The sequence below is a fragment of the Falco rusticolus genome, chromosome 10, assembly GCF_015220075.1.
Source record: "Falco rusticolus isolate bFalRus1 chromosome 10, bFalRus1.pri, whole genome shotgun sequence".
Lineage (NCBI taxonomy): Eukaryota > Metazoa > Chordata > Aves > Falconiformes > Falconidae > Falco > Falco rusticolus.
In genome coordinates, this window is record NC_051196.1 from 13,587,694 (window position 1) to 13,876,051 (window position 288,358).

A 288,358-nucleotide genomic window follows, 5' to 3' on the forward strand; every position below is an offset into this window, starting at 1 on the left:
TTCCCCGCTTCTCCTTAGAGCTCATCTAATTAGCTTCCATGTATAGGTGTTGAAGTATGGGCCTACAGGAAGCCAGACCTGACAAAACCAATGTATTTTCCGAAGATCTGAACCTGAATCGTAATACAGATTGTCTTACGAAGTGGCATGAAAACAAAGTACACATCCCAACGCAGGAGGCAAAAAAGTCTAGGAAGGCATTTTAATTATGGTTATGCTTTCAGTGAGCATAATAATAAGTACAGACGAGCAAGTAGGCAACAACAAAACTCATGGGGATTATTTGTAGACTGCTGTAAAGTTAAACTAATTAATTAAGTGCAATTGATATTCAGTTGCATTATCCTCAATAGGATGGAAGCAGGATTTAGTTGACATGGACATTTCTTTGAACTGCATTTCTGCATCAAAGGATCAAGACTAGTCTTACAAATTAAAAGTCATAGTTTCTCCAAACAAAGGAATTATTGCAATGTGATTAGTAAATAATGACATTTCGTTAATTTTTAGGCAAAACTGCGTTGGATCTGTTTTAGGCAAAGCGTTCACGCTAATTTAAACAAATTTCTGTATTTCACTGGCTATAGTTGTCAAACGCAGAAAAGGCAGGTTTCACAAATTGGAGATGAAGACAAAACTTACTTTTGCCACATTGCAAAACAGGCAATTTCCTGTTTACAACATTTTGCACTTTTTCTTGGCACCACAAAGTTCTCATATGTCCCAGATCATTTCCACTGCTTAGAAACAATCATAGCAAATGACCAGAAATGCTGATTGCATTGCACAATGGCCTTTTCCCTAAAGCTGTTGCAGAACGTTGTAGCATACAGTGTACCAGACTACTATACAAATGTTCATAATCTTTGAGTTGTTTCAACAATCAAATCAATGTTAACATTAATTAATTCCTCTAGCTTGAGAAGAGAACCATAACCAGCTCTTCAATCTGTAAGAAAGAAAGGTGCCATACTCATAAGTCAGTCACTGAAAATTAATGGAAGCCTATGGGTACCAACTGACAACAGATCTGCAGTTATTCCCGTTTCTTCTTTATACCTGCTGTTCTGAACCCCACACTATGCCCACTTCTGCACTTCTCAGTTGCCATCCTTTAAAAGACACAATGAATGCCAAGCTTAAGCGTATACATGTTAAAAAGTTCTGTCCATAAAGGGTAGTGGGAGTTCCATCTGTAAGTCTTCACAAACTACTCTGGTAATCATTGCTAATCAACCATGTTTCCAATATAGTCAATATAAATAATTCCACAAACAACATTTGCAAAGTTCTGACATGTGGCAAATGTTCAGTAGCTATGTTTAGCACATGATGGATAATCCAAGTTCTTCATACACATTAAATTAGCAATTTTGACTCATGATAAAAAGGGAAAGAAAAAAGAAGATTTTTAGAATCTGTTACAACTACAAGAGGAAGAATGTGCATCATGCAAGGCCTGACAAAAACTTACAGGAAGAGGTGCTTCCTTAGCATAACAAGCAAGGTACTTTTTCTAGTTTTGTACTACCAGTGTTATTACTAAAGCTTTTCTGTTGTTCAGCCCAGATGAATCTTTGAGTAGTGCACAGCTGCTACAGTTGTTCCTACACCATACTCTCCTCAGCCAATATTCTGAGTACTGAAGCTGTAGAAAGGAAACACATTAGGTGATATCCAACTGTCAGAATAGTCCCTTAGGGAAAGAGCAGACCTGCTCAATGTTATTCCTTCTGAAGACTTCCATACTTCCTCCAGACTTCTGCAGCTTTTATTAGCAGAAATTCTGGTATTCACTCCCTTTGGGGAGGTAATGCTTAGTTGTTTCTTTTGGAGAAAGTATCAGGGTTATATTTATCTTCTTCGGAGAAAGCAGAGTGACTGGAAAATGGAATATCTTCCTACTAAAAACTCAGATTTTTGTTGCATAAATTTGAATATTTTATTTGCTAATGTTACTACAGTGCCTTATGCTTCCCAGCTCAGATGTTCTCTCCTCTTATGCAACACAGCCACTCTAACATTAGAAGACCAGCATATGAGGAGAATGTTCATCTGCCATGGATCATGGGAATTGGAGTCCAAGGAAAACTTAGCTAGAGGCAGCAAACTTACCTCCTTGGAGGAACTACAGAAGAAGACTCATAAAAATTAGAAGTGGCCACAAACAAAGTATTTGGCTGAAATACTGTGTGATTATTTTTTTTTTTTCCAAAAGAAAACTAAAAATTAGATGGAAGCCTGAAACCTCCTGTAAAAAACTAAGAGGTGAAAACAACTTCAATATTTTAAGTTCCAGGTGAATACTAGTCACATTATTACCATGATTGCTCGTATGGCATTTGACAAAAGAAGAAACTGAGTCATTAAGGAAAGTACCTTCTCAGGGTCAACCGTTGAAGTAGTGTCTAAATGGAAAGTCAAACCAAACAGTCAAAAGCATTGGTGAGGGATTAAAAGCTGGGAAGAGGAAAGGACTGTATGAGCCAGAACTCCCATCAACCTTAAGAGCTATGGAACCACGTCATAAACTTTGCCTCGTAACTTTGCTCTTTGCAGCAACTTTTGTTGGTATTGTCACATCCCATCCCATTCCCCGCCTCAAATAATGTATTTCTTCCAAGTGAGGAAGAAGTATTATCTCAAAAGGGTCTCTACCTTTACTCCTCTGAAAAGCTTTTGGCTTGATCTTTCCTTTGTCCAGCTTCTAAGCAGCTGTTTAGATGAACACAAATGCTCAGCAGAGAAGCAGAACACACAAGATTAGCACTCCTTATGAGTAAATGCATACACATTATCTTACTATTCTTACTAGATGATAACAAGCAGGCAGAAGCATAGATAGGTAATACTACATCAAGGTAACTTTTTGTTCTGCAGTGTGGCAACTTAAATGTTCTATGAAAGAGTTGCTTTCACTTGTGTGTTTATTTAGATACTCTTTCAGTTCCTTGTGTCTAATATACAAAGCGGAATCATTCCAGGGGTATTCAGGCATGGTAGAAACTCCACAGATTCCCCTCTCTCACAGGATCTCAGAGTGTTAGTAAACATAACAGACAACCAATCAGTCAGGCTACAGTAACACACACATCTCCAGAAGGCAGTGAGAAAGCCTTAAATAAAACATAGTACCAGCCTTCAGTAGAGTGCATTGAGACAAATGCCAGGGATGTGAAAGGTGTCGCTGGGATTACCAATGACGTGCTAATGGTTGTTCAAGCAATCTCTGTGCCTCCTTCTCTCTGACTCACTGTCTCCCTTTGGAGGCTCCTCTCACGTCATTAAGGGACTGAGGGTTATTCACAGATCACTGACTAAATGCAAGCTTTAGCTTCCCGCCTGCATTCCCCTGGTCATATGAACAGGACTGAGGTCACTGGCAAGCAGTCTTTGAGCTTTTTATCAATAGACCAAATGGAAAAAAAGAACAAAACAAAAACTTGAGTACCTTCTGCTCTCCTGTTTCTATCTCCCACCATCACCACCCCCAAAACCAGGACTTGCCTGTTTTGTGCTGTTTTCCCCAAAGGGTTAAAAATTCCCCTGATTACAGCAGAAGTTGGTTTATGGTTTCTGACTCCTTCCAGAGACTTCTGACTAATAATAAAAGATGAAATATATAAATTTATATAAAGCTCCCAAACTTTATATGAGAAACCAGCTTCAGGATAATTACTAGAGGAACCTTTCATTATTACTAGAAACAAATGAGCCACAAGCAGACCTAACCATTTACTTATACACCTGTTTCTAATTACTTTTTACAGTGTGCTGTGATGCTCTTTCACATGCTTTTTATGCCATCACTTCAGTAGGAAGCACTGCAGGCACTGCCAGTGCAACGTGTTTGACTCAAGCCCTTTCCAGCTTGCTGTTATCACTCATTCAAGTGCTATACTGTTGATTTTTTTTTTAATTGGATTCCATGAGTTAGTCATCATTTTCAATGTAACTGTTAGGTTAAGGCATTACATCCTTAAATGAGACAGGCACAAAATAGTACAGCCCCAGTGCAGATACTATTGTATTGCTTCAACTGACCACAATGGGGTTTTTCAACCCTTTCCATGTGCAAATAATCTGTACTGCAAAAAGTGTATTTATACTAAAATAACTACAGCAATACTATGGGAATGTAATGAGTACAATTAAAGTCTGCGCAGCAAAGTGTTATAATATTTGTGTGCAGAAAAAACAAGAGAAGATTATTTTGTAAAGGATGACAAAAGTGAAGGACCCAAATCCTATGTCATCAATGAACACAACCAGCTATTAAACTGGCTTCAGCACACAGAAGCAAGTACATCACAGGTGCATGATTGTAACCCATTCATAGGGCTTTTACACATCATCTTCCTCACAACCTCATGTGTACTTGTCCCTATATCACCTTCTCCCTATCTTACTTATTCTCCTTCTATTGTTTTTATCCACATACCAGATTTTCATCTGTGATCCTCACCAGATGTTGCAATATTCCAACAGTCAAGATGGCACCTTTTTCCACCTACAGCCCTCTTAAGCAGAAGCAAAGCAGCAGATTCACTTCATCACCCTCGAGTATTCCCAGATTGCTGCTAACTCATCACAATAGCCTGTTCCATCACACTTGATATCACAAAACAAGATTATTATTTTTCTCCAAAGATCACAATTTCTGTTACTTGCCAGGGACCTTTGCTTCAGGAGGCTCAAGCCTCTATTGTGCATAAGCACTTTCCGCAATAACAGTTAAAAAGGGTTGGAATGAGGCTATGCAGGCTCAAAATTCAGAGAGAGCCTGGAAAACAGGAAGGGTAAGGATAGTAACAGAATTAATCTGTTTAAGCCTTTCTGTCTGCTAACACTGAAATGGAGATGGTAACCTGGAGATGAGATAGCAGAAAAAAAACACTCGGGACTTTAACATGTTAAACCACTAGAGCAAAATTTTCCAGATTGTATTTCTTAGCACCCCAGCACAGCCCATTAAATGTAGCTGTGGCAATGAAGCAGACTAGGGAGGATTCTATTTTTCATCTCCTCCCAAACACTCTGCAGAAGGAAAATACCGTGCCAAGTTCTCAGTTTACATTTTGTGACAGGGTGATGCTCTTAAAAATTAGTTGTACCCTGCACTGAAAGTATAGTTTTCTACTGTCATGACTAAATCTCCTGAAATAACAAGTCAGTTTATTTTCACACCCTACAGTTCTCTGTGGTAAAGAAATTCCAATTTATTTTTGTCTCTCTTCTTCCTATTTTCAACATTTGTGACACTTCTACTTTATAAGATAAACATTTGAAAAGGAAGACGTCTCTGCACTACAAAAATGCACTTTTATCATGCTGGCTTTTAAAAGAAAAGTTCAGTTCTGAAAGGGGGAGAAATCATATCATCAGAAAACGACTTTGGATACTCCTGTACATGAATTATTCATATTCTATTTTATAGTCCCCTTTATTCTCCAAGAAATATCAAATGATTCAGCAAGCTTATGATTTTCTGTGTTAATCAGATGTCTGACACTATACTCAGGCCTGATGAAGGGCCAAAAGAGAAAGAAATTTTTTATGTGAGTTAACTGCAAAGACCCTTGATGAATCCCACCCAGTTGCATGTCTCCATGCAATAAGACATTCAAATACCACTTAATTATAGTAGTGAGATTGGAAAGTTCCATCTAATGATTTATAGCCCAACCGCTAACACATCAAGAAAGTAGCCTGGCTGATATTTCTACCAGAACTATTATGTAAAAAATGAATTACAGCTTTCAATTATTTTTGAAAAAAAATAGATATTTTCCCCCTATTTTATTTATTTCAAATCTATTACTATAGCTATCACAGCCTATGGTCTCTTTTTCCAGTATGTTTCACACACTATCACTATTTGTAGTCAGGGACAAGGATATACACACACACACACACCTTATATAAACACATATTTAAATATATAACGGTTAGGTTATCTTGCTAACAATTCAGAAAAACAGTCTAGACAACTTTCTGTTTTGTTTGATTATTATCATCTCACCTGCTCAGGGTCCCATTATGTGATGTTTTACAAATCCATTAGTAACACTCAAAGACAGAAAAATGTAGCATATTTATCCAGAACACCACAGAAAATCTGTAGCATGGTCTATATAGCCAACACTGAGTCAGGATATTCCAAACCCCTCACCTTTGGATCATTCTTTCTCTCTCATTTTGGTGGTTACAAGAAACCTTATCACCACACCTGCAAGTACTTGGTACAAATTCTTTGGTTCTGGTAGTAACAAGTTATAAGCAATAGGCCTTAACCACCTGAGGAAGAATTGCTATTCTTACCAACAGAGGGATAAAATCAGCTATAAACTATAATTCTTTCTAATTATTTTTTTTTTTCCTGTGCCACACAGGAAGATTTTTGAATAACAAAAGCAAAAATGAAAACAGCACCCTCATGTCAGAATAAGAAAAAAGTTCAAAGTTACAGCTCAACTAATCTAAAACTCACCATGGTCAAGGCAGGACTATTCTGCTCCAGCCCTGCTAGCACTATACGCTTCTGTCTGTATTCCTTACACCTGACCAAGCAGCAGCCAGCTGAACCCAATCACCATTTTGGTAACAGCTTGATTTTATATTAGCTCAGCTGTAACACAAAGCTGTAACCTTGAGTAAGTCTGCATGGGAAGTTAGACCAGCAAACCTGCATAATCAGCTTAAAATTTATGGTCTAGGTTTTATGAAAATAAAAATATGTCCTCAAGTAAGCAGGGTGCTTTTCTAATACTGATGTTTAACTTAACATTTTTATGTGCTATAACTTTTGAAATAGGCATGACAGATCATGCATATTTTGAAATCCCATTGGGAAAAACAAAACAAAAAAAAAAAGATATATACCTCCTTTTGATTGAATTGTAAGCCATGTTACAATATTTGTAGTTTTCTATATTGCATGTAAGATAAAACAGTAATGTAAAACAGTAATATAAAGATCTAGCTGTATTTGAAAAATAGTACAAAGTTATTGAAAAATAATGTTGGTTGTTAGCAATGTCAGGTCACTGCAAGGAAAAAAAAGTTCGGTAAGATTACCAGCTAAGGTTTCACTGTTGCTGCGGTGTCTGCTGCCTACTGAAAGTAACTGTTATGATTAGATTTTTTTCATATTAGAATTAAAAAAACAAAAAGAAATACGAGATTAAAAAATACTTTTTAAACATTATTTTTAATAACACAAACTAGTCAACTCTTCAAGGCCTCAGTGCAGATTCAATTTGATTTCTTCATCATGGTCTTTATGCACCAGCAGTGTGCTTAGGAAAATAAAAAAAATTTAAATCAGTTAACACTGAATTTCTAACTAACCCTTAAAATCCCACTAACCTGTGAAGGAAGCAGGATTATGGGGGGCAACATATGATAGATATATGGACTAACTGAATTAAGCAGATTATACAAACACCCATACATGAGGGGTGGAAGAGGAAGACATGGAATGCAATGTGGCAAGAGTAAGCCTTGGTACACTAGACGTGACTGTGCATATCTCAACTGTAGCTTCCTTGTTTTGCATTTGAGGCACTAATCCAGGAATGAGAAGAGCAGGAGAACAAGGCATTCTAAGAATAAAAGCCAACCCATACACGTAGTAAATATTATATGTTCATCTTTTGACTCTGCACCTTTTTCCTGTTCAGTGGCTGAGCTGCACACAGCAGCTACTCTAGGACCACCTAAATTGTAAAGCCTCTACTGTAGGCACAGTAAAGAGTGCAAGGAACGAAAGTAGAGTCAAAAGCAATCACTTCCGTGTTTAACTGGCACAGTTGGTACAACAGTTGTGTTGCCCTAGTTACTGATTCATTGTTGGCTGGAGGGCGTTATGGTCTTGGGTAAAGCTGACTGAACAACAATCAATTTGCCATTGAACAAAAGTTTGCATCAGTGGCTGGTAAGTGGTGTGCCTGACAGCACTAATTGCTTTTCAGTAGCTTGGTATAGATTAAGAGGATGCACAGCATAGCATCATTATAGCATCATCAGTTCTGAGAAAAATGATCATGATTAAATAAGTTAATAGTGGCAATCATGAAGAATAATTAAAACTTAGCAGCATACGAGAAAGAACACAAAATATACATACAACATGTATTTTCTTTAATCTCTTAAAACAATCACTTCAGTATTAACTATATTTGTTAATTAATTATACTAGAGCTCACAGCTATGGCATTTCTTGGCAAATTGTATGAAACAGATGTCTGAGCCTGAAGACACTGGTTTCTATTTTTCCCCAAAATAGTGAGCTGTTTGTTAGCATTCTTTCTGCTGCTAACATATTGAAATCTGCTGCCATTTTCTCTCCTGTTGTTGCAATGTTAAATCACAAAATACATTGTTGATTGGGTGAGAGGGGGTAATGTATTAGTCCAAACTGAGAAAAGAAAAAAAATTAATAGAAACATGAATAGACTCCCTTTCACAGCATTGCCACCCCCAAGGGAATATTACACTGGGGGAGAAGTTGCTGGAAGTAGTTTTAGCAACTGATGAGGAAAAAGGGATAGTGCAGAGAAGGTGTGTATAACAGGGTTAAGAATACTTCAGAAGGGATGTTCTGTTCCATATTATGTTAGTTTCTTTTGTTGCTACTAAACCTGCCTGGAAATTGGAAGCCTGTATTGCAAATTTTTGATATGGCAGATTTCACTTAAGAATATCCTAAAGAAATATTTTTACTCTCTTTCCAAATAATTCTGATTTGGAATCAGATTGGATTTCAATTTCACAACACCTCTCACATTTTCATTTATGAAAATACTTAACAAAATTGTATTTTCTAGAAATCGATTTTGTTTATTTTGGTTTGGTAGATGTGAAAAAAAAAAAAAAGACAATTGTAAATTGTATGTCAGATCTAATCATGGTAAGTCCTTGATTTTGTTCTGAAGGTTTAGGATCTGTAAAGAAAGGATTTGCAAAATGTTTTGAAAGAAAGGCAAGAGAAAGTACAGATGACTTGAAGATAAAAACAGCTGGGTAGTATGCTAAATAAGTATACTTCATAGTATATATATAAATTAACAAAAGCCTTTTTACTATAATGTTGAAAAAAATTAAATAAATCATTGTTTAGGAGGAGAAAAAAGTATTTCATTTCCTAATCACATTTATGCAAGTAAAAAGAACAATCACCAGTGAAACATCTGTTTTAGTACTCCCAACCTGACTTCTGAAATGGTTAATTCTGCCTACTGGCAGTAAGGATCTATCCTGCATGGCTGCTACCACGTTAGGTCTGTAAATGGCAAGCTCCATGTCTTTGATGAAAAACATTCAACAACTTCACACACTGGTTGACTGAAGCAATCAGTCACAATATGAAACAAGCATGAAATCATTATAAGAGAACCAAATCTCAATGGACATTCCCGTTAACAGGACTAGGAACTGTTTCCTGGTTCAGGTCTGAGAACATTCAGCATACAACTGGTCTCTCAGTATATATTCCAATTCAATTTTATCCTGCTTTTCCAGAGAGAATACGGAGCACGAGGTTGGTAAACCCTTACCTCTCCACCCGTTACCACAGAAAAAGCATGCAAAACACTGCCTTTTTGTTATTGAAATGATAGTCTTAAATGTGTTTAAGGAGAAATTTTTTAGATGCGTCTCAAAATCCACTGTCAGAAAAGAGAAAATACAGATAACTATGTTCCAGAGTACATAATCATCCTGCTGGAAAAGCCTAATAAACAAAATAATCAGCAAAAGAAGACTTGTCTGTAAGTACTGAAGAGATGCTCGCAACTATGTTGGTCAAAATGAAGTAAGTTTGTGATGTTTGTGTGCTGGTTTTGGCTGGGACGGAGTTAATTTTCTTCACAGTAGCTGGGGGCTATGTTTTGAATTTGTGCTGAAAACAGTGTTGATAATTCAGGGATGCTTTTGTCACTGCTGACAGTGCTTATGCAGCATCAAGGTCTTTTCTGCTCCTCACCCACCACACCAGCGAGCAGGCTGGGGTGCACAAGAAGATGGGAGGGGACACAGCCAGAACAGCTGAGCCAGACTGACCAGGGTGTATCCCATACCATATGACATCATGCTCAGCATGTAAAGCTGGGGTGAGAAGAAGGAGGGGAGGGATGTTAAGAGTGATGGCATTTGTCTTCCCAAGTCATTGTTATGCATGCTAGTGCTCTGCTTTCCTGGAGATGGCTAAACACCATCTGGTGGATCTGATGGAAAGGGCCAAACACCTAGCTGCCCATGGGATGTGGTGAATGAATTCCTTGTTTCGCTTTATCTATTAAACTGTCTTTATCTCAACCAACAAGTTTTCTCACATTTACCCTTCCAATTCTCTCCTCCATCCCACAGGGAAGGGCAGGGGGAGTGAGCGAGTGGCTGTGTGGTGCTTAGTTGCCATCTGGGTTTAAACCATGACAGTTTGTTTTTAAAGGTCTGCAAAGTTGACATGCTAGCTTTATAACACCAAGCTGTTTAGAACCATGTTGTATTGTTTCAACTTAGATTTGCCTTACTGATCTTTTCAAGGCACAGAAATATTTGCAAGGAGAAATATTTCCTGTTATAAAATATGTCAGGCAGCGATTATGTGGAAAAACTAAAGGCAACTTTTCTGTTTTGTAGAACTTCAGCAAAACTGTTCAGTGATACTGCATCCAGTTCTGGGAGTTTTGAATTAGAAAGTAAAGAAAGATATAATGAACTCAGAGAAGAGTAAGAAAGGAGTTGGCAGAGGAAGGGGGGAAAAGTAAAATTAAAAAACTCAACAGGTCATTTGCTGAACAATGGAGGGAGTTCTAAAAAAGTGGGCAATCTGACATCAGGTGTTTCAGTGGTATAGTTAATGAGCAGGACTACTTAACAATGGAAACTGCATAATTCAGAGCAATCTGGTGAACTTTATAAATCCCAAAAGAGGCAAGAGATTAAAGAAGAAAAAAAAAAACTAGTAGTCAAATCCTCCAAGAACAGCTGACTTTGACTGGGAAAACCTGTCTAGGTAATGCACAAAGCTAGAATGTAGCAGCTCTGGACTCACTTATCAGGTCTGTTATACATATTATCAGCAAGCCCAGAAGCAGCTCATCTCTCTTTGCTTCAGTTGTGCTTTACTAAAATGGAGGTATTGGTACGGCCAGTTTCTCAAGCTTTGTTTTATCTATTTAAACTGTAAACCCTTCAGGGGGGAAATTACTTCATGCTATGTGTTCATAGAGTGCCTTGCACAGTGGGATCCTAATTTCAGTTGAGTTCTCCAATTGCTGCCATAATGTAAATAAATTATAATGTATTAAGACCACCAAAGAACAGCCCTCCAGTTTAATAAATGTAAATCCTCACTTGAGATAGTTAAATCTACTCTGGACTTAGAAATAGAAAATATATTTCAGGGAATAATCCTGTACCAGTAGGGGCATAGCTGACCTATTTTTATCTCTAGCTCCATGAATCACAGAAGTGAAAATGGACATATTACGGTATCAAATGTCTATTTTGAATGATATAATAGAAGAAGAAATCTTTTGAAGTTCCTTTTCTTTCAGGCACAGCACTCTACATATTAAGCACAATGTAAGGTGCTTATCTTTGAAATATGGAATAAAAGCTGTTGACCTTTTAAACATAAAATCTTGGTGAGCTTTGGTATGGCTTGGTCTAATTATATTATAATGGATAGAAGGTAATCTCTTATGTATGCTGTCTAGACACATCATCTCTTATCAGAAATCTCAGGGAAAAAAATGGACCTATAGCAAAGCAGTGATGTAGCAATCTTTGTTGAAAGATCAGGATACCATGGCTTCACAACAGACAACAAGAGATGCATGACATTGCTAAGCAACGCTATGAGCTAGTGAGGTTTTCTCTGGCTTCATATGGTGTGGTAGTTAAGGAAGTAAGAGCAAGAAAAGAAAGACAAAAACAACCAAATGAACTGAAGAGTGTAAGGAAGAAAGCAAAAGAACAAATGGAAAAGCAGGAAAAATATGTCTGAATTAATAAAGTGATCGTAGCATATCAAAGCTGCTGTTCTAGGAAAGCCACAATATTATCATTTTCTAATTAAGAAGTAACAAAAATCAGTATGTTTAGCAATGGATTTCTCCAGCTAAACTTTCATCATCCTATTTGCCTTTAACGTTTATAATCACATATGGATTCGAAAATGTTTCTTAGAGCAAACTATGCTTTAAAGGAAATCACCATTTGTTAAAGGTGTTCTCCTGCAGGAAGGTTAGAGAATGTTTGAAAACTAAACAAGTGGGCTCAAAAGTGATTGACAGAAGGTTCAAGCATTTCAAAGAATAGAGCAGTCTGATAAATGGTAAAAACTTTCTCTTTGACAACTTGACAAGTTATTTGCACTCTAGAAAGCAGAGCTGTTCATTTGTCTCCATCTTTTCTCTTCATACAGTTGTCAGAAGATGTTAATAGGTTTGTCCCTATGATTAGACACTCCCATCCTTTCTTCTTTTTTTAATAGAAATATTCACTACTGCATATTTAATATCCATGCAGCCAGTGCTGTTAAAAGTCTTCCCACAAAAAAAAACCAACCCACCAGGTAACTTTTGAAAGCATGGCTTCAATTCTTCCTGAACATAACAAAATCCATGCTCACATGCAAGCAAACCTAGTCTAGAACAAAGGTATCATACCGTATGCTTTCAATCTAATTATAAAAGGACCTAAATTACACTTTCTAAATAAAGTCTTCCGTTTTGCTTCACCCACTCAGATTATTCTTCGGTTCTTTCTAAAGTCTCTGACTCTCTTGTGTAACTTGGGTCTTCTGCCAAAGAAAGGACATTTGGTAAAGATTAGTGAACAATCCCAATCCATCTCTCATTCCACACTGAGGAGATGTACTGTCATCTTGTTCACATATACTTCTTTCAGGGAGATACCTTCTGACCTTGCTTTTCCCGGAGTACTTCCCAGATAAACTAAAGCTATCACACAGACAGCAACAGAATTGCTATCTCTTGACTCCTTGAGGAGAGTAGGAGAGATCCTTTGCAACACACCTTGATCATATGATAAAAAAGCTGACGTTTACTATTTCTCATTATATAACTAAAATAGTTAAAAGGACTGTCCAAAACAAACCATTTAAGATGGTTTTTTAAACATCTTAACATTAGGAGTCCATAATCATTTTATCAGTCAAAACAGAACAGCATCTCACTTACCATTGATCCCCCATGGACAAACATTTATCTAAAATTAAACAACTTAGCTATTTAAAAATAAAACCCACAGATTAGAAAACAAAGTATGTATTTGACACAGAATATGAGTCTTTAACTTTGTATGCTATTTTAATTCAAGTAAGTCTAAGTTTCTACTGTTTTGTAAACATACAACAAGAACCACATGACATTAACTTCCTCATGAAAGAACAGCAAGTACAGACTAAATAAGCCACTATTTCAGTGTCACTATACTGTTTTCTGATTCATTAACAGAAGCAAAAGTAATCTTGATAAACAAGCAACAATTATAAGCAGACTCTGGGCTTCAAACCTGTAAAACAGTACTATACTGATGAAGTTGTCACCTCCTGACTATTATTTTTGTGTGGGAAGACTGTTTTTCTCCAGTTTTCTAAGAATTTTTAGTCTTTAAGTGCCTACAATGAGTAGCTTATTTTGCAGTGTCTGTCAGCCCAGAAGTTGTTTAATTAGTCTTTCCATCTTAACAAAAACATACTTCTTATCTTGATGTTAATGGCTAAACTTTTAAACTCAGAACTCTCTACTTGCGTATCTGGCATGGTTACTCGGGATTTTGAGCATGATGTATTTAGAAAAGCTTTTACTTTCTAGTTAGAATGACCCTCAGTCAGTCCTACCCTGTTCTGTGCCACACTTTAAAATCTCAACTCTCACTAATACTGAGGGACTCAGGAATTATCCTTTAATGAAGTCCAGGAATTACATAAGAAACTTTTGAAATATTTTAGCTGTTTTATAAAGGTACTCTATTCAGTTTGGGAATGAGAAGTGGGTTTCGACCACGAGAGGGAGCTCATATTGTTGTTATGTGCAACAGCAATATGTGGAGGCACACAGAATAATTTGCTTTAAATCCATTTGGTATAGAAATGAGAAAGGTCATCAGATCTATTTCAATAAGCAAACTAAGTGCAGATGCAAGTTTGACTTCAAATCAATCTTAATTACAGACTTCTTCAATGAAACCAGAATTATTCCAGATTTTGTTCAAGAAAATAAAATGACACATTTTTAACTATGTTTTTGATAGTAAAAAGTTTAAGATTTATGCCTGCTACTCTTTTGTGAGTAACTCCATAGTTTCAGTGAGACAATTTATGGGATGACAGATCTCTACAGTGATGAATGATGGCTGCAAAATTCATCCTAGTTCTATACATAATAACAGTATACAAATGTTAATGTTCCTAGAAGAAATCTCAGATTCCCCATCAAGCTCTACCATGTATAAACTGCACTAGAAGTAACAGAGTTCTTTGAGGGCTTAGAATACTCTTTAACCTCTTACCATCAAAACTGAGTAATTACCAAAAGAGCAATGGTAAGAAAGAAAAGGAGCTTGGTATGAAGACAGAAAGCATCAGTTGCTGTGTCTGCAGCCAGTGAAGACCTACTCCAGTGCAGCCCAAAGAAGGATGCTCCAGAGATACGTGAAAGTTGCTGGAAGTAATTTACATCACCAAAATGAGTCCTCTTCCATGGCTGGACTGTTGTATGAAGACCATTTTCTAATCTTTAGGCCTGTCGAGTTCTAAATGTCTTGAACTATGAGACTTCTATCAGTTCATGTGTTCTCCAAACCCCATAGTCAAAATTTCTTGAGATTTTGTCTGGCATTCAGTCTTCTCTTTTTTGTTTCCGTTTTCATCTAATTTCTTATAGGCCTACATGTCTTGACAAACAATCCTGCTCCCTTCTTATTGTTTACCACTTTAAAATAGTCAGGTCTCGTTCCATACAACGTCCACACACAAATACACCAACACACACTTGAAGGACCCTAGAGCTGAGGATGATATAAGCTGGATATTGTAACTGTGAAGCCTCAATAAACTGATTCAAGCACAAAATTAAGTAGGAAGAGGTTGGTATTTCTTTCTTTTGGTGAAAGAAAGCATTTCATGAATGGTGTGAGATGAAAACTTCAAAATTTCATCTGGGATGTCAAGCATTGCTTATGCTTCACTGGCAATACTTCCCCATGCAATCTAACCAATTGCATATGTGTCCAGAACAAAATGTAAACGTGCAGCCTTTAGATCAGTGTACTTTAGATATTTACCTGTAAGTGTTCCTTTTCATGGCCCATTCAATCATTATTAGAGTTTTCAACAGGGTTTATTTATAAAGAAGAAAAAAATCTGAGAGGTATTTTTTTCTGTGCAGATCTGTTTCAATATTATTTAAACATTTATATATTGGTACATGCTCTACATTGAAAAACAGAAAAATGACAAGACTGTGGTCTACTGAGCTGACAGACTTAGCCACAAGTTCTTCCAATACCTCACTAAACCATAACAAACTTGCAATTCCCAAAACATGTATGTAGATCATTAGTGGTTCAAACGAAGTGTTGTTTATTAATTTTAAAAAAACACTCCTTTCTGCATGTAGCACTTGGCATGTTCACCTGCAATCCATTTTACCTCCAATAACTTCCATGAAGAAATGTGTACCACCTTCAAATTTATACTATTATTATTACTAAGTGAAAAAAAAAATATTAAAGGCTTGTAGATATATAACTCCATGCAGATGGCATTGAATGCATCTTATTTGTGCAGAATGTTTTGCTACATTGCAAATCTATATATACTATTTTGTTTTATTGTGATACAAATGCCATTAAACTCCTCAGCATATTTCTCAGTGTTGTGTGTTAATTTACATTTCAATTCTGTACATGCATCTTCTTGGTAAACTGCATAAAATCAGATTTGCCTTAGTTTCATTACAATGTAAAATGCCATTTGTAGCTTAATAAAAGTGACACATACATTAAAAAAAAAAAAAAAAGACAAAACCCCAAAGAATAAAATAGTATAGAAGTCTCACACTCTCCTCACTGCAAATTAAAACAGCAGTGGAGGAGGAAAAAGAGAGAAAAATTTTATTAAGGGTAATGCTATACACATTTATGTAATAAAAGTATGTCTGACCTTTTCACAGTCCCCAAAATTGCCAGCTCCTGTAAGGCTTTCCATAAACTGCCTGCCAAATTGACAGAAAATCTGGCCACTTTACTACAGTTCACATCTGTGTTCAGTTTGCAGGCAGCAAGAAGAACGCAAGACATCAAGAATATTTGATTTGTGCCAATCTGTAACATTATTTCCGATGAGAAAGCCACTTCATCATGGGGAAGCAATGAAACAGGTGACCACCACTCTTGATAAGGAATAGTTTCTTAATAAGTCACTTGAATACAGAGCTTACTTCTCCATATTTAAGACACTTAAATCACCTCACGATGTCTGACACAAAGTTTTCCACTGCAGTGATACTAGAGAGAAAGAACCATCTCTATTTTTATGTTGTCCAGAGGCTTGAATCCCAGTCCAAATGTGGAAAATATTTGCAAGGTTTGGTTTCACTATTAATGAGCATTTAATGACACCAGTAAACCACAACATGAGCTGGCAAAAGAAGCAGCCTCTCCTAAGGAAAAGAACAGTACTACAGTCTGCTTTGGAGCCTGAACTTTGCAATTTGTGTATGTGTGAGATCTTCATTACAAGACATGATCTTGCAGAAGTCCTGATTGTTTAATGAATGCATTTGTCTTAGCTCACCAGATCCTTTTCTACAGCTACACAGCACCAAAGAGGCAGTTCAACTCATCCTCTGAGGCTGCCATGATATTCTTCATTTTCTGTGGGACATAACTGCTTAAAACAACCACCACCACAACCTTTTAAACACTCTCAGAGTTCTCAATTCAAAACTAACTACTTGAGCAGTCTCACGGCTCCCTAATCCTCAGCACATCTAGCATTAAATGTGAGCTTGTGATCTTGTACAAGTAAAAATGCTTGCTGAATTTAGGTAACTGCTGACTCAGAATGAAGAAGTTATCATGGGTGTTACAGAGATGCAAACGATCTATACATGATTCAAAAACCTCCACAAAACCAAAAGAGCCATATAAAAATGTTTAAAACATTCCTTTAAAGTTTTAACTCATGACCTTAACCATTGGTACTGCTACAAAACCCATATTTACTCTAAAATGTTTTCCAAATCTATCACAGTGCTCAAAGCTTGACCAACAGTAATAGAATTTCCAGTGTAGAGCTGCACTGCAAAGTACTGGCTCTTGACTGTTTTGCATAGGAAAATGCAAACCAACATTTACTAGGGTCAAAATTGTCAAAGACTTGGCAATTATATTTAAGATATAAAGAATAAATTAGTTGAAAAAAAACTCCACATGTGAAGCCCTTACCTTCCCTGTTCTAGAGATATGCCATTCTGTACACGTGCAATGAAGCCTCTACTCCGAGATCTCTTCAGCAAAGCTGAGAAAGTTGGACTCTTCCTCTTCAGTCTCCTCTGCCATCTGCAGAGATAGACATAAAACAAAGTAAGTATTTGTGACTGTGGGCATTCCACTTGGGGCATCCTAAACAAAACTTCCTATTAAGATGTAGGAAATCACCACTTTCTGAAAAACAAATGTATTTTTCTGTTTACTAAACTGAATAACTTACAGTCACTAACTCTATTTGGAGGCTAACCACCACTACCAATGCTAATATTTAAATAACAGTACCAAAATTTTAAGGTTTATTGTAAGAAATTTTTTTTCTTTTTAGCAAAGTGGATGAAATATAAAAGGTGAAACAGAATTAAACATATAAACATGAAATTAAAACAACACAAGTTTATCCTAAGACCAGCCTTGAAAATTGAAAACTCGAAAGATTTGTTTCAATGATAATTTCTAGCCTTTTAATCACAAAACTCAAATAGAATACAACCTGTTCTTGATATGCATTCTTAAAAGATATAATAACAATAAATGCCATAGCACTGAATTAGAAATAAAATACTTTCTTGAAAAATGTGCATCAGAAACAAATTAAGGGCAGCTCTTTTCTACAGAAAGTTGAAAAGTATTTTTCAGTAATTTTCTCTGGAAAATAATTAAAGTATGAACATGTCTGTAAACAAGGGCTTTCATTAAATACTCTTTTTTTTAAACCTAGTTCTATCTTTAATAGTTTGTTCTCAAATAAACTTCGGCAGAGAACAAAGGGAAGATCCACATTTGCACTTAATTCAAACAATATCTGTGTAGTCCCTTTCCCATTGTTTTAATGCTGTTCCAGATTAATATTTAATTTAAGAGAGTGTCTCATATGTGAACATAGTCAGCATATCACTAAAAGATATGCAAGTCTTTCAGTGTGTCTTTAATGGAGAAAATATAAGAAACATAGTTTGGATTTAGTTTGACGATTTTACACTCAACATGAATGCTAGGCCACAAATGTTTTCATAGCAACTTAAATATTCCAAGACAGGATTAATGTCCATTCTTTATTCATTTTCCATAAAGTTAGCCTCTAGTGTTATTATTTTTTCTCCTTTCCATCCATAAAAGAAAAGACAACTGACAACACTGAAAGAGAAGTGGGAATATCCATTTGTCTTTTGGGAACTTGTATTTAGGCAGAGGACAGAATCAAAGCATGTTGGTGACAGCAAACTTAACGCAGCACACCAAGAAGCCAGATATGAGGAATCTGCTACGCACCTTAAGGAAGAGGATACCCACAGTTATTTTACCAGCTAGGCAAACACAGATATTTTCCAACTTTTATTTCTCCAGTAGAATGGTCCTGTTCCCACAATAAACCTAATTAACTCTCTGGGAAATACAAATCAGTTCACATTTTCTGTGAGTCTCAAATAGATTGCAGCATGAAACTGAATGTCAGTTTTTTTCCTCTCACTGGCGTACATCTCTACATATCTTTGTTCTGTTCCAGTGCTGAAGTACAAGTGTGTGAAAACAAACAAAACGAGTTAATTTCTGGCTCTGTAGTTTTTAGTCTGCACTTGGGAGAAGTTTGAAGCATTTTGCTTTGTGTGGTTGGGGGACCTTACCCTCTATAAAGAAAAAGCTGCTGCCAATTAATAACAGGACAAAACGTCACAAAAGAAGATGGGCTGAAGAAAAATTTGTCATTTCATGTCAATTATTCTCACCTCCTTCAGCTAACTCTAAGATCTTACAGGGCACTCCAGACTCAAATATTTGGCATGGAAGGACAAAGAAAAAATTGAATTTGACCTACCAGCATTTTCCAAACTCACTCCTGTCCTCACTCTTGACTCATTGTTCTCCCTATATTACAGTATTCTCATCCAGTTTTCACATATACTATTGCACAGTTGCATCTGCAAGCTCGTCAGTGAGGAATTTAGAAAGCCACAGAAGAGAAGACTACTGCCAACATTTGTGACAGGTTTTAAATGCCGTAACAGTACAAGACAAGTGGGGCAGATTGCCATGTTAGGCAGGAAAGCAAATAAGTCTCAGGGGAGTATTTGATAAATATTAACCTTGGTGAGTTGGACTACTGAAACGTACTTTTTAAGATGCTATTAGTTGTTTCACTGGAGATTTGCATTTATAATATGGATACTATATTATACATAACTTCATACCTCAAACAGTTAAAAAGCAATTAGCAAGATTATAATCAATAAAAAAATACAATGTAGAATTAAAGTGACTCTTGGCATGTGAACAAAAGTGTAAAAAAGTAGGCTTTCTAGACTGGTATAGTAGAAACAGCAGCACTGCCTTCTCAGCACAGCCAGCAATGTGCTCTGGAGTTACTTGTTCTTAGTATAGGACAGGATCTGTCTTTGGGTTCACCCATGCTGTAGTCCCTCTACTGATGTAACCTGCAAGGTGAATCTAGAGACAGTATGGCTTCCTAATGTATGGAGGCCCTTCACAGACTGAGAATTAAATGTGAATTTAGCAAAGAATAAAGATGGTTTTTGAAAAGGTTTCATTGCATTAATTTGATTCAGTTGCATTCATTCAGACAGGGCTGCTTCACTAAAGGACTGTTTGCAAAAAGTGAATCTGAAATTTCTCTTTTAAATACCTGCCATGTCAGCTAACTTGTCGGATGTTGAGCTTATGCTAATGAGGAGATGGTTCCAATATTATCCTTCAGGATGTTTTCTAGTAATAAAGTATTATGTACAAACACTTATTGGCATCACTGAGTAGTGGTGTCACAGTATGAGCCAAGGCCCCAGTTGCTACAAAATCCTGTTAAGGTAAGCACTGTACACACTATAAATGGTGTTTAACATGGTAAAAGGTCAGCAAAAAGGCTACAAATAACTCAAAGGATTAACAGAAGTTTCTCATATTAACCAAAAATACATTCAAAAAACACTGTATGATGCATGTCTTACACAGGGGGTGGCACATGCCAGCAAGTGACTGCTCATCTTTATCACTTGCAGAGATATTGTTGACAGACTTGGCATTAAGTTTGCTAAATTTTCCTTTGGAAAGCTAATTATCCAACTTTGCTGGACATGTTCTTGAAAGTTTCCAATGCTTTGGCTATTCTAGCCTGGGACTTCAATCCTGCCCATGTTCCACAAGCAGGTTCAGCACCTGGAGACCATACTTGAAACAAGTCATGTTCTTACCATGACATAGCATTAATTTAACACATTTGCATCACAGTTTTGTTTTTAGCTTTACCCTAACACACTAATTTTAAATAAACTGCAATCTTTTAAAACATAATGTTACTCATGTGCATAATTGTTTAGAGGATCGGATCTCTGGAGTCCCCAGCGTATTTCTCATCAACTTCCACAAGGTCTGGGTTACTGTTTTGTAAATGCTTATATTTTATATGTACTTAAAGGCATAATGAACATTTTGGAAGAAACTAAACTTTTTTAAATGAATATTCATTACTTTTATACTGAAAAATATCTCTTACTGAGGAAACTCTCGCTTAGCCAAACTTATTGCATGCTAACTTATTATAAGAAAGTACTTTGCTTCATTTTCTGTATGTAATTATATATCTATTGGTCAGAAAGTTCCCAGAGAAATCAAGAGTTACCTATCTACAGGATGAATACTTAACATATGACAAAATTGTAAATTTGAAAAAAATTACTAATGAATTACCATAGAAGAAAAATGCAAACACATTCAGGTGGACTGAAATGTGCAGTGCCACCCAAATGGATAAATCAATGCTTAGGTAACCATTGTAACAATGACGCTTTAGCATAAACATTTATCAGAAAAAATTCAACATGTAATTTCATTCTATGAAAGCTTAGTTTAATAGCTACTTAAAGAAGATAAATGAAAGGAGGCTTAAGCAAAGTCATGTTAGGTCCAAGACTAAATCTTGGACAAAAGTATTTACAAAAATTATTCTCTATGACTAAACGTAAAGAATTATGGGGTTTCTAGGAAATTTCAAACTCTTCCTGTTTGTGGGAATCATCAGCAATTTCAAGCCAGCTGAAGTTGGATATTGCACAGGATGTTTGGATAGTAACTACCTGTCTTACTTTCACTCTGTGTAAATGGTGCATTGCCTGACTCTTCATCCCCTGCCCACCTTGAAGCAATCTATTTCTTTTGGCCATTCTTAAGTTTTAGAAATACTTTTGACATAAGTGTTAATGAGAGGTAGGGGAAGTATTTTTGAAGTGTAGTGCATTTCAGCATGCCTGTTTGCAGTTTCGAGACATGCCTGCAATTAAATAGTTCACTATGTTAGGGCCTGAATCAGAAGCACGTATCTAAATATTGTTGTTTCACTAACAGTTCTGTCCCAAACCCAGCAGAGCAAGCATTGTCTCCAGTCTATTAATCTACCGGTTACCATGACATTTTTCTTCAAACACTGAGGTAGAATCTGTATCTAGAGATGGGTCTAACTTCCTCATAAGTTTAAGTTTTAGCTTTTCAGATACCTGTCAGGAGAGATGTTGCTTAGCCAGTAAAGTATACCCGTACTGAAAAACTATGAAATGTATTGCTCAGCAGGGTCTTTACTAAGAGTTTCATTCTTTTTTCTCTTAATGCAAATAGTTCTTATCACTGGATATACAGGATGCGCCCAAATGAGTACAAACAGAAACCATATATATATAAGATTATTTTCTTGACAAGCCATGGAATGTTTAGTTAGGTCTTGGTTCTGTCTTACTCTCCTGTGTAACCGTAGATGCAGAGCTTGAGGAACTCATGTGTAAAATAGAACAATACATCCCTGTCTCAGCACGTAGTATATGCATGTTCACTTCAAAGAAGGAACTGTCTTCTGTTCAAAGCCCTCTTCTCCCTGTATTCATACTGAACTAACAGTCTTAAAGAAAGTATGTCAGCAACGTTCACCAGACATATTGCATTACACAGCCCCAAAGTAAGGTTCAAACCTCAATCACTAAGCTCATATATGGCTTTAATGAGCTTTTCTTCAGTAAGTCAGAATTACTATTCTCATGTCACAGATGGAAAACCAAGATGAGGAAAGGGAATATTATCTCCTTTATAAGGTCACTCAGTGTGTCACTGACAAACTTGGGTACAAACTTGGGAGTTCTTTGGGTATCACTCACTACTCTATTGTAGGCAGCATGATTCTGATCACATGAACAGCCTTAACCAAACTCACCAAAACCAAGATGCAGTGCTTCCCCATCACAGAATTCTAGCAAGGGGCATTTACATCACAGGATAGGGGTGACTAATAATGAAAATACTGAAATGACAAAAATAGACTTTGTAGTAGTAAAGTCAATCTATATTTTAACATTCATGAATTCTACTTGAGACATTTCTAAAAATAATATTCTTACTGCTGTCATTGTTTTTCTTGACTCATGGGATGCCAAGATGGAAATAAAGATAACTAACAAAACTTCAGCTGTGATGGTGCCTTTAATTATTGACGCATGGTTGTTACTTCTCAAAGCTCACAGCTAAAATTAACCATGACAGGATATATCTTTAACAATAGATAAAGCACGGGAATGACACTGGCACATGAGGATTGCTTTATATCCAGAAAAGTCAAAGTCAAAATGCTTAAAATTAAGGACTTCACAGTCACAGTATTTGTTTGTTTCCTGATATTCCTCTTACAAAGATATGAACAGATGAGAACGTTCATGATTTCCCAGTTCTGCCATCAAATGCTTTGCAGAGACCTTTGCCTATAAGCTTGCGTGGGAGTAAACTGAAGAGTTACTTAAATAGCAATACTGAACTTAACAGCTCAGCAATGTGTGAACATTCTTTAATCTTGATCCAATAGTCAAATCATGGACAAGATAATAGCACCACAGGTTTATTTTGTATTCATTTAAGGTTTTACACGAGTACTGGAACAAAGCCACTTACAGTACTCTACCATAAACACAATCTTTCTCCCTCAATCTCAGTCAAACTCTCCCAGCTCTCTATATTTCCAAACAGAAAGGCGGAACTTTCATTAGATGCCAAGGATAAGGCCTCATGAATCTCCATCTTGTCCACTATGAAAGACACAGTGATGCTGTGGTTGTAAACAACAATGTTAAAAGAGCTGATTCACAAAAAATTATGTATTGAGAAGGAAAGCAAGGAAAAAAGAAAAAGAAAGAAAAATGCAAAGCAAAAAAACTTGTCTTCACTGAGGTTCCTGAGTGCCCACTAGCTTGGTATGCAAACAGTAAAGACAGCTTTCCTTTGAAGTCAAGCCTGACACTTCATGGTGGCTGTCCATGAACTGTCATTTCACAGCATGATTCTAGGCACACAACCACTAAGCACATGCTACATCATAAACTATAAACACATATTTTATATAGGGCACGAATAGGGATTTGGAGCACGGCATCATTAAATGAGTTCAGCTGAACACTGATAATCTACTTAAGAAAAAAAAAAAAATTTACAGAGGTCCTGGTGAAAAAAATTACCAAACATCAGCCTTCATGTAAATCACTTATCTTACAACACTAATATGATAAAGCAAATCACTTTTTGTCACAAATTTGATATATAGTAATGAGTTACTTACTTTTCTCATGAGAAAATGGTGAAAACATCAGGCCATAAAAAATTCAAAATTGTGTCACATTTTTTGTATTCACAACTCAGCACATTCGTGTACCTTTCTATTACATCACAGTTTCCTTGAATAGTATTACTGTGTCCAGTCATATGAAAAAGAAAATGCATTCCTTTATAGCACACTGGAATGCCAATGATTAATTCATACCAAAACAAAAAGACTATCTGTTGGAAAAAAGCATGTGTGGTTATTTTTGTACTGCGTATATACAAGATTACAATAGATTTGGAAGAAAAAAGAAAAAAAAAAAAGCTTTATTTGTTGAGGATGTACTAACCTAGCTCTATTTAATGAATTAGTAATTCAACATTCTTAAGCGTTATGTATTACTGTTTCAGACTGTATAGTCAATATTTCAGAGTATGCACAAGACACAATGTAATATTACAATACAAACATCTTCAATATATGTGACTATTAAATAGACCATATATCTTCATTTTTATATTATTTGCTTCCATTCCTTCACGTGTTTTTCTCCATATTATTGGAATAGTATAACAGCTATGTTCAAGTTTTTCTCACACAGAATATATTCATTTATGGGATCACAACTCTTTCCATGGCAACCAACCTTCATGTGAGAGATTCAGTATGTGTGAGTTTAATGACAGGTGAATAGGCCCAGAAAATGTTAGTGGTGTTGAGACAGAGAGGGTGGTATAGAACTGCCTAGTCCTCTAACTGAAAATTGCTGTGAAATTCTGGAAAATAGTGGGTTTGGTAAACTGAGAAATATAGGATACTTCTCTCGTGTTCATTATTTACATAATAATAAGTCAAAGCATGATACATGACAACAGAAAGTATTGCCCAGTTTACATAAAGAATATAAAGAAACTTGACATCTCATATACTTTTGTGAAATGTCTTTTTAGTCAGCATTAAAAATCAAACGTTTCAGGTGAAGCCACCCTCAGCGAACACCACAGCCTCTCAGCACACAGCACCCTGGCCGGCACATGACACCTACCCCCCTCCCACAGGCAGCACCAAAACCAGGGAAAAGTGGAGTGTTCCAGCTACTTCCGAAATCCATGTTTCTCCTTTGGGCACTTTTCTTTATCTGGGGCCTGCCTGGGTGTTTAAACACCAGAAGCCAAGGGTAAACCCCAGGTAGAATTGACAACACTTTGATTTCAAGGGAACTCTTTCAGAAAGAGCAGTAATGCTACGACGTAAGATAAACCTGGAGGAAATCTGCTAAATCAGCACCACTGATGAGAGAGATGTATAAAATGTTGATATTAATAGTCAATAAATAAGAAGGTGGGTGCTAAACAGTTAAATATCTAGAGAAATTCAGACATCTGTCTTAACACACCTATCATGGTGCACAATTGCTGCTCCACACAGCAATAAGCCTTTCAAAAGAAAAAAAAAAAATGTGTAATAGAAGAATTAAAATATTATCCTTACAATGCTACCGCCGAAGTTTTGCAGCAGCTCCTCAGAACAAATCCTCCTCAGCAGCAGTGGCGCTGAACGGCGCTGTGTGCTGGCAAGGCCACACAAAGATGGCGCCCGACCAGCCACCCCTCGGCGCTGCTCCGGCAATGGGCCCAGCAGCACCAGCACTCCCAGCTGCCCCCTGGGCACCGGCCACCGCCTCAGTTTGCTCTGGGGCAGCGGGCTGCCTCTTTCCACCCCCCTGCCTACCTGGGCCTAGCGTTGAGTGGGGTTACCACACAGGGCAGCCACTGGCCTTCACCCAGGGTATTCTCCAGAACTTCAGAAAACAGGCATAAGTTATCAAATAAGGTGGAACTACAATAACTTCAACAATTCAATGAGTGTTTACAAGATGGAGAGGGCAAGAGGCAGAGGGAGACCCGCAGGAGCCAGCGCCTCACGGGGAGGGGGCGGCACTGCCACAGGCCGGCCCACATGGCTCCGTGCCACACACCCCAACAGCCTTTCGACGCGCTGCTAACAGTGTGTTTTAGGTGGCCATACGTGTGCCAAGGACTTCATATCAGAAGAGATGGAGGGGGAAAAGGATGTTGTTTATAAAGAATGTATGCATTAAAAAATAAGCAAAATGTCTTAGGTTTTTTGTTTTGTTTTGTTTTGTTTTTTAAATTTTGTTATTGGTGGAGAGCATATTTACCTGTAGGCATGTGTAGCTGTTGAAGAGAAATATTACTTTAATCGTTTTCATTTGTCTCCAGAACAAGAAGCCTGGGATAAACACCACAAAACAGGGAAACTGTTCCAAAAGTGAAATGTTGAACTGAGTTACTACACTTTTGGAATTGCCCTCTTAATTCTCTTAATTTGCAAGAGACTGAAAACCAAACAAGCCCTGACAGAAAGAGCCGCATTCTCAGTTCAGCTGCTAACAGTGCCCTGCAACAAGTCTGGGCCATCTATATTGAACTGTCTTACAAGAACCTGAGAGAAGTTGAGCTCAGTTTACAGCACCTTGCTTTAATAAAGATGAAGTTTTCAAAAGCATGGGCGGACCTAACCCTAGTCCCAAAGCGGGCAGTATTAACTGCTAGGGAGCGCGCACGTTGTGCCACAAAGCTATTGCCAAATATTCATGAAGTTTTCCCAAACATACAAAGACAATTTTCATTCTGCTGGCACAAACCAAAAGCATTCACTTTCCCTAATACATAAAAATGAAAAAAATCCTTATAATCATTCCTTTTACATAAGCAACTAATCTCTAAAATGAAATCACTGTTTTCCTTCAGTATTTTCCATCCAGCCATAGGCACAGCTACCAACACATTTCATTAGATGGGAGGTGAAGAGGATCAAGAGACAGTCAAATGAATAGTTTTCAATATTTATAAAAAACTTCATTCGCCTCATTCCTGTGGAAGGTGAAAATAAAAGATACGTAAAAAGAAAGAAGCTGTTCAGCATCCTCCCCAACAATATGGGGAAATTACATGTTTCTGTTGGAAGAGGTATTTTAGCACAGTAGGATGTTCTTATGTTGTGACAAGATAATGTGTGTGTAAAGCACTCCTATAATTTACCTGTCACACAGACGCGCCTACTCAAGTGCATGTGTGTCAATGGAGAATTAGCTCTGATCTGTAAAATACATCAGAAGGTTTCCATTCCTTACGCTGAATCAACTCAGTTTGATAAGAAATTAAGCTGACCATCTTTCTTATAGCCATTGTCAGAGTGTGTAATCTCTGGAACTGATGCTGTGACTGCACACAGCTGTTTACAGGGTAAAAGCTAATGTCAACATGGATAAAAATCACATTTTAATGTTTTTTATCTTAGCACTTCCCCTTTAGAGCATTCTAGATATTTAAGGGCCAGCAGGGTAACAGACTATCCAGCAATTTTTTCTGGACAGAAAAAAAACTAAACAAAATTTAATCCTGAATAGACACTAAACTTTGGAACCAAGAAATACATTTTCTGTAGCTATTGTAATTTCAGCATTAGAGATCCAGATGTGAAAATAGAATGATTTTTACAACTATGCCTGCCAACACTATAAAGACTGACTTAAACTTGCAGTAGTTTAAGCTGTTTAAGTTTAATATGGCAGCTGGTACTACATTTTTTCACTATAATCATTCTTCCAAATACTAAACTTCACCCTGGATTCTAAGTTCTTCAGCACATGCTTCTTCAGACAAATGAAGCAAAAGCAAAGATGACTCTGATTTCCAGGAATCAGATCACAAAGAAAGGAAAATGAGATGTGCACACTGTAAATCTAGAGTGAAAATTTTCATATATTTTGAGGAGTCAACATGCTTTGAAACTGATGCTTGCTTTAAGGGACTGAGGACTGGGACCTAGGACCTGTCACCTTCTTTCCTCCTTTAACTCCTGCACATGCTCACTTGGACACACAAAATACTTCTAAGAAATTCCAGTGTTCTTTCTATACTGAGCATGCTTCAGTCTCTAAAGTTCAGCTGCTGCTGCAATTCACCTGTAACTTTTCATTTGGCATGGGCGGAAAAAAGGCTGAATGTCAGATCAGGAAAAAAACCAAACAACTAGCTTAAATAAGGCCTTTATCTCAGGTGTTCCTCTCTGCCATATATATCATAGTGCTCCAGAGTCTTACCTCTAGGCACAGACAAGTCCTTAATTAAGAATCTAGTGGTAAGATTGCCTACAGTTATTCAATGCAGCACAAAAAAGAGGACCCAGCATGAAAAATGAAAATCATGCCCACATGATTTTTAAGTTAAGCACATTACCCATTGTGCTCTGCCTGTCTCTGACCATCTTACTCTTTCTAAAGACTACTTTTAGAGAGTATAAACTTGTATTTTAGAGGAATCTAGAAGTCTTTACTGCCACTACTGCACTTCTATATATAAGTATGCCTTATATAAGTGAACATAATAGATAGGGTAATACTAGTGAAGAAAAATAAACAGAAGAGAATACCTGCACATAGATGGGCTATTTCAGCATCCAGTGAAACTCAGGTGATAGGGCAGAGAAAGATGAAGTGGTGGCAGTATTTTATAAATCTCACAGCTGATGGAGTAGGAGTGTAGAGAAGAGGAGGAACAACCAGAATCAAGTCATTTGGACAGAAGCCAGGGAAAAGAGCAACCAAGTCTCCTCTCCATCTACCTGTGGCCTTATAGCTAGGTGTGTGGCTATTAGCTGTACTACTAAGCAACAGTTACATCTCTGAACAATAGTTATACCTCTGAACATCGAAATAAGTCTATTTCCCGATATTCACACTGCCTTCCAAGAATTATTCTTACATGTGAAGAGGATACACATTAGTTAATTATGCTTGCAGTTTCAGCCAGGCCAGGGAAGGTAGAGCAATATTTCACAATCCAGCCCATAAGATTTTTCACAAAGCCACAGGAATCAACAGCTTTGTCAACAGCCCATCACTTGGAAAACCAGCTCTTCCCTGGTGCTTCCAAGGCAGCTCATCTCTATTTTCCCAGTGATATCAGCTTCTGTTAACTGCTTGTCTGCTTTCCCTCAAGCACCTGTGTAATCCCTTCGTCACTTTGCAGTAGGAACACCCTCCCTCCCTGCAGAAAAGAAACTACCACCTCCTAGGCCTCTTTCAGGTACCCTTTCACCACAAAGTCCCACTTTGAAGCCAGTGCTGTCAGCTCATGATGATCAGGTGGGTGGCAAACTGCAGAGGCTGTTGGTGCTTGGTTGTGGTTCTCTTCTCCTGGGAGGAAATATCTATTTCACTTTTTCGCTCTTCTCTTTGCCTATAATCCCTATCCCCTTGCCTTGCATATATGAGGGAGGAAATATCAAACCAAACCCTAATAAAAATCCTGACCTACTTTCTTCCAGAGAAACTGTTCCTCCTTGCTCAAACACTTGGGTTTTTTTTTTGTGGTTTTGTTGCTGTTTATTTTTTTAATATTGTCATGCTTCAGTGGTCTATCTTCACTGCCTTCTCAAATGATTCTTCTAAGATCTTAGACTTCAGACACATATTGTGCTTTTACTATACACTCAGTTAAAATACAGTAGATGGGATTTCATCTTGATCTGTATTCTTGGCTGTGATGGTTGGACTGCAAAAGGACTGTGACAGGTGTACGTAGAACTAAAGTTGAGTAGAATGAGATTTGTTGTGAGAAAAAGTACTACAGTGCTATGCAAACCTGGTAAAGACAGCATTTTTTTGCTTAACCCTGAACAAAAAAAAAAAAAAGTGCCCAAAAAAGTGTGCATGCACTTTTGGACCCATTAAAAATGTACCATTTATATCTGCGAAAGTTTATTATATACAAGCTGTAGATTTGTTTCTGGCTTGAAAAATAGAAATTTGAAAAACCTGAATCTGAGTAGGCAGAAAAACTTAACAGATCTGTCCTCAGAATACATTCAGAAAGAAACTTGGATACCCCGTCATATAAAGACTTGAATGGCTTTCAAGATACCCAGTGCTGTCCAATAATAAAACAGAATTAAAGTGCAATTAATTACACAGTTTGAGACTAATATATTACTTACTTGGTCATACCATTTATACCCCTAATATACTTCAAAATGTATAAGCAAGATAGAAATTGTAACCACAGCAAGTACAGCTTGCTATATGCACAGATAACAGACATTGGCCATTAACTGCCTTTAATGGTTTGCACACCAAGAAATCACCAAGGAAAGGGCTGCAACCAGTATCCAAACACTACGCTACAGTGAAGTTGAAAACAGGCATTCCCTACTCCCTGATGGAAAGGTAACTGCAGTAGTTGAAGAAATAATAACTCATAGGGCAAGTAAAACTGGGCTAATTACCACCGTATAGAAAACATCAAACAACCAGCGTTAATGTGATGAAAGTTTGAAGTGACCAGCCACAAAAGGAACCAGCCATTACTTTGCACCAGAACGCAGATTTTGTTGATTCATTTTTGTTGTTTTAAATAAAATAGCACACAGACAGAGCTGTTTTAGAGCCAGTAGTAAGTAAAGAATTATGTTGGAATTTCCAAATGTTTCACAGCATCTGAAGTGCAGAGAAATAATATAGTGACTCTATACAGCTTCCTTACAGCAACACATACAGACTACACATAAAAGCTCTGCAGGACAAGGGAAAGGAATGAACTACTGGCCACCGTTTGTGAGCCTTTCAATAGGCCGCCACTTCTGTGCAATCAAGAAGCAACATTCTGTTACTCACCCCACAATTTATTTATTTATTACTGTCATAAAATAGGATTCAGAGGGTTTAAGATTTGATGGCGACACCTACCACAAATCTTTTACAAGCAGCAATGTGGTCTATAAATTTGCTTTACTTATACAGCTTTTCTAAAAATAACACACAAACACCATTTCAATGTAACTTTTTGAGCTTGCCATTTCTTTTTTCCTTCAAAAGTTTTGCAGACAGTAAGCATATTAGAAGTACTAATTAACTGTTTTGGAAAAAGTGTAGACCTGTATCAAATCAGCAAAGATGTGAATTAACTACATCAAAGTATATTTCTTTTCCTAAAATTTACATAGACAACAGTAGAGATCTCACAATATTGTCACAGTACCACAAATTATATGTAAATGAATGACAACACAACCATCCATTACCAAAAGCTGATACCTGGAAACCTACAAAAAAATCTTCAGTAACGTTCTAGACTAATTATTGAAGAATCACGCAGTCTGAAGCCATTCTTCATTAAGCATAATTAATTGCAAATTCTATGATACTCATAAGCAACATTAGCTGGTCAAATAAAACCGCTACGAAAGAAACTTCTCTTCAGTGTCTAGTGTTATGCTAGACATACCTGCAGTGCCAGCTACATTAATAATCATATCTGACCTTAATTCATCACATTATTATAGAATTTTTGCTCTAACATTAAAAGCTAGAGGTTTCCATCTGAGAATTACCTTCATAAAATTACCTATGTATTGCTTTCATCCACTATATGCACCATATACAAACATTATATCATACACATGACTTGTACACATGTCTTTGTGCCATATCTTTGTGTAAATAAGCTTTACTTATGCCAATTATCACTAGATAAATCAGTTCTTAGATTGGAAAAAAAAAAGTCAAATAATCAGCAAAGTCAAGCTGCTGGAAAACACAAGATGAAGAGCCAAAGACTGCCATTCTTCTCACTAAGCCTCTGTCTGGCAGCAGTGCACACTGTCCTGTGGGAACTCCTGCATGGATTTCAATATACAACCAACAAAAATTGCAATCACTTTAGATTTAAGATTTAAGACATTGGCTGACCCTAGTAAGAGCTGCCGTTTCTGTGCATGCTTCTGTGCAGGAAATGCAGCTTGCTTGTCCTTCCCCTCAGCTTGAAAATACAGGACTGATTCGTAGCAGTGTTGCTTTCTGGACAGCAGCACTGCTGATGCCTCTTTACAAAGGGATTTCCTAAATGACCTTTGTGACTACCTTGACTTGAAGGCCGACCTATGAAAAGTAAAGTTTTGTTGAGCACTTGAAGGCCTTCTGGTAATCCAACACAAAATACTTTCTATGTGGACACAATGAGCTCTTGATATACAACATTAGCTCTTCCCTAGCAGCCTTGTATAAAACTGTCATAAATTAAATACAGTTAGCATTGTTTATGCTTAGATCGTACATTAGCTATAGAGTTAAAAGCTGAAATAACAAAGCATTTTCCAGTTTCACTGGAAAACAACAACAAAAAAAAGATAGAGTGAAATATATCTGTATGCTCCGTATGTGTGCATCTAGAGGACCCAGAGCTTTCCAGAGAAGAAAAAGCAAGTCATTTCACCTGTAAACCCCCTTTGAACTGACAGCACACCTTCCTTATTCTGTGACAATTCATTTAAAAATAGAGGATTGGCAATCCCCTAGTCAGTCCCCATATGTACAGATGTACTTCAGCCATTCATTTCTCCAAAACACCAGAGTAACGTACACAGGCAATGTGTCTGTCACACCAATATAACATTAAGGCAGTGAGAATGCTCTGGGAAACACCTGGGAAGAAGAGAACTGCAGTCTCGCTCACTGGACTCATGAGGTGGTCATGGTGGCCTCCAAGAAGATCATGTAGCACAAGATTGCTCTGGGTTTCCATGTGAAGGAGGAAGGATAAATGGAAAGGCAAGCCTCCATTCTCCAAATATTGCTTTGAACACAGTATAAGATTAGAGCAGTACATTCCTACTCAGAGCCTTCACTTTCTTTCAGCTGGCTCCATTAATATTGGACCTTAAGTACCACAGTTCAGGACACTGCCCAAACCGTAATGCTGGTGTGGTGCTGTGCAGGTGGACGTGGAGGGGATGGAAAGTTGTTAATTGACATCAAAAAAGATTTATTGCTGCTTGTTTTCAGCAAGAATACTAGAAAGTAACAAAAATTTCTTCACATTTTAAATGTCTCAGACTTAACGTCCTGCATAGCCTTCCTTTTCTGCATACAGGATGTCCTAGTTCTATGACTTTTGCACCCACCTGCCTACGAAACTGTGTTAGTCAGTGCATTGGACAAGTGCGCTATTCGATCAAGCATTTGTGAAGTTAAAACTGCCTGTTTTGCAAGGTTTCTTTCAAAGAGGGCATTTATCATGAAAAAAGAAGGGCAACTATATCCCTATAGAGGATTACTAAAAGACCCTTTAATATTATACCTTAGAACTAAAGTTTGTGTGCAGATTTACATGTTGCTGTAAAGCCCTAGTTGAATCAACAAATTAATATAACCACTGTAGTTTTAATAGTTTAAACTTACCACAATTATTCTCTCCAAGTTTTAAAATCAGACAGAAAAAAATTATTCAGCTCAGCTGTGTGCAAATAAGACAGACCTGAAGTGATAAATACAGATTTGAAAATATCAGAATATTGTTTTACAGCTGAAGCACCAAGAAACAATGACTTTTAAGCAAAACAGAGATACAGTCAGTGTCTTCCTTACCATCTTAAAATTCAATGTTGACTCAATTCAGCAACAACCTGTCCTTGGATTTCAGTTGGCATCGATGGGTTCTTTGCAACTTTGTGACTTTTTTCCCAGCTGGTAACTGATAATTTTTAATAAAACAGTAAGTGACAGTGAGATGCAAGAAATAAGTAGCTCCCCATTTCAAATGTACGATGAAAGCAATGAAATATAAATTTACAACAAATCCTATTACCAAACTTTTGTTGTTATTAGCAACAGGCTTTAATAGTTGGAAATAGTTCTTTTATTCATTGTCTCATTTTAAATTGTTTTTACCTTCCCTGGAGTACCTGGACTTCTGAAGGTTCATATTTTATCAATGTCTTTATTGTGAGTCAGTGAATAGCAGGATTCCCAGCTGGACTCTTGCTTCTGCTTTTCAGCTGGATTTGATCTGACTCTCACGAGCTCAGTCTTGCGTCATTCAGAAACATTATTCAAATACCTCTAGCCTCAAAGTTGTCCACTGAGAAGTTGGTTTTTTCCCTCTTTACACAGAGAACAAGCTGTGCTCTTATTAGCGTAGTGTTCAGCCAGCTTCCTGCCCCCACTTTTAAATTCAGGACCAAGGTCATTTTTATATTATCTGCTACAGATTTTGAAACACACCAGCCTGGTGTTACTTCCATTTTAAAAACATAGCTATGGAAAATGTTTGAAGTCATAACAAAAGAAATGTGAGGATTCTGGAATACTTTTAAAGTAACTCCAACTAGGAAGGGAGTCCACATGATGTTGTAAAGAAGCAGTTAACAATGTATCACACTGAACGTACAGAACACCAGAACAATTAGTAATCCTGAAAATTCCATAAAAACATATTAAAATATTGGGAATAAAAGAAATATGATGACTCATATATTAGCAATGTTTTTAATGACATACTAAAACACCTGTCTGAACAACAACTTCAGAACTCACTCTTACTTGGAAGGAAAATTCCACCACACGTTTGTAGTAAAACCTCTCTCAGTGCAGTAAAAACGTAATGCTCAAAAACGAGAGCCTGATATTCACTTGGGAGATCAGTAATATATAGTACATATTTACAGCTCACTTGAACCACCCTAGGAGATTCTGGGAAGTGAATCATATATACCATTTCATGCTTATTTAACAAACTACTTAAATAAGGAATTGATTTCATTATTTAATCTTCTGCCACAGGCAGCCTGTGCCAGTGGTGCCCTGGTGAAACCATCCACACACCAGTCTACCGAGTAGGAATGGTTCTTGCTTTCTTGGACCATGCAGACACAACCTCATATAAATCCTTTCTTAATCTCACATATTTTGACCTTAAAAAGCCCACCCCTAAAGAATCATCAGGCTGTGGCTGTGATCTGGTTATCCAAATTACAATGGACCAAAGAATTTTCAGCCCTTTTTCCTATGCTTTTTTCCAGAGGCTTCCAGAACACTCAAGCTAACGCTGTGTGTTGAAACCTCAGCATCTTGGGAAGCTTTGGTTTTCTCTCCAAGCTAGGAGGACCAATTTTCTCATTTCTTCCTTCCTTTCACTTATCTTCCCTCCCTCTTTGATGTAACTATATTTCAGTATTGTATTTATATATATATATATATATATATATATTTAGATTTAATCTTAGTATCTTTTCCATGGTGTAGTTAGGAAAACTTTGCAACTTTGCACTTTGTACACGGTACCATTTCTAGCACACTTACATTTCCAGTTTGACAAAATTGTTCAATCCTAGAAAGTGCACACAGCATTTGACTCCACTTAAAAGGGGGACTTATACAAGAGATTTCCATAACTAAACTAAATACTGTGAAGGCTTGTTCACTGTCCCCATGGCCACTGAAAAAGTCTTTCTGGTTTTATATATTATTTTAATTATAATTGAATTATTTTTTTCTAAAAACTGGATTGCTTCCAGCTGACAGCTGGGAGTGATCCCTGGCACATGCCAGCTACTTCGTGTCCAAGAAACATGGCCGGACCAGGCCAAACAAAAGAGGCAAGGAGTATTCTAACAGGAAAAAGCATAGGCAATCAGGCTTCAGTGCTGAGAAGTATTCCCAGTTACTATTGGACAGGATTTACATCTTCGCACCGTCTATAAACCATAAAGCCCCACTTTGTGCAATGTTAGCTATACACTAAATATTTGAGGCCCAGATAAAAGCTCTTATAAAAAGGCTATATACAATGCTCTCTCCTTTCATTAACATAGCAATCAAATATAGAGAAAAAATATTATTACCTTCTTTTAAATTGAATTTGCTCTTTAGTCTAGAACTCCTGCAAGGTGTGAAATAACTTCAGTTGCGCTGCTGGCAGCCTTACGTTACTTTCCGAGACGATACAGCAGGGCAGGTTGTTCCAGCTCATTCTTCAGTTCAAAGTTCTCCAAAAAGACCAACATCGGGTTTCATGATGGAGCCACTGGGGTTTGAACAGCAACTCTACCAGATCCCTCAGTATAGTAACTGGGTTAGTTCCTTTCAATAAAGAAATAAAGATATATATATGCACACATCTAAAAGATATAAATACATCATACAAAGCTGTATCTTACCACCAACGAGATTTTTTAACACACTGAGCAGGCATGCACCTGCAGCTGGTTGTGAAACCCACATTACCCGTTCAACGTTTGGGATCTCCTTTATTCTAGCACATAGCCTAACCACAATTTCATTTATGAACGCCCTAATAAAAAGTCAGGAGGCTGCTCCTCTGAGTCAGCTGTTCTACCTTTTAGCCTTTCATTTTTCTTTTTACTGTAATCCAAATAAAGAGCCATGATTTCATATGTGCCTGCCCCTGGTGGGTTACCACCTGTTTTGCAGCTGGTGGGTCTCATTCTTTGCATAAAGCAGTTTTCAAACCAGACCTTCATTCTGGCACCATGGGGTAAATTTTAGTCCCACTCAAACTTACTGTCCGATTGCCTTCACATAATCCTAGCCACAACCCCAAGCACTGCTGTAATGATTCCAAAAAGACAAAAATCTGTAGCAGTTTGAAAACATGCTTTATTCATCCAAGATTTAATGGTCTGTTTGCTTCTTCCGGAAGACTACATATTGTGACATTTTGCTCAGTCTAACAGATACTCCAAACAACTCTTCTTAAAGCTGTGACCCTTATTTTTGTTTGCTGGTTTTGCATAATGTGAAAAGACATATTAACAGTCTCTCCAGTAACAGTGAGAATTACTGCAATGGATTTATTCTTTGCCTAAGTATTTTTTCCACATACATAAATATCCAATGAATCTCAGCTCTCTTGTAATGAAAACTCAGACTTATGCCTTCATATTCCTCCTGATTGGTGTTTGATTTCACTTTTATTTTTATTCCTGTCCTCTAACAGCAAATGTATTTTATTTAAGAACCTGAGAAGGAAGCGAGGGTCTTTTCAGGACAAAAGGACAAGGGCATTTCAGAGATAATTTTTGTGATTTACCATGATTTAACTTTAATTTAACAATTAGCTGGTATGCCAGCAGGCCAAGTTGAGATACAATGACATATACAGAGATGTTAGATTTCAGTGTATTAAGGGGATGCATATAACAGAGGTCTGCAAGTTTGTTGTCCAGCTAAGTATGGAGGTCATTTATTTATGGGTTTATACATGATTTCTAAAACTTGAGGTTAAGCTTTTCTTCTTTGAAACAAAACACAGTGTTAGCACCTTTTGGATTTCTCCACCAAAGAGATGGTGGATTTTTGCCCAGGATGGTAAATATTGATCCTTACATGTATGCAATATACTATGACATGCAGGTTGTATACATTACAAGTACTTTGTAACAATTCTATGTTCTGCCACATTCATCATATTTTATAGTTGTTGCAGCTTAGGTACTTTAACAAATGTCTTCAGGGTTTTGCTGCTACAGCATGCTGATAAATGAAAAGAGATGCTCACACAACCTGTGACAGAATGTGCCTGGTCACCTTCCTCTCCACCACTATCTACACACATCATGTAGCAATCACACTAGCTGCGTGCGTCTTTAGGTGGCAAGAAACAACAGATTGGATAGATGCAATGAAGTGAAAGAAGTGTTCATCCTGCTGGAGAGAACAGAGCAAACAGCAAACCCCACCAGTTCTTTCCATGAAGATGTGTGCTGTCTCTACAGATACAGATGTACCCCTACCCCTCTTTATCTCTCAGTTTCTTTCTTCTGACACTGCTGTTTCTAAAAAGCATTGTTTTGGAGTATGCTCTGTGTGAAAAGTTGCATTGTGCTCCGAGGAATAGATCACTACCCACAAAAGCTTTTGTATGGTTACCAATCTGCCTTTTGTGCACACTTAGGGATTCTCCAAAGTTATCTAGGCTGAAGAAATCTTATCAAAGTCTTTTGTATTATACCAACTGCAGAAGCTTCAAGGGGAATTTTATGCTAATGATTCTCTTTAATCTCCATATAATTCAGGCCAACTAAATATAGATCTTTTACAAACAATGAATCATCATGACTTTAAGTGGATGCAGTTCTGCCACAATAAAGTTGAAATCTCTGTTCCATAGCATCTTTCTTTCCTCTCTTCATGCAACAGCCATCCAACAAGCCACTGACAAAAATGAATACAACTGGTTTTTTTCTCCCCTCTTACTTCAGCTGTCAGTAGTCAGTTCCCAGCACCATATTCATTTGAAGGGTAATTCCAGAAGAGAAATAGAATTTACCATTTATTTGTTGGTGGTTTTTTTTTTTTAGTTAAGAAAATTAGACATGAGATTGTCAAATCTTATGACAGTAGCAAAACCAAAGGTAATTTCTTTTCTGAAAGAAAAAAAATACCCAGTAGGCTGTAGACCTACTTTTACTGCTGTTCCACCCTCTTGGAATGTGTGAGAAATCAGAGATATATACAGTGACTGAACTGATTTGTATGATTAATTAGCAGCCGTGTTACCTTGCAGATCAGATCTGTCTCACAACATTTCACACAGTGGGTTTCTACATGCAAAGATTTCGCCTGGTATGTCACTACCAGGAGACAAATAGCTCTGCAAATGTATCTCTAAGATAAAGCAGGTCTGTGCAGTATGGAGCTAGTTTTTTATCTCTCCTTAGCCTATTTTACTCAAAACTACCAGCACTGAAGGGAAGCAGAAACAGCCATGTTGAAATCCTAAACAGTAATTAATTTGGCAATTGAAAAACTACTCACTTCTCAGTGACAATATAATTGGTTTCCTAACACAGTTCTTGTGGATTCCTTAAATTTTACCAACACCCTTCAGGAATTCCCTTAAGACTAGCACATAAGATAAAGGTTTGTATGCATTTTTCTTAGACAGCAGGTGGAATAAATGAACAACTAGAGAGCAAAGGCCAACCATTAATATCATAGAGGTTTAGGGCTGAGGGAGATCCAGGTGTTGGCTGACAAAAATTAACCATAAGACAAGCTGAAAGATTGTTTCCTGGACTTCTAAAAGCCTTCATGCTTGAGCTTCTCTGACATTTGCTTTTGGAACTCATTACATTTTATTTTATATTTTTCTCAGTGGAAGATAACAGTATGATCCTAGGGTTAAACTGACTGTGAGACTTATCTCTCAATTTACCCAAATTTTAGCCCATGGAACTTCATGGATCTGATGTGGTAGGGTCCTATAAATTAATTTGGATGTCAGTATTGGGAAGCACAATGGAAGCAAATCCCTATGAAAAGCAATGCCCCAGCTGCTACACAATGCTATGCGACCTCTCCCACCCAGTGCACAATGAGGAATTACAGTTTTAAGACTACTCCATTTTAAAAAGTGCTGTTTACAATTACTGCAATTATACACCAATAAAATCAATGGGTACAGATGCAAAATATCAACAGGAGACAATGCAGCGCAATCCTGATGCCTCTAACGAAGCCACCAACCCAGGCAAAGAAGCAAATCCTGCAGGACACCTGGAAGAGTGAACCCCCAAAAACTCAGTGAGTTTTGCTGAGTTCTCCATAATCCTTCCTGGGCAGCAGAAGAGGCTGCTAGTTGAGAACTGCCCATTCCCTGGTTTTCCCAGTCCAGAGCATGAAGAGGTCAGTGAGAGCATCTGCACTTTGTATCAGGATGATAAGAGTGTTTTTTCAGAGACAGCAGGATTTCTCTAGGACTCTGAATTATATCTGAGCAAAGCTTAAATTTAACATTTTATTTTTTACCTCTGAAGCGAGCATCTAAATCTCTATGTATTGCTGATTATTATATTTTTTTATAGGACTAAGAAAATTGCTTTCTCCTTTAGAAACAGTTCTCACTTAGATTGCATGTGCTCTGAATATTTGAGGTGTAAGTTAAATTGGGATTGTGCAGTACTTAGGATTCAGATTTTTATATTCTCTACCGGGAAGCACTGGCTCTTCCTTCTGGGCTAGTAGATACATGGAAATCAGTACACTGCTTTGAGATCTGAAGGAACATTTTCTATAACAGTGTATGTACAGAAATACACATTTCCAGGAGAGATATATTAAAATATGAATAGTAATACACACTGATATAGTAGTTAATTTTTATGGTCACAGACCAGAATGATGAAGGTGGTAGAGAATTCAGCTACAGGGAGACTGTTGAATTCAAAGTTTCCTACCATCAGTAAAAGGAAAGGGAAGGATAACAAAGAGTTAAGCAAAGTCAGGACCCCAAGAAAGCATTAAATATAAACCAAAATCGTGTTAAGTGGTATTTGACAGACTGTGTTAAAAATAAGAGGTTGACAACAAAGCTGAGAGAAAGTATCATCTAAAATTCAAATGCAAAAATCTTCTAAGAGGGAAGAAAAGTACATAAGCAGAAGTATGTAGAGGCATAATACAGACCTAGGTCATCTTTTCATGTGTTGCGTAGTACCTTGTCCCACAAGTCAGTGTCTTAAGTTTTCCATTATTTCCACTGTACCCAGGGGAGGAGCAAACTCATGAGCAAGTACACTGGAATCTACTTACTCTATGGGTCAGAAGACTTGTTACAAGATTTCCTTTAAGTATTCATGTTATTTTTCACCTAACTGCTGACTTTTTAATCTCTTCCAGACCATAATCTATGCTTTGACCTATACTAGGGATACACAGAGAGAAAAGGAGCAAATTTTTGAAAGTACTCAGTGCTGCTCGGCGTTGGTACTCAGGTAAATTACTTGGCTAGCTATTACATAATAAATGAAAGCATCCAGCTTCCACACAAAATATTTGAAAGCTCTTACCTTTCTTTCCCCTTTATATTTATTTTGGCTTTGATCCTTATTTTCTTCCTCTAAATCCCTGTTAGCTTTCCCTTTCTGCTTACAGTACTCACCACCACGCTCGCTCTCTCTGTGCTAATTATCAAACTGTTATATTCACAGAAGAATGAACATTAAAGTTTGACTCTACTTTTTTACTTACCCTGAGAAATTACCGTAGAGGACATCCAAGGAAGTACAATTACATAACATACCCTAAAGACAATTAATAGACATAAAGTAATCTGGCTAAGTGAAGACCTACTAAATAATATTTACTAGAGCTTACTAAGCCTCAGAATAGCCTGTTTAGAAAGGCTGTCCCTGTATGAAGTAGCACACTTACATATTCTTTAAGGTGAAACTGCGACTGCAGGCAGAGAAGGGTGATAGTGAGCTCCTCCCATATTTCTGAAGGAGCCCTTAATGAGCGCAAGCATATCTGGGGTTCACTCTGCTGTGCAGCAATTGAAAGAAATTTTTTCACTTTTCACAGAATTCTTAAGGGCCACCTAGTGCATTATGCTTCCCTGCTTACAACCTCCTTTGTCATTTCTGAGGATCATGAAATCCTCAGAAGGGTGGAAATTTTGTCAACTTGTTATTGTGTAAAAACTTAGAATAAACATTTACAGAGCATGGCCATGCGAATTATTCTTTAGACACTCTTGGCTCAGACTAAACATGAGACTTTAGAAACTTTCAGGCCTTATTGCCCAAATAAGCCAGAAATAGCTTGTGTCAGGTGGGTTAAGGTACCTTGCATGTGCTGCACATCAAGCGTATCAGCATGGGGGACTAAGATAGAAAATTCCAGTAAGCTGCCATGTGACTTCATGTTCTTTATGCATACATATTCTTATTCCTTGGAGTTTTCTTTCTCAGCAATATAATATAAAAATTATTCCCTTACATTACTTAAACTTATGCCAGGAAAGTCTTTCCTGAGAGTTTACCAAAAACTTAGCAGATTTGTATATTTCATTATACTCATGCCACAGTGTCCACTTTGAATGCCCATGGAGGACTAGGGTTGCAGCACTTAAAATTTTGTGTTTACTGATTACTTTCTAGGAAGATGAACACTATCTTCACCATAGCCTTTTAGTAAACGATGTTCCATGGTTTTTTTTTCTCAGTAGCATACCTACTCCAGAAAATACTAGAATGAAAAAGCTCTTTCTTTCTCTCCTTGCTTCTTATTTTTCTTTTATAACATTTCTTCTGTGCTGTAGAAAACATGTAGAAATTATGTATTTTCAGGATTAAAAACTGGTTTTCGAGTTCTTTCACAGAACATCTCATTGTGCAATGAGCTACATACAATCTTACTGTTATCCCAGGAGATGAGTCGGGGGGAGATCATAGTACCTTTGTCCCCTAACTAGATTATTTATAATTGTGAAATCTGTGAATTAACTCCCTTAGGAAATATGAAAAATTGATCCACTTTGGTAAATTACTATTAATGCTTTCAACTAAATTAAAGTAAATGGTCATACTTGTATGTAGCTTGCCTGATGGGCAGGTAATAACAGCATCCTTCCTTTGTTGTTATCTTCATTTTCAGTTGCTGAAACCTCTCTGCTCTAAATACAGAGACATGCTGAAAAATCAGAAGAAAAAGAATTAGCCTGCTCCATAGTTCTTTGATTCTTCTTTGCTTTGTCTTATTGTTCTCCATCATTGCATATACCGGGTAAACATGCTTAAATTGGAAGGAACAGCAGGTTCCTTTCCCTCCCTCCACAAAGGGATAGCACAATAACTATGCTGAAGAAAGGACCATCTTACATGTTTTTCCAGCATTCTCACGCAGGTCGTTTGTGACTTTCTTTGAATCAGCTGAAGTGCCTGTGTGGGTTTTGGGGGCTTTGTATTTTTAAGCATAAGGCCCTAGCGCTTCATATTTTGGAAATTATTTATCAATGCATTTCTCAATTTATACATTGCTTAGGCTAAAATTGTTACCAAAATGAAACCAGATCTCCCCACAGAAATTTTTGCCAGACATTTTAATTGATTCCATATTCTGTAGAATACCATGTTGCCAAAATAATCATATTGAATCTGCTATTAAGGTATTTTCGGTGTGAATGCTGTGAGTCAGTCAGCCCACAGGGCTGTAAAGAATATCCTCTAATGCACATTTCCTAGGGCTCACCAGAAATGAGGGACATAATAACGCAAGACGTCTCCATTAGCACAATTGCACCAACACAACAGATGCGTAAAGTTTGTGCTTTTAGTGATATCATTAGTGTGAGTGTTTGTATAGCCAGTAGCTATGTGAAGGTATCAAGTTTAGAGTTGTTTACTTATTTCAAAAGCATACTCCCAATTTTTTCTTACTGAGGAATAACACATTTTTAAAGAATCAGATAACAATATTTAAAACTGTAGGCTTCAGAAATCTGTAGTATAAAACCAACTTACATACCATTAATGGAGTTTTTAAGCACCTGACCAAAATTTAATAACTTGATTATCTTTCGGGTGTGTTCTTATTATGTCAACATGGTGCACAAATTAATATAGCTGTTCTGATCAGAATCATTTTTTTTGAGCATTTTGATCTTAGCAAGCCAAGTGTGCTGAGCAATATATTCCTTGAGAAGACAGTAAAAAAGCCACCATCTTCCTTCTCTCCCACACAAAATTGTAAATTCAACTTGTCCATTATGAGCTTAAATTAGTGACACAGTAACAAGTAGATTGGAGTGGGGATCAGAAGACACCAGTTACTAGTATTATTTTGTATCAAGATACTAACTACTGCTGGATGGTTCAGATGGTCCCGTTACAACAAGTTCTATACGTCAATGTATCTTTATCTCACTGGCCTGCTAGAACAATGCTTTTTTTGGAAAAAAAAAGCAATCTATTTTTCAAGTAACAGATGGATAAACAGATGGGTGGAAAAGTCCACTGAATAGTGTGTTGGCTGCCTGTCATTGCCTGTATGACAGCCAATAAATATCATATGGATTAAACCTGTAAACTAACATGTTCCTATTTAATGAATTCTTTCAGAATGGTACATGTTTGCTTGCCAATACCTGTATAAATGAAATGCCACTTCGGATAAGGTAAATTCTTGCAAGGAGACTAAACACCTAAGCACAGCTTGTTCTAAGATTAATAACCAAAAGCAAACAGGGAAGGAAGCCCCATGGTAAAGTGTGTACATTTTTACAGATTGTCTATGAGAAAGTACCTTTTGCACACCTGGAATGAATTCCTGTAAAGAACTTAACCTTCAGTATGTTTACACTTATGATAATGTTTTCATACTGCTTACATGTCTTTTTGTGAGAATTTAATATTTTGGGATTTCAGGCTTGCCTAAAAGAAAAGCACTGAATTCAGCAGCCAGTCATGAGATACCTACCCACATCCGACCACCAGCAGAACACATATTTTATCCTCTTTGAGAGATTCTCTTTGTTTTGGGCTAACATAAAACTAATGAAGAAAATACTGACATGACATGAAATTCCGTATTTACTGGCATTTAGGCCTTTCTGTGTGGCATGCATCTTGCATTACAAATGACGACAATTTGCCTGTCTGCCAAAGCCAGCACGGCTGTGGGGAATGGAAGGCTCCTGCTCACTTTAGGGTGTTCATCAGCAGATATCATTATGTGTAAAAGAGTAGTTCATTTATTTTTTTTCCAGCCTACTGTCTAATACTCACTAACTCCTAGCTCTTCTGAGAGTAGATATATTTTTTTCCTTATTTAACAAACCATTACTGATTTTACAGGCAGAGGTAAAACTCTTACAGGCTCGGTTCCACAGCCTGCAAAATGAGATGGAGAGAGATTAAACAATTTCCCCATGATGCACTGAAAAAAATGCCTTGAAAAGGAGTTCACTTCTCCTGAGCAATGCTCCAATGCTGTCACCCTGTGGGAACCTTATTCCTGATTTTTTGGGAAGAAAATACAAAAGCAAATATTCAGGCTGAATAATGACACATGAATGTAATTATTAAAATTATTTTGCTTTTGATTTTTCACAGGTAGTAGAAATAGTTTTCCTAATAAAAAAAAAATATCCTTAAAAACAGTATTCCTGAAAAGGAAATGCAGCATTTGTGATGTCATAAAGCATAAAATATTTAGCTGTGCCTAGATAGAAAATAATAGAAAAAGAAAACAGAAGCTCAATACCAATAGATGGGGTAAATTTCAGTGAGTTTCTGAAAATGTATAGACAGTTGCAAATCACCAAGAATACTTTGCAACACTATCAGACATATGGATTTATCCAGCAGAACGGTATATGACAACATAAAACTGATTATAATTTGAAAAGGAAATAAAAGATGAGTAGAAAACCCCTGTAGTATCAATTAGAAAAAAGATTTGGCCTAAGAAAGATACAGTGAAGATTAACTTTGAAATATAAAACCAAATTCTGCCATATAAAAGTATTAGTATGAAGAGATCTTTGACTTTACATAACACCTTTTCCCTGAGGAGCTCCAAATCCTGTGAAGAGGTTCAGAGCTTCATGACATTAATTAGTTCAATATTATTTCATTTATATGACATGTGGCTCATGTGACGTGATAGGAAAGAATCCAGCAAACACTTTAGGACATTCATTTAAAAAAAATTAATAATTAAACCACTGATCCTGATCAGTTTAGTCCTCCAAAGCATCTGAAAAGGAGAACTGCAAAGTGTTCAGAGAAAGGTTCTGAGGCTCTCAGGAGTACAGCAGCAGACTACAGGTATAAACCACCCAGAGGACAACACGTTCTGTTACCTACAGAATATCATGTAAGAAAACACAAAACACTGAAGTAATGGAATGAGAAAACACAAACAAGGAATTTTTGATTAGCAAGGCTCCTACTCTGCTACAGGACTTGGTCCTAAACAGAGACAGCGGACAAGATAAAACTGGGCAATCCACTGGTGCAGGATTACACAAATTATGTGGTGCTGAGTCCTTCGTGTAATAGAATTAGTTGATACCTTCCTGAAAAGCATCACAGAAGCCTGTGAATATCCTTTTTATCTTCAGAGTCTTCCTTACTAGGCTCTAGTACAGCCAAGCAAGACCGTAACGCTGAGTGACCCTCAATCCGTGCTGACACTGCTCCTATTCAGTGTACCCAGAAACAGGTATCTTTATTTAAAAAAAAAAGCTGTCATTTCCCCAGCCTCTTTGGGCATATGAGGCATGTTTGTGGAGCCATTACCTGGATCCAGCCTTGCCTAGGCCTGGAGAGTACCTTAATGGTGGGTTCAATTTTCTTATGCGCTACAGCAGCCTTTTCAGTGACTGTATACCTCTAGATCTGACTGAAGGAGTGAATTAAAAGTGGAATATTCTCTTTTAGTGTAATATTACATGCCTATGCATCTTGCTGTACACTTAGTCATCCCTCCATGTGTGAATAAGCCCTTCTGTGAAAGAGCTGCTCTACTCTGGGCATATTACTATGATTGACAGAATCTGTCAGAAACCAGAGTGGGATTTTTGCCCCCTTTTCCTTCACTTACATATAGCAGAGAGTAAATTTTGTAAAGTAGAAGGGAAGTTAATAAAATCACTAGAAATATAACTGACATGAAGAAACACAGGCATTTTATTTTTTTACATCTCAAAATTGGAGAGTTTCAAGTTTTGCCATATGAATTTTTGTCCAGCTTTTTTTTTTTTTTTTTTTGGAACATAGAAGTCTTACATTCCAAAAATAACTAAATAATTCTATAGAAGCTTAGATTAAAATTAAATGAGGCTTAGATGTGTATCTGAACTAATTTTTACTCTTTGGCTGGTTAGCCTCTGGAGCCTTAGGAATGCCTGTGTCCCAGTTATTTAAAGCAATTCAAAGTCCCCAAAATCTGACAGGATCCAAGATTTCAAAATACCATCATAGACTACAAATTTACTCTACTGAATATAAGCAACACAAAACAACCAGGTATTCTCAGCCTTCTGGGCATATACAGATTTAAAGCTACTGCTATCTTGTTATTTTCGCATCCCAGCAAGGGTGGGTTATTCCATGGCCCAACAGCTAAAGCAATGCATGAAGTAATTATTCACATAAAAGTACAAACAGTGCAGATCATTGCTAGCCTTTTCAAACCTTTCTCCTCCTTTTTGACTGATTTGTTCCCAATATCCATGTCAATCGGACTGCATTTTCTCCATCACATAGAGAATTTTTGTCACTACACACTTGACTACTTCGGTCTTGCTTTTTCAACACACAGTGCACAGTTAGGTGCATCCATTTTCTTCACCTCTTCAGCCTTATGCCCCTGCCTCCAGCAGATTAGACTGAGGTCCCTAACAACTCTACACATATTCCACTGACAGGTGATATTAGATTATTATACTGGTTGATGTCACCTTCAGCTGAGTTGACCTGTGAAATGATTTAACCAGACCCATAGGCAGTCCCTGTGAAAAACAGCCATAGCAAACAGCTAAAACACAATTCCCCCCTGTACTGCCAATAGAGATCATCTCTAGGGGTTCCACATACATCATGACTCCCCAGGTGGTTGGTCTATTTATATACATTTATCACCACCAGACTACAGATGACTGGCTCTGGAAGTAGTCTGGAGGATAACCAAGATGATTTATGCCTCTATGGTCACATTGCTCTTATAGACAACTCCAAACTGCCTACAGTGTCTGGGCAGGGCTCTGGGCCAACGTGCCTGTGGAGACACGTATAGGCAGGTAACAAAGCAGCAGTTAGATGATGTACAGCCTCATCACAGACATACTCTCACTTCTAAAATATAGTCTTTTCTGTGTTTGACCCTGAAACATCAAAGCTGAGTTGCTACAGAGATGGTCTTGACAGTAAGCCAGGTGGCAAAACCTGGAAACCTGGAAACCTTGGCTTTTAATGTCTACTTGAAATATAGTGCTAGTTCTACCACTTCGTTGCAAAGATGCAAGAGGCTCTTATGATCTGAATGATCGTAACAAATCCTTATGACAAGTGTGCATTATCATTTGGAAAAATTAAAAAAAAAAAAAAAAGACATAAAAGAATGAGACTGTGTATTTTAATACTAAAGTTGCAACAGTAATGTTGGGTTTGGACGAACCAGCTTTGTCCTGGTTAGATTTTGGACCTACCAGCAGTAGTCACACTGGATAAAACAAAACAACCTGATCAATATCCTACTCTTTTGTAAACTCCTTTTTTAAAGGGTTCACCACCTAAAGAGACAGTAACACCCAATACTGCAGATTTTCTTTTCTTTGACTTTTTTTTTTCCCCCTGCCTTATGTTAAGCCATTAAAATTACATTTGTAGGACAAGACAACAATCTGCAGGAAAATAGTTTGTAACATATGAGCAATGTAGGCTGATACAAGTTTCATATCTCTTATTTAAAAGTCTTGGTGATTCACATTAAATTACTTTTTAAATTTATTTGTTGACAGAAGAAAAACAAAAGCTAACAAAACTCCAGAAAAGAATCTGCTATTCAAACACATAAGAATGAAGATAAGAGCATGTGGGGATTTTTCCAGAGTGTTTAATTTCCACTAATTTTTTTTCAAATTTTATAAATAAGAAGAATCCAGTTCAAAATTCCAACTCTTCCTTTATTTCACCCTAACTTCACGGTTCTAATTCAAAATGATGAAAAATTATGAATGGAAGGCTTAATACACAGTGTTTCTGAACTCTATCAATTTAACTAACAAGGAAAAGGCCCCTTATAATTCTCAAAATTATTTTGGGGTTCCAAGGGGTTCAACAGAAACCTTGAGCTTCAGTGGTTTTTAAGCTGAATCCCTAAAACTTTCCAGATTAATCTTCCAATGTATTAATAACAAAGCTGTTTAAACAAAGCTGCCATTGTAAGAACTGAACCCAGTACTACATGTACCGTGCAGTTTGGTCTTCCCAAACATCTCCCCTAATAAATCCCTTTCAAGCCTCCAAGCTGTGATTCAGAAAGAGAAGAATAGTTCAGGGGTAACAGCACGGTGAAGCCTTGAGTCACGAACACTTTGTGGAAAGAGTTGGTGTATCATTAAGTAATACAGGAGGAAAGAATAATTGGTTCGAACCCAGTCAGCCAAGTGAGGACAAAGCCTGCATTTGTGATGTGTGACTCAACGTGCTCTTCAGCAGCGGCGTTACAAACAGCTCTCTGCAGGTCCGAAAGAAGTGGGGCCTTTTGAGAGGAGAACGTGGAACTTTTCCTTTGCCATTTGCTACAGCTCTGAACGTCTCACCGCAGTATCAGTGGCATGTAAACAGAAGTTATGCATTACAGGACAGAATTCAAAACCAACTAGGGCCTCCTTGTTACTTCTGCTGTGCCATCTATACTACAAAAATAGCACTATATAAACCAAAACAACCCCACAAAGAGAAAAGAAACACATCTGAAGCACCATAGATGAAGAAACTGGAGTTCGGTAATGTCATTTGCTGCCTCAACTCTCATTCCAGTTGCAGAAGTCTGTCTGTTTATCTACACCCCTGTTGACACACGACAGGTCACACAGCACTAGAAATACTGACATTAAGTAATGTTGGTTTGGATTTAACACAGATGGGAAATACTCCTTGGCTTTCTGGGAAGAAAATGGGTATGGTGGTTATCATCACTGCCGAAAAAAACCCCACCTAAACCAAAAACTAAACAAAGCAGGGGAAAAATAGATGACTCCAGCAACATTTCCCATCTCCAACTACTCACATATCAAATAAGCTCCATTAAGTAGCACCCACTTAATGCAGTGGTCTAAAATGAGAAATGGCAACTGTATCCACAAAAGTGGCTCTTATGCCAATATACTTCACCTCTGTACTAGCTTTTTCAGGTGTGTTTTTTAAGCCTCTTAAACGTTATGCTTTTAACTGAGAATTGTTTATAATTTAGTAGCTTAGGGCAGTAGGATATGAAGATGGGATTTTGGTGAGATACAGAACAAGAACACTGAATTGGAAAATATGCAATAAATGGTAGGGGTAAGACTGCATTGTATTTATGCTAGCATCTTGATAATATAGGTAGGAAACATATCATCTGTTCACTAGCTACTGAACTTATCTACAGATGAACTTCCCTTCATTAGTCTGCTTGCTTCCTCTTGAAGTAACAGGCTTTATTCTCTCAAATACCCTAAAGATGGCTATGCTAACTAATGAAGCATGATTTTTGTGTGTATATATATGCACACACACACATAGGTATATGTATGTATGCATGCCTAGATATACACTTGTATATATAAAATCAATTTGGTTAAAACAGTGCAGCTATACAATCTTTGTGCCGATGTAAATCAGTAAGTGTAGAACTCATCCAGAATCCTACAATGTAAGACCTTTAATGTCAACAAATTCACAGCCTTCAAGAGTCATTTGCCATTGTAGTGCTCTTTATATTGTCATTAACATCTCTGTAAAATGGAAATTTTAACTAAATTCCAGAAGAGCTGCTCCAAATATTACAGAAATATAATACCGATATGAAAAAATGGCAAAAAAATTCATTCACTTTTTTCTGTATCTTCATTTTGGGGTAAAGAAAGAAAAGCAGAATTTTCTTTGCTTCTTCTTAAAAACTAAACTAAACTAAATAAATAAATAATGTTTGTTTTCAGATACACAAGCTATGCTATTTCCTTCAGCACGTTGAGTGAAAACGCTTTGCATTTTCCAATGGTCATCATTTAGAAGAGGTGTAACATTCTCACTAGGAGTAAGGTAGCTTCCAACAAGCGGTACATTATTTCAGTAACATGAAGAGAAGAGAGGGATAGGAGTTACACAGGGGAAAGACAGAATTTGAGAGGAAATTCTTTGGCTCTTGGTAAGCAGCAACTAAAAGATACTACCATGTGAAAGCTGATCTGTGTAACATGAGGTGTTTATCCCATCAGTCTACATCTAAAGATTTCAGCATCAATAAAGACCTTAACAGTGGTAATTAGCACCATTTCAAACAAATTACATGAGTTTGCAATTCATTGCTTAATTGATACTTCACTCAACAGAAGGTATTTAATACTCAAATAAAACAGAGCTTTATTAGAAATGTGGTGAATGTTTTATTTTACAAAGTAGCATGCTAATAAAGACCGAGTTGAAACTATGATCCCCATTTGAAACTACGCTGGTGCAATGACAATTTTGCAGCATAAACTATATTGTAATTACACTAATAAAAGCGTTGTTGTCAGTCAGTTCTCTATATGCATGCCATTTAGAAAGAGCTACATAAATATGTAAATTATACATATTTATGATCCACTTCTTCCTGGTCAGAAATGACCAAAACCTATGATTATCATTTAATTAGAAGGTAAAGTGCAACAGAAGCCCCCTCTTCCCCCTAACAGGCCCCTCTTCCCCCTAACAGTCACTGGAAGGTCAGGGAATTTAAAAATATTGGATTTGCTATTTCAGATTGAAGCTTGGGTGTGCAATGTTTCCACAAAGCCAAGCAGCTGGTGAAACAACAGATTCAGACACCTAACTTGCAGCAGTCGTACAAGAGAATCACGGCCTAATTTACTTGTGGGTGGGCAGCCAGGGAGGCAGGCACCGAGGTGGGAACAGAACCCAGAGGCCACCCAGGTCGCCATCCTACCCTCTGAGCACTGCAGTCCTGGTAGCATTAAACTGCCTTTCCTATTAATCAATGCACAATTTACTAACAAATTCACGATATGCTACAATAGTGTATTCCCAATTTAGGTCTTTAACGTCAAGTAACCAGTGACCCGGATAGCATGGCTAACTTCTCTGCTAACTTCAGCTCTACAAAATAAACTGTGCCACTTTTAGCAATAACTTACCTTTCTACAGCTTTTTCTCCATTTGAGAGCTGCACTTCCCTTTTGATAAGAGGAAGGACCTCGTTACAATGCACTGGAAATATCTACAGCAGATGGATTGTTATTAATGGGAAAACAAGGATATGTTTATATAGGCAGGGGAACCACAACTCTATTTTTAAATACAGACTTAATTCATTTAAATAAGGATTACCTGGAACTTTACAGAAAGCAGACTGCTGAAACAGGTGATAACACTGTTATTTTTAAGTCTTGGAGAAGCTTAAATAAAGAAAATAAGACATTATTAATGTAAGTCTGCCAAGATTATGAAAGAAAACAATAATATATTTATGCAAGAGCGTATTAAGCCCACTCATGAACTAATCTTCAAGGAAAGGAATCTTTCCCAAAACAGCCACTTAGGTTAAATGGAAGGAAATTATGAAAGTGAATCACAAAGCTGTAGGGCTCATGTTCATATTAACAAGAAAAATAATAGGAACGGATCACCCACTCTTTGTCTTCTGTGGTTGCTACTGCTTCTTATTTTTCTAAAAGAAAGTAAGCAGGCAAAATCAAACTCTTCTATTAATGAGTATGTGTTGACTCTTCTGAAAAGAATAGTAATGACTTCACAGCTGTTCACATTACCTATTTTTAATTTACTGCACAGGTTTAACCATCCTGAATGACCCACGAAAGCATTTCATCTGAAAATATTTAAAATAAATTTAAGCTTTCGAGCATTTTTAATTCTTAGGTGAGTGAAACTGGCTAAGAAATAAACATTCTTCCCTCTTCTAATTTATTGTTCACAAAATGCATTTTTGTGGTTTGCAAGAATCGCTATAGCTGGCTACATACAGACAGCAAAGTTTATTTCATTAAAGCCACCCGCAGTGTTGGGCTGTACTTGAATACAAGCACCTCTTTATCTACCTCTCTGTAAAAAGCACTAAATATAATAAAAACGCACCTAGGGATATCAATATTTAACTTCATTTGTTAATTGGTGCAGAGACAGAGAAAAATGAAGACTTTTGCACAAGTCTCTTTGCCTTGTGACAAAGTTTTCTGTTTGTTTCCCTGCAAATAACTCAAATAAGGAACAACCACGAGCTAAATATCCACCAGTGTTTGACTTGCGTTTTGCAAGCGACATAGCAGAATTAGTTATTTCTGGTAGACTATTGTTTTGTTCTCGAGGAATGCAAAGGTGTCCCTTCACTGACAAAACTCTCCACCTTTTTTTTTTTTTCAGTTGAGGACACTTGCAGAGCCCTCTCCTGCTAGGGGCTCCGGAGCGCTGCAAACGCCCGGCGTTTCTGAGCTTGCAGCACAACTCACCATCTGCATTATTTGCACTCTGACCACTTACTCTCCAAACACAGAACACGGCCCACATCAGCCTCGGGAAAGGAGGACTGAGCACCAATGCACCCATCTGCACAGAACGAGAGGACGCCTGGGTGAGCAGTGCAGCCACAGGCAGCCTGCAATGCAGAAAAGAGAGGTCATAAAAATAAAACTGTACATGGTAAAATGCATTAAATCGTTTGTTAAAATATTAAATAATACGCTCATTTCTGCACGCACACACACACACTTCATAAATTCCTGGTTGAACATCAGAAAGAATTTCCTATGTGCATTTAATTAGATTCTGAATATTTTTTCATATGCACCCTGATGATTTGGAACATTTCCAAAATATTAGGAACATGATTAAACATATATATGAAATTTTGGACATTTATCTTACCTTTTCTGCCTTTTCATGGCCCACTGGCCAAACAGCTTCTGAAGGGGAGCCATACTGTTCGTTTATTGTTGCAACTGGTGCGGTTCATTATAATGACAAAAAACATCGAAGCTGAGGGCTTTCATCCATCCATAACCCTATATGTATTTTTTTAAGCCAGTGGCTAAATTTTTTACTGAGATTGTGATAGATCTTAAGATTTGTACTCTGTTCCTTAGAAACAGCTTTTTAATTAACTTATTTATTTATTGATGAGTGTAGATGATAGGAAAGGAAAGAAGCAAGGGTATTGAGGAAGGCATACATTCCCAGCCTATTAACCTCTGCTATTGAATAATGCTCCAAAAGCCCCATAACTTTCATTTTTTTTCTCTCTCTAGATAGAAAAGGCAACATGTTTTGCATTCAGTACGGAGGAGAAATAAACACCCTTGCCAGTTACATTTCTGCAGAAAAAGAGCCCTAGATCAATACATTTGTGTATTTACAGACATCTGCCACAGATGATGAATCCTCCAGCAGATTAAACTCAGAAGAAATGACAAATAATTGTTGGCATGCTGCTGGAAATTGGCTACATTGCCATTTCCCATAAAAAAAGTACAGGCTTCTAACAGTCTTCAACTTTGCTGGACAAAAAAACCACCCAACACCCACCCCACCCCCACCCCCAAAAAAAACCCCAACCCCCCCAAAAAACCCAAACAAACAAAAAACCCCAAAAAACAAACCCCAAACCCAAACCAAACTATACTATGCCAAAACTGTACTTGTCAACCTTTTTCTGAATTACTTTAATATTGCTTTACTGGTGTGTTTCACTGCTGCTCATCACATGCTACTTGAAATAATTCTAGAAAGAAGGACAGTGTAAAGAAAATTACCATAAAAAGATAACTGCAGACATTCCAAAGAAAACAGTTAAAGACATAATATAAATTGCCACTTAATGACAGTTCAACATGCTTGCAAGTCAGCTGACATGCTGTTAAGTAGGCTATCACTGATTAAAACGCCAGCTGCTACGGACTCAGGTTAATATGTTAAGAAAAGGATAGTGCCCTAGACGTGGCTGCTCTGTCCCAAATGCAACGTAGCCATTTTAACACAGTCATGCTAATAAATTTTGCTCAACAGGGCTCTGGTTTAGTTAAACTCCTTTCGTTTCCAGGATTAACATGTCATCTGCACAGGTTTTACTAAATCAGTTATTAAAACAAATTCATATCAAGTATTTACAGATCATGCACATTTAAACTGAAATCACAGCAAAGGCAATTCCCTTTTGATGCAAATCATGTGCTTTTTACGCAACATCCAGGCATTTAACTCTTCATGCCTGCATACACCTTACCCTAAGCATTTTGCTGAAATAAGGAAAATGGTATTTTTATGCTGTTGCCCCTTCTCTCCACAAGAAATTGCTAGGGCATGCACTGCCAAGGCAAGCAGACAGCCACAACTCCCGTCTCCTTGGATTTTGGAAAGGAAGCAGTGGCTGCAGTGAATGCAAATAGAGCTAATGACAATTATTAAAGGCAGCAACTGGGTACTAGTCACACGTTCTAACGTTTCTCAAGTTTTCTCACAATGACATTTTAAAGCCTTAGAGCATTTAAAGCTGCTGGATTTAACATTGGGTCAGACCCCGTATAATTGCTAACTGCCCACCAGTGTAACATAATTTGGGGGAAAAAAATAAGCATGACTCAGGCGATTTGAATCATATCTTATCTTGACTTTAATCACTGAAAGTGATATTCCCAAAGAACTATCTTTCAAATTAAACACTTTTCCCCATTGCAGAAGATACACCCCTCCAATTTAACATGCCCAAGAAAAGCCACGTGCAGTACTCTTTTTGAGAATGATAAAATGATTCTCCTTCTCCTTCTCCAGTAATAACCCTCAATCTTTATCATTACCCAAGGCAACTTTAAATTACACAATCGTCAATTATACTGTGTACTGTTAGAGATACTCCTCAGTCTCTTAATATCACTGAACAATCCTTGCAGACTTCAGCCAACAGCCAGACCCAACCACATTCCAACATCCTACTTTGTCACACAGGATTGCCTTGGGGACAGGATGAGGAGCTGGTAAGCTGTGGACCCCAAATCCCGAGCACCCCGAAGCATTGGCAGTCTCGTCCCGGCAAGCTGCCTCCCGCCGCTCAGGAAGCTCTTCCGGAATCTGTTGACTCTGGCTATCAAGGCTAAGGAAATTGCTCATTGGGAAAGACTGTTTTTACAGAGCTGGATGTATAAATACTTTCATTCATGAATTTAATCCAACAACCTATCACTTTACTGGGATATGAAGCATAAGAAATACTTCTAAGGATCCATTTGTAAAGGTTCAGGTTTAAGAGAGGCTTTTGTGCTTCAGAGAGTGTAAAAGTTGCTGTTGAAGATGACCTGAATCACTGATAACTCACACATCAGTGGGAAGCAGCAACAAACCTGCTTTTCTCCCACTCCAAACCTGTGCCATCGCCTGCTCTTAACTGTGTCATGACTGGGATTCATAGGTACTAAAGATACATGCCAATTAATATAATTTGTTGCAGATTTCAGTTTGGAAGATGTTTAGGAGAAGCCCGAAATGCTATATTATGTTCTCAAATTCTATGCATTAATTTAAAAACAAAGATATCTGATCCCTGTCTATTGTACTCCTAAGACAGTAACTGGAGTTGTAGCTTTTCAGCAGGCAGTGCTCAACAGAAGGGAATTGTGTGAATAAATGAAAAACCAAGAGAAGCTCAAATGGACTACAAGCAGTACTCTATACAGTGAACACCCATTTGCACAGCAGCAAAGTGTGCAATGGCACACCCAGATGTGCTCTGGGCACTCATAATTAACGGCATCCTGCAGTAATTAAGATGGTAGGTGTTGGTACCATGAAAGAACGATGGCATCCAAGCAAGGTGACAAGTACAGAGCCAGTCTGCAGGCTCTTCCACGCCCTGCTACACACCCCCACACACACACCTTCTAGACTGGCAAACAGAGGGCAGGGGGAGAAGGGAAAGGGCTGAAAATGTTAAAAAGATCAGAAGTGAGGCTCCAAAAATGACACAGCTATCCTAAAACCAACCAAACAAAAAGATTACATTGGTTATCATCTTATCATATATAGTTATGGAAAAGACAAGGGGCTCGGACTGCCATGGTTTTGTCTGCAGCCACGAAGGCTGGAAACTGAATTCAACGTTTCAGGAAAACCAAGACTCTCAAGGCCATTAGAAAACTTGGATCATCATTAATTACAAAGGTAATGAGTGCTGTCAGTGCTGAATCTGATGTGGTATCCTGAACATGGAAACATTTCGTGATTTTTTTATGTAAAAATAAGTAAAATTACAAGTGTAGGTTTCACTTAGAGAAACTACTGCCTGTTCTGCTGCAGACTAGTGGAAGCGATCGGGAGTAAGGCCAGTTGAGTTGACACACTGTGTAAGAGGGAACACGACAGTCAATAGCTTTCATCAGTAGCCAATGTTAATTCTGTACACCTAACACAATTACTTCAAAGAAGAAATGATGGTAGAAGTTATTAGAGCTATATTTCCTCAAAGATAAAAACCAAAAAAAGGAGGGGGGTGAAAAAAGCGCACTGTTTTCTTAGCACAAGACCGGAATCAATTGCCTTTTCTCAGGAAAAACAAGTACTTCTAACGTTTTTTTATACGCAGGCTGTTCAAATAAAACAACCCTGAGAACTAAGCTACAACTTGGATAGGCTGAGTAAAATATTTGCCAACTATAACTACGGAAGTGGCCAAACTGCAAAAGAATATTTTCAATACGCTGCCGAATTACGGAACTATTGGGAAATGTGGTATTTACGGAGGGAGGACCGTGCTCCCATTAGGATATAATTGGCTCTAATGGTCACTGCAATTAAATTTGTTAATTACCTTTTGTCTCAAAGAAAAATGTTGACAGCTGATGACGATTCCAGGAAAGTTTCACTTAATTTTAGAAGAAAATAGCTAGCTTGCCCCAAGGAAAAACAAGTTATCAGGTTCAAGCAACAACCAGGAAATACCGTGTACGCTCAGCTTGTAACATGTTGTTTACCAAATAACTGGAGCTGTTAAGAAAGCATTAGTTAATAAGTCAGTACTCTAGAAAGTTAGATACTGTAACATTTTGAGGGGAGGCTCAGATTTTAATCTAAGTGTCAGTCATCACACTATCAGCTCCAGCGGTGCTCCAGTCCAGGTGCGCAGGGTGCAGCCCAGCGCCGCTGTGTTTGCTTAAGATGTACCACAAGTAAAATTGGCAGGGTCCCGGTGTGAAGGCTAGCGTGACACATCCCTAATCAGCCCTTAATTACCTTAGTTTTTTTGTACTGTTAAGCACAGCACAACTATACGGCAGGGTATTTGCCAAGCTCATTTAATTAATCTACCGTTTTATAATCTCACATCACCCGCTAGTTTTTAATAGACTGATTAATAGAGATAACTACCGTGCGTGTGCAGTTTAGGTCTTGAGCTGACATTTTTTAAACCAATGGAAACTTTTTATTACCTTTAATAGGTGCAGCAACAGTAGAGACTAAAGCCCCTTTCCTCTCAAATAGTTTTTGTCACCCACCTGCCCTTCTCAAGAGAGGCAGTAAAAAACATCATATACTAGCTGCAATTCCAAGGATTATTTTATTAGTGCCCTAAATTTAGCCTTCTGAAACCCACAGCCACCGCTGCTAAGCCATCGTGAAATGCAGTGTAACATACACCAGTGGACCTGCCTCCATATCAAGAGCTCTGTCAATCCAGCGCTATCACACGTAGATGCTATGGTGCAAGCTGGCGCTGCCCCGTGCACCGTGTAACTCGTTTTTCAGTGTCACATCCCTTCTGCTTCCACAGAGACCCACCAACCAGCCTGCTGGACCGACCTCTGCTCTATCAGCTCCTATCGCCTACCAAGATTTCAACTCTCATTTCTATCACCACTTTGAGAAATGGGACATTTTAGAAATCGTGTGTCTCACAAAGCGGTACCCGTAAGAAAAAGTTGCAAGATCAGGCTCTCAGATTGCGCGTGTATTAACAGGCACGCGTGCGTCACTACTCTTGAGAATATAAATGCTGCACTTTATTACAAAACAATTTTCATGATATCTTCATTTTCAGATACTTATCAGCCAGGACTGTCAATACGTCTTATTTCAGTTCTTTGCAGTCTGTAAGAGATGTTCTTAAGCATGAAACTACTTCTGATTAATAAATAAATAAACACGCATATATATATATACACACAATTTACAAGAAAGGTGTGTAGAAATGAGCTTAAAATATAGTTTGAATTAAGAAAGCAGCTTTTCTAGCCTGAACTGTTGATGACTTAAGTTACTAACAAACTTCCACATATTTTAGTGTACAAGTTATATCACTATGCTTCGAGATTATTTTTATAGTTACTAATTTGTGATATAAGCTGTTAATATTTTACATTACTAGTAGAAGAACAGCTAATACAAATCATCAATAATATCATAAGCCTAGCAGAGAGTTATTCTGAGCTCCTGGATACATTCAGGGGAAATATAAACCACAGAGAACCTAAAACTGAAATGCAGATTACATTTTCTTTGTCAGAATCATATCCACAGAATCAAACTAATATGGCATGTGAACAAATGCCAACAGAATGCACTACACCTAAGCTTTTACTCAGGTATTCCAGCATTTGTGAACTCTATAGATGTGATTTATATAGTGTAATTTATTTTCATTCCAGTATCTGTCATATCCCTTAATATTTTACTGTTTATGCAGATTTTTCCACCAGACAATTTTTTTTTTTTTTATGAATGTCAACAAAAACATGAAGTATGTTTGCCACCATTATGCCTGTAAAAATTGTACAGGTACTAAAGAATAGCTAGAATTTTTATATATTTCATTCTAAAAATATGTTTGAGAAACTTACTTTGCAAGTTTATTTTTCTGTCTGTTGAATTAGGTATCTTGATTGAAGTATTTTCAGATAAGAAAAAGATTCACTCTTTGTTCTTTCGAAATTCCAGTTAGCCTAATGTAAAACAATTATGTCCCTGTAAAAGAAGTTATCCACATATTTTTTTCTTGTATCTTCATGTTGACAATAAACATGATGTTACAATAATCACTTGAAGGTGCACTCCAGAAAGAACAAAGCACAGGTATTCCCAAGACAGATAGAGGGAGCTGTATCTCCAGATTTACTCTTTAAAGAGACAGCTATAAACAAGGTATCAGGTTTAAATTTGAAAATATACAAATTAATTTTATAAAATGCCAGCTGGTTTTGACTATTAGAATCAATTAAACTAGGCTTTAAAAGCTTCAGGGAAAACATCATTTGCCTAAAGATCAAGGTACAATGAAAAAGTTTTAGTTTTTATAAAATCAAATACTAATAAATAAATAAAATAAAAGCTACATCAGTATGGTAGGACATTCAGGCACTCAACACTTGCTCTGTTTTTTTTAGCTTAGATTTCCCATGAACAAATATTTGCCCGTTTTCCTGTCTTAGTGATGTAATGGCAATATTGAAAAACGGCATGTCATCAGTAAAATATGTCAAAAAGAAAAGTATTAAACAGCATTAATTTCAATACAGTTGAATGGACAGGTATGATGGTTTTCTGAAAAAAAAAAAAGCCCTTCCCCTCTCATTCACCCCAAGATAAGCTTATAGAAGATTCAGAAAGGTAAACACGATTCTAACTGAAAAAAAAAAAATTGAGGGAAAAATACACAGAGCTGGATTTAGCAGTGTGTGTACCTTCCCACTGTTACCTTCGATTATGTGCTACAGAAACCATGCTTTGCATCCATGTCCTGAGATCGAGCTAGCTCCCTGCTGCTGCTTAGCCCCACACAGGTAAAATTATGCAAACGGAAAAAGTAAGAGAATACTGCATATATGGAATTTTGTGAACGCCGGATGTCAACCTCATACATTACTGTTGTTTTTTTTTTCTAAGGCATTCAACTTTACTGCTTATTTCTTACTTTTTAATTAAACATACTTTTCTATCTTATAAAGGGGCTGGGCGAAGGGGCAGGAAAGAAGCTGTTCTACATTCATTTAAATTGTTTGCAAGATTCACTGTGCTACTGCAGCCTTAATCAATCCACCATATCCTGCTTTAATTCCAGTACACCCCAGGTATAAAAAGGTCTCCACATTTGATTATACTTCTGAAAGACACAAATATAACTGCATATTATTCTAAATTAGAGATTAGTTTTAAGCAACTGCTATATGAAAAAAAGAAATGTATGGATATAAAGACCGACTCCCTTACTCCACTGAACAGTGTTTCTAATGCTGATGTAAATGGCCCTAATCCTACTGAAGGGCCCTTCCTGGAGACACCTTGAGGCACCAGAAAAGCAGGGCTGAACCCCGTCCTTACTCTTGCTAGAGGTAACGATGTTAAGTAAGATGGGCAGCAACACATTGTCTCATGAGTTCATTACTTCTCTGGGTTTATTCAAATTCATCTCATTTTTCACCTGCACTTTCATACAGTGATACTCCAAACAATGAGTCAAGATTGATATCTAAGTTATTTTAAAATTTAATCAAATAAAATCACCAACAATCTGCGTCTCAGACTGCTTATTGCAATCATCCCACCCCTGCATGTCACCTTTCCTCAGGGCATCGTGCCTCATGCTTCCCCCCTCATTGCGCCGTTACACTATTTAGGAGCATAAACTCTTCAATTAATACTGTATCTTCTCTAATACAAAGATTAGTATTAGAGCAATTATATGAGTCATTATTAATCACAGAAATGCTACTCTGGAAAGCAGCGTACAAAAAGTCTGATACAATACTGGCTACTAGAAGAGCCATTTGCTAACAGTATTTCCTGAAGTCGGTGTTTTCCCCGCTCGTACTGCATGAGGGACCTTCTCCTTCCAGCTCCCATCTATCAAACACCCCGATACAGCTGTACAAAAGCTGATGTTTCAGACTGGGATTTTTCCAAGCCAGGGGGCAATCTCAGCAGGTGTGACTAAAAAAATTACTGAGCAATTACTCAACTGTAATTGTATAAAAAAACCCACAAAACAAACCAAAACCCTAAAGAAATATATATTAATTCCTTATATTACTTGAACATAGTTTGATTAAGCCTTTGTGTTCTGAAAGGATGAAACGGATTCTTTCTCTTTAAGAAGCAATAGGGAGTAATAATTGTTGGTAGGCCCTCATGGGCTATAAATGCAGCTAATTATGCTTATACTTTAAAATGATACTTCAAAACTATTTTTACTACAAAAACCTCATTCACAGGACAACTATGTTTAGTTCTCAAATAATTATTCTATGCAAATCTCTTCACCAGGCAGGTACTTTTGACTGCATATTACTATTCATGTTCACTTGGATTAACTAAGTAAATTGCATGTTCTAGTAATTTCAATAGAAAGTGTGTTTATAATTCATATAAATAGTATCATAGCTGGTTTTTATGCTGTTTAAAATTTTTCCACACCCTTCTGAAGTACTAGCATGAAAAGATACAAACTTTAGAAGTATGCTGTGCATGCACATATTGTTTGGCAACACCATCATCTCTCCACAACTACCACTTGATATTCTCTACAAATATTCCACATATTGGACATTTCTACTCCTCCCATTGTGTACAGCACCATGGTATTGCCATATTCCTGGTCAATTTGGTCTATAAACTTTTTTCTTTTTTCTAGATAATCTTGCATCTGGCTGTATTAAAATGTACATTGCTCAGACTGAACGGAAATTTTTAGAAATGATACACAATTTGTATCTTGACAGCATAACTTGGTTTTCAGCGAGACTAATTTCCCATCAGACACAGTCTCCTTCATAAACATTACTTCTGATGATGGTAAAAAAGGTTTAGTTTTACTAACATGTCCCAGATACCACGTTAGGAAAAGTTAAGATATACTTTATAGTCATGTGTCCTAGTAAGAACGAAGACCTAACACCCCTTCACATAACATAACTTCATCTACAAATTGAAAATGAAATGCTTAAAGATGCTAAGAATACTTTTGACTAAATATAACCAGATGTTTTTCTCGGAAAACTAGAAAATTCTTTTTTCAAGAAACCAGAGGTTAAAATTCCATGACTCTCCACACCGCAAGTTTAAATGTGAAAGTGAGGAGACTCTGAGAGGAGAGAAAGAGATCGGCTAAGGAGAACTGCTCAACAACCAATGCAGTGCCATGGCTGTGCAACTCCAACCTCAAGCTAAAGAAAAGTCTCTTACTTTCGTTGAGGGAGTGTAACTACAAACATGGATATAGAGTAGTTCAACTATAGTAAGAAATTGTGCCTTTGAAATTAGATGTGAGAGGTGTGGTTTTTAAACATCCTTTTAAGCATCAGGAATTTTCAGGCTTTCAATGTCATTTCTGGGATACTGATACTTCTGCTATAACTGGATAGTCTTTTCCTGAAAGTGTTCCTGAGCAACGCACAGCATGGCACTACAACTCTGCTGAGCCTACACTGGAGGCACAAGTTGTCCAACCTACAGCTGGAATACGTTTCAGTATGGAATCTTACCTAAAAATAACATTAGTTATTTATATTTAATGTTTGGATGAAAATATGTCTATTTCAGGTACAGTTGGTTGTCTCTAAGGTGTCAACACTAAGCAATATTATTTGAAGTGGAATGTTTTATTTAATATTTAATAGCACGTATAACAAAACTAGTGGGGAAATATTGGTATTTCAGAAAAATATGAAATGCCCATCGTCATTCAAATGTTATTTCAGATTCCTGGTAGATGTTATCATGTGTATATCAAGAACACATTACATGACTTAGCTTTACCAAGGAATTAAACAATATTCAGGTATTTCAATATGTTGTATATTATAGACAATGAACTTAAATTTCAACTTGTGTCAATATGACACAAAAACCTCCTGTGAAGTAATTATTTATATAAACATAAAGAGGATGCTTGCTGAAAATCAAGTCCAGAATGATCCAGTCAGTTCTCTTTCAGAAACCAGTGTAGTAATCATCTAGCTGAGTCAGAAACTGCATTTTTCATTCCACCAGCCAAGTTTCAGGTTCACCACAAATGAAATCTTTCTACCAATTTGATTATCCAAATACCTTTTCTCCTGAAGAGATGAGTCAGAGGTCAAAAAAGTTGAAACTTAGGCTATTTTCTAAATCATTTTTAACATACAAAGATAGCAAAACAATGGTCTGTTAAGATAAAATACAAACCCAAAGCTAAATCTAATTTCATACTTACTAGAAGAACAGTTACATGTTCCACTACGTAGGACAGCATCCAAAAAGGAACCGGTGTTACAGTGGGCCTTTTATAAAATAATTAAATACTTACATAAGTAGCACCTCTTAATAAACGATCACCAGCAAAGGAGAACACTTCGTAAGACACACCATACCCCCTTTTACCGATGGGTTCACTATAATTCCATCAACACCTAGAAGTTGTACTGGATCTATGCACAGAACTTAGGCTACCAGGAAGAAATTCAAACGATCAAGTACAAATCTGACTGCTTGTAGTGTTCAAGTGCAAACAGTGATCTCTTAAGTATCCTTTTTTTCCCCCAAGATACATTCATTATTTAGAACCCATAAACGTTAAATAACCAGGTGACCACTCAGCAGTAAATATTTACTTATTTTAATAAAGGGTAAGAGTCCATTTACAAATTCCTGGATAGAACACTACATACTGATGTCAGCCTATTTAAGAACCAGCTCTTGTCCCACAGGCATTCATGCAGCAAGACGACCAAGATACAGAGACTAATATATTAGGAATTCTTAGGTCAGTTTAAATTTCCTCTAGACTAAACCAGCCATCTGACTTTGGGGTGTGAAATGCACCCCCATAAATATGTGTCTCTGTCAATCAGCTACTGAATTTAGACTGATAATGTCAGGCTTTTGAATTTCACCTGAAGAAAATACTGAAAATACATCAAACCTGTAATTTTTATAAACCTTGGGTTTGGTACTCTTTTTAAAAACACATTTCTTTTGTATAATTCGCGACACCCACTTATCTACATTTATTTTACCTTTTGATGCTCTACACTGCATCCTAATTAAAGAGAACAAAAGTAAGAAAGAGATGTTTTCTAACAGTCTTAATTTTATTTTTTTCAGTTTGATACTATCTGTCCAGTTAGCCTTCTGGAAAACAAAATTTAAGGAAATTATACAATTATATAATCACATATTTCATTTTAGAGTTTAATAGCAGCTCTTAGCTTGGCTGATCTTCCTCTTGGGTTTGTTTGAATATCCTTGGCCTGGGGTGTGAGAACTTTTTTCTGTATAAAAGTCCACCTGGAGCTGGATTTTCCATGCAGAAATTCCTGTGTTTCTTCTTTTTTGGAGCAGTTTTTCAGAGCCTGTCTTATCTTCTGCCTTGAGCCAAGATTCCACTTTTCTGTCATGTCTATTCCATAAAGAAAACGTTTGATAATACGATCTTCTAGTGAATGAAAGGAGAGAGTTACGAGGCGACCTCCAGGTTTTAGAAACTTCTCAGCCATCTTCAGCCCTATAAAGAGTTCATGGAGCTCATCATTTACAAATATTCGCAGGCCCTGAAAAGTTTTGGTAGCAACATGTGTAGGTCTTTGAAGCAAGTCTTTGCGTGCATACAGTGCTGATGCTGGAAAAGCACCTGTCAAATTTCAAAAGGTATATGTTAATATCTTATTATTTCTACATTGCTATCCTGACATTAATCCACTCATGCATGATGACTTTAAAGGAAACACACTTAGAACTCAACCCTGAGCGGTAAGCTTCCTTCGTTATATCTTTATTTTCTGCTTTGAATTCACATTTCTGAAAGTAAAACACATTAAACTGAGTTGGCTTGTGGTTGAGTGTTGGGTTTTTTTCCTAGAACCTTTCATAGATATTTCTTCCCCAAATGCTTCACAAAGTTAAAATAAAAAATGATGACTGAAACCAACATAGGGAAAAAATGAAGATGGGTTAGAAAAGTCTCACTTTACAGCTCAATGTAGTCAAAGTTAGTTGAGTATTTGTGATGGTTTGTTTTATGCTTGTAAGGCAAACAAAAAAAATTAATATATGTTGGACACAATTCTAACTGTTGCCTTCTAGAAACCTACGCATTCTTTCACCAGCAGAGATAAGATGAAGACAATGTCTACCTGGTGGTATGTACCCTTCAATGAATTACTTAAAGTGTCATCCATGTTTGGGGATAAAAATTGTTGACCACGGCACCTATGTTTCTTCAAATACTCAGAAAAATATCTTGAGAAATTTAGAAAATGCAACTGATAGTGTTGCTTTTTCATGTGCCTATTCAGCAGAATGTGTCAAGCTATGAGTTTGTTGGATAAAAAAAAATCACCAGATTGACTAATTTTTACCAGATACACAAAACTCTCTTTTCCTTTCTCCAAAATTCTGATATATACATCTCTGTAGAGACTGAAATGTTGACAGATACTTTAATATATCATTATTTAATGTATTTTAGGCTTGAATTTTCATTATCTGAGTACAAAGCAAGAAGCTAGAGAAGCCAGATTTGATGAATCAAAGGGACTAATGTGCAAGAGTCTTACAAGACCTGTGAAACCTGAGTAAACTTATCATCGATTATGTGAGTGAGTGCAGGAGTCTGATAAAGATAAACTGAATGAATAATGCTGGCGCATAACTGGAAAGAATTATTTTTCCAAACAAGAGGGCCCATTAGATATAAGGCAATACAGCTGCTGTGTATGTATTAAAATGCCTTAATTCCATGCCAGTGCTGAACTACAACATAATAAAGCAATGGTTTTGAAGTAAATGTAGTCCATAATCAAGTCATTGATATTCTACACAGTGGAGCAAAAGAAGGGAACATGGTACCTCTGAAACAAGTTGACTAAATTCACATTTACACAGGTGACTGCAAAAAATTTAATAGAGATATCATAATCCAGTACATTGGAACAGAATAATTTATTAGTAAAATTCTGGAGAGTTTTAAAGGCGAGATTTTACTTATGTCAGAAAACATATGTGTTTGGCATCACAAACACACAAGTGATCATCAGTGTTCAGCGAAGGGAGAGGCCAATAATGGGATTTAAAAATTCAGTCATTATGAACAAAGTTATTATCATGTATGCAACATATGTCAGGTGCGCTTTTGCATACCCAGTTTTCCCAACTACTCTCCCTACCTCCTCTAACTGATGCTAACAGCTCCTGAATTAACTGAAGGCACCCCCTGTAGCTCTTTCCTATTCCTAGAGTCTGAATCCTTCGAGACAGAAAGTAGCAACAGGATCACATTCTCCTGCTACAACCTACTGCACAGGATTTTGTGACTTTATAAACTCTGTTTCACGAACCAGATTAAATAGATTTAACCTGCTGGAGCTAGGCTCCACCATCACCGAACAACTCTAAAAAACGTTACACTAGCTAGCTAATATAATTTCTGTGTTTGAGAACACCCCGTTCTATACTGTCTATAAATCATAAAAAGAATATATACCATCATTGTATGAGTCAACAAAGCTTGTTTTGATGAAAGAGCTGAACTTAAAGGAGAACTGGAAATCACAGAATGTAAGATGTCCCAAGAAACCAAATGACACCAAGCTTGCACTACCTGGCACAATATTTGTTTCCGTGTATCTTTACGTACCTAAAAATAGATTATTTGAAAACGGGATCCTTAAAACAGCCATTGACTGCCATTTGTGTCAGAAGAAAACTCTCTATTAATGTGTAACATAAAGGAATGCTGTGCTGAGCAAAATAGTTTTCTTGAAGTAGACAACTAAGAGCTACAAACAGTAGCAATATGCTCAGAACTCTCAAATAGTTATTAAATGAAAAGAGAGGGTTTAAAATCAGCATGTGATATATCCAGAACCACCATAGGACATGCATGTTTCCATAGCATGTACTAAGTGACTAAATACATACAGCTTTGTATTCCCCGTGAAACCTGTCTCATGATTCAGTCATAACAGCATTTTTCTTCAATGGAATTCGAAGCTGAAACATCAGTTTCCCTGGGCATCTTTCGAATTCATTACAGAAGCCACGGTCTCTTGAATAAGAAAATACCTGTTTTGTAAAAGATCTCACACAACAAAGCTCTCTCTTTTTCTAAGCCTACTTTTAAACCCATTGAAAACACACCCTGCATTTCCCCTCCTCCCCTTCCGCGTTTGCTCTATGAAAACAGTTGTAACTGGAGAGCAGAAACACTGTTCCCTTACAAAATATTTGCTATTAACAACCTCGTGGGTTAGAAAAGTGCTTTTTTGCTTCTACCTGTATTGTTCCTGCCCCTTGCTGGACAATTTGCAGCTGTGACTTGAAGAGCATCACTTTTATACTTCCCGGTTTGGGTTGTTCCTACCCAGAGCTGGTGTTCACCACTCAAAGCAGATCCAGAATTTTTAACTATCATATGCTAGCAGTTTAAGTATTTTCTAAAAATACTGCTGGTTTTCTGGGGATGATCCATTTCTGATACTCTGTGAGTATTTCAGCTTCCAAAAGGATCAGATAAAAATGAAGCCAACCTACAGGAGTACAGCATGTAATTTATGTACAAAACTGATGGTGCTTCTCGATTCGGAGCTACCCATAAAAAGAGAAGCCGAGAAAGAGATTCTTTATTTAAATGTCCACAGCCAATCTCACTGGCATTTTAGTAAAATACTGTAAGTTTTTATCTCCTATGACACCAAAATACCTTTTACTTATCTGAAAAAACAAGTGTGACATAAAGAACTGCTTCAAACGCGGTTTGGTAAAAATCTAAATAGACATGACATGCTGATATCTGGCCAGATTCTCAGTAGTCTGATCACGAACACTGCTATTTTGCAACTGCAATACTGAATAGATAAACAGAAGAAATGAGATACTTAGGCTACCAGCATGACTGGGACACTAACAGGTCTTTGGAGATTCTTCCATTTGTACTGCCATGGTTGCCGAGTGTAGTGTCTGCCCACAATAATATTCTATGACAATTAACTGTGACATTAATCTATTACTATGAATTAATTTATCCCACACTGAAGAAGAATAAATTAAACCCCAGATATATTCACTAAGTATAATATAGTCTTACATGACTCAATTGAATACACACAAACAGCACTGCAGGTCATATATAATGGTACAGAACACCAATATTCAGGGAACCGGTAAATGCAGCCACTTTGCAGATGTATGCAATCTAACCCACACTCCAAACCATGCCCAAGTTCAGACTTACTGGTCTGTCTTCAGAAACTGGGATTAATTAGTAAATGTGATCTGTGGTAGTGACTGATGGCTGTCACACTGACCTTCATCTTTTTAGTAAGGTGAGTAGATTTTCATCTATGTTCCAGGGTGAAAAATTTTCCTAGCCCATTCTTAGTTCTCTGGTACAGTTAAAACCCTATTTGTGCTTTCTGCTAAGGCACCAAATCTCTCACCCAGCCCCCTCCGACTACCATGACACTGAAGGAAAATATTTCCTGGTGACAGGCTCTACAATGTACAAAAATATAAAAAAATCTGTATGGGAAGTTTGAAAAATTAATTTCATTCATAAAAATAACATGCTTCTGGCTAGATGACTGGTTTGAAATCCCAGTGAGAGAAATTATAATTTTTAGTTTTGGGATGCCCTGATGCTACTCACACTTTTAAAACTCTAATAGATTCACATGTTGAAATGTATTGAAATTTTAAAGCTTGTGAATGAAATTAGCAACGTGCTGTGCCTGTCAATATGAACTATTAAAGTCCCCAGAGTGTATGAGAGTGGGAGAGTTTAAAAATTAATTCAGATCGTGCACCTGTTTGCAGGAATCCGTCTGTTGAATTAGCATTGCATTTAATAAGTTTCTGTGACGCAACTAATGTCCTTTTGTCTAAGCTCCCTCAGTACAGTGTTAATTCTCACCCATCTGAAATTCAGGCAATATTACAAATTCCAAACTGATAATTAAAGTCTATAAATGTAACCCGATCTGAATGAGACTGGCTTTACCCGTAAAAGTTCTTTTTAAACTTTTCAGATTTCTTTAATATCTCATCTTCAATTCCTTTCAAGTTAAGTCCAAATGATTACATGATCTCAAAATGATCTGTTAATAGATTACATACCTAAATACAATTGAGAAAAATTAAATTTTGAACAAACACTAATAGATAACAAGGTATATTACCCATTGAAAAGAAATAAAAATAAATCATCAGTTATAACGAAAAAGCATATTGAATTTACATTCTAAAAAAAATCACTATTTTTAACCAGTTTTCCTGCACACGGAGTTAAACCTACCGCTTCCAAACAACTCAATGAGTTACAGCAAAAGCCATCAGGAAGTGCTTCTTAACCAACTTCCATACATCTATTCATAGACCTTCAGCTGAGAACTACTGATGTTTTGTATTTCCAGAGTGCACATCACTGCAGATAGCTTTTTGAAAATTATAAACAGTGAGCAGAGTTCGATTGTGCTGCTAGGAGAGATGATGTTCGCAGGACTGAACAGAAAACTCCTTTTTGTCCCTTTTCCCATGTAAACTGCAGACTCCGTAGCTCACAGAGATCTTATTTAAATGGATGAGAAGCCTTTGGATAACATTTAGAAAAAAAAAAAAAAAAAGCTGTAGTTTTTTTAGGTTTTTTTGTAGGACCTTATTCATTGGCACAGTACGTGGAGAGAGGACTTTCAGGCTCTATGTCAAGAAATTAAAGGAATTATTTTCTTGAATTGGAGCAAAGGAGAGCAAGAAATCACTTGGGTACTTGAGTTAGTCCCAAGCTGGTTTTGGCAATCTTGACATACAAATCTATTTATATATTTCTTCCAGCTATACTTTAAAATTATTACTCTTGCTAACAGAAACTTTAGAAACATCTGATTGTTCTGTAACTGTTGTGGAGCTGTTTAATTGTTTGTTTTTTAATTACATCCTTCACTTTTGTCTCCCAGTCAATTAACAACAGTAATACACGTTCTAACCGTTTGGGGGTGGTAGGAAAGACCAGAAGTCTAGCATTCTATAAAGAGAAATGAAATTCTCAAATTTCAGGCCAGTGCAAATCTAGATTCACTGGGATTCTGGTTATCAGCTGGACTGTGACACAAAACTTTGGATTTCTAGAAAATCTGAAGCCAGTCGTCTATAACATGTGAAAGAAACATGGACTATACATGAAGTCTCAGATACTGACACCAGCAGAGAAAGAGATGTAAATGCCCAGCCTCACTGGCTAGATTTTTTGCTTGTATTCTGGCTCCTATACTAGGCAAAATAAATAAATAAATAATCCTGTTCTGGAGAGATAATCATGCTTGTATAGAGTCTGCAAAATCTAAAATGCAAGATTTTATTAATCTAATTAATACTCTGTTTTTTTAAAGGACTTGACATGTAACTAATAGGTCATAGATCATCCTCTGGTAAAGTCCTGAATTAATCAGGTGTTTTTTTTCTGCTGTGCATCAAGAGGATCCTGTAGCTGTGGTCTCTACCACTTTCGCCCTTGCTTACCTCAATAACTTCACTAACATCATTTTGCATAAGAACATATAGATGACAGATGACAAATTAAATGAAATACATTACAGCTACCAGAAATTTTCTTCAGGTATCACCAGTTCAAAAACTAGAGGGATCCACCATTGTGCTCCTTTACTGGAGGAATCAAATGAAAATTGAAAGAAGTTCTACCCAAACAGGGATCGGTGTAACAGTCCTAAAAATGGTTTTAACTACTTGCATACTTCAAAAAAGCACACAAAAAATACATGTTTATGGTCTTGACAGATGTGTGCTGGATTCATTCTTTGGCATATATACTGTCTGATGCATACCTGACACATGGTATCAAGGTGCTCTTCAAATATAGCAGAGAGTTTAAAGTGAGAACAAAAAATCTTTCTCACTGTCACAGAAAGTGACCATTAAGTGACGACTCACATGCAACACATTAAACATGAAGGGATCTTCAATCGCTGCCTTTTATGCACTAGTATTTTTATTTCCTTTGTTCACGCCAGCGCACAAAATTATTTCAGAAGTTACAAGTTGCTTGTTGATAGCCTGCAGCCCGTTACAGCTTCAGCACAGCAACATGGTGACCTCAGTCCCTAGAACGGTACATCAACAGTTCTCCAAAAGCATGAGATACATGTGACAAAAACCTAAATTATTAGTTCGTGATGTTGAATGACTGTATTAAAAATGTAACTCTTCAAGTTTTATGAAAAACTCGGTGTTTTATCTCTTTGAATTTTCTAGGATTGATTGTTCCTCACATTCCTTATATTTACAGCAGGGGCTTAGGACAGCACACAGGGTCTTCAGGTCCTTCCCTCATATCAGCTGGCCTTTGGGCCTTGGTTCACTGGGCATTTTGCTCAAGAATCCTGACTTATACAAATCCAAACCTTGTAATTTCTTTGTCAGTCATTAAAATTAAGTCACTTAAGCTTCCAATTTAAGTAATATGAATTTTTAAGAACAATTTTTTTAAAAAGTCTTCAGGGTACCGATACAATGTGTAACACTATTCTTAAGCAAATGTTAAATTGGCATCACCGTTTTAACAGTCTATATTCTAAGCAGTCAGCAGTTTAGACTTATGATAAGAGCCAGTAATTTTAATTTCTTGATTAAAAAAACCAAAATACCCCAACGTTACATATTATAATGTTAACAAACAGGATTTGTGTCCTACATTTTTCCTTGAAAATTTTCACTTGAGAACACAAACATGAAGGTTCTTGATGTGAGCACAGTTCCTGCCTAACTGCATTTTGTTCAAGTTGTTTACAGTGAAGAGCAAGTAAGATGAAGTGCTTCAATAGTCGCTTCAGGCTGATCTAGTTGGCATTCACAAGGTGACGCAAGCTGTGTAGTGCTTAACTTTTTGCTTCCTGGTTCTTTAAGTAGACAGAAATGATCTGTTGTCATCTGTAATTGCAAACTGCCATGGTACTTCCCCTCCAAATATTATAATGTAGAAATTTTAAATCAAGAGGGATATGTGACGTATCTGATATTTGAAGGCTTACCTATAGCTGGGATAAAGAATTCCCTAGGTTGCTGTCATTCTGTGTTTCAACTTGGTTGGCAAAACGACAAATCACTTCATGTAAAATCCATTATTAAACTAATTATTAAACTACAATAGAAAAAGTGGGAGCTTAAATAAAAAGAAAAAAAAAAAAGAAAAAAAGGGAGCACACTGACACCAGAGCAGAATAGGCAGGATTAGATCCTGCATGATTTCAAGTACAAATAGATCCCTCTGGGACTGTGGGGATTAATATTTTTTCTCCTCAGCCACTGTGAAGAATTAATGAGAGTACCTGCAACAATGCTTGCAAGCTGCTGAGTTCTGGTGATGGGGTATATGCTGCGTGCCTGAACGATGGCTGAAGCGATTTTCTTGGCGTGCCTCTCCTCCCCGTATGTTCTCAGGATGGACGCAAGCGCCTGTTGATCTAAAGCATTCACAACATCAGCAGCAGTGGGCATGTCAGGGTACCTACGCACAAGAAGAGCCAATTAGTTCACTGACGTCAGTTTTCATTGACAAGAGGTGAAGCTTCATAGCATTGAGACATAAAGTCAAACACACACTGCATATAAGTGCCTTTGAGGTTTTCAACTAAGAGACAGCAACCCCATGAAAACAGATACAGCTTGCACCTTTTAAATACTTTTTCTTTGCTACTTTAAATGGAGTTTGTGCTTAACATCAACTAGAACAGCTGAAACGTAAGAAACTGAAACAGGTATTATCACAAACTATGCTTTTTCGTTTTTATTATCCAAACTATGAGTTGACAAAAATAAATACATCTCAATATCATGGTAAAATGGAAATGCTGTGTGATTTCTTATTTAGCCCACTTTAGAATAAAACTTTCCCCTTATATGGGTTCATTTTAGTCACCTTGCATTATATGTTTTTTTCTAGCCAGAACTAATTTCAAAAATCTCTCCTTTCACTGGTGTGAAAACAATTTACCTTTCACTAATAGGCATAAGAATTTACATCCAAATACTGTTTGGAGAGAATACAAATGACCTAATATTACAAATGAAAGGAATTATTACAGGATGAACAGCATAAGCCATGCAATTATTTTTTAAAAATCTCTGTCACTTTGCTACTGAAATAAATCAAGGCATCGTATAAACATCATATATGGGTTTACTTATCTGAGAAAACATGCAACCTACATAATAAATTCTCTTCTACGCAGACGTGATCATGCAGAATATTTTTCAGGCACTTATTACTCTCCTGCAGTATCTTACAAAAGATAACAAAACTTAAAAATCAGAGGCAAGTAGTATCATAGCAACAACCATAGCGTAAGGCTTTTGTAATGCCACAGGTATCCTTTGTTCTTATGCTCCTGGTCCATGTATGCATCCTCACGATGCAAATATAAGCCGGGAGTTCAGATTCGTGAAATCTGAATCCCAGGAGGATCATGTGAGCTTTTTACACAAACTGGAAAAGTGAGTATCATGAAATTTGTTGTGTTAAGGCTTAATATTAATGTGTTAAGATAACTCCTTAGAAACTGAGGCTTCGCATTGGGTCTGTGTGAGCAATGAAAGATCAAATAACATTTCTTAAGGCTACAGGTTCATTGGAACACAAAGCAAAAACTATCATTCTCCCAGTAACGCATTATGTCATTACACCATCAATTATACAACAGAGATCTTTGGGTCTTCATGTAAAAAGCAAAATGCCACAGAAATATATTAGGTTGTATGAAGATGAAAACTGCTACGTAAGTAGAAATTATCCTTCCACCATTGATATTCATGCCCTTGAATATACTAAAATCCAATGCTAATAATGTAAATAGAGGTGATTTATTTAGTAATTGTTAATTTGACAATTAAGTAAGCCTACCTTCTACACAATGTGAAAGCGAGCTTATAATACAGTTAAGGAAAGCTTACAATAAATCTACGGGTATGCAAGACATTATAATAGTGTGCTAAAAGCAATGTTGCTATCTGATTTCCACTGGCAGATATTAAGGATGGGATTTAGTTTGTTTATTTTATATTGCATTCCTTTCAGAGAGGAGTAACTGGGTCAGATGGCCATTGCAGAAAAGAGGGAGGTTGCTCCTTTCCTGAGGGAGCAACTGAACGTGTTCAAGTGAAGGTTCCACAAATAGTAAATGTCGCAGAAAAGGAAAGGGACTGCAGTAAGGGGGTTGTAAGCCTGCAAATGAAGCACAGTCTGGGAAACCACAGAAATAACAGGGAGAAGACAGGCCTCAAAGCGAGATGCCCCTGTGACTGTATACACAGACTCCAAAAATGTAAAATTTTAATGGTATAGTTAATAAAAATGTTACCGGTTTTATTACTTATCACTGGAACTTTCCTCTTATTTCAAAGAAGAAAAAGAGGATAACCAGGGTTCCAAGTATCAAGATCAAAAAAAGCTTTGCGGCAAAAGACAGTCTGCTTATGCAAAATTAGATATGGGTTGATAATGAGAGTTCTTCAGTTTAAGGGAACATAAAATGCACAGGGGTTGCTGAGCACACTTTTTGAGTGTCAAGGAGAAATATTTTATTGACGGGTACCTGTCACTATCCATCCTCATGTCCAAAGGTCCATCCTTCTGCAGAGAAAAACCTCTTTCGGGTGTATCAAACTGCATAGAAGAACAACCAGCATCCAAGAGAACTCCATCCAGAGTCCCTGGCTCAACTCCAGAGGAGATTAACAGAGCTTCTGCCTGGCTAAACTGTCCTAGAAGAGGTTGAATCTGTTTCCTGTAAGAAAATAATAAATAGACTCAACTTTAATTATAACAGCGCAGTGACCTCCCCTACGTATAGCAGGAATTAGCCGCACACACTTGTCTCAGAAGCAATAGAGTTACTCCCAAAGTAACAGTTGAAGTACTTGTCATATGTCAAAACTGGTCAAACCCACCCATCAGCGGCTACTTAAGCTTCTTTAACTCTTTACTCCCTTCCTGCTTCATCTCAAAGAAATGGAAACGAGACTAAAATTTCATTTCTCCAGCACGCAGGAACTCAAAGGGACACCGTTCCCGTTCAGCAGCAATGCCCTGACCACTCAGGCACCTGCTGTGCTAAGCATGGTTCCTAGTCAAGCGAGGCCAAAGTGCAGAAAAGCACAAACGGTTCTTGGATGTAGAGGAGAAGCAGACAAGGAAGAACCGGACTGCACAGCCTTCTGGTTAAAAAACTTCTGGGCTCCTGTCATGAGACAAACACCTTTCTTTTTAGTGGTATTCACCATTACAAAAGTAATTGGGTAACTGAGGCACACTGGATCATAAGCAGATAAAATACCTCGGTGTAGTTTCGATTCAGGCACCTGACCACTGGGGAGGAGTTTTGCATGCGTTTTTGTGCTTAGCGTTCTTCTTTCTTAGATTTAAGATGGTTCTTGCTATGTAGCAGGAAGGGAAAGAGGCGCGGCAAGGGAGAAGATGACACATCTCCGAGGTGCCCAGTGCTTTCTTGGGTGTCTAAACCTGGATGTTTCATTCGTGCTTAGATATATAAGGTGACTTACAATCACATAATTCACCTATCTTTCAAAATCTCCATGAATTTCACATATTTAAAAAGATTAACCGACATGCTGCTGCATTTTTAAGCAGTGCCTGCCAAACACAACATATTTCTGCCCCTAACAAGAAGTTACTGCCTCCACCTTCGAGTTTTGATTACAGTTTGGACAACTGCTCTTCAGCCACAGTGATCAGCATTCAAATTATTACAAGGTCCACCAGCTTAACATATATAATTCTAAGTTACATGAGCAGCCCTGAATGGATGGGGAGCGATTCCTTTAACTGTTTCAGCTACAAAAGGATGACAGCCGCCCATACATCTTTTGACACATCAGCGTTACGGTCATTTCGAAAAGAATTTTTTTTCAAAATACCAGCTTCTGTCTAATCCACCTTTCAAGCCAGCTTAACGTCAAGGCAACTGGCGCTGACACAACTCAGTCCACTCCAGTGGCTACCATTGTAAAACAGCGTACAAACAGGGGATGGGAAACCTTTTGGCACCCATCCAACAGGAGTGAGAAAATGCTACAAAGCTTAACAAAAACACCCAAACCAACCCACCATAGGGAAAAAAGAGAGAGAGAGAGAGGGGAAAAAAATAATACAAGCTCTGTTAAAAGGAGGAGGTGATGAACACAATCATATGGAAGAACACTTAGCTGCACAATGGTATCCTCATTACAGCAGGATGAATCAACGTATTTAACATGGCACAAAATCCAGGAAATACCTTCAATGCACAGATTTCACGAGGGATATCACGATCACACATATGCATTTTTTAATTGATTGCTGTCCAGCTTATAATTAAATACAACTATCCAGCTTAATAACAACTGACAGTTCCTGAAAAGCACAATGATCCACTTAAGAGATTTAAACCAATTTAAGCTGTATAGTTATAGTTTTGAGATTGTATTTCCCCTCAATATAATGAGAGGAATTTTCTTGAAAATCTGCACTACTTTGCCCAACTGGGCAGTGTTTCTAACTTTACAACTTGTGCGAATGAAAGAACTTTAAATTTCCATATGTGGGAGATGAAAATAAATGAGATCTGGACAAAATTATAAATTGCCACTGTCAAGTTCCCCCAACAGACAGTAATCCATGTCAGCAGCTATTGAACTATGAATGGCTGTACAGTGCTACCAACCAATCTGAAAAATTATTCTGAAATTTACAACTTGCTAGAAATTTTATTACATTTGGGAAGTGCCCTTTGATTTGTGGTCTGCCACCTCTTTGCAACTAGGAAAAGGTAATTAAAACAGAAGTATATTTGAGGTTGAAATGTACTCTTTGGTAGAGAGATACTTCAGCTGGAAAATGTTTTGGAGTTTGCAAATAAAAAAAACTGAAAAGGAATTAGATAAGACATTTTCATGTCAGCCTTTCAGCTGTGTGAAATAACAGCTTCCGAATATAACATCTTTGTTATATGCTGCATTTTGTGTATCAATAGTGGATATAGCTTGTCTCTGTGAATATAAATCTTTACCAAGAACAGGTGCTTTTCACGAGATTGCAATGACTACATTAAAATGTTCATGCCAGTTCCCTGAATTTCTTTGTGGACTAGAAGAAACAATTTTAAGCATATTGGGTGCCTCATACATTTCAATTAATCAAGCCAAGTATACAGCTATAAAAGATTTATTACCTTATGAAAGGAAATACAAGTATCAACTTTTTTTTTTTTTATAGGTTAGTAACAATGATGATAGCGACAACAAGGACTAATCTATTAGATTATGAGCATGACACGTTTATTTAAAGAAAAATATTTTACCAAGAATTCATCTGAATTATTAGAACATAATAAAACTCTTCCCTTGTCTACTATTCTTTACGCCTATATTCAAATAAGAACTGTCTGTTACACACATAGTCTTCTCTAAAAATGCTTTATTTAGCCTCCATTCCTTTTACCTTTGGATTTTTGTTTACATCACTTGTAAATCCTGTTTCCAGAATAACCTGAAATAAGTAATAAAAAACTATGTATCCTATCCTAAAAATGTTTATTCCCTACAGTCACATGCCTTCTGCTCTCCCCAGGTTTGTAGAAATTCTTCTTGCTTTCTGTTTCAGTGTTCCACTGTTTTCCTTGGGCATTAGAGGAATTATGTTCCATGACCATACTCTCACCTAGTGTGAAACTCTATTACCCTTTCTTTCTTAATATATTGCACAAACAGTGCTCAGAGGAAAAAGCAGGAAAGGTAAACCAGGGAACGCCCCTAAACACCTAATAAACCAGCACATATCACAACATTGCAGACCAAGGGGTTTGGCGTTTTAAGTGCGTCCTGGGGATAGCATTAAAAGCTGTTAAGACACTACAAAGGGTCACTGAGAGAGCTTTTTAATCATATTACGTGATCTTTGAAGGTTACAAGCTAACTGAATCCAATTGTCCTGCTTAAAAGAAAAAATAAACTTCATACTTGAACAGCACTTTAAATACTCAGAATATTTTAGAAACAAAACAGCTGTGAAGAGCTTTTAGCCCCTCTCTTACAAATGTAGAAGTAAAATTTGCAGGGTTTCATACAGAATGACTTGAAGATACCTATATAGAAATCTAAGCCAATTTCAGAGATTATGGTCTGAGAACATAAAAAAGCAAACAGTACTTGTCATATGTTTAGCTCTTATTTGGCTGGGGGGCGCGCGCGCGTGTGTGTGTGTGTGTGTGTGTGTTGATAGAGTGGTAATTTTTGATACATTCCCAACTGCTACAACTTAAGCAACCTCTAACCTCAAAGTATTCAACATGCTCATGGCCTCTTTATCAATTTTGACATTTTCCAGGAAAAAAAAGTATTCAAGCTTTTAAAAGAACACTGGGAACATTGACAAACTATCTGTTTTTAAAAATAATAAAAAGTTATTTCAGCTGCTATGTATGTTGTAGGGGCCTTAATAGATTCTATCACACAACAGCCTCAAGAGCTCACAGAAATCTTGTACTGTTTGCTACAGTTGAAAAATAACACAGAACCTTGGATTTGGGACCCTCTGTTAGGTCATAAGACAGTGTTTTATTGTATTATACTGTGACACATAGCATAATAATTCTGACAGACAGCACTGGATCCACATTTCTCAGTTATATGAAAGAGCAGAATGAGAAAGAGTTCAAAGCGTCCTAATGTATTTCAGGCTCTTCTTTCAGTTAACCTCTGGCATTCTACAATCCTTTACAAAAATATTTCCTTTTCATTTTACTCATCTGAGAGGGGTGAGCATAAGAAAAACAAGTAAAGCATGAATATAGCTCCTACAAAATAAACAAGAGAAAAATCTTTTCCCTTATTTAGTTTCTCTCCGTTGTCACAGAGGTTGCTGTGACATCAATCATCCAAGTAATTTCACAGAAAAGTACAATTACGCTTTCATGGTGCTCCAGCATTTTTTATGTGTATGTAACAATACTTGCTCTTGACCTTTCACCGTTGCTCCCCTTACAAATTCGATGTATGAATACACAGAAAGCTGGGAAGCAATGATCCCTTATCAACAGTGAAAACTGCCTTCTACTCAACCAGAATAAATGGTTTCTTTGAGAAAACCAAGGGAAAACAAGCTTTTCAGCTAACTCTTGCCAATGCACATCAAACGAGGAGACCAATCTGGTGCTTTGGTTCAGTTGCCTCCACTGAGACTGCCAACAGGGGTGCCAATTAGCACTGGCTGTAATGAGGGAATGGGTACAGACCTGGTTTGATGTCATTGACTCACTTCACCTGGGTCACTCAGGAGCTCTCAGACAGCTGCGACTTTCCTTCACGGCTGCACTGTGCGAGGCACATCTAGAAGCAAACCACGAAGTACTCCAGTTGTAAAACCCTGGGACTTCCAGCATCCTACCTGGAAACTGCTGTGAGAGTTACTCTGCCTCAGTGCAACACCCCCCATTAAAAAAACCAATCTGAATATTCTATAAAAAAGCCTTTGGCAAGTGGGAAGTTGACAAGGTTTTCATGTTTGCAAAAAATTGTAACATCTATCAACTTATCAATGAACCTTGTCATTACGTTCATAGCTTTATAAAAAATTTAATTACAGTTCTGGAAGAAGCCCCTGTATCTGTCTGAGAACTAACAGTTCAGTTTAGGCTGGGTTTTCTGCTACAAAATTACAAACATGAGTCTCAGCTGCTGATTAACAAAAGATCTCAAACCAGGAAGACATAAAAAGCAATTTCCACAGAACAAAGAAAGTTCATATTTTTGAATTTGAGGGCTATAACAATAATTTTATTCCATGTGTTAGGACCACAGAAATGTTTTATGAACTGGTGAATATTTACATATTATGTACTCCCACTTAAAAAAGGTATGCATACATTCTAAAAATTAAATATTTCTTTCCATATAACTTGAAGACATAACACCACCCACCCCACCCCCGACAAAATGCCCTTTCTTAATTATCCTGTAATTAATTTTTGTATTAAGATCAAATTGCATTATTTTATGCAATTTGCAGCTAGCCAGATTTAACACCTTTGTTATAAAATATGCAACCTTGTTATGTATGCCATCTTTATTACATAATATATCTAAAATATGTAACAGGCTGTCACCATTCAGATGTGCCAAGAAAACCAAGCCATCAGAATGATTTGCTTTTCATTCATGAGAGCTGACAGCCCAAAGGGCAAGACACCACCCATCAGAAAGATCATAAATATTTCTCTGACGTTACACTGCTGCATCCAGGGATTTTAGTTTGAGGCATATGTTGGTTTAGCCTTCACGGCAACAGGGCAGTCCAGCTCTACAAGGTTCCGCGGACATAATGCAGGAACAGCTGAATACCTGCATCATCATCTCAGGTCTACCAAACATTCCTTGTGACTCTCAGCTTCATTAACGCTGATTTTAACTTCAAAGATGACCAGCTTCCTTTACACCTCTGACTCTCTGTACTGGTTTCCATTCCCTCTCCTGTTCTCACACAACCTCCAGGGAACACAGGGTGGTGACAATAAGGACCACAGAGCAGAGAACAATTTCCTGGGAAAAACAGTGAATCAGGTAGCAGAACTGCCAGATACACTTTACAAAAATGCTCACTTTCCACGATGATTGAAATCGAAGAGTTGAGAGGAATAACTGGACTTAAAAAAAAAATGTGAATCACTGAAGGATTCACGGTCTTTACTGATGCAGGACTGTCCCACTACACCACCTGAGGATGGTTTGGGTTTTGCAGGCAGAACCACACACGGTTCTACTTCCATTCTGCCACGAGTAGAAGCAGCCAGCATTCAGCATAGCTCTGAAGCAAGTAGATAATTGCACAGTTATTTCCACAGCCAATAAAACCACACTGCCCCATCAGATCCAGTATGTACTATACGTGTCAACGAATCTGCCTGTTATTTCAGTTCTCCTAATAACTGCTATTACTTTAACATTACTGCAAGAAGTTTTGATGGTCTTGTAGCTTTTCTGCCGGCAGTTTGCACAATCGCTTTTTAAGGGTGAATGTTGATCTAATTATTAAAGTTCTATTTCTACAACTATTTTTAACTGTAAGAAAAGGTAATAAAGCAACTTCCCTTAGATTTGATAAATCTTATGCATTATTTCCTTATTCTTTCTATACTAACATCTTAAAAGGTATCTTTACCAAAATCTCCTCTCCATTCCCCAACAACCCACAGAAATCCATACTTTCCTTAAAGATGTAATGGTGCTTCATTGAACTCAAAAGAAACATTGCTACTGGGCTTTAAAAGGAAGTTCTGCTTAATTCAGTTGCTAAAACCCTGTAGAAAACAGAAAGAAATTCTGGATATACATCAGCAAGTCAGAAAGTGCAAATTAACACCAGAAACGTAACAACTGTGTATAAACATTTAACAACTGTGTATAAATATTTTTCTAGCCCATGAATATAAGAATACTAGAATCTGTAGCCACAGTCATTGCAGACACTATTTTTTTTCAACATGCAGGGAATGAGCAAATCACACCATCTTTTCTGCAGCGTTAACACGCAGTCTCAGAGGAATCTGAAATTAAATTCAGGGTTTCAAGACTGGGGAAAAGGCACACAGATTTATCATTTAATCGGCTTTACTGATCAATCACTGATCAGTTGCAATCAGCTATGCATAAGGACCACAACACCATATATGAAAAATTACAGTTTCAAAAGACGAGACCTGTGTGTTAAATGAACAAAAAAAGTGTACTTTCTCTACTAGATACTTTTCCTCCCTGTACCACTTTGTTTTGTGCTGTCTAAATATGTTTTCTTCCTTACCTAAATCAGTAATTAACTTTTCTCTCCGTAATATGGATATTAATGAAGAAGGAATTTGTACACATAACAGAATCAAGTAAATTCTTTTTCTAGCAGGGAAAGTTAAATTATTACAGTGTCCAGTGCTTTCTTGTCTACACTCATACTTTCCGAAATACACAGTAATCTGTTCACGAACAAAGGATTATGAAGTAAGTGCAAAATAATCTTGTAGTCAATTTCCATGGTTAGAATATAGCTATCCAACTTCGAAGGATATTCATTCATTAGATGAATGAAAGGTTTAATTTATTGACATATTTATCTGCATATTAAACATGAACTTGAAGTTAACAAAACGTACACTGATGATTTTAAAAGCAACACGCAATGAACTGTTAAAAGGCTACTCCTACCCACAACTCACACATTCAATTGTTTCCAAAGTACTCCTATTACAATTTGATTTACATTTTGTTAGGTTGTTATAAAATCAAAGACACACAGCGTGTAAAAAACATTCCTTTTTCCTCCCGGCAGAACCAAACAACAAATGAAACTACTGTTAAATTTTCTTTAGGTAACAAAGCAAATTTACACAATACTTTTCCACATCACAAATTCTGGCACTCTGAAGCGCTCTATTCATGGAGAGTGCTTGCTCAAGATTGTGCATAATTGTTGCTTTGACAGACCTGCTGCTACTGATACTTGGAATATATTTGCATAACCTTTGCCTTGTTAACAAAATGCTAGTCTAGACCTTGAGACTCAGTGGCAATACTATGACATAATAGATGGAAAAATAATCTGAGTCACAGAAGCTTTTTCTTCTTTTCTTAATTATTCAGCAGCTGACAGTATTGGAGTGGCCTGATAAAGCCCTACAGGATTTTTATTTCCTTTGACAAACTATTTCTTTGTTTGACACAGCAGTTAAACCTCAGAACACTAAGGATGAATACACCTGGCATCAAGAATTTATTACAAATGAAACAAGTAACTTTTCCTTCCTTCCTGTCATTCTTATCTAAGCTACCTCACACAACAGCATGTCTACATTCCTAATTGACTCTCACCTTAAGCATTATACTGTCTGCCCATCATCTGGACTGCGTCACATCTCCCAGCTACACGCTCCTAATTGTGAGAAGGAGAAATACGAGAAGCAGAACACAAGAAAAAAGCAAGTAAGGGCAGAAGTGAAGTAGGGTCATCACTCAGCTGGAAATTACAGAAGCCCCAGAGCTTTACTTTTCTCTATCCTTGCCTGTACCAGGTCTTCCCTGTTTGAGACAAAGGAACAAGAGCTGTGCATAAACCTAAAAATACAACCATATCATGGGTTTAAATGACAGGCTAACATTCACCATTCTGCGCTCTATTCGTTTCCTAGTTTCTAGCCAGTGAACCAAGTGAACACCAAGCATTAAGTTTTCACAGAACTATACATTATAACCCCAGTATTTCATTACTCACTGGTCGGCTCATAGCCCTTCACTACAGAAATATAAGCTCAAGACTGTTTTTGCCACACATCACTTTATACTTAACCACATGCCTTTTCCTGCCTTGTAAGGTTTTACAGTTCTTCAGAACATGTCTTCATTTTTGCTGTATTAGGTAATGTAGCCTAACCAACAATCATCAGCAATTATGACACCAATTTAATGTCTTATTTAGATAATTTATGAATAAATAGGTTGTATACCCTACCCACGTATCTTTCTGATACTTCACTGGCGAGCTCACTGCTTTACACGAGATGAGTGTGAATCTTACAGCCAGGCAGAAAACCCATACCTAAAGACGTCTTTGCTTCTACTACCCATTCTTTACACAAAATGGTTATTTTACCTTGTTAAACTGTATTTGTAACTTAGGAATTTACAAAATTTAAAAACTTGTTCCAAATTACAAAGCACTTAAAATCAAAATTATATCTATATTTGCTTCTCATAACATTGCAATCCACTCTTGGAAAGAAAATCATGTACTTAATCCTACTAACAATTACAAGGTTTACATACATACTTAAAAACGAGAACTTTACTAGTTTGTCAAATCAAAACCTTAAGAAAGTCAGGATTTTCAAACATTCTATCTGAAGACTTAGGTACATCCCCTAAGTTAATTGACTTAATTACAATGGTAAGCATTTAATTCTGAAAAACTACTGAAGTTATAGAAAAGAATGGAATACTAACAACTGTAAGGGTGCTTCTGATTTAAAATGCTATTTTAAAACACAATTTGGCAGCAATTCACTTCCCCAGTGACTTTGACCTTTTTTCTAATTTAAAATTTTCAATTTCAGAATGCAATCATAAAAATAAAACTGGTTTGTTTAGGTACTGTTAACATCTTGCTGCTCTGTAGACACCACCTGGTTAGCATCCATGCAGAATCTCACAGGCAATTCTGTATTAAATGCTAATTCTGTTATATCATTTATAATATATCTTGTAATAAAATCTGGTAAATTTAGCTGCATTCCATCAGTGATGACATTCCCTAACCATCAGTGTTTCATGCATTGACATTTTTACTTCACAAGTCATGATATGCTGCATTCGAATGGGACTTTCCTCCTGCGCAATGAACATCCAGACACTGTGCAAATTATCTTTTAAATAAATACAGGAAATAAGAATAATTAATGGTTTTCATGAAATACCCTGATTGCAACCACGCATACTTTTTATGTACAAAGACTGTCTTAGTTACTTGCCACTGCAGATGACAACATGAAGTCTGAAGTTGTAAGGATTTGGAGAAGTGAGAGAATATTTAACTGAATAATGTTTGGCCCTGAAAGTATACAGACAATTTTAAATTACTGCTTTGTTCCTCTCTCGTCTCAATCCTATTGAGATTCATTAAAAAAAAATTAAAATGCCGCACTTGTGAAACAAGACAACATCCCGAACTAAAACAAACCAGTGAGTCACCTCCACACAGTGTAAAAGGTAACAACCACTTCAGAATCAACACTGTGTGACTTTTTTCCAAGCAGCCAAAATGAACAGCTTAAGTTTAAAAGATACAATACAAAAAAAATAATGTGGAAGTATGCAAACGTGATCACCGGGCTAGCGGAGCAGAAGCTGTTGTGTAAAGTCCATTTAAACTATCGTGAAACGTGATCCTTAAAGCCCCATAAGCACAAAAGTATTTGTAGTCAAGTTTCTATTGCACTAGAAGAGGCAATGTCAGTCTAGTGAAATGCAAGTACCCCGGTAAAGGATGACAAAGTTCATAAAGAAATGACTAAAGAGAAATGTGATGAGCTAACAATATCACATGTGAAATCATGTACTGAAGTGCCAAAAGAAAAATTCTTGCACGGGCTGGAAGATCATCATCTTGGCATCACCTTGAGGAAAAGGAACGTGAAGTTTTATTTGACTGTAAAATGAGCAGTAAACAGTAGCACGAACACAGCCATAAAAAGGGAAACAAAATCCTAGGATGTACAAAATCTCTTCATTAGGAATAAAAAAGTATTGCTAGTAAGATTTCACCCAGAGGATCGTATGCCATTACGGGAGCCATCCCTAAAAGAGAGCGACTCAAAGCGGAACTGGCACAGAGAAACTCTACTAGGATGACTAGAAGAAATAAGAACTATTATTATGAGATGAAAATATGAAAAAAAAAAACCCAGGCTTGTTTTGCATACGAAAAAGAAGGCCAAGAATAGATGTTAATATTCTCCATGAAGTATTTTAAATGCCAGGGAGAGAAAAAAGCTAATAGATATTAATCAACTATTAGTTAATTTTATTCCACTAAAATTAAATTAGGTAACTACTTTAACCGGAAATTTAAAGAAAGTTTCATATAATGAAAAATTAGACTCTGCAATAGCTGGAGCACTGTATATAGAACTCCTAATTACTTTTAAGATAGAGCACAGTGAAGGAGATTAAATTATGCAGTGACTTCTAATACCAGGCAATTGGATTCAACAATCTAGAAGTCTGTTACAGCATGTTTATATACGAACATGCTATTGTAATTCTCCATTGTAAAGTTCACCCTGAAAATGTTTAAGTAAACTTATCAAGATGTATAAACATTGCACGTTTTACATGTGTATAAACATACTCCAACCTAAGAATAAGGTACCCCTTAGGTATAAACAATTCATTTTATTTTTAGAAAAATCCCAGCTGAATAATGCATAAATACAACATGAGCACTGAAAAGGCTTCTTTCCCTTAATTTTTTCCAAAGTGATTACTGGGGATTTTTGAACCAAATATAAAACTGGTATTGACTGGAAACTGCTATTTTATGACAGCAAACTGAAAAAAGACACTGCTCTCAGATAAAATGATTCTTCGCTTTTTTAAATTCAGAAAAAGAGAAAGCAACTCCCAGACACTTTTGCGGCTACAAAAGGATGATTAGGATCTCAAGGTCAACAACTTTTGATCATTACTGAAGGAAAAGTTCAGTATGTGTTTTTGCATAGTGATAAAATAGTCTGAAGGCATTAACAATGAAATATAAAAGGAAATTTTGAAATAATAATACTATCTCCCCCAACAACAACAACAACAAAACCACAAAAAAACAAACAACAAAAAACACACACAAAACCAACTTACTCCAGGGGTATTACAACTATATTTCTTTCCAACCAGAATAAAGGAGAACTGGCTTATCTGGAAAGAACATTTTAACATTCTGCTTCATGGCTTGGGACTTTGTAGGCTGTATTTCTCTACATTTATGAGCAGTTTTCCATCTGTTTCCCATAGTAGCTGCTGCCTCTATTAGACTAGTACTTTCTTTTGTATTACTGGCTTTATTAGAGGCTAACTTCTTCTAAGTAAAATAATCACAGGTAATTTCCCTGGGAAGCTGAACGCCCTTTGAGATGCTAGAAAATACACAGTAGCGTGATCTTGAGAGGCTTCAGAAGACAAGTACACTCTACTTAGACATTTCTTTAAACTGAAGTTTTCCAAAACTGGAATTATTCAAGAATCCATTTGACCCACAAATGTTCAGACTGTTACAGATAACTTTTTTCTGAGCTGTCATCTTTTTACCTGAGAATCACAGATCATTTGTCAAGAGAGACCTCCGGAGGTCTTCCAGTCCAATTGAGCCCCCTGCTCAATGCAGGTCTAATTAGATGGGGTTGCTCAAGGCCAGTTCCAGTTGAGCCTTGAACACCTCCAAAGATAAAGATTCTGCAAGTTCTCCAGGCAACCTGTTCCAGTACTACCACCCTCATTGGCTTCCCCGCTCCCAACCCCAATACCTAATTGGAATTTCCTGCCTTTTAATTTGTGTCCCAAAAACTCCAAAGGGCTCCAGCTATACGGCAGCCCTTCAGGCAGGTGAAAAGCTTTAGTCAAGTTGTTCATGAAGTTGGTAAAGGGTTTTAAATTAAGTCTTCAAGAACACTACAGATCACTGATCCGTTTTTTATTTTTTTTTTCCCAGAATTACAAAAAATAAACTTGAATTTAAGATAAAGCAACCATGTATTTAGTCTAATTATAAACCAAGTGTAGTCTGACGCAGCTCTGGAACATTAATCCTTGGTGTCACACCAAGCTAAATAATTAGTTCTATGTGAAGTTCCTTTACATAGCTACTTCAAGCAGGTCCATTTTCCATACCAGAGTACTAAGAGAATAAGACTCACAGTTTTTGATGCTGGATTCTTAGCAAGATATAAAATAATCACTCATTACCTGATGACATAAAAAATGTAAAAATCAAACCATAAATGCAAGCTGGTTTACAGCTCAGTATTTTTGCACGTTCTCAGAACAACTGATTTTTCAGTTATGATATGGTTTCTTTCTGGAAGTGTCAGTAAATGGAGTTTCATTACTTCCCATTTGTTAGAACACTCTTTTAGGAGAAACATTTCATTTCTGAGTAGAATAATCTTCACTGGAAGAAAGTTTCAGTTTTGTTACTATAAAAATGTATTTGTGTTCCTGTTCACAAATTCCTGGACTACTGACATCAATATAAATACAAATACCAGCACTTCAAGCAAAACAATTACCCTTTAGTTTTGAATAAATTTCTCCTTGCCATAGCAAAAACATGGGTAATCTGTTAAATTCTTCAAAAGACACTAGATGGCTCCACTGGTGCTCCTACAACCTGCTCTGGCAACATCTCAAATCTCCCACGGGAAATACTGAAGAAAGACCTTACTATTTCATTTCAGCAGTATAATGTATCATATAGAGTATACTCTTCCCTAAGGTGGCACAGCAAAACATTAAGTGTTAACTCCATTTAAAAAACTTATATAAAAGAAACTTAAAAGACACGGTATTTCCAATAATGAAATAGCAAATAAAATCAAACAGAATTCAATAGAACCAACCCAGCAGAACTCGTTAACGTCAGAGCAAGCACACCTTTGGTTTCACTCTGCAAAACACTGCCATGAACTTGGCACAGTCAATTCCATCCCCACCACACGCCTCCTACAATACCAATGACTCTGGTGTTATATTCACAGTATGGGTATTAGATTTGTTACAAAGCGTAGCGCCTGATTTGATTTATGAAAGTAATCCTCAAGCGATTCCCCAGCTATTGCTCTGTCTTACAAAAGAACCCAGAAACTACTGCCCAGAGAACGTACTCTATGAGTCCGATTGCTCCACGCATCTGGGCTGACCTCGCCACGTAAAGCAGTTCTGACAGCATACTGCTTTCGTCCACAAAACCAGTGAGTTAGCTGATACACAGATTAATGAATAAAATGTTACAGAAGATGCTGTCTGCTGAAAAGATTATGAGAGTTCTGGTTCTATTAGATGGGGGGGATAAAAGACATGTTCATTTCATTACAGTTATTTTGCATCTTTCTTCTTACAAAGGAGTTGCTGAGCAAATCAAATCAGACAAAGGCTTGAAACATGTAAAAAATATTTTGAGGTCTTCTTTAAATATGTTCCTCACCATTTATCTTTATTGCTTGCTTATCTGATACCAGCTCTTTGTGGATTACACGCACAAACACTAAAGTCTTACCTAAAGCAAAGAGTAGAACAAGATTCTGCACGGTAAGGGCATGACACATCTTCTGTATATGTATGTATCTATGTATCTATATTTTCTTCACACAATATTAAGCAAAGGGAGAAGACTTCTGCTGATGATCCTGGGGACCTGAACCAGATTTCTCCCATAGCTACGAAGCTGGTACTCCAAGACCTCTTGGCAGAGGCACATGTGTATGGAGTGATACACCAGCGGTTTAGATAGAAGCGAACCTCCCCATCACCCTCACTGCACTTCGCTCTGCATCAGAGTGCCTTCAGTGCACATCACCTGAGCTCCTGTCCAAAGAATCCACACATGAAGATGACGTTTAATGCGCTCTGAAGGGACATTCAGTCCTAAGGATAAGGGTATTCAACAGCAAAGATCACAAAACAAAGTACAAATCTCAGGTCAAAAGCACCACTACTCCTGTTGCATCATGCTACACGCTAATGAAGGCATGGCTTATTACTGGGGACCTGGGAATTTAGATGGAGGACTCCACCATCACATAGGCTCATGTTTCCAGGCAGCACCTGGGTCACTTTACAAAACACAAGATGGAAAAATACACGAGAATAATTTTCTGCTGGAAGGGACCCACAATGATCATTCAGTCTGACAGCCTGACCACTTCAGGGCTGGCCACGAGCTAAGGCATGTTATAAAGTGCATTGTCCAAGCACCTCTTAAACACCAGCAGGCTTGGGGCATCGACCACCTCTCTGTTGAGGCTACTGAAAAAACAACATGTAAGGACACACAAAAAAAAAATCCACATAGGAATTTTTCAAGGAAGTTGCATGAAGCCCGTATTTTCGTTAAGAGAAATGATTTCTTCCCCACCCACCCCACCCCCTCAAAAATGGATTGTCAGTATAAAGCATAGTTAGTGATAGATCTTGACTGTTTTGCATAATATTACAGCAAAGTAGGAAATTATGGTGGACATTTCTGTGGTTTAAAAAACATCAAACCAGTAATTGTGAACAGTAGCCAAACTGAATGGCAACTCAACAGGTTTTTTACAGGCACTGATCCTGGGCCTGGTACAAGTAATTATTTTCGATACTGATAGAACAGTTAATACTTTTTTTTAAAGTTTTAGACAGCTCTGAGCTGAAAAGCCATGGATGGCAAAATGACCATAATGCTGAAAAAAAAAAAAACCCCACAACCCAAAAAAACACATCAAAATTGGAGAATGACATGGTTCAATAAAATTAAGATGATGACATTAGAAGATGATGCTATTGGGAAAAAAGGCAAATATTTTCACAGTATAATTAGCAAAAGTCTGATGAACAAAATTAAGTCAGATATTCCATGTGACACAGAACTAATCAGGTACCACCTGAAGTACTGGGCCAAGTTTTACAGACAATGCTTTAAAAAAATAGCCAACAAACTGCAAAGGTGGTTAGTAAACATGACTCTCATGGAAACACTGGAAGTTGTGCTTTGTTTTGTTTTTCCTTCTGGATGAAAAAGGCTGGAGGGGATCAGGATGCTTATCTCTAGAAGAAGTTGTTAAAAAGGCATCAGAATTCAGTCATTCTGCATGCCAAGGTAGAGCAAGTCAAGGAATACTTGGTTAAAGTAGCAGCAAAGCCCTAGACACTAGGAAAGATTCTTTATGTATAAACCACACAAAATCACCAAGACAGATTATTTATGCAATTCCTGTTACTTAAGAAGGTTTCTAAGAATAGGAAAGGAAAACGTTGTTAAGGAATTCCAGAAGTATATTTTATTTTGGTTTAGATCAAGAAAAATCAAGCAGGTAATTTTTTGACAATGATTAAAACCCATGGATTAATGGGATGGTCTACCATCTATGATTTACTTTCTTTGAATTTCTTTTTGGATGTCATTCAGGATTGAAGTTGTTCCATTCCTGTTTGATCAGGAAATTTGCAGTTAAATTTTAAGTTCCTAACATCTGATTTCACCTGAGAGTGACTGATTAAATTTTTGCCTCCATTATTCTGTTCTCTCTTCTTATTTCCTGATACTTCTAAGGCTGCATCAGGGGTTCTTCCTTTTATCACGGATTTATTTCTTTGTGCTAGAAATATAGGGAGAATAGCTCCCTTCATGCTCTCATCATCTCCTATCCCTGCAGTCAACAGACTCCAAGTATGATTTCTGAAAGACAGAGATCATAGTACCTACTCTTTTCTGTCTATTTATTAGTAAGGTATTATTATTCTGTGTTAAATAAACAGTATTCTGTGTTAATAAACCAGATTTTGGATAGACAGAAAACTTTCTGCTTCAGCCTGCAAAAGTCATCTTTGACTCTACTTCCTTCAGTATCATGAATGCCAAAGTGTCCTTGGTCCCTCTCATCAACTGCAATTTATATAAAACACATACAAAAACCTCCTCAGAAAAATTACAAGTAGTACGTAGATTATTATTATTTGTATTCTTTTATAAGAGAGAATAATGTATAGAACCCACACTTGGGGCTTTTTTTTTGGCATGATACATATTGCAAGACTGCTTCCTGAGAACTAAAAGTCATTACCCACAGGACTTAAATCATCCTTGTTTCCTTTCCCGTGCGCACAAAAAGCATAGATTTTTCTTCAGAAAATCCTGGCTAGCCAAATATGACAGGAAATGTTACATAAGGTTCCTGTAAATTAAAATAATGGTAAAAACATCTGTAATGTAATCAGACATAGGCAACTATTGCCCATTTTGAAAGAGAAATTGAAAATTTTAGCTCAAAGATGAACACAGATGTTACCAAAGAGACAAAAAAAAACCCCAAAAAACAAAAGTGAGTAATTTCCAGGTTGCTCTGGACTACACAGAAGAGCCGAGTCTGAAAGGACCGGCGTGCACTTAGAAGTGTTTTCGCTGATCGATTTCATGCTGAAGTGGACAGAGAGGTGTAAAACCACCAGTACTTTCCATGGCAACTGTAAGAGATGGCATATATACTTTTGCTGTAGAGCAAAAAACGAAGTGAGACAGAAATGTACAACCATGCAGAGTTTTGGTTTTTTCCCTCTAAACAAAAAAAACAAAATCTGTCTTTCGCTCAATAGTTCCACCTAGAACTAAATATCCTGAAGACACACCCTGAGGACTCCTCTAAAGATTCTTCTTGGCTATCCCCAGCTTCCCCACAATCTAACTGCTGCTGTTGAATGGTCAACCAATATTTAACTTCTGTTCTTTGCCATTTTGCCTGTCACATTCCACATTTACATTTTTTCCATTCATTTCACCTCTGACTCATATTATTCCTTTTAAAAATGTGCTATCCCCTTCAATCATGAATTATTCAAGTCACTCGGCCGTCTGGTATTTTTCTGATGCTCCATTTTTCTCAGCAAAACTTGCATATAGTTCTCATCTTCCGGACTTACTTTTCATCCTTGGATTGCTATATTTTTTCAGTTGTCCTCATGTTCCTGAATTTCCTGCTCTCTTCCATATTCTTCCCCACTGCTTCTCCATGAAGTATCAATGCAATCCTATAGGTATTCTCAAGACATTATAATTTCCCCGCTCTCTGAACAACAAATGGGTGGTCACCACAGAAAATATCACTTAAAAAGCCTTTCCTATTTTCTAGGGAAAAGAAGTCTTTTCTTAGGATGCTTATTTCTCATTTACCAATGTATAACCCAAATATTTATGAGCCATGCTTCTTTTCCACTACATCAATAGAGATCAAATTAAACATGTTCATCTCCATTACAAACAAATGCCATTTAAGTGATACAAAAACGCTGAAATTTCACAACACTGCACAAATGAAGATCAATCTCTGAAGCTACCTACACCTACATCACAGTTTTCACAAACTGCAATTGAAGTCAGAAGGCTGAAACACTGAGTTGTAGATATGACTCAGTTCCTCACAAAAAGCTTTCCAATTACAATACCTCACCAATTGGACTTTAAATAAATAATCACTTGTGTACCTTGCATCTCTAGTTTAATCTAGTTCCTGATGAGACTGTGAATGTTAAGAAAACAAAAAACCTCTGAAATTAATGTGTGGACCATCACTATTCTTCTGTTCCATACTTTGTTTGTTCCTGTGACAATAAGAAGAATATACTGTGTCTGAATTACAGATATTCAGTTATGAAGGTTAATGTAGCATGTCGAAGGAGATGAATGTTCTCAAGCAGATTCACCTAAAATGCTAGCATTTGTGATAAACGTACCTGAGTTTGGGGGGTAAGGGAATGCTGAGAGAAGAAAGAAATTAAAACTACTGTGAGACTGCAACCTGTACTATAACAGCAGCTAAGAAAGGAAATTACTGCTTTAGGCCTTTCACAATACATATACTACTTAAGGGCAGTTCCCACGCTGAAAATGTCTTCATTCAAGAACCTTATCTCAAGATTAACAAAAACTTGCACAGCAGGGATATCTACATTGCAAGTATCCAGATTTTGCAGGTCGTAACAGCCTAAACAGGAATTCATCTTGAACAGTTACTTCAGAACTTTTTGAAACGTTACTCTAATTTCCTTTTCCACAGGAAGTCCTCCAATAGATGATCTTTTCCATGGTTCTTGCACATGCAGTAGCAGGAAAGTCTACAATCACTATTCAGTCTTACAAAAATGTTTGTTCCAAGTATTTCCTAAATCCCTGTAAATTATTAGCACTCAGGAAAGGGCAGGTAAAATATTTCATTGTAGTTTTCCAGCTGGATTACCATTAGAATGTAATTCTTAAATTTGAGATCTAAAGTAGTTTTCCGTCTTTCAAAAGTAGTCAAGCTTGTACTCACATTCACAGTCAGGTACCTGTAAAGAAACAACTAGCTAAAAAATAGCTTCAAAATGTGCATATTCCAATGAACAGAAGACTGTTAAAGATCTCCCTCATAAAGCACAAAAGCATAAACGAGTGATATATCCACTATAAAGTTTCTTTAATATAGGAAGGATCATACAGGAAAACAACTGTGGTTTTTGATGTTTAAGACGCCAAAGCGTGGGTTCCCTCATGTCACTGCAGCACGTACACCATTCAGAGTGAACATTCAGGCACATGCAGACAGAATGTGCACACAGGAGTAACCAGCAAGGAAGGCACCCTCTCTTTCTGGAAGACTTGATGTCTCCTTCATACAGTTGCTTAGACAATAAAATCCTTTATCCCTAATTGCCTACTTGCCTTTCCCAAAGAAACCCAAAACTTCTCATGCACTTTCTCTTCTCTTCCAGAACCAAGTGTAACTTTTCTCCTCGTTGTTTTAGTGGTCTCCAAATCCCACCACCTCTCAGGCAATCCTTCTGTTCAGTCCCTTGGGCAAACCAACCCCTTCTTTGCCAGTCCTCACAAGTACTTTTCTCTACCCCATATGTTTCAACAGTTTTCTCTTTTCTCTCAAATAATCTCAATTCTCTGTTGCTACCTTCAAGAAGAAAATGTTTGTCTTCATTAACTTAGTAAGGTCACTAACCAGAGGTTGGTAAAAGACAGCACAGCCTCTGATGTGTTGCATCTGCTGTATGATTCTGCAGCACCCAGAACGAACATCCAAATTGCAGGAGATAGCAGTGAGGGACATCAAAGGCTCCACACACGGCAAATACAAAAACTAGGAGCAGAATATCCAAATTCTTCCCCCCCATGGCTGCTCAAGAGATGCTTGTTCACCTGGAATTACCTGAAAACCTTATTATATTACACATAAATGAAGAGGCCTGATAAGTTAAGATCAAGCAGCTTCTATTTACTTGGAAAATTAGGATATGGCTGCCCAAGTTAAGGATCTTCAGTTTGCAACCAGGACCATTTAAAAAATACATTGAAGTTGGCCTATTATAATAGAGATCGGAAACTTCAAGAGAAGCATTTTTGCAGGAAACAACCTATGACAAAACCTGACAATATTTTCACTACTGATCTAAAGAACACAAGATCATTAATGAAGTGCAGGAATGGAAAAACCTACTTATGTAAGAGAGCATTCACATCAAAATAAATGTGCAGGACACTAGTAAAGCACCATGTACAAACAAGTGTTTTGTAACTTTTGTAGACAGGCGACTCCAACTTTGTGTGCATATACGCAGTGCGTATCACCAAGCCCCCGAGAGATCACAGAAAATGACACAGAAGGAAAACATGTCTGTTGTAGCTTCTGTTTGTACATGATGACACTCCTTATTGCCACAACAGACAGTGATACTAAATCCATCACCAGGAATCAGGCCCCATAGCACCCTCTTATGCAGCTGTTCCATCACCCTGTAGGTAGTGCATGCAACAAACACGGCAGCCTAGTGCTGCTGAAGTTTAAACTCGGGGTGGGGGTAAAACCCAGCAACAGAAACCTCTACTGAAATTTCTCTACAAGACGGTGGATTTTGCCAAGCCCACCCCCTCCGCCCAGTTTTCCTCCACACCCCCTCTATCTCCCCAATTCTCTCTACATTAAGTCTTCTGCCCCTTTCATATCCTACTGAAGCTACCAGACTGACCGGCCAGCATGACTCAGCTGCAATTACATTAAATTCTAATAAAGGCTCACGCATTTGACAAGGCAGCCTAGCTTAACCCCGGCCTCTCAAATACACGTTTACAGCAAACAGTCAACCTGAAGCGTGGCTCGCTGGTATGTTTTGTGAATTTTGAGTGCAATAATTCATACTTTTATGCTGTAGTTTTTGGAAAGCTACATTTAGTAAGTTACAAAAAAGATCTCTTCCCTTACTTCTATATTGAGAAAGAATCCTAATTGGCCAGAACCAGTCATAAAAATTTAACCATGTTTCTGAAAACACGAGTGCCAAAGGGTAATGCATCGCTAATGGTTGCCAGTGGAATAAATAGCAGTTCTGACGTCAGAACTTTGTTACACTCCAATAACTGGCTCACTTGGGGTTTCAGGTACAGCAAGTTACATGTCAGTTTTAAATAAAGTTATAAAAATAGAATACACGGTGAACCATATTGTCACTATGCAACCTGAAACTACATGATTTATGTCTAATAAAATGTTAACAAAGGTGATAGATGGTACAAAAATAGAATTTTCTACCTCATAATACCCTCTTACTTGAATTTGAGAGGGCAAAACAAGGCAGATACTATTTCTCTTTCGTTTTTCAAAACATATGACCAAAACCAGAGTAAGCAATTTTGAGTGGAAGTGACATTCTTAAAGCATTTATAGTACCTTTACCCAAAAGGCAGTCTAGTAGAATTCAAATGGTAAAAATCTTCATTACGATAGATCTTTGATTCCTTCTCCAATAAACACATTAAGCAGGAAGTGGCTTTCCCTTGTCTTTCAATTCCTTCTCTAGAGCAACTATTTAACAAAATACTCCCTTTATATCTAGTTATATAAAAGATTTAAATCATGGGCCATGCTTGTATAACTAAGAGCTTCCAGGTTCAGTGATGCAGCCACCCAGATGACGGACAACACTATGGTGCATGTGTGCAGCTTAATACTCATAACCTTCCAGCTATGCCTATGCACAAAGCGGGGTTTAGCTGTGCAAACCCTGGATGCATCCACAGGGAAGGGAAAGGACAGTGCTCTTAGGGCAAAGCTTGAGACAGAAAGACCAATCTGAAAGCAGGTTCCCAAAACCGTTACCTGGGGACCCACATAACTAAGATCATCTTGATCAAACACTAGCATCAAGCAATACTAATCTTTTCCTTTCTAAATCTAAGCCCGATCATATGATCTTGCCAAAATAGAACCATAAATAAAACATTTTTCCATTTCAGGATAGCTGAAATGCTGAGGGACTTCCAGAAAAAGAGGTGATACCATGTCCCTAAATGAGGTTAGAAGAAATAGGCTGTTTTGCCAAAATTCTACGACCATTTAATTGAGCACGTCCAACAGCTCACAGTTCTAGAGCTGGAACTTGAAGTGTGATGACAGCACGAGACACAGCTATGATGTAGATTTGGAATGAAGTAAAAGCTGTCCAGCAACTAAACCTTGTACCCTGTCACTGGGGTACAAACTGTACATTATTCTGAATATTGCTAGGGAGGAAACCACAGGTCTCCTGAGCCTCACCCCGAGATCTGTCTCTGGAGATGTGCAAAGGTTGCCACATAGAGCCATCGTCCTTTGCTCACATCATACACTTCTGAAAACTGGTGTCTCCTAATTGCATAGAGATGGTGCAGTTGTGGCTTAACTCCCCAGAGCTTAAACTGGGGAAAGGGACAGGAGGATTGACCCTCCCCAAGCATACTCTGAACTAGAAGTGAAAAGGATTTTTCCTGCCATTACTCATCACAGAGGTTGGGGCTCCATGGTGCCACCCAAAGCAAGTAAGGAGGCTGGTCCTTTTGAACAGGAAATCTCCCTGAGATGGAGAGGGTGCTCCCCCTCTTCCCTTCAGCAGGAAGCTTGTGCAAAGCCTGAACACTGTTCATGCAGTCAATAATAAATCTCTTTCCCTTGAATAGCAAGTCTTGTTAATCTCAAATCATTTCTGTCTTGAGCACCTTCATAAGTATTCCTGGGAGAACAGGCATTACTTCCATTTCAGAGATCAGAGTGCGAGCTAAGTAATTTAAGTATTTGTACCATGCTCTGCACATCTGCAAGTGCACACAAAAAATTTGGTTCACAATTAAAAAAATGCTCAAGATGTTGCTGCAGGAAAACACGCAGCCAAAATAAATCCAGTTTGTTTGTAGCTCCTGTAGAGTTTACCAGTCTTCTGTTATAAAGTTTATGAAACTGAGTTTTAGACTCAGCATACATGATCATTTAAACACTGATGCAGATTATACTAAATAATAATTAAAAATGGTAACAATGTTACTATTTAACACCTGTTCCTTTCAAAAAGAAAACCCGCTAGGACAGTTCACACCAACTTGAAGGAAAAAATAAGTAACAGGAAAAAACCCACCAAAAGAAATTCTTACATATTGATTTTCATGGGTACTCTTAAGGAGTGGCAAAAAATAGCTTACTACATATGCTTCAACGTTTCCATTGCTGAGTTGTCTACTCCATTTTCATTACTTGATCCCAAGTGAAAGAAAGGTACTGGAAGCAAAAATTGCCTGCAAGTACTTTTTAAATAGTAAATTATGCCCTGTCATATATTACAAGCATTATTTTTTTTTTCAGCTGCAGAACAGTCCTAATTTTCCAGTAGGCTTTTCCCTCCAGTGAGTAGCAGCAAATGCTAAAAGAAAAAGAACAAAAAGAAACAACTGCCCTTTCAAAGTGCAATTCACTATGAACAGTGAATTTCTTCTATAACAGGGCAGCTTTTAATCCTCTCAATAAAGGTGACTATTTTACTTGCCGTATTCATTTAAATTGCAGTGCACATAATTTTCTAATGTTTTATTTATGACACTGCAGAATAACCATTACATTTTAAACACATCGATGTTCAAAAACGCAGACCTAGTTTTGTTTGTTTTGCTTTAGCTTCCCCCTCCCCCATCAGCTGGTGCACTTCTCTAGGCTGGTAAAAGGAAATTCATCTCAAGAGGGAACAAGTATTTCAGCCACAGGTTTTTACGAAGAACAAACAGCCAGAGTGGTGACAGGACCATCTAGGACTGAGCTTGCTGTGGGCAATGGTGAAGCAACGCAGATTTCCTGCCTTGGTTATGTCCCTGTTTTTATCAGTATCTCTAATCTTGTGCTGCACTGAGAATTCTATATCTCTTAGAACTCTAGGTGACTCCACTGAGCAGATTACAAACCAAAATAAGCCATGTAAAAGTTGACAGAACGTCAACATGCTGAACTAAGAGACGTTCTCTCTCCAAGCTGCTCCACTTCAGCCAGGGTTTAAGCAAAGACCTTATATAACTAGTCCATCTTCTGGTCAGTACATAAACTTCTTCAAAATAAGGCAGGTTTCTTTTGAATATATTAAATAAGAAAACTTTCCCAGTAGTGTCTGCAGGTTACAAATTCTACGTACAACTTCCAGACTTTTCCAACTTCTTGATGTGCTACATGCTTAGTCTTCTTTACCACAAATATAAGAGTTCTCTCACTTAGGACAGTGGGTCGTCCCAGATGTATAACCACCTTTAACTACAATTAGCAAGTATAGTAGTGGGTTTGTGGATGGGAGGCATTCCTCCTGTCATTTCCTTTCTCTTTAATGGAATTCAAAATTTAAGTGAACGCCACAGGTACCTATCAAATAATTTGTAAAAACAACAACAAAAAGCCAGTTTTGAGACTTTCACTTTGCCTTCAAACTTCTTGATTTTTTAATGCTTACAATACTTAGGAATAATTTTACATTTTCTTTTACATTAAGAGAATTTCCCCTAAACAGGGGGAAAAATCCTATTAATTTTGTTAATAAGGCATCAACATTTCAGTATACTATCACATGAGCTTTAAGACAAAAGTCATTACATGTACATCCTGCATTGGGAATTCCCCTGATGTTTCTAATTTTGTTTTCAGGTAAAAGAAAATGCCCTTTGAAGAAAATATTGATCAATATTTCCAATACATCAACACTAAATTATAAATGTATTCTAATCTTAAAAGTCAAACAGAATGGAGACATACAAAGCTTAGGATGTATTTCAGAGTCCCAGCTTTTAAGATTAAATAGGAAAATATACAATTGCATACCCACAAGTATCAGAGATCTGACAATATATAAAGATATGAAGTATAGCCCAAATCTCTCTAACTCTTCAGGATGATCGTCATCAGCCCGTGGAAGTTCATATGCTCAATTCCAGCGCTTGGTTCAAATGTTTTTCAAGGTCATAATTTCAAAAAAATTCTTTACAACTTGTTACATAACAACTTCTAATGCTATACAAAGAGTGGAAGACAGATGTCTGACCCAATTACAAGTAGAATACAAGCAAGACAGTACCAAATATAAAAGGTAATTTCTCTGATCTCTTGCTTCCTCAATGAGAAGGAAACAGACTTAACACAGGGGGTATAACAAGATAATACGTGAAGTTTTGAAGAAATGGTTCTAAATTAACAACAAATTTAAATCCATGTCTGTCCAGGCAAACTACTGCAAGTTTCAGTGTTTCAGTTTTTGGTTTGGTTGGTATTTATGTGATACTCTGATTAAAAATAACATTACAGTATTCATTGAATTATTGTAAGGTACTTATTTCCCGAAGTATAGAATTTATAATGTTCTAGCACTGCATCTTCAAAAGACTTTCGAGATCAAAAAAACGAAATTGAAGACAGTATCTACAGCATGAAAAGTGTTTTTAAAATCAAGAAATATTAGGAAAAACCAGAGAAAGTTACTTCTTTCAGCTTCACCACTCTGAATGACAGTACTCAGACACAAAGAATAACGAGCAATTTCTTATAATATAAACAAGAAGGGAGATCAGAACTTTGTGAAGAAATGAAGAGTTAGTAGCACCTTCTTCCATTGCGCTGTTTTCAAAGCTTATACAGAAAGGACAAAAAACTTTGAACAACAAATTGAAAGATCAAGTTTTAAGAAAACTGGGAAAGGTTAACTTCAGATTGAGATGAAGAAATCAAGTGGCCAGACTTGAAAGACAAATCAAGTACTCAGGCAATGAAAGAAGAACTTGATTAATAAGTTTAACAGAAAAATCAGTTTTCTGCATACTGCTTTTCTCTTGTAATTGCTTATGTTGTTAGAAAACCCTATTATACCCTAATTTTATAAGACAATTTTCTGAGACAGGTGAAGAAGTCTAGCTGTTCCATTTTTAAGTAGCAATCCTAAGTGCTTTGCAATTATTGTCAAAGCAACACACACCACATACAATTTCAGATCCTCAGGATCTGAAAGTCTGATTTGAGTCTGTTAATATGAGCACTGGGGTTCTGGAAAGAATGCTTTCTTAGCAAGCAAGAGGAAAAGAGGGGAAGATGCTCTTGATTTGTGGAGCCTAAGACTCCTAAAACTCTTCAACAAAAGCCATGATTGACAATGTCGTTGCTCTGCAAAATAGCCTACAAAAGGTATGATCCTGTTTGTGCTGAAGATCAGTGCCCGAGTGTGGTGTAAATTCATCTAGGAGCACTGAAATCGCATTATACACAGTAATGAGCCCATGTTTAATGCTCCTTTCCCAATCTTTGATAAACAAAGCGCAACAGAGTAGTCTATTACCAAAATTTATCTATGAGAGATAAAGACAACACAATGATGAAAGCTCCTAGCACAAACTGCTAGAAAGCATTCATTTCATAATTATGAGCCATAGTTATGAACCACAGCATAAGCAAAGAACAGATCAAACCTTGCAATCCAAATTCCCGTAGACTTCTCTCAAACAAATACAGGGTTAGCCAATCTAGCTAAGAGAAACCCCTTTTACGTCTACCTATATTCAGCATTTTTGTATACCAGAATAACATAGCTTCACTTTGCTACACATTCACTTAATACAAATTATTCAACATACTGGAAATATATAATTTGAAATATAATTTTACTAGAAAAATACATCATATATCATCACGATACATTCAGAAGACTGTGTGACATGATAACACAAAGCGCATATCCAAACTCTTTTAAGCTACTAACTGTAACATGCACACTTTAATAGACATTTTCAATTTATTTAGTATACTGCACAACATGCCATATTAACAATTTATGTACCTTCTGTTTAAGCCACAAAAGCAATTTCAGAAAAATAATGATGGCAATCACAGGACATTTAACTGCTATAGTTTCAGCTTCTTTCCTTCTTTTAACTAAAAATAAAACCAAAATGCCTACTGCTTTAGCATATAAATCATACAGTCTTGCAATAACTGCATAGCCTTCAAAGACCTTTAAAACTGATCAGAACTGTAATACGTATTTCCAGGGAAAAAAAAGCATGACACATTAACTTCAGTCTAGTTTAGGAATAGCAATAGTTGTCATTTTGACCGTAGGGTATGTTTAGTTCAAAAATATTAAGACATACCTACCATTACATGTATCCCCCAAAGCATGGGAAATTCAAAAAGCTTGCAGCACCGCAGATCAAAGCTCACATACATGAAACCCCACCCTTATAGAAGGCCTGTGACAGACTTCGAAGTTACCTATAGTGCCTACACTTTCAGCAGAAAAGACTTCAGCATTATAAGACCCTGTGGAAGTAGGGAAGCAAGCTCAGCACCAGTTGCAAAAATCAGTATTTGTAATCAAACTAGATAAGTACTACTATATGCAATCTGTGAGGAAAATTTTGAAGTGACAAAAGAAAGTTTGTCCAAGCTTTGTCAGAAAAACAGGAACTGCGTATTTATAAGTGAATGCAATCAAGTACCTTAGAGCAGAATGTGGTTTAAAAAAAGGAAAATAATATATCCCATTGTTTCACATTCAAAGTTTTGTCTCTTTGGAAGGCAACTGCTTTCATTAGTTAAATGTTTATAAAAGACCACCTTATTTGAAAGGACCCTAAGGTTTAAAAGGAACATAAGAACAAAACAAGAAAGCATATTCTTTGGACAGAAATCTTTTAACGTGGTCATGGAAATGGCTGGTTTTGTTGCTGTTCTAGTTCTATAATATTTGAAGATAAAATACCTTCCTGCTGTAATGGCAACCTCCAGAGAGATTTATGAAAACCGGAAAAAGAAAAAAAAAAACAAAACTGAAAAAATTACGTACTAAGACTGATACCCACTTGAGTGAATGTTCTTGAGAAAAAGCCATACAGCAACATTTGATAAACTGAATAATTACTGCATTACATATAAAGAGGAAAGTTAAGCTTCTACATAAAATTACAACAGAAAACATTATTTTAATTGGTTCTTTGTATTCCTTACAATAAAACAAAATTTTATAGCATCAAGTGCAACCAATAAAATACTTATTTTGACTTCTATAATTTATTTTCTTTGTTCATCAGCATCAGTTGCACCACAGGCTCCTGCTGTTTATTGTCCTGGTCGATTTTAAGCCCTTAGGTGACTTGTTAGCAAATGATTTGGAAATAAAAAGTGACGCAAAAAGCTGCGTAAATCCTTATTAATCGTTAACTCACTCTACCTCCAAGCCACCTGCAGTACCTCTTAAAGTTGATTATGGGACAGAAAGACGTCAGAAAGCCAAAACACTGAGAACATTCTGGTTCTAGTTAAAGGGTGCATATTTTTTTCATATAAAACTACTGAAATTGTCATTCAAGCTTAAAATATTCAGTTTGACCAAAGCGCTTTAGAGATGTGTTAAACAGGTTGTGACTGGACTGAGTATTGCAGCAGGGAAGAAGGAACAAAACACCTTATAAAAGTTTGGTGGGTTTTTTTGAAACCCCACTAGTTTAAGAACTGTCTTCCTCATCCTGAATGTCATTGACTTAGGATATGGCCTAAACCAATAAAGGTCTACTCTGCTTTTTTCTTTAAAACATGTAATACTAAAATAAAGTCAAATGTAGATATCCAGTCCTCTTACCTGCACGGAAACCCTTCCAGGACCACATGCTACTTGAGAGGAGGGCTTTGCTTCCCAATACACTAACGCTTAACAAGAAGCGCTGAACCTTGAACCACAATTCTTTCTGTACAAATCTTATCATAGGTGGTAAAGCAACAAAGTAGCAAGCTGTCACTCACGTGCAATTTTACTTTTACACAGGAAACGTAACAAAATCCCCCCAAAACCTCAAAGAAAAAACACTCTCAGAACTTGATGTTTGAAAAAACACTTTTCAACTTACCATAAAGTTGCTTAATATTTACAGCACGGTTTAGATTTTCTTTTTTTTTTTAAAAAAAAGGACATATTCAAAACAGCTTCTAAGTCAGTCATAATGATTTCAGGATTTGGCAGCATTTAAAATCACAATACTGCCGATATTTTTAAAACAGAATTCCGCTGAGTTCAGCTTCACCTCTAACACATATAATGCTCTCTGCTGAGTTTAAGCAAAGTTGTCAATGACACAGTTGACTAATTAATCTTAAGAGGTCATTTTAGTAATTGATGTGTTATTCAGGTTGTAGTGTTTCTCTTCTTCAATAGCTTTTTAGGACCAAACTATAAATTACAACTCACATTTGTTAAAGGCAATTTAAACTTTTCAGTGCTAAGAGTATTTGAAACTTCATTCATTTTATAAATGAAAAATGGAATTAAACTGTTAATGAAATTTATCAGAAATGGACTTCCCCATATTAATTAACATACAAACTCCATCCTCACATTTAACTGCTTTCTGGCAATCAGTAAGTTTTCCTGTAAGGAAAAGAGGAAAGAAAAAAAAATAATAAAAAAAAAAGACTACAACAAATGCAGAAGTACATGAAAATTGGACAAAGGCTGTTAATGTAGCAAGAAATTCTGGGCCAGTTTCATACAGCGCCAAAGGGGGTACTTGTAGTAAACTACACAATACCCATATTAACAAAAAGATGGAATTGGTAAAACCCTTTTGGCATCAGGAGCAAGCATTCCAACAATATTTGACTTCAGGTGTCTCATCTCCTGAGACAACCTCAAACAGATTTTGGAGGAATGACAGTGAATGGTGCATTAACAGGTGATTCTTCATGGAAGGCATAAAACAGTCTAAAAATATTTCCTAATATTGACATCTTAGATCCTAGGTTAGACAGTGCCCTTCTGCAGTCTAAGACTTCAGGAAAATTGCTGATGACCCTTATGGCAGTGAGGAAGACAAGTAGCAGACTAGAAATCCCAGGATTCAGGAAGCCCTCAGGCTGCTTTGGGAATGGGTAAGCAGGAGGCCTTGGGAGGCTCTCCTGATGCACAAAGGAGCTCAGGACAGCGGGTCTGTTCCCATCAACAATCTCCACAAAGTGCAAGGGCATCCATCGCCCTCTGAAGAAGAAAACTAAAATAAATTAAAAAAAGCAAAAGGAAAAAAAAAAAAAGGGGGGGGGCAGCCACACCAAGAGTCCAGCTTGGATCAACAGGGAAATTCTGACAATGGCAAAAAAAGGAGGGCTAAGAGAAAGAGCAGGACAAGCTACCATGGTGTATAAAAGCAAAAATCCTGAGCTGGATTGCGCTGAGCTGGAATTAGGAACACCTAAATCTGCCTGAAGCTAAACTGGGAGGGGATATGTCATCGAGACATGGAAGACTGCAAAATGGCATGGCAAAACCTGCTCCCAGTGCCCACTGTTTAGGAGGGAAATGTGCTAATACCACAGTACAGGAGGACCACGCAAGATGCCACATACAGCAGCTGGGCATGTACAAGGCTAGGAGATGAGATGACACATACCTGAAAGTGTCAAGACAGCTGGCTGATGTTACCTTGAAGACCCTCTGTCAGCTTTAAGACACTGGGGTGATCAGGTCCGTGATGACTAGAAAAAGGTCAGTGCCATGATAGCTTCAAAAAACTGTCAAGAAGGATCAAAATCTTTTGTACAGTAAGATTTTTGTCTTTGGACTACAAAGTCCAGAGAAGTACAGGCTGGCAGCCCTCACCTTCATCATTGTGGAAATTATATAGTAAGTCCTCATGGAAACTACTCCCGAGCACATAACGAACAAGATGAGAACAGCCAACGTAAGATTTATGACCAACTTAATTGCTTTCTATGACAAAGTAGCTGGTTCTGTGGATAACAGTTAAACAGTAGATTTAATCTGATTTTAATATACGGTTTGATTTTTTCCCTCTCTCTTACCTTGGTAGCCAACGTGAAAGGCACAAACTGAATGCACAGACTAAAAAGCTGGATCCAAAGGCTATTGGTACAATGGATCCATGTGTGATTTGCACCTGGAAGACTAACAAGAGAGGAGAGCTTCCCTCCAGAGAGAAAGCCCTGTCAGACCTGACAGAGGAATGTAATTTTGAGTTGAAAACCTACGTAAGGTTCAGTAATTAAAGTGTGTATATACTACATATGTGGCTGCAGAATGAAAGGATACATTTTCTTGTGTGTACTGTATGTTACTACATATTAATCTATTTCTAATAAACTTGCCACACTGACTCATTGAGAAGCTTCCAGACTGGCAGCCACACACTGACTTTTTTTTCTGTAGTTATAGTTGAGGACAAGACATTTTTAGTTCTGCACACTTCTATTTCACAATGTTCAATATCTTACTCACTGAGAATTAAAAATGGAAACACATCCCTTTGAAAAAAAGAAATCCCCCCTGATTATACAATGAGATTCAGTCCTTATTTCTAGTGTCAGTAAGATAAAGTCTTCAAGCCATGAAATCATTCCGCAGGAAATTAAATCTAGAATTTGAAAAAGTTTTTTCAATTCAGTAGAATTTTGTTTTATTCATATTTCTGGCTGCAATATTCCTGAGTGTATAATAAACTAGTGTCTCAAGCAAACAGCTATTGAAAAGGACATCAAATTACTATCAAAAGCCTACAGCAGCTTCTTTTCCAGTCCACTTGTTATCTGCAAAACATCCAAAGAAACAGAAATACAACGTTTCCTTTGGACATAGCATTGATGACCTGTCCATCGGGTATGGGACCATGCAAAACAAAGGAACAAATGAGACCAAGATTACCATGCCTGCTGCTTATTCTACTAAATTGCCCAAAAAAATGTTGTATTCCAGACATCTAGGAATAGCAATCTGGAAATTCTCTACCACAAGAATGATGTGAGAGGTCTCATCTACTTTGTAGTATAGGGCAAATCTTAAAACAGCTCAGAGGCTGGTCAACAGTTTCATGATTGATCATATAATTTCTCATTATTACCAGCCATTTTAGTTACTACTATTGTTAATTTATTTGAATTTGATAAAAAGGTTATTTTGAAGGCAAAAAAAGAGTAAAATTTTAATTACAAATTTATTTTCAGAAATCTAAATGTTTCCATAGCACAGTGTGCTTTCCAAACATGCAGAAGTAAGATCATTCGTACAACACAAGTCATAAGCCACAACAGAAAAATCCTACCTTAAGTATATTGTAAAAATCATCTTATTTGCAGGGTTCCCCTCATTACCAGGATAAATACCACACTATCATTAACCTTCATACTCAGTCTTTTCTTAACTGTGGGTTTTGACACATAATAGATTCACCTTGGAAACAGTAACTCTCTACATAAGAAGAAAATTGTATGTTATATACACGTTATATGTTATATACATAAACACCAATTTTTGTTAGCTTGAACTAAGAAGTTGCCCTTTATACTCCTGAAGACAGTATCCACGATGCTCCCCAAATTCCCTCTAAGTGAAATGAGCTTCGCTGCATTTCTGAATAACGTTTCACAAAGTGACCGCACCGATTATGCAAAATGGGCACACACTTTGGTCTTGCTAGTTGGAAAAGTAATAAACAGCACATTCAACTCTGTCGTGATACAGATATTTTTCCTTTTATTCTTTTTTTTTAAAAGAAGATGAAAAGGTACTAGCATAATTTCATATATTATCAGTTCTTGGATCAAATATTACTAAAAGCATTAAGGTTTTATCTTAATATTGGGCTCACCAAGCGCTAACATCCACTTCTTTTGACAAAGGCATACTGAGGGAATGGTTGAATTCAGTAAGAATACTCTTCTGCTCCATACTTGGCTGGTCACACTTTGTTCCACCTCAACCTGGACTGCATTGCAAGGAAAAGTCACTCTGATGCTCAGTCAGCTGAGTAAGATTTTTGCCTTGTCTTTTGCGGCAAAATCTGTTCATTAGGAATAGATCCACTCTGATCATTAGGAACCGCTAGGAGTCATGAATGAGATGAAGGAGGATGAACTACTACCTTAAACTGACGGAAAATACAGTAACATGCAGCACGTCTTCAGAAAGGGTGGGAAGAGACAAAGCAGAAGTGGATTAGGCCTTCTGTGGTAGCAGAAAAGTTGGGGTTTTAATAGCTGCTCTCCCAGTTTCACAGGAATTTGTTCCTAGTTTCTTCAGAGGGGCAAAAGGTGCAGGTTTTCAGGTCCCCATGTAATCATTGGAATTAGAATTTTAAAAAAAAAAAAAAAAAAAAAAAAAAGGTGCTTTCCCAGAGATAAAGACATAGTGGGTTGAGAGAGGGGAACACTGCTTATCCTCTTATTTCCCTTCCCCACCTAGCAGGTGAAACAGATCACCTTGAAGATGAACGGCCAATCTGGATATCATTATCAGAAAAACTGGTTGTTTTTCTGACTCATAGTTAAAAGTTTCAGCAGTTTCCAACTTCTCATGATCAGTGTAAGACTATGCAGTAAACAGCACCAATATTACAGATCGTTTCTGTTGTTGAGACATGACATTTGTATTATTCCTTATAAATCTGTGTGTGCCAAAAGTTAAGACCACTTACGAGTCAATATTGGTCTCAAACACCAGCACCATTCAGTGGTGACAAGGCCACAGGTAACTTCTGTTCCAAGTTACGTGGTTTCTCCACCAAGATTTTACATGGAAATTCACTGAAATCTCTCTGTCCAAATCTTTGCTGCCCGATCAAGCTAAGTTGCTGTGTTTTTCAGGCATCCAAATAAAAAGCCAGCAATTAAATGTCTGATTTTACTTTCAGTCCTTTGAATATTCTGCACAACACTTGGCACGGCTGAGTCACAAAGGCCAAAATCAAATTAAAATGCAAATGATGTTTATTATTATGACAAGAAAAAAATAGAATTATGTAGTCAAAGTAACTCATTTTTATGGTCTATGTCACTTACATGCATAGTCCTAATGTATCTAAGATAAGAATAATAGTACTTAAAGTATAATGACTCAATCAGAAAAATAATCTGAACTTGAAATCAACTTCTCTACATAGTTGTATTTCATAGTTAAGTTTTGACCTTCTCTTAGTAAGTGAAAAGCACCTTTTTGCCCACATTTTTATATCATCTCCACCTCCATATGAAAATGCTGGAATCTTCTTCTCTATAATTTTTTCCTGTGCACTGATGAAATATACTTTTATGTTTATTGTCTGATACAAGGAGGAGTATTTCAACACAGTTTATGTCCTCTTGTTTTGTGCTTGGTGCCTCAATGCCTCTTATTGTAAATGTGAACAAAAATAAGCTAAGTATACAGCTCTTGACAAACAGCAAGCTAAAATACTAACTGCTGTTGAGGAATATGAAGATGACATCTTCTCAATAGAAAAAAAAAAATCTGTAAACAACTAGCTGCCAGGTGCAAAAAACTTCAGATTAGAACCTATGTTCTAATCTCTTCTCCTCCTCCGTCTCACTGAAAAAAAGCAGCATCTTGAGTTTTGCTGTTATGAAAAAATAAATAAATAAAAATACTGAAAGGAGTACTCTTTATCAGTTTCCTTTACAAAATGCTGATTATTTTTATAAACACCAAAGTGTTTTTTTCTGTAATGAAAATGTACTTGGAACTCAGCTCTTCAGCTACAAAAAAAAAAAAAAATGCTTTAAATGTTTATAAAATATATTTCAAAATTTGTTTTGGCACATACATTTTTAAATGTTTTTAATGGAATTTAAGTTCAAACAAAAATGTTTTACACATGTACTTCAGTAATGATATGGTTACAAAAGTAATATAAAAGTACCTAAGTCATCCAAACAACTGTAAGAAACTTCCTCATCAAAACCAATATAACGGAAAAGTGGCTGAAAGGAAAAGTCAGTGTATCCTTTATGGATCATGTCAGTTCAAAGATTGCTTCAGCATGATAATCATTTACTTTAAAAAATAAAGGCATTTGTTCCTTTTAGAAAAAAAAAAACCTACAACACAAGTTAAGCTTCACAGAACTGTCCTCAGAAACAATCTGCATGTAAGAGCTATAACATTAAACTTTAAAGACGTTCTTGAGCACTTTTGTACCACACTGATACAGACAAATTAAAAAAAAAAAAACAATACAATGGACATGTCTGAAACTACTGCTGGTTAAAGCAACACTTGGCACTGCATTCCACATGAAGTTGAGCTAGCAGGTATATACAATGTCGTTAAAAATAAACTAGGAATCTAGACATTTGTACTGAAAAGAAATTCAAATCACCCACATTCAGCTCCATGTACTCAACCAACACCTAGAGGGTTTTGAATGTTTTAAATTATTTCAGAAGCTTCTTACCCCTCTTCATCAACTTAGGAAATAGCATTCCTAGAAACACTAACAAAAAACTGTGACGGGAGAAAACCTACATTTAACATTTGTTCATTTCTTGATCAATATCTGTGGTCTAAAAGCTGTAGTTTCTCAGGCTGGAAAATAATTAAGCTGCTTGACCTGTACTTCTGTTGTCTAAAGATGTCTAAGATGACTCAGATATATGTGTACACAATACTCAAATGTAAAATGACTCGATAACAGCAACAGAAAAAATCAAGGAAATAAAACAGGTCATTATTTTAAGCCTAATGCTCGCAAACCTTCCTTCAGAACTTCAATTCAGTCAGCATCTCTTCTAAGGCTTTCCTACTAAAATAATATAATGCTGCTGCTTCTCTCAAGATTACTCAGATCAAAAATGCAGCAATTTGTTTTCCTAAACTAGTAACATATAAAAGGGCTGTCCTCGCTCATCTGACTGGAAATTACATTAAATCTAGCATTGTCACATGAGATGTTATGTATGAAAACAAAGACAAACCCTGCATTATGACATCGAAAATAATTTTAATACTATAGCTATCAGATAATCTTGCCAAAACAAAACAAATAGATAGCCTAAAAAAGATTAATAGAATCTTGTACATAGAATGAGTCTTGATAGGCTGATTAGTACTTAATCATTCTCCAAATACTTCTATTGCTAAATAATGCTTTAGTGGGAGTGTCAACAAAACCACATGCCCTGAAACTAGTGCCACTGTATATGCAGAGGCAGTATTTGGGCATCGCTATGTTCTTACAAGATACCGTACTCCTTTAAGATGTAAACAGTGCACACAAGGACTTCTCTTCTATGCAACCATTACACAAAACTTAAACTCAGCTACTGTACTGGAGATGGTCTGTAACCATCCCACCTCAATGCATCAGCTACGCAGATTAAGTAAGAGTCAGGTCAGGACAGTATTTGGTTGCAGCTGAGGCAGAAAAAAATTGAGCTCGGAAGTGATTTTGATAAATTTATAGTGTTTAAATTCAGCAGATAGAGCTTATTGTTGTCATTCAGTATTAAAATTCTGGTATGATACGGTGCTAAAAGAATTCTGTGATGGAAAGATACGAGACGTTGATACCACATTCATCAATCCTTAACATCCTATACCTTGAGCATAAAAAGCTCTGCTGAGGCCTGCCAAACATACAGATTAACCTGCTTCAGTCAACATAAAGCACAATCTCTCCTGCCCTTACTAACTGTAATTTAAGAGCTGTTTTCTGGCTTCTCGTGGATACAACAGTTAACAACTTCCACCACTGGAGCTAAATACCAGTTTTAAGACCCACTGCATGGACAGCATTGGCGCTGAGAAAAAAAGAATCTTAGTTTAGGACTCCATTCAGACTTTCCCATATACATGGATGTGATGGCAACTCACACTTTAACATGTGCCCACTCTGTAGGCTGCAGTGTATGAGCTTTTTCACATCTGCCTCTGAGGAAAAGAGCAAACATGCTGGAAGCTGAACCTTACGAAAGAGCCACAGTAAAACACGACTGCATGAATGGTACGCTTACTGCAGGCTGCTGGGCAACTTGCTTATTCTAGAAACAATTTTCCTTTACTTCAGATAACTCACAAACTTGCCTAGAGGCTTTTTCTCTCCCCATAAAAAAAGTAAAATAGGGATTTTATATCTTAAAGACCGTGGATACATACACTTTCAACTGGGTAACACAGGGGTTACTGAAACTGCAGGGGTAGGTCTTAAGATATTTAGACAAACTGTTGCATCCAATTCACTCGATCTTCTCAAGCTTCAGGCTGACACCTGAAAACTGGTTATCTGCCCAACTAGTAGACTCACATTTGTCACCTATTCATGTTACCATCTTCATGACTTTCTCCTAGCTCCAAACTTACTTCTAATATCAAGCTACACACTGTTTTAAAGAAGCACTTGGATTTGTGCATCATTTCTCTTCCACCTCCTTTTATAAAGAAGTACTGTTTGCCTACCTGGTCTTAAATTATGCTACATTTTGAAGATGCTTAGAAGGTGTTCATATATCTATGACTATTTCCACATGAAATATGCCCTGTTTAAGCCAAAAAAATGCATTCTGCTTATATGAATAGATACACGTATTGAAAAGATGTAAGGTATCCTCTAGATTGTGCCTTGTGTTATTTTCCATGGGTGACAATCTCATCAATACTTCTGTTTTTCAGATATCCTATAAACATCAATAAAACACGGAAGAGAAAAGACGGACATACTAGACAGAAAATATTGCACTGCTCAGCAACTAACTTCAATCTGTGCCTTTATTCCTTAAGCAAAAACATATTATTGCACACTCTTGAGGACAGTAACTTTCCCTGTCCATAGAAAGTATTGAGAAGACTTTTGATGCTCACAGGATACTAGCAATTACATACCACCCCCCTGTTTTACGCCATTACTTGCTACTGGTCGCTATGATTAATTGTAAAAATAGCTTATTCATTATAAAAATAATTTTTGTTGCTATCTCAGTTATAGGAGTTTCTCAAATTAACTTTTTACAGAGCCAGTCAACAATGCGTAAATGGATTACTGTGACTGAGGGTTAACCAACCCTGCCACTTCTCTTAACTGTCTGCGGGGCGCAGTGCGATGAAAAGTTCATATATACTTCACATTGCACTTCCTCTCTACAATATCACATTTAACAGATTTTTTTCAAAAGTAAATATATTAAAACATATTTTATATTGTATAGTATTTGATTTCTACTATGCATTTTTACAGTATAATTTTGTTTTTCCATCTCTACGTTGCTGTTCCCAATTACAATACATAACAAGAGCTGATGGTAACTCTGGGGACTGGTGTAGGCACCCAGGCACCTGCAGGTGCTCAGTGCAATATGTACATGCATGGTTGTAGTATACAAATACAGATACAAATTGTTAGAAATTTTACAAAGTATTTATATTCAGAGAAATTAAATTATTCTGCTGAAAGACTAATAAAAAATATGCTCTTAATGAAGAAGCATCAGCATTTGTTCCCATTATCTCTTGATTTAGCCAGGAAATACTCAACAAAATGTTAACGAACTGGTCTTTGCATAGCACTGCATGTCAGTCGCTCCACTTCAGCTCCCTGATCTAAAATCCCTCACAAAACCAATAAACTTAACTTTCAGATTCTTTGGCAGACACATATTATTTGTAACCACGAGTATATGACTGCAATAACAATTCAAAGTATTACCACAGGAATGTTAAGTAAATTAAGAAAATAATCCTATAACATTTAGTTCAGCTAGTTAACACCATCAGTTATATAAGAAGCTGATGCTGAGCTGTATTGAGTTTGCATGGCAAGATTTTGGTAGCAGGGGGGCTACAGGGGTGGCTTCTCTGAAAGATGTCAGAAGCTTCCCCCATGTCAAATGGAGCAAGTTCCATCTGGCTCCAAGATGGATCGGCTGCTGGCCAAGGCTGAGCCCATCAGCAACAGTGGTATCACCTCTGGGATAATGTATTTAAGAAGGGGAAAAACCTGCTGTGCAACAGCAGCTGGAGAGAGGAGCGAGACTATGTGGGAGCAACAAACCTGCAGACACCCAAGTCAGTGCAGAAGAGGCTCCAGGTGCCAGAGCAGAGATTCCCCCGCAGTCTATGGTGAAGACCATGGTGAGGCAGGCTGTGCCCCTGCGCCAGTGGAGGACCACAGCAGAGCAGATACCCACCTGCAGCCCACGGAGGTTATCGGGGGGGGGGGGGGGGGGGGCAGACCCCCACCTGCAGCCCACGGAGGTTATCGGGGGGGTAGACCCCCACCTGCAGCCCAGGGAGGGCCCCACGCCGGGGCAGGGGGTGCCCGACGGGGCTGTGACCCCCTGGGCAGGCCAGGCTGGGGCAGGGTCGCTGGCAGGACGCGTGACCCGGGGGGGCCCACGCCGGAGCAGTTAATGAAGAACTGCAGCCCATGGGAAGGACTCACGCTGGAAGAGTTCATGGAGGACCGTCTCACATGGCGGGGACCCCACGCTGGAGCATGAAACAAGTGTAAGAAGCCTTCCCCCTGAGGATGAAGGAGTGGCAGAGACACCATGGGATGAACTGACCACAACCCCCATTCCCCATCCCCCTCGCCACTCAGGAAGGAAATCAGGAATTGAGTCTGTGAATAAGGGAGGAGTGGGGGGAAGGTGTCCTAAGATTTGGTTGTATGTCTCATTACCCTACTCTGATTTGATTGGCAATAAATTCAATTAACTTTCCTGAGTTGAGCCTGTTTTGCCGGTGACAGTAATTGGCGAGTGATCTCTCCCTGTCCTTATCTCAACCCACAAGCCTTTTGTGATATTTATTTCTCCCCTGTCAAGCTGAGGAGGAGAGTGATAGAACAGCTTTGACGGGCATCTGGCATCCACCCAAGGTTAACCTACCACATGAGCATAAGATACAGATACACATACACATACATGGCAAAGAACATTAAAAAAAAAAAAGTAAAAAAAATCACTGAACATGGTTCTATGTGTTTTTTATGGAAATAGTTGCAAAATTTTTTTTCACAGGTTGACTGTTTTGTCTTTTTTCTTAAATACCAAAAATACCTGGAAGAGTTCCCCACTTTTCTTTTTCAGTATCATGGACTACTGAGCATTGTGTACCCCAAAATGGAGATATATTGTCTTCGTAAAGCTTAAAATGAACAGGACTGAGGACACATTAACTAAAGAGTTGCTTCAACCATGGGAAAACAAAGACTTCCTTTGTCCGCCATGAAATTTCCCTTTTAATCAGTCAACATGTTTTCCTCATTTGCTTGAGTTTAGGGAACATTTACAGGGAGAGGGGAAAACTGGCACTTCTCTCAAAAAGCAGGATTACATGATTCTGGCTTCTTCCACCAGTTTGCTTTCATTTTTGCCATGGAACATCCCAAAGTAATGGGCCAGTTTTGGATACAGAGTTTGTGACACTTGGTATCAATGACCACTGAGAAGGTGTTTATCTCTCTCCTACCAATACTTATGTAACAGAAACACTTTCTGAACCTGGAATTATTAGATTGCAGTCTGAAACTGATAGATTTTGCAGCCCACACAACAAATTAAAACACAATCATTATGTCTGCAAAGAAAAGAAAATTAAGTGTACACAAAAAAGATTTAATTGCAGTTTCAAGCAATGTGATGCTGTTAGTGAAACATCTATAATTACGCTATTTAAGAGAAGACTAACACTCCAATCACACACTCAGAGACTCACTTAGGCTGGAAAAGACCCTGAAGACGATCGAGTCCAATCGTTAACGTAACTCTGCCAAGCCCACCACTAAACCCTGTCCCCAGGTGTGACATCCACACGTCTTCTCAACACCTCCGGGGATGGTGACTCAGCCCCGTCCCTGGGCAGCCTGTGCCAGTGCCGACAGCCCGTGCAGTGAAGACATTTTTCCTAAAATCCCATCTAAACCTCCCCGGCGCAACCTGGGGCTGTTTTTTCTTACTCTGTCGCCTGTGACCTGGGAGAAGAGACCAACACCCACCTCGCTACGGCCCCTGCCAGGCAGCTGTAGGGAGGGATCAGGCCCCCCCCGAGCCCCCTCCTCGCCGGGCTGAGCCCCCCCGCTCCCCCCGCCGCCCCCCCAGCCTTGTGCCCCATCCCCGGCCGGGGTCCCCTGCAGCTGGCTGAGGGCGCTGCCCCCCTGGCCCAGGCCGTGGGCAGAGCCATGGCACAGGGCTGGCCCCAGCACGGAGCCCTGGGAACACCCCGTGTGCCCGGCGCCCCCGGGAGGTGGCTCCATCCACCCCCGCGCTTCGGGCTCGGCCGCCCGGGCAGCTTTGACCCCAGCGCAGAGCTCGCCCGCCCGGCCGGCAGCAGCCGCTGGCACAGGGGGTGCTGGGGGAGACGGGCCAAAGGCTCCGCTGGGCTCCGGGTGGGCAGCACGCGCGGCCTCCCCTGTGAAGCTGGCAAGGTTGCAAAAAAGTACTGAAGGACCAAGTTACAAAAGACCAAAAAAAGGGAAAACAATAGTGAAAAGCAGACCGTCGCATGTGTTGTGTATGTCAGGGTACCCAATCTGGCTGAGGAACCCGCTGTTTTGAAGGATCAGACCGCGCGTATGAAAGCAAGTGAAGGTTTCCAGTCATTCTGAAACCCGCACGGCTGGAACTTCAGCAACAAGAGAAAGAATTTTTATTCCTTCTGCTTTTATAAGGAAACATATTTAGGCTTCTTACCCAAATAAACTTTTTGGGGAACAAAATAAACGACAGAGATGCACTTTTTTAATACAATGGCATATTTAAGAGGCTTTTTAGTGTTCTCAGTTGCTTTTTTCCATCGGATATTTAAGGCAACTCATTCATCGATGTTGCCTGCATTTGAGAAGCAGCCAGTTACTGACATAGATGGAGAATTCTTTAGAAAGAAATAGCGCTACAGGTAACTAATTAACTTACTTATATATAGCCATGGCACCATTATAATGGGTATGCCTTGATTGCACACTCTGAATTGTATCCCTTATGCACTACAGTCAAAAATTAAATGGCAGCTTATATAAATAACATACAGCAACAATATAATACTCAGCTACAATTCACAAGCATGTAAAATAAGCTTACTGCAACTGAAAAAAGTTCTGTTTTCCCTAGAACCGAACAAAATAAATTCTATGCTCCCCAGAGCATACAATGCAACCTGATGGGTCTATCTCACTTTTTCTATACACTTAGTTTAACCCTGAAAGCAAAACCCACAAGCACCATCACATCTCAAAACTACTTTAGAACTACAATAAAATGGTAGTTAAATTGGGTGAGGAATTTTATGCTATTTATCCTTAGTTTGGGGGCACAATCTCTTATTCTGCTCAGAGATTTACAAAGAACATATTGTCCCCTCTGCGTAGGCTTTGCATAGGTTTCTCTTACTTAAAAGCCTGCAATGATATTAGTTAATTGCCAGATTTCAGCCACCTCTCCAACCCCTCGCTTTCAGTGGGCGTGAAAGGGTTTACTTGTAATATATATTGCTACTGACTGAATTTTATCTTGTTCTTCTGGATTCCCAGCAGTAATTCCCAAGTTAGAGGCTTCCCCAGAAAGCACGTCAAAGGATTCCCACCCACACACTGAATATCTAACAGGCCCTGACCCATTTTCTCCTTATTAAAGCAGCACTAGATATTTAGGAAAAAAAAAACCACACAAAAAAACCAAAAAAAAAACCCTAACAAAAAAAAAAAAAAAAACCAAACCAGAGACACTAAATGAGTGCAAGAATTGCAGTTAGAACTCTACCCTCTTCAGATCTTAGTTCTGAAAAAATCACTACCAAGAAGCAGAGACACATCTAAAATACAAACATCAAATTATTTTTCCTCCATGTTCTCATTTAGAGACTTAATACTCCAGCTGTCTTTCTGCTAAGTACAATGAGGACTTCATTTATTAGTCCTGAATATAGAAAAATCCCCTAATTTAACTATACTTACTTCCTCTTCCGACCATATCTTTGGGCGTATTTCTGCAACTTGAGCTTTAATAATCTTGTAACTCGGTGACTTAAGATATAGGATGCTTTTAAAAATGAAGCCTCTTAGTGAGTAACAGTGGGAACTGTGTGATTTTACTAAGATTATTAAATGTTACCTAACCAGAAGAAGCAATAACAATTAACGCTGAATAGAACTGCATCTTTTTATGGTAGGACGGACTACTGCCAACACTACTGCAAGACTCAAGCTGTTCATGTAGTTAATATGCTGGAATTTATTAACATCCCAAATTAACCAGGTACAGTATTCTAAGTGAAACAAAATGGTCACAAAATTCAGTTGATGTATGACTTTCAGTTGGCCCATTGCATTCACAATTTCAGACACAGTGGGAATCAGATTTACTGGTTACAGCTGCATAACAGCCTTTTCCCCTCCTTGCGGCCTCACCTCCAAAGGAAGTAAAGCATTTCAGCAAGTCAAATAACCTCTTCAAAACAGAAATGTTAAATAGAAGAGGTTAAAAAAAAAAACCCACCCTAGTACAGGAAAAGAACGGAGTTTATACCTCTGTGCTGCAGTTCTCCAGTCAGTTACATCTACATCTGTGCTTACGGAACGGACAGCCCTACATTTCTCTCAGCTTGCATCTGCATGCTGCCATTGCCATTTTTAAGATACCACAACTGTTTCTGTGGCTCCTTGGTGAACCAAGGAACCATTTCACCCAAGACTAGACCTGACTAGATACAGATGTCAAAATTCCCTGAGCTTTAGATGTCAACACAGATTTGAATTAAACTGATAAAATTATGATAAAAGGATTTACTTCTAACACAGTGCAGAAAACAGACAATAAACCCATTAATATTAGATCAACCATCCTTTAATGAATACTGAAATAAAAAATTCCATTTATGAAAGCTCCATATCTCATAAGTACATCCATTATACTTACAACTGATTTGTAAGCAAATCCTAGCTTTACCTGTTATTTATAAATTATATACTTATACCTCCTCCTTCCCCCTTTTAATTTAACAATACTTTATGCAACTGATTTCACAAGGAAAGAAGATCAATAATGAGCAAATATACCATATATGAACATTCTTTTACCTTCATTTTTGACATACAGCATTATAATAAAATAAAATAAAATAAAATACGTTTACCTTCTAAAAAAGGATCCGCCTGTTCTTTCTAATAGGAAAGACGGGAGATGAGGAAAAACACCAAAACAGTAAGAATACTGCTCTATATCTTACAATGTATATTCAAGTGGCATGGAGTGATCTTTCAGAGATGAAGACTTTTCACTAATAACTTAAAATTAATGTTATTTGAGAATTCACTTCATTCTACTGATAACTTGAGTCTGTAAAGGTGGACAACACCGTGTCTGGAGTCCAAGTAACCAATGATTTTACAAACCGAAATAGGAACTAGGAGACCTACTTTGTTTATAAAGCCGCAGTAAGTTACATAACTGTAAGACTATATTGGTTAAAGCTCATCTTTTCAAATATAAGCAAGCAGAGAAATAACTACGTCAATCACTGGCAGAACAACATCCAACACTTGTAAAATCTCTTCATCTATCTGGAAAACAAACTTCCTTCACACCCAGGTTTGCATAGGACACTTTACAGATAAACACATATTGAGTCACAAGAGACTTTTCATCATTGTCTTATGTAGTGTGAATGTTTCAGAACATTTTTATTAGATATAAGATTAGCTTTAATCTAGACTACATTATTTTTTTCTATGACACAAAGAATAGAAGGCACCACAACTCCCATGACATCTGGTAGAACATCTTTGTAGGCTTACTTTAAAAGTAAATGGACTTTCCCTTGCTGATATTCTCCGCGCTATTCTGTCAAAAAGAGCATTATCTGGAGAAATAACACTTGAGAGAGGAATTCCACAAATTTTTAAGTATACGCTGTATGTCACTTCAGCCCACAGAGTACTAAAAAATTAGAGAAACCTATTTAAGTGGTCTTAGAGAGTAGGATGACTAGAAATTGAGCTATGCTTCCTTGTCATAAGCTTGCATTTTTCCCACTGGGCCTCTGACAATGGCACTTGAAGAAAGGAATGCACAGTTCAGCCTTTTCTTTTAGAAAAGGTGAGGAACACATTCTGCATTACTTAAATAGCACTGCTGTCTTACTACTCCTTTTTTTATGTGGGGAAACATGACTGAACAACCAGGTGTCAACCTTTTATCTGCCTCTTCCCATTTTCTTCTTACTGGAACATTATGCTTTTCCTCATGTAAAAGCTCTTTTGAAATAAATATTCTTAACATTTTCAACCTGACAGCATGTGTTCTCTCCTTCCTACTTTCCCTAAGTTTCTTAAGTATTAATTATTTCATATTATTTAATTTGTATCTACATATTTTTACTTATTTTCGAATCTAAATAGCACTTTCTGAAAAGCTTATATTCATTTTTATATACTGCACACCTTTGCATGAATGTACTCATGCTCTGACTGGGTTTTTTCTTGAATAAATTAAAGTTTTTGAATACGTTAAAGGAACAAGAACCTAAAAATTGCATTTAGCAAGCAAATACAGCACTCTAAACAGAACTAGGCATGAGCTTTACACAGATACAGTAGCTTACTCAATTGTTTAGTAGTTTCTGAAGCCAGTGGCAAAATATTTAGCAAACCTAATACTGAATTAAGATTATTTTCTTCTTTTTAAAAATTGAACTATTCATAAGCCATATTTAAATTACCTCATTTGAAAGTATATTATTCCATCCTTTTATGTACAGCTCTGCCATCAGAATCATCTCAAAGCAAGCAGAGCACAAGAATCTTTTTAAAATCAATTTTAAAATATAAAATTGGTTACTTGATGCATATTCAAAATTAACAGAGCACAGAATATGCATTTAACTCCCAAAACCTCAGAAGAAGTTGCACGCAAACACTCATAAATTGAATTGGATCTCCTGTTCAACTGGGTGCATAGAACATACAATGCTATTCTACAGTAAGCCATTAAAATCTATGTATTAAAACTACAGGAACGTATTGCATTGTGAATATAATACCACTGTATCAACCTTGACCATATTTAAGAAAGGAGAAGACAACTTACGGGTACAATTCTGAAAGCTGCTGAGCTATTTTATAAGCTGTGGGGTCCCTGTCTAGTGCATATACTGTAACACCGCTGGCTTTCTCTAGAAGAGCTGTAGTATGACCTCCGGCTCCAAACGTCATATCAAGGAAACGCTGTTGAGTGAAAAAGACAACACCTTTACCTTAGAACAGTGATAAACTGATTGTTGTTTTAAAGCTTCTGTTGCTAATCTCTCTCATATGCTAGCAGTAAAACATAGCATTCAATATAGTCACAATGCCTTTTTGTAAATATTTTCATATTCTGTGCAAAATTGGAATCATGTCAGAGTAAGCTTTTTAGAAGCTGGGACCTCCCCCCCAACAATCCTTCCGGAATAAAAGGGCAATCGTTTGTACAACCTACTGCAGCTTCATACTCCTCCTAGTTATTTATATTTTGAGTTGAGAGGAAAGTCACTTGGTTTGACTGCCTTGCTTTGACCTTGCTCAATGTGATGGACACAAAGATATAGGACATGGGACTATAGGAAGTAATCAGCACCATCTACTTTGTAAGAACGTGTCCAAAAGGAAGGCTGATGTACTGTGTATCAATCCAAAAAATGACACTACCATAGTTTTATACCACAGATCAAAGTGTGATGGCAGCATAGGCACATATATCCCGACTGGGATTCACCTAACTAGCACAGAAGACATAGGTTTGCAAGACACAGTACCACTCATTTAGGGTTCACCGTGCAAGGACAAAGCTATGTAAGATAGGCTGGATCTCCTGGACCTTCACTACCATCATGACATGCCCTAACAAGATGCAGAATAGCACAGGAATACCCACCTTCACAGCAATCTCACTGCAACTGCTGATGTGGCATGCTCTATGGGCTTAGTCACATCTTTTGATAAACAACATACACTTCCTTGCTTCTGAGGAATACTTACTGCCCATGAACATATACCATGGTTTTTTGGATAGAGAAATTTAGACTGAAAAGTTTTTAGTAACACCAGGCAGAGACAGCCATTCTCTCCAGCCTTCTGGACTGAAACTGATGGCACATTTAAGGAACTCTGAATGCACTCTGACTAGAACATACAGGTATGGATGGAGTCAGCACAAGTTGAGTAAAATTGGGCATTGAAATTCCTATAGCAAGTCTCTCAGAACTCAAAGTTCCTGAAAATACATGGAAATTTCATATTCTCACCTTCAAAACGTCACAAAGAAGTAAAATAAGACAAGAAAAAAACCCGCAAAAACAGAACACAATCCCCCCAAAAAGGCTTTCTATCTCATACTTGAGAAGGATAACGGGGGTAATAGGGTCATCAAATCTCACACAGAGACAAGATGGCTTCAAAAGGCTGGTTAACTCCCAGCCACATCATGGAGAACATCTGGAAAAAACTGGTTTGCCTGCAAAGAAGGGAGACTTAGCAGTGGTGTGCTGCTGGTCCCAGCAGGGAAAAGGAAGGGAGAAGCTGAAGGGCAGCTGAGGTAAGACTCTGGAAAGGTGACCGCTGCTCTCCTGATGGCTCTGCAGTTTCTGTAGGCTCATTCCAGAGTTGTTTCTGCAGTTAGAGTCCATTTGACCAACAGGCTGACCAGGAGGCTTTGCTCCTGAGGCTTCCCTAAGGAACAGTGACTTGGGACACAGGGCTATACAATCCCGCTAATGGGAGTAACACAAGAAAATTAGGTAGAACTTAAGGCTGGTTTAAGGTGTTTGGTTTTTTTATCTGTACAACAGCAGTAGTGTTTCTAGAAGCTGTCCCACACACCTTCCCTCCTTTGGCCTGACAACATTGGCGCTTAACCGCTTAGAAGTCAAGAACTATTTTGTTGACAGAAATAACCGGCTCACCGCTCAGTAATGCAGAGGTTGCATGACTGCAATCCCACTTCGGAAGGATTTCCTTTTCAATTACTAAGAAAGTATATATAATCCTATACTCTAGGGAAAACATACTGGAGTTTAGAAAGAGATAGATTTTTATTGTTTGATGACAGTGTATTTGAACCAAAGCAGAAATGTGACTGAACAGCATCTTCCCTAGTTTCTGCCTCTCTGGATTCCCATAACTCTTCCCTCTTGGCTGATTTAACTAACCGCTGTTGACTGGGGCAGCGGGGGGAATCGGACTCATGCAAGCTAAACGAAAACAACAAATTGTCCATATCCTTCAATATGAATACCTGGTCTTTTTTTTTTTCCCCACCTCTCAAATTGCTTCATGTGAAACAGATTTTGGAGACCGCTTACCAAGCGCACTTATATTAAATAGAAATTAATGTGAACTACACTTATGCATAAAAATTATACACCACAAGTTAAGCACCTTTTAGGGGAAATTTTGTCATTTCTCTCTTGAAAGAATTAAGATTCAAGCACAAAATTCCTCTGGATAAAAACAGAAATTCAAAGGCAACGAAGAAAGGCCCAAACATTTTTCCAGAAACAGTTTTTAGAAAACATAAATAAAAGCCTTTTAAATGGAAAATCCATAATACTAAAACTGAATATTTATGAGACTAATAATAAAACTCTACTGTGGCTAAAAGTATGTGCAAATTAGGATCCTTTAAGATCTTTATGTTGTCACGGTACAATTTTTGTATTATGCCATCATGCTTCCTAAGCCTATGCTCTAGAAGCAGAACTTCCCTATAATATTTTACAAAGTTCATGCAGGAAAAAAAATTGAGTTGGCTCATCATCCAACATTAAATCGCACCACTCATACAAAGAAATAAAGAGATTAGAAATACAGATTATTTTTCTTGTAAGCAGTATAAGACAAAGTTACATTAAAGAGGATATAATATGCATACTATACAAATGCTCCCACAATATATCTAAGCATTCTGATTTCTCTTCTGCCATAAAAAAAAAAGTATATTCACTGAAACAAATTTACAAGCACAAAACTGAAACAGTCAGAAAAGTGTGGGTATTTTTTTAAAAAACACAACTAACCACAAGACTTTAGCTAGGTTTTGAGAAGACCTGCATACCTTCAAAATTCCACGATACTGAAAACACTTTCTATGCAAGCCCTCACATTATCACCGTTGATCAGATTCAGAGAACCTCTCTTCTGATAGAGGGTCCAACTCAGTATAGGCCTTTTTTCCACTACACTGTTACCTGTACTATCCTTGTAAAAATCCAATACTGGCTACTGAGTGTCATATTATAGTAATTAGCAAAATTTGTATTATCTCAAATGAAAATCAATATAAAACTGGAATTTTTAACTCTGCATTTAGCTTCAAAAATTAGAAATACTAACATGAACTGACAAATATATAAATCCTCTTAAATGACTCTTAAAACTTCCAAAAAATATCTGATATATGTATTTGATTTGCACTCAAGTTACTTCTATTTAATCCTTACCGGAATAACGTACATAAGTAATACAAAGACCTTTCACTTTTATCTTCTATTTCTGTAAAAAAACTCCTTTTGAAAAAGTGAGGCAACAATAGAAAATTAAAACTACCTTTTTATTTCTTGCATACAATTAACCCACTCAGAAATGCACTCAAAAAACTTGGTCAGAACAGTCTCAAGTGTCATTTAGGATTGCACTTATTCCAGAGCAACACAAAACAATCAAAATTACTCTTGGAAAAAGTAGGTTTAATCAACATGAGTAACGTCATCTGCATTGGGTTTGGTTGTTCTGTTTAAAAAACAACAAAGAATTGCTTTGATTTGATATCATAGCTAGAAATCTAGCACTAAAATTTCGAAAAATCTCAACACAACCTTCCACGAAGTAGAGCTACAATGTTGGCAGGAAGAGTCAAAGAAGGTATAGGAAGTGCTCGAACCAGCTACTTCGATCTTCTTTACAACAAAAGTTTGAAATAATAATTTTATTTCACTTAAACTCACTACTAAAGTTCCAGAAAATAGTCTTTCTTCACCCATACATTTACCAATTGCTTATTTATTGCACATCTGTTCTTTTTCTAAATATTTAATTCTCCTTTGTTGATCCCTACGAAGTATTACACAGATTTGATCCTTTGTGCCTTTCCCTCACCAACATCTCCATGCTATGGAGAAGGTCCTTTGTTTCATTAGGTTTGAACAGCAGGAACTCAAAATATGAGTTAGCGACCTCTTTGGCCAAAATATCCAGACAATTTTGCTATTTAAACAACTTTTTCTTTTTTCCCCAAAATTAATTTTTGGAGGTCTCGTGGCTCATTCAAGAGCATTTAATTTGCTATTCTGCTTAAGTCTCACCTTTTCTCACACACATCTGCCTCTGCTTTCAGTAATTTTAAATTTGATAAACTTTAAGCTTAATAAACCCCTCATACATGCTGAATATTGATGAACCACACAGATCTTCTAAATAAACCAAACCTCCTAAGAGCGCAAAGGAAAGAAGAGGAAGGATAAGGATCATTGTACCATGACATAGTGACAAGCTCTCAATATTGTGACAGCATCAAAAAGCTTTAGTTAAGAACTCATACCAACACTGACGGTGAGTAAACACACGCTCACCAAAGTATATTGCCCTTTCTGAAAGAACCAACACAAACTAACCAAACCTTTAAGCAACAGCAGACAACTGTAATGTGATCTTTACATTGGGAGCACTACATAAAAGAGGATACAGCTCTGATTCAAGCAGAAGTGACTGCAGGACTGAATACACAGTGCTGGACAAAACACTGCATCACCAGCATTAACGGCATAGGCTAAAGCATTTTTGGCATCCTAGCAAACCTAATTCAGGCTACATTAAGTAAATTTTGGCACAACCTTTAAAGGTAAGAAAATCCATGGATAATCTTTGAACTGCACAGATACGTATGCCTAAACTAGCAAGGAAGGACTCGTACAGATGCCTCAATCTAGCAGTTCCACTCAAAAGCGATGCTTTGCATCTAGAACCTAAAAAAAAATCATCACCTCAAGTTATCAAATCAAATAATTTTATTATTAACACAACCTTTTTGGAGCATTGATCGCATTTGAAATTAATCACTATACTATACTGCTTCATAATAAGCCTTTTATATATTCCATTCATCTTTCATGCCTGAAATAAAAGAAAGATACTTCATTTTTTTCTTCCTCTTTCTCTCTTGCCTAGTAGTTTTTAATCAAATTAAATGACATTTTATCCTCCTGGTCCTATAAATACAGGAAAAGATTATTACATGAATTCCTCCTGCAGTGACTCACCATTCCATTGTTAAGTTATGATAGCCCCATGAGAGCTCCCCTTGGGAATTTTATAATCAGTTTGTGACTGTATGTTTTAGAAACCATTTGGCTCTTTCATGACATACAAAACAACACAAAGCAACAAACAAAAACTTTATAGCCTTCATTTTACAACTAGCTCTAAGATAGTTGCAGAGATAGAAAGAGTTCATCTTCCTCATTTTTTTATACAAGACGTTTTTTCTTCCTCTTGCAACCCGGACACAGTCTCAAAGGGGACTTTGACAAGTTGTATGAAGTCTTAAAGAGACTTTGGCAAATTGTACAAAATACCCATGACATAGTGAGTTGCAATATAGTACATGAAGCACTATGCCAGACAGTCTTCTACCCCAGGTATGAGCACTTCATGAGCAGGCTCTCTCCATCACTGACCCCATGACTGACTGCTGCAGATTGCCTTTTGGTCTAGACAAACTAGGGCTCATCTTGTTCATAGTTCTACAATACAAAAAGATGGTTATTATGCCAGACTAACTAGTACACATAAGGCATTCTTCCATGGCTCTTTCCAACAGATGACATTAATTTTTCCAAAAAAAGGAGAGCCTGTTATTCCCCCTACACACCAACCTACCTTGCACTGCATAATTTTCTTCAATCCCCAGCCCTGTTTAACCACGTTTTTCTACTAAAAAAAAATGAAACTATATTGATAATGACCATCCTTCTCTGCCTTCTGCAAGCATTATCACCTGAACCACCTTAACACCAAATTCACAGATTTAAAAAAAAAAAAAAAAACCACCAAAAAACACCACCAACAAAACAAAACCAAACAAAGAAAAAAAAAAATCAATCTCAAATCAACCTTCCTGGGAAAACAGCGTTCCTTCCTCCAGCCCTCTGTTTCGCACTTCCTCTGAAGACTTAACATACACTCACAGAAGGGACAGTGGTACAAGTACTCCCCTTGGATGCTCCTGTATCATCTTGTTGGCATTTTCCACTTCCTGTCTAAAGTATTTTTTCTTTAAGGGGCAATCATTCAAGTATAGCAGGATAACGTACTGAGCAGACCATTTTGCAGCACGCTTCATAGTATATTTGTGCGAGTATCCTCCTCACAAATGAAATGCTCGTAAGACACATCAAACACAGCATGAGTCAGTCACGTAGGTGTAATGAAGATGGCTATCACATCGGTCAAACAGAACAGTCGGGCAGTCACGGAAAGACAAACTGATCCTACATATATTACAATGCATGACCTCTATACAATGCAGAAGTAACTCAGCTTTGCCATATGCAATATACGTATCAAAAATGGTTCAGATTTAGTTTTAAGAAGAAAACATTACTCACTAGTAAGCCAAAAGCAGTGAAAAGAATCCTACTTAATTAGTCACCTCTTTTGGCTAATAGGAAAGACATACTTCCTGATACGCGAAAAACCAAGCCAAGACTAGTGCTGTTTTCAGAAAACAATAAATGCGAAGTTTAAAATATGAGCAGAAGAAAAATTAACTTGAAAAAACTACACACTTCACCAGTATCATATCAATATTATATACAAATATAATACTTTAACAATGATACATGCCTGATGGAGGGCTTTCCACCCCAAACTGGGCTTCAAATGATAAACTAGAATCACAGAACTTCCACGTGGGAGGTAGAGAAAGGAAATCTGCCCACAATCCCTGCTGCCACAGCCAAGAACACTGCCCCAGTCCAAACAGTCCCTCGCCCTCCATGTTCCATCTTCCAGAAGAAAAATCAGGAGTTAGAAAGAATAATAATTACGAAATTAGTATCTTTTCACTGCTTTCAAAACAAATGTGTTATGCAAGTAAATGGCACCCTTTCCACTTTTTACAGACTTGAAAAATACCAGAATACTGATGTGTTTGAAACAAACCCTGCAAAGAAAAACGGAAGAACAACTACCCAGCAGCTGAGCTATGCTGCCTAACTTTTCAGCTCATCGGAAGAAAAATTAAAAAGCCTGATATTGACTGCTTGAAGAAAGAAAAATAAAACTGAAAAGACTCTTTCATGCAATTGAGACAAACATCAAAATAACAATAGTTTTTCCTGGACTTATTTTTATACTTGATATGCTAACAAAAATAAATTCACAGAAGTAAATGGTTATGTGATGAGAGCAATGACACTTTTCTACAATACTAGAGCCACCATTCACTAGTGCATTCCAAGCCACCTGCGACCTGGTCACAGGGCTTGTCTTTGCATTCACACATCTTTCTTAGTGGGATCACAAGCCAATGTTTGTCACTGTTTCCATATTTCAAGTAAGTGCTAGTGTTTTCTTGTAAATGGCAAGAAGGTCAAACTACTAGTATGCTTGTATTTTGAACTGAGACATTTGTTAAAACTAACAATAAATATTTATTACTGCATCACCAGGCACTGTTGGTAGGTATCTAAGTACTCTCTTACTGTATTTGTATCTATTCCATTGCTTTGTGGAAAAAAAAAGAATCCCAGGAACAGAAAAATAATATCATAAAAAAAATATCACAATGCAAGACACCTTTTGCTTCTTCATTCTCCTGATGTTTCCATGCTGAGTCATGTCCTTTAAATTTGTTCTCTGAATTTCCTCATTATTTACAACAGAAATTGTTCATTGTCACAACACAACTTGTTTTCTACTGTTTTATTTTTCAAATATCAACTCTAAGTGCATTAAAGTATAAATATATCTGACCTCTTCTTCAAGCATCTCGAATTTGCCACAGCTTACCATTTTAATACACTGAACTATTTCATATACACATAAGGAGAATACACTGAGCTGAAGAGTTGCAGTGGGCAGCAGTGACAAGGAATTCTATAGTCATCTTTTTCTAGCCGTGATTTTTTTTCAAGGCAGAGTTGATATGCTGTATGTTTTTATTACCCCACAGCTAATCACTGCAAAGGTATGAATTAATACAGACATTTTAAAAATAATTATTGGAGTAAATGCTTCTTGAATAAAGCACACAGACTGTTGTTTGGGCAGATATTTTAAAGGTCCACAGTGGGACAAGCCAGAGTCCCTTCTCAGTTCCTTAGTCTTTTCCTTCCCTTCTGCAAAGCTTAAAATCCAACAGCTCAAAATTGAAAATCAATGCTCAGTGCTGGCCTTTGTTAACACCAACCTCACTGAACCTAGTTTCAATAAACACAGAGGGACAATAATCAGAAGTACAAATCCAAAAAGTGATGCTAAGAGGAAGGAAAAGTATATCCAAACTTTAACATTATTTCCTTCCAAGCTTCTAAAAGTAGGGATTCTATTAAGCCACAACGTGAAACAGAACTTACTCATACTATGGAAGAGGATGGTGATCCACCAAAGAGGCTTCAAATCCTATTCCAGCCAACAGGCTGGACTGAGAACACCCAAGACCCTAAATGGACTTCTGTTAGGAGACACTGGCAAACATTTCTTTAAGAAGGCAACCTTCCCAAGACCACAGCTCGCTCCCCATCCACCTTTGCACAGAATTACAACAGATGTTACTATTGGTATGCATGGAGAATGAATCGGAACCTCTGGGTGCAAACATATTAGTTCCAACCCCCACAGACTATCAATAAAAACACAGCCAGTGCATGCACAAAGACACACACGTATAGTAATTTCTAATCACAGGGAGAAATAAATTTCTAAAAAATGACACTGTTTAAGGAAAGAAACTTACTAATCTTAGAACTGTTCTGATTTGCAGTCTCCTTTTTCCCAGCTAGTAGCAGTAATTGATGAGAACAAATAAATACGGCTCGTTCTATTCCAAGTAAGTTTCTGCACTTCAATAGATGACCAATTACAACGTCAGTGTATGAGCAAGTACTTTTCATCCAAAGACAGAAGAAAAGGCTCTGTTGCTTTGAAATCTGTAATACTTACCAGAATTAAGTCATAAGCATTTCTTTTCATTCAGGCCTTTTTAACAGCTATTCTGACATTCTCTGGGATACAGTAAAAAAGTATCAGTGCTAAAGTTTTTCTTCAATTCCTCTTCTTTTTTACTTTATCAAACACAATGCACCTTAGAAAACCAGGAATTGATGGCCATATTCAAGGGCCCTAATTTTAAGGTAATTGTCCAAATGGATCAAGAAACAAAAATGTCTTCAGAAAATAATAATAATAAAAAAATCTATCTTAATTGAAATAAACTTCCCATGTTGTAACATGCAGCAATATACTACACGATAATTTTAGGAAAAGAAAAATATTATTACTTCTTTTTCATGTACAGGAGATTATACACACACACACACACATATATATATATGTATATATAAAGTTCAGAGGGCCTTTACAGATTACCATTCACAGTGGTACATGCATACCAATGAACAGTAAAAAAATGCTGTTCAGTATTTTTATATATGTACTAATGATAAAACTAGCTTTCTAAGTCAATAAAGAATAACTAATACTAGTGCATTTTGTCCAAATTTATAATCATCTCCAAAATCTGAAGTTAACACTTCTGCTGCACAAACATTGAACTGCGTACATATATGCACCCTACGCTTTACAATGAAAAGGAATTCAGGCAGCAGCACCAGGACAACCATGTACCATGCAGCTCAAAGTCAGTTTGCCCCAGTGCCTTAAGATGGCAAGGACTTGGTTCCACATAAACCAGTTAAGCTATTTCTGGAACCAATGAGATTGAAAGTATTCCCATACTACTACCCAAGACCACATACTTGTTACAAAATGTGATTTTTAATCAACAGAAAAGATAATAATTATTCTGAGATGACCTGATGCTCTAATTCAGATGTTTTCACAAGAAACTGAATGAATGGGAAAAAAAATCATCCTGTGGAGTGAAGTATTTTAGAAGAAAGCAAGTAAGTGTTGGGTGGGGTGGTGGTTTTTTTGTTTTATCACATCAGTATCTCATCCAAACCTCATTTGCTGCTGAAATCGCTCTGTATGTCCAACAGATGGACATAAACAGCACATTTCTCCTACCCTCTTTCTCCATGTCACCTCCTAAGCATGCACAACTCAAGCCTATCAAGATTTCCACAAAACTGATTTCGAAACAAATTATGGCAGTAAAGATTATCCCATACAGCTCTCAAAAGACAATCATGTTAAAAATATTGGTTTGATATGCTGAATACTGGGATTGAAAAGACAAGCTAACAATATTTCTATATTCTTTTGAAATTATTTTACATTATAGAAACAAACATTTCTCCAAAACACATACCACATATGCAACATTTGCACTTCTTACAGCAGTTGCCTTTAATCAACTAGATATAGTTTGTAAATATTTTTTACGCTAAAGCAGACAATCATGTCTTCTTCCCACATGCACTGTTTAAGGTCAGTTTTTGCAAAGTACAGCAACTTCTAACATGAGCCTACAAGATGTTATCTGAGGTACACACAGAAAATCTTTGCTCTGCAGCCCATCACTTTTGAAGACACATGTCAGTATCTGTTGGAGTAGTTTTGACAGATCATGTTCATGACCAAATATAATGGAAAAGAAAAATGAAATTTAGCTGTCTTTTCTTAACACATATTCTGAACAACACAGTCCAGAAAATGGTAGTAACCAGCAGGAAGCTAAACTTTAATTTTCTATTAATTTAAAAGGCACTATTAAGGTATAACTTTGTCAGAGACAGAAAGGAAGTAATTTCAAATCTCTTTACACAAAGGTTATTTCAGGTATTACTTTGCATTTTAAGTTACTCTTACAAATTATTTCTGAACAAATTATAATGGTCATTGTGTGCAGTAAATACAAGAATATAGTTCAAAAGGAACCTTGAATTATTTCCCTTAGCTCACTGCAACCATATTTATGTACAAACAAAAATGAAAAGCGTTTCTTTAAAAACTCACTTAAATTAACATTTACAAACAAGAAAACCAAACCTATTAATTGCAGTGCCTTTGCAAAGTCACACATGGGTAAAGTCACTTAGACCAGCTCAGTTACATAGAACAATCCAAAATGTCGGTGTTGACTTTGGAACATCTTATTACGGTAACAAACAATCTATTTAAAAGAGACTAATGGAAGTAGGATCACTTTCCGTCTGAAAGACATATGGAGTCTTTTTCCTGTCAACTGAAGTTCATGGCTGGATTCAATTTACAACTCTGATCGGAATAACATGCTTAAAAACCTACAGTGTGCAGAAATCTCACAAATGTTCTCCTAACGTTACATAATATTTATGTAACTTTGCAACATAAATTATGACTGATAACAGTCCTTGTTCTAATTGTATTACTACATGAAAAAACTTCATGTAAACATATGCTTAATTGGATTTTGAGCATATTACAGTAGTAAATTTAAAAAAACATCAACCAAAAAAAAAAGCAAAGCAAAATAAAAGAAACAAAAATCATGGCATTCTCCAGAAGAAAAAAATTTCCTTGAAAAATGTTTTTATTGTTCACCTTCGGCTGAAGCACAAATACAAAATCATAAATTGTACACAGCTACCAATACAACGACATTCTGAATTAAAGTTGTTGTTAAGAAGAATAACTTACCTTCAACATGAAAAAAATCTACCCATCCAAACTCTTTAAATAGTTTTCTCTTCTAGCATTATTTCAAATAATATTCTCTACTGATTAAAGTAATGGGTATTTCAAAAAAAGTTATTCATTTTCAACTACGTTTCAAATATATTATTCTTCTACAAGAGGAATTCAAAAGGCAGTGATATGAGAATAATCTCCCATTTGTCTTTAACATTATTCATGCAATAACTTTATTAACATTTTTTTCCAATAATCAACTTAGCAAGTTCTCTCCTGTGAGCTACTCGTTAATTTCATTCTTTGTAACTAATATCTGAATGTATTAAAAATATTTTTCTGAGTTTTAATTATATATGCAGAAATCCTAATTAAGATGGTATTTGTGATCTCTTAGGAAAGGTCAGCCCCCAAACATGAAGCACATGTTTTCTACAAAACATGTAACAGAAGTTCCATTTCATAAGAAAGGTTTAAGAAAAAAAAAAAAGAACAAAACAAAAAAAAAACCCTAACCAAAATATTTCATATACTCCCTCCCCAGACAAATACACACCACTACGGTGTTGGAAAAAACTGCAAACACATGACACACATTTAAAGACCGTGAAGAATGTTGTCGTGTCATTGAAGTCTTTGCCATAGCATGCATTCAAAAAAGACCACAAAGTTTGTCCTACTACCTTAGCCCTTTTGGTTTTCATTTCCAATTATTTCAACTGTGCAAAATTGTAGTGCTTTGGGGTGGTGGTTTTTTTTTTAACACACACTCCATGGAACTGGGCAGAAGGAAATCAGTATGATCAACAGAATTAATTCTGTTCTTCAGGATAGTGAAGCTCAGCTGACTCGCAAATGAAACATGTTGTATACTCTGTAGTTACGTCTCTTCATTTTTAAAAAAATAAAAATGTTTGTAAACCATCAGGCTATTCATATTTCTCACTCAACAGGCTTAATACACAACATGGTCCTCCAGCTCCACTGCTCTCTGTCTTTTGTGTCAAACACAGCAGTGCTTAAGAACCGTGGGCTTGGGGCATACTCAGTAAAAGATGACATATTAGCAGCTTTCCTTCTAATATTAGCGAACCCAGGCTACGCTACTTCTGCTCTAGGATCAGTATTTCTTTGAAAAGGTCACACTGCTGACTGTTTTCTTCCTGGTCAGGATACGGACAGTTCAGCACAATGACGGAATGGGATGTGGTGCACAGAGCTGCCAAAGGTAGCCTGTAATTTAGATGCTTTTCTATTTGCAGATGGTTGGGTTGATGAGTAGAATAGAACACTAGAAGCAATATCGCCTTCTTATAGAAGCTACGACTTCCTAGAAGTCTGAGCAACTATGTAACAGATTTAAAGCTTTATCATGCCAGTTCAAGTTAACTTATCAGGTAGCGTTTAGTTCCCTACCACAGACATGTCCAACACCACGCCGATAATGCCTCATTTAGATACTGCAAGGCAGCAGACTAAATGTTACGAAAAGGAACATTCTACGCAGAAGCACAGACCACTGCAGAGGATGCACTGTTACGGGACTCTCTGTTGAAACAAAACATTGTGCTGTAGGCTGGCATACCCCAAGAGCCATATGAATTCTAGTATCTCTAGACCTTGGGTTGATGGCCCACATCTTGCACTGGATGCTAATTATGTCTGCTCATATTGTGACTTATTAAATGATTTGACATGCCACGATATTATGCTATTTTTTCATATATCATTTTTGTATTGAGTTGGTCAACCAGATCTTGTTCCAGTCATTTGAAGATTGCCTAGCATCCTACAAATCACACAAACGGATATATGAATAGAGTCCTAAGTTAAAAGTATCACCAGAAATCATGTTCCCGGATTAGACCATCAGCCTTGTTTACAAGGCTTTTTAAAAAGAGAGGCAACTGTGCTAGCTCAAATTCCTACCTTATATCACAGCAATATTTGCAGTACAACAACAACAGTATTAGTAACGTTCATCCTTACAATTCATTAATGTAGTTATGGCTAGACAACAGTAAGCTTTTGTACACCCAAGTCTTACGACTGACAACCTAAAGCCAATAAAAATATTTTCCATGAATCACTTGGTCCGAACATATTTCAGCATCATTTCTAGAAATTTTACATTAATTTTAGCAGAAATAATCTCTGCCTGAACAGGGAAGAGGTCAAGTGTAAAGTGGCAAGGGAAGACACTGCTTCTGAGAACGCAGGTTACATTAGTCATCTTTTCATGAAATTAATACAAAATTTTCGGACCGTGGTAGATTCCAGCCATGTATTTATGAGATGCTAAACAATATTCTTAAATAATTGATACCTTTTTTTTTATTTTACATTAAAAAATCTTAAAATTATTTACAATGACAGATTTTTTTAAAAAAATACTTTGTAAGTTTATGGTGCGTTTTATAGCAATTGTTTTCCATAGTGTCAAAAATCCCTACGGAGTTACTTAAAAAGTGAGTGATTGTCTTACTGTAGCTAAACATAGCCCCTCTAAAACAAGCAGCAACAAACACACAGTACATTTTTCAGTAATTAGAAATGCAGTGCTACTAAACTTCATAGAGCAGAGAAGATTTAATGACCTCGAATACACCGTAACTGGAGATGCTCATATTCTCATCTAGTATGCAGGTACAATACACTAATACATAATTAAAGAACAGGCAGTTACTGATTTATATTTATGTGAGATCAGCTTTACAAAAAGGAACATACTTCAGACTCACAGGCAATTAAAACCAGATTAATTTCCTACCACAAATATGAGTTCAAACTCCTAATAAGAACAGTATGACTTATCATTGACTTTAATACTCCCTATTACATTAATACAGCAATCAAAACATAGTACAGACCCAGAGAAAAATCCTGTAATTCACCACTAGCAAAAATGACAAGCAGAGAAACCTTGTAGAACTCTACATATATTTTAATATAAACCATCGATTACAGAAGGTACCTACTCTGCCCTTCAGAGCAAGTAATCGACCACCAGGAACTTCCAAGCTCTTGTGGAAACTCTGCAGCTGGTTCGATAGTGGTATAAGAAGTCTTAATCAGCAACACGTAATTATAGTAATAAAACATGTTTGAAGTGTCTGCGCTGTTGACATAAGTCACTGAAACAGTACATGCATCCACAATCTCTAGTCTGAACAAGTGTCCCTCCACTTCCTTTTTAAGGCAAAAAACATTCTCTATTGTATTATTGTGTATTTTAAATAACATGTGATGCTGGAAATCACAGAATACAACGGCACGACTAAGTCAAGTAATTTTTTATGGGTTTCTTTTGGGGGGGGGATTTAAAAACAACAAACATTCAGCTGTTAATTACAAGTGCATTAAGAACATAATAAACTGCATTTTACAGTAAAGTTGTTAAACTAATTGCTTGCATTTCAACATGACAGTATAGATACTATCATAAGCCAAACGCTGGAAAGAGGTCGCATACCAAACTCTTCACTTTCTGACATTCTGTTTACAAACAAAGTAGCACCTGCGGCAGCGTGTTACAAAACGGAGCCGATCTTAATTACTACTGGCTGAAACAAGAAGCATAAAGCAACTATATCTAACTTAATTATACAGGTTAGTTATACATAGCAGTTGAATCAACCAGTTTAACACAGTATTAGTTTCGAACAATAAACAGGAACAATGCTACTTAACATGCTACTATCTGTGTAAAAAACATTTTAGAAATCCCTACAAATACACAGGAAATAAGACAGCTTTTATCATGAGAAAAGAGCGCCAACACAGAAAATACTTGCTCCCTGTTGTCTGTCATTTATTGCCTGCAAACAAATTGTTTGACTCAGTTTGCCGTAGTGATGCCTGTATGCCGTAATCATTTATTAGAGGGCAAAGGAATAATCATTAGCAAAATTCATGTGCTTTATGAACTGTACACACAGACAATACAGTTCTTTTCAAAAGAACTTATTATGTAACTTGAGACAAGACCATACAAATGACTGTGATTGTGTAAGAAAGACCATACAGATAACAGTAACAATTCCATGTAATTACACAGATTAGCAGTCATCGCCCTCCGAGCAAAGCAATTAAACACGTGTTAATTTTCAGGCGTAGCTTCATTTACCTCCAAAAGACTATTCATGGATTTAATGTTATGAAAGCCTTGAGTGCTTAGCTGTCTTGGAACCCACATGCACAGCTACATGGGTCTATTCATATTTTTTAGCTTTATCCTCCATTTCCATCCAAAAGTTAGTTGCACAAGAAGAAAAATTAAAGTTGTTATAATTCGGAATCCTCTCCTCCACAAGCAGAATCTGAGCAACAAAAAGCCCTTTTTGCATCTAGCTTTCCACACATTCAGTGCTGCTAAGCTCCTCCAGACATGAACATACCGTTACCCTTTGTTATTGCCTGCTGTTGCACCTGGAAGCTTGCACATACGTCCACTTTTCCTAGCAATATAATATTTTATACATTTACTTAACAGTTCGTTTAAGGAAGCTGAAAAATATCCAGTTTTGAAACACTAAGGAGTGGTATTAAGGTATTATGCCCACAAGAATCTGAAGTATATGCTTCAGAGTCTATTTGGACAAACTCCTACTTTCCTGAAATTTCAGATGACCCGGTTAATTAGCATTTTCCATTATAGGTAAGCATTTGTCAAAAATGACTGTGCAGGATTTTAAAATTCCACTCAAAATAACCTACTTCAAAAAAGAGCAAGTTCTTTCTATTCTCCAACCCCATTCCGCTTCCTAAAAAAATGTGAGGTATAAATTTAGCAATGGAAGAATTGTTTGAAGGTTAATTTTAATACTATGACTGCACTATTGACATTTGCTCCAGAAAGCATTAAATAATATTTAATTTAAAAGGCAGCATAAAGACTGGATGACCTGTTTCCTGTTGCTATGTTAAACGGTCCTCAGGTTTAAAATGAACTGGAGAGTATCAGGTAGGGAAACTGGAACAGGTCTCACCATCAGTATTCTTTACAGGTCCCAGGATGGAAGTAGCCTGTCAGTGTCACACGTATGTCTACGCTACAAAAAAATCACTACTGGTAATTCTTAAGAAGTCATGTCACTACCAGAAAATCCATATCTTGTAACATCCCAAGCTCTGAAAATTACTTTTGACAGCATCAGTGATCAGAAATTTTATTCTCAAGGACCTGCATGAAAGCAGCTCAGCGAGAACAGAACAGAGGGAGTATTTCACCCTACTCTCTATCCAACAGATACTGTGCTTCTACTAAAAAAGTGGCATGTCACAATGCAGAAACTACAAAGATCCTCTAGAAATTCCAAGCAATTTGATACAGCTTTTGTTGAAAAAAACCCAGGGAAAATAACTAGTTTTGAAACATACCTAAGAATGATGACTGCAAATCTCCACGCTACAGTAATACAGAGAACGCGCTCCACTTGGATGAAAAGACAACATGTACAGACACTGCAATTTAATTATCTGGTGGGAATGGAGATCAGTAAAGTCCCTTAACTAATAGGTAAGTTCTCCCAAGTCTTCCGGTCAAGACTTTTAACTAAGAATATAAACAGTCAAAAAGGCACATCTCTAAATGTAACAACAATGTAAGCCTGTTGAACTCCTGAAGTTTCACTGCATACAGGATCCCTTCACAGAAAAGTTAACACACAGAACGTCCCACCACCACACATCTGGTAGTTGCCACCAAAACAAAATATGAATAAAATTCAGAACTGAAAGCACTGAATCCAATGGGTACTTACACCAAAACTGGTCAATGGAGGAATATGCTGAACGTCACACAAACAAAAGACAGCAAAAGAGATTTATCAAGTAAATTTGTTGCATTTTTTAAATTACATTCACAAAAATCTAGGTTTCAGAACTGAGATTTAATGGTTGCTTCCAAAAGGAATCAAACAGGACATGTTCCCTGAATGCCACACAGGCTACCAGTATTGCAAAGGAGTCACGGAGACTCCTAAAACTTAAAAAATAGATTTTTAAAAAAACCTCAATGTTCATGCTCACTGATGTGAACAGCAGAATATGAACCCATGATTGGAGGTGATCAGTAAACTCCTAGAAGACACACTACAAGAATCCAGTTTGCACTCAAAAACAAGGGTTACATTTGTCCTCGGCTGCTCTGATCAAAGGAGAGGTAACCTGATAAAATTTTTTTTAGTAGGAAAGTTAATGTACAGATGTAATCCAACTTGTTAAATCAATTGCGTGTATTCCCTACTGTTATATTTCACTCTACAACCTCCTTAACTAGGATATGAATGTATATGCAACCATGTCGAGAAGAAATGATTTTTGAAGCACGATAGGTACATACATATTCAGGGATGGCACGTTCTCAGAAGTGTCACCCCAACAGGCATGGCTGGCTGTGACGTTCAAGCCTCAGGTGCTTCACAGAACAGTGGCAATGCAGAACGCCTGACCAAAAAAACTGGCATTACCATCATTTACAATTATTGACATGCTTTTACTCAAAATGTGTTTCATCAAAATTATCATATAAAGATTTTTAACTTAGTTCGATAAGGTAACTAGCAACTGTGAGCTCCATCTCCTAAAATAACAGTATGGATACACATTTGTTGTGATACGAATTACTGTTTTACACAACTGTTAATACTTACTTAAAATAATTGCATGGTTCATTCTGATAACTTGCCTCCTGTATTCCATTCTTGCTTTTAATATTTATATATTAATATACTATTAAAATAGAAAAAATCCTAATGCAAGCAATCTGATCTGCTGAGAAAAAAATAAAGACATTCCTAAACCACTTAGGAAAATTCCTTACAAAACCATAAATAACATGGGGCTAAGAGTATGTCTCCAAGTGTACTTACTGGATTGTTTGTTAGATTATTTTACCTATTACAGCTTCTGAAATTATTCTAAAATTGGTACCTTAATTGTCTCATGCCTCAATAGGTGCTAAAATTTATCTTATGGATTTTCTAAATGCCAGCTCCATCAGGCTCTGAGCACTTACTCTTGCCCACTCAGAGTCAGGTCAACAAGATAGAATTTTTGCATAACAGTTGCTGAAATGAAGTCTTAATTCTCTAATTATTCTATCAGCAGCCAAGACACTAACAAATATTTCCAAGACCAGTGTTTCTGACACCATTTAATGATTTAGCTGCCTGGAAGAACTAACTGATCTGACAGAAATTTTGTGCAACATTTGTAAAAGTAATCCATCTACCACTGCAAGGCAAAAACCATTCGCTGTAGCATGCAGTATGTCAATGCGCACAGAAGAGCCTCTAATTATTTCACTTAAATGATCTATTAAGTTATAGAGGAAAAATAATAGCTATTACCACCATTAGTTATTTGCTTGTGTTATAAAATAAAGCATTGTCGCACACAATTAAAAAGGCATGACTTTATTATTTAGCATATGTAAACATTCCTAAATATTTCCTCTAAAGCAAATGAAAGTCCCACTGCTGGTGGGACATTTCAGACTTCTGTACTAGAGATGCAGAAATCCCATTAACAGGTCAGAAATCTCATTTCTTCATCTTCAGTACTCCAGCTTAGAAAAGACTGACTCTGTCCAGCAATAACGTAACCCAGATAGGTTTGTACATTTTTATGTACAAATGTGGTGTGGGAAACTGGATAAGAAAACAGGAAACTATCACCATTTTAACTCTATATAATTCTTTTAACTCTGTAACCAAGATAATATGAGTAGCAATGCACTTGTCCAAGCAAGTGCCATTAATACTTTACAAAGGAATCACATCACAAACTTTACTAATAAAGATACTGCTTCTATTGTTACTGTACAAACCAGAATACAAGTTTCAAAATTAATGAGTTCAAATTCAAGCTACAAGTGTCCACCACAAAAATCTTCTCCTATATTTTCTGCATAGAGCAACAAAAGTTTAGCTGAAATAAAAGATTTTGATTTTATTCCATCTAGAAATTGCATACCTCCAAGTTTATTCTTCTCAGTGACTGTATGTACAGCAAGCTTTGCTTTAAATCTTTACTGCTTCTTTTAAACCAAAAAAGATGCTTTGAAATATGCTGCATTTTTCTCTTAAATAATTAATTTTATTGCTAGGATAAAAATTATTTTGGTGACCATACTCAAATCTTCACAAACTGATTAAACAGAACAAACAGCTACATGAAAAAGTTGCAGCCATAAACCTACCTAAAAATGTAGGTTGTTTAAAAACTTCAAATTATATACAAAATCGAGTTAATAAATACTTTGATAGAGAATAACAGTACTATCAGGGAAACAGGAAGAACTGCTAGAAAAAGAGGAACTGAATAAAATCAAGACAAAGATGACAAAGGAAAAATGCATGAAGGAGGAAATCCTACAGGAAGGAAGAAGGCTGGGAATGAAGTGCACCAGTAAGTCTTTGTTCGTAGGAGAAAGTTGATGTGAGGGAAATCTACAATCCAGAAAAACAAGAAAATCACATTCAAGGAACAAATTTCAGAGCTAAGTGAATGTTCATTTTGGAAAGAATAGAACACCTTCCGTCACTGCTGCTTTATATGAAGCTGGGCTTAGATGAGGACAAGAAGATAAGAAATGTGGAAAAGGAGTCCCTTAGGACACATCTCTCTGGTCCAATACAACAACCGAAGGCTCCAGCAATTTTCTGTGGAGGACTATTAACATTGCCTTTATACAGCTGTAGCAGATGGTATGATTCACTTATCTCAAAATACAAGAGCTCAGGGAACTTGATGATATTATCAGGCATCAAGTTAGAACAAATAAAAAAGCGCCTTTCATGTAAATATTGAAACTATGGATATCATGTTGCAGGGAGAGGGCTAATATTTAACGCATTTTTTAGAGACATCAAACCTGAAAAAATACTACGCCAGTAATATTACACAAACACAACCCTCAACCTTTTTTTTTTTTTTTCCCCCCTTCTCCCCCTCGAGGATGTCCTTAAACTACTGTCAGTGTTGAAGATAACGTATGGTAGAAAAAGAATTCTGTCTTTCCCCCTCCTGTTGGGTTTCCATTAGCACCTGCTGGTGGGCGCTGCCAGAAACTGGACACCTGGTCAGATACAATTCTGCTGGGAACGAGTACCATGTTACTGATGGTATTGCAATTTAGCAAGATCCCGAGATCTAGAGAGCTAAGGAGAGACAAAAAAAATGTTCAAGAGAAAAACATGGAAGCAAAACAACTTCTACCTTCTCAAGCCTCTAGAAAGACATTTCTTCACCAATCCCAGTTTCAGTACTTATCACATATGGAAGTAGCATAGACAGTTTGTGAAAGTTCAAAAATATTTTCTCAAAGGTTTTAAAAATAAGAAACTCTGTTGCACAGGCAGCCACCATCCATTCAACTTCTCACTCCTCAGTTCTCAGCTGGAGCAAGCAGGAGTCCTACACAAAGCCAACCAGGTGGGTTTTTTAATCATGCAAATGATTATGAAAAAAGAAAGACCAAACCTTGCTTTTCTCCCAAGACCCTGAGGTTGGTTGGTGGGTTGTTTGTTTTTCCTCCTTAAAGGAGGACAGACAGCTTCAAGACATGGCCTGTTCCCCCCCTGCCTCCCATATAGCTCTTTGCCTCCTCAAGCTGAATCACAGAAAGAAACACACACACAAAGGAGCTGAAGAACAGTAGGGAGAAAGGCTCAAACGATACTGGAAGCCACTTCCATCATCCAGGAACGATGGGCAGGCACTGGGGTAAAGAAAAGCCATTCATGATTATAAAACGGTTAAAACACACAAGATGAACGTCAGAAATGAAAACTAGCAAAACTGAAAATTAATCTGCAAATCAACACAAAAAAATGTATGGCTTCTTTAAGAAATTTTGCATAATGCTTACAAACGTTCAGGAGAAGTGAAAAAATATTCAGTGATAACAGGACAGTTCTTAATGAAGAAAACTTTAAAAAAAAAACCTCAAAGGACTCCAAACATCTATAAATCCACAGGCATGATAAAAAGCGTAATTACCAAATATGTGACCTAACAAGGGAAAAAATTCAAAGTGAGCACTATAAAAATCATAAAGAGGATAGTAAAAGATAATGGCAATGGCAGGTCTATTCAACAGAAACAAGATCTTAAAACACACAAATTTTAACAGCAAAGAACAATTAATGTAAGTTGCTAAGAACAAAATACTTCAGTGGGATGTCAATCAGTAACACAGAGCTGACAACTGTGCTTTAATTAAATTTGAGACTGTTACCAATTAGTTAGTCTAGAGCACTACAGGCTTCATGCTGCCTATGACTCAGTGCACTGACTCATCCAGTAAAACTTTTCTTACAGAAAAACTACCCAGGCACCCACAAGGATGCAAGATCAAAAGGAAAGTGGTTTCATTGACCTTCTTAGCAAAAGTCTTGTTTTAAATTTAGACGACTGAAAGTATATACTGACAACTGGTCAGATAGAGTTAAAACAATGCTCCTGAAATTCTCTCCTTCATAAACCTACTTCAGATAAACATCTCCAAAAACTCAAAATACAACTAATGCTTTAGCTGAAGCAGCAGATTTTAAAGCTGTTTTATGAGCTCTCAAGTAGCATTAATTATTATTAATAATATATCTATCATTTCTTCATTGAAAGATCCTATTTTCTGCAGCAGAGAGTCCTGACTGATTTTAACAATTGGAGGCTGAAACTTTTCCATATCAGAAGTTAAGTCTTCAGCTGACTGGAGGCAGTGGGAAAGGGTGACAAAACTCTTAAGGCACTTTCTGTTTAGGCAAAAAACATGTCTGCTTAGATTTTAAAATTACAACAATTCTACTATTGCAATAAGCAGTAATGGCATTTTCAAGTTCTGAAATAAACGGGAGGATAATCCTGGATGAAAGACTCCTATTGATATTCTCATGGACTTCCAAAAACATTTAGATTGAAAAGCAAGATGTCTCTCCCAGATTTTCTTTGTGAATGCCCAGGCTATGATGCCTAAGCTGCCAAGCACAGGATCTCAGAAAAGGAAAGCGGTCTCTCTTGCTCCCTGAGATTCTGCTCCGATAGTGCCGACACAGAGGGAGCAAATAAAGAGTGGGTGTGAGGTGTCCAGACCCAAGACAGACAACCAGTTGAGCAGCAGCCCTACAGGGTGTGTACAAACATCTCAGTGCTTCTCAGAACACCGGGCTGCTCGCTGTCATCTAGCTGTACACTGGCGCGGCAGCCATGGGCTGGATCCACTTGCTTATTCACCTGAAAACCAACTGCAAGTACATGGACAGTTCCAGTGTGAGCTTGTTCCTTGGCTGCACAATCAGCAGAGCGAGAGGAAGCAAGAACGTATATCCAGATAGCAGCATGTGCAGCGCAATTTCAGACCTGTTAGGCCATATGATAAGCAGGACCAGACAAACTTGGCAAAGAACTCAAGAGCTGTATTTTAAGCCTGGAGCAAAGGCTGGAACAGGTAAGGCTCCTGAGGGTTATCATGAGCGTGCACATAGCAATTAAGAGAGAACCTTCAACTAAACAACATTTTCCCCAGAACCTACACTGGGACCTACAAATCTCAGTATTTAATTTTTACCAATTGAAAAGGCTGTAACTTCAACATAACAGGCATATTGCATCTCCTCACAGCAAAGTCAGCAAATGACAGCCTCCCAAAGGTCGGTACTAAAGGTATGGTTTCACAAGATGTTAAGCATTGGGAGAGAGGGGAATGAAGAAAGAAAAAGAAAAAAATAAAGAAAATAAAGGAAAAAAGAAAGGAGCAATTCTGCACTATTTTCTCCTGTGCAAGTCTTCCCTCTTTCTAGTTCACTTCTCCCAGCACCGGTGGCTTACTAGGTACTTCCATATGCCAATTGAACTTAAGAGCATGGCATGGAAAACCAATACAGAAGAAAAACCTGTATTGTTTTCTACCCTATTAGTGTTCAACGGATGTGCAGAACAGTCAGGGAGGGACAGGAGGATACGGAGATGAGATGCACGGGGAGCAGGGAAGGTGGACTTGCCCCCTTCAGGGGCAACAAGACATTTCACTGGCTTACTTGTTCAGCCCGGCTCTTCCAGAAAGCCCTGTGGAAATGAATCAACCACTTCAACTGCAGTTTTCTTTCCAAAAGCAAAGCGACATTGGAAATTGCAGTATCCAACACAGTAATTAAGAAATGCACTCAGCTGACAGATGAACACTGGAACTTCTGCCACACAGCTTGTGCGTGACTCTCAGGAGGTCAGTACACCAAGCAGGTAGGTCAGAATACTGGTCCTCATATTTCTGGCTGTAAAACTCAGGAACTCTAGATCTGCTTGCCAGATACACTGTGACCTCAACAACTGCAAATGGATGTCACTCCAATGTCTTTCAAAGCTCTAAACCAAATGTGTAACTAAAAATGTCATCCTCTCTGAAAAAGCAGGAAAAGGGGCGTTTCTGCTTGGGCACCCAAAGCATAATTCTGGTACTGATGCCTCGAATGAGTTCTGCAAAGTAGAAGTAACAGTACTGTGCTACCTTACAGGACAGCTGCAAAGATAAATTCTGTGTAATTAATGTGAATGAATGAATTTACCTAGGAAGACAATCTGTGAGGAACCCAAATGTAGTAGCGATATAATTCAAGAGACAAAAATCTGAATTGAAAGCGGAGTTTGAATAGTGAACAGCATGTAAGACATCTCCGTGTACCAGAACAAAACAGAACAGACAGCTCATTCACCCAGCACTGTCTGGCTATGCCAGCTTTAGCAGGCCAGTGGAAGAAGATTCTCAAAGGGCAGAACAACTGTTTTGTCTGAGATCCTACACATGTGCCAAGGGGATTTACTTCAGACCATTTCTACTTTGGTTCTTCAGGCCGAGTATTTATTCACAGTTGGAGCGCAAGGTGCATTCTCAGAGTCTGTCTCCTGCCTTAATCTGAAGGAATCCAGTTTGTGCACTGCAATGTGAACCATCTGCTTCAAGCAGGGACAACCACTACACCCTCTCAAAAGCAGATTCTTTACTCAAGGACTGAAACACTAACGCTGATGAACCCTCTACTGTGCTAAAAACAAAATGGGATTTTTAAAAATAAATTTTTTAAATGTAATTATGTTTTAAAACTTATTTTTAAAATATTTTCCAAAGGAAGCTCACAAAATATAGAAACAATCGATGAAATCTGGGAAATATTTCAATGCCACACTTGTGATAACGCAACAATTCAGCTATCCTCTGCGGCATTATTAAAACTTTAAAAATTGGAAAACAGAGGACATAAAAAGTATGTCATGCCAAAGTGCATTTTTCATATATTTAGTAATTTTTTTAAATACTTATACGATGCTGCAGTCAACTTCATTTCTCTTGGTAGAGTTAAGATTGCTTAACAACTACAGGCCACTGTGTAATGCAAATTTTATATGTCTGTATCTGTACAAACAAGACTTGTCAAACCATAAAACAATGGTGGGATCAGCAGTTATACAGTCTTGACTTTAAAAGGAAAAAAGAAGTACTTTTTACACAATTGCTGTAAAAAAGAGCTTTCTTATTAACTTTTCTACTATAGCAACTACAGAAATCCAGAAATACTGTAGAAAGTCATCTTAAGCACTACTTTTCTTTCTACAGGCCAAGAAAGCTGTTAACATATTTTTTCCTACAAAAGTCTAGTGTACTTAGTGTTTCTCCATGTTATACCAATGTTATAAACTGTACTATGTTATAAATTGTCTGTCATGAATAACCATTTAACCTATTTAACCCATCCTCAAAACACCTGAAGAAATTCTTAAACCAAATTTACAAAAATTACAGTAAATTTTAATGTCTCACCAAGAAGTAGGCCAAATCTTAATTACCTGAGAGTGTCTGCAAAATTCTTCAAAAAAGGAAACCCAACCATATCATCTCACCATGACGAAATAGTCCGAGTAAGTCTGCAAATATTTTGTAACTCCTTACAGTATTACAATGAATCACATCTTGGACGTTATCCTAAATGATCTGTGCCATGAGGGAATCCTGTTAGTGTTATAAAGTATTTGTATACTAGAAAACTCTTTCTAAAGAAAATAAAAGTATTATAATATTGAGGAAAAACCCACACACAACGAAGTGCTGGTTATGGGCAAGTAAGAGTTTACTACTTCAGAAATAAGTGGTTTACATTCTAAGAAGGGCTTTTCAACAGGATACCATTTCCCAAGGTCACTGTCATCTTTACACCTTTCCTAGTTAACTGTTAGCTTATAAATTAAAGGCCAGCAAAGAGGTCTGCCTTCAGTCCTCCTGAACAATTACTTATCTACAGTGTTCTTTAAAAAAAATAAAAAATCCTCTCTAACAAAATCTACACTATGTACGCTCAGACTTCACAACTGCAATACTGCTGGGTTTAGAGAACAGCGTCTGTGAAAACTTACAAAATGTTTAATCAGATCGTATTTCTAGAACTATTATAATTCCAGAATTATTTTTGCTAGAGCAAAACTATTGATAAAAAAATTTATCCATGTCAGTTTTTTCTCCATGATGTTAGAAATTCAGTCACCAAAATACTAGCACATAACAGAATTCTCCATGAGAAAACAGGAATTTTTTTCTCTCTCCTCTTTTGCTCTGTCCAGGGGTGCACTTACTCCTCTGCCGGAGAAGTGACATTCGTTGAAAGAACACACCTCATGCAAGCTGAAAGATGTGCAGCTTCTCAAAGTCAAGGACTTTGGACTAATCTTGAAAACCAAAGTCTAACTACCTACCCCTGATTATTTCCAAAGCATGTATCTAGCAGTTTAAATTATTATACTTCTCAGTTCTAAGCACTGCTTCTTCAGTTGACTCAACATGTGGCTTATGATGGATAAAACTTTGCACCCCTCCCCATTTATCCCAAATCTGTTTACTGCACCTATCACTATGTCCTATCTAATGCATGCATAGATCCACCATGGAAAGGATTTTCTTTTTATTTTTGCACAACTGAAGAATTTTTCTTGGCTTTCTGTTAAACACACAAAAATTAAAAAGGCATACTTGTTTTATATGCCTGCCAAAAGGCAGGGCTTGTAAATTTTTTTAAATAAAACAGACCATTAAAAAACATTTGTACAGTGAGACATGCTATGTAAGTTGGTTACTCATGGGACCGCAACAGATATGTTAGTACAGAAATCTACTTTTAGAGAAATGCTGGAAGGGTTTTAATATTTCTCTAAATAAAGAAACTGTACACACTCGAAGTCACAGCTGGAAAAAATTATTAAAAGGTATACCTTGCTGTTATTCATATGCAAGTAAGAAAAATTATCCTAGAACTAAGAAAATGAGAGGTCAAAGACAGTCCAAGATATTCTTGCACTTTTATCAAGATATTTTTATACTACTGCAATTTACTAAGAAATATTATTTAGTCTTTAGCACACTAATAACCTTTCCTCCCTCTTATGAAAATTTAAAATATTTCGCAAAGATATTCAGTTTTATAAGGTAAATCAAACTTACCTGGTTTTAAACTAAGGAGTATCTACGTTGATTTTTAATAATTGTTTTAAAACTATTGACTCACAGAAGGGAAAATACAACAAATCTAGAGAACCACATACTGCACACAATCACTTAGAAACTCTGAAGTCCCTACCTCTCATTCCTAAAAAGTTACAATTTGAATTTGCATTCACATTCTGTTACTTCTAAGAGGAACTCCAAAAATGAAAGATGACTTTCTATTCGAGAGTATGTTCTAATGTCATCTCAACTTCAATCAGTAACATATTACCCATAAAATGCTGCTCTAATACAAAATTATTTAATGATGAAAAAAAAAGGAATAAAAAACCCCACTTCTGAAAATACAAACATCTGTGACAAAAAGCAGTCAAGGATACCCTGTGGAGCAAAGCAGTCATTCCAAGCTTCCCTGCAGCAAACTTCAAAGTGTTGAAAACAGATGCAAGGTAAATAAGCTTTCCAAAACTCTGCACCTACTACCAAAAAGGGGATGTTGATGACACTGCTATGAAATGTATGAGCAGCTACACTGTACAGATTAAGCCATAGATCTACAGAGGCACAATTCCCATTCAAACCTTGCTCAAGTGTATAAAAGCTGAACTCATCAGCGAAAACATTATGAAGGGATTAAAGGGTCTTATGCCTTATGACATCACCTGCCAGAAAATAAAGACAACCAGAAAAAAATAAATCTTACACCACACAAACCATTTTTTCTGGTATCTACTAGAGATAAGAGAAAGAAGCAAACAAAGTACACAGTGGGAAAAAATGTTGTTGCAAGCAAAAACTATCTATCAGTACCTTCTATACAGTACCTGCCTTTCATCTATGTAAAAAGTCATTACACATAATTTATAAAAATAAGGACTGATTGGTAGAACATAATTGGACTGTAATTTTTTTCCCCAAAAGCACCTCTGAGAGAGTATGAAATTATTAAAAAAGTTGTTGTTTACACTGCAACTCTAACAATCTACATGACAAAAAGAAACCGAAATAAATAGTTGGTATTTTGTAGGAAAACAACCTTCCCACATAATGGATGAAGTACACCATAAAATGATTTTCTAGACAATACAACCTAATGCAACCATTATTACCCATTTTTCACATTCATCCCATCGGGACACCAAGAGAGTATCTAAATCATACTAGTATACAGCTGAAATACCTGTAAGATCCCTGACTAGGTCTGCATAGTCAAGCATTTTAGTAACTTGCATTCTCTATCAACCATCTCTTCATCATTCCACACAAAAAGGAAGAAAAAAAAAGCCCGTTATGAACGTATTTTGAAGCACCCATCAATCATAATCACTCAACAGTCTCTAAATGAATTTCAAATATGTTTTCTTCACAAGGGTTCAGTTTTCTGATTACAGCCAAAAACGGAACAGCAATTTTATAGGCAAGATACTCCCTTCTATACTTAAAAAAACAGCTTTTGGATTAAAACATTTGAAAAAGCATTCTACCTCGTTATTGTTTTGACGACTTCACTTATTTTCTAAAACTGCGTATCTTCATTTGTGATCTTGATTCTACAGAACATATTGGAATACTTCACCTGTAAACACCTACAATTTCTGTAGATGTTTAAATTTAAACACCTTAGAACACATGACAGCTTTCTCAGTCATCGATTGTAGGTCCTTCACAGAAGCCTGGAAAAAGCCCATTCACTGGTGAACCACCCCCATCCCTCACATCCAGAAGCAAACGGAGCTGCGTCCCAGACCCTCTAGTATATGCCAAATGGCATTCCTTGCATAGTGTGAAACCTGCCAGCCAAACGCTGGAACACCCAGGAATATATCTGGGAGCAAAGTTTTTCAATGCAGACAAACAAGCCCCTTCCCCCTTCCTGCTCAGATCAGAGGCAAAAGAAACAAAAGCCACCACCACCTGCCTTTGTCACCTGCTTTTAGACAGCTCTGGCAGGCCTTGCTTCAGGATGCATTATTTACTTTACTCATTTTCCTAAGAGTAATGTTGTCTGGAATTAGATTTAATGACATTATGACTCAAGCATGCGATTATTAACATTTCCATAGGAAATTAAAATTTCAGTATCTGAATGACTTCAGCTAATCACCAAACTTAGCAAGAAAGAGATGATTTCCTCAGCTACTTCAGAAGAAACTTCTTTCCTCAATTGTAACTGAGGAGATACTTAAGCTGCAATGAAATTTTTACAAAGGCTCAACTGAAGATCTAATCCATTCCTTAGTATCTACGGTTAGCCAACCCAAAAAAGCCATGTTTTCGATAAGTCTAGGCTGCAAGGTACCTACAGCAATTTGACATTAGAGAATACAGCTTTTTATAAAGAGGGAGCCTGAAACAATTAGTTGAGTAGTGATCAGAACAGAATTATTAGAAAACTATTCTCCCAAGCTGCTGAGCAACAGAAAACACTACTGGAATGAAGATGATGTGCTCAAAAACTCTGGGAAGAAGAAAAAACGTATTTGAAAAAAAAAAAAAATCAGACCATACATTTGAATGACTTCAGATACATGTTAATTTTAAACATCACATCTGGTAGTTTAACATTTAATTATCTCTCTATGCAGAACAAGCCTGTGCAAAGGTACTCACAACAGGATTACCTTGAACAGAAAGACAAGAAAGGAAATAAAAACCCTGCAGATATTTTCCATACTCCAATTGTGATCTTAAACTCCTAGTAATATTTTGTATGGTAGAAAAAGTCTGTATTTCTGTTTGCAAACTCAAATTCAAATATTTAATAAGAAAGCTTAGCCAAAAGGCTGACTAAATAAGACACACAGTACTAGATGGGGAGGAAATGAGTAGCTACATATATTAATTATCACCCTTTCCGCGATCACAGGCTCACTCAAGTTAAAATTTAAAGGGCTTAGATTACTTTCTGGTGAATTTTATTAGTTTTCCCCAAGAGGTGCAAAGACTAATGCTGTCACAACAGAAAAGGAGAGCATATACAGCGTCATTACAAGCTGAGTCACCCAAAAGCATTGAATCTGGCTTTATTATAACACAGCATCTTAAATAGTCTCCTGAAGCACTATCATTTGTTATGCGATACAGTGGTAACAGCAAGCTAACCCAGTATTACAATAAAATGAAATCTGGCGCATCTGCAGAGTTGCTCTCAGTAGGCAGACCAAGTTCCCTGGCTGGTCTCTTTGGAGATAGCAGCTGCAGACTTCCCTTCCTCTACTGCAATAAAGATGCAGAACAAAGTTGGTGAGAGCTGTTGCCTTGTTGATGCTGATGGTAACATTTTGATATGCCTGCTGAGAGCCTTGCTGCAGCAGGTGGGAAGAAGAGGTGGTCGGGCGGATGTCCAAGAATTACAACCAAAAGATTCTTCCCTGTGCAGCTGTAGCCATCAACTTATTCTTCCCCCCGTCCAAGCTTTTTAGTTACTTTCACTCTCAAGAGCAACATCTTGAAGTATAAATGTGCACAATCTGAAGGGACTTTTTCACCGTGCCTCATCTGTACCTTGCCATCATTCAGATTCCATACATGGGTATTTTTCATGTCCTGGTACTACAGTCTAATCACACAGCGAGTATAAGCTTCAAAACAGAGAACAGTTGTGCAGTACTCTAAACGGTATGTGCTTAAATTCTTCTGCCATTAGGGAAGACATCATCAGAAGACAGCAAAGCAAGAAACTTCAGATAGCAAAATGCATGAGTGGGCTTTCTCTGCCCCCTCACCTGACAAGCTGTTCATGAACACCATCTCCTGTCTTGTTCTATGCCTTGCCTCCTTCTTCCCTCTCTCACCTTGTGATGGAACTCACCCAGACATAGATACTGTAGATCTGGTATGACTTTTGCTAGCATTGCATCGTTAAGTAACACTCTTTCTACCCTGCTACTTTTTTATTTAGACTGCTTGTCACAGCAGAGGACAGCTGGTTATAAGTTAAGGAACTTAAGCGAATGGGGTCTGGTTTTCCAAATCCCCACACAGACACTACCATTGCAAAAAACGATAATATTATTACTTTTAATAGTAATAGACATATGGGGGACTACCTTGTGCACATCTTAATCGAAACCTTTTTGAAAGTATTCTGAAAGTGTTCTCCATTTAATGAACTACCTTCACATACTAACTGTACCCAAAAATCCCTTTCAGAGTATGATTTTAGCCAAATATTTTAAACAGTGCACTCTATCTCACAGGATTCCATCTAACAAAGTTTCCTATTACACACTGCAGAAAATTAACGCACTTTGCATATATATGCACTCTATGTACATTTTACTACACATCTCCTTACACAGCTGTGATCTTAAAGCTGGTTAGTCTCTTTTATAAATTCAGAATATACACAACCAGGAAACTGGGCAAGACAAAGAGTGACTGAAAGGGTACACAGAAGCTATATGATCAGCTGAAATACCTCAACATCCCTCAGTAACGCTACAGTATCATGGAAAAAAGCATGTTCTGTAATACTCAAAATATTGTCAGAATTTCTCTGTATTAATGTATTTGCCTCTTGCAAGTTCCAGTATCTGTCTTCCTATTCTACAACAGCTTGTACTTATCACCATATAAATCACTGTGCTGCTGCTACAGATAAATTAACCATACAATTTGCATACAGACAGATACCTTCGGCATGCTTCCCACAAAAAAACCAAGCCATATAGTTGTTTCTACAATAAAGAATGCTATATAAATCACTTGCTTTATGTCACCTACTATCCTTCTACAAGTCCAGTGGAAAACAGGCTAAAACAACACAGTTACCATATCCACGGAGCACTGTGCTTTTCCAAATGAAGTATTTCAGTGTTTATCTCATGATATAATTAATATTCCATGCCAAACTTGGCTTTTTGGTTGCATGCTATGAAATACTTCATACAACTTGAGAACACAGAATTCATTTTTTCCAGGTCCCTTTTCAGTTCCTGTTTATCTTGGACACCCTGCGGAAAACCTCAATTGTGAGAGCCTTTAGCGTAAATGGGTTGTTCCAGTTACGAACTATTTGCAGATGGCTTTGGAAGTACTACGGTGAGTACGCTGGTCACCAACATAGCCACATAACTGTTTATACCCCGTGATACTTGGAAACCTCTCACAAAACAGAAGTCCAATCTGCAGGGTGCTGTACAGAGAAAGGTTATTTTTGTCCGTAAGAGTTTACACTCAGTGTAAGGCAGAAAAGAAAAAGGAATACTGACATATGGACAAGGATATAAGGAAACTAAGACAACAATTTGAGTCCAATAGACTCTGCTTTTGCACACGAGCAGTCTACTTCAGCTTCCTTTGAGCCTCATCCATTATTTGACTAACTAGCTCTGGGGAATAGGAAGGATACTCCTGATCAACAACATCCAACAGTGGCAACAGAACTTCAGGAGATGAATGGCTACTGTCTTCAAACTAACTGCAGAGCTCATGAAGCACTTCAGTGACAGAAGACCAATGTTTGACTGTTAGCAACATATTATGCTTCCTCTTGTTATTTTGCAAGGCCACGCTCACACTCAACTCTCAGCTAAAAAAGCAGCATTTGACATGTGGATACATGAAAATAGTAGCTACCCTGAGAACAACGCAGTACATACCTGAAAGACTGAAAGGTAAGCTCACAGCAAAGCTAGGCGTTTTTAATAAATACCTGTCTCTCTCTAGAAGCTAGATACCACACAGTATTTCCAAGACAAAGAGGACACCCCCTTCAATGAAAGCTGTGTGATAAAAACAGTCCAAATAATTTTATGACGAATCAAAGAGGTTACCTCCACAAGAAGCCCCAGTTAACTCAAGAAGAAGTCAGACAAAATCTGTTCGGGGAAAATTAACTACCTGAATTTTTTAGACACAAATTAACATAATGAGATAAAAAGATCATCTGATATGGACTGTTTCTGATGAATCACCTAAACACTGGAGAAAACTGAATGGTCTCATTCATTCTTTCTCACCTCAGGTTTGTCCACCTACCATTTAATTTACAGATATTAAAAAAAGCTTCCAGAACTATCATAAAGCAAATAATACTCCAAGAGCTTACTGTATCTCCATTTTAGTCTATTCCAAATCACATTTAACACAAAACCATAGATGGCATCAGATTACAGGCTTCCCCATAAAATCTGAGTAGGGTATAATAGTTTTTTGTTCTAGTTGGGAGTTTAAATATAAATATACACAGAAGTGTTCTGTTTGTGCTGGAGCATTATCAAAACAGTTTTCCAGAGCTCTGCAACCATAAGAACCTTTGCTGTAAGACCCCCAGAAGAATAATTAAAACTTCAAAGTTTCATCCTCTGGCGTTCATACTCGAATCCACTGCTAATGAAATTCTTCTTCAGATCTTTATAGGCTATGATGTGAAAAAGAGCCACATCTCTAGTTAAAAGGTGACTATTGTAAAAGGAAAAATAGGAAAAAGTAGGGTGAAAATTGGGAAAACATGCTTCTGGATGCCCAAAGACATTCATTCTGAAAATCTGCTGGGTTCTTCACTAACTTTAAAGTTTAAGAGAACTGAGAAAACTCAGGCTGCCCAGACAACTGCAGATACATTGGCCAAGTATGCATAAAGAACACTAGAGGACTGAGAAGACTAAAATGTAGTTTAGTCAATACAGTGAACTTAAAGAGGAAATTACTTGTGTGTGGATTTACTGCAACAGATTTTTCACTGAGGATAAGTGAGGTAAATCAGTAAAACCTAGTTTGTACAATGTGCTTCAACGACAGGACCGCTACAGGGACTTTGTAGAAACAAGCTCTAAGGCAATAAAAAAAAGATTCAAAGAAAGGTCAGTGGAAATACTATTGGTTAAACCTCTGAAAGACTCCACAAAGGAGACAGTCAATAAGAATATTCAGTAGGAAGGTACTAACATCTTTATCTCAGCTGCGACTCACTCTTAAGTAATATCTATTTTCTTAGGAACCGCTATAAGTAAAATGAAAACCCCATTCGCTGACTAAAACCATAGGGAGAATGTTGTCTTTCTAACTGGATTTTCTTTTTATTGGCAACTCCTTGTCCTTGTCCTAGAACACAAGCAATAGAGGCCCAAACCAGCTTTTTTATAAGAACAAATGTAACCATGTTAAAGCACAGCAAAGGAAATCTTCACGTGCATAGGAGAGAGGAAAGCAGAAAAACAAAAAACAAAATCAGAACATTACTTTCCCTGCCCACAAAACAAAGAAAGTGTTCATGGACTTCCAGTCATGACTATGACCTTAAAAATTAAATTGATACAACAGTCCCAGTTGATATCCATGTTAACTGAAACTGTACCAGCGTTCATGTGAGAAACAGTCTCAATCTTTCTTCAAAATTTCACTGATGCTTACTCTAGCAAAACTCCGTTGCCACATTACATCCTTTTGCACAGTACTTATTTTCAAAACGTCAGGCTTCAGAAAGTAGTGCAAATCTATGATTTATCTGGCTTAAAAATAAAAGAAAAACGGAAGTGCTGTTTTAATTTTCAGTTATGCTAAACAGGTTAGCAATATTATAACTGCTTCTGTTCAAGGTAACGCATGTGCTCTCTTCTATCTGTCATTAGCGGTTCACCACTGGTGTAGAAATCTGCAAAACTACGTATACACAGACCTGAAAAAAATCCCACCCCAACAATAAGCTATTTTAAATTCATAAATATTTTCGTTATCAAAAAGCCTTTAGTGACAACAATAGTTACTCTCCACGGTTTATAACAACAAACAGAGTTTCTTCTGCAAGTTATGTTGCCAAACCAATTCTGTTATATCAACACAGTTTAATAAACAATCACTTCAACAGCCTCTTCTTATTTAAGTAGAAACTTACACAGCTGTTGGACAATGATGGTTTAGAGTAAAAATAAAACAAACACACACACTTTGAACAATCCACTACTTCATGTATCATTTCAGTCTTTGTAGTGAAACAACACACTGATAAGCCTACATTAATAAGATTCTATGAAGGTAACAAAACCCACTAAAATCACAGATGAAAGCACCTGAAATGGGAAAATCATTCAAGCATTTAAGTTGTATAAGAAATCCTTTCAACTTAGTATTGTGTTTAAGATCCCTACACAGTGAAAGAGTTTTCATGTGATCATTTTTGTAAAGGGAGCATGTAACAGAATACTTACACTGCATACACCAGCACAACATAGATGTATCAACACTGCAGCGTAGAGACCTGAGCTAATCCAGTTACCAAAAGGAATCTACTCACAGTACTGTAGCCAAGACAGACAACTTGCAATACTTCCATGTTATTGATGGTAAACAATTTCTGGTACCATACACAGTCATTTTATAACTACAGTACACCACATTATCAGCGTAAGCATATCCTTAGGAAATACAGTGCCTCAAACCAAGTGAAACCATGGAAATAACTGTCTCAGAGCAAGCTATGATGATGATTTTTAAAACTTACATACTTACTACCTCTTACACAAATGGAAGAAAGCTCTTCACAAATTGTTGATGTAACCATAGATGAGAACTCCCTACTGCTACATTAACAATTAACATAACCCTACAGTACACAAGAGCAATCCAGAAAGACAAGCACAAAAGCAAGAGATTATTCAAATACTTATTACAGTTATAACAAATACTGCTTATTTGGGGATTCAGGCATACAGACAGGAGATTTTTATTTTGAATACAGAGCCTTTAACTGCAAAACATTCAGAATCTTTAAAAGGTGCAACTGCTTCTTGAAGAACATCCCTTTATTCTTCTAAATAAAAGTTATCTCTATGCTGCACAAATTTTTCTGCTGGACTGCTACTAATCACAAATGTTAAATAATCCTTTAACTCACCTGGCCTGGCTGGGGGGATAAACAATTAACAACCTCCTCCAGCATCACTGGTATGTGCAATCTTCCAAAATTACCGTTTTCTGTACTTTGAGGGAACTCCTTATTTTCTCGTTTCTGGATGATTTGTTCATTTAACTCACAGTCAGAAAGCTTTTTTGCTGAAGAATGGATCCTTCTGGCCAAAGTAGACACATTTACTGAATTCAGTTTTAAGTTGTGCAGAAACAAACATTTGTAAACTTGGCACAGATACTTAGACAACATTTTGGAGTTGATCAACCTAGAAAAACAGTAGATGTCAGGAATTACTTCAAAACAAGTATTTAAAACAGTTGGTTTGTTTAAAAGACAAAGTGGAAATGCTATAAATAAAGCACTACACAGTCCAAGATGGGCAGTTTCATAGATAAATCATGTCAGCAAAAAGTCAGAATCTCTTACTTAACTTGCTTTCAGAATCTTCAATGTTACCTACCAATCAATCATCTTCAAGCAACAATGGCTTTCTTTTCTTAGGGAGCACCTTCTTTTCCTTTTCATTGCCAGGACTCTTTTAACAGTGTTACAATGTCCCAGAGCTGCTAACCTTAAATAACTACCCAAATCTGAGCACAAGCAGAACAGTGACTTTACTTTCAAACTGTTCCCCTCTGTTTTGCCAAACATAATGAGACAATTGCTCTAAATAGTAGCATGCTGGTTGCCAAGTTTTCCGTAATTCTAGTTTAAACAGGAATGGACAAATCAAATACCGCAACCATATGTAAAATAATGCTATAATTTAGTGTTACACATGTGGTAAATATATGGTTTTCATCAAGCATTACATCTTGTAATACCAAATATTTTGAGTACAGTCAGAGGTAAGAATTCTCCAGAGTATAACTAACTGAAATAATAAAAAACCTGGAAACATCAGAGTTGTTAGCTATGTAGTTTGTCTTTTATCAACACGGAGAACTGATGATTTTTCCCCCCCTCTATCTAAAACACTTCAAAACCACATCAGTAACCTACAAGTAGAAGGCAGCACGTTTACCTTCCATTAAAAAAAAACCAAACCAACAAATTTAGCGTTTAACATGGGTGATAATCAGTCTTTATTTATAAGATATCTGCATTTCTTTATGGAGCCAAGAGCTTCTGTAACACTGTATTGCATACTCCCTCCTGCCAGACAGGAAAGCTACAAACTTTGATATAAAACCACCCGAAAAATGCCATCCTACACTTATCTCACTAACCAAAGAACCACCTTATTTTGACTACCTAATTTTTTTACATGCTTTGCTTGGATTTGCCTAGCCAAAAGCTTCACATATTTTGTCTGCATAGATAAGATCATGCAGAGCCATCACCTCTCGAAAGTTATTCTCCTAATAAGTAAGGCTCAGCAGGACAGTATTTCCCCTTTGCTTAAATTAGGAAGCGTATCACGCTATAACCTTGCATAGACATACCACAGCCCTGAGGTTTTGCAGCAAACTGCTCGCTGTGCACAGAGCTGAGACACCCATTCACTGCAAGTCTGCACAGGGCTGGGTGCTAGCTAGGTGGTAAACCTCAAGCTAGCACACCTCTGCGCTCACACTAAAACATTTTATATACTTTCAACGATTGTTTACAATTACGTTCAGCCACATTTAATTCTCATTGGTCCTCACGAGCCCCGTCTTCATTTAAAGGTACAGTGTTCTTTTTTTCACCCTGCACTTTCTGCGGGGTTTATGGTGCCTGCTCCTTCTCCGGAGGCCGGGTCTTGTGAACTGTTTGTAAGGGCTGATAAACACCCCCCGTTTTTTCAATTGTTTCATTATAGATATTAATATACGTTGTCTAATTATGATGTTAAAGAACAGACTGACCTTCTATTAACGGCGTATCTGCATATGTCTAATCTAACACTGAGCAGGTCGCCTACAGCACCAGAGAAAACGCTGTCAACAGGGTGAGGACCGCAGCACCACCTCATGCTGCCCCACCGCCTCGCCCGCGAGCCCAGGAGGCGATTTTGCCTACAACCAACCTCGTCCTATACATTTGGGACCTTTTTTTTACGTAGAAGCGAACAGAAAACATACTTCCCTACAGCACGCGTCCTAAGCGGCGTTCAGGCGGTTTTTCCCTGAGAAGATGGGAGATGCGGCTGCAGCCCGCACCCTCGGCCAGGCCCCACGGCCTCAAGGCCAGGCCGCCGGGACACTGGGGGCCGACTACCCACCCCGCCGGCCCCGGGGCACAACCCCCCCTCCCCGCGGGCACTCAGCCCCCCTCACCCCGCCGCACCTCTGCCCGGCGGCCTCCCGCCCCCGCTTCGCGACAGGAAGCGCCGCGCCCGCGGTACGGGAGCCGCCACCTCACTTCGCACCGGCGGGACCCCCACCCCCCGCAGCAACAACAGCCCCCCAACACCGCAGGGTAAGGCCGTGCTCCAAGGGCAACACCGGCTTGCTGGACCGCGGGGGAGCCCACCCCAGCCAGGGCCCGGCCAACGCCGAGCCGCGCTACCGCTCACCCACGCACGCTTACCGTCCGCGCCGTCGCGCTGCTGACGTCACGGGGGCGACGGCCAATGAGGAGGCGGGGGCGGTGGGCCGCTAGTGTTTGAATCCGGCGGCCGTTACCTGCGCCGCGGCAGTGAGGTGAGTGGCGGCCCGTGCGGGCGTCGGGGTTTGACCTTGTGGGCTCGGCTGTACCGTAGGGTTGAGCCTGGTGTTTGGGGGGTCTTGGGGAAAGCGTTCTGAAGCGGGGTGAGGGGTGAGCTGAGGAGACTAGGTGGGGTCGGGCCGGGCCGCGGCCTCTCGGCTCGAGTGGCGCTGGGCGTTAGCTCCCCGTTACGGTCCGGCTCCGTGGCCGTGCCTCGCCTGCGTTAGCGCCCCAGGGGCGGCTTAGCCAGGAGAGGACAAGTCGGCTGGGAGAGGGCGAGCTTGCCCTGAAGCTGGAAAAATGTCACCGGGAACTCTACTGCTGTTAAGAACGAGCAATCCTTAGGTATCAGCGAGAATGGCCTCTTAAAAGGAAATTCTGGCCTGACATCTATAGAACGTGTTTCTATATCCCATGCAGATGATATTAACGTGAAGCCCCCTTTAACCGTCTCTTTAAACCTATGTGCATTATGATTAACCCCAGAGAAAGCAGATAGGGGGATCCTCCGTGTTTTACTGAAAGACTAGAAAGCACCTTGCTTTGGTCTATGGACACCTGGTAGATTACCTGCAACCTTGTTCTGAAATAAAGGAAAGCCAGTAGTTGATTTAGTAGTTTAAATTGTTGAAATAAGTTTATGAATTTCCGAGGGAAATGCTACTTAGTGTTCTCGAAACTGCTGAATTAGGTTCCCTGTTCAGACAAATTACAGTGCTCTCCAAAGTTCTGCTATCATGGTAGCAGTCAAGAGGGCAAACTGACAAGGGACGGACAGATCCAGCCCAGGTACAAGATGCTAGTTCCATTTAAGTTTGTGAACTGTTTGAAATATTAGGCCTTTCACTCTTCTTTGTCAATTGCAGAAAAGATTCAGTTGCTTCATCTGAAAGAGCCTTGGAAGCAAAGGAGGAGGATAAAAGGGGCAGTTATGTCTGCTCCTAAGGAAGAAGAAGTCTGTAATCATGTGAAAGTGGTGGTCCGAGTCCGTCCAGAGTCTCAAAAGGAAAGAGATGGCAACTTTAGCAAGGTTGTTCATGTTGTTGACCAGCATATATTGGTCTTTGATCCAGAGGAAGAAGTTAGCTTCTTTCACGGGAAGAGACTGGCACATAGGGATATTAATAAAAGAAAAAAGAAAGATCTTAAATTTGTGTTTGATGCAGTTTTTGCTGAAGATTCATCCCAGATGGAAGTTTTTGAGCATACTACCAAAAGTGTTATTGATGGCTTCTTAAATGGATATAACTGCACAGGTAAATTTGTTACTTATTTTCCTCAATTCAGAAACTTCACTGAATTCCTCAATGTTTCTGCCATTGTATCCAAATGCTGTAGAGGCCTTAAAAAAGGCTGAGATAAAAATAAAGCATTTTGGTTTAATTGATAGATAAGAGAGGCTGACTTTTTAGCCTGTGGAAGTTGGGATAGCTCTATATTTTGAAAGTAAGTTCTTGTTAGGCTTACAGCAGGCTTCAGAATTTTGTCTTAAATATGCATGCTAATGAGGGGAGTCTTCTAGAAAGTTATTCAACCAGAAGAGTTGTGTCACACAGTGTGTGGTAGCCTGCTTTATGAACTCTTTTTAAGAGCTTGGGTTTTTTAATTGATGAGTGGAACATGGTGAGGAAAAGAAATACCTATCTGCAGTAAATTGATGGCTTAGGATTATGGGAATAAGCAATTAATATTTTCTTGTAAATTGCCAGTGAATTAATTTTAAATTGAAAAGTCAAAAATAAATATAAGTTTGAAATAGTTTTCTGACTACAGCTGTAGGTAAAGCCTAAGAAAGAAACTTGATTGACTTGTGAAAACAGCTGTGCAGAGTGACACAGGTGTGCAAATGTCCTTTTGACACTTGTTGTCTTGATGAGCTTACAGGTGGTATAAAGTACATGTTTTTGCTTTGTTGCTCTTTTGTGGAAATTCAGTGCTTGCTTATGGTGCAACGGGAGCTGGAAAAACTCATACAATGTTAGGTTCCCCTGAAGATCCTGGAGTGATGTATTTAACCATGATGACACTTTATAATTGCATGGATCAAATAAAGGAAGATAAAATATGCAATGTTGCTGTGTCTTATTTAGAGGTAAGCGAGTGCCTGCGTTTGATATGTTGTTTTTAATAAGGTGTATTCTAATCAGTAATGTCAAGCTGGTTTTGCCTTCCCTCATCCCTTTCTGGGTCTTGACAAAATGTGTCCCTGATAGGTATGGAGCTGAACTGTGCTCCACGAATTTTATGTTATGTATAGACACCTTTTTACTATTTTACAGAAGGTTGCCCTAAAAGGACTATATCTTCTTATGTATTCACTAAATGTTCTAATGATTTCAGTCTTGCTAATCACTTACATCCCTCTGAACATCTGTTGATGTATACAACATCTTTTTGAGGTTATATTTCAGGATTTCACAATAAAACCCTATAAACAAAATGATATCTAATCCCTGTTAAGGTGATGTCTTTTTTAAAGTTTTCAGTTTATTTATCTGAGATACAGTACAACTGCTTGAATTAGATTTGCTACACCAATGGTTAACTCTTAGCAAGTAGCCCTTTTGTTCTTTGTGGCCTTCTCTCCTCCCTTCAACTTTTTTGCATCACATACCTGTTATTATAAGTAGCTGTTTGTGCACTGCTATCAAGCAGTAGTAGTGAAATTGTTACCTTGTAGCCCCCTCAAAGCCTTAATGGAAGGATAGTTAGTGTTTGGGAGGAGGAGGAGGGAAAAGTTTGCTTTGGCATGTGCTATTTCAAGTGCTTCCATAGACCAAAAAATAAGGTAATTAAGAAATTTAATAGAAGTACATTTGGATTAAGACATCTTGCTGAAGGTATCTATTATGAAGGGTAATATAGAACAATAAATGCTTTGGCCTCATGCTTACTGCAAAAGTGTTTTTAAAAAAAAAAAGGTAACCTTTTTAAAATTAAGAATAAAGGTTACTTACTAAGAAAGAGTGACTCCCACTTCAATGGCTAAAAAAAAATCATGCAAATTTAATTATTTCAATTTCAGTATAGGAAAGCTGTTTGGCAAAAAATCTGCAGAATTAATTTCTTACTTTGTCTTGAAGTATTAAAAAAGACTGATTTCTGGTTAGTTAAGCTTAATCTTTTCAAGTATGGTAGTATAGTTTTATCAAATGATTTTAAATTCCTTTTCAAAGGTTTACAATGAACAGATCCGTGATCTGCTGGTAAATTCTGGACCTCTGGCTGTTCGTGAAGATAACCAGAAAGGAGTGGTAGTTCAAGGGCTAACATTACATCAGGTATGTAAATAGATATTGAAATTCAGGAAGCCTCACAAGGTGTTTGGGGAAAATGATGAAGTTTTGAATGATCTGTGAAAGCTGTATGCAACAAGGTAGTTTCCTAGTAGGCTTTTTTTCTGGCCATAATCACTAGTATTTTAGTAACCTGCAAGCATAATTATGAAGTTATTATTATAAAAGCATGTTGTGGAAGAAACTGCTAATATTCTTGAACACAAATGGATAGAAGTATTTGTTCCTTTTTATTGAAAGGGTACCATTGCTTTGATGCCCATCTTCAGATTTTGGAAGACTTCTTTTTTGGCTAAAACATCTTACATTTGTTAAAGAATTTCACTGCCTTCAGTGCCATCTTGGACTGTTCTACACCTCTGCAATGTCTCGGGGTTGTTTTTATTTTTAAATAGCCGTGTTTGAAAAGTTCCACGTTATATTCCTTTACCAGGCTGCATAACTGTTCTTTGGCAAAGTCAGTGACAGCAGGCTTTTAGTGTATGTTATGTGCTACTGTAGCTTCCAGCTTTTGTGTACGTGGAATTGTAATTCAACAGGAAACAGTGCTGTTATTAGTTTGTGTCTTTGTGAACACCATGCTTCCCAAAGCTTGGTTTTTGTGGGGAAAAAAAATAGTATATCACTGTTTAATACATGAGTAGAAGAAAGTATAATCATTCTTATATAAGATTTCTTCTGAATGTGGAGAACCTTGGCAGATTTGTTTAAAATGCTTACTAAAAAAACTGTCTGGTTTAAATTACTGTATTTATTAATTGCTTGCTTTTTGTATCTTACTGCTTTTTAACTGAGAACATTTGTTTAAAGTGCCTCAATTCCAAACCAGGAGATTTCTTTAATTTCTAGGTAACTAAAATTTTAAGTGCCTTTATTTTTTTTTAAGATGAATGTTAATGTATTTTAGAATCCCCTATAGTTGACAAAAAAAGAAAAAAAAACTCATGCATTTATCTTGTGCTGTACCATTAAAGCCTAAATCAGCAGAGGAAATACTTCAAATGTTGGATTATGGAAATAGAAATAGAACACAGCATCCCACAGATGTAAATGCCTCCTCTTCCCGGTCGCATGCTGTCTTCCAGGTAAGACAATACACAGGGTATGTACAGTAGTCATTACTATGAGTTGTAGTTACTGTTTAAAGTTGAATGCAATGAAAGTTGTTCCTTTTTTTGGGTTCTTACTCAGCGTTGAACCTTAGTTTGGTGTGAGAGGAGATTAAAGTTTTCCAGTTTAGTAATCTTGCTGACATCTCATTCTTTGTAAAGATGTAAAAGATCATAGGGATTATATTTGAAAAATCAAGTTCAATTAAAAGCTCCCTGGGTCCAATAGTTTGAACTAATACCCCTTAGAAGAAATCTCTTTTCTGTAAAACTGTGATTTTGAGCCTTGAATATACTTCCCTATTCTAATCTCATAAACTGAAAGTTGTTGGGTGGTGTTGCTTTTTTAATGCTTCCTGGTTTCATTCTGTTGCTCAGCATTTTTCTAGAAAACATATTTTAGAGAATGCAGTTATGTGTCTGACAAACTGAGAATCTCAAGTAGTACTTTCTCATCGTCCTTATTTTGGTTAATGTTGATTTTTACACTGAAGTGTATGTGCCAAAATGTAGAATAACTATAGCAGTATATATACTCTGAAAATATTTCCACACACATGCATCATCAAAATAAAGTACTGATGTTTAGATTCCATAGAGGAGTTTTGCATGTGTTGTACAAATCTAATAGAACTTAAGACTTCTCCAAAGATACTGCTGTTTGTTTACCACCACCTTATCCTTCTGACTCCTCTTAAATACACCCATACTTTTTAAAAATACTGTTTAAAAATTATTCCTGTTAGCAGAAATATTTTGTTGTTGTTGTTTCCTGGTGCGTTCTGCAAAGCACACAATCTTCAATTATGTATATGTTGCCATTCTGGGTTGCAAAATATTAAAATAAATTTGAATTCTGGTCCTTGCATTGCAGCTAAACTTGTAACTGTTAGCCTGTTCTTAACTGTATCTGCTGAGTTAGGCAAAGTTAGCACTCCAGAGCTCGACTGTCAATACTAATGACAAAATAACTTAGTAACAGATAGTAAATGTGTTAAATACTTCTAAAATATGTAACGGAGCAAAAGGCATTCCTAATCTAAAAGCTTCTGTATTTTCTTGTATACTTTCAGCTTTTGTTTGATATTGCTGTTATTAATTTCCATGGAAGCCTTACCCATGGTTGCATATTTAATGCAAAGTCTAGTTACAAAGTTGTTAAGTTTGAGAGCTGCATTGTTGTGTATGTGTGCTGCCTTTAATAAGGCACAAAGTACAGTGCAGCAGACTGATCTCAGAATGAACTGCTGATTTCTGTTTCTTAACCTGCTGGGCTGCAGTGTCATCACTCCCTCCCTCTTACTCAGGAAAAAGCTCTGAATTGTGTGATCTGGCAGGCTTTGTATTCTCTGGTCATTTCTAAAAGTGGCAAGCAATTAAATGAATTAGATGTTACAGATTCATAGTGTCTTTAAGAAGATGACATTTCTGTGAACAGGGATGATGGAGAGTTTGTCTTGTCCAGCCAATGTTCTGTATTTATTCTGGTAAACTGATCTCACTTTAGATATATCTACTTGTTAGTGCAAGTTGTGCATTCACCAAATAACCTATACTGACAAAAAAGGCTTATATCATACAATACTTTTGTTGGAATGTGCGACTGAAAAAAATGGGTTTGGTACACTTAATCAGATTTACGCTTTTTTAAAATTTATCATTTCGAACTTTGCTTTACAGACAGCAAAAGCAAACTGAATACAAATGCTTGCAGGTTAAAGGATTGTTTACTTTATTATAAATTGTATTATTCTATAATGAAGTCTATAATTTCTAATTAAAACTATAATGTAAACAAAGATCCTCTTGTATCTGAACATTGTAGAATTGCAAATATTTCATTTCTCTGTGTATATATATATATAATATATTTATTTAGGATGCAGCTTGTTTGCAACGCACTGAACAAAAGTGGTCACGCTTGGTGGTTTTGTAAATGCTTTTCATATTAGGTTACAAAATGAGCATGCTTCGGGTGTTTTTTCTGTGTGCGTATTACATACGCACTGTAAACTGGTGTGACGCATAAGAAAGTACAAATAACAATCCTTTGACTGGTTTGTGAAATACTGTTACAGTGAGCATCTGACTTGAGAAGCAAAAAGTGTATACTTCTGCAAGTCACGTATATTAAGCTCTGAATGATTTTTTTCCAGAGATGGTTCTTGTTGATAATGGAATTCTTCAGACTGCTCAAAGTCATGTGTACATTTTTGTCTTTGAGCTTGAGATAACTGGCAGAGCAATTTCTGGACTAATTCTTTGTGTTCTTTATTTGTTTTTCTGTGTCCTCATAGCAGTAGTAGCCAGTCAGTAGCCACAATTATGTAAAACATACTGCCTGTCTCTTAGCCGGTCTCTGTATGCAGTTGCAGACAGTTAAAACAGCATGCTTGATTAAACTTGATATACGTGGACAAATGTCTGGGTGTTAAAACTCTTGGAAGGAAAAGACCTTTCAACATAAAGATTAGACTTTGCCATGTCACAACTGGAAGCACGTTCTGCTGTGTACTCAGCGTTCATCTCCAGTGCACAGTTAATTCACAAAAACTGTCAAGCTGATTATGTTCAAGGATACCATAAGTAGTAAAAACTCTCTGGTGTTCTTTTCAATATTCCTAATCCAGTTAACTCTCATAACGATCCTGAATGTCTGTTGTGTTTGTCTTTTGAGATGGTCTAGATGTCAGTCGAGATAGTTAATTGCTTTTGCTTAAGGGTTATTTTCTGTAAGTGCACAAATGAATGGTAAAAGTCGTCATTTGTTCTGTGAGATGATCAGCTTGAATGTGTAACTTATAAATGTCTACTATCATGTGTTCTCAAAGATGAGTTAGTGCAGCCTTTGAATAATAGCTTGAGTGAATGGGTTTTAAGCCTTTTTCACAAAAGTGGCTTTATGCTGGAGGAGGGGTGGATTATGTAATTTATGAAAAATAGGTGTGTAAATTAATGCTTAATAGAAATGCTGCATCTGCACGTACCATTTCAAAGGCATATTACTGTTGTTGACTAGTACAATGAATGCAACTGGAAGTTTAACATTTAAATTAATGTGTATAGGTTTAAGCAAATACACAACCATACACCTGTTTTAGATTATCCAAGAACTCACTTTATCTACTTCATGCACTTAATAGCAGCACTGGCATCTGTAAGGAATAATTACTAACTAGTCAATTAGCACTAAAGGTAATTGCTTATGTCAGTTTCTCATCTATTTCCACAGATCTGTGACATCCTGCAAAACATGTCTTACCTGCTTATCCTTTATGGCCTCTTTGGCTCCACAGATATAAATGATGAGAAATCCCTATTGCTGTCTTGATGCCTCTTCATTTCTAAATTTTCTAGTATTTGAAGAGTTACTCTTCTTTGTAGAGATCGGTTGTCTTTTATGCTGGCTTTGGTTTTTCTTGTTAACTCTATTGAAGCAGGATGTTTTCTGAAACTGACGAAGGAAGTAGTAGAAGTCTTGGCCCGGGACACCTTGAGCTGATTTTAGAGGCACAAGTTTTGCCTTGCTGTATGATCTGTCTTGGGTTTGAAATCTCTATCTAGGTCAGGCAATTGCTGCATCTGAAAGTAAAATCCCGATTCCACACTGTTCTACTGAAAGTGTTCTGCTGACGGACAAAGAAATAGAAAAGATTCTGCTTTGAGGCATTTCCTGTATCTTTTGAATTCTTATAAAAGCTTGAGTCATACAACATAGTTTGGCTGTCACTCCACCTTTCTCTACTTCGCTAATGATAGTTACTGGATGCTGGTAGAGTGCTACTAGCCTGCGAGAGATACTTTACCAGCATAAGTATAGGGAAGTGGCTTTTTTGTTCTTTTTAATTTTTTTTCTTATGTTGTACTAGAAATAGTACAACAGAATTTAGTTGTATTGTTTGATATAGAAACATGTCTGTTTGGTATAGACATAGGTTTTGTGGCAAGTCATAAGAATTTTATTCGCTCCCAAGACTTGTCAATTTTTTTCCGGTTACATATTACTGTGGAGACTTCGTTTCTCATGCGCAAAGCTTAAAGCTATGGAACGGGTGAGATACTGTCATTATTAGTCAATGATTTTGTATATATGTCAACTTTCCCAATTCACTGTTTAAAAGTGCGTTCATGGGAGCACCGGTAACCATTGGCTGTAAAAATGGCAAGGCACTTAACGCAAAAGAAGTGGAAACTTGCAGAGAATCCTAAAAAAGCAAAAGCCATCTAAGGATAACTGTAATTCTTCTTACTGACTGTGTAATCATGCTCTGCCTGCTTCTTCATAAACCTGAAGTTAGCATTTAGTTCCTTGTATATCTCCTGTACTGTGAAAATTTCAGGAAAGAAGGCATGAGGAGGAACCAGTGGCCTCAGGGGTCACAGCTTTCCAAAAGACCCTGTAGTAGTGTATGTTTTCACAACAGTAAATGAGTATTATTTACCTATTAATGGTAGTTGAAGTCTAAATCACTGGAAGTCCAGCTTTTTTCCTGGTTTATCTCTCTGTATGACTTTATGGCATACCCTAAAAGGGGCCTTTAAAAAAATAACATCTTTTTCAGTTTGAAGTGCAGTAGTATGTTGTACATCTTGAGTGCAGGAGAATCAAGAGCTATTTTAGCTGTGAAATTCATTTGAAGCTCACCAGTCTTCACCACTGCAGTAAGCCTGGGCCCAGCTGCACACTTAATCCTCTGTAGCGGGACGGGGGAAAGAATCAAAGGGGCAGAAGCAAGAGGGAGAGGATAAGTCTGTGGTTCCCTTAAAAAGTTAAGGGAGTGCAGGGGAAGCAACCACTTGCCACTGGCAGACTGATGCCCAGCCAGTCCTCAAGCAATGGTTACCTTGGAGAAACTTTTGATCAGTTGGGGTCAGCTGTCCCCTTGCAACCTCTTGCGCACCGCCTTGACGCCTACAACTGCTGTTCAACAAAAGCTAAGCGTTGGTGTGTACTGTGATCAGCACTGTTTCGAGTCACAAATCTGAAAGCACCATCCAGGCTGCTATGCAGAAAATCAGCTCCATCCCAGCCAAACCCAATGCAACCACACTCTGCTTGCTTTTTTTTTCCCCTAATAATACCTAAAGCAGGTCAGTTGAAGAGGTAAGTATCAGAAATGGATTCACTGTTTTCCATTAGGCCAAACTGCCTGTTGGTGTTAGATAGGTACCGAAAGGTTTAACTTGGATTCCAAGAAGGATTCCAATAAGAATTTCTGAAAACAGTTGTTACAGGGTAAAATTAACCTACTCCTTACAATAACAACAGACTGGTTAGTGGTTACTTCTTAATTATTTTCCTTTTTTTTTATTGTAGATTTATCTGAGACAGCAAGATAAAACAGCAAGCATTAATCAAAATGTTCGCATCGCCAAAATGTCTCTCATTGACCTGGCAGGATCTGAACGTGCCAGCGTGACAAATGCCAAGGGGGCTCGTTTTAGAGAAGGAACAAATATTAACCGCTCCCTGCTAGCTCTTGGAAATGTCATTAATGCCTTGGCAGACCCAAAGGTATGTGCTGCTTTCCCACTTCTGCACCTCCTAGCATTCTGAAAACATTTTTAAAAATAGTAAGTGCTCTTTAAGTAATGGGGATTACATTGCTGATGCTTCTCACATCATAACTTTCATTTAAGGTTTTCTTATGGCTTTCTGCCATCATCTCTGTGATAGCTGAAAGACAGTTCCAGTGGGAAAGAGTTCTCAAGAAGTGTGCTGCTACCCGAGGATAGTGTCAAAGATGAATGTACCTGCTTTTCTTAGCCACCTTTTTAAAATCAAACATGTACAGGAAGTTGTATGAGTAGAATAGGCTTACAAGGACAAAGATTTTTCAGAGGTTTATGCCCTTCAATCTTGGGGGAAAAGGCTTTTGTAGGAGAAAACATCTAAAGTTGAGGGGGTTTTGAGCTCTAACATATGTGTGCATACCCACATCCCCCACTGTCCCCCACCCCCTGCTCACAGTAGCAAATTACTCTCCTGATCTGGCTCACCAGCTCAAGGGAAGGAGTGGGCACATGTGTGGGAGAATGACAAAATCTGAATTTTAGCAAAAGTCAAGTCCATGGTGTACAGCTACACCTGTTCTGTCCTTCTGGTCAGCTAGCAATTTCCCCCTTCAAATATGCCAGGAGAAAACAATCAGAGCTTTTACTACCCTTCTTGATGCTGCACGTTCTCATCACCACTTTGTTGGAATGGGAGGCAGAATTTAAAATCTGTACCATGGACATAAGTAAGATTTTTTTTTTTGTGTTGAGTTACTTGGTGTGGGTTTGGGGTCTTGGTGACTTAGCTTTGTACCATGAGATTAATATTATGTAAGTATGATTGAAAAAAAGCTTCACAGAGCAGACTGGGTTGCGTGAAAAGGTTGTGGAATCTCCATCCTTGGAGACGGTAAAAACCCAACTGGGCATAGTCCTTGACAACTTACTTCAGCTGGCCCTGCTCTGAGCAGAGGGATTGGACTAGATGAATCTTGAGAGACCCTTCCCAACCTCGATTATTCTGTGAACTGAAAGAAGTTTAATGCAGTCTACCTTTTATGTTGATTGCACACATTACAAACATAGTTGTTCCGTGTCCAGGCATCAGAAAGTAACCTGGCTAACGCGTGTGTTACAAATGTTTTAAATATTCCAAGAGACTTACAAATTTACATCTGAAATGGATTTAAGTTTGAGGAAAAATTACTTGTATCAAAGAAAACTTCCAAGGCTGTTTGTCATGTTTTATGGCATTGTTGAAATTCTAAGCAGACTTTTAGGCAGATGAATAATTACAGTACAGTTGTCTAACCCATAGAAATGCATATAACTCTTTCTAGAGCAAGAAACAGCACATTCCTTATCGAAACAGCAAACTTACTCGTCTATTGAAAGATTCTCTTGGAGGAAATTGCCGAACAATAATGATAGCTGCTGTTAGTCCGTCTTCTATGTTTTATGATGATACATATAATACTCTCAAGTATGCAAACCGAGCAAAAGATATAAAGTCTTCTGTGAGTATGTTGGTATTTATTGATCCTCTGTCAAAGTATAATAACGTAGTGTTAAGAGAAGGAAAATTATTTCTTTCAGAAGATTATAATTTCCTTCAATTTTGTCTGAACCTTTTTTCAGTTACCTTCTTTCTTGCAGTCAGCTCATCTGATTGATGGATGTAGTAGATACTAGTTCTGGCCTAAAAGCAATGTAGCTTCATTAATGGGATTATGCTGCCAGTTTGGAAGTGTTTTGTGAGCATCAAATTTAGAAATAGTCCTCAGCTGGTAGAATTCACAATCAGTTTCAGTATCTTACTATTAATTTCTCAGGGAACTGTAAAGCATATTAAAGAAATACCTGAGCAATTGCATAAAAGCCACTCCAGGTTTGTTACAGGCAGAATTCAGCTGGGCCAAGAAGCAAAATGAGATTATATTGATAAATAAAAAGCTACTGGTGTGTCCTGTCTACTGCTCTCTATTATTCTGATCTTTTTTTCATAAACAGTTTTATTGCAGTTTGTGATTTTTTTTTTAATGTGATATGGGGTTGACTGTAGTTTCCACTTGTTGCATACTTAAAGATAGTTTTTATAACTAAATTCACAAGCTGTGCATTAAATAAAACTAGCCTGAATAAATGCAAAATGTGTACGTGCATGTAAATGTAATTATTTTTTTGTTCTGTTGAGGGGAAATTTCATGGCCATTGATATGTAACAGATGACTTCGAAAGCAGTGTGTCACATTTTTGTTGTGCAAGTCAAGATTTTGTTCATCCCTTATAATATAATGCGAGTATAATTATGTAGTAGGTAAAGTATATTTATTATGCAGGAAAACATGAAAGAGCCTTCTAAATTCTAATTTGTTTCTTTTCTTTAACAGTTGAAGAGCAATGTTGTGAGTTTGGACAGTCACATAAGCCAGTATGTTAAAATTTGCAACGAACAAAAGAAAGAGGTATGTTAAAAATGTGTTGTTAAAAGTTTGGAAGATAAATTGCTATAACTTCGAATACAAAAAATGTTTATGGGATTGAACCTATGAGGCAATATTGTACTAATTCTCCTATACAGCCTTTTGAAGTAAGAAAGTTTTGTCTTCTACAAGGAATATCACCTACTACCATTAGTAAAGCTTTTCAAGGCATAAGCACAGAATGATAAGGTTAAAGAAACGGAAACAACTATATTCCAAAGGTACCTTTTTGTTTTAGATCCTAATGTTGAAAGAGAAACTGAGAGAATATGAAGAAAAGCAAGCAAGCATTCCGGAAAATCTTACAGCTGCGACGCTTCCAAACACCCAGCAAGCAGAAATACAAAGGTAAATTAATCACAGTACAATCCCACTTAGAAATGGGAGTTTGCATAGCTTGTAAAAGTATTTGTAAAACAAACTTCATGTTTTCAATATTGATTTCCTCATTTTTAACATTGCTTTACTTAAACTAGGTGTGGGTTTGCATAACTTATCGCTCCTTTCCAGAACAACTTGGTGGTGGATTTAAAACAAACCCAAAGTCATGTACTTGAAGTATCCTGATATTAACCTTCTATTAATAGAATAGAAACAAAAACTTCCTGATAGATCTGTCTATGGAACAGTCACACTTGGAGGATGATAGAATTCCATTTCACAGGACTCTTAAAACTAGGCAGAGTCCTTTAATAACAGGAAGAAAAAAATCCTTTTTCTGGTAGGAAGCTTATCTTCATAACCCCAAAAAAGTGAAAGTGTCTTACAGGAGAAAGTTACGGTAGTTTTATATTATTGGTAAACTGGTCAAGATCTAGACTTTTAAAATCAAGAGGATACATTTTGGTGAAACAGTAGAATATTAAGTTGTTATTTTTTTTTAGTAACTCTAGAAGCACATTACCAAACAGAACTTGGCAGTCTCTTGCATTATGCAAAAATTCCAAAACTACACAGTTCTAATGGTGGTGTTTCTACTCACAGTCTAGTTCAGTTACTTTAGTAATGTGTGTGTGTGCATGTGCAGGAAGTGACACGTGCACATGGCAGGGAGGAGCGTATGAAAGCTAGCTTTCAGCAAAGCTACTTAACAGCTCGTTTTTGTGGATAGAATGTAGTTTGTGTAAATGACAGCAGCTGCTGCTGGCAGATACTACTTCAGTAGTATCTTTCCAGCAAGGTTTAAGAGAGGCAAGAACTTGAAGCTCTTCTTTCCACAGAGAGTGTAATTTGTTTGTAGGTTCCTTTCTATTGCTTTAATGTTTCATGGTCTTTTATTTCCTCTTGGTGATGTTTTTGTCTGTCTTTTCTGATGTGACAGTCCTCTCATGAGAACACACACAAAGTAACAAATTGAAGCATGTGAGGTGAATTTGTTACAGAAGGCAATCTATTCCATAAGAAGGTTAGGTTTTGGTGTGAAAGTTCCTGGATCTGACTCCGCATATCTCATCACATATTTCTGAGATATTGACCTAGGTTTATTCAGATAAAGTTTTTTGTGTTGGCTCTTTGAATGTAGTATTTTTTTAAACTGAAAAACCTGAGGCAAAATTATAAACCCATTCAAAGCAAAATGCTCTGTAACTGAGCATTTTACTGGCATTCCAGAAGTTTCAATAAATGTCTTGAGTTATTTAAATTTAATTTTCAAAAGTAGTGTAGGTTTCTGAGTCACATTGAGAGTTCTGACAGATTTCCTGTGTATTTTTGCACTGTACATTTTTAATGTTAACTAAATTTCCTGTGATTTGCCCTTTATTTCATTTGGGGTGTGTGTGGGAAGAATCAGTTGAGGGTAAGTCTTTTCAAAATGCTGGACATCCTGACATGTATGCCAAGATTTGTTGGTCAGAAAGTTTGGGTTTTAATGTTCTGGGAGTGTTGCAGAATGGCTGTGTGATCATGGCCATGACTCCCTTAAAGATCTTTGTGAAACAAAGTTAGCGTAAGTTAGCTGAAGCAGGCCTTGCAGCTATGCTGAGGCATGCTGATAAGGAAGCTGAGAAAAACACTGACCTTGTGCCTAATGTTGTAAATAACTTTGAGGAATTCGCGTAGACAAGAGAGGAAAAAAAAATATGTAGCTAGCTATCCGCAGAAACTGCAAGTAGGAGGACGTATGAAAAAGTAACCCTTTAGAGCTTAGCCAATCAGCAGAGGACTAGTAGGCATAATTAACTGGAACTGTATATAAGACATAATCGCGCCGTAATAAATCGAAGCTTGCTTTATCACTCATATTGAGTCGGCCGCGTGCTTCCCCTCGCTCGTCATGGGAGATCCACAGAGATACGTATAAGCCTATCCCATTCCCATTAGGTATCAGCAATAAAGTGGCTGTTCCGTTTTCTTCTTCCTCATAAGGATCCTGTCAGGTTCATCTTACTGATGGTGTGGGTGATGAGTTGATTTCCCCCACAAAACAGGTTTTACAGGTTGTTTTTACAGGTTTTGGAGATATTCTGTTGTCTACTCCCTTGCGTTTGGGACAGGGTAGAGCGCTTCATCCACAATCCTGTTTCAGTACAACTACCTGTGGCTTTTGTTTCACTGTTATCTGGAAGAGACTCACTGATTACACAGCTTGCTCAAATCCAAAGGTCATTCCTGCTCCCTTTGTTGTCTAAGGCTTGCAGATGTATTGTCTGTCAACCTTTAAGCCTTGAACCTGTTCAGGTAGACAGTGGACACTGGCTTTGGAACTGTCACTGACAGGTCCACAGGCTCTTAGAGACTAGGTAGTCCAGCAAGTTCATAACCTGGATATACCTACAGGATCACTTTGTCATATTTAAGTGAAGAAGAGAGGGTAAAAATAACTCCATAAGAATAGAAGTGTGCTTATTGAAAGAGTCAATGCAGCTCAAGGCAGGAGCTTTGCAGAGGCATCTATACTTGATGCTATATTTGTGACACTGATGACTGTACACAAAAGGCTGACTTACTGGTAATAGTTCCTCACAGTGACTGTACATAGAATCAGAATCCGCAGCCTCTCAGATTATGCCCAGGGTTTTACTGTGAGGGAAACTGAGAGGATTCACCCTCATCTCTTAATTGCTGCGTTTCCCAGGCAGCTGGGAGGAGGAACTATGTTTCTATGGATACTATGGAGGGAAAAAAATATCCAATCAGTTATTCAGTGGACATGATTGCATAGATAGTAGCAGTGTAGGGTAAGAACTCTGATGCTCTGCAGCTGACTATTATGATTCTTAAAGAAATATTATTTCTAAATTCTGTGTGGTGAAGTACTTATTTTTACCTAGAAATGATAGTATTTGCTGGATGCTTTTACGTAAAACCATTTAATTTCTAAGAATTCTTTTGTTAATTCTTTTCGGTTTTAAATGAGAGTAATAAGACACTGGAATAAAAGACTCAGTTACTCAGACTTTAGACTATAAAATGGAATTGCTGCTTCTGAAACATACTGGCAAGAAGTCAACTACGTAGTTCCTTGCTCCCTAGTTGAACCTGTGTGTTATTTATGGAGTATTTACAGTGTGGTACTTAATTTTATGATTTTTATATTAAACACTGTATAATGATCTCAAATGATGCATATCTTCAGAACATTTGCATGTTAAACTGTGCCTTATGTAAAGTTTTAATAAGTCAATGGGATGTTATGAAATGGCATGTATACAAGGTTGGTTATTACTGTGATATACAGTATCTTCTATCACAGAATCATAGAATGATTTGGGTTGGAAGGGACCTTAAAGATTGTCTAGTTAAAGCCCCGCTGCCATGGGCAGGGACACCTTCCACTACACCAGGTTGCTCAAAACCACATCCAAACCACATTTGGGCTGTGCTGTACTGCTTTTTCAGTATTCAGGAGTGAAATGAAAGAGCACAACTTCTGAAACTTATATTGCATCAAGATAATGCTTCCAGGCTTTCTCCTTGTCATTCTGATGTGCATTGCAGACTAGGGATAATCGGAATATGAGGCCATGTAAACATTGGTTTCCTTGGAATAACTTCTAAGTACCTTCTCTTACAGATTTGGTTTCTTTCCCCTATTAGTGTAGTTTAACATGTGTTAAAACACGATGCACATTCTGATTTTTGTGGACCATTAGTGATCAAAATTGTACAACAGAACTTGAGAGAAAGTGAGCAGCTAAAGACACTTGTGGCTTTTCTTTTTTTGAGGGCCATTTAGTGTGTCTATGGTAACAATCATCTGATCTGTTTAATGAATTGGCATAAGAAGTAGAGAACCTAAGTATGTAGTATCTATTGGAGGTGGAGATGTGAGGATGTTCCAGATGTCTGTCTTGCGGGTTTCAGCAGTATCTTCATAAATACAAGGCTTGTTTTTAGTGACCCCTTCAAAGTTTAACATCCCATTTCCGGTTCAAGTATATAAAAATCTGTACTGATGTACTGACCCTTTTATTGCTCACTGAAAACAGGCTTACTTTTTTATGTTTACTTTATTAACTTGGAATTGCAAGTTCCCTTTGTAAAGGAGGTGATCATAAAAGTCTTAAGTAATCTGTTACTTATTCTTATCCTTTGGTTCTATTAGATACAAAGAAATCCTTAAAAATGTGTTTGCAAACCGTGAGGAAATCAGAAAAGAATACCTCAAGTTGGAAATGCAACTGAAAGAAAATGCATTGAAGGCATATTACCAGAAACAATGTCACGAACAAATTCAACTGATGTGCTCTGAAGAAAGAGTAGAAAGGGTGAGTTTTATATACTGCAGTGCAAGGTATCATCTCTCTTAATTTTGCTAACTAATCTATCATTGGTAATGTATGAATTTTGCTTAAGCAAATATATAATTCTTTAATGCTGAAATATTTAATTAAAATGGGACAGACTACTTATCACTCGGATGACGTTTTCTGACAACGTAGTAGTAATGCCAGCTGTGTTTTTTTCCCACAGTGCATGGAAAACTGTTGTCGCGTGCTTATTGCTGCTAATCGTGAAAGCTTTTCAACTTGTCCTTAAGTAGATTGATTGCATAGTTACTTAAGACCTGACTAGACTTAAGAGACTCATCGTGCTCTTGTCAAAAACCATGTTTATGTACATATGGTACAGCCATTGAAGCTCAGTAATCTATTTGTGTTTCATAAGGAAAAGCATAATTTTGGGCTAAACGAGAGTTATTATTATCACTGGTGTTTTCATTTGTCACCAGGAAGATGTTTGGATAGCTGCTTAAAGACCGAGTCATGTCAACTGAACTAGTTACACTTAGTTGCCTTGAAGTTGAAGAGTCTGGGGGCTATGTATGAGCAAGTGCTGTTGTACAGCATTAAATGCTTGTGTCTTTCTAGAAGAATCAAAGTTGAAATAAGTAAGCATGGTTAGATAGTATCTCAATTTTTCTGATAAAAGTCACCTGAAAGGAATATATGTCTTATGTACAGGTGAAGTTGAAGGTGGGGCTGATCTTGCTTAGTCACAGTAACAATCTGTATTTGGCCAAAAATGAGTTTCATATGATTGTTTTTTTCCTAGTGATTCACATGAAAATTTGTCCTTAAACAAATGTCAAAGTGCAAATAAATTGCATATTTTTGGTTGTCATTAATGAAGATATTTCAGATGACTAGTGTGTACTACAATTCTCTTTTATGCCAAAGAAACTCTGAAACAATATTTCTGCCATATTTCTAAATGCTGCTTACACTAGAACATAGATGTGTATCTACTCATAATGATGAGGTATACCTTTATAGGCTCTTTTGTATGAATTCTTTTATAAGGTGATTTAACTTTGATTTTGAGTGTTAGCAGTGCTTCACTCAAATGTTGGTTTTGCCATCAGCTAACTTGTAAATATGATTTGCAAAGGATCAAGAGTCACTGTCATATAAATGTAATGCCTTATTTATCAATGAGAGTCACTGTAGTAGTAAAATTAAATGTCCATTTGTGACTACTTTGCAACAAATTGGTTTTTAATTTGGAACCCAGGCATTTGATTACCAAAGTGATTATCACATTTCCCTTGTGGACTGTAATGCTTCTGTTCTTCCTTTAATTTTTACACATTTGTTGTTGGGTTTTCTCTCTTGAAAATATATACTGTTAGGCTGCAGGAGTAATTCTGAAATATTAATTTTTATGATAAAAGTTTTACTTCTAAAGTATTTCTGTGACAATTGTCTGTGCTCAGTAACTAGATATAATAATGATTTTAGGTAACTTAACATGAAGCAAACGATACCTTATCTATACTTGAACAACCCGAATATGCACACTTTAATTTAAAACAATTTCAGAAAGAAGGAAAAACTCCAGTGTGAGTTTAGGTTACCTTAATCCTTGTTCTTAAAAATGCTTTCTTGTTGCAAAACTTTTGACACAGTTTATCTTGGGAAATTCAGTTCATATAAGTCCTTTGCATTTTCTACATAACTGACCCTGTTTCCAGCTTTTTTGGAAATGGAATGTTGCCCATTTAAAGGGCCTGTTTAAGTCTTCCTGCCTAATGCCTGTTCTTCCCACTTGTTACATGTATTTCTGCATCCATACTGTTTTCCTTTTGCTCGCAAGGTATCAGTCGCAGCAATGTTAGCCAGAAAGCCTTTGTGCCAATAGGAGAACATGTCAGATCATTCCTCTTTGTATGGAAACATAAAAAGCTAACCTGTGCCCTGTGTTATAGTTACTTTTAACTGTCTTGGAGAGGTTAAGGAAGTCTGCTCGGTTTTGACCTATTTTATCTTGAATGTTTTTGCACCAGTCATGGAATCTGTTTTACAAATATTTTTTACTTTTTTTTATTTTTAAAGACATGGCGAAAAACTGCTGGTGCTTTTTTGATAGACTTTAAAATATATATATTAGGTTTTAAATTGTTCCTACATTTCTGATTCCCTTTTTAACACTATTCTTACTGTCTTGAAAAGGAGCATATTCCTAGGAAGCCATCAGTCAGTCCAATCATGGTTTCAGTATTTCTGCTTACTGCAATTGCCCATGCTGGATTCAAAATGACTTGTTGAATATGTCCCAGTTCTTCAGCCCAGGAGGGATGATTTCTTCTGTGTCTCTTGCGGTGTTTTTTTAATGACAAAATACAGTAGCAACCCAGTTCCTACTGTGTTCCAGAGGGGGTGGTTAGAGCTAGCACACATAACCATACTTCTTCTGTTGTAACATATCCTTTATTCCTTGGAACATATGGGATGGGTTCATCAAATGTTGGGATGTTATCAATACCACCTTCAATCCTAATAGCTCTCCTGCACTGTGTAAAAGCTGATGAATGCAAAACAACGCATTTGAATTTCTCTGCTTCAGCAGTCCTGAAAGCTCTCCCCTAGCCTCACTGATCAGAGGGAGCCAGTGATTATTGCAAACTTTAGTCTGCCAGTTAACTCTTCCTCCTGGTATTTTCTCTAAGGAGTGGGTCCTTTATGAAGTGACTGTCTTCTCTGGATCCTCTTAGCAGCTAAGGCAGTCTAAAGGGAAAGAAAAGGGCAGTTCTGGTCAGAATGTAGTCTTAGACCCTAGTAAGTTGCCTGGAGCACGCACGTAGTTCAGGTGTTTCTACCATGCTGTTTCTGTATGCCGTGTGTTGAAATAAGCATTTTGGAAAAGTCAGCTTAAGAAGTGCAATCTGCATCTCTCCACATACTGTTCCTGTTTTCTACAGTATGTTCAGAAGGGCACCAGACAGAGTAATTTCTGCTTTACTGGAGGTACAGAGTTGCTTATGACATTTTATAATGGAACTAATTTGGCTTGCTGTTCTAAATATCTACTTTTATTCTAATTTATGAATTTTTCTTTAGGTATTAAATTTGGAATGTATGGACATAGAGAATTAGATTATATGATATTTTAAAAATGGGTTATATAACTTTTTGTTGACTGTGGCAGTATACTTAAAATGTTTGTGAGTTTGGGTTTTTTTAGTTAAATAAGTTCAGGCAAAGGTTAACTGTGAACTCTTGCTAAAGTGCTCTATGGCCAGTGGAGTCTGACCTAATTTTTAAAGTATACTGCTAACTATAGTTGTCCGCTGAATAGGAAGTCTTCTGTGCCTTGTTACGACACTTACCTCACTCATACCCAGCTTACTGCTGCTGGTTTGGTGCCTTTCTGCTGTCAGATTTCAGAGAAGCATTGGAAGAATCTTGATACTTGGAGATACAGGGTTTTCCTTTTGCCAAATACTTTGTCCTTTACCGGGCTTTTTCTAGGACTTAATGCCTTAGGAAAGCAAAGGAGATAAAATTTCTTCTTCATGCTTGAGTTAGGTAATGTTACATTTAGAAGTGTGTTGGTATTTGCACATGCAGTTTTTCCAGTCTTCCCAATGTAAGATAAATATGGCCTAGAACACAAACGGATCAAATCCATTGAATTGTTCTTTAAAGGTGTAATCGAATGACTGTACCGTAATCTGTTGTAAAGGCTTCCAGTAAAAAGAAAAAAAGATAAATGTTTAAATGCAGTTCGGTAACGACCATAAGGAGAATGTGCTACTTCGCTTGTTTTAAGCTGGTCAAAAATGCAAAATGTTTGTTATGCCCAGTTGAGTATAAAGGTATGGAAAAATCTTTTTATACAAAAATGTTTGTGAATATAATTTGAAAGTTGTTCCCTCAAATGCTGATTTTTAGGCCACTTGCAAGACTGATCAAAGGCTTGCAAGGCTTAGAACTCACTGTGTACACGTGCAGAAGAGGAAAGAAGAGGAGGTCAAACATTTTGAGGAAAATACCGATTGGCTGCATCGAGTTGAAAATGAAATGCGCCTCCTGGGTCAAGATGGTTGTATTCCAAAGGTAAGATGACTTTCATTTCAAGGGCAGATTTCATGTGTTTTAGACAACATCTGATTTTAATAGACTTTTTTTTTTCTCTATTAGTCTTTCTTTTACTCATGGCTTCTGCCATTTTTCCAGGGTGTTTTCAAATTTTAGTGTTAGCTGTTTCTGTTCTGCCCTAAAAACTTCAATGTTTGTGCAAGTATTCCTTATTCATGAAAATATACAATTACATACTAAAATGCATGTTAAAGTGGATTAAGCATGCTATGGCTGAGCTGTTCAGATGGCTGCCAGAGTGTTGATCCTGCTTGTGGCCATACACTTCTAATCTTGCTTTTACAGTAGCTCCCTATGCTCATTGAACCACGTGATAATCTAATTCTTAGCCTGGCCAAAAAAAAACCTTTTTTTTTTTTTGGAGGGTGCTAGAGGAGGAGTGGGAAGGGGGAAAGAGCAGTTGTCTGCCAAGTTTTAGTCAGTAGACTCAGCTCAGTGTGGCCTGAGCTGGCAGAAGGGAAGCGATGAAGGTCTGTGCAAGAGCAAGAGGAAAAGAAAGGTTGTTCTTCCCTGCCTCTTAGTTTCAGCCAGTAATTGGAGTGGCTTAAATGATCGTGTAATAAGCACTTATGTGGCTCATATCATGGATTATATTTCAATACCTGTATTTTTACTGGGTTAGTAAAATGTGTTGATACTTAAAAAGAAATTAACTTAAGATATTTCAAAGGGGATACTGGCATCTCAGGAAGACGACTGAATACAGTTGAAGACTTGTCCTAGACAAGGTCACTTAAGTTTAGGTGTGGAGCAAGTACACAGGAAAAAAGGCAAACATATATCAAACGTACATTTGGGGCATGCATAGATAAGCATATGTGCGTGCCTGTTGGAATCTTAATGCTAATTACAGTATACCCACAATTGGTCAAAGTAATCTACAAAGCAATATTCATGCGTGTAAATAAAATTCAGTCAATTCATACTTCTCTACAATAAAACTTCATTATATTATAATAATATAGGTGTGTTCCATTATTAATATTATTTTTACTTTACATTTTAGTTTTTTGCTACCAATTTTCAGTTGTCAGTTTCTTTTCTTACTAATTTCCCAAGGAACTCAGTAAAGATCTGCGGTGTTGCCATTTAAACCTAGAAATTAAGGACCTGAAAGCCCAGATAGAGCACATGTTATCTCTGGTGTCCCTTCAAGTTCAACATTATAAGCAGACAGAAAAGTAAGTACAGTTTCATAGCAGACACTGTAAGACTTCTATTCTGACATTTGTAACTTCAGACGGCATATATGTAGAATTTAGTTTTAGCTGAAAAAGAAGCAAGACTTTTCTTGAACTTTTTTTTCTAGATTAGAATTGTTTTTTCTTAAGCAAAACCGTATGTTAAAAAAATAAACGCTTAATAAATCTTGGTCTGTATCTACCATTGTTTAACAGAAACTGCAGGTATATTCTAATGCTTCTTGTTTCTATTTCATTTTCTTTGCATAATTTTTACAAATTGTTCAATAGATCAAGGTGTCTTATTTTAGTCTTCTGTGTTGAACAGCAGTATTGGGTTTTTTAATAAACGTGTTCTTTTAATTTCTTGAACTGTAGGCATTAATTTACTTATATTAAAAAAATTTATAACTTTGATAGAGTGAAAACAGCTGAATTTGGTTGTAAGCATCAGCTCTTTTTCCATTATCTATCTTTTGAAAGTGTTGAGAGACTAGCTTTCAGAGTGTGACATAAGGAGTAGGAAGTAATTGCAAATCTGTTTGGTAAATAAATATATTAAATTTGTAATAAAATCATTCCCAAGTGAAACAACCAGCTTTTCTTCTACCTTTGGAGGAAAGGCTGTTGCCATAAGCATTACAAAAAGTAATATGTAAACCTGCAAAAATGAAAGCAAAATTTTTAAAGCTACATTGTTATTGCAGTTATATCTTTGGGGTTTTATATAGGTATCCCTTTCCCTATTGCTTGAACCTACTGTTTAGTCTTGCAACTAACTGCACAGTTAACGAATGTCTGTATTCAGGTAGAATTTCTAAACTTATTGTTACTTTAATTTGGTCTACAATTGTGTGTGGATCTTAGTATATTCCATTATTTAGGTAAAGTTCCTAGTATCTAAACTTATTTGCACGAGGCTTCTAATAAGGTTCTTTGCACATCTAATTGAGATGTGCGTGGCTTAAACCACTTAATTTGGTTTATATTCTTCTTTGTTTATCTGATGCTTCATTTTAGAAAGTCAGAATTCAGTCAAGATCTATACTGACTATATTTCTGTGGTGGTTGAGGGTCTGAACATCTTGGACACTGAGGAAAAACTATACCTAGTTAATGCTTAGAGTGAAATGCAAGATTTTGCAAAGGAAAAAATCACTCTAGTCGTGAATATTTCTTCTCAGTGTCATGGTGTTCCTGCAAAATAAATTACACAGCAGAACATGGCGGGGGGCTGGGGCCGAGGGAGAAGGCACCACCACCACCCATATTCCTAACAGTGACAGTGCTGGTATCAGATTAGTTATGATTTAGTCATATTTATCTTGCTTGTTGTTGTTTTACAGAGTGCTAGTTACTTTGCTGCCAGTTCTTCGCAAGCAATACCTGACTTTGAAAGAAGCTGGGTTGGCAAATAATTTAACTGAGACTGAATTTGGGGAGGTTGAGCAGCTGATTGAAAGACAAAAATCAGTAGTTTGGGCAGACCAAACTGAAGAGAAGGAACAAAATAAAAACCATCAACTAGAGTTGTCATCTGTCTTTGTATTCCCACAACTTGTGCACAGACCAAACACCCCATGCCGTAAGTATATGATTTGTTCTCTGTTGGAAATACTTTTGAATATCTCCCGCAAGAGCTGTATGTCATTCATAAACACAGTGGATGTACACATCTGCAAATCCTGAAGCCAGCTGCACACCTGAGCCTCAAGACCCACTTCCTGTAAGTTATATACCTTACTTAATTGGATATAGGAAAGAAATTTACTTTTGCAATGGCTAGACACACTCTGCCAACAGGTAACTCCCTCCCTTTTCTTGTTAAAAAGTACCCTGTGTATTAATGTTCCTAGATCCTATGAGTATGATTAATAATTCCATTTGATTCTTTAGCATTACATTGATGGAAAAGGAATCATTGTGTTAATAAGTATTATTCTGTTAGCAATTTGATATGTTAAGCAGTTACTACAGTTTTGCACAGTTTCAATTAATAGCTTTGAGGGCGATGAGATTTCCCATAAATTAATTGCAGGTTAACTTTGAATCAATTTAGTTCAATATTTTGTAAGTTTATTTTTTCAAGAAATGAAGGATTCGCCATTTCTACCAGGAAATTCACTGCCTTGCTGTATCCTCATGGCCCCACTTTCCCCCCATAACTCTGTGTCGCTGGCTTTTCTTCTTTCACTGTAAAGCGAGTTGCTCTGGAGCGTAGCCTGGGTAAAAAGAGATGAAGAATCCTTACAGAAGGCACTGTTCTGACTGACAAGCAAAATCTCGGCCTGACAGTGCAGCTGCTGTGGGCCAGTGCTTGTATCTTATCCTCTGGGAAGGCAGCACTCGCCACACTGGGGCTTTCTGGTTGCAGTTAACAGTCCAAAACACTGAAAGACATCCATGGGTAACAAGGGAAAATCAGATACATAATACTGCTTCAGCTTCTCAAAAGGGAAAAGCGTTGACTCCTGTGAAATGGTTTGCAAACTTTCTTTTCCTTCTCTGAAGGCTTGCATGCTTTTGTACTTCCTATTCCACTCGTGCTAGTCAGGGATTCAGTAAGGTTAAAAGCAGTTGTTGCCCATTTCTCCTTCCCACTTGGAGTGAGGGTAGTGGACTTCAGCTGATTATAGTGTTCTTCCACTCTGCTCCATTCTCATTTCCCATATAGAAAGAAATTGGATGTGATCTTGGCTTGCTGGCAATCTTTTGGAAAATCATGGCAGTGATAAGTACCTGTGACATTCGGTAGCATTGTGTTTCTTACGATGCTACTGTCATACCATAATGGAAATATATTCTGCAAAGCTTTATGAAAGGTATTCAAATAAAAGGTAGTTATTTTCTTTTCTTTTATCCTCTTTTCTTAAAAAAAAATTAATTTTAAAAAATGGTTTTCTAGTCAGATTACTCTGTTATGGCAAAGCAGATAAGCAAAGGGTCTGGAGGTTGGGTTGTTTCCTGCTGTAATTCATCTAAGAATTCAAATACTGTAACATTTTCTTTCCAGTGGTAGAACACAAGAATCTGAAGTGCTAGAACTAAGTGATTTTTTTGTAATAAGAACTGCTTATTTCAAATGGTGTTTCATGCGTCTATATATGCCTATATTTTCACTTATAATTTAAACTGATTATCTGCTTGAAATTTGTCATTTTTAATATATAAAAAAACCTAAACTCCTAAAAATGGCATTTATAACATCTTAAGATTGGTTCTGTGGAGGTGTAAGTCTGCCTGAAGAAGGAAAGAAATACAGACTTCTCTAAACCACTTGTAAATTAAGAGTTCAGTTCTCATGTGCCATGGAGTTTTAAGTTGGAGACTGGTGTTTTGTATCTGCAAGACAAACATGAAGCCATGCTCCTGACTGGTGGTTATTTTATATCATAGCCATATGGTTTGTTTTCCTTTTAGAGGGACTTTTTCTTTTTTTTTTTCTGGAAGAGTAGGTAGGGAGACGTACCCAAATACAGGTAGAAAGAAGTCACCCACTTACAGTGCTTTCATTTATTTATTTTCCTCTGAGCACAAAATAAATGCAGTGAAATAGCTCTTCTACCACTGTTGGTTTGAATTACCATTTGAAATATGTTGAACTATGTTATGGAAATCAATTGTGCAGAATGTATATAGCAAACTATTAAGAAAAAACATAAATCAGGAAAAATAATTAGCATGGGGAAAAGTATAGTACAAGGGCAACATCGCAATCAGAAATAGGAAGGATGTAGTAATTTCTTTTTTACTTTAAAGATGAAATAAATTATTCAAGAATCCAATTCCTTTTCCCTAAAGTCATCTCAGAAGTATGCTTGGCAAATGTTAGCAAGAGCTGACCTAAGAACTTAGTGAACAAATAAAAGGGAAGATTTATACAAATCCCTCACACCTTTGTTGCACTGATATTATATTATTTATGGTTTGTTCAAGATGTTAGAAAGGAAATAGTGTTTTGCACCAAGATGAAAAAACCAAAAACCACAAACCAAAAACATGAGCCATGTGCTACACAGTGGTCATTATTCCCAATAGAAAAATAAGTATTGCACATATAATTGCATGGACTTTAACTTGTCAGCAGGAAAGAGCAATGAAGTTCATGTCTTGTGATTTGATTCTTACTTTCCATGTTGTAACTTGAGAGCAGCAATTTTTTTAGATCTCACATTTAATATAAATGTCACCTTGTGTTAGTATCTTAGAAGTTTCTTTTCTAAATAAACTGGCTGAGAGGGTAGAAAAGTTAATTTGTGGCAATGTAATGTTTCTTTCATATGAAACATAAGTCTGGAGCGTCTTAGAGGAAGAGTGTACTAGGTCTGCTGGTAACAAATTTGTGATGTATTGCTTTTGAACCTAGGTTAACATGTATTTGAAAGAATATTTTTTGACATAAAATCCCTCTGCAAAAATGAGATGCTACTCCTATAGGAAACAGTAAGATTTAGGAGGAAGACAGAAATTCCTCTTCAGTGTAAGTTTATGAAGTTAATTACATGTCTTCTATCAAGTAAAAAGTATTAAGGATGTGTGTACTATCCTTGCATTATCTGTATTTGGAAATGTCCAATTAATTAACAAACTACAAGTGACTGTTTAGTCACCATGCATTTAAAGTAGTAGCAATGCAGAAAAACACCTGTACTTGAAAGAAACTACTGTATTCTGTGTCTCATAAAACAAGAGCCACTAATCGTTGCATGAAACTTTTTTTTTAATGACACTAACCTTTTGCCAGCAGTCCTTTTAAGCAGAACTGTGATACTGTTTTAATGCAAACAAATCTTTACTGAGTGTTTTAACATAAAACTTGAAGCATTTTAAGTCACATAAATAATTTTTCTGATTGTAAGCCCTGTCCCCAAAAGGCTGAAGCAGCTAAATTATATCTATGGAATAGGAAAAGCTGTGAAAGCATGGCCTTAACTTCTTGTGGATTTCTTGAGAATTAACTACATTCCAGTAGCTGATGCTGAAGAAGGAAGTCAAAGTAGTAATCGATATGGAAAAAGAATCTAAAAAGAGTAAAGGGAAGGATAGCAAAGGTGAAAAGGTAGGGATTTTTATTCCAGGTTTTGTTGAAAGTCTCTTAAAGAAGTTTTGAAAAATAAATTCCAAATGAGCTTACTTGATTGTATGAAGTGGGTTGGATATTACCTTGTTATAAGAACCTTATTTCTGTCAGGAGTTTCAAAATACCGAATAATTTCAGCTGTATTCCAGTAGCACATACATCTTGGTTTCTAATAAAGATTCCTTCCTTGGAAAGGATCTCCTGTGTATTAAGTAATATAAAGTCATAGTGGGAAAGGAAAAGATGAAGACATTATCTAGCCGTTCATTTAACATATGTTTATACAGTTTTCAAGATAGTAAATTCTTGTGCTTAAAAAAATCTGATTTTTGGTGTATGCGTTTTGGTAAAGCTTTTAGTGCTTCACTACAGGAATAGACCTCTTTATATCTTGTTTTTCCTTTAACTTCGAAAGCTTTAAACACCACCTGTAAAATGGCTTGCTCTGAGAGTCAGAGGTGTATGTTACTAGCTGACTGTTAACCAACAACCTCATCCAATCAAGTAATAATTTAGTCATCTGTCTACACTAGCCCTACCATGGATACTAGAAATAGCTTTTAAAAAATTCTCGATTTGTCCCAAGCTAATCTTTCTTGCTCGTCAGATTTCTTTAGACAGTGCTATATTAACACAGGTATGCATGGCAATTAATTTGATCTAACAAACAATTGTTTTGCAGTGCATGCTAAAGCATTCTAAATGTAATGATTCAAGGAGTATTTTGTAAAGAACTTAACAGAATATCCGAGTCTTAAATTTCTGATTGCGCTTATTGGATGCGATTTATTTTTTTTTCTACTACCAATACTTCGGGATTTCTAAAATAAAATACCCTCAAATTTAATGTAAAATGAAACATTTTAATATTTGAATTGTCATTTAATTTCAAGTTAAGTAAAAACAAATTTAAAGTATTTGCACAGCATTAATTTATCCTACTGAGTGTACTCATCTTATGCTGTTCTTGGTAATTTAATTTTTGTTTCTGAAAATATGACTGAAAGCACATTACTTTAAGAACGTCTGCTCTTGCTCCCTTTCATGGTGAAGCCTTAACATGAGCTTCCCGTAACATGTTTTAATCATACTTTCTACTCTATATTATTAGAGAAGATATTTTGGAAGCAATTGTTTCATCAATCTATACTTCTGTTTCTAAGCATCCACCCATGCTATTTGTTTGACCATAATTATAAATCAGAATTGTTGTTTTGTAGAGGAAATGCTAGTTTTCCACTATCATTTTTGTTTACAAATATGTTAACATTTTAGATTAAGCTTGTGTATGCTTCATGAAACCATATATGTGCAACCTCAGGAACAATTATTTGTATCAAGAAAAGCACAAGCTCTGAAGACATGTTCATCTAAAAATGTATTTGTGCCCCCATGCTTGAGTGTTGGTTAATGGAGAGCCATACAGTATTCATAGAGTACGGACGGACATGTGGAGACCTCTGACGGGTATTTGCAAGTATTTCTGTGAATGGGAAAGTTCTTGGCATTGTTTCAGGCATCCCATTTCCAGAAGCCTTACTGTACATTACCATTGAGAGAATGGAATTGATTTACAGGAGGGGGGGGGGGGGGGGGGGGGGTGTGGAAAAACCCAACCCAAAAAGCATCCATTACCTCCCCTTGTCACAAACATCCGAAAGTAAAGCTAATGTATTATTTTGCATGGCAGGAAAAATTGGGATGCAGTTGCATGTAGTAAAAGACTTGATTAAAACTAGGAAAGGCATGTGTCTTGTGTGTAGGAAAGACTTGTCTTCTATTGAGCAGTGTTTTCACACTGTCCTATATGACTTCTAAGTTTTATTTTTTTTCTTGTAGTACACCTGACCACTGGGAATTGCAAAAATGCAGCGTGGATTCTAGCCTTTTTCAGTTCACGGCAGCTGTTTCCAAAACTGGTCACTGCAGTGATGCCTTGGGTCGCATGAATATTAAATAATTGAAATACACTCATTAGACCTCATTTGCAATTTGGAATTCCATGAGTCAGTTGTTAAAAGAATGAAAATGTATGGTTAGTATTGTAATTGGATCAATCATTTGTAGCCCAGAAATGTTTATTGAAATGAATACATTAATATTTCATTTCCCTTTAGCAGAACAGCCTGCTAGACTTAATTTAGCACAGTTTCCAGAAATAATCCCCTTATGTATGTATTAACATGAGTTCCAGAAGAAGAAAAAGTCTTGGCCATTATTTTGTCCCAAACATCAATTAGAACTAACCCAATTCATCAGGGTCATTTTGTCATTGAACCCTACTCACTTGCTGGGACTCTTGTTTTACAGATTCTGCATTCTGCTTTTCATGTTAACTCACAGAGCTGTAAATATCTAATAATGCTGGGTTTCTCTCCTGAATCTGCTTTTCTGAGTTGTATTTTGAGACAGATAATACAACAAACTCATGACCAAAACCACCTCATACTTATTTGATGGAGGGTGGTTGGTCAGTGGAGGTTGACTTTTATTTCTAATTTACAATTGAATTCCCTAAGAAAAATAGTATCTATCAAGGATTCTGACAATTATCTTTAATAATCATCGACCTGAAATCAAACATGAGCAAATATGTGATCTGTTCTCTAAAAAATATTTGGTATAATGCTTATTTTTAGAGAAGCATTGTAGCTGTGAAAGCGCTAGCTAAGGAAATAAAACTTGTAATTTTTTTCCTTTTAGGCTAGTCCAAGTTAACTGTGGGTATTTCAGTAAAGCATATACAAAAATTAATCACTATATAAAATAAAAAGTAAATAATATCACCGAATCACGGTGATCATTCTGATGGGAAAGATGGAACTGGCCATAAAACATGAAGCAAATAGAAACCATAAACATTATAATTTCCTTGCCGTATTGTGGAACAGGTTTGGAGATTTTCTTCAGAGTTGGCGTGTGTCTTTCTGTAGAAAAGTAATGACAATGCTTAACAATTAGCGTTAGGCATCCATTCAGGAACTGCTTAGATATGTTCTTTAAGAAAATATGAATATAGCCATACTTGGTCCACGCCTGCGTTGTCTTTGGTACCCTGCACTTAGTGGCTGGCCAGTAACATGCTCCCAAGACAGACAGCAATACAAGACCAATCTAGAGTCAGCCGACTTGAAGTTTCCAGTTCCGGTGCGATGAGAAATCCCATCGAACCAATTGTAGGTAATAATTGTCAGTAGGTATCTTTTAAGTTTGTCAGGTCTGTATTTTGTAAACCGTGTATGTTGACGGGATCTGCCACGCAGCAAGTTGAACAGTATAATTGTTCCATGGGATGCATGGATTGCTCTTACTATTAAAATTAGTAAGTGATATGCATAGGGCATCTACTGTTTGTTACTGCAATAAATAAATAAATTCCTCATTAACCTCCTCTGTGAGATTTTACTAACATTTTATATTACCTCAGCTGTTCCTGTTGTCTCTGTTTTCAGTGTTTACTCATTGGAGTATGTAGGCAGTAAAATAAAGCATATGCTAAAGTATGTAACATCTACATACATTCCACCTACAAGCACTCAACAATATCATGTTAAAATTGAGTATCCTGGGAGAAAGCATTGTATGAAATTGTCATACAAATACTTTGGTTTTAGTAGACAAGATCTGCTGTGAAATGAATGTGTCTTCTGCGTTGCTTGAGTACTGGAAGTTCATATTTGCCACTTGAAACTTTCAAGTCTTTTGTTCTGGAACCTTTCCCCTTCTTGAATAGGAGTTAGGGGAACTGGTTCTCCCTAGTTGTAGCTGTCCCGTTGCAATATAAGCCATGTAGTGACCGCATTTTTCAAAAATAGTTTGCTGAATTGTTCAGTGCTTGTTTACACAGAACTATGCTGAAGTTGTATGAAGTCAGTATTTAGGACAGGCAAGGTATGGTGTTTCAGTTTCAGGCATACTACTTTGTGTCAGCTTGAGTATTAAGTTTTCTCTTTTGGTAAGAATTTTTATATATATATAAACTTGGAAACATGTCTGTGAGTAGCACTGGTTTTAATAACATTAAGTAGCCTTTGAAGTACTTGAAAATAGCTTCTTAGAAAAAAAAATTATTTTTTAAGGAGAAGTACTTTTGATAGGACCATGTGAAGTCATCTGAAATCTACAGGAGTAGTGTTTTTGTAGCAGCTACTGTTACCTGAGCCCATTTTATTTGAAATTCTCAATGGCAGCTGTTAAAAGCACCTGCAAAAAATGAACAACCAGTTTCAGTATCTTGCTTCCTTATTAAGACAAAAATAAAAACACTGGCATTCCTTTATTTTGTAAGATTAAATGTTTTTCCTGCTGTATTTATATTTATTATATCATAACTTCTTGGAGCTATATACTGTAGAACAGCAAGCTAACATGGAACTGGGGTGTTGGGGGTGTGTGTGACACATTCGGCTTACGTTATTTAGTGAAATCTAGTTAAATATGTTGCTGGTGATGTTTTTATTTACTTTTTTGTTTACTGTGTTAGGAGCAATTAAATGCTTTCACAAAAAGCTATGAGAAGGGACACTTCTTGAATATTTTATAGGCTTTCCAACACTTAATGGGCAAGAAAACCTAGTTTTGTTTTACCTTCATTGTAAAATGAGTTTTATTCCAGAAATAGATTTTAAAAATAGGCCTGGGGTTTTACTGACAGCTTATATTTACCCTTATAGAATGGCTGTAACTGTCTTTTTATTAATGTACTTGTATTACAGTATGAAATACTGTTCATAATGATGAAATTCAACAAATTATTAATGTTGTGGCAACAGTTTTGTGTTCTTTACCTATTTAGTTCATGGTTTGAATGCCTGCATTTACAGTTAATTTAAAAAGGCTTCCAGTATTTAGTCCTGGGGAAGCTTCTAAAACTTGGCACTCTTAGCAAAATGTTTCTCCATCAGACTTCCTTCCTAGGAACTTTAGGACATTAGCAAAACCTCAGTGTCTTACTGTAAGCAAACTTTCTGAAACTGGAACCTCTCTGTCCTAATGTAACAACAGACAAACAGAATTCTAACCACTATTTTTCCCGAAACGCACACTGTCAGACACGTATAAGCAGGAGTAAAACTTAATAAAATGATAATTTAAAATGTGTCCTGAAGTGTTTTAGTGGATAGTTATTTCAAACACTAGAATGGAAGCTTATTCTTGTATTTAAGAATATAAGCTGTCAGCAAATCTTTAAAAGGAAGTTTTGGTCTCAATTTTTGGTTGTGATGACTAGAAAATATATTTCTTGAAAGAAAGACATGTTAAGTCTCTTACGTAGAAGAGCAATATTGTAGTTAGGAAACCAAAGTTAAAGAGTAATCACATTAATAAAGCATAGCATTGTTGATAGCATCACAGAGTCCATATTGGAAATGGTTCATAAGTAACTTTCTTGCTTGTTACCAAAAAAATGCTATCAGGTCTTGGAGAAAAATGTCGTCGTTGAATTAGGTCTGTATTATTTTGATTAGAGGTAAAAATTATTTGGGGAAAACACAGGCGGTGTTTTACTACCCTTTCTATTTCACTGCTCATTGAGGATATTCTGAATTAGCTTAACGTTTAGATTACAATCAAACTGCTGTGTCTCAACAACTTGCTGTGCTTCCCCTGGTGAATGCTGACTGTCGATTAGGCTAAGACTAGGTATGAGAAAATAATGTATTTTGCATTTTAACAACATGTCAAGTAGTCCTCTCAGGCTTGAGTTTTTCCATGTCTGTGTTGCTTCAGACCTGAAAAAAGAATAGAATTGTAATTGTTCATGTAATTGTCCAGGCATCTTTTTCCGTAAGCGGTTTAGCTTGAATTAACCTCCTTTTATTGTTTATGCATTGTTGGATAAGATGTTGCATATTTGTTGAAGCATAATAGTTTAAGCATTGTTCTTTGTGAAACTGATCCCTTGAGAGAGGAATAAATGTTTGCTTAGTTTTTTCCGATGGTTCTATTATTGAATTAAGTTCTGGCAACATAGAATAGATTTGTGGCCTATATATTAGCATCTAATTTACTTGCTACTTGCACACACTTTGGTGCTACCCACTCCATCTGCCCAGAAGAGCTCTAGGTCTCGTGTTAGTCCTGAAAACCTTTTCTGTCTCCTCACAACTATCATTTGTATCTTTTGATGGGGCATCATCTCATGTAGCTGGGCATGAGGAATCCATCATATGGTATGTCTAGTTCCAAAGTGTGCACAAAAAACTGGTGCTGAGATCATCCTTCAACCTTTGACTGCTCTTCTTCAATGAGGGTTTTGTTTGGACCTTTGCCTCAAGCCATCTGATTTCTGTGGGCATCAGGGAGCTGGCATTCTTAAAAGTTTCTTGCTTATGGCAAACTGGGTTGCAACTGGGCATTGAGGTCAGAATTAAATGGGCTGGGAAGTGGTGAGCAGTCAGGGAAATGGCTACAATCACTTAAGCTTTGCTTTGTGTAAGAAATCAGATGGAGGGCGTGTGTGGAATAATGCAATACGTATGTGGCTTTAATCAGTTTTCCTCCTCTTCAAAGAATTTTTATGGAACAGCTAAAATGCCGTAAGTGTTAACACATGAGAGAGAACTAAAGAAGCATTCAGATTAAGGAGTTGAAACTAACTTACTTTGAGGCAAAAACAGAATGGAATTTCAGAAGAAATATTTATCAACAATGTTATATGAATACCATAGTTAATGGCTGAGTAACTTGTAGCAGTTTAAAAAGCAGGAGCTCTTTTTGCAGTTTAGTTGCTCGTAGGAATGGAGTAGGCAATGCAGAAAGGGGAAATGTGATGCTGCGGCTACCAAATGAAATGGGGCCAACCCTTAGGCATTTCAAAGATAATAGGCTTTACGTATTTTTTTTTAATTTGCACTGAAAGTTAAATATAGAAGCACTTGGATTTGACGGCCCTTTGCTACTCTTCATTTCTTTAAGAAAAAGTATATATCCTTTTTTGTTATTAACTACTTCAGTCACCACTAGCCTAGCCATTTGAACAGTGGTCTGTGTCTTAAAATGATTCTCTTCTACTGAAAACCTGAATAAAAGAAAGGTTTCTTTTCGCCTCTTACTTTGGCGATTGCCATCATTACCACCTGCTTGGGAGAGAAAAAAAAAAAAACAAAACAAAACTATGATACTTCCAAACCCCAGTATAAACCAGGATGAATGGGAATGGCCAGTTACTGCTGCATTGCTTGCTTTGTTATTTTTAAGTGTGGGTTTTTTACTGAAGAGCCTTTTTCCCACAGTTGATACATTGAGATGACAGGATCCAAGTAACTTCTTTTCTCTTGTCCAAAACATTCTTCTTGTATTTGCAATGTCAAATAATTTTTTTATTCTAAGTGATTCTATGACCTTCCTTTTACAAGAGTCTCTCCCTCCTGCATAGTGTTTGCTAGGAAAAAAACTGACTGTGACCGGGGGGCAGCTGTAGATTACTGTTAGTACCATCTTAAATGAAGAGTTGTGTCATGATAATATGATCATTTTCAATACTCTTACTCTTCAATTCCCTGTTGTCATGTGTCATATCTTACCTGTGATTACTTGTAGCATCTCTGGGATTAACTATATCGGCCTATGCAGATTTGTAATACTTTGAGTGCCACAGAACAAATGCTACCATCTGGACAATGCTGCAATAGAAATAATTTCAATGATCAAATGAATATGTAAAAGAAATAAATACTGTTTGTAAGAATTTCTGCTAATAAACATTTTAACAGAGGAGGATAAAAAGCAAGACTTAAGTGGTAAATATAGGTTAATGTGCTAACCATTGATACCTATGTTGCACAGGTACAAATTTTGGCACGCCATCACAAGAAATGAATACAAATACACAACAAATAACAAGATATGCAGTACCACTACAGAAAAAAACCAGGCGGAAGCTGATGGGCTCTCCAGTCACAGCTCAAACTCCTGATGCGTCCAAGCCCTCCAGTCTCCATCATCTGGAAGATTCTCTTACCAAGGAGGTCCGCCCTATTGTCTATACACCAGAATTTTGCAGAAAACCAGTACAAAGCTACTGTACGCAGGCTGTGGTAAAGAAAGCTTTGCACCTTGCAGGCCTTCAAGAAGCTGATGCATGTAATATAGGTATGCCAGTGAAAAAGACAAGTAGTATGGACTACACATGTGATGTCCCAAAGTGCGATGAAGCTGACATGGACTCAACAGTAATTCTCTATGAAGGGACAGGTGAAACAACTGAAACATCTATTGACTCGTCCATGAAGGAGGCGCAGCCATGCAGCAATGTCTTTCTACAAAGGTATTTTCCATTTGCATGGGCAAGGAATGTTACCCAAGCGATTTAATCCTGTTAATTTTCACAGCTGAGTTTTTTCTATTGGTGTCAGTTTTATCTGTAAAACCAACATTTTGAAAATCAAATCCTCCATTTTAGTCGGCATCAGATTCAATTTTGCCATTATTTAAAATCAGTGGTATGTTGATGATGACAGATGAAGTTGAAAACTTATCCTGTGTTGCAAGATATGTACCGAAAAGAAAATACAACACTTCTGAAATTTTGTGATGCTTCAGGCAAGTTAGGTTTTCTCAGCCTTACTTTTCTGGTCTGTAAAATGAATCCTTAACCTCCTGGACACTGAGAGATACCATCGTTAAAGGGGCCGTATATGCATGAAATTCTGCAAAGCTGCCTTAAGTAATATTATTGAAACAAATTTCCAGTATTTTTTTCAATGTAACATTTATTTACAGCTTCGCTTGACTTCTAAGCAGAATAGATTTTACAAAATATAATTCCTTTATTTCAGGCTTGATCTCTTTTCCTTAAAAAAAAATAATCATTCTTCAGCACTTGAGAAGCCCTCATATATGGCGATGACTTCTGCTGCTGAGAGAAAAAGAAAGGTATTAAGGTAAGTTTAAACTAACTCTTCTATACAAAAGAGTTTGTATTCATTTTTTATGTTCTCACTTTAGCTTCGGTGTTGCATTTGAAATCTGAAAACCTCTTATGCAAGTCATCTGGGCCTAGATATGAGATGTTCTGAGTCAAATATGTTTGGCAATTCAATTTTATTTTTTTTTTCTTCCTGGCAAGCTGCATAGAATCTATTTTACTCTTTGTTTAGGAACTCTGTTTTATCAAGTGCAAATAATATGGTGTCTCCTGTATCTTCTGTCTACTCAAAATACAAAGATGACCTATAATTCTGAAAAGAGAATTTCTCATCATCAATTAAAAATCACTAATTTTTTTGAGAATGTTATGCCTTTGCTGAAAGACATTAGAAACTACCAAAATAGAAAGTGAAGAAAACATTTAACAATACTTTAGTGGCCAGTGCCTTTGTTTTTCTAATAATTCAGGTCCAGTCTCAGTTACTATGACTTCATTCTTGTGCTCTGCTCTGGGAAGAACTCCCTCTTCTGTTTTACGACCTCAAAAGAGCCTTGTTAGTAGAAGATCTGAAACTGAATAGATGCTAAGTGGAATTGTATTCTTGTTTGGTTTAGTTAATCCTTAAGTACATTAACAATCAGCCTAGTACTGAAAAAAGAATTTTTTTTTCTTTTTTCTTTTTTTCTTCTTTTTCGAAAAGCAAAAGTTGATACAACCTTTTTAAAATCATACTATGAGTCACCTGTTGCTAGACAGTGAGTAGAGCTGCTACCTCCTAAGTCTTCTAAAGACTGTTTCAAGATTGTTGTAACAAATTCAATAGAAAGATCACAGGATATGGAAGAAACACAAGCATTTTTTTGGTTTATTAGCATCTTTGAGATAGCAAATCTTCCTAGATCATAGATCTACCGGATCGAATTTAATGTTCCTGTTCTAATTGTCATTCGTTATTTTTCTAAACTGTTTTTCTAAGATGAGGAATAAACTGTATTGCTCTAGGATGAGAAAAGAAGCTCATCTCACACTTCCCATTTTTCAAATGCTTGATCATGAATTTGGCAAAATAAATCACTTGCTCTCTGAAACTGGGCTAATTTTCTAGTTTTTCTTAGGGAGAGGCATGGGAACTTTTGGAGCCTGATTTATCTTACCTTATGGTAAATGTTCTAAGATAGACTTTAGGAGTACTGTGTTTGTAATCATTGTGTAATGATTTCCAAACTTAGGTGCTTTTCTCTTCCCAAAAGACTAACTTTCTGCTCTTTTATCTCTTTCCTTCCATGTCTCAAGCATGTATTTCCCAGTTTCAAGGTTAGAATAAAATTACAGGAAAATTGCACAACTTTTATTCCTTTTTGGGGGATTATTTCTTTTCTCTCAGACTGCAAACACTGTAAACAAAAATTCTTTATGGTTTTGTCTAGTAGTTTGTGATGAAGAGAGGGAATGAAAGCTGCTTATTTGCTCTTACTTCTCAGATAGCACCTACTTTCACTTCTCTTTGCTTTTTCTCCTTTTTCTCTCCCACACTTCTCCTGTTTGAAGTAGTTCACTCCAGTCATTCATCTACTAACATTAGAATAAAAATATAAATTGCAGGCATATTCTGCACATTAGAAATATAATTTGAAACAGTCGTATGGCTAGGACAAGGGATAAAAGACAAGTCAGCCACAATAGAGAGGCTGCTTTTACTAAACAGGATTATGTTCTTATTGGCATAAGTCCTCTTACAAGAAACATGCGTTAATAGGACTGGCACAAAACAGGTCTGAGTCTTTACAGATTGCTATATATTTCCATTTAGGCAGAAAGTTATTATCAAGAGCAGTAGTGTAAGTTAGGGGGCTATAAAGTGAGAATAATACAATATTGTTAGGGGAATGCAAAAAAGCATAGGAACTTGGGACATAAATAGAATTAGCTTGTTAATGAGGCTGTCATACAGAGTGGAATTGGGGAAGCTAGCAAGGCAAGCGTCAAAGGGTGAGATCAGATAGGTTTATAACTTTCACTGTAGATCTAAAGTCCATCATATAAAAGGCTATAAAGTATAGAGGTTTTGTCTCAATGAATTTGAAGCTATAACAGCTTTTTTGCAGCTTAGCTGAGAAGTATTCTCTGCTATGAAGCCACCTCCTCCGACTGTGTTGGAGGCCATAGAAAAAATACTGTAGAAATAAAAAAAAAGTAGTTTGTTCAATAAACACAGCTTGGTCATTTCAAGGATTTCATACATGAATTAAGATTATTTCTTAGTACAGTTTGTGTGCAAAGACCACCAAACTGGCTTCTGTAGTTTCCAAAAAAACTGTAGGATATCGGTTTGCGTTCTAACGTAAGTGACAACATTAGTTCTTATTTCCGCTGTTGAAATATTCTTGTAAATTTTTAAAAAGGAAAACGGGGAATAATATCCATATATATACATCATAAATAAATTAGCTTATTCTTTGCATTCCGTTACGAATTACCAGGACTGGATAATAAAGTGATTAAGCTACGTTACAGTTGTTTAGCCCTTGCAATGTAGAAATACATTCAACGTTAACTGAAAGCAAGCTCTTTTCTGTCTGTCTTTCCAGTTCTTCATCAAACACTGCATTAGGCAGCCTGCAAGACCCTGTTTCCGCAAAACGCATTCGGCAAGATGTCTTGATGAGCTATAGAGCTCTAAGAGTACCCAAAATGGCAGGTAAGTGTCAAAGCCTGGATGTGTGACACGGCACTGTTAACTGTGATTGTACAGGAGGTTCAAAATAAAGGTTGATATTCAAGGTTTTGTCAATTTAATATCGTGTGTTGCTGTGATCAGTACTAAGCTATTGGTTTGAATAGTAAATCTATTCATAACCAAAAAAATCTGAATCTCTAAGCAGTTACCTAGATGGTATCTAATAAAAACTCAATTATTACGACAAGCTGGTTGGAAAAACCTTTTCCCAAGAGTTATGGTCTTCCACCAGAAATTCCACCAAAAATTTGTGTACTTTTTGAGAAGTTTGATGAACTTTATGACCAATTTTATCTTTGCCAAGTGTGGTTTATCAAGAAATAAAATCCTCTAGTGATTTCCATACCTGTCTTTAACTTCTTGCTTTGTTTTATGGCACTATACTGTTTTTAACTTTTTGTGTTGTTATATGACACTGCACTGATTTGGTTTCACAGGTGTTTTTTCTCAGAGATCTATTACTTAAACTTTGGGGCTATTTTGGGCCAACACAATAGCTGAGGAAAAATTCTTTTAAAGCCATATTTAGGAATTCTTTTGCTAATAATAATAGTCAGGTGGTACTCTGTGAAAGCCTGCTACAATTACATGGCTTCTCTCTGAGGTATATAAATCTTTACTGTAACATATTCGGTTACAAATAATTTTTTAGTAGATGTGCACAAAGGTCTTTTGTTCACAACCTTCTAAAAACCTCTGCCTTTTCCTAGTGCATGGAACTAAGTTACCTGGCACCTGCAGCAGGTTATAATGCATGGAATACCTAAAATTTTTCCTTTTATCTCTATGCACTTGTCTGCTTTTCTCTGTGTTCAAAAATGTGCTTAATGATCTTTGTGCAACTTCTTGGGCAGTTTAGATGCAATCAAAGATGGCTTAAAGTTTTAGTCTGCTGTTTTTATGCAATAGTCCAGCCGTATAGCTTTTCCCACTGGCATAGGCGATATGCCAGTTTTACAGCACATAAACGTTTATGTAAGAGCTGATGTGAGGGAGCAAGTACATATGAATACGTATTCTCCATTCATGAGAAACGTTGAAGTTCTGTTACATTAAACTTACTGAAAAGTGTAGATCTGAGGCTAAACATAGTCTAACCAGTAGTTACTGGTTAGTTAGTCAAAGTTCATACAAAGTTACCTCAATATCAATTTCTACTAATAAAGACTGGGTTACGAAGTTAGCAAAATCAGTCACTACTCTGATATTATTAAGAAACTGTGTAATGAAGCACCACATGCTACCTGAAGGGAGCTTGTAGGCAGAGGGGGTCAGTCTCTTACCCCAGATAATAAGCGACAGGGAAAGAGGAAACGGTCTCAGGTTGTGCCGGAGGAGGTTTGGATTGGCTATTAGGAAAAATTTCATCACAGAAAGGGTGGTGAAGCATTGAAACAGGCTGCCCAGCGTGGCGATGGAATCGCCATCCCCAGAGCTGTTTCAAAAATGCATAGATGCGGTGCTTAGGGACGTGGTTTAGGGATGGACTTGGCAGTCCAGGGTTAATGGCTGGACTTGATGATCTCAAAGGTCTTTTCTAACCTAAATGATTCTATGATTCTGAAACACAGAAGAGATTTTTGATTCTTCAGAGTTCAACTGAAAGTAAAATTGTATCTTCAAAACCATGCGTTGCAGGAGAAGAATGAAATATGACCAAATACCTAAGGGAGAGAGCTGCTTTCCGATTAAATAGACAAAGCTTTCTCTAGTGAGTGTGTTAATTTTTCAATACTGTTGTATAAAAATAGTAAGTGTTAATAAAATTTTAACATATTTCTACATTTTTATATAGACCACTGTGCCTTTTTAATAGCATCTGATGTCAATTGAGCATCTAATCATTGGATTTTCTAGGCAATCAGCACACTGGATCACTGAGCTTAGAGTGATTAGGGTTTTGCATATCAAAATTAAGCTTTCAGTAAGGACAAGTAGTACGTCTAAAAGTTCTTAGACATGCTTTGAGAAGGAGATCCAGGTAGGCCAAATTGTGCTTATGTGTATTGAATGAGTGTCTCCTATTTGTTAATAACATTTCTTTCTTCACTAGGAATTAAAACAAGGAAGTGCAAGCAAGAACAGAATGTGCCAAGAAACCTACTGAAAAAGCCTTTCTGAAGGAAATATATCGTTGGGTGTTAACATGAAGTCTTTTGCTTTGCGTTTGTAAGGAAAAAAAAAAATAGGATTTTGCTTTTAGTCTGTCCATATTTCAAGCAGGATTGATGGATAGCAAATGAGAACCCGGTGATCTTAGTTTCCCTCTTGTGAGTTGTTTTGTGTTAAAGGTGTCTCTTTGTAATGCACTAGTTCAGAAAGAACCATTCTTGGAAATAAAAGGATTTTGTTAAATGCTGTAAGATAAGTTCTCTTCTTGTCTCCTGTTAAAGCTTACAAATGTGTTTTGTATATTAACAAGTTAAAGACACTTCATTTGGACTCTGGAATGCAGAAGGGCACAGTGTAACTATTGCTATAATCTTTGTGAATATTTCCCTGTGTTTGACTAACAGATCAATATTTCAGACAATGCAAGTCTTTAAGGGGATCAATGGTGCTGTAATTTCTACGTGCTACTCTAAATTGCTTACCTACAATCAGTCTTACTTCTCTGAGAACATTGTGGTACAGAAGTTAGAAAATTTGTTTTGAACTGCTAAATTATTTTCACTGAAATGTCCTAATGTTAAAATTGTTTTTCATTTGGAAGAAAGTCAAACATGTTAATGTTAAAATGTATTCATGCTTAGCACTAGGATGCCAGTGTATTCCTAGATATGCTATCATGGATACATTCTACCCGTGTACTACCAGGAGGCAGAAAAATATTTACAAAAAGTGTTTTTAATGAAGTACAAAATCTAAATCTTTTTAGTCTTTCTATTCTTAGTCTGTTCCTTCGTTGTAAATGTTTGTTTTATTTTTCAGGTTTTTTAATTTGGTTGTTAATAGGATTATTATGTTAGTTTGAATAAATATTTAGTCTTGATGACCAATGTAATGTGAATTGAACTTCTAGAAATAAATGTACTTTTTTGCCTCATCTATTATGAAAAATGTCTGCATTCACTTTGACAAGTATTATAAGTACATGTGGTTCATATTGTATCTACTGATAAATGATGAATATTCAGAGACATAGTAGTTACATATAGTTGTATTGTAGCCTTGACAGCCTGCCGACCCTTAGGTTCTAGCGTGTTTGGTTTGTGCAAATGTAAGTGTATACATGAATTTCCCCAAACTAAGGAGAACTAGAGAGAGAAATCCAGTAACTGGCTTCAGTGGTTTAAAATGACTGAAGAAAGAGCTTGCAACCCGATCAGTTAAGCAACGCTAAGTACGCTGCAGAAGAGTGTTCTGGCTTTCAGCAATAGTAATGGGTTCAAAAGAGCTTCAGAGGTGGTGGTTGTTATTCTGTCACAAGCTTTCCTGTGACAGCAAGGAACTGGACTCCATGATCTGATAGCTTTTATCAAATTGGTTCCTAAAATTGTTTCAGTATTCCAAATGTTTATAGTTTTATTTTTGTTCTTTGTAGTCTTTGGTATTTAGACAAACTAATATAAAACTTCTTCCCTGTTATATCCTCCTAGTTATCAAATGTTGACATGTTTATTCTTGACACATTAAAGAGGTGTTTTTCAGAAGGCTTCAGAAGAGGGATAGCGGTAACTGCCTGTGTAAGCTTCCAGGACCACTTTTCAGAGGAGCAGACAATGTTGCAGAGGCTGACCATCAGGCAAGTTCAAAAAGAAGAAGGAATCATTCCCTGAGAAATAAGCATTGATGGTTAAAAATAATGAGATGAGAAAAACTAAATCCTCCTATTTGCATTCCAAAGGGAGTACAGGTGATATAGTTGGGGTGAGCATAGGGTCACTCTGATAGCCTAATGAGGACTGAGAAAATATTGGCCGTGGAAAAGGTTTGTATGAACCAAGTCCTAAACATCACAAAAGCCTAAAAACTAGAATTTGGGACTTGACCACATCTCAGCAAGGTGATACAAGTATCTTCAGTAGAATGAAATAGGGGAAGCAAATCATTTTAATATTTCCCTATCACAATAAGCAACAAGATCTTGGAATTAATTTCAACTTAGGATTTTGGCACCTGGCAGAGCTAAAATTGTCAAGATAATACATTTTTGGTATATGGGATTTCTTTCAGAATCCCAGCGTTTAATATAAAATGTGCACAGGAAGCTGCTTTTGTTCATACCGCTTCACATCTGCAAGAGGCATGTTGGGCTTTGCTTATAGATGTAGTTGTAATGTGCATTGCTCCAATAGCATGTAAGACTTAAACACAAATGTTCCTAGCAATTCCGAAAGGTTTTTAGACTAGCTAGTGTATGAAACATTTTGATACTCAAAACACAGAACTGATGGGATCTCATCTTTTCTTATTGTGTTTTGCATGCCCCTGAGTGGAATTGATTAGATTGATTTGCAACGCTTCCAGGGACCAAAAAAAAAAAAAGTATGTTGAGAAACTGAACACACAGAGATGAGAAGTGACTCCTGTTCCTATCTGCTAACCAGATGTTGATTATAAGTTTGTTAGCTAGGTATGTATTTACCATTCATAACTAGCATAAATTAAAAGTTTCCAGAAGTCATAACAGATTGAAGCAGGATTTTCGTATTTCAGATTGCTGTTAATTACTCTTCTGCTCTATTAATTGTACATTTATTGTTACATACTATGAACAGACTTCATAAGCAGAAGGTGCTTCAGAGCACATTCCACGCATAGCGCTAATACAGAATTTTGCAGTGCCCTATAAGTTTTTTGTCAGATTGCTGGTTTCTTCTTAGACAGAAAGCAAAGAGGTTTTGGGAAGCAGAGAGGAGGTATGATATAACTCAATTTCGCTTTCTTGCCAGTCTACATTTCTTGTTACCTGTTGGCCTACTTTTACAAACTAATTGAAGTAATAGTATTTTTCCGAAGTATACATATAATTGATTTCACTCTGTTATGCCATGCGGTGTCACATCGTGCCAGATGGGATGTAATGGAATATTGCACAACATAACATGACTCGGGCTGAGTAAAGAACTCTAATTATTTGGATGAATTTAACCTTGTTTAGGGTAAGGGGGGGAAAAAAAGCAACAGTAGTTTCAAAATAAATTAATTTGAAGAAAACGTTGTGCTCCTTAACTAGTCTAAATTCTGACATCTTGGACACCTAATACTTCATAGGTACCAAGTGAATCATACTTGCTGTGTGAGATACACGACAACTTTTGTATGTTTGGGCATATACATGGCAGGAGCAGTACTGATCTTGGCTCACTTTGTTATTTAATACAGATACCTAGTTTATTTAAAACAAATATTAGCCTTAGTCAAAAATTTAGCCTAATATTCATGGCTTTATCTAATTAATAGACCATTAATGAGTACAGTGCTGCATATCGGCATCGTGGAAAGCAGTCCCTTATACACAAATGTCTGTATTTTGAAGAGGTCATGCTAAATTATGGGAGTTAAAAAAAACTTAGAAAATCTGTTGATAGACAAATTGCCATGATGTGGTATCTAGTATATTTTGGAGAAAGGTAAGAAGGAAAGTATTTCGTAACATTAATTCTTTCCAAAAGTTTGTCTTTAGAATATTTCTGAGTATGTTCTGCATTACAGATCTCAAGTCTCTCTTGAAAATATGTCATTGCCATCGTACCCTTGGTGTGTGTATAGTTGAATGTGAATGGTATTGTCTTCATCATGGTAGTCTTCATGATGGTGTTATGAGTGCCCTTGCATAGCTCAAATAGACTTGTAAAATACTTGGAAAGAGCAATGGCAATTTCAATACCATCAAACTAAAGCAGTTGTGAAACCCTCAGTTCCTAAAAATATTGGTGTATACATGGGTGTATGTTGTCCAACCTTTCTTTAGCAAAAAAAAGGTTCCTTTTCAAATGGTCTACATAAGGACTATATCATCTCCTAATATGTCTTATTTTTTCATCTGAAACTGATTGCAATCAACAGGGTTCCCCATGTTTTATGTCTAGCTGTTGTGCTGCTTTGGTTGAACCCCTGTTAGTACAGGCTGGGTTCCTGGTCCCTGGCCAGGCTTTCAGGACAGCTTGCTACTATCAGCTTTTCAAAAAAGATCACTGCAGACAGTTTTACCAAGAGGTCCAAATTTCCCATGACCAAATGGGCAGGAGACTTTTCTGAGAAGCAATTTGTTGCAAGTGTGAAAAGGATGTCAAAGATCTTGTCCTGCTGGGAAATCCTTAGAAAAACAGACAAAGGCTGTAGGGTATAATTTGTTCTGTGACTCATCTACTTGCTTATTGTCATTGCAGGAAAGTGAGTTTGTAGGAGCTATGTGAAGCATAGGCTTGGGAGGCCGTGAGCATTTGTTACTGGGGATGGAGTTGGATGCAGGAGAAAGAAATACACGCGAGAATGAGAACAATGTTGTTGTCAGCAAGGCTATAGAGGCTGAGCTGTTCATACTGGACTCATTATGTCTTCATAGCCTTTTGCAAAACATGTTTTTTATGACTAATCCCACACAAGTACCATATATTTCAGTCGTTCCTTTTGAGTAACTACTTTAACTTTATGTATAGCTCTGCATGGCTATGCTTCAGTGTATTTGTGCCAAATGCCAAGGCAAGTTGAACGATGATCATGTCTATTGATTTATTTTTTTTGGTAGAATTGTAAGAAGCTTTGCTACCCTGTTAGTGAACAAAGACTCATGCAAACTTTTATTTGGAGACACCTAGATTTGTAGAAGTTATAGGAAAGAGTAAGATTACATGCCAAAATAAATCGTATCCACTGTTCTGCCAAACTGGCAAAGCATGAGAACTTGACTGGGTTATTAGAAGGCCTTTGTAGTGGTAGGAGAAGTCTTCACAGCAGCCTGAAGGTTGATGAGGCATCTGCTTATTAGGACAAATATTTTGGGATATCCTCTACTGAGGCAGCTGAGTCTCTTGCACCTGCAAGTTTTATTACTTTGGCTGCAGAAGATAGCAGGTAGCATTTGGAAGCCTGACAACATAATGCAAAAATAAAGATTTAAGTTAGCAAATTGGTCCACCTTGAAAATAATTTGGACTCCTCAGTAGTTTTATTTCGCTTTGATTGGCTTTCTTAAAATGTGTGTCTGTAAAGAGGCATGAGGAAATTGGTTTTAACAACTAGAGAAAATAAATGTTAGAAAATTCACCCGCTAGAAGTATAAAATATGTAGTCTTCCCTGCAGGAAGATTCAAGAGCTGCCTTAATAGAGAGTAGATGTATAATGGTAAATGGCCCGTTTTATTTCTCTACTATGGAGTGCTCTTGGGAGAACTATTCCCTATGTCCCTGTTGCTTTAAGTTTAATTGTGCTATACATATTAGGTCTTAAGGTTTTATGTAGCGTGACTATTGTACGTCTAAGTTCTACAAGGGAGTGATTGAATGTAACATTTCCTAGAAGCTACGGTAAAGCAAAGCAAGCTTTAAAGTGTGTAACTGAAACAATTTTCATTTTGTGGTTTGAATTTTTGGCCTACTTCATTGCTGGTATTGTTTTTAAATGAATACCTGTAGTTATATTTCACAAAGTATTACAGTATGGTGATGAAAACACTGTTTTCCCAGCCAGCTAGCAAATGCACTTAGAGGCTACTGTACTTTGCATTTCATTGAAGTAGTTTGTTCATTTATTTAAAGATGTCTTCAAAAAGAAAAGATATTCAGATAAACTAACTTTGAGTGTTATAGTGGTTCTGTATACTGAAGGAGACTGGAAAACCAGTCAATGAGTTAACCATATGGTTAACATGAACTTCAATGCAAATATGTTTAAATAGCTAAATCCCTAGTGTTCATCCCAGCCTGCATCAGGACAGTGACATAAGGGAAAACACCATAGTAATTAGTCTTAACCACGTGTAGGTAAAATAATGTCAGGAGTAACTATGGTGTGGATTAAATTTCTAGACACCAAAAACTGTTTGACCTACCTAGGACTTAGCACCACATAGGTAATGCCTCAAGGTTTATCCATCACTTGAATATACTTACATTCAGCAGCCCTTGTAAGAGGAAAAAAAAGCCCAAAATTGTCAAAGAGTATTTAACTGGGGAAGGGAAAACTAAAACTGAGGTAAACATTTAAAAATAGAGGCAGATAAATTGTGAGGTTGTTCCGCCTGAGGTATCTATCAAATCAACCTTTGTGGGGAAGGTTGGAGAAAAAGCAAATACTGAAAAACCCAAATAAAGGACACAGAAGTCAAAATGTGTACTCTTTGATATTGGAAGTAAAAATGGGGGAGCTATGTGTATAATGGGGGGAGGGGAGAAAATTTTAAATGCAAATAAAATAATTTGTTAAAAGTGGAAGTTAAGTACTTTTCTACCTGTGTAAGGGCTGACTCATAATGGTTCAGTAAAAAAATAGTCAGGTAGGAAAAGCAGTGGTAGAGAACTTAAAGGAGGTGGAATTCTTCAAGGACTTCCTGGGATATGTTAAATAAGACTTGCTTGTCAGAGCTTTTCTTGACAAGAAACAGATAAATTGAGGTTGAAGAGATCAAAGGTACCCTTCTCAAGTTAGCAGGGCCCACCGAGCTGTGGGGAGTGTGGCTGACAGGCTCGAGGGCAGGAGCTAGATGACCAACAAGAACATTTGCAACCAGCGTGGTGTGGGATTGAAGTACAGGACAGAGCTGAGGGAGCAGCGTCTGCTTTTAGTTTGGCAACGGCCTAAGAGCAAGCTTGCGTACATCAGAGAAGGCTGAGAAGCCAGCGCAAGGTTGTCTGCAAGAAACAGTGGTCCTAAATTGAACAGAAGGTGTTTCTGGTGGTGAGGATAACTAAGCACTAGAACAAGCTGCCCATGTGGTTGTGGAATCTGCCCTTGGAGGTCTCGGGAACCAACTGGACAAAGCCCTAACTGACTTGGTCTGAAATCAGCATTGACCCTGCTTTGAGCAGGTGGCTGCACCAGATGACCTTCCAAGCTCTTTTTCAACCTGAGTGATCCAGTGGTTCAAAGGAATGGGATGAATTGTCTCAAACTGAAGAGCCAGTAGAAGGCATTTTTCAACTGAGTATTTAAAAGGGCGCTAACAGATTGCTCTCACTAGCCAAAAAACACTAAAGGTCAAATATAGAGTAGTTGAATAACCGTGACACGAGATCTGTTGCTTCAGTTGTCCATAGTATCAATGACTTAGAAAGGTGCAAAGCTGGTTATTTGGTTTTGCTGGGTTTTTTTGTTGTGGGGCTTTTTAGAAGCTCTAGGGTTCTGCACAAAAATGTCCATAGGATCAATGACTTAGGTGCAAAACTGGTTATTTGGTTTTGCTGGTTTGTTTGTTGTGGGGGTTTTTAGAAGCTCTAGGGTTCTGCACAAAAATTTAAAGAATGTAGTCAGTAATCTGTTAGGAAACGTGGTCAAGACGTGGGATAAATAAACCTATAGACAGATATCATCTTTCTGTAGATGGAAGTAATGTCTCGCAAATCTATTGGATTATAGACTGAGTTTATGGGGCTGCTTAATATAGTCCACTTAAATTTCCAAAAGGCTGTCAGAAGGTACCTATTACAAAAGCAAAGCTGCCTTTGAGCAAAGGAGGGGTGGGTATCCGTATGAGAGTTAAGTGCTTTAAAGGTCACGAACAAAGGGTGGGAACAAATGGTCAGTTCTCAGAATAAAGATTACTGGTGCAGTGCAGGTAAGTGTGCATAGGGTTTAATGCATTCACAGATGATTTCAAGAAAGGGTTCTAAAGTAAACTGACAAAATTGTCGATACTGAGTTATTCAGGCAGTTGAAACAAAAGCTGACTATGAAGAGTTGTAGGAGCATCTCAGCTACTCAGTGGCTGGGCAATAAAATAACAGATAAAACTGAATGTCAATGAATGCAAAGTAATGCACAAGAAGGAAAACAACCCAAACTGTACATACATGACAATGGGTTCTCAAATAGATACTATGACTCAGGAAAGGGACCTTAGAGTAATTGTAAAAATACCATGAAAACATCAGCTATGTAGTCAAAATCGCAAGCAAATTAACAGAGAACAAATCATTATGCAAATCCTTGGCATACCTGCATCTTAGTGTTGTCCTACACATTTCAAATAAATATAGCAGAACTACAAAAGGTATAAAGAAGGATGAGAGGAGTGATTTAAGTGCTGAACACCCTGAATACAAGGACTGATTAAATAGAATGGGACACTTCAGCCTAGAAAGTAGGTGATTGAGGAGTTATGATAAAGTCGTATGAAACAGCAAGTCATGAAAAAAGGGACTAAGCAACAATTATTCACTGTTTCTTACTGTATGAGAACTAAAGGGCAGGAACAAAACACATGAAAGTTCTTCCCTGCATAGCACATTTTACGACAGCAAGCTCTGTAACTTAAAATGTGATGGGTGCTAAAAACTTTGAAGTCAGAAGTGATTAGGCAAACCTGTGGAAGAGAAGCAAGAACACAGAGGCTGGTTCAGCAGTTGCTCAGAGCACTAAGCAGGAGGGTAAGTTCAGTGTCGTTCGTAGGTTTGGTGCCGATATTTCCATTAGTATCTGCTAAGGGGTGCTGCCAGAAAGAGGAGATTGGGCTCACTGGACTTTTAACTCTAGTGCGGCTAGTGTGAGTTTTTTCTTAATATCTTAGGTGTTTTATACGAAGAGGCTGGTCTTCCTGACACCCTGTGTAGTCAACAGAGAGGGTGGAAGATACTTCTTCCAGAAGGCAGTTTGGAATGGCAACTGGCTTGAATTCCTTGGGCAATATGCTCACCTTCTTCGTGGAGGACCTTCAAGACTAGCACTCTGGATAAACTTTGTTAGGCAGATCGACTGCCGGACGAAAGAAACTGTCATGGTGAAAGTTACATTCCAAATTTTTGGTTGATCTGCTCTGGACATCAGATTCCCCAGTGCCTATCTTCTGTTCTGGTAGTAGAAACTCGGCTAGTTAAACATCCCATTGGATTTCTTGATAAAGAATTGTGTAAAATAGAAACTATGCAAGAATTGAAGTATCTAATCTGACTGCTATTACCATACATGGCGCAGCTCCCGTGTCTATTATGTTAATGCTTTGCGTGCAAGTTGTGTTGCTTAGAGATGGTTCTTATGGGCTCCTTGTGCTCAGTCACGATGCACCTCTGCAGAGCACCCTGCTTTGCTGCCTAATCAGATTTTATTTTCCTCCCTCTCTGTTACCCAGCGGCACAGGGTGGGGGCATGGCTGTTACTACGAGTCCTCTCGCTGATGTGGTTTGTTACAGTGATGAAGATACAACTATTTTTTGGCAGTATTTAGTTTATTGGAAAATAAGCTTTCAGGCTGTTTGAGATGACTGATCATGGGCTTGGATTTAATGGTGATAGCTATAGCTAGAGTACAAATTTGAACAAAACGTACAACTTATGCTTTTGATGGTGAATTGGTGAGAGGCTCTTTGGCTGCAAAGTATTTCTTGTATCTAAAAAATTTTTGATAAAACAAATTGTCCAGTTTCACATTTTGGGGGGTGGGAGAGAAAGGAAGATAAACATATGCTTGGTTTTTGACATCATTTCTCTCATTGTTACTGTACATGTAATACTGATAAAAGTTGAAGTCTACTCCCAATAAAGCCAATAGAGAAACTGTCACATATTTCTCACAGACTGAGTTTTCAGTCCCTGGCTTTAGATGACTACTTTTTCTTTTGACCCGTTACTTTCCATTACGTGTTGATGATTGCTGTGATCAACCATACAGGCCTATGCCGAAAAAGCATTTTGACTTGCGTCTGGCACAGGTATTTTGCTCTGTATGTTGTCTAAGCATGTAGCATGTGCCCCACGAGCATGGTATCATTTTTTAATTCCTTTTCTCTTCCTTCTTGACAACATAGCCTAGTTTGCTCCCGTGAGGTCTCTAGAGGCACTGGTGACAAAATACTGAAATGACAGCTGAAACCAGATGTAGAAAGTTAGCTTGCAGAAAGATAAATTAACTTTGCTTTAAGTATTTTCTTAAATGTATTATTTAGCAATTGAATTGCGGTAGACTGTCTGAAAATGCAGCCTGATTTTCTGAGGTTCCCCTTCATTCTTTCCCTCTGCATCTGAGGATGTATGAGATATTGTCTTACAGTTCTCACGCTATATGTAAAAAGGCAATCACAAAAGTGCTGGTGTTTATTTTAACACATCTGTGTAGGTGTATTCATGTCGGTAACAGCATTTGTGTGTCTGAGTGGCCTTAGGCCCTTTGGAAGGTTTCCTGTGCATGACTGTTCCAGCAGAAAATGGAACTGCTAAGCTTGAAATTTAGGCATTGGGGAAGCCTTCTGCAGAGGAATAGCATCTTACATAGTCTTTAGTTTAAACAGATGATATGTATTATTTTTTCTTCAGTATCTAGCCTTTTTGGTGCACAGGCTGGAGTTGCTTGAGTCATAGCCTGGAGTTATTCAGTGAAGCGGATAGAGCTTTGCAGGAAATTTCATTTCTTGTGCAAGGTGGAAGGGATCTTGTGAATTGCACAAAGGGATAAAAAGAGTACTTTTTTAATTTTTGGCTCAAGTGAGGTAAGTATTATATCTAAGCCTCACAGTTCCGTTATGGCAGTGGTCGTTCAAAACACAGTTTTCCAAGTCTCTTCATTTTCTGAGTGCTCAGTTTGAGACAACCGAGGCTTGATCTTGAAAAATGTTGAACATGTGCAACATTTTGCATTCACAACAGAAACCGAGGTAATCGGGCTCTTTGCTCTGAGCATATAAAAAGGCTTTAAAAAACCTTAGCTTTTGGGAAACTCAGGTCCTTAGACTTTAAAAATTGGCAAACAAAATTAGCTGACACTTCTGAACATTTTGGCTTTTATCTTAAATATTCCATTTCCCTTGTGTAAAATAGTGATAAAAATATCCTCTTACTTCAAAAGGGTGTTGAGGGGGATCAGTTCATTAATGTTTTCAAAGAATTCAGATGCTGTAGTGAAAGCACCAAACAAAATCCCATAAGGAAATTAATAATTCTGTATTCATTGTAGGCTTTGGGTGATGGTAAGTCAATAAGACATAAGATTATATACTGCATGAAAAGGGTATTGAAAGGTTTTTTTTTTTAGTATTCTTCCCTTCAATGAATGCCGTCTGCCCAAGGCACTCAGGAGCTGTGCACGGGGAAGGCATCTGCTCCGTAAGAAGTGGGCACTCGGAGACAAATTTGTGTTGCAGCCTTAAAAAGGTAATTCTGGTTGACCTTTACACATCTTCTTTGTATAAAATCGAGTTAATGCTATTAATGCATCTTGTCGAGCAATTGAAATAGAGATGTATCTGTTTAATGACCCACAGAGAGAATCATGTTGATACCTTCTTAAGAGCAGCCCTATGCTTTTTTAACCTAACATTGCATTTTGGGTATCTGACGGAGAGCTTTACACAGCACAGCAACTGGGAGGAGAAAGTCAGAAAACAACATGGCAAACGCATTATAATTGCTATCGTGAATCCGAGGATCTTGTCAAATCAGCTAATCTGAGGATTTTGTGATTTGGAAACTAATTTGTTCCATGGAATAAAACAAAAAGCTGCTCAGAATTGTTCAAACTATTCAAAGCTTTGAGCTGTAACCATTTAAGCAGGAATGCCAGTTAACAGCTGAGCTGAAATCACAAAGGTGTTAATGATGGAAGGGGAAATCAGAAGGCTAATAGAAACCTAGAGGTGGATGAAACAAAATGACACAGTTTCTGTAACCTTATTCAACATCTCCTCTAAAGGTGTAAACTTGAGTAGTGAAAAATGGAAGAAGACATGAAAATGAATTAAAAATTATAGGTATTATCAATCCATGTGGCCAGCACATGTTCTGGTTGAAGGAGTGGAGCTGCAGGAGCTCGGTTTGGCACAAAGTAGAGGCAGGACAAGCAGGTGGGTGAACACAACCCTTAGTGGGAAGCACGGCGCATTGGAGCCAGTGGTGACAACTGTGCAGCAAGTTGAGTGTTGTTAAGAAAATATGTTGGTAAGTCAGATAAATGATATTTATGTCACAGTAACTGGCACTTCAAGGGACCTTCTGGAATATAGATAGGTAAAGAGAGAAGATGACAGTATAGGGACATATAATCAATCTCAAAAAAAAAACCAAAACAAAACAAAAAACCAAACCAAAACCCAAATCTAAACAAAACCAAAAAAAAGGTGTCATTAAAATGAAGATGTCAAAACAGTCATTCATATGCAAATTTAAGGTTAATTTCTTGAACTACTACTTTAGGTGATCTAGCCAAGTCAGGGTGCTCAAAACTGACTTGAGAACTTAGGAAACAGGCATTTACTGGGCACTTTGAGAGGTTCAAGTACTGCTGTGTGTTTGTGAAGACTGGGAGCCATCAGAAGAAGGAAGACTTGATGCTGGGTGGGTGATGCTATGTTGTGGGCAGAACAAATGGATTTTTCATCTGTAAGGCAGGTGCTAAGGAGTGTGAGGAATGATATTTGCATCTGCCAATTTCCAGTAATACAGATGTCAAAAAACAAAACCAAACAGAAAACCAAACGAAAAACAAAAGAAACCCTGAAACCAAGGGAAGTGTTTTGTTGTGGTGGTATTTATTTTTCATAGATTCAATTTTTTATTCTGTGAAGACAAAGTATGTGTTCTTCTCAATTGTACACTCCACAAGAAAAATAGCGGTACAATGCATCCCTGCCAAAATTCACCACCAATTGTAGTACTAAATGAGTAAAAAAGAAAGTCAAAGTGAGTTGTTAGTTTATATTCCTCATTGGGAGCTTATTTTTTTTAAGTCAATTTTTACTAAACTATCTTACAAAAAGCCTAGCCAAAACAAAGCTCTTAACTCTTACTAAAGGAAGCCTTAAGCAGAAAAAAGAACATACTTCCCAGATGCTGCTCACTTTTGCAAAGAGAATTAGACTGCATAAGACTCTGCCCCTACAGGCTCACACACAAGTAGTCCTTTTGCTCTCGTCATCATTACTAGAAGTGTTTTAGCGTGTCTTTTCCACACTACACAATATTAATTACCCAGAGACTTTTTTAGACAGGCTTTACTTAATTCATGTGAAGTGACATCAATTAACAAATAAACACGGAAACGTAATACCCAATAAATTCAATCAAGGTAATGAAATTGGTCGTGAACAATAACAATCAGAGAATGAAATTGTATTGTTTAAAACTACGTGCAGTAAATTAGTGGCACTACTGCAAATCTTTAAGCATAACTTAAAGAGTAGATTTGGAACAGTGACAACCTGCTTCTGAAATTGCGGTGGGGGGTGGGGGTGGGGGGGTGGAGCAGGGGTAAATATGTCATTCCTTGATTCAGTTACATCCACAAGGTAATGAAGCAAGAGATCAGAAGAGACCACCAGCCTACCACTGAATATTTTTTTTTAACACATAATTTTTAAAAAGCATGGGTGGTAAAACAAAGAAATAACACAAACAGTTGGATGGGGCTTCTGGGAAGAATGGAGGTGATAAACTGGCCAACTGTTCCTACAGCCACACAGTGTACGCTGACAGTAACAACGTTACTGCTGTTGACAGATACTACTCCGAGAAGGTGTTAATGCTTTCAGGCATATGCTAAGCTATTAACCCATGCTGCTTCCTTTTTATCCTTTAGAAATTCACAGCAAATTCTGATCTGTTATGGCAACAGAATCTGCTTTCTCCTTTAACTAGACTTTATTTTTTTAATTGAAAATATTAATTGTTACTGGGAGAAAACAGTTTAAATTCCTGGTTTTGCTTGATAAATCAAAGGCATACTCTCAAATCTTCATTTTGGTCTCTAGGAGGAAGCTTCTTCATGCAAGCAGACAGGAGTTCTCAGCTACTCTGCTGCTCTCTTGATTTTCTCCGTAGGCACGAGCTAACAAAGGTTAGTTAAGGCCACTGTGCAGCATTCTGCTCGCTGCCCTTGCAGCCTGTGTTGGACCATGAGCAATGCTGTATTCCGATCTCTCTTACGTCTAGACAGATATTCATAATGAAATAGATGTCTGGATAATGAAGTAGACTATCATGGTCCTAATGGGATTGAAGCCTACAGAGGCTGGAAAAAGAGCAACTTGCACTGTACCCTCCAGGGCTGCTGAGTTTCACAGGTAAGCTGAGCACGGGCCGTCAGGCGGGCTTCGCCTTATCAACTCACCTTCTCCCCACATGCTCAGCCCCGCTTGACCTGACTTGTACTCTCTCAAGTCTCGGCTTTGCAGAGGGCTGCACAAGCTTCTTGACTGAGATAATCAGGAGAAGCTTATACCACACTTAATCTTAACCAAATTCTCCATAACATAGGGGTTTTCAGAATCCAGTTTCAGTCCCTTAAATATTGTGTGCCAGCTGATCTTCTAATGAACAATGGAACATATATTTACTTGTGTATTTCTATGTTTCTTGCCGTGTAGAAATCCTTTCCAATTAAAGTAGGAGTAACTGTAGTTCCCAAAGGCTATTGTCTTAAGTTTCAAGAGTTTCTTGAAATAGTAAATCAGATTGGGAAAATAGTAAATCAGTTTGGCTAGTGCTCGTGAGTACTAGCAGTGGCAAGAAGCAGGGGGGAGAGCATGGTCATAGGCAATTGCTTTTGGTTCTTAACAAAGTTGGACAGCTAAAGAGTGTCACTAGTGTCAGAAACAACCTACAAGGTGTCTGCTGCCTTTGAGCTTCTCGTAGTCAGAGTATGACAAAATCGCTGCACAACAGAACTGCAGTGAGACAGCAGAAGTCACGGGCTTTCACACTCATTCTCGTTAAATGATTAATTTGTAATTTGTATTTTAAGAGAAACTGAAAGCTTTAGGAGTTTGGAAATTTTAAAAATAAATAATGGAAACTTTGGGTGTTTCCCTAGTGGTTTTTTTAGGATGTAGCATCAGGGTACCTGATTCATTGGGTCTTCTTGAGCAGAGCCCAGATGCACGGTGCTCCTGACCCTGCCTGCGCTGAGCAGAACCTCCAAGTCAACAGACCTCCCAGTAACTCCGCAAAGTTAAATAATGTTCGTAGGTCGCTCGTGTTTAAACTTTCACTGCTCAGTGTTCCCCAAGTAGCTACTCTGTATGAGTGTAGAAAACTTACAAATGTATTCAGCAAGCATACATTATGCATTTTCCCTTGTAACTGATGACCTTTCATAACATACCTGTGTGTTGGGCATTCATCAGTTGTAATGTGATCTATAACTCATGTAAATGTATCTCTACAAAACCCATTAAATAATATATGGACTCGTTGAAAAAAGTACAACAGAAGGAGGAGATACGAATTAATGGCCGCCTTTTCCTTCTTTTTTTACCAAGGTAAAATTCTAATTTGTCAATATTTCTAATATTCATTTATAAAATTATTTTTGAAATTAAAATATTTTTTAATATTAATTTGCCCAAAAGTAAATTTTCAACACATTGGAGTTTATAAAAATATTTTAAAATATTCACAAATATAGCTATAGCCCTACAAAAATGTAAAATTAGGGCAATAACAGAAAGGAGAAATTTCAGATGCTTTGAATTTAAATAGGTTTTCAGAAATTACTGTTTGGGTTCTTTTGATGAGTCCACAATGTATGCATATAGAAGAGCATGCATTGTGCATTGCCTGCAGCATTTACCATAAACATGTACATAAAGACAGGAACCTTTTTGAAATCTTCAGCTTTACTAATAGCATTTCAGTCAATAGAACTGTTTACATTGGCTGAAATAGCCACTATATTTAATAGGGCGATACAGCGATGTGATTTTTCTGATAAGAAATATCACTAAAAAAACACAACAAAATGATATTTACATTTTGGTCTACCTTTAGAGGCAAGAAACTATTTCATTTTGGACATGTAGGTAAGAATAGCATGCATTGAGCTTTAGGAAAAAATAGAGCAGTGAAACTTAGGTATTTGTATTAACAGTGATTTAGTCCTTTACTCCAAGTTGTCCTGCTCTTTGGTGTGCATATAGAATAACAGTGATGGGCTTTTATGATCTGCTTTTTTCTAAAACTGTACATATATTGTTAGAATATATTTGTAAAATAAACTGACTTACATGGGTTTAGGCTTTAGCAATGTATAATTAGTTTGAAGATATCACACACATGTAAAATTATATGCTAACATTCCTGCCAGAAAATTAATTCGTTAACACTTGTTCAAAGCAGGAATTAATTTAGTTCGTTTTGTGGAGAATAAAAGAACCTTGAATAGAATCTGTAAGTTAAAACTTCTATTTCTTTTTAAATTCAGAACCAGTCTTTTCAATGCAGAACAGAAAGACAAGGATAAGGTAAGCAGGAAGCATAAACTACGGAAGAAGAAAAATATTAACTGCTGCATAGCGGTACAGGTGAAAACCATGGCAAAACGAACCGATGTAAGTTCAGCTCTAGCGGGACTGATGTTTCCAGCTGCCATAATGGTAAAAGTTGTTGCCTGCGTTAACAGTTTTTGTACATCTACAATGGGGTGTGCAGGCTTACTTCTTGTAAATTAACTGTATTTAATAGCATTGATTTAATGGTGACATAATGGTTCGTTCTACTCTACAGAAACTTCTATGGCCATATTTGTCTCATTATTTTAACTAGAGAAAACAATGTCCAGACTCAGCGGGGGCAGTTACTTTAATTGTGCAGAACAGCTGCAGTGAGCAGGGTTAAAGGGAACATGGAAAAAAACTTTTGCAAGTGTGACATGGTTTTGTTTACCTCCTGGATTTCTTTTGATGAAAGTATTTCTCATAGTCATTAAGCAAGGCATTCATAGAACTGAGAGTAAAACCAGGTATCTCTTTCAAAATAATCTTCTTACATGTTCAAATCTAATTTTTCATTAGCACTGCAATTTCTTTATTTGACCATAATGAAAAAAAACATTTTTTTTAAAAAAGATAATTTTTTGATGAAGTTAGCTTTTCAATGAAGACTACTTAACCTCTGCTGTGCCGTCTTGTCTGGTACTGGGAAGTATTTTAAAGGGTGCCCCAGTTTGCTAATCTTCAGTCCATATATGAACACAGTTTATCAGGAATTTTAACGTGAGTCTGCTGGATCTTTCCCCTTAGGAGAGAAAAAAGGGCTCATTTCTTGATTTCCTAGCTGCTAGTCTGGGAACCTTACAGCATGCTGGTATGCATGTAAATGGCTGATACTGTGTAAGTACACTGCTTCGGTCTGGTCTAATAGCGCTCCTTGCCTACTCTAATCAGAGTATTTGATAGTCATCAATAAATACTCGATAGCGTGTCAATAAAATTGACACCTTCTTGTATCTGTACTCTAATAAATCTTACAGATAAACCCTAACTTTTAACAGGGTATTGGGTCAGCCCCAGTTACTTTTAACTTGGGGGTGAGATTGCAGAACGAATTTAAGAATAAAAAGGGATTTTATAATAGCTGCTGTTTGCAGCTGGGAGATGGGTAGTTGATGCAGTTGTGTGTAGGATAACAGCGTTTCTTCCTGTCTGAGGGATGCAGCACATGCACTTCTTCCCCAGTAACTGCACTTTGTAGAAATCAGTGTATCACAGACAGCTATAACGTGCGAACTACAGTGGTTATGCGAATGTTGCTATTTTGGATCTTACTAAGAATCAAGTTTTTAAGTTCCAGATTTTTAAATGATCGAATGATTCAGTCTCTTTGATCAGTGGATGGGGCAGCAGCTGAGAACTTGCCTGATGGGATTTCTGTTTCTGGCTCCGTTATTGGACTGTGTGATTTAGGGATAAATAACATGACTTTGTTTTACCATATCTTCCTTAATGACCCTCTCCTTATGAGTTGGGAGACGGGGGGGGGGGGGGGGGGAGTTGATTTTTTTTGAAAGGAAGAGAGAGAGCATTGTCTGCCTCTTTCTGAGGCTGAAATGTTCTAAGCAAGCCCCAAAGTATATTACCTGCTATAAACTTCTTACTAAAATGAAATAATAAATACTTTCTGCTCCCCTCATGTGGAGCCCTTATTAATATAAATAAAATGACATATACATACATGTGATTTCTGGAGGTGAAACATGCCCTGCTGAAGCTAATGAAGATCCATAGAAGACTGGACATTTAATGTAACAATTATGCATTTTTGTAATTTATTTAGTAAAAAAAAGGAGTGGAAGTATTCTTCTTGTGCTTTTATTTCTATTTAGAGATCTCTTGTCCATTTGACAGAAGCTGTACCACCACAAGGTGCTGTTACTCCCTTACTGATGTCTCCCTGCAGCTACATTATGGCCTGTGCAAGACACCTGCATCAGTGCCTACCAGTCACCTGTCTCCCAGCAGCAGGAAAGGTTCCATAGGAAAGAAGCTCTCTAGAAATGGCCAAATATATGTAGGGTTTGCTATTACTTTCTATAAGGTCAGGGTGGGAAAGTGCCTGGGGTATATTAGGGGAAAACATACCCAATAGAAACTGAAATGTGCAGCAGGGATTCCTGCAGTTTCAAAAGCTGTGAGGAATCCCAGCAGGAAGAAATGTCTTTCTAGACAATGAGTTTGTTCTGTCCTTTGCATTGTCATCTCTTTACTTGTACTCAACCTTAGGATACGTTCCAGAATAGTGGATGTATAAATCTGGTGTCTTAAACAATCTCTTATCTATAAACAGTGCCAACTGTAGTGGACAGATACCTGAACTAGCTTTAAATAAACTATACTGGCCATCTTTGAAATTTGGTGCTCATCAGAATTCCATTTAATTAGCTGTTACAGGTTTGTTTGTTTGTTTGTTTTTTTTACTTGGGCTGATATTTTACATAACTATTAATTGCCCGTATTGCTTTTCAGAATAAAAGTAAAAATTAGTGCATCTTTCAGTTGACAATTAGGAGACAAAAATGAGAAACACCTGAGCTGAGGAAAACTGCTCTTGTCTTCTTATGATGCTTTTTAAATGCTGGGGAAGGTATACTTAGCTCTGGCTTAGAACATGCGATAAAAATTCAGTATTTCTAACCTGTGTAAGATAGGTAAGACAGGCCTCCTTACCCTCAAATATATCCTGCATCTTAGATGTGTAAAACCCAAGTCTTTGTCTCAAGCAGTATGTGCAGAAGCATATTGCAGGTGAACCTTCGTTTCCAGTATCCCAGTTAATAATTAACGAGCTTGCTGAAGTGCTAATCCAGTGTATTGCATGTTTACTGTTAACTTAGATTCAGCAGCCAAATAAAGACTCGTTCTTCGCTCAGAGGAAGGTGCCTCAGCTCCCTCATTTGGAGGCTGTTTTCCAAATGCTGGGATGTTCGTTTTATCTGTTATAATTCAATGGCCAAAGGAAGGGCAGTTGCAGCATTTGAAGTTCATTGCTTGTCAGTAGAATGGCCAACAAATTAAAGCAAACTCATGTGTGCTGATTGAAACTGTGCACAAGTAATTAACATAGTCTATCAAACAGAGAAAAAAAAATGCATGATGATTAGTAAAATAAATCCGTTGTGGCTTTTGATTACTGTATGCATTCTTACTAAAATTTAATCGATGCAAACCAGCCTAGTTAGCATTCCTATCAATAAGTGGCATCTTCTGTTAAGCATTTATTTACTTGTTTTCTTTGTGTGAGATGATGGTGTTCTGTAATAGACACAACTAAAGATGTATTAATTTGATTCATTTTGTATTTTGTTGTTAATGTTTTTGTTGTTGTTGTTATTATTTTGTGGTTGGAATTCTTAGATTGGCCATGTGCTATTGAAGAAATAACTGCTACTTTACTGGAACCTGACTTTCCATAAGTCCTGAGGACACACATTTCTCGCTGCCTCAGGAAGAGTGCAGGTGGTCACTGCTGGTCTGGGTGATGCCTGCCACATGTCATTATTCAAACTTCCTCACAAGTTCAGGTTTTTAAGGTCATGTGAGAGACTTATCAGGTCACTATTTATACCTGCGTATATGGCCATAATTATGTAAGTAGACATCAACAATTTCAGTGTCTTTTCAGTATAATTATGTCTTACAGTAGAAATCTGATCCTTCCACAAGTCACTACTTGGTGGTGTTAGATGACGTAGTATTACGACTAAACGGTGGCAATGATATGATATATGCAAAAAGGGCTTTCTGGTCTTTAGCTAACATCCTTCAGTGACTCGGTGGCCACCAGACTTGCCCCTTCGTCCCTTGCCAGGATAGTTATTATTGACTAATTCTGCTGTTATTCAGAGAAGGAAGAGAATGAAAAGAAAACTCGTGATTGCTGTGTTGGCAGACATCTGCGTGGCTATCAGTCTGAACTTATACCTCGACTAAAATCCATCTGCTTTTATAGTGATTGCAAGTGACTTTTCTAATGCTTCATCTATAAACAGGAATTCTGGCTTGTGGGGCCATTCTTTACAGAAAGCTATAAGGATGGGAGAGAGGCAATTTATTTCCACCAAGGACCTAAATAGCTAGACTTCTGGGGACAGCTTTCGGATGTCTGAGATAGAGCAAGACTTAGCGGGTTTTATTCTGCACAGGAAGCTTCCCTCTGGCTTGGTTTTTTGAGTGGTGGAGTTTTTGGTGTGGTTTTTCTGTTTCGTTTGGGGTTTTTTGACAGGAAAAATGGTGTGCCTGTAGGTTTTGAGGGCTTTTCACTTGGATTGAAAATATTTTTGTCTCTCCCAGTTTGAAACTGCTTTGGACCTCAAAGCTTTCCCCCAGAGAATGAGCAAGATCAGCATGTAAGGCAGGGATGTATTATTTCTCTTTTAAAGATGGGAAAACTGATGCGCAGTGAGAAGCTAAAGTATCAGACGCCTCGACTAAAATCTCAAAGTGGATCTCACAACACCCAAGATACAACTGAAATATTTCATGTTGAAAACACAAAACCTTGTTTCTAACACCCCATCGGGTTTTTTAGCTCTTTCCTAGTGCTCTGGCATGGATAATGAAAGCATGCTCCTTGAGGATGAGGGCTGCGTGTACCAGCTTGCTAGAATGAATGAAGACTGAGTTTATATATATGTCTGTGGGAGTTAATATCACTCAGAAATCCAAGCTTTTGCCTTAATTTGCAAATATACCTGTTCTGCAAAACCAGTATTCTGAGAGCAACTGTGGACGCCTAGGTGCTGTTCAGACCTTTTAAAGTTTGCTTTTTGTTAATTCATATTGAAAAATAATTGGTCAGATTCAGGTTAGTGGATTTAGTTTCAGTCTCATCAAATGACAGGTATTAGTTGCTAGTTACAACACCTTAGCATCTGATACTTTCGAGGTGGCTAAAGAGGCACTATCTCATTTCTTTTAGGATTAGTATTCAGCAGCAAATTTACTTTCTCTTTTAATGCAGACAAGGTGAAGCTGTACTAATCAGCAACACTTAATAAGATACTAGAGCCAAGACTGAATGTTTAGAAAGCGATGGGCCAAATAATACTTAAATAATGTTAATGTGAATATTTTGCACACTGAATCTCTCAGATAAACACTGGGCGATTACTCTTCCCCAGCACAGACACCCTAGCCTGTGAAGACCAGTTTTGCAGTGCTGATGGACTGGATTTCTGCTGGTGTTGGACCAGTGTCTGATGGTACTTACTACATGCTTGGTTGGCTTCAGGAAAAGTGTTGTCTGGATGGCCTAAGAGAAGATCTCTATTCCTAATTTTCACGAAGCGCAGGTGCTTTTGGCCATGTTATCCTTATTCTCCTGAAAAAAGCATCGCCAGGGTGGGTAGCCTTGATTTGATGGGTGTGTTGCAGGGGGAAGTGTGGGCTTCTGTGCAGCTTGGAAGCACGGACAGGTCCTGTCCCTGCAGATTGGCAGAGCCCGCACACAGATGAGAGAAAGAACCAGTGATTTCAGTGTTGACACTAACGCCTGTGCGGGGATGTGCTTTAAAAATGCATTTGTCATCTTTTCATGGTGACATACATGACTTCGTGGCAAGGATTTTGCTTTCGGCACTGATCCATAATAGCAGAGCATCACTGTGTAGGAGTCAGATGGTAAAGCAATTCTTTACAAAAGCAGAGGACAGAAATACTTCTCAACATTAAAGTCTTTCTTTACATGAGATGTTCAGTTCATGAAATACTTTCAGGTGACCTATAACCTGTCCGTCTGCTTCACACTCTGCAAATGCCCTTCCTCCCCCTGCTCCGCCTCCCATTTCTGAGCTCAGATGAGTCTGTAATCGGAGCTTGGAGTCACCAGGACACCAGTGTTTCCAGGCTGTGTTGACCTTGGCAGTGGGTGGAAGCTGCATGGTTGGTCGTGCGATAGCTTTGCTTACCAGCTTTCAGATGTCACCCTCATCCAGCATGTCAAAAATGAGCAGAGATCCCCATTATTGGGAAGAGGTTCTGGATATCTATACAACGGCAGGCACATCTACTTCTGGGTGTACTGTTTCAAAACAGCAAATTCATTTTTTTCACTTGAGCTGCTGTTGGGCATGGTGCAGCTTGGTGATAGGAGTGCTCCACTTGCCCCCGTGGTCCTTTTCCTTTGCACCATTTCTTGACACAATAAATCTGTCAGACAGGAGGTATGTGTTTGTATTGCACCTGCTGCTATCCTTGCTGGACCGATGCTGTGACGGCGTGCCACTGTATGAACGTAGCTGTATGCTGCAATTTTGCTGCCATTGGACCATGTGCTGTGGTTTGCTTTATTCCGTTGATATTCTGTAATTATGAAAATCTGTCTCTGCGAGCATCTTTCTGGCTGTCTCCTAGAGTACGTACATTGTGGATGAGTCTGAAAGGACACTAAGGTGAGGTGGGCCTCAGGTTAGGTGCTGCTAATGCCCTCTTTCAGGTTCAGGTCTTGAATTCCTCAAATTTTATGGGTTTTTTTCCCTGTAGGTTGAACTTTGTAAGTAATGAGAGAACCCAATCTGGTAAACTAGTAATTGAACAAGTTACGACATGAAAGAAGCAGTACAGCACAAGAGGTTCCTTGTGCTGCTCCATTGTTAGGTGATAGTTTAGAGCAAATTGCCCATATGCAAATGTGTGTCAGAGTGGCCTTGTGCTGTTGGAAGTGCCGTAAAAGGCTGTTTGGATGGTCTGGGCCATGATTTGACATGCGCCCAGTACCCTCGGGCACTAAATAACTGGTTTGCAAAATATTTCATCCTCTGATGAATCCCTAAACCCGTGATATGGGAAATGAGGGAATATGACTGCACTAACACTAATTCTAGGAAAATGTAGTGTGTCTCGGCAAGTCCTGTGTATGCAGAGGAAAAGGTCTATGTGTGAGCAGAACTAAGGCTGTTGGGAGTAAAGAGTATGTGACCAAAGAGAAAAGAAACAGTTGTGGATGCATGCCTTCAACAGTGCCAATGAAATCTCTCTGGAAATAGAGGAAAAGGATGTGGTTTGATTAAAATAGCTTACTCATGCCACTTCAGAGGTGTGATGCTGTAGCTGTAGATCAGATGGCAGTGGGAACATAATTGCATACAGATGCAGGGGCTCAGTATGTACATATACGCACATATGTCTGCGTGCATGTAAAGAGGAGTGTAAATAAAAGACATGAACTGAAATGATTGGTGGTCTTAAGTAATTTATCAGAAGTGCAAGTAAATGCTGTGTTTTGCATAGAATATTCACTTTAAGAAACACCTGTAGTTGATGATTATAGACAGAGGAGTTGTAGATAAGCACTGCTATGTATCTGTTACTCGATTTTATAAGTTTGATGTTCTCTTAGTGAGAAACTTCCATAGCTTATTACCTGGCATGGGATAAATTTTTGTTCCTCAGCCGTAGGGGAGTGTGGCTGCATGTTGGCTGCCTTTGAAACATGACTGACTCTTGTTTATCAGGAGCTGTGGTCTTACTCTGGCTTTCTGCCTAACGTGTGCCTGGTGGAGCTTGAAGCCACGGTCAGGATTGTTTTGTCTGCTGCACAATAGGCAGGCGCTGGCACACTCTGGAAATTGTCTGCAGGGTGTCCCCACTCGATGCCGCGCTTGGGATGTCTGCATCCTCTCCATCTCAAGCGGCTGGGATTTCCACAGACCCATGTACTTCAGGTTTCTGTCGCCTTGCACAGCAGGTACAGGCTCCAAGCACTCCCATCTTACTCCTGACATGGGCACTAGTAAGTAGGAGGAAGTGCTTTAGTACAGGCACGTATGTGCAGTAACAGTTCTGCTCCATGAAATGAGTAAAGGCTATGGTTTTCTCACCTTACCCCCAGCACAGCATGTTCCTTTACCTGAGCGTGTGGGGGATGTAATGGTACATCCATGAAGGCCAATCAAAGATGAGCACAAACTCATTTTTAACAGGTGCTTCATTTAGTTTTTAGGTGCCTCATGCAAATTATTTGGCTCAGCATCTTACAGCTCGCTCCTTTCCAGTTTAATGTACCCTAACTGAATTTAAGTAAGGCATCATCGTGATAACATCATCACAGCATGGCTTGAGTTCCAATTTGGCAAGTCTGAAGAAAGCAGCTCAACACAAAGTCCCATCCTAGGAGAAATTAGACTCCAAGTTAAATGTGTTTCAAAGGAAAATCATTCTCAGCCTTGGACCCTGCAGGATCTTAATTTACACTGTAATCCCAGAGTTCAAATTTCTCAGAAATATGGTGAATGTTTGAAACCTAAATGTAAGCTAAGAAGCAAAAGATGAACCCAAGTGCTCAGACTCTTAAGAACTTTGTAACTTCAGCATTTGCTTTTTCTAGCTTTGTGGTATGTTTTTGGTTTTTTTTTTTCTTTTTTTCAAATGAATACTTGAAGTAATGGAGCCTGTTTTGTAAGTATCAGAGTATCAAAGAAGGGTAAAGTGTTAAAGCACTATAAGATAATTTTCATCGCCTAGAAGAATAAGTAAATTTTAAGACCAAAGGATTTTGCTGCAATTAAAACACTTGAAGCTTTGGTGCTTGTTAGCTTTGCTGTAGTCACAAAAACATGGACTTCTCTACAAGTGTGAAAGATTATTTTTTTTCCTCCCACCATAACATTTTTGAAAACCTCTGTGAGGAAGAACTATTAGGCACAACAAGCATACTCTGAGCATTAAACAAAAAGCACTAAATAAACATTCAGAAAATAATTTAATGGCAAAACGTCATTATGGATTTGCAGGCACCTTTACGAGTTTAAGTACTGTGTTTATTCATTTTGGCAAATTAGTATGTGCTGGACAGAAGCTACAGCTGTGCAGTTTGCTGTTTCAGGTGCATGCATTTCTCAGGGAGAAGGCAACCCAATATATCCTGGTCTGGCATTGTGAATGGGTGGGTATTTGTAGACATAAAACAAAAGGCATAAAGCTAATATCTTCCAACTGCTACCTGTTCCTAATAAGCACCAGGCATTTTGTGCTCTTACAGAACCTGCTACAAGGATTTTAAAAGATTGACAAGTATTATTGCATAAAGCTGCTTATACTCACTCTGGGTTAGAGTGGTGGTATCAGAGTTGCATCCTGCACTAGTCTCCAGTAAACAATAGAGCATTACCTATTATCACATTACTGCATCAGTTTGTATTCTGGAAGTCTCCAGTTACTTAACGGTAGACTCCCTTAAATTATTTATTGTTATTACATATATTTTCTATGATCGTAGTGCCTAGGAGCTTTAAACATGTAATGGGACCCAAAACCAGTATAAATATGCAATGGAGAGAAAACCCCTGCCCCAAAATGCTTGCAAGGTGAGACAACATGTTATATATTTTATATATATATGAATATATATACAAGAAACAATACAATACTGGCCAGCTTAGCAGGCAGGGGTTGAGCGGATCAGTATCCTACATTCTGTATTTGTAGACATCATGAAAAATAATATATCTAGTGGTAGGTGGCAGCAGATATATCTTCAGTGAATGAAAGCTGATAGGCAAATAGAGGGTCCTCAGCAGTGGAAGCGAGTAGTTTAGGTTTGATGCAATGGTGGGAGCGTAAGAGGAGTAGCCAGAACAACCATTGCAAAGGTGAAGCACCACGAGCAGACAGGTCAGAAAAATTATCTTGGTAGAGCATTCAGGGTAGAGATCAGTAGGGCAAGGCTGCGTTGGTCAGGGTAGGATGCTGCAATATTTAAGATAAGAGTTTGCATAAAAGCTCTCTGGCTGTGTGAAGAAAGCTCCGATTTCAGGGGTCTTACACAAAAAGAAATGAGAGAGATTAGGACGTGATCTGGACGTGAAGTTAGAATGAGGCTGCCTCTCCCTTGTTAGGCTGGAAGCATTAACTTTTTTATTTTATGAGTTAGTTTTTTTGTTTAGCAGCCTCAGGCTGAAAAAGCATGACTCCACAGTCTTAACATCTGCCAGCTGGATTGACAAGAGTCAGTTTTATGGCAAACTTGAGAATACTTTAGACAAAAGTTTCAAATGAGGCGTCAGAATCAAGGAACTCCATAAGGGTATCAGTTACAGTATTTTTTTTTGTTTGTTTGTTTTAGGTTCTGGCACTCAAGATTTCAGTGAGAGTCGAAAAACATTACTAAATTGTGCAGCAAATAAGAAAGGAATTAGGTGAACTGGGTGATTACTACTTGATAAAACTCTTGAATTTTTAAGTGACTTTTGTCATTCCTTTTCTGTCGGATTAGAGATTTCTGAATGCCTGAGACTAGCATTGTACCACATTGAGCTTATTTTTTTATGTAGCCCTGTTAGTTGCATTTCTGATGATAATATACCTTGTGGTGATGCCACAGTTCTTGGTTTTACACAGTTCAGCATACCAGTATCAGTATTTCTAACCAAGCGTTTCACCATTGCTTTGCACTACTTGTAGAAAAAAAATCCCAAGGGAATGTTTGGCATCTTCATGGCTGTGCTAGATGGCTATAATTGTAGTAGGAACATTTCCTGTCTTTATACTTATTGAGTGCAGGCTCTTTACATTGGTAAATATAGCATTTTTGCTACTTTACATCTGAAGAAATGGGTTTACTGGAAGTCTGGGCACCTTAATGTCTAAGGAAAAACCAAGCTGTAAATGACTTGATCTCACACTGAACTGACAAAAAAACCCAGAAATAAAGCCAAAGTTTTTCCAGAGCTAGCCTTATGCAAAACTCATGTCTTTGTGTGTGTGCTTGCATCTGGTTACGAATAGCTGATTCAATTTCCAGAATTAAAAAAACAGGAATGGTTACTACTAATACCTGCAGAAGCTATTTCCTTGTTTTCCATGTGGAGCATTGCCTTCACTTGGAGAAAAGCAGTGGGTTTTAACTTCAGGTAGACAACGTACTGACAATGAAACACGGTGGCACTTCCATGTGATTTACCAGGTCAAGTCAAAACTTCACAGCACAGCAAACTTCAGCCTGATGATTCACAGGGAAACTGAACTGCCTTGTCTCTGCCAGGTTTACTCAACTAACTCCAGTTAAGAGTTCACCTTTGCTGGATAGTGTAGATGTGGCTTGAGCTCTGTAAACTAACTTCTTGAGCTCTGGTAGCTGCTTGTGGCTATTTGGTGCCTTCAGAGGTTACAGGTTTACGTCATTAAACGTTAACCACTTTCATACACTTCACATCTCTTGCTCTAACCTTCTTCTAAACAAATTTAATACAACCTTAATCCGGTACCATTTCCATCTTGGATACTGCATTTCCATCTGACTCTGGCTTCAGCATGTGCTCCCTAACCTCTCATGACATAGGCTGAAATTGCAACTCCTGGGTGTAACTTTTAAATCACAGTGTTGAACAGCTTCACCGTTCTGCTTCTGGTGTGTGATGCCCTAGGGTGCTGGTAACTGTACGGGTCCTTCTGCTGTGCTGTCTTAACTGTGCGCTGTGCCAAAAGCTGTGCAAACACAACCTTCCGCTCTACAGCAACCCTACCTTGTGTCTTGAAAAGATCCTATAGATACCACTTTGCTAGGCTTGGTTAGCAGGTGAAGGAGGCAACAGAGGTACAAGAATTTTACTACTTTCAACAGCACTGAATAAGAACAATGTAGGTTTCCTCTCTTTTTTTTTTTTTTTTTTTTTCCTTGGGCTTGCTTCAGTTTTCATCGGCTGTGCTCGTATCTAATTATTTGTGCTCTTAAAATTCAAAGTCAAATAGGAAAATTGACTATGTAAAAGCTAAAGCCGGTGGAAGAGAGATTAGTTGCTCATACAGTTCCCATGTGTACACAATGGTGACTTATCATTTGAACTAAGTTAGCATTTCACCATAACACTAACAGAGAATGCCTGTGTGCTAAGCCTCATTGAGCACGTGAGCGGTAAAGCGGTTGTGCTTGTCCAGCACTGCTCAGCAGTAGAAATGCCAGGTTTTACAACCATTAAAATGAGACTTCAACCAGTTTCTTATTCATAAGGCAGAAATAAACTTGCTCCCCTCGGCCTGCTTCAGGTGCCTAACAGAGTGAGCTACTTAAGAGGTGACACACAGGTATGTAATGGGTTAAACTCTGTTGCTTGAGGACTAGAAGTGAATGTCAGTGCCCTACTGATGTTGGGAGTGGTGCAAATTCTGCTTGGGCAAGATATAATGTCTGTCACCAAGGAGAAACTGGACCGGTAATTCTCACTATGCTTTTTCTGGAAGATGCTTCAGCACAGCCCATCCGAATGATCTGACTAGGCTACCAGTGCTTGCCGGTAAATGGGAGTCCAGTACTTCTCTGTACTCCCAAGCCACTTATATGGGACTTTGCAAGAGGATGAAGTCCAGCGATCTGTGCTGATCTGTCTGGGAAGGGTTTCCTATGAAGACTGTGTTGCTTTGTTGGGGTGAGAATGTGGGTTTGTAACCCAAATTGTTGGTTAGATCCAGGAGCTCAAATACAAGCATTACTAGGTGCTTACATGAAGAAGGAGCGGCGCTAAGTGTAGGTGAGCAAGAGAGGAGGAACTGTAGGAGCAAAATGACCAAATGTGGAGCTTGTGCCTTATCCTCGGGGGTCAATAACAGTTACACTTTTCTCCACGAGAGTAAAAGCTGTAAAAGCCTATTGTTTTTTTTTCTTTTGAACATGTAGGTAGTAAAAGAAAGTTGTATGCATAGATGCAGATGTCATTTTTATCCCTTTGTGTTGAGCGTCATTGAACAGTAACCAGTTGGTAAAACGGGGAGGGTGGGCTCCCGAGCTGCAGTTGCGCTACCGGTTACCAGCAGAAGTCCCTGTTGGATCCTGACTCCTACCTGGAAAAGTGCCACCTTCTTTTGGGCCAAAACACTGCCAGTTGCTATGGTTTGGTAACAATCTGGCAGTATCAAACCCAGGGCTCTCCTGTGTTTGCTAGTATATAGAGTAAAATAATACTGATATCAATAATGCACACTTCAAAGCTCATCTGAAGTGAGAAGATCCTTTTTGATTATGGAATGATTAGGTAATTATTCTCCTAGTGGTAATCTGTTGCAGTCTTTCAATTTTATGCTAAAGTCCATTACTAGTTGATTGCTTTTTTTTTTTTTTAACAATCCCTCTAGGGAAACTCTTTTCTGACAAGTTTCTGTCACTGCAAATGGGTAAGAGGAACCCTTGATAATATTCCATACCCAGTCAGGAAGGGGAGGCATCTCTTCTGTAAGTGCTACTGCACCTGAAATATTTAATGTGTTAGAAATGGCAGAGGTGGAAGAAGCTGAATATAGCTTGCATAGTTTCTTCAGATTCAGAAACCTCATGGTTTATACTATTGCCCTACCCCGTGTAACACATAGCTTTCAGGAAACCTCTCTTGTGCAGAGTTACAGAACGTTAGGTTTTTATTTGAAAGATGAACTTACAGATGCAGTTTCATTAACCAAATACACTATATCTGCAGAAAAATGTTTAATGTTTGGGTTGGCTTTGCATTAGGGCAAAGGTAATCATCCAATGTAAACATCCATTCTCTCTTTAACAAGGAAGATCCTGCTATCTACAAAATAAAATCAAGAGTTCCTCCCAAGAGGCTTTCAGAAAATGTGTTGTTATTATGAAAAATTAGTCTTCCTCTGTGGTCTAGCCATGCAGTGGGAGGGAGCAAAATGCAAACCATGTAGAAAGTGGACACGAGGATCTGAAATGCAAAGGAAACCAGTTGTTGATTATTTTATCTTTATGTTTCAGATTGTTGATTTGAATTTCCTGAATCTTAATTTAAGGAGTCTCTTCATATTATTTTGCCTGTAAATTATTTATATGTTTCCCCATCTTTTACAGTATTTCATTTCTGGGCTTCCTGCGAGACCTCATCAGCTTCTAGCAACATGCTGAGGCACTGCTGTAATCCATCAAAAAGGAGGGGAGATGGGGCTAACAAAGTGATGCTCGGGGATTTGTACTAGCATGAATTCCCAAAGATGAATAACTAATGGTGTGTTTTCTCAGCTCTAAAAAGCTGTGGAAAATCCCTGGTAATTTTGTTAGAATAATTCATTAACCAGCATTTTTACCCTTCATTGTCAAATCTTATATACCTCTCTTGTTTTCATCAATGTTAGTGAAGAACTCTAGCATTTCTACACTTTCCTGCTTGAAGAAGGGTATTTCCCAAAGCATCTTTGCTGGTATTTTGTTCTATTTGATTTAAAATATCTCCAATAAGAGAGATGCTTCTGTACCCTTCAGAGATGAGGATACAGTCCAGGACATCTCACTGTCAGGTATTTTTTTCCCTATGAAATTAGCCAAAATAATCCTCTCTTCTTTGCATCCCGTTACTATCTTATTTACTAGGGCTGTATAGATCTTAATTTTTCTCCCTGCAGTGTATTTCTCCTTTCAGCCACTTAGAGACTGTTATTTGGTACCTGTAATTTTGCCTTTAGCCAAACTACAGCCCAGATCGGTGCACGGCATCCTTGTCAGTGAGCACAGGCTGGGCAAACCCTTGTGGGAGCTGCAGTGTGCCCAAACGCTGCGTGGAGCCCACGGTCCCCTGTGCTGTGCCTTGGCAGTGGTGAGGACAAGCACAGTTTCTCCATTCCCCTGGCCACACACCATCGTAAACTTCCATTTCATGAGCTCTCCATGTTTCTCTCAGGTTTGTTGTGGTGTTACTGTTTTCCAGTTTCCCCCATCACACCAAGAAAAGTGTCAGCACTTCGGTGTTTTGGGCCCATTCACAGGCATCACATCTGCTTTTGTTCTCCTTCGGTTTCTGCAGAAGATCTTAATTTTTAAACTGAGACAACTAAGGCAGAAGAACACTTGGTCTTTTATGACCAGGAGGATGTAAAACTGGGGTCCTCAAACTTTTTAACTAGGGGGCCGGCGCATGGATGAAGTGGCAGGCAGTCATCTGCGGCTGCTTGGTTTCCCCCCCCAACCCCCAGCGGGGGGCTGGGGGGGTGGGGGTGTTCTGTAAATACCAGGGGCTGGATTGAGGACCCTGGGGGGCGGTATCTGGCCCGTGGGCCATACTTTGAGGACCCCTGATATAAAATGTCATCGGTGGAGCTGGAAAGCCTTATGCCATTCCTGGGACAGTTGGGATTTACTTCCTCCTGTGCAAGGCGCATATCTAGAGCCACATATATGTGAGCAACCTTACAGGAGTGCTAGGGAGTGGCTACCCCTATTAAATGGAAATTGTTCCTCTCATGGACTTCTTTCAGGCCCACAGTTGCATTCTTCACTGCTGTGGGAGATCCCAAATTTTCTGTGGCTGACTTGCAAGAAGATTTATAGACTAGGGTAGGCTGACTTTGAGAAAGTGTAAAAAGCAAAACAGCAACTCTGGGAATAAAAAGAACATTTTTTTTTCATCTTGGGCAACTTCCTTGCTCTGACTTTTTGACCTCGTCCAGAGGTCAATTAAATGCCTCAGAGGAACTTGAATGATTGCAAATCAACTTTGTCATCGTCCATTCGGTGGATGGAGAATATCTCATAAAAATGAAAAAAAGGTTTCCAAAGAGACCTTTTCGGTAAGTGACTTGTCCATGAATTGAAGATCAGACCTTTTCACAGGGCAATTTACTGGTTTGCTCAAGTGTTCTCACACAGACTTGGTGCCCCTAGATGTACTGCTCCTGGCACAGTGATGTCAAGTCAACCAGCAACGCACTTAGCTGGAGTCTTCCTCCTTCCTTGGTTTTTCATCCTCTAGTCCAGTACATTGCCTGTTAAAGTACCTTGCTCACTCCAGACTGGAGAGAGAAGTCATTATTGGGGAATAATACCTTTTGACTGTGGTTAAAAGGAAAAAGCAACAGAAAATGAGCACTAAATGAAGATGATCCTGTTGACTGCAAGAACTCTTTGAAGACTTCTAAAGAATCAGAAACTTCAGTTTGTTCTCAGCATATGCTCCCAGGGGAAGGTCATCTGATTCATATCCGTCAAATGTTGAAGGGATGAGTCACAGTCAAACAAATCACACTTTTCTAACTTGTCTTTACACATACGGGAAGGAATAATCTCTCTTCATTTAAAAGGACTTTTTCTTTTTTTTAGTAGACAACACTCAATAACTTAGCCCCATGTTATCTGTTTTCCTTGAATTATGAATATTTATTCCTCTCCATATCCATAAATAATACATAATCTACAGTTGCCTCATTTTTCTCTTATGACCTTTATACACATCCTGTACTTTAAATCAAACTCTCTCATAGTTACAAAAAGCTCTAATTTCCAGTTGAAACTTAATTCAACACCCACGAAAAAAAATCTTGTCTTCAAATAATAGCTAATATCGCATCTTATATTCTTTACTGCCAGTCAGCCACCTTTGGACATGAGCAGAAATACGCTACTCCAGAAGACATCAGTTTGTGCTGCAGTGGTTAAGATGTGGTAAAATGCATATGGTCCCATGCCTTGTGGTACCAGTCCCGTGGCTGCAGTGTTGGTGTGGAGCAGTGCCTGCTGCGGGCAGCACTCCCATGAAGCTGATGGGATGCTGGGCAGATGCAACACCTGCTTTTTTGCTCCACAAAAATCTCAGAAGGAGTTGTGATTGCCTTTGTGCTGTTCCATGGGGCTTTATCTTTGCATGCCACCTGCCCTGGGCTGCATAGCCCCTTGGGTGAGGTTTTACTTTGGCATTTATGTTGTCTTTGCCTTATGAGTCCTAGTGGTTGAATATGTTTTGAGAATGGCATTTCCCATGGCTGTGCCTTTTGTGGCAGCATTGCATTCTCCAGCATACAAAGGTGCCCGTTCCTGCTCCGTGCTCCTTCCAAAATGCTTGGGCAGAAAAGGTGGAAGGGCTTTCTGTTGGATCAGGGAGCTGTGTCAAAGGAAACCCAACAAAATGGCTTTTCTTTAGCCAAATCCACACCTGGCTGGGGCCACCTGCATGCCTGCACCCAGCAGTGGGAAGGGGGGAGGCTGGCCCTGGGGGGGGAGGTGAGGGTGGAGGGCCAGGGGTGGCTGCTAGGCAGGGATGGTTCGAGCCAGATGAAAAGCTATTAAAGAAAAGCTTTCAGAAAGGTGTGCTACTAACTGTGACCTGAATATAAAATAGAATGTCTGCAAGGCATGTTCAGGAAATTAAATTAACATCTCTATTTGCAGGGAACTGAAACACTTTTTCTTTTTTTTTTTTTAATCTCTCCTGATGTATACTAAAACGTCTAAAGAGTAAATTTAAATGAGACAACTATTATAACAACAATTATCTCATGCTATTTTAAAAAATGTGTTGATTTAGGTTTATCGCCAAGCACACCAAACAGTGCTCATGGAACGTGTACAGGTGTTGTCTCACTGCTGCACAGTAAGAATCTGAACTGCTGTCCAAAACCTGAACTTCTCAGACTTAGGTAAGTATTCTCATTTTATGGCAAAAGAACTTTGGTACACTAAGAATGCATCCAGGACAATTAATCACAGGGCTTATCTGGGTCCAGAGCTTCTGCATCGCAATGCTTCCTTTTTGTTGGGAAAAAAAGTATTTCTTTTTCATAATGATGTCGTAGAATTAGTGTGGGGGGAAAAAAAGTTAAACAATTCATGCAAATTTTAAGGCAATCCTGTTTATTAATTCCATTAAGACAAGCACCATATTTAAAATACTAACTTAAATATTACGCATTTGTGTATTAAACAAACAGGTAACTCTAATCTTTTCATTTGGGCATCTATATGAAATATTTCTAAATTGCTTTTAAAAGATCTTTGAAACTCATCCTATGGGAAACAGTAACATTTCATATTTTATTCTAAACTTTTGTGTTTCTAGAAGATTGGACCTTCCTGTGAAAGGATGCTAATCTCTTTCCAGTTCCTCTGATTTCAAATAGCCATTTGCCAAGACAAAAAGTAGTTGAAAAGAGATCTATTAACACTGAAATGTGACTTACAGTAATATAAAATATAAAGGGAAAAAAGGGACCCCTTCAAAGCTGCATTTGACCATGAGTCTAATTTATCAGATAACGTAAAAAGTTTTTGGCCTTTTAATGCAAACAAGCAGGCTCTGTCTTTCCAAGGTAATTACAGAGCAGTTTTCCTGGCTGCTCTCATTGAGATCCTTTGGTGACTTCATATGCAATGATGCCATTTAGACATATAACTGATTTTTAAGTATCTTTTTTTTTTTCTCTAGAAAAAATAAACAAACTGATCTTTGTATATCTTAGCTCATTCTGTCTTATCTTTTATGTTTCTCCACTCTCCAAACAGCTGTACTTTTGCATTTTCTCTATCATAAAAATGCCTGTACTTGGTCTCAGACTTCGATTTGTCTCTTGCCCCATTTTTACAACTTCAGCCTCAGTCTTAAAATGTGTATTATTTCCTATTTATGAACACTTAGCTAAGCACATCTTCATTCAACTCTGCTGCTGTGCCAGCTTTACCTTTTCACAGGACTCGGGTCCAAAAGGGGCATTACACTCTTGCATTTTTAGTACTCCAAATATGTATAAAAAGCCCAGTACCGAGAGCCAGGATTTTAAAACCTACCTGGAAGGAAGGGAGTGTGTAAAACCAAGAACAGGCTGTGCACCCAAATGGGGAACTGAGCTACTCTGAGAATTGAACCCCAACTGTAGGTGCTGTGCTCTGGACAATATAACCCTGTTTGTTATATGATATAAAATATCGTAGTATCACAAAACTTTATTCTTCAGTTGTGATATACCATATGAATGGAAATGGCTCTGAAGCAGTTCTATTTACGTTGTAGAAAGACTTAAATGACATTTCACCCAAAAAGCTAATAAAACCCACCCCAGTGTCACTGTAAAGTGTACCAGTGTGCAATGAGAGCATAGAGAACCTTGGAGGTGTCACACCTGTGTTTCAAATTTCTGGAATGGTGTCTATTCAGAGAAAAGGATCTTGTCCCAAGTTTACTATCTGACAAGTAATCAAGTGATGACAAGACCTCAAGAAGTAATGACAAGATGCTCAAGTGATCTTCATGCAGTGACTCAATATCTCATTATGTGAGAGGTCTCTAAGATAAATTCTGAAGCACAGAGAAAATAATGTTAAAGATAACATTTATTCCTTTTTCTTTTTTTTTTTTTTCATTTAGAGTTACATGTTGAAACAAGATAAAGTGACGTAATAAGCAGAGCAAATAGGATGTCACGTTGCTTTAAAAAAAATGGATGACTTGCCTTACTGTCTCAGTAGTGCTGTACCTGTAACAAACACTTCTGGAGCCCTACTGGAGAGCTGCTTCAGTGCCAAAGTGATTCCTGGTGATGGGGTGATGGCTACTGCCTATCAGTCATCACTGCCAAAGGGGACAACAGTGACTGGGGCTTGAGAAGAAACACGGTGGTTGAAAATTGCCAACACTGGATCTGTTTTGAGAATCTGAGCTTTGAGAAAATAACATGTGAAGTTCAGCGCTGTGGGTGCATGCCTGGGCACAGGGAGGCCAGGGTCTGCTGCAGGGTCCCAGCAGCCCTCCTCGAGTTCATAGGAGACAACCCTAGACAGACAAAAGCCATGTGTGGAAAGCAAGCTGTGAACTTCTCTCTCTGAAGTGCCTGAGTTAGGACACCACACAGGTTTTTGCTCTGTGCTGTACCCCTTGTTTCCCAGGTACTTTTTATTATTTAAGAGAAAACTTCAGCAGAAGGGCTGGAAGGTGGATGCCTCTTTCAGGAGGAGGCTGTAGGCCTGGTGCATGATGTCTAGAGGATGGAATTCACAGGTTGAAATCTCCTACGCACATCCCACCCCATCCAATGATTGCTCTGGGCATTGGGATTTGTCGGAAAGGATGGCAGGTCCCCCAACTACCTCCTCCTCAGTTGGTGCTGCCCAGCTCCGGACAGAAGAGGGTCTGGGGAAAGGCAGAAGCAGAGCTGTGGGTCATGAATAAGTTGAAAGGACAAAAGCTTAATTAGCAAGGATAAAAAGAGACTTGTGAGAATTGTCATCTTAGGGTTAGCAACTGCAACGATCCTGAGGTAGGACTAAAATGTCCAAGGCAAGATCTTTTCTTTATTTTAATTATTACCCTTTGACATTATTACTGAATTTGTTGTGTGGGGGTTTGGCAGAGGGCAATGAATTATCCTAGGCAACTATTCCTCCGTGGGTGCCAAAGCTTACTGAAGAGGATAGATTACCAGTTCTTTTAATGTATATACATACGTAAAATACTTCAAAATAGCAAATACCTAGCAATGCCTTATTATTAATGTTAAAATATTCGTTTCTTTCAACCTCTGGTCTTCAGATAAGGTTTCTGCTTGAATTTATTGAAAACTTTTCATGTGACTTACTAGAAGCAGTGTATTGAATTCATCTGTTTAAGAATTCTTATATAGTGGTTGAATAAATTTTGTAGTGGAATGAGGTGTGAAGATGATTTATTGCCCACAAGTGCCATTCGATTAGGAGGTGACGCTTCAAGAGAGAAGTTGAATGCAGAGATGTCAATCAATACGTAGGGGTTAATTTAGGAGAGAGCTCTGAAACTGGATGGAAAAACGCAGTTTCAGGTGGGGAGTTTAAGTAGCTAAAAATATAAATGCTGTAGACTCAAAAATTTCCTAAATTTCAAACAGAGCTTAAACTCGTATTCATGCTATGATTCCACTAAAACTTGAATAGATAATAAGGGAGTAAAATATCTTTCAGGAGATCAGTGCTCTTTCATGGACTTTTGGACATTAAAAGATTCTGTAGCTTTCAAAGATATCCCTTAAAATATGTCGCAGAAGAAAATGAGTCATCCTCCTGTCTCAGGGGAATGGTTGCTTAGGCTGATAAGATGGGAGGGTTAAGAGAAAGAATAAGGTTTGCAGAGGAAGAAGTTTGTAGTAACCCTGGAAAATAGTAAACAAAACCCGATCCCTTTTCCCCATCATCCTTTACTTCTCCTCTCTCACCTACCTCCTTTTAGCACATGTGAAAGCTGTAGAAATGCGATTTCAATATGCAAAATTCATAATGATTAGACAAATGTAATTATTTTGGAACCTGATTTTGGTGTTAGAGCTTAGATATGCAAAGACCATCTCGCTATTGTAGGTATGGCACTTTGAAGTAAATAACTTGAGCCGATCTCGCAAGATGCCGGGTGCTACTGAGGGGGTCCCAAGCAAACTCTCGTCCTCGTTTCCCCTCTGCAGCCGCACAAAATGATGTGTCCCCACAGTGCCATGCACGTCGTGTTTGTGCATCGGTAGGGGAGTCTATAAGCCACTGTAACATAAGCGACAAGAGCAGACTAATTAATTATCTTCTAGCTTTCACACTGACAATGAGTTGTAGTTACTTCTTTGTTGCTATTGTACTTTTTGTAATAGTGTCTTAGAGAATTTCCCCCAGGAAAAAAAAAATAACGTTTTGCTTCTGCTCTCTGTACATCTGTTGTCAAATTCAAGGATGCCTGCCAATGCAGCTCAGCCTTTTGTAGTCAGAAATTCATTTTCAAACAATGCTTTCTAATTCCTCGCTAATCTGTTGTACGTTATTCAAACCTCCAATGTATGTAATTTCGCAAGCATCAACGTAGCCAAGTACACAGAAGCCTTGAGCTGGTATGTCAAACAAAATGTTCTCTATTGGAAGAGAACATGATTTCATAGTGATTGAATAATTAGTGTTTTGAGTGTTCGCGTCTGAGGTTTTGCAGTCTATTCCAAAGCCTAATTTTACAAATGTGTCCTAACGCTTCCTGATGATGACTATAGAACAGATGTTTTGTGTAAATTAACAGCAAATGTGAAAGCCTAGCCCTGGTATAAGTCAGCTGCACAAGCTTCCTGAGTTTCTTTGGTTTAGGAATTTCTTGCCTCTCCTTCAGGATACAGTGTGACTTTCATTCCCATTGATTCCAATAACAAATTAGGTTTTAAACTTGCAGTGAGGTCAGTTGCTATGCAGAGCCTCTTGACATTTTCTTCTTTGCTAAACCTGGGCTGAGGTCACACACACTTTATGTTGGCTGCCAATTTCATGTAACATCAGTGAAACCCAGCAGCCGTTCAAGAAAATCTGAAAAAAGCTCACGACAGAGTTGGCTGGGGAGCCAGTAACCTTCCTCTTTCAGAGTAGCCGGTGAGTCAAAACACGATTGGAGAGGTGCTAGTGTTATTCATTACCCGGTCTTGTGGCTTAAATTCACAACGGCCTACTCGTCACCCAGACATTTTGTTTCAGGAGGCTTAGCTGCTCTGGGTGCAAGGCTAGCACGACTAAATCCCTCACGTGCTAGAACGGCCAAAAGTCTCACAATCAAAGAAATTATAAAACTGAGTAAGAGCAGGCTGGTGTCCCAAACTCTGCTTCCTTTGCTCTGTAAAGTGTTACTGTGCTGGAGGCTGTAAGACTCGTTTTCTGTGCAAATCTTTCTCGGGCCAAGCACCCAACCCTCCCTTTCGTGAAAAAGCGAACGGAGACTGGGTGTCTCTCAGTGAAAGGCGGCTGTGGGGGGAGCAGACAGGGACAGGAGTCCCTCGGTGAGTTTTAATATCAGTATTTTATTCTCTCTGCATTTTAGCCGCTAACCTGCAAAAGCATCGTTCCCTCATCAAGCTAAGCCGGTATGGGTAGCGCCCAGGTCAGTCTCATTTCAGACAGTGGGGCTTCTCAAATGATGCAGGGAAGGAGGATTTGACATTGAAATGATGATCATTATAGATGGATTATGCACCTTGGGCTAGTCTGAAAATTCATAAAAAAGGTTTCGAAGCTCCTATTATACACCAAGCATTTCTTTACTTCTTAAAAATAATGAATACTTAGTTAATGCATATACTGATAAATGGGATAGTGTCAGAAGTAAGGTTTTCTCCATCAGTAAAAAGACACATTTCTAGGGAAACAAGTGAAATGGCTTGTGCAGTGAAAAGGCTGCTCCTAGACCACCGGAAAGAAGCTTTCCAGACCTTTCTTCAGCTGTATGACAGTTTAATAAATACTTGTTAAATACTACAGTTCACGCAACTGAGTTTTAAGGCTTTGAAACTTGCACGTTACATTGAAGTTGGTAATGTAGGGCATTTTATTTCTGCAGGAGAAAAACCTATGCATCAAACTCAGTAGGTACGACATCCTAGCCCGGACCCTTCTTGCTGGTGCTCTGCGCTGAAGCTGTGATCAACCAACCTTGCTGCAGCTGTGCCCAGACACATGGCCCCGAGGGTTGCGGCGATGTGAGGATCCCTGCTGCTCTCCAGAGGCATCCTCGGGGTGATAGCATGTGGGGCATAACCCCCTTTCTCTTGCTGTTATGATGCCCTCTCCCTTGATCACTTGTGTTACAGTAGCACCTAGAGGAACCAGGCATAGAGGGGCCCCATTAGCCAACCTGGCGCTTCCTATGGCAAAGCTATAATGCAGTGCAATCTCTTGGGCACGAGAACCATTTTTTAATTAAGCAGTTAGAATACTGCATTATTTGAGGATCATTCAGCTTCTTCTAATCCTTATTTGATTTAGCTTTATTTCGCTAATGTACATTTCGCTGCTTGTTGTTATCTTTCTCTTTGAAACTGCTTGGAAATCCATTTAGTCTGGATAATTGCTCCTTCACAAGGCACTTCTCAGCAATGTTCAGCACAATGATCTCATGTCAAAAGGTGATGTTAAAATAAAGCGACTGTCATGATTAAGTCCCTTTTTTAAAAGAAAAGGGAAGAAAAAAAAAAAAGGAGGAGGATTAAAATCTACTATTTGTTCCTGTTTCTGATTATCCTCCATTACAGGTAATGAAATAACGTGCATAAAAGTTATAGGTATCATACTAAAGGGAAATCAGACACTCATCAAGAATATCAGAAATGACAAACATAATCTTATTTAGTTGCACATATTGCTGCAGTCGGAACTCAGTTGTCTTGATTACAAGAAAGAACAGGAAGCATCAATATTGCTACTGAAGTCTGAAAGTCATTTCATCTCCAAATTAACAACGTTGCTGATGTACCTGTGTATCTTGCGTGTGCACTTCCTTTATCAAAATAGTTCTTCTGCAGTGAACAGAAGGAATTTGAAGGTACTGCCTTGGACTTCTTTGTATCTGAATGCCTATTATATTTATTAAAAAATAAATAAATAAACTCTTATTAGACTGATGGTTTCACTGCTGCTCATTTGGGTCAAAAAAAGCGGAGCCTTGCTTTGCAGACTTCCACGCCTGTGGCCAGTAAGAGCAGCAGCACGTGCTGCAGGATGAGTTCCACTCACGGTGCACAAACAGGCAGCTCCGAACTCTTGGATTCGGGGTCCAGAATACCATCCCGCGTCATGTTTTCATCAGCACGTTAACCTCTAATTTTAGAGGGGAGCCGCTGTTTCTTCAATAAAGGTGAGTGGAAGAGCGGGCACGATCTGGTTTAGATTGTTTTCCACTGGCATTCATTTCACCCTGTGTTTCTGCACCAATATATAGGTTCATGTTGGGGGGGGGGGGGGGGGGGGGTGTTGGGGAAATAAAGCCATTAATAATATGGTTTGTTTTGCGAGGTTTTGTTAACTAGTAACTTAAACTATGTTTTAACAAAACAGAATAATTATTTCTTTAAGCTCGTCCACGGATCCAGGTTTCGGTGGTTGGGGTAGAAAGGTCTCCCTCTGAAATAAAGTATTATTTTAAAGGAATCTGGGTCGATTGAGACTAGCAGACTAATTTATTGTCATTTGCTGAATGTTCCTAGTTTGAAGATGTTTGTGATTTCTTGACAGTAAATGTGACAATGCAGTATATCATAGGAAACCTCCAGGACTGACAGCAATGGTGACTGATGGAGATGGCTGCCCCTCATCGAAGGTGGCAGCTCACTGGCTTCAACTCCTATCAGTTGCATCTGTGACATGGTACATATTTGTTGCTTTTGAAAATCTGTGAGCTGCCACTGTGGGTCAATAAAGCTGCGCAGTATTTCAGATTGGCCACAAAGAGCTGACAGGTTGAATTTATAGGCAGAGCTCAGAAGGGGAATGATGGCACGTCCCACAACCAGCTGCCTGGAAAGCTCCTTTTCTTGTTGCTGCGCTCGAGTCGTAACTCTGCCTCTGCTCTGCTACATGAAGGGTAGATAAAACCAATGTTAATTGTCCCCGAAAAAACTAATATTAAACAGTACTGGCACAAACTTTTGGCCTGTGCTTGTGACAGCGTTACATGGGGTAGGGAGGATTGGTTTTTTCCATTTCCCTGGTTTTGTTAGGTTTTGTTTGGTTTTGTTTGCTTGCGTTGTTTTTTTGCTACGGTATTACTCATGACTCATTCTGGGAGGTGAAGCACCCAACTACCCCTAAAATACAGAGATTTGGTAATATAGCCATCATCTGATGCTAACGACCCTGACAGGAACCTGTTTTTTATCTGTTCCTAGGTAGGAAAAACAATGGTAAAGATGCTGTCATTGGGACCTCAGCTGCATTTCTTAAGTCGTTATCAGCTTGGTTTCAGGACATTTTACAACAGGGAGCAAGGCAGATATTAATGCCTGTGGTCAGTGATCTGCTTGTAACAGACAAAGTGCTACATGATACTTTCATGGGAAGATTGATGCTGCCGTCTCTGAGATGTTGCTGACTCATCCATGGCATCTAATGGATGCACTTCCCTGAATTAATTCCTGCTTCCAGTTCCATAAATATGGCTAAACTAAAAGATACCTCTTAGGAAACATCCTGTCTTCGTCTTAATGTCACTTACTCCAATGGTTAATTACTCTTACTGTTAAACATTTGCATTTTATTTCTAGCTGAAAAGTGTCTAGCATCAGATTCCAGTTACAGCTTATTATCCTTGTGGGTTTTTTTCCAAAAGCTGTTTTTATTTTAGAGGGTTTGAAATTAAACAAGCTTTCATTTTTTCAGTAAGATTTTTGTGATCACGTCACCAGACTTTTCACCAGAATATTTTTTTTTCCCCATTCAGCATACTTCCTTTTACAGTAAGGAAGCATTTTGAAATTGTTAAAGCATTTTGAAATTCGTGTGTGTTTAAAAAAATTTCGCTTTGATGTTACAAGGTATAAGGGAGACAAGAATTGCAGGGCATGGTCATATGTCTTATTAGACCAACTGATACAGGTTGAGAGGGGGAAAAAAAACCCCAAAATTAGACACATAATCTTAGATGCCGAGAGGTTTTTGTAACCACCTGTTCATGAGGCAGTTTAATCAGAGCTGTTACTGCTTCTTACAGGCCTTCCTTTTTTGCAATATTTCACAAAACCGGGGCAGAAGATGTTAGATAAAAAATGTTTAAGTATCTTCTAGGAAAAAGAAATTTTTTGGAGAAAAATAATCTGCACAAAAGTTATGAACAGTGTTGTTCAGCTCAAAAATAAATAAATCACAAAGGGGATGTATTTTCTGTCACCCCGAAAGTGTTGAGCTAGAGCAACTTCTGTTATAGTCGTCTCTCTTGTCTTCCGTCACCTCAAGGTTTTTTAAAGGAAATAAATACCACTACATGTATACAGCAATAAAGTATTATATCATGGCATATAAAAATTCAGTGACGGGGGAAAAAAAATCAGTAGTCAATCATTATAGTGTTCTCTAACCATTTAGAAAAGTATTTTACCCCCTCCCCATCACAATGTCTGTCGATGTTGGAGGAGGCAGGAAATTGCATGGGGTGATCAAATAATGTAATCACTCTAAAAAAAACCCAAACTGATTTTGTTTAAAGTAAGACAAAGAGGTGTTGGTTCTTGCTTATTCACAGCAGTTACTACATATTTGACATTTGAACTACTGTAACTGGGAAGAGAGGACTCCATCCTGAGGGGAAGGATGTTATTTCTACAGCTAATTGCCTGGTTGATACCTTAATTCATAAATCCATGCACCCGTTCCCATTTGCCATGGCTAAAAATCCCAGTCATTTATAGCTGGCAGTGAAGACAAGAATACTTATTTTTTTCTTGCTTTCTTTGAAGTCCATTTTTCAAAATGACTGAGATGTGAAATTCCTTTTCAGTAGATTTAAAAATAAACCCGCCACAACTAAGCACCATTAAAAATATAAAATATCAAACCTTCCCTAAGAAATTTGTCACACAGTGACTGAGAATATCTTCAATTAAATCTTTTTATTAAACGAAGAAGTAATTTGCACTCAGATTTCACCAGATGAGGTTAATGTAGTTATACCAGGGATGTTCCAACAACTGACAGCTCCCTGTAGCCTTGTGATCACCTGCAAATTAGAAGAGGAAGAGCTCCGGGTTCCCACCTCTCCCATGTAGGATGCATACAGCAAGCTAAATAGGGACACTTCCAGAGGAGGCCACACCTTTCTTTTTTTTTGACTTTTCCTTGAAATTTCATTCATGGTTAATAGCTGGCCTCATTTCCATTTTTTCAAATGCGCCTCCTCTGCTCAGTTTGACCTTATTGATTGTTAACATTCCATGGTAAGACTTAAAAGGGGATTTAAATGAAAAAAAAATAATATCCAAATGGCAGGCACTGAACTAAAAATTACAAAACAATAGATGATTACATTACCTGTGCACTGTAAGATTTAACTCGGATCACGTATTTCCTCTAGATAAAGGACCCTTTGATTTCTTTTTATTAGAAGATCCTTTCAGGATTTTCCCCTCCACATCCTGATGCAGTAACTTTGTTTCAAGCTTATACAAAGACTTTTTGACCTCTACATATAAGAAGCCAAATGAAACTTCAAAAAATTATTGGCTTATGATTATTGAAAAAGCTTCTCTCTAGTGGAAAAAAAGTTTGATATTAACCATTCACAGTTTAGATACCTAAAATGAGCAAAATGTTGTACCCTTCAGTGGTTAGAGCAAATCTACTGTCTCAAAGAGGAAACTATATGGAAAATATGTCTGGTCCGTTCAAGAAATTTCCTTTAAAATTCTGTACACTGCACTGTGTGAAATATTCTGGGACATATATGCACTAATAATGCTCATACAGACCAGATAACTGTGTGTTAAAATAGGCAGGTAATGTACAACTGGCCAAATACTGGCTTCAGGCAACCTGCGGGCAATGGTGCATAAGCATCTTTAATATTACATATTGCATTTGTGAAACTGGGAGAGAAAGAGAAAATGTAAGAAAATGTTTTGAAGTCTTCAGATATGGATCTTGGGATAACTAAATATTATTTTGATATTTACATCTTATACTAGAAGTCATTTATTTCTAATCCAGGGGTTACTGGATATATAATTGCTGCACAAAGGAAAAATCTAGGCTGAAAAAAGGTCTTTGAGGTACTGATTTTCTCCTTGATTTCCCTGATGCACCACAGCAGGAATTTTCTTAGTGATATTTTATTCATTTTCCTCCTTCTAATTATCTTTGATTTTTCTTTTCCCATCCTTCCTTCCATGCTATACCACAGAAAGTGCCTCTGTGGTGAGCAGAGGGGAATTCCTTCAACATATTTCAGGGAGCATGAGATTCAACCTGGGATTTTGCTGCAAAGGCTAGAGATGAAAAGTGCTAACTAACAAAATCTGCTCAAGGGGAAAGCGTTTTCTCACTTTCATAATGAAATATTCATCGCGTAACACTTTTTTTCCCCCCTATGAAAATCACAGGTGAATCCCAGACCGAACTTTTGTGATCTCTAGGAACAGGACCTTGGCAATATCCCATCCATCAGGCTTGTTCATCTCAGTGCTGGGTGCAAAATGAACTCAACCAGCTGTGTGGCTACAAACTCCTACGTGTATGCTCTCTGTATTTCGTGACTCAGAGTGACATGCTAAGATCCTTCTGCCACGGGCCTAATTATCTAGGAACATCCCCTGGGAGAGCTCCAACCCTCAGCTCTTTAGCCCGTGCGTGCCTTGGTACCGCTGAGAGCCAGGGCTGAGCTCTGAGCATTGCTGGGCGGTGCGGGGAGCTGCATGCTGAACGCTGCTCTGGCTGTATTTTTATAATCACCCAGTGAAGCCTCAATTAAAAGAAAATCTTCCTGCAAAGGTAGATGACTAGAAGGTCAGAGTGGCTTTTTGTTCATTTTTCGCTCGTTTGTTTTGGCTTTGCTTTGTAAAAGCAACTGGTGGATGAAACAACTTCTCTTTTGAACCGATGCCAGCGCAAAAGAAAACACTCAAAAATGAACCTCACCTTTTCCTGCTATTATGCCACAACAAAAAGCTTAAAGAACATTTTCAGTTATGATTTTTGTGGGTTTTTAGTAAAGCCTGAATTTTTCTGTGGTATGCATTGATCATTTTATTAACTTCATTTCATCGACACATGGGGTGTATGAACATCCCACGCAGCGTGTCTTCTAGGTGCTGCAGCTGAGCCGAGCAGAAGGGAAGCCTACGATACTGTAAGACCTGCCTTAATCTAATTTTCTCCAATTGAGAGATACTGAAATAAAGCTACAAGGTTGGAAAACAGACATATTTGCAAAAATAGACAAGTATTTTGAATGTTAAAAAATGATTTATTAGTCTCATGTAGTGTCAGACTATGGGGTTTATTGGACTTCTGTACAGTAGATAACGTGTGACACTTATTTCGTGTAATTAACAAATGGTCAGAATTTCAAAGCTATCCCAAGGGGGCAACATGAATATATTCATTAGCAACCAGCAAATACATAATAAATATATTCATCATCAAAAATATTTTTTTTCCATTTATAAACAACATTTTGTATATATTTGTTTATATGCGTGGAATAAAGGTGAACACACAAAATGTTTTCAGTTTCCTAGGCGATAGAAGACAGTCCTGTATTTCTGAGGGGGAAATTATTCTACGTGGATAATCTCAGGCTTTGAAAAAGAAATGGGTATATGTAAAACTAAATGCTTAGTCCGATCCATGGTTCATTGAATTCCACTTAAGCAATGAAAATGAAATGCTCCACATTACACTTTGAAAGACTCTTCCTATCTGACCTCAAGGAAACGAGTCAACTAATTTTTTGTGGCTTAATTTATGTGAGTGAAATTCCACCTCTATTGAAATCGATGACAAAGCCCCTTTGCTTTCGCTGGGGCTGTAATTGCACATCCATGTGTACGCCCTGACTGATGGGCTCTGCCACATGTAGCTCCAGGAAATGTCATTTATATATAGTTGTGCAGTGTCCTGCACAGTGAAGGTTGGGCTTGGTTCAAGTGAGCCAATGAGCTGGTAACATAATGTAAGTGATCAATGATACCTACTAAACAATTTTGTGTAGCAGGTTGTACTTGTGTGGAAAGGAGATTTATACAGTAAGAAAACGTGCTATTTAATGACTTTCCTCTTCCCTTTTTTTTTTTTTTTTTTTTTTTTTAGCCTGCTTGCAGATTCAATTGACAGTTCAACACACAACATGACTAATTTTCTTGGTTGCTCAAGGACCTTACAAGAGCTCAGCTTAAATCATTTTGCTTTGGACGTTATCAATTTAACTGACCGAAAAAAATGGACTTAAACAACCCCAGATTGTTTTTTCCTGAAAACACTGCTATGGCCTTGGTTTGAGTTCACTTCTTGCTCCTGCAGATGGGTCACTATTCATCTTTCCTGAATGTGGCAGGTAAAATAAACCATCTTTAGAAAGCATCATGACCTGGCCAAAGGAGGGGGTGAAATGTCATGGCCTTATCTTTCCACTTTCTGACCCATCAACAGAACAGAAAGCCCAACACGGTTGATGGTGGCTGTCAAAGGAAACGCTTGTCTTGAGTGACTATCACACCAGCGCAGCAAGAAAAAGCCCCCCTGTCCTCAGTTTTGCTCTTTGAATCAAAACACCAAGCTCAAAAACAAATTGTAGAAATAAGAAGAAGTGTAAACATAAAACCCAAAACCTAACTGACCGAACCAAAAAGCCTGTAGTTATTTCTTTGTCCAATCCAGACAGGCCATATTCAAGGGCAAAAGTCCAGCATGTTCATTTCTAGATCATTTTACATTTTTTTCCCTTAAGATTCAAATACTCGGCAGTAAATCAGATGGAGATGAAGGATGATAAGAAAAGAGCCCCACGTTGCAAAGTAGTAAAGTCATCCTTTAGAACTCAAATAGCCAAAATGGAAGGGGGCTTTGCAGGGGGCATCTTCCTATGGGTCAGTTACGAAGTGTGATAATGTTTGGGAATATGTTCTTTGGTTTACAGGGACATTCATTTGCCTGCAGAAATTTATCCCTAAAGTGTTTATCTGGCTGGGACACTGCTGTAGTAAGCACGCAGAAAGAGACACAGAGGCTGAGAGTGTGAGGGTGAGAGTTCCACATACCTCATCAAGAAATACAGAGCTTCTTACTGTTCGTTGCTTTTGGCTAATACAGGGAAAAGTATTATCTGAGCTGACTTGGGCGCTTAATGTTGTGAGCAGCCAGAGAGGAGGATATGCATTGTTGTTGCTTTTCTGCAGTAACCATCTACGTGCCATGAGTGACTTATCCTGCGTTGCAGCTACGTGTGAAACAGAAACACCTCTTGGCACAGTCATTTGTTAGGGGATAAGAATCTTGGAAAGTTTTTGTACAGACAAGAGAGGCTGCTTATGCCAAACCCACAAAATAATGGTGACGGGAATGAATGCTATAAAAAAATGCTGTTTTGAGAGCTCTTGCTATCATACCTTGTCTTGCCTTAGGTTTTGTGTATAAACTATGCCGAGAAAAAGCAAAACCTCTCTTTGATACTCTAAGCTGCGTGTGTACTTGGATATTAAAATATAGAAAATTAACATTTTCTACCGTAGGTAAAGTCCAGGCTTGAATGGTACCATCCAGATGCATGGCGTTACCTTCAAATTCCCGAGTGGAACCAGGAAGCTCTGTGTGTGCAGGTAAGGGGAGCAGTGCCTTTCTCCTCTGCAACAGGGAGATCTGATGCTGGCATTTGCAAAAGGGTGTTAAGGCCTCAGGAGCATGACTTGGAAATCAGACGAGAACATCAGGAGCTGGGGGGAAACTTCAGACACTTGAGGGAAAAAAAAAGTCACTAGCAGTATATTCATGTCCTTCCTCCAGGTACGCTGTTGTTTTATCAAGCACACCTATTAGCTGTTTCCAGCCTCTCCTTGTCACCTGTGGCAGCTTCAACCTTATTCTCTAACATGATAATGAGCTAAAATCCAACCGTCTATTAACGCAGCTAAAAACCTACCGTGTTGTTTTTTCTCCAATTTAGTTATCTTAAAAGTTTTGCCAGTTAAAACAACATCTCAAAAATATAGTATTTAGTTCTGGAAATTTAATATTGTAAGCATGTGGAGAGCCATTAGTGGCTGACTTGTGGCACCCTGCATCTCTCATTCCTGTCAGAACCGTCTTTTCCACCTGCACTTTCCCTCGCTGTCTGCCTGGGAATATTACTATTGCTAGAGCAGCAGATTGCAGCTGCTGTTTCCCCCCCAGTCACGAGCATCCTCCAGACTGCTCTAACCAGACAATAATGAAGAATAAATGCTTAATGCCCCAATCTGGTAAATTAGATTAAACAATTAAGCATATCTAAAGAAATTAAATGTAGCACAATAACTCTGAATGGCTTGGAAAAGTGTAGAGGGAGGGGAAAAGTATAGGTCCTAGGCTAAAATTTCGATGTATTAATTCAGAAATGAGAACTACCTTAACCTCCTGACCTGAAGGGAAATTTTAAGAAATGAGAATGTCAGAATCTGCCTAACCGAGCATCATTTACCACTGCGTTGTAGTGAGTGTTCACAGCAAAACCAGCTCAGAAGAAAAGGACCACTGGCACGGGGCAGTGACAGAGGGGCACCACCAGTTTGTAGCTCAGCTTTGTACTCAAGACTCATAAATGCAACTCTGAGCCCCATAATGCTGCTGTGGGCTCAGGTCACCCCTGTGGTGTCCCATGGCTTTGGTGGGAAAGGGAAGGAGAAGGGGTGGCTGCTGGCTGGGGGTACGTGCATGTGCGTTGGAGAGGGGGAGACAATGCTCTGCTTCAACATCATTACTCCTCCCCATGCTTGGGCTTACCAGAAGATATTGGGAGCTGAAGAGTGCTCTCCTCCTTAACCTCCTTCTTTCCATGCTTACTGGAGGCTTTTGGATGGTGTTTGCATACCTTTCATCCCACCTACTCCTAAGGGGTTATTTAGTCCTAACTGCTTGACATTTACTTGGCTTCAGGTCTTTGAACGAACATGAAGCCAGGCAGGGAAAAATCTTCTGGCATGATTTCATCATAGACGTGGTGATGTTAGAGATTATCCTATTTTCTTTTTCATGTGACTAATAGAGTAACAAGAGTTTAGAAAAACAGCCCTTGCAGGAGAACTCTATGTTCAATAATTTTTAAAATGAAAAACCAAAACAAAGTAAAACATAAAAAAAAAAAAAAACCCACCCACAAAAAAACCCAACCAAACAAGCAACAACAACAACAAAAACCACCACAACACACAAAGTCCAAAAAAAAACACCACCAAAGAACTCCAACAACTTTAGGAACAGAGTTGAAAATATTGTTCATTACCTAGTTGTCATGTCTCCTAGATCAGCTGGTAACCAATTAGGTAGGAAGTAGAAATAGCCCCTTCTCAAGAATGGAAGCAGCTAGTAAAACCACAAGGGCATTTCACCATTATGAGAACAAAAAAAATATTATTTAAAATTTTGTCCCATTACAATTTTTCTTTTACTTCCTTTCAGCCTACTGGGTGAGTCACATTCTTCTGTTTGCAGTTAATCCACAAGGTTTATAAGAATTTACTACAATGATGCAACATAAAGCAGTTCCTCGAGCTGGTATGTTAGAGGGGGCCTGTGATGAAGGCAGTGGAGTTGGAGCTGTTTCAGCGGTAAGTTTTCCATGGACATAACTGGATATGCACATTACAAATGCTTGAAATACTTGAATCTGTGCTCTCCAGGGAAACGTCTATTTGGCCCAATACTGCTTACTGCAGAAGTTCCCTAAATTAGCTCCAAGTACATACAAAGTCTCATTCATATCCTGGACACTAATTGCACAGGGTATTAAGTACTTTGTCCACACCAGTTCTCATTCCAGTGTTAGTTTATGGATCTATATTCTCATTTCCATTGGCTGAAGCAGAGAGATGGTTGATTTCTGCGCAGAAATAGAGGGTACTGGAAATTTCAGAAAAATCTTGTTTTCTTTGGGGGAAAAAAAAAAAAAAGTAGCCCACATTTGTGGGTGTAAATCTTTTCATTTACTTTTGTAGTTGATGCTAAACTTGCTGATGATTTGAATCTTAAAACCTATTAGCCCGATTTCTTTGTTTTTAAAAGTTTGTCCTGTGTTGACTGTGTTGGGAATAGGTAGGAGAGGTACAAAGAACTTTTAAAAGTGCATTTTACTGCTAAAAACATTGCATTAGCGATTCTACCTCCAACCAGATATCCCAGACCTGTCCCACCAGCACATCTGGCTCTGTTTCTTTTGTGCAAATCTAACAGCTACATATGAGCTTCAGCAGGTTTCTTTGATATACCGCTAATGAAAAGAAGAATGTGGTGATTGTAATTACTTTTTTGGAAACAAATCAATCATAAATACTGATGGTTTTAAGTTTGATTAACTACAGATTCTTCCTTTTTAAAAAAAAATTCTTTATCTCTTGTCTGACCTGAGAAGGTAGAAATCTGTGGAGCCACTGCAGTGATGCTGTCGGGATACCACGTATCCCCTGGGAAACTGTACTAATCAATGGTATAATCAGCATTTTAAAGTTCATAATAGGCGGCCATGACTGAAACTTCTTTATTTTGTTAGTGCTTCCAATGAGCTAAAAACCTGTTGATTTTAAAATTCTGTAGGTTTTCTTTCTTCAGAAGCGTTAGGAATCTATTTCTTTGAGCTGGTCATCTGATCATCCCACTTCAGAGTAATTCTCTCCAGTTAACAGCTCATGGTTTACAGGCTTTGTTCACCTCTGGAAGTATGAAAGGGTGTTGTTTGGGACCACATGGCAAAAGAACAGGGTCCTCAGAGCCCGGAGTCAGCTAAATCCTCCAACAGATCAGAGGCATTTATGGCTTATTATATAAACAGTGACAAGGATCAAACAATTTGCACTGTGGGCTTTCACACGCTCTAGGGAAATTGCTGAAATTATTAAAAAATATGGGAAATCCTAGCAAGTAATCCGTCGCCTTCACAAATATTTTTCTCTTTGCATCTAATTCCATGCAGATGTGGGGGAGACGTGGCAATGACGGTTACGTTTGAGTCTGTGCTAAAAGGTGAGTTGAATTTTTTTTTTCTTTTTTAATATTCTGCCACCTATTGGTAGCTGTAGGTGCCTTAGCTGTTCTACACGGCACAGTGATACAACAGCCAACGGAATGCATGTCCCTGTCGCTCTTAATCAACACGATCATTTACCCTTCTTCCCATGCCATGTACCCTGCAAAAGTTCCTATGCATCAAATTATGTCAGAGGAAACCACCAAAGCATTAAAACGATTCCACTGTTTTCTGGTTGGCCTGATGACAAAACAAACTCTGGGATTTTGGGCTCTCTTTCACCCTAGCGATACATCTTAAATCCTGGGGCCTCTCTTACCAAGGCTAATATGAACACTTTCTACAAATCCTGTGTGGTAAAAACATTCAGGAAACCAACAGCGTTTCTGTCTATACGTAACTAGAGATGTTAATTTCTTCTGTTTATGATGTATATTGAACAGAATTGGATCTCCGTTATATCTGGAATTAATTTTAAGAACTGCCGAACTCTTTGGAAATCATATCAATCTTGATCAGCTCTTTATGTTCAGAAGCAGAGAAAGTTGTACTTCACCTTGAAGGAACCCTGGATGAGCTTAGTGTTCGCTTGTGTTTTTGAAGATGAATGGGAAAACCTCAGTGATTTTGACTTTTGTGTAATGTACCCCATATGTCTACTCTTTGTTCAGAAATCCACTCGACCAAGCCATACACAACATTATCTCATTTTTAACTCCTAATGTGTAAGGTTAGCATCACTTTAAAGATTTCATTACTGGGGAGGGGGGAGGGATCAAAGACTGGGACCGGTCAGTTCCTCGGAGTTTGTTATTTGGGGTTAATCTCCCTTTAAAGATTTTTATCTGCAGACGTGAAACTTGAATCCCTAGGACAGCAGATGTGGAAGGGTTTGAACTATCTGGTGTATGTTGGATGTTGATTATCTCTGGAAAACAGGAAGGGAAAAATCACTGTGAGAAGAAACAGAGTATTGGGGCTGGTAAAAACAGGTCAAGTTTTCTATTTTGGGGTATGAACCAGGAATTACAGTCTAGGAGTAAGTTGAAGGCATCAGAAATAGTCATCAAGACTGGGAAAGATGAACAGTCAGAAAAGGTGGGAGAGGAAAGAAGAGGGGCCAACACAAAGGTTTACCCACTAATTGACCCTCAAATGTATTTGGGCACGTGAGAAAGAAAGGAAGAAAAGCTTCCCAGTGGTTAAATTGCAAAGGTACTTGAGCCAGACTGTGGAGCCAGATTAAAAGAGTTCAAACTGACGGATCAGGGCAAACGTGGAAAGTAGGAGGCCAAAGTGTGAAAACAAACAAGAAACTCTTTAAGCATCTTGGATGAGAAAAAGAAAAGTTATAGTGTGCCAAGTGGGTTACCAGAAAATAAAGGTGAGAGGTAATTAAAGAGTTCTGCTGAGGAGCTCACAGATCTGCTTCTGCTAGTCTTCTCCGGGGAGGCTGCTGGGAGGCACCAATTTTCCTCGGGCAACAAAGATGACACGGTTTGGGACTGAGGTGCTGTTTTAATACATTTTGCAAGAAATATATCAGCTGAGGGAGAACAGGACACCAGGGCTAGGCAATGAAACAGCTGAGGGCTTGGGGTTTGACTCCAGAGGAGCTTAGGTATAAAGCTTTAAAACTTTCCCGTGTTAGTGGCCAATATGTACTAGATGCAGCGCCTATAGCAGATACATTTATAATGGAAATTAAAGTGGTGGGTTTTGGTATCCTCTGAAAGGAATGATGAGCCCAACAAAGTACAAGTTAGCGTTCGTTACTTCTAGGAAAACCTGTAAAAACAATCATTAAAAGTGGGTGTTCAAAACGCTTGGCAGTGGACATGAACTGAAAGGCGGAACCTGGCGTCTCTCTGCAGGAAAGATGTGCAGCTCTTTCATCTCTTCAGTTTTTGTATTCACAAATGACTGTGAAGGAGGCAGAGAAAGAATGAAATAAGAGGTAAAGTGCTATTAAGTTTAAAGAGGTTAGTGGCCAGAAAATAGAAACTGCTCTAAATTTAAACCTGGTGAGGCGTCAGCAGCGGAATTGCCCATCAAGTGATTGATGGGGGGATCTGGAGGGGCTCCTGGCTGTGTCCAGCAGCCTTTCCGAGCAGGCCAGTGAGCCAGCACAGGCACAGCTCCCCTGGGAGGGCAAGCATTCCCCACTGACCCTTCCAGCTAGCTACACTCACAAGGAGGACTTTATTTTCCATGGACTTTATTTCCACATCATGCAATGGCCTTTGGCTCACATGGCCAAGCAAGGCTTCACACAAAACCAACAAATTCCAGTGTAAGTGCCCAGTAAGCTTTAGTTTCTGGTGTCAGCAATGCTCCTTAACCTCCTCTTTTGCTCAGCTGTAATCAAATTTACCGCACTGATGTCTGACCCAGGCTTGCAGTTACCTGTAAGTGCCAGGAACTGATGTCTGGTGCTTAGGTTTCCTCTGTGTTAACTCAGGTGCCCTTTGCCTCGTGGCCATCTGGTTCTTCATGGACCGTTTCCTTATAGGTTTGCAAAAAACCAGAGGTAAACAACTTGCTCGTAAGGATCTTTGGGAACTGCGCTTCTGTCAGACCCACAGCTGCCTAGCAGGCTGCAGAAGGTGGAGCAGAAGTGTAGGACCTCCACAAAGCAAAAGAATGGGTAGAAAACAGCATCAGGAAGGGTGCTTCTTAATTAATAAGTTGCCACTACTCTGCAGGAAGACTGGCATGTCAGCATAGTATCAATTCACATATCAGCTTAGTCTCAGTTCAGCAAAATTCTGTTTGGAATTGATAGCAACCAAAAGGGATGAGAAAAACGGGGGGTATAAATCAGGTGCAGGAAAAAGTATAAATATATGATTCTATCCTAGAAATTAGTCATTCCCTTTTTTTGAAAGTGCCATTTTTATTCCTTGTCACCAAACATGAAAGGAGACAGCTGAGATAAGGGTGATTTAGGAATGAAAATGATGGACTTTCACACAGAAACAAATTCATCTGGAACTGATATAGCCACAGCTCTGGGTACTTTATAATGCATGTAGAAAGGCAATTGGTGCAGCACTGGGCTATCTTGGTCCTATGCAATCCTTGAACTGGAAGATAAGAAGAGGTGTAACAAAATTCTTACCAACTTCCCATGAATTAGAAACTGAAAAATTAGAAGAAAAAACGAAGTGCCTTTCCAGAGCATACATGTTGACAGATAAACAGGGCACAGACACACAAGATAGAGTCCATCTGTGAAAAAGTGGTGTTTGTGTTTTTAGATTTTAATCCTAGTCAGCACGTCCAAGTTTATTTGTTGGTAATAAAGTGGAGAACATTGTCATCAGCTGGCAATTATTCAATCCGTGGCCACTGGGCTCTTTGGTCCCTCTGCTACATCCTTTAAGTGGCTACTAGACAAATTCCGGTTAAACGTGCCGTTCTGTGAGCAAGCTCTCTGTGATACTTTGAAAATCACTAAAGACCTGGTCTTGGCTTTGTAAAGGGATGCCTCTTGCAACATCTACCAAGCTCTCAATCTGCTGGCTATTGGCAACTGAAAATATAGCCACAATTATGGTGTTGGCACTGGTATTCGGTCTGCTGTGACAGAAGTTTACTTACTGCTGCTAGTTTTAATACTGTAAATGCACTAATTTGCAAATCCACTTAAAAATACAGATTCACGTGCAGTCAATGTAAACTCCTGCCCTGTTTTATGCAGAACATCCACGGCAAAAAGTGCCTCTGCTGACCCATCTGCCAAACAGACCACACAGCAACTCATTTATTTCACTAGGGAGGAGAGAGAGAGGTCATGGAAACTAAAGGCTGCAGCCCATATTTTCCTTCTCTCTGCTTTGCTTTTATCCATTCTTTCTTGTAATTCAAAAGAGTTTGTCGTGGGAGTAATTGATATAGCCTCTGACACAGATTAACAAGGCCAGTACAGTTTTCATTTAGTGATGGTGGAGGGGCTGATGCTAAGCTCATGTATTACCATTTCGGCAGAGAGCCTGCACGCAATACTGCAAAACCCCTGTTTTCCCGATAGAAAAACTTTCATGGGAATTGATGCACTTAATGGGGTGTGAGGTCCTTGGGGCAGACCCTCGATGGGCAGTGCAGTGGGGCCAGGCTGCGGCTGCAACTCAGCAGCCAAAAGCTACTCAGGGAGGAGCTGCCAAAAAGCCCAGGCTGGCTGCTGTGCCCATTGCTCCTAGCCATGGGGTATAGGTGGAGAGCTGGGAGAATAACAGCATGTGGGGGAGAAAAGACCCTCAGGGATGGTGCTCGGCGGATAGAAAGCAGACTCCAAACACCTCTGATTGCAGGAGGGGCCAAGGAAGCTGAGGAAAAGTCCTGCATAAATCTCTCCTCACAGAATTTCTAATCCTCCCACGAAAGGAGGCATAAAGAGAGAGGGAAATCAAATAGCCTCTCTATTGAATTTCAAAGCCAGCCTATGCAATTGGGTTGCAGAGGAGTGACTAATTGCCTGCTCCTGAGTGAAATGGATGCACTTGTGAAAGCCCGTGGCCAAGTCCTTCCCCACATCAGCCGGTTCTCCTGCACGCTGTGCCACACAGAACCTTCTGTAGGTCATCATGAGCTGTGGGCCACCACTACGCCAATAAACCAGCCAGAGGTGGGCACAGGGATGAACTCTAGCTCTTGTAAGCCCACCTTCCAGCATCCTTCTGGTGCCCTCCCCAGTGCCAGGGCATGGTTGGAGGGACAGCAAGAGCCAGAGGCCACCTCCAACTGGCAGCATGGTCAGGCCCTCTCTTTTAGGGTATGAGCTGGTGGCTTAGTGTACAGGTTCAAATTGCACCCTGCCATTTTCTCTTAGCATTTCCAAACAGCCGTGTTTGCCACTGAATGTAGGTGCTGCTCTGGTGACAGAGTGGGAAGCGCATCACTGCTGGCTTCGAGAGTGGGCTTGTGATGAGGGCAAACCTCTTCTCGCCTTCAGTCCATGCAGAAAGATGTGCCTTTGTGGTTCAGCTGCAGGAAAGCATCACACGGTTTGGTTTTTCAGTAAAATTTGGGTTTAGAAGCAAGTTTCTTGCCATTGTGCTTTGCTGTGGTGTGTGCGCTGATGCTGAATCTGTCGTCAAAGCCCACAGGTTTCTATGGCTCCTGAGCCAAGCATTCATAGCACTTGCATTGGACTTCTGAAATTGTGGTTTTCTTTTGTAATAATCCACCAGACCTTAACTTTGTGACTGTCTTTGTATAAATTAGCTGAAAATACTATGTATGGCCCTTCAACATATCTTGGTAAGCTTCATAAATAGTTTGCATAAAAAGCAGTCACCTATTTTCAGTCAGACGAGGTGGGCAGCACGGGCACGGTAGCTGCTTACACATACCTGTGGCAGAAAATGCTCCGAGAGCGATGCTTTAAACTGCCTTCATTCCAGAGAAGTTAACTCATAAGAAGAAGCATATGTGGATTAAAAGAAAAGAAAGGTATGATGATACCAAACAAGATTTACCTCGCACCTTACTTTTCAGAGCCAAAGCTCTTCGCAATCCTCTCTCATTCAGATCTCACCTCCAGACTTGTCTCAGGTACAGTTCTTTTCGTTGTCTCTCTTACACTGTTGAAACATACACATATTTTTGGCTCAGCTTGGAGCACCACCGTGAAAGCTGCCTGGCACGGCTGAGTAAAGACCGTCTTTATCTGGTTTTTAACTTTGGCAGAGTTTTGTTACTGGGAATGACATTTTCCCTCCTGAAGACTGCGTCAAGCTGATTTGTGTATGTGTGTGAAAGAAATACAGGGTAACCTGTGAACTACGGCTAGTGGGAAATATATTGGTTTAGTACTGGATTTTTGGTCTAGGAACACTTGTTTCATTTATAGCGTTTTCATGTTGAGAATAGGAATCCAAAAACTGGCTAAGCGTTATTTGGGTGAAGTAAGCAGGTCTGTCAGCCTGATGTTGGCGATGTGCTTTTAGCCATCCTCATGAAAATCTGCTGAAACATGGCCAACTTGTAAATCCTGGGGGGGGGTGAAATAAATATTAAATCTGCTTGCTTGCAGATTTATGCTTGCAAGTGTGAGCACTGGCGAAGTTCTCTGCAGCACCTGTCAGCGTCAGGCAGGAGGGGCGTTGGGGTGGGCTCTCCTCCAGTTGTCCCTTCTGGCTGCTGGGCAATACGTCCCAGTCAAATGCTCATCCTCTTGGTGCTGCTTCTGTTGTAGGTTCAGAATGAGAGTGTTGTGCTCAGCTTTTATGCTCCCTGTACTGCACTTCCCACAGCAGCATGTGAACCTGGTGAAAGGTTGTGGGTTGTTATGCAATAAAAACCACCATCATTATTATTATCATCATCATCATCATCATCATTATTAACTTTTTTATTTTTAGTTAGGCTTTGACATTATGGAAGTTAAAATATGGTCAGGAAACCATAATACTAGTATAAGTCAGTGGCCAATGTACAGTAAAAGTCCTTGCCCAAGCCAGTTTGACTTACCACAGGTAGAATGAGATGAGTTTTGGATTTTGAGCTCTCATCCTCTAATTGCCCGTAAGAAAATATCCTAAGCTTTTGTTTCTTTCTGACTGCTTACCACACAGGTGATTTTTTTTAAGGTAGCTGAACATGTCAGTGGATGTTTTTCACAGAGAAGAGCAGTTTAAGATTTGTTGCCTTTACTATAATTTTTGACTGGGATTAACTTTTTTAACAGACCTGAGGAATTAAAAGTCAAAAGCCTTCACCAGTAACTAAACATTGCACTAACAGCTTATTTATATTAACTGTCAATGTGAAAAGTCAACATGGCAATTAGTTCAAATGCCTGAGAGGTCACATCCACTATAAAAATGCCTGAAAATCACAGAATAGAAGAGATCTTATCCTTTTGCTCTCAATCACCAACAGCTAGTGTCGTTTGCTGGAGTTTGAGGTTATGGCGACCTGCAGACGTGTGCAGTTTGCAAGACAGCTGAATATTACAGGGCTTCTAATTGATCTGAGAAGTGTCACCACAAATGTTCTATATTTCACATATGAACAGTGTAGATCAGCACACTGCTTCAGAAGAGGAAAATCTGAAAGCAAGTACCAGAATCTGACTGGAATATCAGCGCTCTGTAAATACAATGCCATAACCCACAGCGTATTTGATATAATCGTATATAAAATAGAAATAAAGTCTGCCTAGATTTTTCACCTGTGTAATAAGAGGTGGAGAGCCAAGCCCAAGCTCTGGCCCTCAGACCCAGCCTTCCACGTAAGCCTGAGTGAAAGCCCTGACATCCCAGCTACCAGCAAATAGTGCTTTGCTTTTGTTGACACAATAAAGTGCATCAAAGAGGCTCAGAGAGTCTAATCATGAGTTAAACAAGGCAGGTTGGTTGTTGCGGGAGAGCCATTGATTTCTGCAGTTCCAGCTATGATGTTGCTTAGACACAGAGGTGGCAGTTCCAGTTTTCTGTCATGTCCCTTGCACTAGTATTTCCACTAGCATCAACTGCGGCTGGCGCTTAGTTGGGTGTAATCTCCCCACGCTGCAATTATCCCTTATACAATAGGGATGAGAACAATCCTTGCCTGCTGTTACCTCCGTGCCTCTATCCGTACTGGCCCTCGCAGCAGGATCCCAAGCCTGCCTGAGCTTCTAAGCAATTTGGTAACACAAATAAACATACATGCAGCCGCTATTTACTAAAGACGACGGGGGCACAGCCACCTTGCAGACATTTTAAATCCTCTTAATAGTTGCATTTTTTTGTTTTTAATCCTCAGTGCCACAGAGTTCATGAAATGGATATGGAATGTAAAAGATGGGGAGTTTTGGTCCTTTGAGCTGAACAGGAGAAATCCAGAAACCCAGCTCTGATTCGGAAGCATTGCCCTAGTGCTGGACAGTTATGAAGCACGCGCATTCTCCTAAATCAAGGCTGCTGTTTGCTTGCTGAGCAGTGTCCAATAACAGGTCAAGGTGGAGAAATCTGGGGAGGTCTTCTGCTGCCCATGTACCTTCTTGCCATCCTTTGAATTTGAGAAATGGCAGAAAGGGAGCTGATGGTTGAGTCAGTGGGGTAAAACACAATTTTTCCATCTGATCCTTTCCTTATCTAACGGCCATCACTGACAGCACTGGGAATTTTCCACTTGATTCACTTGATCCTGGAAACTTTGGAGTCCTTTCCAAGTCATTCATTTTTAGGCACCTCTGCTGAAAAGCAAGTTTCTTTTTATTTTAACTTCTTAATTCTTTACAGAGTCCTGTCACAAGGATATATTACCTTTTTTTGATGAAAAATACGGAATATGAAACAGAACTAACTTGGTGTCTTGAATGAATGGGTAACTGCTCAGTACCTGAAAGTGTGAAGATTCCCAAGCCCCAAGGAATTAGTGCTGTTATGCTGTTTCTTATATAGGGCTACATCCTGCCTTCCTCATTAATTGAACACGACTGCTAAAACATCCTTTACAATAAGCACTTCTTCATACCAGACATATTTCCTGGATCTATAAAACAGCTTTTAGAAAGGGAGAACTGTATTTAAGGAAGACATTAATATAGTTCCACAAAATGATGCTTGCTGACATATGGAGCACTTTTTGAATAATTCACTTTGAAATTAACACTGTAATATCATTTACCTTTTAAGTCCTATTTACTGGAGCTGCAAAGAATTGTTCTCTGGAGATGAGGATAACGGCAAACACCAGACTTTCAGACCTTCCTTGGTTTAATAAAAATGGTCAGATGATTTCACGCAAAGAAAACCAGTAAGCAGTGAAAATGGTAAAAATTAGAGGGGATGAATGCCAGCCTCTCCCCCACCATCAGGCCACGCGTGTCCAGGTTGCTGATTCTGGCAGCAGAGGAGGCTTGTGGAGGTCCTGCCCTCGGATGCACGCTCCCGTGCTGGAGTTTGCTCCCCCCTTGGCTGTGGTGACACGACCGCGTGGGAGACTGAGCTGTAAACCGGCTCACTGGAGTGATCTGGGTTAAGTTTAATCCTTCGGAAAACAGGGATTATTTCAAATACAGATAAATTGCATGCTGTAATTTGCAGGGCTGCCTCACAGACAGCCGACCAAGCCCTGCTGCAGCTTGGAGGTGGCCACCAGACACCCTGGACCTGGTGTGGCTCAGTGGGCACCCACCGCTCCCACCAGGAATACTGCAGTGAGGAGCATCCCAGACCTCCTCCTTCAAGTCCGAGCAAATGGCTCGGGTTAAAATTTTTCTTTTCTCATTTTTTTTCTTTTCTTTATTGTTTTTTCTTTTCTCTTTTTCCCTTCCAACTTTCTGCTGTGGCTGGAGTTGGTGACATGGCTTAGGAAGAAGGAAAGAAGGGGCTGCTGGATCTTCTGCCGCAGTTGCAAAACTCATTGCAAATTTCTCAGTCAAACACGCACAGCGATTTGTGCTCATAACATCATCACTACAGCTTTTGTGCGGTTCATTAATTACTTGCTCTTTATACAATTTTAGGTGTAAATAATGAGGAAAAAATGGAATCTTGGTGAAGTGTTTTTCTACTGATTTCAAAATGACCCTTAATACGAGTGTCTCTGGTTGACAGTTATTATGGATGTTGACTTTTGGAGGTAGAGTGCTAAATTTTTTATTCATTCGACACCTGTTTAGCACTGCTAGCAAAGCGGTTTTCACTACAGTCATTTGATGTTGTTCTTTGACTGAGATGACTCTGGCAATGAGGATAGCCCAAGGTGCAACTGATTTTTTTGCTAAGACAACAGCAGAGAGCAGAAATGTACACCTGTTTCCCATTATGGTTCATGCTGACATATTTTTTTTTTTATTTCCCATTTTGGTTAGCTTCAGTACGGCCAACCTCAAACATTCAAAAAACTGTGAGTCAGCTTATAAAAATACTAAGAGCGGTTTCACTTTATGTACCTGTGGGATTTATTTTCTTTAGTAAACCCTAAGATAGAAAAGCATAAGATGTAAAAGTTATGGAGAAGGATGTAGGCTATCTGCCTAGCCAGGAGACTGCAGGAACTGAGACCTTACCGCTCCCTGCCACTGTTGTCCAAGGCTGCTGGTAATGTGGGAAAGCTAGCAATGGCTGCCACGCTCAGCCCGGAATAACCTGTACAGAGCGTCTGATATTTTCATTTAGCTGAAACACGAACCCACTTATCTGCACTCCCTTTCAGGTATACCAGTCACAGCATACCTTGGCAAGAGTAAGAAATCGTCTGGCTCAGACCGCTAATGGGCTTGTTTTTAGAAACTCTGTCTTCAGTGGGAATCACAAATTCTGTATCCCTGTGTGAGCGGAGAAATGGATAATAACATCTAGATTTGTCTGAATTCTACATATCCCAGAGGGATCAAGTTTGATTCCCTGCCTTGTTTACAATGATACAAGGAAAGCATTTCAATTCTCCAAATGCTCCCTCATGTGGCTTCTTAGTACTAATACTGAAACATTTATGTGTTCTCGGAGATTACAACTCTATGCCAGGAAATAGGCTGAGACAACATAAGAGGTATTTCATGTGACCTTTGACATTAGAAAATGATGGTTCCGGATCTTACATGTGAAATGTTTCGCTTTTATGTTGTTAAATTAGCTGGAACACAGATCTATGTGCTTGTGTCCCCAGGTCGGGGGAAGGGAGAAACCTGTGCTTTGATCAGGTTTGCCCACTAGTTTATCTCATCAGCTGTCATGGCAATAGGTAAGGCATAGAAATCTGAAAATAATGGAACTTCTTTGGTGTGAAATCTGAAGTGGAAGTCCAGTGTACACAGGATCCCAGGAAAAGTGTATTGGCTTAATGCACAGCCCCACGTCCGCAGCGATTGCAAGGAAATAAATACAGAAGGTGAAGAGAGACAAGGAGATGGAGGGAGGCAAATGTGCTGATGCTTTGAAACTGCAGTGGAGAGAACGGTGTCTTCCTCCTTCACCACGGGTTGGGAGATGCTCCTTTGAGCTCTGACGCCCGTTGGGTTACAACATGGGAAGCCACTGCCGAGCCTCGGTAAGCAGGTGGTGAAGCAGTTTGTGTAAGAGATACACTTATTTCCATTCATATTACTGGCCTAGCTGTCTGCTGACCTGGCAAAGCGTGGCTTCCCTTCCTTAACGCCAGCTCTGTGTCAGTGCTGTTGCCGGTCCTGCCGCTGCGGGTGCTGCACAGCAGGCACTTCGCCCCTGGGCAACTGGACCCGTGGAGCAGGCACGGACACCACGTGGGCTGAGAGCTGCTCCCCTGGGCTGTCATCCCCACGCTGAACTGTGACGTTCAGGAGCAAGGAGTGGCAGTCTTCTTGTACATTACAGTCTCACCAGCCGTTTACCGCTGAAGAGGGGCGAGGCAGCAGAAAGGCGCGGGTGAGGCGGGAAGCCCAGCTGTGTCAAACAGGGGACATGCTCCGGGAAAACCTTTTGGCGTCCATCTTCAGAGCCCTGGCCTGACCCCGAAGCATTTGCGTGGTATGCAAAGGCATATATGCAGGTGTTTAGGTATGTATTTTTGCCTGAGGTAAAGAATAATATTGCTGTTAGGTCACTTAGACAACCTGGGAACATTTGCTTTACATCTTCTCTGCTTCACACGTCCTCTTGGAAAGGACAAGTTTTACCTTGAGGAGGTTGATTCTGGAGCTGCTGGCTCCCTGAAAAAGAAAGATTAAAAATCAAAGGACTGCAAAATTAATATGTTTCATACTGGAAAAAAAAAAACATTTCTCTTCAACAAGAAACTTTTTGTTTTGATTTTGAGCTTTCTAAAGCCTCTACAAATAAAATTATCTGACCCTGGAATGGTTTCCTTTGAACTTGGATGAAAAATCTGGCAAAAGCCAGAGTCATCTGTGAGCATTTTGGGATCACAGCTCTGCCATTTTCACTGATAGAAGTTTTAACCAGAAATGTCACCCAGCCTTTCTCAGGAGGGTGTGGTAGGTGGCCATGTGGTCCATATCCAGATGCTGTCGTTGAAAATGTTGCAGAAACATAGAGTGTTGAAACCTCCCCGGCAAAACTCTTCGCAAGATGATGCTATGCCTGTACGCACCCGGAAGAATGTGTTCAACACACATGCACACTGTTTGGTATCACTTCCAGCTCTTTGGGAAAGTAAACCAATGCCAAAAGAAATACAACTGTCTGGGGGGAGAAAAAAGGTTTGCATGTTGGGGAAAAAAAACCAGGTACTAACTAAAATCTCTGTGTTATTTAAAATACCATTCATCAAAATACTTTCTTTTATCAAAACAAGAAAATATCACAGGATCGTGTCTTCAGGAAATCTCAACGTCTTTGTTATCACCCAGTTTTCTGGCCTGTTCTAGAGGTAAATGAAGGTTTGTACTCATTGTTGGGGCAGATAGCCAGCGTGTTTTGGGAATCTATAAACCAGGGAAAACCATTTTCTTTCACAGGAATATGCCAGACTTCAGGAGTTACTGTTGAACATAGAGAATGGAGCCTTCCTGAAGGAACAAAGTATGAACTTGTTACATTTTTGTTTGCAGATATGTCCTACTCATCGTGAGAAAATGTCTGTAAGGTGCTGAAGCTGAGAAAAAGTGTTGAGGCTGCCCCATTTTGTGGGAAATGACAAAGACCTAGCAGAGCATCTACTCCTAAAAACACCAGGCCAAAGGTTTCAGGCCCCACCTCAACTCAGATGACACTTCTCTGTTTTGGTTGGTAAAATATAAACAGGTCAGTGATTAATAACCAGGTTGACATTTTCCAGAAGCAGTGCTGGGGGGATTTATCAGGGCAACTACTGGTCTCTTTTTGGTGAAAACACAGTAATGTATGAGGGGTCCAGGGCAAAAGACAGAAGTTAGCCTGACAGACATTTCAGGTGCCTGCCAAACAAAATGCGAGGTGAATGGAAGTTACACGCTGAAACTCAGCAAAACTCTTCCGCTTGTGCTAATTAACACTGATAATCTAATTTGGGCACAGTGCTAAGTATAGCTGGGTATGTAATTGCAGTAGATACAAAGTTTGTGTTCCTCCTCCTTTCTTGCCCATTCAAATATCCCACTTTCAGTAGCATTATGAGGTTTTGTTGTTGTGTCGGTCTGAAATCTGGAAATTATATTAGATATAGTATCTGCTGTAGTTACTGCCAAGCCATGAACATCAAGGCTCTTACCCAGGACATCGTTTGGTCAGGGAGGAATTTGAAGCAAAACTGCACTGCAGCCTTGCTCTTGGGTTGCATGGACAGGCTGGTGCACAGACCATTTAACAAGGTAAGGGGGTGTAAAGAGCCATATACCAAATGCTTTGGCATTTACATTATTCACCTCTCACTTAGTCATTTCACTGATGACCTTATCCAGCTTTCAGCAGTTGCGGTAGTCACTGCTCACAGGTACCACTTTGCAGTGGAGGAGGTGTCAGGGTCAGCCCGTTGCCATCTCTTTGGCAATACTGAATTTTGCTCTTTTTAAACAAATGGCCTCTCCCTCTGCTTGCCACAGCTGCAGCAATATGGCAGTGCTAAAATGCAAGTGGGAGGGACCAGATCATGAGAACACCCATCAGACTGAAACTCGCTGGGAGCTCCTGGTAAACAAAATGTAAATGAAATATTCAAAGTTGTATTTTTTTTTTTTTTTGCAAAACAGCTAAAGCAATCTACTTTACTTTTTTGTTTAATTAGTCTTACAAGCTAGTATAGCATCCTCATAAATTCGCTGCGCTCCATGACCTGAATTCATACTACTCGTGTGTGAACTATCTAGAAATTATATGATTCACTGTTTTGTGTTTGTTTGGGTATTATTCACACAAGGTCCTTAAAGCGATGTGAAAAACTTATTTACATTGCAAGAATATTAAAAATAGGCAACAGGGATTCTAACACTGGGAATTAAGAGGGCTCAGGGACTCCTAATAAAGTCACCAAATACAATAGAAATTTTAATTACTAAAAAGGCATATGTAATTCTCCATTTCTGTAATCTCACATCCAGTGATGCCAGCATGTGTACACGTGATTTAGACTACTTAGGCACCAATCCAAAGAAGCAAATACCACCAAATCTACCATTATTCACTGACCTACTCAAGCTTACGTGCCACTTAAACAGAGAAGAAAACAAGGCAATGTGATAAAAAAAACCAAACAACAAAATAATGCAAACAAAGCTACTTTTAAATGATGTCTATTGTCAAAAATGTCAGAGACTGTGCCTTTTGAAAAGCTTTTGCCTGAATGTTTATTCACAGTAAACCTCATTTTACCTCTTTTGCAAAGTAAATTTCTGTTTATAGCTATCTAAAGACCTCTGGATAAGGATAGGGCTGTTTAAAATGATGTGAGTTTAAAAGACAACTAAGACCCAAAGGGCTGCGACCGATAAGCAGGGATGACTTTATCTGTGCTGAACAGTGATTTCTTGGGGAAACGTCCATGCTGCCCTTCTTCCACCTGTGCTAGGGTGGTGCCTCATCTCTCCACGTGGCAGCTACTCGCAGTCTAGAGATTTCGTTGAGGTAAATCTGTACCTAGTGTAGGTTCCTTTCCTACACTAAACTGCAAACTGGCGACTCAGTAGCTACGTTGTGAATAGCTGAGACATTCTGCAGAGAGATGCTTGAAGGACAGCTGGAGGCAGCAGTCACAAAAAGCATCACAAGATAAATCATTCCCTCTTGTCATTCAGACCCCTGAGCATATTTTAGGGAATATTTGTTGTGTGGACTAAAGAGGGCCACAAATACATTACAGTGCTTTAAGTACTAGCCCAAACATGCAAAAAGGGTTTGTGTTATGTAAGGCCATTAAAATGGGTAGAAGTTACATGGCTGAAATCCTGCGTATAGAAAAACTTTTGAAACCAGCAACCACAACTTGTGTTTTTTCTTTCTTTTCTTTTTTTTTTTTTTTTTTTTTTTTTTTTTACCAGCCTACTGGATGGTCTTCACCAAACAACCAGTTTAATGGTGCACAATTTACTCTAATATCATCAGAACACAGCAAAAATACTTCAAATTAAACATCTGTGAAAAAAAGTCAGACTAATTGTATTGTAGTATAGAGCATTCAAGTATTATAATGCCTGCTGGGATTGATCTAAAGCCATCACAAGTCAGATAAAGAGCATTTTTTTAAATTCTGGCTTCTGTAAAGTGCTGGGAGTGTGAAGGTAGTAGCAGTAGAACCGTCCATTTTTCCGTTCATTTTAGTTCATTATTAATGGTTAGTTTTGAGTATCTGTGTAGGGCTCTCACTGTAAAGAATTCTGTCACCATGCTCAAGCTCCACAACCAAAGGAAGCTCCCTGTGGGATGTAGCATCCAGTCCTCCATCCTCAGCAGCACTGCAGATGGGAGCTGGGAGCACAGGCTGGTCCCTCACGCACAGCAGTTTGTAGTCTCGCTCCCCCACGAGAGCGGCTAGCTGGTAGTTTTGTTCAAACCAGCAAGTTTAAGCAAAGAAGCAGAGATTCTTCTTACTAAGAAAGTAAATAAAACAGGGCTTGTGAAACAGAAGTGGAGCCTTGGCCACAGGTGTAAGTCATGCCGCACTCACAGAGTTGGTGGAGTGCCCTGCTGGCAAGCTCTCCAAACATCTTTTGGGTTTCTTCTTTTTGTTCTTTCTTTTTTTTCTTTTATCTCTTTTTTCTTTTTTCTTTTTTTTTTCCTTTTTTCTTTTTTCCTTTTTTCTCCTTTTTTTATTTTTCTTTTTGTTCTTTTTTTTTTTTCTTTTTCTCTTTTGTGGAGGAATTTCAAACAGAGCCAGGACCATAACCTAAGACTCTCAGCTCCTTGTTCCTTGCTGTAATCATTAGACAAGTTCTTGTAAAGGCGAAGCGCTGTGGTGGGATCACCCCTGTACATGGTCTACCTGCAGAATGATGAAGTATTTGATCTGAGGTGTATCAAGCTGAGTATTTTCTGCTCTGCTGGGTTTAATTTCAAAATAAAAACAAAAGCTCTCTATGTGTGTTGAGTTCTCTCCGGTGCATGACTCTTGGGCCCCTGGCTGGTATGCGGTGCTGCTGGTCCTGCCTCTGATTTGGCCACTGATCTCCTGCAAGAGTGGGACAGTCAGCAACTGCTGGGTCTAAACTGTTGCAGTTCAGCTCGCTTTTATTTTCCTTATTTTCTTCTTATGTGCATTTTATGGGGCTGTGGAAGAAAAAGCTAACTCTGAGGTTAGAGGCCTAAATCAGAGACGTGGTTTTTATTGGAGGCACTATAGTACGTGCAAATAATAAAACCAGCAGCACAGACATCGCTCTGGGGCTTGAAGTACAGCTTTTTCTCTATTACCATGATGTAAATCTGGAATAATTGGGAGCTACTCGGTACCTTTGAATATTTGATCTTGTACTGAAGTTTAGGAGAGGAGAACATTAAACCCAAGAGAAATCAGATCCCTGGAACAGGTAAAATAAAAAGGTGCTGAAATAGTAGTTGAAAGGTAAAATTTAAAAATGGGAATAGAAAACCTATATTCTTTAAATTGGACAGAAATGCTGTGAGTTTGAAAAAAAAATGCTTATCTTTAATACTGGAGTTACTCTGCTGATTGGACGGAGGGGAGGAAGGGGTGGAGAGTGGGTAAGGAGGAAAAAAGAGGTATTTTTTAAGGTAAACTGTTGCTGCAGACTGAGTTGGGCTTTTCAAAAGGAACTTGCTATGGGAGACAAAAGAGCTCTTATGGGATGACGCAAAGAGAAAAGATGCTGGAATCCCATCACTGGCTATGAAAACAGAGGGTGGATGACTCAAGTCAGTTTAAGAGAGGATTTGAATCAAGAAGGAAACTAATGTGCTCTTGAGGAAAAAAAAAAAAAAAAAAAAAAGAAAAACAATCAAGTGTTGGGAGAGTGGAAGAAATTGTCGTGTTTGTTAAGAACATTTCCTTTTGGCAAGGGTGAACTTGTGCTGAAAAATCACTCCTGAGTACGGATCCCCAAGAAAGTGATGCTGACTGAAGGTCACTGACAGCTTCTGGTTATTACTACCTGGAACTGCAGCTGAAAGGGGAACATGGAGATGAAAGAGCGTGCGTTTTATGGCCAGTCTTCTGAACTGCCTGCAATATGCATTTGTAGGAGTTAATCGAAAAATAGCCAATCTGGAAGAGATTTTTTTTTTCAGACTCCTCTGAAGTTAATTCCTGAAACCCGTTAGTCACCAAGAGAGAAAGAAAGCAGGAGGGAGAGAGTGGCTAAGACAAGTCTGAGGAAGGAGAAATTATGACTAAGAAGAAAAAAAGGAGGAGAATAATTTCAAGATGGAAAAGTTAACAGCTTTCAGTAAGACTCTTTTTTTCCTCTTAAAAGATTCTATTTGATTTCCAATTACAAAAAAAAAAAAAAAAAAAGTTTGTATAAGTCCCTGTGTGCATATGTGGGTGTGTATAGTGATGATAACAACATGCTCTTAAAAATTCTGAATTATTTATGGTTTCCACTTGCTCCAGCCATGGGTCTGGATGCCTACAGGTCCTGGCCCCTGTCTTTAATCAGTGTATCCCTTTTCAAAGAGAAGACAGACAAGTATAACTTCACAAGATTTATAGTATATGCATTTCATATTAACTTAATAGGCAGGCGTGTTTTGCGTGGTTTTACTTTGTAAGTGCCGTGCCTAACACAGCTTGTAGGCATATCCGCAACCAGCATCCACCGGGCTCAGCTATCAATTGTTCCTAATACCAGCTACAGAGATAATACTATTTTTCATCATCCTTCTCTTATAAAGTCATTTATAAGGAATGTTCTCATATACAACAGTATTTTGGAACGCACTTTTCCAAGGCTTCCCAGAACGTGAGCTAAGCATGCTCCAGTCTATACCACACTTCATATATCTGAGCTGATTGGGGAAGGAGATTAAAATGGTCTTTCATGTGCCCCTCGATCTCTTCTGTCTGGAGATGTTTGTTTTGAAACAGGATAAATAGAAACACACTAAAACTTGAACATGGGTCTGTATATGAATGGCTGGATGGTTCACTGGGAGACTTTGTCTGGAAAAAATCCTGGTGAGAAAATTTCTGATGCTTGTTACAGAACATGATTTGAAATAATAGCATATGAATATATAAATATATGCCTAAATAAATCTGTCCTATTATGCAAAAAACAAGCCACACAAGATAAGTAGGAAAGAAGTATTATCAAAATATGAGAAGGGTTTTTTTCTGGTTTTTAATCCACTGTAGTAATGTACTTTATCTTTTCCATAATGACACAAGATTAGAGTGACAAGCCAGTAGCCCAAACAAGACAACTATGTAATTACTGTATCTGCAAGTATATCCTTTTTTAAAAAAAAATCTAGGTTTTTTTTATTTGTTATCTTCCCATTGTAGACCAAAATAGACAAGCCACTACCTTTTGTATCAGAGAAAGTGTGACGGGGCCAAATTTTGAGATGTACACAGGTGACTTAAGGTACAGTAAACTCTGTTACACTCTCTGTTAGATGGTCAAAAGCCTGGAGTAATTCACCAGTACAGTCATTTTAGTTCAAACCCTTTCATGTACAGAGGTAACACCCACATTTTAAGTTATGCTTAAAATTCTATTCGATATTATCCTTTTAAAATATGATAATCATTTCAATATGGCAAATTATTTATTTTGCTAAATGGGTTATAAATTAGGTTTAGCTAGTACCTTGGCTTATTTGACAATATCCAGATTCACTCTACATATATTGCAGAGTTCAAGCCCAGCTGCGTGGAGGATACGGCATTGTTTCATTTTTCTGTTTTGGAAACAGTAAATGATAAAATAATTTGATTAGTGGCTTTTATGGCATCTCTTAAACAGAGCTTTATCCAGTTTTATTTTTATAAAAAATGTAATTTTTAAGCAGTTCCTTCCATCCAAGTTAGTAGACCTTTGCTGCGTATTTTACTATCAGCGCATCAAAATCACTCTACCTTCGAAGAAACAAAGCTTCTAATCAGGATTAGGGTTCTGAGGGTTTTTTTAGTACAGTTCATGACATCTAATTTCTCCAGCAGCAAGTTTCCTTCCATAAGTCATGATGTCTGAAGCTTTAGGTCTCCTCTTATACGTACCAAAACCACCAGGCAGAGCGATGCATCACTCCTCAAACCATGGCAGTGGCCACTGATCACCAGAAAAGCAGCAAACCAGCGATCTGCCTCTTTTTCTTCATATAAAATTAGATAAGGATCCTGAAGGCTGATGGGACTGGGAATGTTGCTTGACCACAAGTGTCAGATCAGGCCATAAAAATATTACTGAGCAAAAACTTTTAAATAAAAGCACATTACGCCTACTTTACCTCTGGCAAGACTAGTGTGTGTTAGTCTGCTATCATCCATCAGCACTGCGATTAATTAGAAAATCCTTGGAAAAAACATCAGAAGAAGAGCAAAAATACTGTACCAGGAATGTTTCCCTCGAAAAGAAATGTGCTGCTGAACATCACAATCTGTTTCAGTTTTGACAGAAAGATGTTTCTTGAGAGTTTGCATCTGTAGAATGAAAAAAAGTGTTTTACAGCTATTTTTATAACAGCTTTTTTTATGCATTTCCTTTGCAGTTTAATAATATATTTGTAGGTCTCCATACATTCCAACTGCTGTGCAAAGATTCCTGGTGATGGGGGGGGGGGGGGGGCAAGGGAAGAGGGAAATTCCTGGTATAATTTTTCGTTTCAGGGAGGCCTGAAAACTTTTCAGAAAGGATATTTTTAAGGGCATATTCAACATTTGGCATTCCGGTTGTCTAGCCATTTTTTTATTATTTTTTTTCCCTGGAAGACTGTATGGATCACTGGAGAGCTATTAAGCTTGTGACATCAAAGGTGCCATGGAAACAAAACCTGATTAAGAGTGATTTTGGTTAGTCTGTTTCAAGTTTTTTTGTTGGTTTTGGTTTTGTTTTGTTTTTTTAATGTTAACTTAAATGTTTGAATGATCGTATGGAAGAAAAAAAAAACCTGCAAGGGTTTCCTCCTCTGGTTATAGTTTCAGTTCTGTTTGTCTTCCTTGTCAAAAGCTGCAAGCTCCATCCCTCTATGTCTTCCAAGGAACTCTTCCAGAAACCAAACATGAAGCTTCCCCAGTATTTCTCAAATAACGGAGAACAAGCACGCCAAACATCACCACTGCTGTGGCCCAAACCTGGCACTTTTGTTTCTGATTCAGCTGGGAGAAAAGCCAGTTTTGTTCCCTCTGACGCCCTAGAAGGGATGGGCTGAGTTCTAGGGAGAGATTCCCTCTCCGTCACTCCCTGATATGACACCCAGTCGTCCTTCTTGGAGTCTCAGGCTAACAAAAATAGCCGGAATGCTGAAACCGGTGGGTGCTCTGCCAGTACCTTCAGAGAAATACAGGTTTAACTTGTTATTGAGTCTTCTTTTGCCTTCGTATACATTTTTATCTCCTAAATATTTTTCTAATACTTTTATGCTTTGTGCACACTCAATGGGAGGATTTGTTATTCTTTTTGGTCTGAAAACCAGCATCATGCTTAAATGATATCTGATTGAGGCTGGAGGTGTAACAGCCAGTCTTCCTTCCTCGTGCCTTGGTTTCAGTCATTCTGTCTTTGCCCAAACCCTTCTTACAGATGTATTGCAACCATATTTCTTCTCAAGCGAGAGATCTGGCTCCTACATACCTGAAACTGATTTTTCTCTGAGCTTCAGGTGGTTCATAGCTCCCTTTTCCCAGCGTGAATACCCTTGTTTGTCTATTCTCTTTCCTTTCCTTTGGAATTGCCTATATTAGCCTAATGCCGGTTTCAGCCACCCTTCATGTCCTTCCTTTTGAATAAAATGCTGAGTTGGCTGAATTCCACTTTGTTGTTCAAATATTGACTTCCAGCTTAGGCTCACCAAACACACTGCCCTCATCCTTGCACTCTGCTAGTGTCCCATAGCCTCTCGGCAATGCTCCTTGGGGCTGTTTAAATGAGTGGCTGAGTATTTGCACTTTTGCACTCATTTATGAACTGCATGACACAGGACACATGCACTGAAAAGACTCTTGCATGTGCCTGTTGCGTGGGAAAGAGCCAGAGCTGTTCACAGCCTTGCCCAAAGCACCAACCAGAGCCAGTAAGCAGCAATGAAGATCCAGCCCCACTTCAGGTTTTGCCGTTGCTGAGGGTGTAAGCCAGGAGCGGTCACACTGAGGTGAGAAGACTTAGACCTGTACAAAATCTGTATTTGCCAGTATTTCACTTGGTTTTCCTGCTGCAGACAGAAGGACTCACTCCATAGAACCAGAGCAGCTCTGGAAATGCTCCGTCCAAGAAGGAGCCACCAAAAATCTGGCATGAGAAACGTGTGCAATATGAAGACTGAAAATGTGCACAAATTTGTTCTGCTCTGAAAGTACCTTAAAGTTTTGTCCCATCCTGCCATTACAGCAGCTACATTTGAGCCCCTTTTCTCTCAAATGTGCGAGAAAAGTTTCCTTCATTAGTTTTGCCAACTTGTCCATGCTTTGTGCTCACCTACTACTGCATCTTCTGTAGCATCTGGCAAAGAGCAGACAGGTTTATTTGGACTCACAGTTACAATAAATTTTCTTCTTTCCCCTCTCAGCCAAAAACAGTGTTGCTTTTTTAATTTTTCTTTATGATGAATGAAAGGGCTTGTGTGACTGACCCTGTTAGCAGCCATGGGGCTGTAGCCTAGAGTGGGCAGCTGACCCAGAAGAGGCGGAAATGGGAGTGAGGGATGGTGTTAGCATGCTAGTGGTTTCCTTCCCACCCCGTCAGAAGGACACTGGCTGCAGGAGTGACATCTGAAGCATAACAGCTGAGGTACTGAGGATGCAAGCACTATTGCCAGGTATGGCTGGTGTAGGGCCAGCTGATCCCAAACCTACTTGACAGGAGGAGTGTGCGGGCACCACCACCAGCTTTACAGGGAGCAGGTGCAAGTGTTTACGGGGAAAGGCCCAAGTGTGTGCTGCTGGCAGGAGTAAGTGAAGTGCTGGTGGTGGGAGCGTTCCTGGGTATAAGCAGATGGAGCAGTACTCCAGTAGGGATGCTCTTTTCTGCAGGAGATGAACCTTCAGGCTTGTAGCGCAGCCACCAGCAGGTATGTTGAGTGTTTCCCTCCCTCCTCATCTGTCAGTACTAGACTTTCTTTCTTTCTAAAGCGTTGGTTTAAGTAATAAGCCAAAACTGCAACTTTTCTTTTGCTGCTGGGAGCCTTTTGCCTTGACTCCACTCTATTTTATATCCATGGGGTATATTTTTTTTCTTTTAAAAAGACTTGAATTTTCTCTGCATTTTTGTGTTCAGCTGTTGCTTGCGTGTGCTTCCCTCAGCTTAGCATTGCAAACCAGTCCTGGCGCTTTTGAAAGCTGTCACTTCTGAAATGGCAGCAGCAGCATGAGCTGAGTGGTTGGACTAGCGTGTACGGAGGAGGGACGACAGAATGTTTTTCTCTCTCAATTTCATTCAAGTAATCTTTCCTCTATCCATATTGATTATTCTAAAAAATTCTAACTGTCCTATCATTTTGACTACTTTGGGTTTTGAGGTTTGAGCTGTTAAGTGGTGCTTTGACTGGAAGGGAACAAACAAATAACTCCTCTTTTCTGTGGCTACTGCCTTTTCACCAAACACAACGAGAAATGAAGGTGTTACCTGTCTCCCACTTTCTTCCTCATTCACATGTCGAAAGTACATGTTGGTTATGATACTAGCCTGCAGTACAGGATTGCAAAAGAAAGGAGGCAGAAAACGGTGATCTCTGAAGCCTATTTCTTAGCTCTCATTGCTCTGGTCCCTGAAGAAAATTAATGCAGGGGAATGTGCAAAGCGGCTGAGGCAGCACGTGCTAAATCCATAGCTCAGCTCTGAAGAGTTGAGAGACGTGATGTCTGTAATGACAGTTTCTGCTTGCGTGACTCTTTTTGTGAAATCTCTTCACCTTTTGCCTATACGCTTCTGTGATGGTCTTTACAATTCATGAGAAACAACGAAGCCATGCTGTTACATGTTCCAAAAAAATGTCTCCCTGAGACTGGGTTATCAAAGGATGTGAGTGGAAAAGGGAAGGAGAAGCAGCAGTTACAAAATTAAGCTCGGCTCCCAACCGCCGGTAGTTTAAGTCAATAGCACTGCTTGAGGTTCAAGGACACAGGGGCTGGGGCTTTTTGACTCCTCCGGTTCAGCTTTGATTAAGAAGGCTTTCTGTGATGTTAGAGATGTGTGGCCAGACTCTTTCTTGTATAAACTGCTTGCGTAATCCACACGCAAAGCTTATGTGAGGCTTTCTTGGGTAAAGCAGGAGTTGCTTTAAATGGCACTTAAGCCCATCTGTTTCACTGGAAGGGCCTTTCTTTTATAGGGTACAAGACACATAAGTACATCTGTTTCTACTACCTTTAGCTAATTTGTTTTCCTCCCTTCTCTAAGAAGAAGCAGAGAAGACCTCTGGTCTCTGGTGTCCTTATGCCCACATCTTCCTCCCTGCACCCGTGCCAACATCCCCAGAGGGTTTGGTCGGTTGCACGTAGCCCCGATGAAACGTGTGCTCCGGGTTGCTCTTGTGAAGCCAGACAGGTTGTAAGTGGCAGAAGAGCTTTGCCCACGTGTGCATCTCAAACACATACTCGCCTTAATTTTGACCACATGCACGCAAGCGCTGGGGTGAGCTGCATGCCAGCAGAGCCCTTCCCACACTAGCCAGCACCGGAGGAGGAGCTCCTGCAGACATGCAGTGCAGCTGAGATATTTGGCTTCGTGATTTGTGGTGGGAGAAAGAGCCTCAGCACAGTCGCCTACTCATTCGGAGGCTCTAAAAACTGCCAGTTCTGATGCCCGAAAAGCGTCTGCCCCCACACCCTCTGCTGCTGGTGTGACTCTCTATTTTCTGCTGGGGGGACAAACAGCCCACTCCAGGGAGTCGCGTATCAAGAGGGGGACAGGGGGAAGAAAGCCACCTCGGTGACCATAAAATGCAACAGTAATAAAGCAAAAAATAGGGGGACTGGGTGGTTCTTCAGTCCGGGTCTTGTTCTGGGTTTCCGAGGACGTAGGCGCAACAACTCTTCCAGCCACAGGTTTTCGGCTTGGACCCAAGACTGGATACAGTCCTGAGCCAGTAACTCAAGCCTGAATTAACCCGGCTTAACAAACACATTTAAACCAGGAAGGCCATTGCTATAAGGAGTTATACAGGAGTTACATAGGCTTATCTCCAAGGCATTTAGCCCATCTTGGTTTGGATCACCCCTGGAGGTGTCTTTCGTTCCCTATTGACCAAAAGGAGCTGGAGGTAATTAAATATAATTAACCAGGATCTTAATCTCCCTACATAATGAGGACACGCATATTTTCTTTGCCTGGCTTGTCTCCCCAGGCTATGAGCTCTTCGGGTTGTTGCTGTCCCTCGCTATCTGCTTGTGGGGTGTAACACAACAGAGCCCCCAGCAAGCCAGAGGGTGTCGGTGCCATGGCAGTGTAATCGTGGTCATTTATCCTGAACCTCCAGAGAGACTCCTCTAGGATCAAAATGAATAAACACAGTGGAGCTGTTGGCTTAGGGAAATACGAAACAAAGTAAATAGGAAAAAGGAATAAGAAAAATATGTTCATTTTTGTAGACGTGGGGAAGGAGACCCCTTCCAAGGTTCCCAGATGCAGGGGAGGTGAGGAGATGGAGCTTGAGCTCGGCGTTATGGGAGCAAAAGGATGCTGCTGGCCAGGCAGGCTCATGGCTTGTCGCCATCCATGCATACCTATTCATCTGGGTTCATCTGACCACAGTCCTGACCGCAGTAAGGTGCCTCTGGCTCCATCTGCTCTTCATTGTGTGCACACCCCCACCAAGCTAGGAAAAAAATACTTTTTTTTTTTTTTTTTCCATTGGGGTACAATAATTTTGCAGGAAGCCATTAACTCTTCTACGTGCACAGATAATTTTTTTTTTTTCCCTACCAGCCTCTGGCCTGAAATCCTTCCTAGCAAAAAATGTCTCATAGGTCCCCGGGGCACACCAGCACTTGTCCCCAAGGGTGGCTGTGCTGGCAGCACCATGGGGTGCAGCGGGCTGGGGAGCCGGGCTGTGAAGACACAGACCTCTATCTGCCAGGGCTGTGCCCCTTTTTCGACCTCCCAAAAGATGTGGCAGTTTTTTAGCTTTTTGCCACCCTCTGAAAGCTGGAGGTGATTGATTTTTCATGACTGTTCAAAGCTTCTCCCAAAGCCTGTTTTCCCAAAACCCTGGAGAAGGGGGCAGAGGTAAGAAGAATTAAAAGGGATATATATTTCTTTGGGTTTTCTTGACATCAATCATATATTTTCTGAATGAAAACTGCTGTATGGTGACATTTATGGCATCGGCGTTATGTGTCTGACATCCTACGGAGTAGCAATTCCCTCAGAAAAGGCTTGTGTGTCTGGAAAGCATTTCCACCCGTTAAACTCTTTAATAGGCAGTGTTTGTTCGACACTTGGGCACCCACATTGAATCCTTCACATCGTCATTCACCGGGGAGCTCTCGGAGGCACCAAATAACTTTGAGCGGTGCCTCCTGAGCTCCTGGCATGCCGGGTCTCGTGTGCTTTCCCACTACATGGAGACTTTAGCAAAGCCCAAGCAGGGCTGGCTCTTACTCCCTGAAAGAAAGGTGTTTTGTGCTGGGGAAACCAAATCTTTCTGAATCCGTGAGTTCCAGAGGCTTGAAGAGGAAGCTGTGACTCTGAGCTGTCTCTCTTCTCAGCAGAAACTCCTTCCTGCGACAGCAGCACACCTCCTTTCATTGCATAATGCTGGTAGACTAGTCTAGATGTGACTCCTCTCTGGCAGGATTTGCCTTAGCTCCCGGTGTACGGGGTGAAAGGATAACCAGAGACTCAGCTGTAATTAGAGAAGCCTTAGCATCACTCCCTCTAAACAGACTCTTCAGGAGGAATCTGGTGTTTTCAGGAGGGGGGGTGGGGGTGGGAAGAAATCTGAATTTCTAGAGAACTGTCAAGCGTAATTAGAACTTGGCATATATTTACAGGCATCAAATGGATAGGGAGACAGCTTGCGAGCAGTGCCCTGGGCCTGGCTGCTGGGAGGAGCAGGGCAGCAGAGAGCTGCTCAGCAGGACTCTGTGTCTGCCAGCTCTTGGGAGTCCTGTTCATGTTTAAATGGGATGTACAAGCAGGAAAAGTCTAGTGGTAGAGGTTTCTTAGTGAAAATTGCCAGTCTAGCAAAAATCCAAATATCCGATAAATTCATAGGGATTTTTCTGCCTGCGTCAGCTTATGGGGTTGTGAACTTCGGAAAGAAAAAATCTCTAAATATTTTATTCTGACAATTCAAATGAATGTGGTGGGTTTATTTAAAAATAAATGTATCTTTGTTCTTCTATACTTTTTTAAATACGGCCACATCTTAGCTGGCTGAAGTTTTTATTATCGAGCTGAAATATGTACTACAGGTCCATTTGAAACTAATTATGTGGGGTTAACCTGATCTACAACCCATATCTTGGGTTACTCCTTGATAAAGAAAGAATTTGAGTCTCTTGCACCACTTCAGCCCGTTGTGTATTTCTGTTGGTTTCTGATTAAGCAAATGTGTGAAATTCAAAAGAGGAGTGCTGACAGCCATTGTACCGATTGGGGACTAGTGAAACACACAGGCTCTGAAAATAACAATATAACGTCTTCCTGCACTTGTTTACGTAGAGGCTGCCAATTGACAGCCTGTGGCCCAGGCGCAGCCTGCTTGTGAATGCTTTTCTGCTATTATATCGTAACATTAATTTTGTTTGATTTTTTTTTTTTTTCATTAAAGTAGTCAGTAAGTTGCATCCTGGATTGCTGGGTTAGAAGTAAACTTCTGGATACTGTTTGATATGTAACATGGCTTCTGGAAGTACTGGAATATGTCAACATTTTCTGGCAAATGGTATTTTCAGATGGAAGTTATTCTTGTGGTTGCAGTAGAAAACCTCTTAACATGAAAGATAAACACAAAATAAAAGATTTTAAAATACCATATATTTTAAAATAAGGAAAACCCAAGAAACTTGAAAAAAAACCCACAGGAATATAAAGGATTTAATGGAGAATAAAACACCTCTTGTTCTGGGTGGTAAGACCTTGCTTCAGCCAGGAGGGTAGGTCACTGGTACCTCCAGGAGCACTGGTCCCCACCATGGGAAATCCGCTTGTTTGCAGCCACAAACATAGCATCTGTCCCGCCTTTGTGCTGCTGCCCACCCATCAGCATTTCTGACCCTTTCTTAATTCTTTTTTTAAAAGATCCAACAGATCTGAAGAGTCAATACACTAAAACCTGCCACTGTGTCATCTTCTCTCACATGGAGAACATGGTCTCCTCCTGGCACTGCCCTGACCTACCTGGGCGACAGGAGGGGTGGTAGTGGCTGCCTTGTTGTTGGCTGATGTCTCTCCTGGATGCTGATAGCTCTCAGAAGTCCCGGAACAGATATTGTCCAGTGGTTTGCACGGGGTAACAGTCCGAGAAGGTGACTGTCTTTAATGACTGGTCCCTGATACGATGCATCTGCAGCTGTAAAAAGACTTCTTGATCCTGGCCTCTCCAAGTGCTATTTTTAGAAGATTCCCAAATTTTAGATTTGTGCCAGCCTGAGTGCCCTGCTGGGTGGCTCCCTCGCCCTTTGCCGATGGCTGTGCACGTCATGCAGCATGCTGCTAACCACAGGCATGCCAGTAAGCGTCAGACAGCTAAACGAATCCCTGTTGGGGTGAGTTTGCAGTGCTATAGGGCTCGGGACACAGCCTGCCCCATCGGGGTCTGGATCCTCGGCAGGTTGTGCCAGGACCCTGAAGGGTGTTCACAGCACCTGGCCCCCACAAGGCATCTCCAACCCGTGGAGGGGGAGGCATGGCTGGGCAGGTGCTGCCTCGCCTCCTTGGAGGGGTGTGACCTGCTACCTCCACCCAGGACCCTTCTCCTCCCCCTGGCTCAGGGACACCCCTCCTGGTGTACCCACTGAACCTGGGAAAAAACACCAGCCCGTCATGCTGGGGTGAGATGAGCTGGCCCAAAGAGAGGAGTAAAAGCCTTAAATACAGGACTTTCCAACCCCTAGTCTGCCCTAAGTACTGGAAGGATGACCAAACAAGGAATTGCATATTTTCAAGTGTAAAATATGCCTAGGTCTAGAATTATATTTTTAAGGTATTAAAATCCTATAACTTGCCTTTGTCAAGACAAACAGTGCATCTTCCCATCTTAAAGTTACTACTTTTCCCTTTTACTTCTGACACTTGAGCCTCCTTGTCTGTAGTTCATACCCACTTTATTTTCTGGCACACTATTTCCATTCCCCACTAGCCAGCTAACCCGTCTCCCTTTGCCTGCATCCCAGCCATGGTGGGTGCCTCGGCGCAGAGCACCCATGCCCAGCTCCTGCTCCTGCTCCTCCACTCCACTGTCTTGCTCGAAGAGGTCACAGCTTCAAGACCCTGCTGTGCTCCAGATAGAGAAACCTTTGGGAAATCTGGTTTCATTGCATGAAAATGCTACGTAGGGAAAAGATCCTTTAACAAGGAGGATGCTCAGCGAAAATCTATGATTTTGTGATAAGTAAAAAGCCTTTTCAGGTGTATCTTGGGTATTTAAACTTGTGTGGAACTGGAAGGGACTAAGTGTATTAGCCTCTCGGCTGGTGCTAGGTGGCTGGGCTGCACTGACATGGCTGAAGCTAAACTGATTTCTACCAGCTGAAGGTCTGGGAGGTTTCCGTGCAGCAGTGTGGTGGCCTTCCCTAGATCCTGGCGCAGGAAGGCAGCCCTCCGCAGCCGACGTGGGAAGGGGAGCCCGACCGATGTAGCTGCAGCAACAAGCAGCCCTTCCCTCCCAAAAGGCTGCCTCGTACCCTTAAATACAAGCAATTGGAGCTCCTACTACAAAGTTGTCAGAAGCAAACTTTGTAAATGTGCATTGTCATGGAGACAGTATAGATCAGCTGAAGGAGCATATGGTTCTTTACTCCTTCGAGCTATCACTGGAAGGAGTAGACTGAGGAATATATTTAGTGTTTTCTTTTCAACAGATGACTAAAGATAAGGAAATAAAATTAGTTTGAGAAAATCCTCCTCCTTTTCGATGGGAAGTTGGCTGCTCTCACTCTGCATTAGAAAAATATTACTGCGATTTCTTGTTTTATAGCTGATCATTGACAGGCATTCTGGAAAGGTCACATCTGAGAGCCTCTCCTCACAAGCACACAAAGGAAAACGCGAGTATTTTTCCTTTAAAATTATATGAATTTGCTGCTTTTAAAAGCAGGGTCTGTGTGTGATTTTTGCAGATAGAAGACAATTCTTCCTTGAAAGAAGACTCTTTTGATCACAACTATAGGCTCACAACCACTTTAAGACCGCTTCATCGCCTCGGGGCCAGTGAGAGCCTGGCTTAAAAGTCCTTCAGCAACCACAGACAAGCTGATGCTGGCACCAGCGGAACGAGTCGTTCCCTGCAGCCCTGTGGACTTGCCTCTTCCCTGGCCTGGAAAAGCCCTTGGCTGCCCCTCCACCCTTCTACCAAGCATGCCAGTCACTTTAATACTGGGGTTTGTAATGTGATTTAGTAGAGCCGTGGTGGAAATAAGGAAGCTCTTTGTCCTACAGGGTTAGGGAGAGATGCACTGGGCTAAAAAAAGACAGTGAAATTGTTGATGATATCACCATTTCTCAAGAAAAGCTTTGTTTTAGGGGAAAAAAAAGACACTTTTGTTCAAGAAACAAACAAAAGCATCATGCAAAAATATTTGACCAGCTTTATGGACCCCATTCACTAGCAACTGGACCACTGTAGTTCATATGAGTTAGACAACAGACATGAGTAACTAATTACACTTCCTTAGCAGCCACTCTTTAGAGAAGAGCAGCATGAGTATAATTCACTCCCTAATTGTCAGGTCAAGCAAACAGTGGATTGTTCTACGCCTTTATGATACTTGTGCTCATAAAGGGTGGCCTGGCTGCAGTGTCCCAGCTGGAATTACTTGAGGGGAAAATGCTCCCCTTGCCAGGCTGCGCCCCATGTCTCCCCCCAGAGTGCAGGTGGAAAAGGAAGATAGGAAATTCTTTCCACCTGGTCGTGGTCAGTTATAATCTTCCCCATAATGTAATGGTTAGCATGGTATCTTAGGAATTTTGGGGCCGATGCTATTGGGTCTCTCTGAAGGCAAGAGCACAGGCAAAGATGAAAGGGACATCAGCTGGGTGAGCAGCCTGGTGGGAACACAGGAGGTATCGCGTTGCTCGGGCCCCTTGATCCCCTGCTGCCACGGCTAAGGATGCGCTGGCTGAACAGGCTTCAACGCTTCGTTCTTGGGTGACAGATGCCTTTTAACTTTTTCTGTATTATTTATGTTCAGCAAGATAGCAAGTTGCCTCCTAAAGGGAGCAGCATCTGTCACGTGGTGGTAGGAGATTGCATGAGTATTTGAGAATTTAATCAGCAGCTGTGCCAGCCAGTGTAAACAGAAGAGGGGTTGTATGAATAAGAAAGGGGTTCGGCTGCAGGCTTTCAGCCTTTGGGAGGCTTTGTTTCTTGATGTTTCTGCTCTTTCACTGGCAAGTATGTGGTTGGGGGTCTAGGGGAAGGGGACCAGAACAAACTTGCTCAGACCTGCTTTCTGCTTCCCTCTTCCGGGTCCGCAGTCCTAAGTGAGTTAATTCTTAGGGTGAGATCTCGTTTCCATGTCTGAACATCAGCCTGTCAGGGTGGGGAGAGGGGTAAGATGTGTGCACATATGCACCAACACCACCACCCCAAAAAATGGCCATAATTGAGGACATGCAAACATGCAAATTTGACTTCACTAAATGTTTGGGTGAATTGTGACCTTCTTCTACCTTCCGCCTCAAAACTGTACCCATTTTGCACTTGGAAGGGTTTTTTTTAACACAAGACTATCTATTTTGGTTTAAATTGAGCTATGGAGTGTTAAACCAGAACGTTAAATAGGACATTCATAAGCCTGTAAAGTTGAGCAACCAAAAGAGGAGAGCTGCTTGAATTAACACGGCCAAACACCTGAAGTTTGGCAAAATTTCTGGCGTCTGAAAACCAGTGTTTTTACTGGGACGTACTGAACAGCCTCATAATGGGGGAGATGATATCCACCAAACAAAATGCATCTATTACGTGACATATAATGTAACCTGACGGTTTTAACGGTGTATATAATTAGTGATATTGACTCGATAACACCAAGAATGACTTTTTACTGGTGCTTCATCCCATTAAATTGAATCTTTCCCAAGGAGGAAAATCTAGGAGGCACTAGTCAGTCCCTGACTCACTATCAGCTGCCTCCTTGCTAAAGCCTGAATGTATTCCATAGTAAGTTATTTGTCACAGTGACTCAGCATTGTAGGCTCCTTTTTAATTTCTCTCTCTCACCACAGAGCCAAGAAAATCTCCCACCTCCCCATGCCGTATGCTACTGAGATAGCAGTTTGTATCATCGGCCAAAGGATAACACATTTAAATGTGTGTGAGGAGCCTTATAAGGGCATTAACACTTGCCTCCAGGTTGGACGTCACGACGGCGAGCCAAGGAGAGGCACCAATAATAGCTTCCTTGTGTTTGTACATGCCGCGGTGACTATTTGTGCCATTCGTGGGAAACGGAGTGATATGCCAGACGGCAAAGTGTTTCATTTATCCAGAGTCACGGGGGTTGATCCTGAGTGAGTCTTCGCTCAGACATGCAGCCCCATTCCTGGAAAGGTCAGTGAGCAAATCCTGCCAGCCCGGGGGATGGCTGCGGGAGGGGAACTGGGGATCGACCCCATGCCTTCCCCCTTCACCTGGCAGCTCCCCTTCAGCCCACAAAAGTCAAGATTAAATGCTAGTAACTCTGAGCTGCGGCACTAAGTGTGCCTTGACTTGCACATCTATACCTTGGTTTCCCCTGTGTAAATCAGGGATGATGAGATGTACCGTCCTCTGCCAACTGCCCTGTGTTCTCTCTATCAAAATGCTGGTCCCGTTAATTGCAAGTGTTCCCCAGCTGGTGCCTCAAACCAGTGGGGAAAAAGCTGTCTAGCCCAAATTCCTGCTCTGATTACGTCATTCCCCAAACCACCGCTTCACCCATAAGGGACGGGGGAGGACAGTTGTGTGATGTGAAAAATGGCCGGTGCTGCCCGCCTTGATGAAGAAGCAGAGAAAAGCAGAATAACGCTGCTGTTTCTCTGCCACCTGGTGAGCCAAATACTTCCTCATGGCATCGTCTCATGTTTACTCAAATAATGACCTGCTTTCATATTGCTTTATCCCTCAGGCCCTATTGGCCACAGGTGTAACCGGTGGAGAATTTATAATTCAGGCAAAGAAGCCACACGCTTTTGTACTGACTTAGAAACGCTATTTATTTTGCTGGGAATTAGTCTGTGTTTAGCCAGTGTGAGCAGCATGGGAACCAGACCAAGTAACCAAGAGCTGCAGGGGAAAAGGTGGGTCTTACGTGCAAAGTTCCCTGGACTTTCTGAATGGGGAGTGCATTGCATAGATCTCTTATTTTAGTCTAATATTAATTACGCTAAGCTCAGTCAAAGGATGCTTGAGTGAAGTTTGAATCAAATCCATCTGGCTTCTTGGTGTAAGAGCGTGCCTTTCAATTAAAAATTAACACTGCTGCGATCCAAGCAAAGGCAGACAAAACCTATTTCCATTTTGCACCCTATGTGATGGGTGACAGTCGCAAGCCAGGGAGGGGGAATAAAAAGATGAATTGGGTTACAATAGCATTTGAATGCTACAAGTCAAAGCCTAAACAACACTGCCCTCATTTCCAAGCTGTTTTATGAAATCAATCATTCTCGCAGGTAGGAACGCACTGTACTCCCGCGACTGAGTAATCCCACCACAAACAGCAGCATCTCCCCCTCTGACCGGTTTGCTGCCAGGTAGGAAAAGTCCTGCACACCAGGAGTTTGGGAGCCCCTGCATATAGAGGTACTTGTCAGTACAAATAGGAGTGCCACACGCAGCAAGCCAGGCACCAGCTGCTACTTCACGGCCAAGAGTTTTGCACAAACAAAATGATTGTGACTTATGCTTATCATTCGGGCTCCCGCGCAGGCCAAGCGGGTGGGTGGATGGCTATGTTCCTCTCCCTGACGGATGGCAGGGCTTCAGCTGCTAGAATTTTAAGGACCTCTTTCTGTGCTGGCAACTACAGACAGAGCTCTTGCAAATGGCATGTCATCCATCACGAAACCTCCCCAATCACCTTTGTATCAGGATGTAGTGACCAGACAGCTCAACTGAGTTTTGCATATGCTATTTTTCCCCTGGATCCTTCTGTCTCCTCCTTCTTCATTACTCAAGCATTTATTTAAGGAGATATTTGCGGTGGGTACAAAGGTCAAGTGTAATACCCTAGGGGTTAAAAGCCAATGTTTACTTAACATCGGCTGGGAAGGGAGGTGAGCTGGTAGCTGTCGAAAAGAGCCTCATGGTGGGTCCAAGCCCTCTTAGAGGGGGCACATTACAAGCTCCAAGGGAAAAAAATCTTCCAAGGCCATGAGAAGACTAAATAACATGTCACCCTGGAAAATCCAGGCTGCCTGTGCTCACCTGCATGGCACTATGTGTGTGTATATATAGCTATAGATGTGTATGTGTCACTACTGCATTTTTTCCATTGTATATGCAGCACTCCTGGTGCCTGTCCATGACGCTGCATATTGCAAGCGTCTGGCTATGCTGTACCACATTTGAGGTTACGAAGTGAAGCAAAGTATCTGAGGCATGTTACTGAAATACTAACCAAAACCAAAAAAATGTCTGGCTCCCAGGTCATTAAAATGTTAGACATACTCTTATGGCAGATCTAGGAACCTGTTGTTCTCCAAAGCTGCATATTTGTCCCTTCCTGAAGAGTGGGAAAATAGGCAAAATTTAGAGGTTTTTTTCAAAACCAAAGTGCTAAGCTGATAGATGGTTTGGAGCATCACAGCCCACAGCACCATCAGCTTTGTTGTTTCTTTGCAAAACTCTCCTCAAGCCACCGAGTCACCAGGCAAGACCTTGACAATATTACTTTTATTCCTCTCTTTCAAACGCTCCATCATCTTATCCCGGGAACTATTGTTGCTAAGAGTCTTCTGTGATCAAAAATCCCGGTTGAGGTGACATTTTCTAACTTGTCCATTTTTTTCTAATCTTTCAGCTGGAAATGTATAGAGCTTAGTAATTAGCTGTGTAAACAGTCATCTTGCACATATAGCGGCAACACCATGGGAAATCCTTTTCCACAGAAAGTGATAGAACAACGTGTGACGTTACTGTAGGAACTTCAAGAATGCTGTTGGCTTGTTATTTTCACTTTCTCCTGATTTCTAAGCACTTGTTTGATAGTGTACTATTTTATATAAGTGTCAATATTTTTAGTGTTTTTTTCCTGATAACTGACTATAGCCACAGTAATGACTTGGAAGATAGTTCTCATCTCTCCCATCAAGGACAGGAAAAAATTGGATCCCTGGAGTAACATCCTCAGGACTAACACTCAGTCTTGCTTACATGGTGGGTAGAAGAGCTATAAGTAGGAAAACGTTATTCCAACACCTTAAGTTTCAGGTGAGGATGCTTCCATACAGAAACTTCATCGGTGGTTCTAGCTACTGATGCTGCCTCTCTAAAAGATTAGAGCTTAAGAAAAAATAGCAGTATTTCCTAATAAAATGATAAAAGTATGCCATGAGGATGCAACAAAATCTGAAGTGGCTGATCAGTCCCTCAAAAGTCTCTCTTCCTGCCCACCCCCCCAATGCTATGTTTCTGATCACCCTTGAAAGCAAATGGAGACTGGGAGAGGAGTATTACAATCAACCCTAAAGCTCTGAATGGGTTGCCCTTTCTCAGAATGAGGTGGGCTTGTTGTTTGATCTCCTGCCAGTGAACGATAGCCCTGTCAGTTACTGTTGAGTGAGAAGCAACAGCCTCCAGCAGCTCTGGGAGTGGTGACCTTTCTCTCCCCAAGCATTCTTCTAGGACAGCAATGCAGACACACCGTGATACCGTGGTGGGCTTCACATAGGATTTCATGTCCCTCTGAGGAAAAACATCTTGGTGTTGCCTTTGCAGCACACGTGACTGTTACCTTGTATCGGCACTCCCCTCTACAGATAGCATCTCTAAATTAAATGTGTTGTCCATATGCTTTGCGGTGACAAAATGGGCATCAGTTTGTGAATGGAACCTTGCTTTTGACTTTGCTTTGTGCAAAGAACTGCAAGATGTGCAGTCAGAAAGCAAGTATATGAGTTCTCTCTCTTTTTTTCTTCCTCCTCTTGATTATTTTTGCTGGTTTTACAGCTACTGAATGGAAATCAGACAAATCAACCAGCCCTAAACTACCCTGACGGGACACTGTAATGGCCCCTTTAGCAGCCACGTGGCTCAGTCCTCGCAACAGGCATGAGCTGACACATCTTGATTAATCGAGTGCTTGTGGGCTGGAAAGGCTCGCAGCTTTAAGTGATTCAAATAGGGCTGGAAAGGGGGCACGATTCCCATGGCAATTTCTTTGAGGCTAGAAGGTAGGTATGGTCTTTGCTGGAGCAGCTCAGTCTGGGAGCGGGCTCTGCATAAGCGTCCTTTGTACCTCCCTGCTCTACCAGGCAGCAGCAGGGCAGGTCCCTCCTCTAAAATAAAGTGCGTTTCTTGGTTTGCACACAGGCTTGCGTGGTAGGTGATGTGAAAGCTTTCAGTATGTCGCTCCTTCATTTCTAGGTGAAAGCAGGCCACAGCTGCTGCCCATACCAGCACTTTGCACTTTTACGTCTCCACCCGGCTGAAAGCCTCAGATACATTTTTGTGAATAAACACTCCAGAGAGGCAGCTTTTCTGTTTCAGGGGTGCAGAAACTGAGTCACATAGATAAGGAAACTATTCATCTGCACGTGTGAGCGTTGTGAGGTGCGATAGAGCCCAGATTTCTTAATTTCTAGTTAAACTTTCCAGCCACAAGTTCCAAGGGGAAGATTTCCTTTTGCCATGACCTATAGGGATTGCTGCTTTCAGACAGGACCCAGCTGTTTGCGGTAGAGAAGTGCAGCTGTGGAGGGAGCATCAGTCTCTTACGTAAAACATGATGCGGACACCAAACTGTTCATCTAAACCAGCAGAGTGGGTATAAAAAGGTTTCTGTGAAAGTGGAGCGGTGAAACGCAGTGGTCGTGCAGGGATGCGGGCAGGGCTGGGGGATGCTCCG

General features: G+C 38.4%; 2 protein-coding genes across 11 annotated transcripts; one reads left to right on the top strand and one right to left on the bottom strand.

Annotated features, from left to right (window-relative positions):
* Positions 1-64,042: 64,042 nt before the first annotated feature.
* METTL15 (methyltransferase like 15) lies at positions 64,043-159,529 on the bottom strand. 9 transcript variants are annotated; one of them, XM_037401552.1, is made up of 6 exons: positions 159,509-159,529; positions 156,980-157,259; positions 120,919-121,055; positions 75,037-75,228; positions 72,775-72,953; positions 64,043-65,072 (listed from the first exon to the last, which is right to left on the bottom strand). In XM_037401552.1, the coding sequence occupies exons 2-6, from the start codon at positions 157,241-157,243 to the stop codon at positions 64,627-64,629; spliced, it is 1,218 nt and encodes a 405-aa protein (XP_037257449.1). In that variant the 5' UTR covers positions 157,244-157,259; positions 159,509-159,529; the 3' UTR covers positions 64,043-64,626. The 9 variants fall into 9 exon arrangements, with proteins under 9 accessions (XP_037257449.1, XP_037257447.1, XP_037257446.1 ...); XM_037401550.1 differs by having other exon boundaries at positions 159,495-159,509; XM_037401549.1 differs by lacking the exon at positions 159,509-159,529 and adding an exon at positions 159,061-159,200.
* Positions 159,530-159,547: 18 nt separating this feature from the next.
* On the top strand, positions 159,548-201,751 carry KIF18A (kinesin family member 18A). Of its 2 annotated transcripts, none has more exons than XM_037401542.1 (17): positions 159,548-159,621; positions 160,492-160,881; positions 161,560-161,717; positions 162,802-162,906; positions 163,896-164,006; positions 169,348-169,545; positions 170,867-171,043; positions 171,917-171,991; positions 172,248-172,357; positions 176,556-176,718; positions 180,625-180,789; positions 181,891-182,012; positions 183,359-183,597; positions 194,881-195,361; positions 195,873-195,977; positions 198,553-198,662; positions 200,755-201,751. In XM_037401542.1, the coding sequence occupies exons 2-17, from the start codon at positions 160,557-160,559 to the stop codon at positions 200,820-200,822; spliced, it is 2,712 nt and encodes a 903-aa protein (XP_037257439.1). In that variant the 5' UTR covers positions 159,548-159,621; positions 160,492-160,556; the 3' UTR covers positions 200,823-201,751. The 2 variants fall into 2 exon arrangements, with proteins under 2 accessions (XP_037257439.1, XP_037257440.1); XM_037401543.1 differs by lacking the exon at positions 159,548-159,621 and having other exon boundaries at positions 160,566-160,655; positions 160,792-160,881.
* The last annotated feature ends 86,607 nt before the right edge of the window (positions 201,752-288,358 follow it).

Excerpts from the sequence above, each read along its gene's own strand:
- METTL15 (XM_037401544.1), bottom strand. The coding sequence starts at position 157,645 with ATGTTTGGCAAAACAGAGGGGAACAGTTTGAAAGTAAAGTCACTGTTC. Across the intron at positions 157,260-157,454 it reads TGCTTGAAGATGATTGATTG|GTTGATCAACTCCAAAATGT; the intron begins GTAGGTAACATT and ends CTGTTTTTCTAG. Across the intron at positions 121,056-156,979 it reads TATCCCCCCAGCCAGGCCAG|CGTTTCCTTGATATGACGTT; the intron begins GTGAGTTAAAGG and ends TTCACTCAACAG.
- KIF18A (XM_037401542.1), top strand. The coding sequence starts at position 160,557 with ATGTCTGCTCCTAAGGAAGAAGAAGTCTGTAATCATGTGAAAGTGGTG. Across the intron at positions 160,882-161,559 it reads AAATGGATATAACTGCACAG|TGCTTGCTTATGGTGCAACG; the intron begins GTAAATTTGTTA and ends GTGGAAATTCAG. Across the intron at positions 171,044-171,916 it reads CAAAAGATATAAAGTCTTCT|TTGAAGAGCAATGTTGTGAG; the intron begins GTGAGTATGTTG and ends TTTCTTTAACAG.